This window comes from Marmota monax, unplaced genomic scaffold (assembly GCF_021218885.2).
Source record: "Marmota monax isolate L192 unplaced genomic scaffold, Marmota_monax_Labrador192_F-V1.1 WCK01_AAM20220418_F8-fsc00024, whole genome shotgun sequence".
NCBI lineage: Eukaryota > Metazoa > Chordata > Mammalia > Rodentia > Sciuridae > Marmota > Marmota monax.
Window position 1 is genome coordinate 23,723,104 of NW_026695224.1, and position 288,358 is coordinate 24,011,461.

Here is a 288,358-nt window from a genome sequence, read left to right on the forward strand (position 1 = left end):
CACATATTAAAGAAAATATTTAGCCGTTGTTTTTTTGGGGGGATTGGCTTATTTCGTTTAGCATGATATTCTCCAACTCCATCCATTTACTGGCAAATGCCATAATTTCACTGTTCTTTAAAGGTGAATGATATTCCATTTGCCCAGTGCATTTTATTTTCATTTTGAAACAGGGTCTGCTTAGAGCCTTACTAAATGGCTGAGGCTGACTTTGAATTTGCAATCCTCCTACTTCAGCTTCCTGAGTGGCTGGGATTACAGGTGTGCGCTACTGAGCCTAGCAAAGCTCTTCTTAAGAAGAAAGGTTTTCTTTTCTTTTTGGTTTGTAATGGTAAACACTTTATTTTGGCCTCTAAACAATTTTTGTGATATTCCAAATGGAATACTTACTAACTCTGCTTTGCAACCTCTATTCTTTTATGGAAATCTCAAACTGAATTTGGCATGTGTTCCATGCATAGGTACAGCTCAAGGGAACCCACATTTTGCCATCCTTATGATATTTTAGTGTTATTCTATTTACTAACCATGTGATCTAGAGCTACACTGTACTGATGTGTAGCAGAGGGATAAGAGGGTCTGAATCTATAAGTATCATTCTTTTCAATCCATTTGCCCTAGGTTGATTTCACCCTTGTGTTTGTGTTTGGGGTTTTGGTGGGTACAATTTTCTAAAATGTAAGATGGCTATATATAGCAGAAATCTAGTGGGGGAAGGAAACTTTCAGCAAGTCACAGTTTCTCTGAGTCTCTATCTCCTTATTTATAAAACTAAATTATGGGTTGAGGCTGTAACTCAGTGGTAGAGCGCTTGCCTAGCAAGTGTGAGGCACTGGGTTCAATTCACAGCACCACATAAAAATAAATAAAAGGTATTGTATCCATCTACAATTTAAAAAGATATTTAAAAAAATAAATAAAACTGAATTATTGGGCTAGGGTTATGGCTCAGTGGTAGAGCACTTGCCTAGCATGTGTGAGGCACGGCACTGGGTTTGATTCCCAGCACCACACATAAATAAATGAACAAAATAAAAGTACGTCTAAAAAATATTTTTAAAAACACTGAATTATTTACAGTCTCAGGAGGTTGTCCAGAGGGTAAAATTAGATTATACATATGAAGGTGCTTTATGAACAATGTGTTATCAACATTTAATAATAAAAACTGATAAATCCTTTTATGCCCTTGGCTTCCTTTCTTTCCAGTCTTTTGGCATGCCGTGGAAGTTCAAGGACAAAACTACACAGCTGAGCACACCCAGTTCAATTTTTGTAAAGTGTTTTGAAATCCCTGCATGAAAGCAATTACCTAAGGAAGAAAGTGCAACTTCCTGTATATGACACTCAGGTCTTAAATTTGGGATTTGCAGTTAATATGGTTCTTTTTGGTATCCAGTCTGGTGCTTTGTTTCATTTACTTTTGGGAGTACTTCGTTGGCAATCTAAAGGATTTTAGTCTAGATCGGTCACCTTTAAATGTACCAAGATCTCGTGAAAAAGACTGTCACATGTTAGTAATTATTTTTCAAGCCAGGAACGGTCTAGTCAAATTTTCTTTGGCCCAGGTCATTAATTCATGGAGTCATAGAAGGCCCATTCTGAAAGAGTTTTTAGCTATTATTAGTCCAAATTTTCTCTTTTTACATACTAGAAAATTCAGGGCTTGGAGAGTTTAAGTGATCTGTCCAAAGCAAGAGGGGCAGGACTAGGCTTGGCCTCTATTCTGCTTTGTCATCTAATTTTTTTTTTTTTTTCATAAAGTTCATTGCAAAGATACCATAAAACCATAGAATCCAAGATGACTTTGAAGCATGTTTTTGAAGTTAAAGAGAAAGCTGAGGTCTTAAAGGTGAAAGGAACGAGTTTGGGATTCTCTTCCTCAGCCTGGCTAAGCGTTCGGTCCCCACCTGCTTCTCTCCCACAACCTCAGCTTCTCTGCCTAGCTCCGCCCCTTTCAGGTGGCACACCACTTCCTGGTTAGCCCGCCCGCCAGTCCGCCCGCCCTCCCGCTCTAAGCGGAACCAAAGTGCGTCGTCTCCGGGGTAGTCCGGATTTTTCTTGCTCAGACTCATCTCAGCGGTGACTCGGCAGCCGCGTCTAGCGTCATCAGTGACAGCCCCGATCCTTGCTACGCTTTGCGTCGCTCTGCCAGGAGCAGTCGCCTCCTCGTTGGCAAATAGTCCTCGGCGGGGTCCGAGTTCTTGGGTAATCCGAGGGGGGAGGCCCGAGGAGTTGCAGTCAGAGGGCGCAGGATTGACAAGGAGGGAGAGATAGGGACCGAAGTTATTGAGGTAGTGTGGGAAGTTAGTTAAAAACCCGCTTCCTCCTAAGAATCCCTCCGCCTGCAGTAGCGGTGGTGAGGCCGAGGGAGCCGCCATTTTGGATGTTCGGTTCCTGCTGCCACTGCTGCCGCCGCCCCCGAAGCTGCTGGTTTCATTCGAGGTTTCGGGCCGGTGAGTGTCACTCGCGGCGCTAAGAGCGTATTGTTTTTTTTACCCTGCCGCTGCCGCGGGCGTGTGGCCGGAAGCTTCCTGTCAGTCCCAGGGGTCCGGTCCCAGCCTGTGGGGGGTGAGAAGAGAGGACAGAGGTTGGGCCAGGAGGGGCCGGGAGCTCCAGGGGTTGCTCCGACTTCCTCAGGGCCGACCCCGAGGCCTCAGACCCGGAGGTTCCGCGCGCAGCAGCGTTCCTTGCTGTGGCGTTGCCGGGCCAGGGCAGGCCTCCTTGAACTCATTGACTTTCTCAGGCTGCGATCCTCCTCTGATAGCTTATTCAGGGAGCCCAGGAATTAGCGGGGCGGGCCCCACCCCCGCGTGTCCTCTCGCAGCCACGTATCAGCGTTCTTGTAGCTGGTGCTCAGGTCAGGTCTCGGAACTCTCGGCATTGCCACATGCTGAGTTAATCGCGGTCTGTCGGTGCTACGCCGTCCTCTCGGAGCCGGACCTCGGCTTCGCCTCCCTCTATCCTTTCCACTAACTTCTTCCCCAGTTTACCGCCTTAAAAAACAAAAACAAAACAAAACAAAAAAACCAACTCCCCTGCGACTACGCTGTTCACCCTTCTCTCAAACTCCTCGTCCTGCGGACGTCAGTTTCTACTGACTCTCCCGATCTTCCTGATTGCCTGAGAGTCAGGTTGGTTACGCTTCCCTGTGAGGTCTCGGGGAGGCGAGCCGTGGACCCGCTCGCTCCAGTGTACTTGGGCAGTAATGGTTTATAAAGCAGATTACATGGCTTTTGGGGGAAAGGAGCTGTCAAATGTTTTCTCTTCTGTGGATTTTCTTTCTGTACCGACCACTAAGCTTTTTCGTAAAACTAATTGACAGTTTTATATGTTCGGCGTGTATCCCTGAGTATGGAAGTTGTGAAGAATATTAATCTCACGTAAATAGTAACTTTTTTGGGTTACTGTAGGGATTAGTTAATAGACGAGAGGACTGAGTAATTTCTTAGTTGTCTTAATTTTCAGATGTTTGTACAGTAATGGTCTTGGTTGACCGATTCTAAAAAATACACGTTTTGACGTCATGTATTGGTTTTTCGTGGGGTGGTTACATTTCAAGTAATTCATTTCCACTATTCTCCATAGTACTTGTCAGATTATATGCACCTTAACTTTTGGTTTGGAAAATATAACTCCTCAAGGTACCCATAATCCCATCACTTTTATTGTGTTCTTAAAGTATGTTTGCAGTCTAGCATGGTTGAATAAAAAGCATTTCACAATAATCGACTGATTATTTCCTACATTTCAGGTTAGGTGACTGTGATTGAATCACCTGTATTTCATCTCAGCCTGAATTTTTACCGCTTATTAGAGATCACAGTGAAGTGACTATTGCAATTTAAATTTGTAACGAACACTGAGTCAAATCTTCTAATAATTTTCATTATTCTTATAAAGTGAGAGTATAGATAATCCCTTTACAGGTCATATGATGTCTCGGTAGGCGGAATATTTTCAGCATAAATATTTCGTGTTTTTGGTATCTGTTTAAGCGAGCCTTCAAATATGTATATTATTATTAGATACTAGTATTGCCAGTGTATTAACTCTGAAACTGCAGTTTTCCCTTTTGCTTTAAAAGAACCGTCAAATCCTGAGTTCTTATGGACTACTCACTCATTTACTATTTCCTTCTAGTACTAATGAAATGTTCTGAATAACACTTTTCAAACAAGGTATTGTAAGAGCTGTCAGGTGGTTGTTTAACTCGGTTCATGTTATAGAATAATGTACTAGTATTTAAAAGCCATTCGTAGGTACTTTGAAGTTTACTTTGAGAAAGTATCTTTTTGCCTTAACAAATTAATAGCAAAGTTCTGTTTAGCTCATGTGGATGTCTAACTTTGTCTAAACTTGTTGGGAATTGCATGTACAATTAAAATTAGTGTTCAGGAGACTTCCATTCATTTTCTTTTGGGAGCAGTTACTTGTTCTTGATCCTATCTGCTTTACTCACAGCAATTGTGCATATGATGGTGAATTTCAAAGTGAAACTGTAAAGTACACAATTGCCAGTGATGCCTTGGTGATATTTCATTGGAGTGTTAATTTTTTTTTTTTTTACTTGTTGATAGACTTTATTTTATTTATTCATATGCAGTGCTGAGAATCGAACCCAGTGCTTCACACATGCCAGACAGGTGTGCAGCTGCTGAGGCCAGCCCCAGCCCATTAATTTTTAAAAAGAAGTTTTCAAAGTCAGTGATGGGCAAACAAAACCAAACCCCAAGTTTAATGAATCATAAAAACTATGCAATTTTAACAAGTTGAATGTTTTCAAGGGATATGTTTATTTGTACCTGGGATTGAACTCAGTGGCACTCGATCATTGAATCACATCCCTAGCCCTATTTTGTATTTTATTTAGAGATAGGGTCTTATGAGTTGGTTAGAGGCTCACTTTTGCTGAGGCTGGCTTTGAACCTGTGATACTCTTCCCTCAGCCTCCTGAGCTGCTGGGATTACAGGTTACTGCACCTGGCTCAAAGGATTTTTATTATTATTATTTTTAAATATATATATTTTTAGTTGTTGATGGACTTTTATTTATTTATATGTGGTGCTGAGAATCGAACCCAGTGCCTCACACATGTTAGGCAAGTTCTGTACCACTGAGCTATGACCCCAGCCCCTCAAAGGATTATTTTTAATTAAGAAAATTGACTTGGGAGTCCACATATCAAAATGGATTGTCCCAATGCTTAATCCCTTTATTTGCATATGATGGTGATGTTTAAAATTTGTGTATACAGCAGGATTTAATATCAAAACTTTACAACTCTTTTCTTTAGATTTAGCTTAGAAAAATCTAAAAATATTAGCTTTCCTCAGATATCAGAAACTTGTTTAGCTGTTTTAGGTGTTTGTAATTTAATCTTTCACTGCTTTATGAATTTTCAGCTCTTGATTTTGGTTTTCTTTCATCTCATTCATTTTCTTTTGCAGGATAATATTTATAAAGTAGCAAGGAATTTTAAAATCAAGGGAAAATATTGATTTATATAATCTCATGTTTCATGGTTTATAAGTTTTGAAAATCATTATCTTTTAAAAAAATGTATTAGAATTTTTCCAGGTGTCTTTTTGTGTATAAATTTTATTTGACTGAAGTCAGGAAAGGGAAAAGAGCCTTCATTTCTACTTTGAAAATGTGAATTTATTTTCTTCACTGAAGGAGTAACACAAAACACTTAATTTGGCATGAGTTCTGGTTACTAGAACAAACCTGTCAAAGTTTGAAGGGTCCATAAGTGGGTGTTGGGGGAATCAGCTCACAAACTTGTTGAGTCAACATTAGCTAACACTGTAGTATAAAAGGGCAAGGTTTAGGTTAAGATGATTGAAATGAAAAATGCTTTTTCATTAAGTACTTGGAAGTTTTGCCTTTGTTTTTTAATTCAGACCATTGGATAAATAAAATTAGTGTTATAAATGTTAATGAAAAATAGAAAGGAAAAATCATAGTGTTTTATTTATTTATTTATTTATTTTTTATCATAAATCATAATTTATTTAGATGTCTATTCCCCTATTGCTAGGTGGTTAGGCTGATTCCAAGACTTTGCCCTACCCTCAATGCCACTATGATTATTGCGACCATGTTGCCTTGGGAGTTTATATCCGGAAAAATCATAGTGTTTTAAAAGACGAAGAAAATATATGTGATCCTTGTACTCTGAATAATTAAAGATATCTTAAAGACAAGTAGTTTTTACCCCTTTTCTTTATTGTTAATGGCACAGTAGTCTCCATGCAACGTGCTAGGCGTTTGCTTTGCTTTGTTATATCTTTTTGTACTCCTGTAGTACTGGGCATCAGTACTGTCCTCAGGCTTTTCAGCTAGTCAGGTTTCAAGGTTAATGTTGTGGATTTCTGGGATAAGCAAATTTGAGAAAGATGTGATGCTGAGATCTTTGGAACTATGAAATCACTTTTTGCCCTCTTCTTTATACAATGTTTGTATATAATGAATGTATTATATACATTAATTGGTTATAAGAGCTAATTTTTGTAAATGATTATACAACTGTACAACAAACAAAACTTCATTAGTGCTTTTACAACTCAGGTTAGTGAAGCTATTTCCTAAATCTCACTTGAGAAATTGTGCAGTTTCAAGAGGAAGAAAAGAAAGAGAAGCTATTTTTTAAATTACTTTAAAAAAATCTATATGAAAGATTTGATTCCTTCCTACATGTTTAAAAATATTTATTTATTTTTTAGTTGTAGTTGCACACATTATCTTTATTTATACGTGGCGCTGAGGATCGAACCCAGGGCCTCACACAAGCTAGGCGAGCACTCTACCACCGAGCCACAACTCCAGCCCCCCCTTCCTACATTTTGAAAAATTTTAAAACATAGTTGTTTTAAAATATGATAAAAATACTGGTTTAAGATGATTGGTTGGGGGAAAACTAACTGAAAATAATTAGGTACACTGTGTAGAGTTAATTGAATCTTTGTAAATATTAAGTTTTGATATGGTTGTTGAAGGGAAAGAACTTTATTGTAAGAATTATTTTTTTCTAGTAGTACCCAATATATGTGATTTTTAAGTGCATATTTTGCTGAGCATGGGGGTGCATACACGTAATTTCAGTGACTCTGAAGGCTGAAGCAATCTCATTCCAGTTCAGCAACGTAGTGAGACCCTCTCTCAAAATACAAAGGGGCAGGGATGTGGCTTAGTGGTTAAGTGCTCCTTGGTTCAATCCCTGACAAGCCCCCACCCCTCCAAAAAAAAATGTATTTTTTTCCCCACTAGTGAGAGTTTGAGTTTTGAATTGTGCTTAGAAACCTCTTCTATGGTGAAAGCTTAATACGTGGTGGTGATTATTTAAGAAAGTAGAATGAGGAAGTAGCTTGCACTTTGATATTACTAACATTTGGTTATATTATTTTTATTTACACACACTGAACTTTTTGCTATTCCTTGATTATTCTTTCATTCTCATTGTTCATGTTCTGCCTATACCTGGAATGCTTATTTTTCTTTTCCTCTCTACCCTCTGGGTACAGGAGTGTAGTACTTTTTTCTCCAAGCAACCCTGGCAAAGGGGCGGAGCAGTTTTTGAGTACTATTTGAATTGTCTGTTCTTTTTTTTTTCCCCACCAGCCTCTAAAGAACTAGAACTGTCAAGTTTATGGTATTCCTATACATTGCATAGTGCCTTACACTTAGGGGTCACCTTGCAGAATAGATAAGTGAAAATAATGTGGAAAAATTGTTCAGGTACTCTGACAGATGGTAATTGGTCCATGGTAGAGTCTCAAGCAGTCAGGTTCCTGATTGAGTTATGAGAATCACTGCAGGTCATTTGCGAGTGGCTCGTAGAGTTGATGTCAGTTAAGTTTGTTTTTTGGTTTAGAAAATATTTCTTTTTTTGGGTGGGGGGTACTGGGGATTGAACTCAGGGGCATTTGACCACTGAGCCACATCCCCAGCCCTATTTTATTTAAGGGTCTCACTAAGTTGCTTAGTGCCTCACTTTTGCTAATGATATATATATATATAATTTTAGTTTTTGGTGAACACACATCTTTATTTTATTTTTTATGTGGTGCTGAGGATCAAACCCACGGTCTTGCACATGTAGGCGAGCGCTCTATCGCTGAGCCACAACCTCAGCCCCAATAGTGCTGGTTTTGAACCTGTGATACTCCTGCCTCAACCTCCTGAGCCACTGAGATTACAGGCATGCGCCACTGCGCCTGGTTTATCTTCTTAGTTTTGAAAATTTTAGGGTATAAATAGATATTAATCTTTTCTATTTGTGATTCGCTCAGTGAAAGCTTCAGGTGGCTTACAAGAAATCTGTTTTTTCCATTATCTTTGAATATATATTATGTAATTCATTATGCTGAGGAAACTAATAATAAGTTGGGAACTTACAACTTTTTCCATACAATGGTACTTGATTGATTTGTTACTGAGTCCCCTTCTTACGTTTGAATAATTTATTTTTATCATTCTGATATTTAAAAAATTTTTTAAATTCATCTTTTGTTTATTTTTTGGTACCAGGGATTTAACCCAGGGGCACTTAACCAGGGAACCACATCCCTAACCCTTTTTTATGTTTAATTTAAAGATAGGGTCTCATCGAGTTGCTTAGGGCCTTGCTAAATTGCCAAAGCTGGCTTTGTACTTGTGATCTTCCTGCTTCAGTCTCCTGAGCTGCTGAGATTCACAGGTGTGTGCCACTGTGTCAGCCTTCATTTTTTAAATCTATAAAATAATATAATAATTGTAATTGTTCATTGTAATAAGTAAAAAAAAAACACCTGAAGATTTTATTAATTTCCTTCAATCATTTTCATTATTGCTCTTAAACCAATTTACCCAGATTATGGGCATCCTTCAGTGTTTCCATGATATATTGCTGTATATTCTGTACTAATATAAATGTGTGTATATAGGAGTTCTTTTTTACAAAAGAGATCAAATTATATTACTGTATACTAAACCTTTCTTGATGTGTTATGGTCAGTAAATATAATTCTACTTTTTTTTTTTTTTAGAGAATTTTTTAATATTTATTTTTTAGTTTTCGGCGGACACAACATCTTTGTTTGTATGTGGTGCTGAGGATCTAACCCGGGCCGAACACATGCCAGGCGAGCGCGCTACCGCTTGAGCCACATCCCCAGTCCCAGATATGTTAAACTTTCCTAATATGATTTATAGCATGGATGTACCATAACTTGTTCAACTATTTTCCTGTGGACATTTAGATTGTTTGCAGATTTATGTCACTGTACATAGTGCTTCAATAAATATACTCATGCATGTTACCTTATTTGCTGATACTTTCATTTCTACAGACTAGAATCTACAAAGTGGGATTTCAGGATTAACAGAAATATATTTTAAATGTATTATTTTCAGATGATTCTTGAAATAGATTGTCATAATTTCCACCTTCACTAGCAGTGTGTTCTCTGTATCATCGCACCACTACATGTAAATATTTGATTTAATTTTTACTAGTCTGCTAGATGACAAATGTTGCTTCAGTTTTGTCTTTTTTTTAAAAAAAAAATTTGTAATTGTAGATGCACAGAATGCTTTTATTTTATTTGTTTATGTTTATGCGGTGCTGAGGAGTGAACTCAGTGTCTCACATAAGCTAGGCAAGCGCTCTACCACTGAGCTACAGCCCCAGCCCCTCAGTTTTGTCTTAATTTCAGTTTTACTGGGGCTAGCCTCTTTTGATATGCTTATTGGCTATTTGGATTTTCTTTATTGAGAATTGTCTGTTCAGGTCCTTGGTTCATTTCTTTTTGAAGTTATTTCTGTCTTTTTTTGTGGAGGGTACTGGGGGTTAAACCCAGGGGCCCTTAACCACTGAACTGTATCCCCAGGCCTTTTTATTTAATTTGAGACAAGGTCTTCCTCTCAAATTAAATAAAAAGGCTCTCCTTGAGCTTCTATTTGTGATTCGCTTGAGCTTGCAGTCCTCCTGGCTCAGTCTCCCCATTGCATGCTCCACTACCACTGTCTTTTTTTTCCTTTTATCTCTTTGGAGCACCTTATGGAATATTGTCATATGGCACATGTATTGTCTTTTTAAATTTGTTCTAATTAGTTATATATTAAAGTAGAATGCATTTTGACCCATCATACAAAAATGGAGTATTGCCGGGATTCAGTTCTCGCGACTAAAAGGCTCAGGGGTTACTCAGTTGAACTGGGCTAACTGGGCTAACTGGGCTGCACAAAATAACCACACAAGAGACACAAATACCTTTTTCTTTGGGGTTGCTGTGATGGCTCCTCTGACCTTAAGGGTCCGCAGGAAGAGAGAGAGTGAGAGCATGCACTGACCCCTTTTATTGAGGAGAAACTATTCAAATGAGGCAAGGGGTCAGGTTTCAGGGGGCTGAGTCTATCTTCATGATGTCCACTGTCAGCAGGTTGACACCTAAGGCACAGTAAGAGTAGGGGACAAACAAAAGGCACTTCCATGGAAGATTCTATCCTAAACAGGGCAAGGGGTTATATTACAAAGGAACAGGTGAGCATAGCTTCACCCATGGGGCTGTAACAAGACACACCCATGCATGAGACACCTACCCTCGAACCCAAGAAGGGTGGGGAAAGCTCTGCCACATTTCTGTGACTGAGCGCCTCAGCACCCAGCCGGGGAGTGTGACCCAGTCATGTGCAAGGTTGGTCTCCCACAGAGTATAACTGTATTGTCTTTCATTTTTCTTTTGATCTTGTGTTAGATGTTTTAAAGTAGTCATATATACCCCTCTTTTCCTTTATGACTTCTGAAACCATGCTACTTAGGAGAGTCTCTTCCATACCAAGAATATACAAATGTTGCCTTAAATATTCTTTTTAACCATGGGGTTTAAAAAAATAAACAGTATATTTATTCATCAGGAGTTTACATTTACATGGTATGAGGCAAGGAGTCTCTTACATGATTTAGCTTTATATAGACAGGCTGCTAGGCCAAGACTAAACAAACCATTCTCCTCAGTGAATTAAATGCCACTTGTTATATGCTGTGTTTCCATGTATGTTTGTTCTTTTTAGTTGTTTTGTTTTTCTCATCCTGTACCCTTGTTTTATTGTTTTAAAATAATTTAAAAATTATTATTTATTTGTTTATTTATTTTTATGGTGTTGGGGATGGAACCAGGGTCTCTTGCATGTGAGGCAAATGCACTACCACTGAGCAACATCCCCAGTCCTTGTTATTTTTTTTTAATATTTATTTATTTTTTAGGTGTAGATGGACACAACACAATGCCTTTATTTTTAATGTGGTGCTGAGGATTGAACCTGGGTCCTGCCTGTGCTAGGCGAGCACTCTACCGCTGAGCCACAATCTCAGCCCCCCAGTCCTTGTTTTTTTTTAAAATATTTATTTATTTATTTATTTATTAGTTTTCCGCAGACACAACATCTTTGTTCGTATGTGGTGCTGAGGATCGAACCCGGGCCACACGCATGCCAGGCGATCGTGCTACCGCTTGAGCCACATCCCCAGCCCCACCCAGTCCTTGTTTTGATATAATAAATTTGTAGAAAGTTACTTTTTGTTAAGAAAAGCTTCTATCAGGCTAGGCGCTGTGGGCTCATCTGTAATCTCAGCATTTTGGGAGGCTAAAGCTGGAGAATTATAAACTCAAGGCTAGTTTGGGCAGCTTAGTGAGACCCTATCTCAAAATAAAAAGGGGTGGGGATGTAGCTGAGTGTAGAGAACCTGTGGGTTCAGTACTGAAAAAAACCAACCAACCAAATACCCCCCCCCAAAAAAAAAAAACTATAACTGTAGTTTTTCATTTTTGACTATTCTTAAGTATTCATTCTTGTATATATATTGATTGAAAATAATGTTTTTGAGTTCTGAAAATCTCAAAGCTTACTGCTTGTGATTATGCTGTATTTATACATTAATTTTTGGAGGTTAACGAAGATAATTTTTCTTTTTAAAAGACTTTCAATACATGTTTTATATATTTCATAATTTTTTTTGTATAATTCCTTCTTACTAAATTTTTCTAGGTATTTTATTTTGACAACTGTTGTTAATATAACTTTCCCCTTTATTTCTAATTAGTTAATATCAGAAACGTGATTTTTTTCTTTTTGGTTGGGTGTGCTAGATAAGTACTGTCACTGAGTGACATCTTAATTCTAAAAATGAGTATTATACTGTTCTTGTTTTCTGTGGACAACCTTTCCCCAACCCCTGTGTATCCAGAATTAACAGATTTTAGAAAGTCTTTTGAGATGAATGACATTGTTTCATAGTTTATGATTTTGCTTTAATTCTTATGGTTTTTGATAGTTTGTTTGAATTTTTAAAGCAAGTTTTATTACGTAAGTTATGTGTTCATTACTTGAAAGATGTCAGAAAATATGGAGAGTTTTAAAAGGCATTTGAGTTCTGAAAATCAACTATAATGCACCAATAAACACAGATAACCCTCCACGTTTACTAGACCTTTTGGCTCTTTACAAAACTTAAATTTTTTGAGAAGTTGATGGCACTTCTTAAGTTTAGGACATCTTTTGTTATAACATTAGGGTTGGAAGAGTGAAAAATTTCTTTCTTAATGTCAAATTAGATGTTTATCTTGTTTGCTTATCATTTTCTTGGCTTTATTGCTTTTTATGCATCTTAAGACTATTGGATCATTCAGTAGCATGTTTGCATTTACATGTATCTTATTTTTTAAAAAATCTGTTTTGGTGAATTTTGTTGATGAATAATTAAACATGAAAGTAATTACTGTGGCAATTTAGGGAGAATTGAACTTAAGACCTCTTAGAGGAATGCCAGCTGGATGCCTAGAGATGTGTGGTTGGTGTCTCCGTGTGATCACATATCCTGAAGCCTATTCTATAGTCTTGAAAGTCCAGAAGTTCCATTTTAATAGTTAACTTAGGGATGTTTCAGACCACTGAAAACTTGCTGTTTTGTGGGTAAGAATAATAGTATTTTAAAAAATATTTATATTTTAGTTATTGGTGGACATAATATCTTTATTTTATTTTTATGTGGTGCTAAGGATTGAACCCAGTGTCTCACACATGGTAGGTCAGTGCTCTACCTCTGAGCCACAACCCCAGCCCCAGAATAATAATATTTTAATTCACAAGAGGGCTTCGTTTTTACTTGTGTCTGCTTTCCATAGCACACTGTTCCTTGTATGGAGGTGTTGGAAGTTGAGGTCCTGGAGATAGTGATGAATAATCAGAAAGTTGTACTGTGAACCTGAAGCTAAAGCATATAAAGTTGGTTGATCTTGAGTGTTTTATCATTCTAGACTATGGCTAAACCTGATGTAAGAACTATCCTTGTGGGCTGGGGATGTGGCTCAAGCGGTAACTCGCTCGCCTGGCATGCGCGGGGCGCTGGGTTCGATCCTCAGCACCACATAAAAATGAAATAAAGATGTTGTGTTCACTGAAACTTTAAAAAATAAATAAATAAAAAATTCTCTTTCTGTCTCTTTCTGAAAGAAAGAAAGAAAGAAAGAAAGAAAGAAAGAAAGAAAGAAAAGAAAGATCCTTGTGCCACAGTGGTACCTACCTCTCCAGTGACCAAAATATTTATTCCCAGATTTAGGCTGTTGTTCAAATAGTAGTATGCTAATATTGCTCTCCATCTTTCTTGCTCTGTAGACCATTTCCCTTCTGTTAACAAATTTCTTCATACTGAGGAAATGTGTGCATCTTCCTCATTCCCTACGCCACTCTTTGCGAACCCCAACCCCCACAAAGACAGTGAAGGGGGGGAAAAACTGTTAGTTTAATGATAACCATTATCTAAAAGCATGGTATTTTGTAAATTATAAATGTGTTAAAGCAAATTAGATATTCATGTGAATAAAAATCTGTTATAGGGGTTCTGTGTGGCTCATGATATAAAAATACAGGCCATGTGGAGACTGCAGGAAGGAATGCCGGTAACTTCTTTGAAGGATTCTGCCTACCATTAACTTAGGTTGTCTCTTGAATTTTCTCAGCCATCTTTATAAATCTATGACCGAATATTACAGAATATTGTCAGTGGCAAAAATTGAAGTTGAATTCCTTTAGTTGAGTCCTTTTTTCATCATTCTTTAGCAAAAAGATGCTTTTAATGTTGAAATTACTTTTTGAATTTGTTTTTGAATTTAGAACTCAAATGCTTTTAGGTTTAGAGGTGACCTCACAGCACTAGGAACCCTTTTTTTGGTTTTGTGTTCATGGCTGTTGGCTGTCAGGAGCTCAGAGCTCAGAGCATGTAGAGTTCTGAATTAGACAGTTATCTGGGCCAGGTACAATAGAGCACTGGGGTGAGTCTTGTCTGATTTTTGCCATAGCTGTTGGTGAGTAGCCAGTACAGCTTTACTTGATTTTCTTTAGTTAGGACTCTTTTAGCATTTTGGATTAATAAATACAGTATTTATTGAGTTTCTGCTTTTATAGGTAAGGAGGATACCAGAATAAAAAGACAAGGATCTATACTTGGGGAACTTATATGAGTGAGAAAATGAGTATTTCAAAGAAAAAAGGCAGTCATGGCCTAAGAATAGTATTGCTCTAATAAGGGATATCTTTATTAAAATGTTTGTATGAGGAATCTAACCAAGTGATACTTAATCACTGAGCCACATCCCAACCTTTTTTAAATATTTATTTTGAGACAGGGTCTTGCTAAATTGCTTGGGGCCTCGCTAAGTTGCTGAGGCTGGCTTTGAACATCTCCCTCAGCCTCCTGAGTCACTGGGATTACAAACATGCTCCGTTGTGCAAAATCTTTATCCTAAAGGTATTTATATAGATTTAAATTTTTTTTTTTGTTTAGTTGTAGATGGATATAGTATCTTTCTTTATTTATATGTGGTGCTGAGGATTGAACCAGTGCCTCACAGGTGCAAGGCAAGCGCTCTACCACTGAGCCATAACCCCAGCCCCTTGTATAGATTTTGGAAAATAGCCATACCTTCCATTTTGAGTATAAATTTAGGAGAATTTAAATATATGCAATGAGAGTTTTTCTACTTTTTAATTTTTTCTTAGTATTTGTAATTCTGATTACTATTTCAGTATTTAAAGTAATTTCATTTAGTTTAAGCACTAAAACCTAATTAAAAATTTTTTTTGTAGTTGTAGATTAACAGAATGCCTTTATTTTATTTATTTTTATGTGGTGCTAAGGATCAAACCCAGTGCCTCACACATGCTAGACAAGTGCTCTGCCACTGAGCTACAGTCCCAGCCCAAAACAATTTTATTTAACTATTTTGCATAGAAATTTTTCTAAAATGAATTTTTTTTTGGGGGGGCACTAGGGATTGAACCCAGGGACACCACTGAGCTACATCCCAGGCCTACTTTATTTAAAAAAAATATTTATTTAGATGCAGGGCCTTGCTAAATTGCATAGGGCCTTGCTAAGTTGAGGCTGGCTTTGAACTTGCTGTCCTCCTGCTTCAGTCTCCCACGTTGCCGGGATTATAGGCATGGGCCACTGTGCCTGGCCTATAAATCAGTGTGAAACTGAATTTTACACTTTCTTTTTCCCTTTGTAGTTTCTTTTATTTTTTCTGGTACTGGGAATTGAACCCAGAGGTACTTTACCCCAGAGCCACATCTCCAGCCCTTTAATTTATTATTCTGAGACAGGGTCTTTGAGTTGCTTAGGGCTTTGCTAAATTGCCCAGGCTGGTCTCAAATTGTTATCCACCTGCTGCAGCCTCCCAAGTCACTAGGATTACAAGTGTGCTCACTGTGCCGAGCAATTTCATCATTGTTTATCATATAACCATTAATGAAAGTTGAAATAAGTTTATCTATAATCTTTTTGGCTTAACAAATCAGATTTTTTAATCTTTCTATGTTTCGTTTTTGTCCTTATTCTGAGTATTTTTACTTTTTATTATTTGTTTTTAGAAATAAGACAGGATTACTATTGTTATAAATATTGTTATTATTATGGTTCTGGGGATTGAATGCAGGACCTGACATATGCTAGGCCAGTGTTCTGTCTCTCAGCTGCATCAATACTTTTTTAAAAAAACTTAATTTTGTTTTGATAAGATTTTATTATGTAGCTGAGGAGTCTTGAACTTGTGATCCTTCTGTATTGGCCTCCTGAGTAACTTGGGATTATAGGTGTACATCACTGCATCTGGCAAAAATATTTTTGATAAAGTGTACAAGCCATAATAAAAAATATGGATCAGTTAGACATTGACCATTGAAATACTAAATGTAAATGTTTAGATATAAATGGAGAAATTAACAGAAACACATGACATCTTTCTTAGTCTTTTGGTCATGTAGTTAAATTGTCAAGGCATAAAATATTTGAACTACACTCTTTTTTTTTTTTTTGATACTGGCGATTAAACCTGGGGTACTACCAAGCTACGTTTCTACCTATTTATTTATTTTGAGGCAGGGTCACAATGAGTTGCTTAGGGCCTCACTGAGTTGCTGAGACTGTCCTTGAACTTGCAGTCCTCCTGTTTAGCCTCGTGAGCTTCTGGGATTACAGATGTTGACCACTGTGCCTGGCTTGAATTACACAATTTGTATAAATTGATTACCGTAGATACAATTATGTATTTGGGTTTTCCTCCTCTGCATTAAATATTAACTGTTAATTGTATTTTAACAATTTCTTTTCTTTTTTTTTTTTAAAGAGAGTGATAGAGACAGAGAGAGTGAGAGAGAGAATTTTTTAATATTTATTTTTTAGTTTTTGGTGGACACAACATCTTTGTATGTGGTGCTGAGGATCGAACCCGGGCTGCACGCATGCCAGGCGAGCGTGCTACCACTTGAGCCACATCCCCAGCCCCTTAACAATTTCTTGATGAATTGAAGTCTTAATTCTAACAACTACATTATGGTTCTCTTTGTGATTTATTGGTGCTCTTCGAACCTTATGAGGAATTGAATGTTTTTTGCTAGCCTCAGACTATCTATATTGTTTTTATTAGTGCATTATAGTTTTACATAATAGGGGGCTTCATTTTGACTTATTCATAGATGCATGTTCAGACTATATTTTTAAAATGCTTGTTTCTGCTCTATAGGTTTTTATTTATTTATTTTTGCTGCTGTTTTTGTTACTTCCTTAGCTATTAGGTGACATTTTTAATTATTTAAGTGTCCTTTCTGAAAGCAATATCTATATTCTGGCCCCACTTTCCTTTCCAGTTTTCTAATTTGTAGTTTCTTTTCTAGAACAAACTGAAAGAGAACCTCTATTTGGAGTAAAATAGGTGTTTTAGTTTGCTGATGTGATCATCTCTATATTGGCTATTTGAGATCATAAAAATGTGATCTATATAGTTGAGTCATTGCTATATATATGTAGCATATATATGTTGCGTGTATATATGTATATATATTCATATACCATTTTTTTAAAAAGGATTGTTATTTATGATAGGTGTCATATGTTAAGAAATCATTTGTTTTTTTATCTTTATAGTTTTGGTTGTGGGGATTGAGCCCAGGGCCTTGAGCATGCTAGGTGCAATATCACTGATTCCTCAGCCCCTCATGGCTTTTTTTTTTTGTATTTTGCGAAACAGGTAAGAACTCCCCCCCCCCAAAAAAAATCCTCAAACTACCAGCAAAAGCAAGTAAGTGATGTTTTCCAGATTATGTGGTCTACATCCATTTACATAGATTAGATGTTTGAATTTAATATGAAATATTCAGATATAAACATGGAGAATAATAATAAACATTTATTCATCCACTATCAGGTGTAAGAAATAAAACATTACCACTGTCCTGTATCTTGCTTTGTCCTGATCATATTCCCTTCTCTTCTAGATGTGCCACTGTGTTTGGTTTTGCCATGAATGTTTTTATTCCCTTCTGTTCTTTTCTCTAAGGAATATTTTCTTTGGGGCTGGGGTTGTGGATCAGCGGTGAGTGATTGCCTAGCACGTGTGAGGCATTGGGTTTGATCCTCAGCACCGCATAAAAATAAATAAATAAATAAAATAAAGGTATTGTGTTCATCTACAACTAAATTTTAAAAAAAGTTCTTTTAAATATTTATAAGCAATACTGTATATTTTTCTGCAGTTGCTTTTTGCTCAAGATAACTTATCTGGAGATAGTTTAGCCAACATAATGGACAATATCTGTTTAGTGCTTAACTATGTGTTAGGCACTGTGTTGAATTTTACGTGTATTATTGAATTATTTTCTTGCATTATAACTCAATTATTGAATTCTTTTTTCTTTTTTTAAATTTTTTTTTAGTTATACATGGATACAATATCTTCATTTATTTTTATGTTGTGCTGAGGATTGAATCTAGTGCCTCACATATGCGAGGCAAGCTCTCCACCACTGAGCCACAACCCCAGCCCCAATTATTTTTTCTTTTCTATTATAAATTATTTTGTATTTTGGTACTGGGGATTGAGCTCCCAGGGGTGCTTTCCTACTGAGCTACATCCCCAGACCATTTTATTTTGAGTTAGAGTCTTCCTAAATTGCTGAAGTTGTCCATGAACTTGGTGATCTTTCTGCCTCAGTTTCCTGAGTTGCTGGGATTACAGATGTGAGCCATGCCTGTTTTATTCTTCTTCTTTTTTTAATATTTAGTTGTAGTTGGATGTAATAACTTTATTTAATTATTTATTTTTCTATGTGGTGCTGAGGATCGAACCCAGTGCCTCACATGCTAGGCAAGCTCTCTACCACTGAGCCACAACCCCAGCCCCGTTTTATTCTTACTGAATTCTTGTAACAATCCTTTGAAATAGGTACTCTTCCCATTTGACAGATGAGAAAAGCAGAAGGTCTGAGAGTTTCAGTCATTTACTGAAGGATATAGAGCTAGCAAGTGGTGGAGCAGGGATTCAAGCCCAGGTGATTTTTACCAAAGGATTATCATGTTTAGCTGTCAGCACACATCACTTGTCTCAATTCTGAGTTTAAAAAACAAAATCAGCAACACTGAGAATTAGGAGTTTTTTTTGTACTTCTTTTGGTTTAAAATCTGACTTACAAGAATCTGTAAACAAGTGCTGTGGCACATACTTGTAATCCCAGCCACTTGGGATGCTGAGGCAGAAGGATGGGAAATTTGAGGCTAGCCTGTGTAATTTAGTGAGATCTTGTCTCTAAAAAATAAAGTGCTGGTGTGTAATTTAGTGGTAGAGGTCCCTTGTATCAAATTCCTAGCACCAAAACAAAGCAAAAACTATTTGTAGTATTTCTTTCAGTTTTAACTATTCATATTGGTTGCTGCGGAAATATCATTTGATAATTAAAGTGCTGTTTTAGACACAGTGGGCCAGTTATGCTATATATAGTATATATCCTGTGTTACCTTTATAAAATTTGAAAAATTCTGAATTCTGCCTTAAAGGTTTTTAGAGGAGAGATTGTAGACTTGTACTAGTCTGAAGAGCTCTTTCTAGAATTGGGATTTTGAGTTGTTGGGTTGATCCAAAAAGCAGTCAATTTCACAACAGAAAAAAGGTCATATATTAAACTAGCTTGGCCAGGACAAAAGTTGTCTTATAAATGTAAGGTTTTTTTGGTCATTGATCAGCAGTTTCTGTTTCTTTTTATCATAAGACTGGAATTTATGACCCTGTTTTTTTTCACTAGATTTTTGAGTTCTTAAGCCCTTACCAGTTCCTAGTACCTAGTGGAATGTCTGGCATTGACAAAAAGGCTCAGCAAACATTTGTTGAATTTTTTTCACTGTGACCAATATACCGAACACAACTTAGAGGAGAAAAGGTTTCAGTCAGTTCTTGCCTAACAATATGCCTATATCTTAATATACCACTACATATAACAAGATTTTTCAAGATTTTGTAGTAAAGTGTCATTTCACTAATGGTTAAAATAGACCTTTAAGCATGTTAGAACAATTATAACTCTCATTAGTCCCAGGTATATATTTTGTTTATAAGGGGTACTTGATCACTTAGCCACATTCCCTAGCTCTGTTTTGCATTTTATTTGGAGACTGGGTCTCAATTGCTTAGCACCTCGCTGTTGCTAAGGGTGGCTTTGAACTCGATATTCTCCTGTCTCAGCCTCCTGAGCCCCTGGGATTATAGGCATGCGCCACCATGCCTGGACAGGTATATATTTTATAACTTATCAGGACATACTTATTTAGTTGAAGGGATTTTAATGTTTACTTTTTTTTTTTTGTATTATGGATTTAACCAGGAGCACTCTACCATTGAACTTCATCCTAGCTCCTTTTAAAATTTTTTACTTTGAGAAAGGATATTACTACTGAGTAAAATTCCTTTGTGTATATATGCCACATTTTTTTTTTTTTTATCCATTCATCTAATGAAGGGCATCTAGGTTGGTTCCACAGTTAGCTATTGTGAATTGTGCTGCTGTAAACATTGATTTGGCTGTATCCCTGTAGTATGGTGATTTTAAGTCCTTTGGGTATAGACCGAGGAGTGGGATAGCTGGGTCAAATGGTGGTTCATTCCCAGATTTCCAAGGAATCTCCATCTTGCTTTCCATATTGGCTACACCAATTTGCAGTCCCACCAGCAGTGTATGAGTGTCCCTTTCCCCCCACATCCTTGCCAACATTTATTCATGGCATTTGCAGGTAAATGGGTAGCATTGGAGAAGATAATGCTAAGTGAAGTTAGCCAATTCCCCAAAAAAACAAATGCCGAATATTTTCTCTGATATAAGGAGGCTGATTCATAGTGGGGTAGGGAGGAGGAGCATGGGAGGAATGGACAAACTCTAGTTAGGGCAGAAGGGTGGGAGGGAAAAGAAAGGGGCAGGGGGTTAGCAAGGATGGTGGAATGTAATGGACATCATTATCCAAAGTGATGTATGAAGACAGGAATTGGTGTCAACATACTTTTTTTATACAACCAGAGATATGAAAAACTGCTGTATATGGGTAATAAGAATTGTAATGCATTCCGTTGTCATTTATTTAAAAATAAATAAATAAAAAGAAAAAAGAAAGGATATTACTAAATTGCTGATACTGGCCTTGAATTTGTAATCCTTCTACTCAGCCTCCTAAATTATTGGGATTACAGTGTGCATCATTGAGCCTGGCTTAATGTTTACTTTTTAAAGGACTTTAATTTGTAAATTAAGATATAGTTGTTTTTTTCTGGGTACAGTTATGAGTTCGAACAAATGTATGGATTTATGTAATCACAATTAGGACACACTATTCCACCATCTCAAAAAATGTTTTTCTTGTGGTTCCTTTTCAGTCACTGGTCATGTTTTTGTCATTATAATTTTGTCTTCCCAAAATTGTCATAGAAACCAGGAGTGGTTGTGCATGCCTCTAATCCTAGCTATTGAGAAGGCTGAGACAGGATGAGTACAGGCCAGTGTAGGCAACTTAGCAGGACCCTGTGTAAAAATAAGATAAGAAGAATTGGGGTTGTAGCTCTGTTGTAAAGTGCTTTCTTAGCCTACTCTACTACCTGGGTTCAGTTACCAGTACTGGGTGGGGGTTGGAGAATAGCTTATAAATGGAATCATTTATAATCATTGATAACTCCCCTGCTGCCACTACACCCACTGGGGATTGAATTCACTTAGCTGCATCCCCAGCCCTTTTTATTTTTTATTTTGAGACAGGGTCTTGCTAAATTGCCAAGCCTGGCCTGGAATTTGTGATCCTCCTGCCTCAGCTTCCTGGGTAGCTGGAATTATAAGTGTGCCATCACTACACCCCAGCAATGGTAACCTTTTAAGACGGTTGCTTTCAACATATCTGGGACTTATGCTATGGTATGCAGTAATAGAGTATTCCTTTTTTATTGCTAGATAGTTTCAATAAAGATTTACCACATTTTGTTTTTAGGTCTTAGCAGTTATGAACAGAGCTGTTCTAGACAGTTCATGTACAGGTTGTTGTGTGAACATTAAAGTTTTCATTTCTCCAGGATAAATTTCTGGATGTGGGTGATTTGGTAAGTATGTTTTAGTTTGTAAGAAGCTACCAACTTTTGTCTAGAGTGACAGTGCCATTTTGTGACCCACTATCCATGTCTGAGAGTTCTATTTGCTCTGCATAATCCTAACACTTGGTATTTAGCCATTGTAATAGTTATCTATGGGATCATATTGTGATTTTTTTTTTTTTTTTTGATACCAGGGATTAAACTTGGGCACTTGGCCGCTGAGCCACATTCCCAGCCCTACTTTGTATTTTATTTAGAGACAGGGTCTCACTGAGTTGCTTAGCACCTTGCTTTTGCTGAGTCTGGCTTTGAACTCACTAACCTCCTGCCTGAGTTGTGATTTTAATTTGCATTTTTCTGATGCCTCATATACTTGAGAATCTTTTCAAATGTGGTTATTTGCCATCCTTTCTTTCTTCAATGAAACATTTGAGTCTTTTACCCATTTTTAAAAACTGGGTTTGTTTGTTTGAACTGTGTTGCATTTTGAGAGTTCTTTTTATATTCTGGACTCAAGTCCTTGGTCAAATATGAGCTTCATCCCAGCCCTCTTTTTCTTTTATTTTTTAAAAAATATTTTTAGTGGGGCTGGGGATGTGGCTCAAGCGGTAAGCGCGTTTGCCTGGCATGCGTGCGGCCCGGGTTCGATCCTCAGCACCACATACAAAGAGGTTGTGCCTGCCGAAAACTAAAAAATAAATATTAAAAAAAATATTTTTAGTTGTAGATGGACACAATACCTTTATCTTATTTATTTATTTTTATGTAATGCTGAGGATCAAACCCAGTGCCTCCCACAGGCTAGGCAAGTGCTTCACCATTGAGCCACAACCCCAGCCCCCAGCCCTCTTCTTCTTAACAGTGTTTTTCATGGTGCAAAAGTTTGTAATTCTGATGAAGTCTAGTTTTTTCATTTTTTTTCCTTTTGTATTGTCGTGCCTTTGTTAGAACTCTGTCAGACCCTGGCGATCTATTTTTTTTCTGTGTCTTTTAAAAGTTTTATAGTTCTGTGTTTTCTCTTTGGATTCTATGATCCATTTTGAGATAATATTTCTATAGGATTTAGGGTGAAGTTCTTTTTATTGCAAATGAATGTTCAGTTGTGATATCCATTAAGTTGTTTGTAATATTACCTAATTACTGTTTATAGTGATATCCCTTTTTATTTCTGATACTGGGTGTTAATGGTTTGGATGTGAGGTGTTCCCTAAAAGCTCACATGTGAGACAATGCAAAAAGGTTCAGAGGAGAAATGATTGGGTTATAAGAATCTTAGCCCAATCAGTGAATTAATCCCCTGATATGGATTAACTGAGTGGTAATTGAAGTGGTAGGGTTTGGCTGGAGGAGGTGGGAATTGGGGCATGGCTTTGGGGTATATATTTGTATACCACAAGTGGAGACATCTCTGTCACTTTCTGTCACTTTCTGATCATCATGTGAACCACATCCCTCTGCCACACTCTTCTCCCATGATGTTCTGCCTCATCTCAAGCCCCAAGGAATGGGATCTAGCCTTCTGTGGACTAAGACCTCTGAAACTGAGAGCCCTCAAAATAAATATTTTCTCCTCTACAGTTGTTCTGGTTGGGTCTTTCAGCACAGCAACGAGAAAGCTGACTAAAACACTAGGGATTTCTGTTTCTCTTTTTTACAGTGTTGTCTGGCTGAAGTTTTTCAGTATTATTAAATTTTCTTTCTTTCTTTTTCTTTTTTTGGTACTGGGGATTGAACCCAGGGATGCTGAGCTACACTCCCAGCCCTTTTAAATTTTCATTTTGAGACAAGTTTTCATTAAGTTATTTAGGACCTTGCTTAATTGCTGAGTCAGACCTTGAATTTGGGATCCTCCTGCCTCAGCCTCCTGAGTTGCTGGAATTATAGGCATGCACCATTGCGTCTGCTTTGTTAGGTGCATTTTAACAGTTCAGTTATGTTTTTTGGTGAATTCATCCTTTTATCACACAATGGGAGGCTAGAGAAAGAAAGAGACAAAGGGAAGGGAAAAGAAAGTGATTTACCCAATACTTTGGGGATCGCAGCTCCACTGGTCAGAGAAAGTTTTTCTCTCCCAGTTTTTTTTAGGTGCCTGCGGTGGCTGTTACTGCCTTTGCTTTCTGCTGTAGCCACCACTGTTGTAGTATCCAGTAGGAGTGGCTGTGAAGGGAAGAGGAAAGGAAAAAACAAAAAGCCCAAAGAGAATTTACTCCATTGTCCTTGGTCTTCCTTTTCCTGCTCCTTGGGCCAGCAAGAGAGGGTTTTTCCTAGAGCTCCTTCTTTCTCTATCCAATGAGCATGGGTTTTGGGGTTGCTTTTGGATCCAGGCTGGTCAAAATTGGAGAAAAAAATGATGATTTCTTGCCAGTTAAGTGGAACTTAAAATTGTACTTTCTTCAATTGCTGTCATTTATTTACTTTCACAGTCTTCAAGTATTATGGTATGCATTTTATTCAGGACTTACAGTTGCATTTAGAGGGGAAGAAGGGGTGGAATGCATTGATTGCACCTTTTCTGGATCCAGAACTTGTTCAGGATTTTTTTGGTACCAGGGATTGAACTCAGGGACACTTAAGCACTGAGCCACATCTCTAGCCCTTTTTTGTATTTTATTTAGATACAGGGTTTCACTGAATTGCTTAGAATCTTGCTAAGTTGCCAAGGCTGGCTTTGAACTTGTTTTCCTCCTGTCTCAGCCTCCTGAACCACTGGGATTACAGGCATGCACAGAACTTGTTCAGTTTTGATGGTAGATTGTGTTTTGTATATATGCCCGAATTTTGCCATATTAACTAACCTGTTTTTCACCTTTGCCTATTGTTGTTTGGCGATCCATAAAGATATCAAGTGGTAGTAGTAACTGCTAAAGGAAAAAAAAGTACTGCTTTTCTCTAAAGTAGGAGCAGACTAGTATTGGAGGAAGAGTGCTGTTGGGGAATTAAGAGGTGAGTCAGGCCAGTAACTAACTCTGTGACCTTGTACAAGTAGTTAACAGTGTGGATCCTCCACTTCCTCCATAAACAGTTAGTGTCATGAACTGTACTTCTGTGATTCTTTGACTGATAGCTGAGAATTATTTTCCTCTCAGCTAGCTTAAACTCTTACGATTCTTTTCCTGTTGGATTATATGTTCTGGGACTAGATTTAAGCCTTTTCTAATTTTTTTTTTTTTTGGTAGAATCATTGAAGTCTTTGTAGAGAAGTAGAGAAATGTTATTTTTTTAGCAGAGAAAACTTTTTTTTTTTTTTATGGTGGTGCTGGAGATTGAAGCCAGGTGTCTTGCTCATGCTATGAAAGAGCTTTGCCAATGAGCAACACTACCATCTCTTTTTATTTTATTTTTGAGACAGGGTTTGTGTTAAGTTGCCCAGGCTGTCATCAGATTTGTATTCTTCCTGTCTCCCAAGTAGCTGGTATAACAAGGCATGCGTTTTAGTCAGCTTTTTTGCTGCTTTTACTAAAAGCTCCAACAAAAACAATGTTAGAGGAAGAAAAGTTTATTTTGGGGCTCATGGTTTCAGAGGTTCTCAGTTCATAGACAGCCAACTCCTTTCCTTGGGGTTCGTGATGAGGAACATTGTGTCTGAAGAGTGTGATAGAGGAAGCTCAAGAGAGCAAAATATATTCCTCAAAGGCATGACCCCAATGACCCACCTTTTTCAGTCATACCCTACCTGCCTTTAGTTACCACTCAATTAATCCCTATCAATGAATTAGTTCACTGATTGGTTACGGTTCTCATAACCCAATCATTTCACCTCTAAGCTTTCTTGCATTGTCTTACACATGAGCTCTTGGGTAACACCTCATATTCAAACCATAACAACATATGACAACATGCTTGATTCATTTTTCTTTTTTTTTTTGTGCTGGAGATTGAACACAGGGGTGCTTTACCACTGAGCTACATCCCCAGAACTCTGTCCCCTGCTTTATTATTTGTTTTGAGACAGGGTGTAGTTGCCCAGGCTGGCTTAGAAGTTGGGAACTTCCTTCCTTTGCCTCCCAAAACACTTGGATTATTTTTGTGCACCACATTGCTGGCTATTTTTATTTTCTTAACATTATTGAGGTATAAAATACATACAATAAAATATGCCTATTTAAATGTGAATTTTAGTTTATTGAATTCTGAGAAGTGCATATATGCATCACAAACATTTATGTCACTCCAAAAGGTTTCCTTCCATCCCTTCGAATCAGTCCCTATCCCTGCCCTAAGTCAGGTCATCATTGATCTCTTCTTCATTAGTATAGGTCATGTTTGTGTTTCTTAGAGTTTCATATAAATGAAACCATACAGTATGTACTCTCTTGTGCTTTCTTCTTTTGCTCAGCAGCATGTTTATATTGTGTATTGGTTTATTCTGAGAAGCTTTGTATTATGTGAACACACCATTGTCCATTCACCTGTATATAGACATTTGGCTTGTTTCCAGTTCTTGGAAATTATAAATGAAGCTTCATGGAGCAGATGAGTTTTGGAGAGTATATAATTTTCATTACTCATGTGTAAATTCTTCTCTTAGGTAAATACTGAGCAGATTTGCTGAATCATACGCTAAATGTATGTTTAACTTCATAAGAAACTATCAAACTATTTCCCAAAGTAGTTGAACCATTTTTATTCCTGTGAACAACTTCATTGATACTTGGTATGTCTAGTCTTAATTTTAGCTATTCTAATGGTATGGAGTGGTATCTCATTGTGATTTTAATTTTCCTTGCTAACTAATGATACTAAACATCTTTTTATGTGCTTATGGTTATTTGTGTATCTTTTTTTGGAAAAGTGTTTATTCAAATCTTTTATCCATTTAAAAATAATATTGTCTTATTGAGTTGTATAATTTATATATTCTGAATACAAATCCTTTATCAGAAATACATTGTGATTATTTTTTCTTCCTGTGGCTTATCTTATTTTCTTAATAGTGTCTTTTCAAGAGTGAAAGTTTTAAATTTTATAAAGTCGAGTTCATCGAGTTTTTCTTTAATTCCTTGTTGTGTGTGAACTCTGATTAACCTAAGTTCATAAAGATTTTTTCCTTTTTTCTCGAAGATTTTTAGTTTTTGCTTTGGCATTTAGTTATATCACCTATTTTTTTTTTTCAATTTTTTTAGTTGTTGATGGATTTTTATTTTATTTATTTATTTATATGTGGTGCTGAAACTCGAACCCAGTGCCTCACACATGCAAGGCATGCACTGTACCACTGAGCCACAACCCCAGCCCATATCATCTATTTTGAATTAATTTTTGTGTATTGTGTGAGGGTAGGATTGAGGTTAATTTTTACCCTAAATAGATATGTAGTACTATTTGTTAAAAGACTATTCTTTCTCTTGTGGAATAACTTTGGTTGTTTGTTGAAAATCAGTTGAGCATAATTGTGTGGGTCTATTCTTTTTTCTTTTTTTACTTATCAATGGACTTTTTAAATTTGTTTATATGTGGTGCTGAGAATTGAACCCAGTGCCTCTCACATGCTAGGCAAGTGCTCTATCACTGAGCTATGACTCCAACCCTGTGTGGGTGTATTATTATTTTTTTAAATATGTTTTTAGTTGTAGATGGACACAATATCTTTATTTTATTTTTATTTATTTTTTAATATGGCGCTGAAGAATGAATCCAGTGCCTCACGCATGTGAGGCAAGCACTCTACCATTGAGCTACAACCCCAGCCCTATGGGTCTATTCTTAAGCTTTCCATTTTGCTCCATTATTCTTTGTTTGTCCTTATGTTTAGTTCCACACTGTCTTGATAACTGTAGCTTTGTAGTATTTCTTGAATTTAGGCAGTATACATTCTCCATCTTTACCCTTCTCTCCCATAATTATTGGGCTGTTATGGGTCTATTATTTTTATTTTTAAAAGCTGTTTATGACACTAATAGTCATATCCTCTGAGGTTGGTCTATTATTATTTTCCTCATCTTGTTTTCCTAGTATATTCAGTGTTCTGAGATGATTACTGTTGGATAGATGATTACTGATTAATCTGAGAACTGGATTCTCTCTCCTAATTTCTCATATTTTGTTGAGTTGAACTATCACTGTGACTATATTCATCTGATACATTGTTGAGCTATGTTGAATTTAAAGCAGTTGAATAGAAAGTTTCTCTTTTATTAAGCTTAGGCATAGTATGTCTTTTCTTATTGCTTTAAAGATTGAGCAAAAATTTGTGTTGAATTAGTCCCTAAGATATTGGTATACTAGTGATGGACTTTACATATTGATGTTTCTAAGTCTTATTTTGCTTCATTTAACACTTTAAATTTTTGTTTGTAGCCTTTCCAGAAATTCACTTGGACGTTTAGCAGACTTTGCTTTGTTTAGCCAAACTAGATTGAGCAAACGTTGAATTCTTAAAAATCATTTAGAATTAAAAAAAAATCTTTTATTCTACTTTGTTATATATGACATCAGAATGCATTACAATTCATATTACACATAGAGCACAATTTTTCATATCTCTGGTTGTATACAAAATATATTCACACTATTCATGTCTTCATACAGGTACCTAGGGTAATGATGTCCATCTCATTCCACCATCTTTTTTATTCCTTTGCCCCCTCTCTTCTCCTCCTTTCCCTTTGCCCTATTTAGAGTTCATGTAACCTTTCCATGCTCCTCCTCCCAACCTCACTATGAATCAGCCTCCTCATATCAGAGAAAATACATTAGGCATTTGTTTTTTTGAGATTGGCTAATTTCACTTAGCATTGTATTCTCCAACTCCATCCATTTACCTGCAAATACCATGATTTTATTCTTCTTTTATTGCTGAGTAATATTCCATTGTGTGTGTGTGTGTGTGTGTGTGTATAGCATATTTATCCATTCATCTACTGAAGGGTATCTAGATTGGTTCCACAGTTTAGCTATTGTGAATTGTGCTACAATAAACATTGATGTGGCTGTGTCCCTGTAGTATGCTGTTTTTAAGTCCTTTGGGTATAGACCGAGGAGTGGGATAGCTGGGTCAAATGGTGGTTCCATTCCCAGTTTTCCAAGGAATCTCCATACCTTTTTCCATGAGGCTGCGCCATTTTGCAGTCCCACCACCAGTGTATGAGTGTGCCTTTTACCCCACATCCTCGCCAACACTTATTGTTGTTTGTATTATCATTTAGAATTTTTATATGAGAAGTTATACAGGTTGTTTTGGTAGCAAAAAATGTGAACATCTCTGTTTAATGTCTTTCCAAATCCAGAGGATGCCAGCCCCCATCAGATTGCGGGAGCTGATCCGGACCATCCGGACAGCCCGAACCCAAGCCGAAGAACGAGAAATGATCCAAAAAGAATGTGCTGCAATCCGGTCATCATTTAGAGAAGAAGACAATACATACCGGTGTCGAAATGTGGCAAAATTACTATATATGCACATGCTGGGCTACCCTGCTCACTTTGGACAGGTAGGATGGGTTGGGCCACATCTAGCAAGGATACACATCTTTGAATGACACCATAGCTCAGGGAATGTCAGTCTTTTTCTGGCAGGGAGGTACTTTTGATAGCCTTTTAGTTTCTACTATAATCATTTTGGCACTGAGGGTAAGATTGAAAGAGCAAGCTGCAGACCTGGAAAGTCTTGATATAGCTATCAATTATCCTTTCCAATGGGAATTGCTCTTTATGTGGATCAGAGAGTCTTTTGCTACCTTACTTAAAAATTGACTAGGATTAATCAGTGATTTGTGATTATTCTGCCAGAGGACCTGAACTATGAGGAGTATGTAAAAAGTATTTGTTAATGTTTTCTTAGTTATTTTCTCTGTGCATGATATTATATATAAAAACTCATGAAAATGTTTTTAAATAAAGAAATTAGTTGCCAAGTAGTAGCATTCAGTTTTGTTCTAATTACCACATGTCTGGATTGCTACAACTTCTTTGTGGGTCTGCTTGCTGATTCTCTCCTACACACAAATACATGTTATTTATTGTATCTATTCTGGGGTTTGAAGGTGATATTCTCAGTGATAAGAGCTTTCTTCATGTTTATATTGCGAAAGCATGATTGTCACAGAATGGAATAGTGAGTTGTTTTTTAAATGTCTTATTAGCACTGCTAAATTTTATTTAAGAATTATATGCTGTAGAGTCTTATTAGGGAACAAATGAAAAATTAAAAGAATGTACAACACTAGGAAGAAGGAGTATAATAACCACTTATGTTTCCTTTTTCCAAGATAACTTGTATTTAATTATCAGGAAAGATGATCATCAGCTTATTTTCCATTTAGCTCAACAGCTTCAATTGAAGAAGATCTCCTGCCCACAAGTTAAAACTACAAAGTACTGGGGTTGAATCTTATTAGACTGGCTTTGGTTAGTGTTATGTTCACCATAGGGGGTTGATTAGCCTCTTTAGAAATAAATGATTGAGGGGCTGGGGTTGTAACTTAACGGTGGAGTGCTTGCCTCACTCGCTTCACATATATGAGGTACTGGGTTTGATCCTTAGCACCACATAAAAATTTAAAAGTATTGTGTCCATCTCCAGCTAAAAGTATTTAAAAAAAAAAAAGAAGGAAATAAGTGATTGTGTGTGGGAGGAGAGCATTAGTTCGAGAAAGAAAATTTGAGTTGTTATATAATATTATATTATATATTATATAATATTATGTTATATATTATAATATTATATAAGAAGAAAGAACAACTGGATCAGAGAAAGGAAGCAGAAAAAAAGAACAGTTATCTCCTATAAATAATATTCATTTACATGTTTGATTTTGGACAGAATTAGTGTTATAGTAGCATTCTTCTTCACACTTGTCATAAACAGTTTTTAAAATGTAATTAATACCTTCTTTGATATAGATTTCATATTTCATTCTTACAGAGAGAGGAGTGTAATTAAAGTTCAAGGTTTTAAGTTGCAAGGTTTTACCACATCTGAATTTGATCCAGGTGGTTATCCATATAGTGCATGACATTATATAAAGCAAATGGTTGCCTATATATTCTTGATGGTTTATATATATATATTTTTGTAGAAACATTTGGTTAGATTTATAGAAATCTTACATATTAGGAATTGGACTATAAAAATCAAAGGTAATCTAGTAGGGGAAGACTTATTCTTCCACTCAGAAATAATTACTATTAACATCTTGGAAACAGTATATTTATATATTCTCTGTAGAGTTCTTGAAAGACAAACTCTTGAATCTTCAGATCTTATAAGAGTAGGTTTAAGACTTTGGAAAAGATTTCATTTTGTAGAACATGTATATTTTTAAATATTGGTTTCTATAACAGTGAAATAAAATATGCTTTCTAGGTCTGTCTGGATTGCATTTTGGGGTATTTTGGAACTTTAATTGTTTGATAAAATACTTAATTTTTAGTTAGAAAGTGACTATTCAAGGAAGCTGTGCTAAAATTTTGGTACAAAAATAAAGATTTTTCTGAGTAGGGATAGGAATGTTAAGTCTCTTAGCCTGTTTCATCTGGTTGAATAAGTTATTGCCCTATTCATATGAGTAATTTGGTACCCAATCTATCAAGAATTTTCTTTATAATATGCCTGTAAAAAGGTTAATGTCTAAATACCTTGCCTGCATGTATGAATAGCAATGCCATTTTTGTTTTATTGTGTATTTCAGACACCTTTTAATTGCATTTTATTTGTTAGATAGACTATTCTTTATGGTAGCTAGTAGCTATATGTTGCCATTGATCTCTTGAAATGTGGCTAGTTCAATTGAGGTGGATATTGAAGGAAAATAAATTCTGAGTACTTGATTCGGTTTTGGAAAACTTTATGTTTTAAACAACTTGAATATGTGATTATACTTAATCAATTGTAAGTTTTATGAAATCTAAATACAGTTCAAGTATTTCTGACAAAAATATGTACAAATTGAAATGTGCTGTAAGTGTAAAAGTACATGCTGTATTTAGAAGCCTTAGTATAAAAAAAGTGTAAAAAAATCTAATTTTATGGTGATTATATATTGAAGTGATATTTTAGGTATGTTGGTTAAATAAAATATATTATTAAAACTAATTTCACCTGTTTCTTTTTACTTTTTACTGCAGTATCTAGTATGATGCTGTCAGTAGGAATAAAATATGAACCATGTATAAATTTTAAAATGTCTAGTAGGCATACTTAAGAAATCTCATTTACATTTTATAGTAAAACCCATGGTTGAAATTGAAATTTAGAGTTTAAACTCATGCAGCTAGTAAATATTAGTGAGGGAATTAGAACTAGCCTCGCACAACACTAAAATGCACTCTTTGGGTTTAGTTCAGATCTAGAAACAGCTATTTCTGTTATTATGTATTTTAATTCTGCCTTGCTGTACAAAAGATTTGAGATAGCATAAATTACTAGTGTCTGTGAAAAAGAAAAAGAATAGTACAAGGTTAAGAGTTGGGAGTGAAGAATTCAAAACATAAGGCCAGTATAGGGCCTTTTGGTAGGGAAGCCAAGGCAAGAAAAGATACAATCAATTCTGTGGTGGTTTTGTCAGAATTGAAGAGCAAGACTGTAGGAACCAGACTGCATGGATATGAATTCTGGCTCTGTTATTTTTCTGTCTGTATGACTTTGAGCAAGATCTTTAACCTTTCTGTGTTGTAATTTCCTCGTCTGTGAAATGGAGACAGTTCTAATGCCTACTTCATAGGGTTGTTATGAAGATTAAGAGTTACTCAATTTTTTAAAAAAATTTTTTAAACAATATCTTTATTTTGCTTATTTATTTTTTTGTGGTGCTGAGGATTGAACCCAGTGCCTCACATGTGAGAGGCAAGTGCTCTGCCACTGAGCCACAACCCCAGCCCGAGAGTTACTCAATGTTTGACAGTTACATTTTGTACATAAAAAACCTTTAAATGTTACCCATTTTATGATTTTTTATTCCAAGGATAGCAAACAAAGCTTTTCAAAGCACTGAAATCTAAAAGATTTTCTTATAAAAGATCTTTTATTTTAGGCATATCTTAGTAATATCAGAAGTAGCATCTTTATAGGGCTTGGTTTTATATACCTATAATCGTAGATGCTCCAGAGGCTGAGGCAGGAGATCTGTGAGTTTGAGGCCAGCCTGGGGAATTCAGCCAGATCCTATCTCAAAATAAAAAATAAAAATTATAAAAAAGGGCTGGTGATGTAGCTCAGTAGTAGAGCGCTTGTCTAGCATGCTCAAGATCCTGGGTTCAGTCCCCATTATTGACTGGAAGTTGGGGGAGAAGGAGGTAGTATTCTCAACATCATTATAACAGAGGCAATAATAGATTTCTAATAGGATGTGTACTCTTCGATGTGTCTGGACCAAACACAATCCAGAAATAAAGTTGAGCTAGGTAGATTGTAGGAGTAGAAAACTGGTGGCACAGTGGCCGAATTATTCCATATATGTGTTTTGTTGGTCTTGCATAGTCTTTAAAAGTGTTTTGAATTTACTAATATGTAAACTAAATTAAGGAAATTCTCATAGAATCTGGGTTTGTAGTATCTCTTAGAAAAATGAAAAGATTGTCTGGATCCACATTTCCACATGGCAGCAGTAGGCCGCTTACAGGTTGGGCAGCATTCTGTTCTTCCTGGTTCCAACCTGGCCTGCTGTCCCTTATTACTTGTGTATAAGAGTTATCTCTTCCATTAATGTAGTATAGCACTCCACTTCTTTAGGTTTTTTGAAACTTTATACAATATTCTACATAAAGTCTTATGTGTCTTTGGAGAAATTTATTCATAGGTTATACAGAGCTCTTGTTACCATTGCTATGAGTGTTCTTAAAAATTTTATTAATCATGTTCTAGATATATAACAATGTAATTGATTTTTATATAGTGAGTACTTGGTTCTAAGAGTTTCTGTAGATTTCATTTTTTTCCATTTTGTCAATATTATTATTTGTAAGCAGTGACAGTTCTCTTTCTTCCTTGTCTATCATTATATATTTTCTTCAAAAAAAAAAAGAAAGGAATTTTTTTTTTGGGGGGGACACATTGACTTTATTTTATTTATTTGTTAAAACCTTAAAACAAATGCTCTACATATTATGATTAAATCACAAAAAGGAATTTTTTTCCTAAATATTTTTATTTGTTGTTGATGGACCCTTATTTTATTTATTTATATGCAGTGCTGAGACTTGAACCCGGTGCCTCGCAGATGCTAGGCAAGCACTCTGCCACTGAGCTACAACCCCAGCCCCAGCACACAAAGGAATTTGATGTTGAATTTTATCAAATGCTATTTTTTTGTTGTTGAAATAATTTTTCATGGGTTTTCTTCTTTTAACCTGTTAGTGTAGTGAATTACATTAATAGATATTAATTGTGTAGTCTCCTTTGTATGTCTGAAATAATCTTTAATTGGTCATGATGGTTTCTTTTCTTTTATATTGCTAGATTTATCTTACTAATATTTTATATACTAAGAAAAGTACTTAAGCCCATTTTGTCCCTTAGAAAGGCCTAGAAACAATGACCAAGCCAGGGGTGGTCATTGGACCACCCTGGAATCCCAGCAGCTCATTAGTCTCAGACAGGAGGATTGTGAGTTCCAAGTTAGCCTCAGTAACTTGACGATGCACTAATCAATTGGCTCAGGGAGACCCTGTTTCTAAATAAAATATAAAAAAGGGTTAGAGATGTGTCTCGGTGCTGGTCAGATCCCAAAATCAGAGTAGAGAATATATAAAATAAGTGTGAACCATTTGAGTATGCCAGGAAGCAAGAAAGATTACAAAGGTAGTGCTAAAATGCCAAAATGTTTCAGTTGATTCCAGAAGATACTGTCATGCCCCAAAATGAGATAATTTGACCATTACTAAGAATAATATAATGTAATTGATTAAAACTAAGCAGGTTTGTTTTTTTGTGTTACTAGGAATTGAAATCAGGGGTACTTGACCACTGAGCTATATCCCTAGCACTTTGTATTTTTTATTTTGAGCAGAGTCTCACTAAGTTGCCCAGGTTGGCCTCAAACATGCAATTTTCCTGCCTCAGCCTGCCTAGTAGCTAGGGTTGTAGGTGTGTGTGTCTTCACATGTTTGTCCTTTCCCTCCCTCTCTCCTTCCTTCCTCTCTCTCTTTCTCTGCCCCCTACCCCCTTTCTTTCTTTCTTCCTTTCTTGTGCCTGAGCATCAAATCCAGGGTTTCTTGCATACTGAGCATATGCTCTACCATTAAGCTATACCTCCAACCCTAAGCAAGTTCGTATCTATGAGGTGAGATCATAATAATATTTAAACAAAAATTTTAAAATTGGTTATCTTTGAAGGTATGGTGTAACTCATTATTTTGAAAACTTATTAACAGATGGAAAGAAACATTTATCTTGACTTTTCTTACCAGTGTTTCTTCTGAAGGAAGTATTGGTAACTCAGTGTTATACATAGAGGAGTTGCTTCTTAGAGTAGTAGTTCAGCTAATAAAGGAAGGAGTGAATGAATTAAAATATTGTCATTTTGCAACACCTAGTCCTCATTGGTGCTGCTGTATTTGAGAAAGAGCACTACTAGATGTAATTATATGCGTGCTGATGAAAGTTCATGCCACCTCCTGTAAAGAGGTATATATTTTTTACAAAATCAAACAAAAAAACTAAAAATTGAAAAACCTGCGTCTGATCAAGCCTCCTTAGGTTTATAACTGAAAGAAATTCTTGTCTGGTATGCAGAGAGACATGTATATGAGTGTTTATGGCAGCTTTCTTTCTTCCTTTCTTTCTTTTATCAGGGATTGAATATAGGGGCACTTAACTACTGAGCCATATCCCCAGCCCTTTTTTGTATTTCATTTAGAGACAGGGTCTCACTGAGTTGCTTAGGTAGGGCCTCGCTTTTGCTGAGGCTAGTTTTGAACTCCTGTTCTTCCCATCTTAGCCTCCCAAGCCGCTGGGATTACAGGCGTGTGCCACCTCACCCAGCTAACATTGTTTCTTAATAGTGAAAAATTGAAAACCATCTACTTGTCTAAAAGCAAATAGTTTATGTTCACAAGTGGGATACTTGCTCTCTATGTCAAGGAATATAGCTGAATTAGAGCTTCTTGTATTGGAATAATACTCAAAAAAAGTTGAATGAAAAGAGCAGGAATACAATATGATAGTTATGTGCAGTTTAAAACATCCAAAACCGATTGTCTCCACATGTATAGTAAGAACACAAGGTATTATCAGTCGTGAACAGCTATAAGGGGATTTGGATACTTCTGGGTTAGAAAGGAAATGGAACTAAGGCACGGTCTGCAAAAGATTTCAATTGAATTTGTAATAATTTTTTAAAAATAAATTGGGTAAAATTTTAAGCTTTGATAAGGCTGGTAGGTGAGTCGGCGGGTGTTATGTGATTTTGGTGTAGAATATTTTATAAATTTTCTGAAGAGAAAAAAATGGGATCCAGCAGGAGTGTTAGTTTAGGGGGATTTTTTTCCCCCTTTCTAGAAGAATGAAACAGCAGGGGATAATCCACATAGATCTTACATTGCCACGCTGTATAGTGGTAAAACAGTTATAACAAGTTTGTTTTTCAAAAGTGTGTATATGTCCGTATAAACTAGAAAGTTATTTCTGAATATTAAAGGTAAAGTAAAAGCTTTTGAAAAGATCTAACCAGTCACTTGTAGATTGTTTACATCATAAAGCTCCATTGTTAAATTTAAAAGCAAATGCAGATGTGCATTTGACCTTGTGTGAAATTTCTAATAGCTAACAGAATGGGTACAGCACCCCCCCAACAGATTAAACATTGATAAAAGGCAACATTTGTACTTTGGGAAAATTTAACAAGGCCAGAAACCTTTAAAAGTTCTTTTTCTAAAAATTGATTTGAGATTAAAAAAAATTAGAACATGCAAAATTATCTAGGAAAAAAATGTAAAAATTAAATCGTCAGTCTCTATCTTAAATCTACTCCATTAGAATTTCCTGGGAGTGACATATGTTCCAAAACTCTCAGATGGGGTGGGAGGGAAAAGGAGGGGTCAGGGGATTAGCAAGGATGGTGGAATATGATGGACATTATTATACAAAGTACATGTATGAAGACTTGAATTAGGTGTCAACATACTTTATATACAAACAGAGATACAAAAATTGTGGTATATATGTGTATTAAGAATTGTAATGCCAAAACCCCCCAAAACAAAGTACATGTGTAAAGGAAAAAACAAAACAAAGCATAGCTTTACGTTAGATTAGGTAGAGGGAAGTGAAAGGAGGGGAAGGCAGGGGATGTGGGGATAAGAAAGATAGTAGAATGAAACAGACATTATTACTTTATATATGTGACTGTATGACCAATATGATTCCACAATATGTATAACTCAGAAAAATGAGAAATTATATCCTATCTATGTATGATATATCAAAGTATATAAGTGCATTCTACTGTCATGTATAACTAATTAAAACAAATAAAAAATTTTAAAAAGTAAATGGAAAGATGGATCATGGAAACAAACAAATAAACAAACAAACAAAACCCCAAAAACCTCTTGCAGGTGATTCTGAGCAGTCTGGTTTGGGAACCACTTCTAAGCCCTTTTGTTCCCAAAGGGGCTGATAGCTTTAGTCTCTTAGGCTTATTGCTAGTGGCTGACTTGTCTTGTTTCTGCTGAATAGAATTCTGAGGCCACTTCAAGGCTTGCCTGCAAAAAATGAGTGACTTTTTTTCTTTGAAGGAAAGGCAGGGTGTGGAGGTATGACTCTTAATTTCTGTCCTTCTGTGTGGCTCAGTTACGTAAACTAGCGCCAGGCTGTTAAAACAGCTTAAAGTTTCTAGGTAGAATCAGGAAGATAGAGGTCCTGCTCCTAATGTAGATTAATTTCTTTCTATTCCATGATGTGTTATGTAAAGAGATAGGAGCCTTTCTCTGATGTTTTCTTTCTTTTCCTGACCTGAATTGGGTGCTCTTCCTAATTGTTTTCATAACTTGTGTATAACTGTGTCATGTGTATATTTTATTTCTTGTAAATGTTGGTTTTCTTATATAGCCTTTAAACTGTGTATCAGTGAGAGTGTTGGTTGATACATGGAGTTTACCAAATTAAAGCAAAATGCCTATATAGAGGTCAAGCACCTCAAAACAGCCTCACAATTGGAAGAAAATATAAAAAATCCGAGTAGGAAATAGATCACTAACGGTCCTTTTAGATGAAAGGTAGGGAGAGGTGAGAAGGTTGCTATGAAAAAGCAAGAATAGTAAGATAGAAGTTAAAAGTGGTGTTGACAAAGGAGAAATTAAAAAAAAAATTTTTTAATTGTAGATGGACACAATACCTTTATTTTATTTGTTTTCATTTTTATGTGGTGCTGGGGATCGAACCCAGTGCCTCATGCATGCTAGGCAAGTGCTCTACCACTGAGCCACAACCCTGGCCTGGCAAAGGAGAAATTGATAAAAGAAGAATAATGTAAGATAACTGGCAGCAGGAGAAAACAGCCATTGTGGAGAACCCATTAGAGATTAGAAACAAACATAATTTTCAGTAAGCTCCTATAGGGTCCACAAAAATTGAATACCACAATTATTGTTCTTTATGAATATAAGTTATTCAAGAAGGGCTGATATTTACTGGACTTATTTTTTGGGGGATGGTTACCAGGGATTGAACTCAGGTGCATTCAGCTACTGAGCCTCATCCCCAGCCTTATTTTGTATTTTATTTAGAGACAGGATTTCATTTAGTTGCTTAGCACCTCGCCATTTCTGAGGCTGGCTTCGTACTCGAAATCCTCCTGTTTCAGCTTCCCAAGCCACTGAAATTACAGGCATGTGCCACTGTATCTGGCTGGACTTATATTTTTATAAGATTCTAGTGTTCAATTTTAAAAGTTTTCCATAAAACTAATGAGACTCAAATACTTTTTTTTGGTTATTTTTTTGAAATATATGATGTTCAACTTTGGAGTTGGAAACAGTTTCCCTAAGTAATTATATTACTTCATCCTGCAGTTTGTATTTTAATTTTTTCTCCTAATCCACTCTTATTTTTCTTTGGAAAAGATAATGATAATTAATTGATTCAAAATTTAAAAGCTACAGAAGGATTTATGATGAAGACTATCCTATAGATAATGATAGTTAATTGATTGAAAATTTAAAAGATACAGAAGGAGGGGCTTGGGATGTGGCTCAAGTGGTAGCGCTCGCCTGGCATGCGTGAGGCACTGGGTTCGATCCTTAGCACCACATAAAAAAATAAAGATATTGTGTCTACCTAAAACTATAAAAAAAATATTAAAAATAAAAAGATACAGAAGGATTTATGATGAAGACTATCCTTTCTGTTCTTTTTCATTCCATCACTTAGTTTCTTTATGAACAACTGGTGGTATCAGTTTTGTGAATATCCTTTCAGAGATAACTTTTATATTCATAATTCTGTCAGTCTCCTTTGGAGACTTTGGTGTACTCATGATAGTCAACTAACTGTTGGTATTTTCTTAAAAATGCAGGTACATTGAAGAGCAGTTTTTAAATAGCTCAAAACAATTCTATTTGTGTAACTGTTTTATGTCCCTCAATTTCACTTCTGAACTTACTAGATAAATTTGTAATGGAAAATAATCTGACATGATCTTAGCTTCCTGTGTACCCAAGTCTCCATTGGAGCCCCTTTCCTTAGAATGCATGGTTCTAAAGGGGAACATAGTTTTGAAAACTTGACTTGGAGAATCTGACTTGCCTATGCCCTTTGAAAACCACTGTTCCAGCGGGAATGTTTTGACCTTTCCCGTTTCGTCAAGATGGAATGATAAAGTATATCAAAGTGATTGTGACTTTCAAGAAAGTCCAAGTTTAACTACAAGGAGTCTTAAGCCCTAAGGGGTTATTTCTGACAATTACATAAAGAGTAAATGTAGAACATTTTAGGTTAATGTTACTACTGAGTTTTCCTTTGGATTTTTTTTTTTTTTTCTATATTTGATTCTTAAACCCTCACCTGTCTCATAATACTTTGGTTAAGCTCTAAATGAGGCACTTTCCACATAAATTTAGTTATTGTCTTTCTTCAATTAATTGTACATTCTTGATGTTTTGGATACTGTTTGGTACTTAGATGTATTTCCAGTTATTGAGTGTTTTGATTTTCAAAATAGACCAAGCCTTAAATGTATGAATTAGGTGTTCATTTAATATAAGCGAGGGATTAGATTAGAAATTTGATATATTAATATAATACTTGACTAGTTTGTATGAATATGTAGAACTAAGTTAAAACTTACAGATTTTTTAAATGCTAGGTGTTACGAGATCTTGACAATATAATCTGTTCCAGAACTTAATACTAATATTAAGATATCCAAAGGTTTTAACTCTTTGCCTTTTTATTTAGACAGCGTTGACGATACAGGTTTATACTTCTGTGTCATCTGTGGCTGTGGATTAAATGCATTACTTTTTTAGATTGTGACAGCAGACAGCAAGGTCTTAATTTCATTTTCTTTTTATTTTTTTGCAGTTGGAGTGCCTAAAGCTTATTGCCTCTCAGAAATTTACAGACAAACGCATTGGCTATTTAGGAGCAATGCTGCTACTAGATGAAAGACAAGATGTCCATCTTCTTATGACCAACTGTATCAAAAAGTAAGTCTTCCCTCCTTACAACTGCTTTGCCTTTTTTAGGGATTTCTTACAATAAAACATCAAGAGGTTTTATTTACTTATTTTATATTTAATTTATAGAATGTATTTGAATTGCTCTTGGTTCAGTAGCTTAATATGTAAAGAGGCTAATGAGCAAAGGAAAATGAAGGTATTGTGCATCTTCAGGTATAAGAATATGTTGCAATGAAATGAACATTTGAACTTTTAGAGAAAAAAAGCGTTGGTGATATCTGGTCATTCTTAAGTTTCTTGGACTTAAAGTACCATGAATAATGAAATTTTATATGTATTAAAAATTACTAGTGAAAAAAAATTACTAGCGCATATTCTGAGTAAATATGTTTTAAAGGTAAAAAGAGAGTGTGGTCTAGTTCATCTGAGATCAGTTGCATGGAATTGTATTTATCCCTATGGAATTGTATTTATCCCTATGAGTTTTTAATATGTAGCTTTTTTTTTTATACCAGGGATTAAACCCAGGGGTACTTAGCCCCTGAGCCATGTCTCTAGCCCATTTTATATAGCAAGTCTGTAAACTTAACTTTCATTAATAATGAAAATACTAAGTTGATTGATTTATTCAACTTTATTGTAAGCACTGGAATAGAGAGTGAAAAAAATGGTCAGAAATCCTTGATGTCATGGAGGGTACATTTTAGATGTTCAGCATGATCCCTTTATACATTTACTTTAGATAGCCCTCTAAGAGAGTTGCTTTAATTTTCTTGCATGCTCTGTTGCCCTTATAACTCACACTTTCAGTCACATGCTAATTTGGCAGTTCTGGCTGGTAGCAAGTTCATATTATAGTTAATACCAAACCTAAGTGTAGGTTTGCAGCTTGATAAAAATTGAATGAGGCACATAAGTAAAGAATATATCTGTGTTTAGTTTTAATAAGCACTAGCCAAGCCCTAAGTGAATTTTATTACTTTTTCAAACAATTGAGAATTGATCAACCACTTTATTCCATGGTTTAGATCATTCTGTTCTTCTCTTTCTTTCTTTTTGGTACTGGGATTGAACCCAGAGGTGCTTTACCACTGAACTACATCCCCAGTCTTTATTTTTTTATTTTGAGACAGGATCTCATTAGGGCTGGATGCGTACACCTGTAATCCAAGAACTCGAGAGGCTGAGGCAGGAGGATTGCAAGTTCAAAGCCAGCCTCAGCAAGAGCTAGGTGCTAAGCAACTCAGTGAGAACCTGTCTCTAAATAAAATACAAAATAGGGCTGGGGATGTGGCTCAATGGTTGAGTTTAATCCCTAGTATAAAACAAACAAAAAACATCTCACTAGGTTGCTTAGGGCTTGAATAAGTTGCTGAGGCTAGCCTTGAACTTGTGATCCTCCTGCTTCAGCCTCCTGAGTTGTTGGGATTACAGGTATGTGCTACCGTGCTTGACCTGTTATTTCTTTTAATCTGCTAATGAATGTGTGATTTTTGTTTTTGGTGAGTTTGTTTGTATTTTAGGGCATCATAGTGTTCAGCAGTTTTTATTGCTTAATAATGAAAGTTTGCTTTGAATATGGTGACTACGAGTAGAGTTTGGTGTCCTTCCTTTGATTTGTTCTAATGAGCACCATTCCTTTTGCACCATCAGTTGTCAGAATGTCAATATAGTAATAATAATTTGTTAGGATTATAGAAAAATTATGTGTTAAGATTATGAAAATAGTTTGGATCACATGGACTTTCTATGAAAGTCTTAATGTCTTCCAGAGACCCTTTGAACCATGCTGGGCTAAAGGATACTGAAATACTCTGAAAGCTTGTAGCATAACCCAAAGGATAATTCAGCTTCTGGATAACAAGAAGGATTATACTAATCAGACAAGTTTACCTGTTCATGCTTTGAATATTTTATCTTCCCTCCCTCCCTCCCTTCTTTCTTCCTTTTCTTTCTTCCTTCTTTTCCTTCCTTCCTTCCTTCCTTCCCTCCCTCCCTCCCTTCCTTCCTTTCTTCCTTCCATTTCTTCCTTCCTTCTTTCCTTCCATTTTTTCTAATTTGTTTGGTTTCTAGTAAGAGCCACTTAGTTGACATCACCATGATGGTGGTAACACATACATGAGAGAGGGAGAGAGCACATGATGAGACAGGAAGCCAGAGAAAGGGGAGGGCCAATCTGGCTCTGTTACAACAATTCACTGTCATGGAAACTACTAGCTTACTCTTCAAGATCAGTTTCCAATGACTTCTCAGTAAGTTCTTCTTCTAAAAACTTATTACTGTCTCTCATATCCACATACTGGGGACCAAGTTTTTAATACATGAACCTTGGAGAGGGGCACACTGAAACCAAGTAATCAGCATCTGTATGTGCACAGTCAGATATAGGGGCTCACTGAAAATATATGGCTTAGTTTATTAAAAGTGGCTTTATTAGCTTATTTTTTTATCATGATACTGATAATTATTTTTTTGAATAAAATGTTAAAAATTATTTAATATAACTTAAAAGTTAATACTAAAGCATAAGATCAAAGGTTGTAGAGGCTAACAATTTCTATTGTGTATGCTCTTATGGTAGAGATTGTTTTTCTGATTTTTCTTATAGTTTGTAGTAGATCATTTAAACATCTCTTAAAACACTTTTGTTCCATATTTTTATTGTTGCTAGTTTTTATTTCCATTGGTTTGCTAAATTTTCTAATGTGGATGTCTTTCACATCTGTCAGATAACATGTTGCCCAATTTCTTCATTCTTTCTTTTTTTTTAACAATATCTTTATTTTTATGTGGTTTTGAGGATCGAACCCAGTGCCTCATGCATGGTAGATGAGCACTCTACCTCTGAGCCACAACCCCAGCCCATGTTGTTCAATTTCTACTACTTAAGTATTTGGAAACTTTGGGTGTAAATTTATAGGAGGGACTGTCATTCAGCTCACTGTACTACTAATTTGTAATAAAGTTGGATGAAACATTTTCCTTCTAATTACTCCTGCTAGTCATTTTTATTATTGGAGAAATCTTGAATCATTCTACACTTGTTCACTGAATTGTGAAGTTTGTTCATGGGAGCACTAGGTAAAGTGTGTTTGTTTCTCCCTCCTTTCTCTCTTTTGTAGTGATCTTAATCATAGCACACAGTTTGTGCAGGGGCTAGCACTTTGTACCCTTGGCTGCATGGGCTCCTCAGAGATGTGCAGAGATCTTGCAGGAGAGGTAGAGAAGCTCCTGAAAACCTCCAACTCTTACTTAAGGAAAAAGGTAACTTTTAATGAAACTAATATGGATTAGAAAGCAGATTACTATTTTGAAAGTTCATATGATATAAAGTATTTCTCTCTGCAGAAAATATATTTCAAATGGCTACATGTGAATCTTAATTCCACATTTTTCTAGGAAATTATTTATAAACAAGCAAATGTATTAGATATCCTAGGTGGCATATCAATTCCTAAATAATTTAAACAATATTAAAACAAATTGATAACAGGCAGGTCTTTATGAATTAATTTTTTTCTCTTGTGCTGGGGATTGAACCTGGGCCTGTGCATGCTAGGCTAACACTCTGCCGCTAAGCCACAGCCACACTCCCAGCTCATGAATCAACTCTTAATACTATTAGTGCTCATGTCTTTGAGCGCCTTTATCTCTGGAATGGCAGTTTCCTTGAGGGAATGATGTAGAACTCACTTTCTAAAATTGGTATATCTGATGAGAATAGAAGAGACTTATTCCTGTTTTCTTAATTTATCTGCTCTCATTTGTTGATATAAACATTTTGTTGAGTTTTTAAATTATACTTCAATCCAAAAGCTTTTGTAAACAAAATGTATGGAATTTAAAAGTCCATGAAATGAACACCTATCATCATCTGGTTGGCATTTACTGTGCCTTTTTTTTTTCGTTTCTCTTTCTTTGTTTTATTTATTTATTTATTTACTTACTTATTACTGGGTCTTTGCCACTGAATTACATCCCTCGTCTTTTTTTGTTTTTTATTTTGAGACAGTGTCTTACCAAGTTGCTTAGGGCCTCACTAAGTTGCTGAGGTGGGTCTTAAACTTGCAATGCTCATGTCTCAGTCTCTCGAGTTCCTTGGATTACATGCACGTGCCACTGTGACTGGCACTGTGCCTCTTTTTTAATGGTGTGAGAAAGAAGCAATGAAAGGGCCAAGCCATTTCAATGATATACCTTTAATGATGGCTGCCAACAAAGTTTGTTGGTTTGTTCGTTGGTCCCTCCCTCCCTTCCTTCCTTTCGTTCTGGGACTTCTATCTTGGTACAAATTGAGCAAACATAAAACAATGATTGCAATTGATTTTAATCCCCTGAGTAAAATGGAACTCGATAAGCCTATACTGATAAATAAACAGATGCAAATTGAAAAGCTGTTACTTAATGTGCAATATCATTTAATAAATATAGAAAGAATTACCGAATTAAAAATTTGCCATTTGGCATTTACAAAAGAGAAGAGAAAAGGAAATGCTTGTGCATTACTGTGCCTTTCTCAGCCATTCTGGAAAGCAATGCAGCAGAGTTTTGCACATGGGAGGCAGCTGCTCTACCACTGAGATGCATCCCTGTTCCTCTCCTTTTGAAAGGACAGTTTTGCTGGAAATACAATTCTTGGTACACAGTCTTTATTTCAGTACTTTATTTTTTTTCTAAATATTTATTTTTAAGTTTTAGGTGAACACAATATATTTTGTTTCTATGTGGTGCTGAGACTCAAACCCAGTGCTTCATGCATGCTAGGCAAGCGCTATTACCACTTGAGCCACATCCCCAGCCCTATTTCAGTACTTTAAATATGTCATTCCACTGTCTTTTGTCCTCTTTAGTTTCTGATGATAAGTCAGCTGGTAATTGAGGATCTTATTGAGAATACCTCCAATGTGATGTCTCTTGCTACTTCTAAAATGCAGAGTTTAATTCTTTCCTTAATTTGTAAGCCAGTACTTTTTTTTGAACTATGTGAGCTACTCTTATAAGGCACATTGTTGCATTAAATAAAATATTCCTTTGGATTAGCTGCCCCTTCCCCACAATTCACCATGGGGGGAATGAACAGAAATCTTGTTAATCTGTCTAAACTTTTAAGGTTTTTGACTCAAATAATAGCTGTGGTTACTTTGGGGTGGATAAATAAAATTGGTCTTTTTTTTGGGGGGGTGGGTACTGGGGTTGAACTCAGGGTCACTCAACCACTGGGCCACATCCCCAGCCCTATTTTGTATTTTATTTAGAGACAGGGATCTCAATGAGTTGCTTAGCACCTCACTGTTGCTGAGGCTGGTTTTGAACTTGCAATCTTCCTGTCTTCAGCCTCCAGAGCAGCTGGGATTATAGGCGTGCACCACTGCGCCTGGCACAAAATCGACCTTTATTTTATTTATTTATTTATTTAAAAAAATATTTTATTAGTTGTTGGTGGACCTTTATTTATTTATATGTGATGCTGAGAATCGAACCCAGTGCCTCACACATGCTAGGCAAGCGCTGTACTACTGAGCCACAACCCCAGCCTGAAAATTGATCTTTAAATGTACTTTTCTTTCTAATAAGACAATCTTTTCTTTAGTGAAGACTAGTTAAGTATATTTCAAATTATTTTCTTTCTTTCTTCCTCCCTTCTCCCTTTTTCCTTTCTTGTACTGGGGATTCAATTTAGGCTCTTGTACCTGTGTGCTCTCCCACTGAGCTAGGTCCGTATCCCACTTAGGTGATTTTAAAGTTGGCAGTGTTGGTTGTAGTCAGTATAGATGCTGTTAAAATTAACAGCAGATTTAAAGCATTTGCAGTTTATATCCTTCAGTTTCATGATGTATTTATATCTATTGGTTTTCTTATTCAGAGGAATGAGTATCAGAAATGGAAGTCTTTATCTGATTTTTTTTGCTTCCCCAGAACTCTGCATACGTTCTGTTTAATTTTTGATAAATTCATATTAACCATGGTCTAATTTAGGAAGTTTTTACCCAGTTGTCTAGCAATATATGAATAGAGGAACAGCAGGTGAGCTAGAAGTTCTTCATTAATGCAATAGTATGAACTGGAAAGCTCCAACAAGTTAATAAATAAACAATAAACTTTCTTCTTTATTTTTCTAGCAGATGAACTAGTTGGTGCAGTTTTTTTTTTGTTGTTTTTATAAGATTGGTTGCCTTGGCTTACCTGAAATAAATTTTTTGTCCTTTTATTTTTTTATAGGCAGCACTGTGTGCTGTTCATGTCATCAGGAAGGTTCCTGAACTTATGGAGATGTTCTTACCAGCAACAAAAAATTTATTGAATGAGAAGAACCATGGTAATGTGATTTGGATGAACTCATGAAGTACTAAGGGAGAAAGGGAAAGAGAAAAAACTTAAGGCTATGACCGCCTGTGTCTCAGGATGGTGGACTTGCCTTGCTACAGTGCTTAGATAGTTTCTAGCAAGGTCTTTTCTGCTCACTTATACTAGTTTCATAACTAGATTGATTCTTCATAGCAAACTTTGTCTTTCATCTCTGGTCCTCTCTTAAGTTGTTAATATTCAGAATAATGTATGACTAATTCTACCCTTTGTTTTCATGTGTAAAACCTTTTGATTTCTTGGCTGTTTTATAATAAAAAGTAATTTTCTTCATTGTCATGTAGTAGGAGTATGAGATAAATGAAAAATCTTTTGGGTTAGTTACTTCTAACAGGAATTTATAATGGATACTCAGGTATCTTTATGTAAATCTTATTAGGAATTAAGCATTTTATTATTTTGAAGTCAGTGAAACTAAATTCTAAGAAGAGAACATTTATGTGTCTTAAATTCTAAGAGGAAAAAATGCTACAGTGTATTTCATTTAATTAATTCAGTGCTTTGCACAGAATTCTCAAAATATACTTGTATAACAAATGAATATTTTAGTCCCTTATTTATCTCTTAGTGAAAAGTATTGTGAGATTCTCTTTACTGACTTTGGAACAAGCAAATTTATCTTGTCATTCATTATTATCTTGGAGTTTTGATATTTTTTTCAGAAAATTTAATAAGATTTTTGTCTTTTAAGCTGTCAGAACTCAGCTAATAGTTTTTTGAGTAAGTATGGAATAGAAGAGGTCTAGAACACATTGACTATGAACATGTCCTTGTGGATATTCTTAAATGGAAAGGTGTATTGTTGTCATTTTTAAATAATTATTTTGGTCACATAGTTGTTAAAGATACTCTGATTTGACTGACTTCACCAGTATTCAATCAGCAGGCTTCTAGTAAGTATCTCCTTTGTATTCACCACAATGCTTAGATTCTTTAGGGATTTAAAAAGGAGAAGTAGCAACTATCCGTTTGGAATTGATCTTCAGGAACCAAAGCCCTATTCTACAAAGTTGGGTCATAGAGGCTTACTTTTAGTTTTCCTTTGCTCTTTTCTTTCAGGTGTCCTTCACACATCTGTAGTCCTTCTCACAGAAATGTGTGAGCGCAGCCCAGATATGCTTGCACATTTCAGAAAGGTAGGTGCCATTCTGTATGCCTAAGCCTTTCTTGACTGGAAAGTGATTTCCTGAAAAGTACATGATTTTATCACTTACAGCTTTCTTTTGAAAGCAAGCTATGGAGCTGAATAATGGATTTAACTAGCCCTGCTGTGTTGTAGGGCTGGAAGCCAGATTTAGGTATATAAGAACTGGCACTAATACAGTGTTTTCCTTTTCCAAGAGAATTCTTGTTGGCAGACATAGTAAGTGTTTTATTTGCTGTTTCCACATTGAGTCAGGAAATGTAACCTGAGGTCACATTAAAAAGTAGATTTTTTTTAAAGGCAGATAGTTTTCTTTCTTTTAAAGGTGAAAACTGCAAACCAAAATTTGATTTTTTTTTTTTTAATTACCCAATGTTCACTTTAAGCCATTGACTCCTGTGATGGAAGTCCTACCTTTTCTTTCTTTCTTTTTTTAAATAGATGGACACAATACCTTTATTTTATTTACTTATCTATCTATCTGTTTATGTATTTATTTATGTGGTGCTGAGGATTGAACCTAGTGCCTTACATGTGCTAGGCAAGCGCTCTACCACCGAGCTACAACCCCAGCCCTGAAGTCCTAGCTTTCTTAAGTTCCCCCCTTCCTTCTTTACTAGCATTTTAAAGTGGACAGTTTTATTTCTGTACTTCATTTAGAAGGCAGTAGGCAGGAAGACTCAAAGAAAGTTTGTTCTTTGAGTAATTACATATATTTAATTTCTTTTATAGGATGCTGATCCCTCCATGAATGGGGCTCATTTTGCATTTTAGATGTAATAGCAGATTTTTTAAATTTTTTTTTTGCTTTTCCTCCCCTTTAGATGTTCATGTCTTGATAAAATTATTGTAAAATAGTATGAGACCCATATCTGTCCCTAATGCTTGCTTTATATGTTTTGTTCCTGTTGTCTGTTCGGAATCCTGCTGTATGTTAGAATGAAAAGGTAAGAATTAACACTCTTTTAGATGGTGCATGCTGGCATTAGGTCCTTAGAAGCTTTTGTGTATCCATCCACAGATGTGGCTTTTAAATTATACTAATGCTGAAGCTGTGCTTAATACTGTGGATTATTTGTTCTAGTGTTTTTTGCTAACTCCCCAGTCCAGTTTTCGTCTTGTCATTTAAACTCCTGACTCCAGAGTCAGCCTTGGATTTCAGTTGCAGCCTTTCTTGAATTGTATGCCCTCTCCTCTGCCTTTCCTTGATCTATACTTGAGAAACTTTGAACGGTTTCCTGGTCACTTTGGTGATAGCAATTCCAGATCAGTCTGGAGCCTGGACACAAACATTGCTTCTCTTTGCATTAGATATTTCAGAGCCATGTGTGGGTAACCTCATACTTTAAAAAGCTCTGAGAATGCTACTCAGCTTTCAGTTCAGACTTAGAGATTTTATTTTCTTCTTACCTGGACATAATCTTGCCTAGATGTTTGGAATATTAAAAGGATTTAGAGGTACAGTAGGTGGGCATCAACTGATTTTCATGGCTGCAGCCTTACCCTTTGTCATTTTATTTTGTTTGTCCTGTCATCAGTTTTAGTAACTTGTATTTTTGTCTGAAATTAAATCTGAATTACAAGAATTTGTATGCTGAACATCTAGACATTTGTGCTTTCTGTCCCAGGGTAATCATATGTGATGTGCTGGCCTTATGTTAATAAAACAGTTTAGTAGCCCAAGGAAAAAGGACTTCTCCAAGAACTAAACCAGATTTGAAAAGTAATTAGGGTTATGTATAGTACTAAAAAATAAAAAAGCAGACCTTTGGGAAGTATGCAAGGTGAGCTGCTTATCTCTACACAGTTTTCCCACAGTTGACAGATTTAAAGAGGATTTGTTTAGAATTTACACATCTCCATTGTTTAATCTTGTCTTATTCTTGAAGTTGTCCAAATTAGATTTTTGATTAGGTGACTTAATGACTCACTAAATTCTGAGGTATTATGGACAAACTTACTTAAATTCACAGAGATTGTGTTCTCTTGCATTTAGAAGTGGCCTTAATGTTTTGAGTGCATGCCTTGAGTATAGGTTGGATTTTTATATTAATTTCAGCCCTCTTTGAAGCTTGAAGAGTATTGAGGGAACAGAGTCTAATTACAATGTGAAAAAAATAAAATTGAGTTATAGCAAAGTTGGAACTATTTAGATAGACTACAAAAAGATGTAGTGTGTTTCACTTTGGATACTTCTTTATTCAATTTTAGGCCAATAGAGTTGTTTACATAACTTGAGTTTTTAATTGGAGATAGGGAAGTTGATTGTGGTGAACCTTTTGGAGTAGAGTTTTAACATCAAGTAATTATCAACAGAAGTGAAATGCATGTCAATATATAAAGAAAGCATCTATTAAATTCAGTGTGGCAATAACATTGCCTTTTCTATATGACTCTAATGGACAAGGGAGCACCTCACCATTAGGAATGTGTAGTCTCATTGATAAAATAAAAAACAGGCCACAAAGAAGTGTGTATAGATAAGTGCTGATATTAATTTGCAACGAAGTTGTGTCATGTGAATTAAGAAGAGGGAGCGGAAATTATTTATAACTTTGTATTTTCTTAAGGCAAAAGGTATATTTTCTTCATGTGTTATTTCACTTAGTTAATGTTGATGGCTTTGGTGTTTCCTGTTTGTTTCAAGAGGACATAACTCGCTCCATCTTAAGAGGAGAGAAACGTTTTCTCTTTTTGAGGTGGTAGGCTTTAAGGCCGTAATTTTAATAACCAGTTATATTTTGTTGTGATAGCATTTTATATTCAAATATTTGAATGGATAAAAAAGCAGACCTTTGGGAAGTATCTAACATTTTTTCCAACCATATGTGTCAGGTTGTACAGAAGTAAAAATTCAGTGTACAGGCATATGTTTTACTTGATTCCAATAGGCTTTTGGATCCATCATTATTTGTAATATCTTTGCATATTTAATTCTGGAGTAAAAAAGTCTGGTTTGTTTTATTTTGACAAAATATATAGTATTTCTTGAGTTTTTGGCCTAAGAACTCCACTTTATATTTTTCAAACATTAATATAGCACCATATTTGTATCAATAGAATTTCCTGTACTCAGACCCTTGCATCCTTTTTTGAACCAAAGGACTTGCTTATTCAAGAGAAATTCTTAGGTATTCACTGTTTTGTCTTTGTTTTGTTTTTGATGCATCTCTCTTTTCTGCAGCTTGTGCCCCAATTAGTTCGTATTCTAAAGAACCTCATCATGTCCGGATATTCCCCAGAACATGATGTTTCTGGTATCAGTGACCCCTTTTTGCAGGTGAGGTTGATAAAACATTTTGAATAAATATCATGTGAACTTAATATATTTTGGATAGGCTATTTTCTTCCCCTTAAATTTGTATTTGGTAGAAATTAGATAATTAAGCTAACTATAATAATGAACAGGGACACAGTTCTTCATTTTATTACTTTAATAGAATAAAACTACAATTTTAATAGTCAGAATTATTCACTACTTAGACACTTGAATTATCAACATAATACGTCTGCAAGTGGTATCCTTTAGCTGTGGAGCAGTGAAGAATGGGTTGTCTAAGAACTTCATTAGGCATAGAGGCATATGGATAGTTTCTCTAAAAATAGTGTTTAAAATTCTTCTGACTTAGTATTTTTGATGGGGTCTAAGACTTCATTTCAACTATTTGAATTTCATACCAATTTAAGATTTCTTTGTGCCGGGCATAATTTATTGATCCTTGCCATATTTTGCATATTAGGTACGAATTTTGCGGTTATTAAGAATTTTAGGACGAAATGATGATGACTCAAGTGAAGCTATGAATGACATATTAGCACAGGTGAGTAGACCCAACTTGAATTGTATGAAAAACTCATTTTCATCTAGCATGGAGTGGAATGATTGTGATTACTATATGAGGCAACTTTGTTTTCTCATTGGTGGCCATAATCACAAAATAACTCATTGCCTCTGGATAGTTTCTGGAAATGTTGTTTTCTCACTTTTGTACCATACTCTGTCTTTTCAGGTTGCCACTAATACAGAGACTAGTAAAAATGTAGGAAATGCTATTCTCTATGAAACGGTTTTGACTATCATGGATATTAAATCAGAGAGTGGACTGCGAGTAAGTCTCAAATATTTTTTGCCCTAAACATTTTATTTAGATTGATTATCTAGGAACTGGATTCCATTTGGAATTAGACTTAAGGAAGAGATTTTGTAAAAATGCATAATGCTGTGTTTTTGGCATGTGAATTATCATTCCCATTGAAGGCTTACCATTGATAATAGTCTGGAAGACTTAGGTATAGTTAGATATTTTGAGATTGTAAAGACGAAGAAACATTTCAGAATAAACTTTTACTAGAACCACAATTTCAAACAAGACATATCTGAATAGATTTGTTTTTATTTTTAAGGAATGGACAAATAGAGTAAGCAGTACTAAAGGTACACAGGAAAGAAAATGTTTGTCTTGTAGCTTTCATGTGTGTAGCCTGTCAGTTCTTCCAGAAGGAAATGCTGGTAGTATTTTCTATTGTATATTTAGACATTTTATCCATATTTAAATGTGTCTATGCATGCATTTTTCTTCTCTCCACTTTAATAAACTCTTTATTTCAAATAATTTTAGACTTACAGTTGCAAAAATAGTTCACAGTTCTAATATACACTATGTCCTTCACCCAGGATGTTTCAAGTTAAGACCTTGCAAAATTATAGCATAATTATCAATACTGAGAAACTAATAATATTAATACTATACTACTAATTAAATTATAAACTTTATTAATATTTCACTAATTTTTCTACTGATGTTTATTTTTTGTTCTAGGAGCCAGTCCATTATCACACATTGCACTTAATTGTCTTTTTTCCGTAGTTTCCTCTAATCTAATCTTTCTCAGTTTTTCTTTGTTTCACGAATTTGACTTTTGAAAAATACTGATAAGTTACCTTGTAGAATATGCCTCAATTTGAATCTTTCTGATATTTTTTTGTAATTTTGTAGAATAAGATTATGCTTTTTCTTTTTTGGCAAAACTATTACAAAAATGATGTCCCCTTCTCATTTGATTGTATCAGGAAGTGCATACATATATATTGTGTGTATGTATATATATATATATGTGTGTGTGTGTATATATATATGTTATATAAAATATATTTGTGAGGTTAATATATTTTGTGATCATTGATCATTTGGTTAAGGTGGTGATTGCTGGGTCTCCTCACTGTAAAGTTACTGTTTTTTCCTTGTAATTAAGAATATTTGAGGGGGAAACACTTGGAAACTGTAAATTTTCTGTTTACAGACTTTTGCCCATCAGTTTTGATACCCATCTGGGGATCTTGCTTGCAGTAATATGAGGATAGTGTTTTAATGGTAGTTTTCTATATCCTTCATTTTTTCCTTTATTAAATAATTGGAGTTCTGTAAAGAGAAGTTGTCCCTTCTCCCAAATGTATTTATTAATTCAGTCATTTATTTATTAATATTAGAGTTGATAACCCAAAGCCTTAAAAGAAACAGATTTACTAACCAGAATATAGTATCTTTACAATAGCCAGTCATATCACCAAAGCAACTTGGGTTAAGTTTTTTCCTTCTTTTCAGACAGGATTGTAACATATCTTGGGTATTGCTCTATGTCTTCCTTTGTTCAGCTCACATTATTTTGTAGTTCATTCCATATTGATGTCTGGAGACCAGTCTTATTTTTTTTTTCTCAATTGTGATAAAATATATGTAACATAAAATTTATCATTTTTAAATATATATAGTTTATTGGCATTAATACCTTTGTGTAGCTTGTACCACCATTTTCCCCCAGAACTTCTTATCATTTTCCCAAACTCTGTCTCCATTAAACAATAACTGTTTATTCTATACTACCTCAAATCCCTGGCATCTACCTTTCTGTTTTTTTGCTCTGTGAATTTGATTACTTCAGGTACCTCTGAAAAGTTATGGGGGGGGAAAAGTGTTTTATAGCTCCTCTTCTCACATATTTCTCAACACTTAATTTTTTTTTTTTTTGGTACTGGGGATTGAATTTAGGGGCACTCAACCACTAAGCCACATCCCCAGCCCTATTTTGTAATTTATTGAGAGACAGGGCCTCACTGTGTTGCTTAGTGCCTCGCCGTTGCTGAGGCTGGCTTTGAACTCGAAGTTCTCCGTCTGAGCCTCTGGTGCCTCTGGGATTACATGCGTGTGCCACCGTACCTGGCTCAACATTTAATTTTCGACACCAGATGTGTAGGAATGTTACTCATACAACGAGTGATTCTCCAGCAGATACTACTTGAATGTCTTCCACTTTAATTTACTTCTTGCAATATCACTTGGAGGTAGTGTCATATCCCACAGGATAAGGGTAAAGTCTCACAATACTATGTCCCGTTTCACATGCCAATCACAAGTGTTGATGACCTGTGCTTTAACTAAACATCTGTAAATCTAGGTTCTTATATCATCCCTACTCTTGTTTGATTAATTTACTAGAGTATCTTAGAACAAAGGGAAACATTTTACTTATGTATATCAATTTGTTATAAAGGATATTGAAAAGGCTACGGGTGGGAGAGATTTATAAGGCAAGATATGTGAGAATGATTGGGGGCTTCTGTGCTTTCTACATGTATGATGCTCTTCAGGAAATTCTTATGTGTTTATCTGTCCAGAAATTCCTAGGAACCCTGTCCTTTTGAGTTTTTATGGAGGCCTCATTATGTAGGCACACTTAATTAGATCACTGGCAGTTGGTCATCAGCATGACCTTTAGCACCCCTGCCATCCCTAGATTCTGGGCATGAGACTGAATACTACAACGCTGGGGTTTCTATGGCAAACCAACCCTATCTTGAGGTTATCTAGGAGCCTATTAAAAATCACTTCACTAGAACTAAAGGTGTTAACATGACCCAATAAATTCCAAGGGATTTAGGAGTTGTGTTCCAGGCAATGAGGACAAAGACCAAATATATTTTACAATGTCATAATATTTTATGTAGGTGTAATCATAATAGTATTTGTTCTTTTCTATTTATTTTATTTCACTTAGCTTGATGTCTTTAAGGTTATCCTTGTTGTACCTTGATCTGAATTCATTCTTTTTAATGACTGCTTAGGATTCCATTGTATAGCTGTTAGTAGTATATTTAGCAGATTTGCTAGTAATGCACATTTAGGATGTCTCCCATCATTGTGATATGCTGGTAGTGCTGCAACAGACTTTTATACATATGTACAATTGTTTGTCAGATAAATTCCTAGAATTGAATTTTTTACTTTTTCTGGTATTGGTAATAATTCAACCCAGGGTGTGCTCTATCACTGAGCTACATCTCCAGCCCTTTTTATTTTGGGATTGCATCTCACTAAGTTGAAGGCGCTGTCCTTGAACTTGAGTCCCTCTTGCCTAAGCCTCCTGAGTAACTGGAATTATAGGTGTGCAACACTGCACCTACCTTAGAATTGAAATTGTTGAAGCAGAGGACTTTGGTTTTTCTTTTCTTTTCTTTTTTTTTTAATCTCAATTGGTTTTATTTTTATTTTTATTCTAGAATTTGGAAACATTCCACAAGAATAAGTGTTTACTAGATTTTTATTTTAAATATTTATAATTTTTGCCAGGTTGTTCTCCAAAGGGACCATACCAATGATATTTTTCTACTAACAATATTAAAACCTTAAAACTGAATCTTCCAACAGCTACTGTTGAAATAGAATATGATATTAAGAGTTTACCCTTAGATATATTTGTTCTAGTAGTCTATAGGTACAAGCTGTCACTTTTAAATAATTTGGTCCCCTACCAGGGACCAAGAAGTGATCCTTTAGTATCAGGAAACAATGTGAATGTTTCAATTTTCTAGATTTTTAACTTTTGCTTTTTTTTTAGGTTTTAGCCATAAATATCCTGGGTCGTTTCTTATTGAACAATGACAAAAATATTAGGTAAGTCTACTGAAAAATATCTTGTATTGAGTATTACAACTCAGTATTTTCAAGAGTGTCTTTGCTGAAGATTATATAGGTATTATGCAATATATGTAGAATTTCATAACCTTTAGTTTGATCTTAAAACTAACATTTTGTAAATAATTTGAAGATTTTCTTTATGGTTTTAATTTTTACTCCTATTCATAAGTCAGTAGTCAGCAAACTTTCTGTAAAGGGTCATATGGATGTATTTTGGACTTTTTGGGCTACAGGGTCTCTGTAGCAATTGTTCAACTCTGTCCTTTAGCAAGAAATTAATCATAAATCATATATGAATAGTGAGTATGGCTGTGTTCTGTAAAAATTGATTTACAAAAATAGCAGAAGACTTGATTTTTGTAGGTGGGCTATAGTTTGTTGACCCCTGCTCTAAATTAGTAAGAAAAATACATTTTCAGATTTGTAAATCTGGAACATCTTTGAGAAATCTAGCTGGTTTTTGAATTGATCAATATTATCTTTATTCAGTTATTTTCATGTATATATAGTTTGCTTGCTATTTTTTTCCAATCAGGAAAGATTTTTCTTTCTAATAATCTTAAGCAGGAGAAGATGTAGAAATAAACATTGTGGCACCTTGAATTGTCTTCTCCTAAAATAATTTTTAAGCCCTTGCATCTTAAACCTCAAATTTTTTATAGAGTAAGTTTGGGTACCACCATTAAATGAAAGCAGAGAAAACTCAAATGATAAAATTAAAATAACATCCTCTTGCATTTTGGGGATAAGGCAGCTTTTAAAGGTATATAAAGGTATAGGTGCTTATTTTGTTTTACTGTTTTGGAAGATTTTGAAAGAGTTAAGTTGATTACTTTTAGAAATTTAACTTTGACTTTGAAAGCAAATCTAAATCCAAAGCTTTTCCTGGTTGCCACTGTAGATTATGCTGTCTTTTATGCCTTTAAAAATGTTATCTTTATACTCATTAACTCTGTCTTTATTTTTAAATATTTTACAATATGTGCTTGCCCTTATCCATTAAGTCATCTTTGTCATCATTTAGGCAGAGGAAAATTTTGCATTTTAACTGTTATTCTGCAACTTTGTTTCATCCAGATATGTAGCTCTGACATCTTTGTTGAAGACTGTGCAGACAGATCATAATGCAGTACAGAGGCACAGAAGCACAATTGTGGACTGTCTAAAAGATTTGGATGTCTCAATAAAACGGTAACAAACTGAGACTCTCAGTTCAGTGTTTTTGTTAAATAAAGTGAGAGAAACTGGTTATTGATATTCTATGCCCCCCTACATACAATAGTTCTGAGAGAGTGTTGACATTTTATGTTTTTAGTCATTGTGTTCAGAAATGAACTCTCTGTAGAGTGAATCCTTTTTTTAGGCATTTAGGTCAATTTAGGAGACCAATAGGAAATACTTAAGTGCACACTGAAGTTGTCTTTGATTCTTTGATAAATATAACAGTACAGATAAGTTGTCAAAAGTTTACTTAATACAGATACTGTGCTTTGTGTGTTGGAGGATGAAAATAAGGAGTGATCCATCGGCTAAGTGTCTTACACGATGCTGAAACTCAAATTGCTGACAGCACACATTTTTCACAGTATTTATGACCTAGCATACTGGAGGTAGCTTTGTTTCTTACATCTAGGAATGACTGTTAGGCAGCCAGTAGCACTGTCAAAATGCATAAATCTCTTCTCTCAATGAATGGTGTACTCTGCTGGTTTTCCTCTTAGAAAACCTAGCCATAGTTAGCATTGAAGAAATTTTGGTTGTATGTTCAAATACAGAGTAAAGTAGTTGTAAAACGGTCTTTGAAACCATTCGGTTAACAAAATGTTTGATAATGAATTTCTTTTGTTTGTACAAATCAGGGTCTAAGTTCTTGGACAATCTAAAGATAAGATCTAAACTCGGAATACTAACTTTCATGTAATGCTTTGCAAAGGATTTTATTTTTTGGTACTGGGGACTGAACCCAGGGGTATCTTACACTGACCTGCATCCCCAGCCCTTTTTAAATTTTTGAGAGGGCCTTGCTGATTGCTGAGGCTGCCCTCAAACTTGTAATCCTCTTGCCTCAGCTGCCCAAGTCACTGGGATTACAAGCATGTACCACCATGTCCAGCTTGTATAGGAGATATATATATATATATATATATATATATATATTTTTTTTTTTGTGGTGCTGGGGATTGAACCTAGGGCCTTGTGCATGCGAGGCAGGCACTCTACCAACTGAGCTATATCCCCAGCCCTTGTATAGGATTTTATAAGCACATTCTCAGTTGGTTCTCAGAGGAAGCCGGTGAGAGAGGTTAGACAATTACTTTCTACCCCCCATTTAGTTAAAATATAGTAGTTAAAATATAGTCCTGACCAGATGAAATTACTTACCCTGAACCTTAACCTTTGTAAGGGGCAGTCCTGCGAATAGAAATAAAGCCTTCTTACTCTTATTTTATTGTTTTTCTATAGCTTATTACTGGGCTTTGAATTTCAAAAGTAAAACCTTTGTCTCTTTGACAGGATATAGAACAATAAGAGCTTAGACTCTGGAGCTAGACCTGCCTCATTTTAAATGCTGGTTCTACGCTGACAGTGTGGGTCAAATTTACTTAGACATTCAGTGCCTCAGTTGCCTCGCATGTAAAATGCAGATAGAGGAGTACCTACTTCGTAGGATTATATAGGATTGATTGAATTAATATATATAAATTAAGTATTATATTAGAGCAAGTTGCATTTTAGGATTGAGGTTTTGCTTGTATGAAAGTATTATGAAATTATCAAATAGTTATTTTTGAAAATCAATATATTTGGAGTATTTAATTTTTTTACCCAATATGAAAAAATACATGTAGTATTTTGGTATGTTAAATATTTTTAATTTTGCATTTGTTACCAAATTTGATAGGCATTTATAGTTAATCTTATTTGCAGTCATAGCACATGCTTGTTTCCTCTTTAAGGCCCTCATTTTCCCTTTCAGTTTGTTTTAATTTTACATATATCTTGATGTAAATGGTGTTATATCTTCTAAAAGTATAATGTGGTGAGTGAATATATCATATTTTAAGGAATAATGCAAAGACATAATTACTATTGGGTAATGATTTTGTTGCCTCTCTTTTTCAGCCTTTTGGGTATTATAAATTTCAGTTTTATAGACTAGATTGTTGAACCCAAAACTGCATTTTTGGTCATCAATAAAGTATTTCTCAGGGATTTTTGAAGAAAAGTGTTGAATTAAGATTCAGAATATCAGAACTAAATTTGATTACATAAGAATAAATCTCCTTAGTTATCTTGCTTGTAAGATTGGGCTCACAAGATTATACAAGGACATTAGCACATATGTCAGCACTTGGTGTTCTGAGACATCATACCTGGGACTTTGTTTCATTTCCACTGTAAATATCATCATTTTTTATTTTTTAATTTGCCCTTCTGCAAGGCGTGCAATGGAATTGAGTTTTGCCCTCGTAAATGGGAATAATATCCGAGGCATGATGAAGGAATTACTTTATTTTCTGGATTCCTGTGAGCCAGAATTTAAGGCAGACTGTGCATCTGGAATCTTTCTTGCTGCAGAAAAGTAAGATTTTATTTTTACTTTTATTGGTAAAAGGTGCTTTGAACTTATTTTAAAATTAATTAATTTATTTTAATTAGGTATACATGATCTCAGAATGCATATTGATTCATTGTATACAATTGCAGCACAACTTTACGTATCTGTGGTTGTACATGATGTAGCGTCACACTGTAGGTGCAGTCATATATGTACATGTAATGATGTCCATCTCATTCCACCATCTGTCTTGCCCCCATTTGCCCTCCTTCCACTCTGTTCCCTCCCTCCCCTTTCCTCAATCAAAGTTATTCCATTTTTCCCATGCCTCCCCCCTCCCCATTATGGATCAGCATCCACTTATCAGAGAAAACATTTAGCCTTTGGTTTTTTGGGATTGACTTACTTTGCTTAGGATGATATTTCTCCAACCCCATCCATTTACTTGCAAATGCCATAATTTTATTCTCTTTTAATGATGAATAATGTTCCACTGTGTATATATACCACAGTTTCTTCATCCATTCATCTATTGAAGGACATCTAGGTTGTTTCCACAGTTTAGCTATTGTGAATTGAGCTGCTATAAACATTGATGTGGCTGCGTTACTATAGTATGCTGATTTTAAGTCCTTTGGGTATAGACCGAGAGTGGGATAGTTGGGTCAAATGATGGTTCCATTCCGTTTTCTAAGGAATCTTCATACTGCTTTCCAGATTGGTTGCACCATTTTGCAGTCCCACCAATAATGTATGAGTGTGCATTTTCCTCCATATCCTCACCAACATTTATTGTTGTCTATATTCTTGATAACTGCCATTCTGACTGGCGTGAGATGAAATCTTAGTTTGATTTGCATTTCTCTAATTACTAGAAATGTTGAACATTTTTTCATATATTTGTTGATTGAATGTATATCTTCTGAGAAGTGTGTGTTCAGCTCCTTAGAACATTTATTGATTGGGTTGTTTGGTTTTTTTGGTGTTAAGTTTTTTGAGTTCTTTATATATCCTGGAGATTAGTGTTCTATCTGATGTATGTGGCAAAAATTTGCTCCCAAAATGTAGGCTCTGTTCATATCATTGATTGTTTCTTTTGCTTAGAAGAAGCTTTTTAGTCTGAGTCCATCCCATTTATTAATTCTTGATTTTATTTCTTGCGCTTTAGGAGTCTTGTTAAGGAAGTCAGGGCCTAATCCAACATGAAGATTTGGGCCTGCTTTTTCTTTTATTAGGCAGAGAGTCTCTGGACTAATTCCTAGGTCCTTGATCCACTTTGAGTTGAGTTTTGTGCATGGTGAGAGATAGGGATTCATTTTCATTTTGCTGCATGTGGATTTCCAATCTCCCAGCATCATTTGTTGAATAGGCTATCTTTTCTCCAATGTTTGTTTTTGGTGCCTTTGTCTAGTATGAGATAACTGTATTTATGTGGGTTTGTCTCTGTGTTTTCTATTCTGTACCATTGGTCTACATGTCTATTTTGGTGCCAATACCATGCTGTTTTGTTACTATAGCTTTGTAGTATAGTTTAAGGTCTGGCATTGTGAAGCCTCCTGTTTCACTCTTCTCGCTAAATATTGCTTTGGCTATTCTGGGTCTCTTATTTTTCCAAGTGAATTTCGTGATTGCTTTTTCTATTTCTATAAGGAATGCCTTTGGGATTTTGATTGGGATTGCATTGAATATGTATAGTGCTTTTGGTAGTATGACCATTTTGACAATATTAATTTTGCGTGTCCAAGAGCATGGGAGATCTTTCCATCTTCTTAAGTCTTCTTCAATTTCTTTCTTTAGTTTTTTGTTGTTTTTATTGTAGAGGTCTTTCACTTCTTTTGTTAATTTGATTCCCAGATATTATTTTTTTGAGGCTATTATAAGTGGGATAGTTTTCCTAAGTTCTCTTTAAGAGGATTCATCACTGATATATAGAAATGCATTTGATTTATGGGTATTGATTTTATGTCCTGCTACTTTGCTGAATTCATTCATTAATTCTAGAAGTTTTCTGGTGGAGTTTTTTGGATCCTCTAAGTATAGAATGGTGTTGTCAGTAAATAATGATAGTTTTAGTTATTCTTTTCCTATCCATATCCCTTTAATGTTTTTCCTCTAATTCCTCTGGCTAGAGTTTCAAGGACTATGTTGAATAGAAGTGGTGAAAGAGGGCATCCCTGTCTTGTTTTAGTTTTTAGAAGGAATGCCTTTAATGTTTCTCCATTTAGAACGTTGCTGGCCTTAGGTTTAGCATAGGTTGCTTTTACAATGTTGAGGTATGTTCCTACTATCCCTAGTTTTTCTAGTGTTTTGAACATTAAGGGTGCTGTATTTTGTCAAATGCTTTCTCTGCATCAATTGATATAATCATATGATTCTTATTATGTCTTTAAGTCTATTGATATTATGAATTATATTTATTGATTTCCATATGTCTCTTCATCAATTGATATAATCATTTATTATGTCTTTAAGTCTATTGATGTGATGAATTATATTTATTGATTTCCATATGTTGAACCACCTTGCTGCTTGTGCTTGGAACTTTTTGAAAGCATGTTTAAAATATGGGGGAAATACTATAATCATTTTGGCTAAAAACTATAACATTTATTTCAAGCTGCTAATCTTAAAGTTAAGTATAAGAAAATCATTATAGCCAACAGTTAAGCATGTTTGCCAAGACCAAGCAAAATCCCACCTTTACAAAATCAGTTCAACTCTTAATCTGTTCTTCAACCTCTCATCTATGAGGTTATTGCTTGAAGAGAATGGAAGAGTTATATAGTATCTGAATTGAAGTTTGTGTAGATCTTGAAGGAGGAAGTACCCCAAGATTTTATCAGTATGGGTATTCTTTCTCTTTTTTCCACCCTAAATTTAAGGGAATAAGTTCACAGTCCTAGTGTTTTCTGGGTCTGGGGAAAGTTCTTTTTCTTTTTTGTTCTTTATTCCTCCTGCTCTGACTGTATATGGTTTGTTTTCTGAGAAACTGAGACAAAGTCCCATTTTTCAGCCTAGATACTGCTGTTGCAGTCTTATGGGAAACATTTGAGTTTGACTATATTTCATCATCCTTCAAAATGACAAATGCTGCTAGGTTCGATGATAAAATGTCTCCAAGTATAATCACTTAACCAGGGAACCTAGAACAGACTGTAGGGCAGGATTTTCAAAAGTCACTAAATACAGTATAGTTTACCAGTTCCAATTTTTTCATTTGTGCCATTGCTTTCTCAGGTATGCACCTTCCAAACGGTGGCATATAGACACAATTATGCGTGTTCTAACAACCGTAAGTAGCCTTTTCATTCATCCTTTACTAAGTGATGGAGTGGACTGAGAAATGAGGTAGACAGCCCTTTTTCGCCTGGAACTTAGATGCTAGTAGGAGAGATTGGAAATTTGTGGGGAAATATATAATAAAATATTGGGAAGGGATAAATGCTATGGGAAAAAATGCTATAGAAAAATAAAAAAGTCCAAGTGCACTAAAAAGTACATATAAAAGTGTTCATCGCAATCTTGTTTATATAGGGACAAACTAGAAACCACTAGTAATTCCCAAAGAGGAATTGGTTAATTATGAAACATCAGTAGGATGCAATGATACCATTAAAATTATGATTTAGATGTATTTATTTCATGGAATTCTGTCTGGGGCATGGTAGTTTCTAGTTTGTCTAGAGTAGCTGGGTGCAGTGGTGTATGCCTGTAATCCTAGCAACTGGGAGGCTGCAGGAAAAGGACTGTAAGGACTGTGGCTGGAATAAATATCCCATGATTATGGTATATAATTCAAAGCCAGCCTCAGCAACTCTGTGAGGCTCTAAGCAACTTAACCAAGACCCTGTCTCAAAGTAAAAATAAATAAATAAAAAGGGTTGGGGATGTAGCTCACTAGTTAAGTACCCCTGGGTTCAATCCCTGATACTAAAAAAACCCCCAAACATTAAAAAAAAAAAGCAATCTCACTCTGGTTTGCCTATCATAAATTAATTTTTTAGAAGGTTAAAAGTTAATAAGAGGGGCTGGGGTTGTGGCTTAGTGGTATAGAGTGCTTGCCTACCATGTGTGAGGCACTGGGTTTGATTCTCAGTAGTGCATATAAATAAATAAAAAATAAAAGCCCATCAACAACTATAAAATATTAAAAAGTTAATAAGATATTTTAAATAAACTTGTTTTCTCCATGACAATTTTTGTAAGGCCTAGAAGAAAAGGAAAATTAGAGCTTCTTAAAATGTTTATGAAAATGTAAAACTTTTTTTTTAAAATACTGCTTTTCTTTTTCATTTGACTTGCGTTCTCTTCTTTTTTTATTTTTTATTTTATTTTTTAGTTGTAGGTAGACAATACATTTATTTATTTATCTTTATGTGGTGCAGAGGCTTGAACCCAGTGCCTCACACATGCTTGGTGAGCGCTCTACCACTGAGCCACAACCCCAGCCCCTGCATTCTCTTCTTAAGATCATACTGTATTTTTTTCTTTTGCCTGTATTGCATTGATTTTTGAATGTTGAACCAACCTATGTGACTGGAATAAATGTCCCATGATTATGGTATATAATTCATTTTGTACATTGTGGGGTTTGATTTGTTAATATTTTGTTGAAGATTTTTGTACCCATGTTCCTCAGAGATACTGGTCTACTAATTTTCTTGTAATGTCTTCTTTGACCCCTGTGTTATTTAGATGTGTGCTGTTTTAATCTTCAAATTTTTGGGAATTTTCCAGGTTTTTTTTTTTTTTTCATTACTGATACCTAGTTTAATGCCATTGTAGTCTAAGAACACACTTTGTATGATTTCTATTATTTAAATTTGTTGATTTTTTTTTTCTTTTATGGCCTAGAATGTGATTTCTGTTTGTTTCAGTAGGAATTTGGGAAGCTGTTTCCTGCTGATTGATGTTTGTGTAGTAATTCGTAATTGTTATTTAGGTCATGCTGATGCTTTATCTTACTTAAAAGCACTTTGCTTCTGGGCGCTGTGGTGTACTCCTGTAATCCCAGCTGCTTGGGAGGCTGAGGCAGGAGGATCTTGAGTTCAAAGCCAGCCTCAGCAATTTAGTGCAACCCTAAGCAACTTAGTTAGACCCTGTCTCTAAATACAATACAAAAAGGGCTTTGGATGTGGCTCAGTGGTTAAATGTCTCTGGGCTCAATCCCTGGTACCAAAAACAAACAACCCCCCCCCCCAAAAAAAAAAAAAAAAAACAAAACAACAGAAAAGCTCTTTGTTGTCTGGGGTTCTGGATTGGTGGTAGAGCACTTGCTTAGCATGTGTGAGGCACTGAGTTTGATCCTCAGCACCACATAAAAAAAAAAGGCACTTTGTTTTTTCTAGTTAGTGACGAATGTAAATATCCAGGTCTCATCACAAATTACCTTTTTCTTTTCTTTCTTTCTCTCTCTTTTTAAAAGCTTCTCACTTTGTTTTTGATCATTTTTCGAAACTTTTCCCGTCTTTGTGTTTCTTAACTGGAGTAAGCACTCCGGTCAACTAGATTCCCCCCCCCCCCCCAAAAAAAAAAATACACAATTAGACCTGGTCTCAGTCTTATAAGTCAGCTTTGCTATTTTGTTCAGTAATGGACCATTGACCAAGGTTGGTAATATTAGGCATGTCACTGTTTGTATGTCCTACAAAGCCTGTTATAATGCTGTAATAAGCCCAAGGTATATTTTCCGAATAGGTTAAATGGTTTTCTTTGTTCCATGATTGCAAATACTATCTCAAATTCTAATAGTTACGAGAACATTAAATTGAGCAAATTAAAAAGGTGGGTGGGCGATGGAGGATGAATAATTAAATACAAATATCTTCCATTCCTAGGACTATGATTGATTGTATAAGATTTGTAAATAGTTTATAAAGGACAGTTTGATATTTTAAATATAAACTTGTTTTTAAAAACTTAACATGCCCTTTTGCAATGTTCAGAGATGCCCCTGTTCCCTGTGACATTTACTTTGCATATATGATTCAGACACCAGTGTTGGGAACTTATAATAAGTGACAGGTAGTTGTAATTAAGTTCCTAGTTAATGTCTTAAAATTTTGAAATTTTAGGTCTTTCTTGAAATTTTGAAACTTTGTTTTGCTTTTAATTTGGAACAAGAGATGATTTTTTAAAAATCTAACAACATATTTTAAAGTAAGGCTTTGAATTTTAAGCTGCATGTAGACCTGAGAATTGGAATCTGGCTTATTGGAGGGTGGTTTTTAATAGTGGTTTTTTTTCAATAACATTTGGTAAAACTATTTAAGAACAACATTTGTTACCATTGCTCTGTGTTTCTAAGCGTAACTCTGAATTTCCTTTTAGGCAGGAAGTTATGTTCGTGATGATGCAGTCCCCAATTTGATCCAGTTAATAACCAATAGTGTGGAGATGCATGCCTACACCGTTCAGCGCTTGTACAAAGCAATTCTTGGTGATTATTCTCAAGTAAGTACTTCATTTGCCATTGTTTATACTTGGAAAGAATTACAGTTTTGTTTTTCTGTATTCCACTGTTACTAACACTCTAGATGTGTTCAGTTTTGACCTTTTGATTAGATGATGAATTTGCATTAAGTGTTTTTGGAAAAATTAAAGTCCTTGACTTTCTTTTGACAGCAACCTTTGGTACAAGTAGCTGCATGGTGTATAGGTGAATATGGTGATCTTCTTGTATCTGGCCAATGTGAAGAGGAAGAGCCTATTCAGGTACCTCTTGTCATTCTTGATTAAGGAGGGGAAAAAACAGGTTTAATGGGAGTTGATTATGATTACTTGAAAAGTTTGTAAAGAAGTAATAATGGAACTACACTGGGAAATGTGCCAGTTTTGAAGACAGAACTTACTGGAGTGTTGTGAGATTTAAAAACCATTTTACTGGGGCTGGGGATGTAGCTCAGTAGTAGAGTGTGTATAGCCTTGGGTTTAGTTCCGACCACCAAAACCAAAACTTAGGTTTCCGTTTTCTTTTACATCAAAGGGCTTTATTTTCTGGAGTACTAGGGATCAAACCCAGGGGTGCTTTATCACTGAGCTACATCTCCAGCCCTTTTTGATATTTTTGAGACAGGATCTTGCTAAGTTGCTTAGGTGCTTGCTAAATTGCTGATGCTGGCCTTGAACTTGTGATCCTCCTGCCTCAGCCTCTAGGGTTGCTGAGATTACAGGAGTGTGCCACCACACCTGGAAAAGACTGATTTTTATATATAGATGAACACAGTACCTTTATTTTATTTATTTATTTTTATGCGGCGCTGAGGATTGAACCCAATGCCTCACACATGCTAGCCAAGCACTCTACCACTGAGCCCCAGCCCCAGCCCAAAGGACTGACTTTTGAGAAAATTGTGGCAATAGTTCTTTAATTCTTTGTATCTTTTACTTGTCTTCCTCTAAGTTTGCCACTTAAAATTATAATATGCCCCAGTGGTCTTTCTTCTGATTGAGCGCTCTTAAGGCGAGCGCTCTTATCACTGAGCCCCAGCCCCAGCCTCCTCATTCTGATTGATGGAACAGCTTGACAGTTACCCTGGCAAAGTACAGGTTGTGTTTAAGACTTTGTGTTTTGGGAGAGGTGGTGGTGGGGTGGAGTGGGGTGGGCATTGGGGATTGAACCCATGGATGTTTACCACTAAGGTGCATCCTAGACCATTTTATTTTTTATTTTGAGACAAGGTCTCACTAAGTTGCTTAGGGCCTCACAAGTTGCTGAGGCTGGCTTTGAACTCTTGATTCCCCTGCCTTATGCTCCCAAGTCACTGGGATTATGGGTGGGTGCCATAATGCCTAGATAGAGGCTTTTAAAATGATGGGCAGCATCCTTTGACTTGATCATTAGATTTAAGCATTTATTCTTACCATTCATTTGTGTGGTCTTTTTTAATTTTTTTCTTTTTAATCCACAGGTAACAGAGGATGAAGTGTTGGATATTTTAGAAAGTGTCCTAATCTCTAATATGTCCACCTCTGTAACACGAGGTTATGCCCTCACTGCCATTATGAAGCTTTCTACTCGTTTCACCTGTACTGTAAAGTGAGTATTGAGGAAAAGTAGGGTGAACAGATGCTTTCATAATTTTTAGAAATTTTAATTTAGAAAATTTTAAGCATAGACAGAAGCATAGAGAAGGTAAAATGAGTTTGCCTGTACTTATTATCCCACACCCACAATGATTAATTTCATCTGTACTTTGCTCTCTTCATTCCCCCAACCTCATTCCTCCCCACATCTTTTAAAATATTTTTTTAGTTGTAAGTGAACACAATACCTTTATTTTATTTTTATGTGGTGCTGAGGATCGAACCCCAGTGCCTCACGCGTGCCAGGCGAGTGCTCTTATCACTGAGTCACAACCCCAGCCCCCTCATTCTCTTTTTTAAAAAATGTCTTATTTTTTTTTTTTGTAGTTATAGATGGACAGCATGCCTTTATTTTGTTTGTTTATTTTTATGTGGTGCTGAGGATCGAACCCAGTGCCTCACACATGCAAGGGAAGCACTCTTGACACTGAGCTACAGCCTAACCCCCTCATTCCCTTTTGAAGCTTATTTATTTATTTATTTATTTTAATCAGATTTGTGGGCTGGAGCTGTGGCTTAGTGGTAGACCACTCACAAATGTTAGGCACTGGGTTCCATTCTAGCACCATATAAAAACAAATAAAGGCATTGAGTCCATATACTACAACAACAACAACATAAAAGAATATCGGATTTGTAATATCATTTTTCTTTTTTAAAGTAGAGAATTTATTTGAGATGTCTGAATCAGAATAGAATCACAAGTATTAGGGTGATTAAATCTTTACAATCTGTTTTTGGCTTTTTGAATAAAAGTTGATTCTTGGGTCAGTTTTCCAGCCAAGCATATTTAAAGCAAATTTAGTTCTCCTAGACTTTCTGCTTCAGTTTTTATTGTAAGGTCTTGTAAGAAATGGTATTTTTGATTTACTCTTTAAATTGTGAACCAAGAATTTGAGGTTAGCATTTGGATGCTAAAAGCTTATTATTAAAGAAGATAATGGACAGTATAAGTTTCTTTTGGGGTAAAGTAATAATTGGTACTTTTATGTAGATTTTAGGGTATGGGATATATACCAGCCAGAAAGCTAACTTTACAATTAAAATATATAATGGTGAGTATTGGATGAATAAAGATAAAAGTATTTTGTTTTTGAAAAATTACGTAAATTAAGAAAATAGTATTTTGAAATTTTAACCAGAAAACTGGTGAGTCACTCTTTCTTCTTTTTCATGACTTTTTGAGTGTTTGATATCATTTGTTATTTTATCCTGCAGCCGAATTAAGAAAGTGGTTTCCATCTATGGAAGCAGCATTGATGTAGAGCTCCAGCAGAGGGCAGTAGAATATAATGCACTTTTTAAGAAATATGACCATATGAGGTAAGCAAAAGAAAATAAGCAATGTCATGTGCATCTTAGCATCCTAAATAAGTTGTCACAATAATCCCTAAGAGAGACTCATTCCTTTTGCAGTCCATAAGCGGGCCTACCAACCCTACTTAATTCTCATTGCTTGGCTCCTTCTTTTTTTCTGCTCCTAGTCTCTAAAGAAATGAATTAACAGTATTCTTTCATTCTGTTGCAACTCCCCTGTCTTTTTTAGGTTTGTAAAGTTGGCAACATTTTCCATTTTATTTGGTTAATTAGTGGGGGTTGTATTGCTTTCAAGAGAAATAATCTCATGCATATCCCATTACTATTAACATTTTGGTATTTGCCTTTTTTTTTTTTTCTTCCATTACAGAGTGTCTACTTTTTTTTTTTTCCCCTTGGACAGTACTGGGGATTGAATGCAGGACCTTGTGAATTCTAGATAAGCACTGTACCCTGAGCTATATGCCCAGTCCCCTTTTAAATTTTATTTTGAGACAGGGATTCCCTGAGTTATACAAGCTGGCCTTGACTTTGCTAACCGCCTGCCTCTGTCTTCTGAGTAGCTAGATTACAGGGATGCGCCACCACCATGCCTGGCTATATCCACCTATTGATTTATCTTTTTTTCATCTCAGTCTCTCTACCATTGAAATACATGTTTTGGTATTTAGTTGGACAGTTTATTTATGTATAGTTTCTTGCCTGCCCTTAATCTATTCAGGAATTTAGGTCATATTATTATAATCCACCTTCTATTTTGTGTGTGTGTGTGTGTGTTTTGAGAGAGAAGGAGTCTTCAAAATAGTTAATAGTGATGGTTTTGTGTAGGGAATCTATGTTCACTGCCTAGAATTTAACCACTTCAGATTCTTCTAGGTCTGCCCTACTTGAAAGAATGCCTGTTATGGAAAAAGTGACCACAAATGGCCCTACTGAGATTGTGCAGACAAATGGAGAGACAGAACCAGCTCCACTAGAGACCAAACCACCACCCTCTGGGCCGCAGCCCACCAGCCAGGTATCCTTGCACTTGTTTCTCTGGGATTCCTAATGATCTCATCATATCTTGTGACTGATTTTGTTTTGGCTGATTACTTTTAATGCTTTTGGATTGGTTGATGATTCCCTTCATTATTAAAGTATTAAAAGTGCCTTGCATTAGATGAAGTTTATAGACAAGTAACAAATTGAGGTAATGTTTCCTTATTTAGGCCAATGATTTATTGGATTTGTTGGGAGGAAATGACATAACACCTGTTATTCCAACTGCACCTACGAGCAAACCAGCTTCTGCTGGTGGAGAACTTCTTGATTTACTTGGAGACATCACCCTTACAGGTGAGGCCAGATTAGAGTTATTTAAAGCTTGGATGGTGATAGAGGCCTTGTGGAAAAACTACACTGATCACAAACTTTCCAGCACATGAATTAACTGAAGATAAGAAAGGCTGAGTACAAAACAAGAATAAACTCTTTACAACATCTGGGAAAAAAGCTGCCATGCTAATGATCAGTGAAGGTAATTCATAGGGATTCCTTGAAGACTTTAATTTTTGGAGAGTAAATTATTTGTAGTATTTTAAGATAGAAAGGGAAGAACTTCCTCTTTCAGGGTTGAAAAGATTATATTCCAAGTCCCCTTCACCATTAGGTGGTGTCTAAACCCATGACTTTTTCTGGTTGTCTTTCTATTCATGGTTAGTTTTTAATAGCTGTGGCCATTTTTGTTGAGATATTAACCTGTTACTACTTACCTTTCTTCTTCCCTTCCTTTTTACCCTTCCTAATAATAATTGAAGCAACTGAAAGAGAAATTGTCCATAATTTTAATTCAAATGTAACTTTTCATTTGGGAATATTTTATCTTGTCTTTTTTCATAATGGTAGACATTTGTAATTGATTTGTTCTGTAATAATATGAACCCTTGTGTTTGAGATTATTACTGTGGAGCATAATTTTTATCCTAGATTGCAGTGTCAAGTATAGTTGAAAAGTTAAAGTGTGTTCTTTAAAGGTAAAATGGGAAGTTATAACATATGTGACCCAAGTAGAAAGCAGCCATAGGATAAGGATGTTGAATGGTCAGGTAGGCTCACCATCACAGACTAAATGATTTTTCCTTAATATGGCAGGCTTTCTGAGCTTATGATTTATATCTGTGTCTTAACAAAATTTTAAAATACTACTTTTCATGTACTTTTGAGTCATTTACATATATTAAATTTCAAATCCTTAAATGTGAAAACTATACTGAATCATTAGAAAAGAACATCAATAGTCTTCATTTTTATAATTTTAAATGGTTGTTCAATATTTTATCAACAAGTTTGCACTATTATATACTCATTTCCTTACTATTGGGCATTTTGTTTTTTTCTAGGTTTTTCTTATCTAGTTTCTTCAACAAATATCATTATATCAGTTTGTCCTTATTTTAAGGACTAAGTTACTTAGTCTTTCTGAATCTAATTAAAATAAGGATGATTAATACTTACCTCATAGGATATTGATGAGGACTGCTGACCCATTCAGTGCATGACACATAGTATTCACCTGAAAATATTATTTGCTGTTGATTTCCTTAATTTATATGGCCACTAGTTTGTAGAGCATTGTATATAATTTTTTAAAAAATATTTTTTAGTTGTCAATGGACCTTTATTTTATTTATTTATATGTGGTGCTGAGAATCGAACCCAGTGCCTCACTCGGGGTAGGCAAGCGCTTTACCACTGAGCCACAACGCCAGCCCCTGTATATTAATTTTTAAAAACTTTAATAGAGGGCTGGGGTTGTGGCTCAGTGGTAGAGTGCTCGCCTAGTACTTGCGAGGCCCTGGGTTCGATCCTCAGCACTGCATAAAAATAAATAAATAAAAACAAAGGTATTGTGGCTGGGATTGTGGCTCAGTTGTATAGCACTTGCCTAGTGTGTATGAGGCCCTGGGTTCCATTCTCAGCACCATATAAAAAATAAATAAATAGAAACAAAGGTATTGTGTCCAACTACAACTAAAAAAAAATAAATATTTTTTAAAAAAACCTTAATAGAGTCGAGTGTGGTGGTACACGCCTGTAATTCCAGTGACTTGGGAGGCGCAGGCAAGAGGGTTGTAAATTTGAGGCCAGCCTCAGCAACTTAGTGAGACCCTATCTCAAAATAAAAAGGGATGGGGATGTGGTTCAGTGGTTAAGCACCTCCCGGGTTTAATTCCTGGTACTGCCCTCCCCACAAAAGAAAACAAATGAAAAGGCCTTCCTAAATAAGGTGAAAATTTCCGCTCTTTTTTATTAATGTTTTTTAATCAGGGAATGTTTAATGTTTATACATATATTTGCATTACAGGTGAAAATCCTGTTTGAACTTTCTTGTATTCTGAACTCATTTATTGTAGAGTCTTAATATTTCATTTTATTTTTGTTGTTTGTTGTTTCTATAATGTTGTATCTAAAAGCAAAATGATAAAATATTAAAAGCCTAGATTTCCTTTTCCTTGTTCATAATGTGTTTTAAATGTCTTCCTAGTTTCTTTACATTTTTTAAGTCTAAAATTTTGAATTCTAGATTCTTTAATTGATAAGTTATAACTTATTATTCAGAAATATAAAATGATTGGAAATTTGGGAATAGAGTTAGTATGAATTTTAAGAGGGTCTGACAGTAGGGAGTTTCTGTTGCTCCTCAAAACTAATTATTATACTTTTTACAGGAGACAAAAGCTAAAATTTGAGGGAGTTAGGGACCCATCTGTTATGCATAGATCTTATTTAGCCTCAAATTTTCTGTAAGAACACATTTCTAAAATTCTTCTGAAAGTGGGAATTGGTGGGGAAATTACTATGTTAGCTTTATAAAGCTAGGAGAACTATATGAATATGTCTTTGTATATTTCATTGATAATCCACTTGGATGGGTAGATCTACTGTGGTGTTCTTGTTTGTTTTTGCTTCTTGTGCTTTGCTTAACCATCTATATTTCTACCCTCTTTGCTAATTTTTGGTATGCTGGATTTTTTTCCTAGTGTTCTTTAGTATCTTTTTTTTTTTTTTTGGTTTTGTAAAAGATATATCCCACTCTGTATTTATTTCATTGTGTTAAATTTTTTTGTTTATTTTTTTTGAGCTCTAGGAATTAAACCTAGGGCTTTGCACATATAAGCATGTACTCTGCACTGAGCTATCATTCTTTTAAAAATGATGTATTTTCAGTTAATTTCGTGAGTGGTTTGAAATCTTTATAAACACAAAATGTGTTTTCTATATTTTGCTGAATTTTCTTAAAATCTTAATTTTTTTCAGCTTATAGTCATGTTCTGTGATTTGACTTCTATTGTATGATGCATGCTTTGTTCTTATTTAGGAGGATCAGATAAAAGTGGTAGTGTGGCATGCCCCACCCCCACTCCACTCTCACCCTCTCCTCCCAATGTACATATGTGGTAAAATTTTATTATGCATTTTTTGGCGGGGGGGGGTGTGCTAGGGATTGAACCCAGGGCTTTGTGCATTCGAGGCAAGCACTCTACCAACTGAACTATATCCCCAGCCCCCCCCACCTTATGCATTTTTTAACATCTATAAAACTCAGTAAATGTCTTGATTTACCTAGCCTATAAAATAAAAATAGTATGGAAGGTTATGTTTTTGGTTTGTTTTTCCCCCACTCTCTTTCCTCTTTATTTAAAATTTATTTCTTTTTTTGTGGTGGTAGGGTTTGAACTTAACCTAGGGCCTTGTGCATGCTAGGCAAGTGCTGTACAACCCCACTTTCCTCTTGATTCCATAGGTAACTGCTTACTATCCTAAATCAGCTGGTAAACACATTGATGTTTACCTTTCCTTAATTGAGTGTACAGTTGTATTGTTTTGCCAGTTTTTACCTTTTTAGAAATGGTGTCTAACTGCATGTGTTCTTTTTTGTGTGTCTTGCTTTTTTTTGCTAAGCACTGTATTTGTGAGAATGATCCATAAATAATTCATAAGTGTATTTTTAGTGAATTCACATTTTCTTTGTTGTGTTTGTTATTTTATTGTCAGTATGTCACAGTTGACTTAACCATTATGCTGATGGTGGACATTTTGATTCTTTCCTGTTGTTCAGTTAGAAACTATCTTGCTTGGAATAATTTTTATATGTTTCCTATGTACATATGCAAGAGCTAATAAAAAGCATTACTAAGAAAGGCAGTGGTTCTTACCTAGTGGATATTTAATGAGTAGAAGCCAGGGGTGCTACTAAATATTCTATGATGCACCAGCCGCCTACTGCAAAGAATTTTCTAGAATTTTCAAAGAATTTTCATTAGTGTAAATGTTGAGGAGCTTAGTTTAAGAAGGTATAGTGATGTTCAACTCTCCTATTATCAAATTGTTTTCTAGTTTTTTTGCACCAGTTTCCATTTCTTTAGTAGAGCATAAAAGTCTCCATTGCTCCATATTTTTATTATCAGACGTTGGAATTTTCACTATTTTGATGGATGGAAGTAGCATCTCACTGTGGCTTTAAATTCCATTTCCATCATTACTGTGGTCAGATTGAGCATCCATTTTATAAGATCTCCTTTAAATTCAGGTACCCTCTTTTATAAATTGCTTCATATGTACCTTAGCATTTTTTTAGTTGGGTTTTCTTTTTCTGCTGATTTGTAGAAGAAGATATGTATAGTTGTGAATACTTAACTCGTTCATTATTATATAGCATTCATTTTCTCCTGCTTGTGGTTTTTTTTCTTTTTTTTTTTTTTTCTTTCCCCCTTATGGTGGTTTCTAATGAACAGAAGTTAAGTCAATCTAACGTATTTGAATTTTTAATTATTTTCCTTTTTGGCCTGTGCATTTTGCATATTGTTTAAAGAATCCTTTCCTTAACCTGAGATCGTAATAATTTGTGTTTTCTTGATGAGTTTGTCATGCTTGCTAAAGTTGACTTCCATTGGAAAATTCCTTTAGGTGCTCCTGCTGCTGCTCCTGCCCCTTCCTCAGTCCCACAGATATCCCAGCCCCCTTTCTTGTTGGATGGCCTTTCATCCCAGCCTCTCTTCAATGACATCGCTGCAGGTATAGTTATTTTTGTTATCATCATCAAGTGGAGCACAGAGCAATGAGAGGTGGTTTTTAAGGAAAAGAAATAATAATTCTTGAAGCATTAGGCCAACTACAATAAGGCTGATCTTCCTGTACTTTTGCAGGCATCCCCTCCATCACAGCATACAGTAAGAACGGTTTGAAGATAGAATTCACCTTTGAACGGTCAAACACCAACCCCAGTGTAACTGTGATAACGATACAGGCCTCTAACAGCACAGAGCTAGACATGACAGACTTTGTTTTCCAGGCTGCAGTACCAAAGGTACTTTAATGTCTTTGTTCCTTTTTTTCCCTTTGATTGAAGACGAGCTGATTTTTTCTTCTTGCATTTGGTGAAGGATATATTTTAATGTTTAGAGATTAAATTTGTAGATTTAATTTAAATAATATTGAAATTATTATGGTTTATTGAAGCATGTCACTAATTTTTTTCTCTCAATATTCGAAAGAAAAGTTTCTCCTTAATTAACATCTGCTTTACTATTGATACATAACGACTCTTTGTTTTTGTGAATTGAGGGTTTTGTTTATACCAAATCTTAAAGAATGTGTTTTTGAATAAAGAATAGTTTAGAATGAGGGGCGAGCAAAATTTCTCTATAAAAGACCAGCTAGTGATTATTTTAGGGCATATGTATATATGTTCCTTGCTGTTACCCAGTTCTGTTGTTAATGTGTATAAACAGCTGCAGACAATATGTGAATGAATGAGTGTGGCTCTGTTCCAAGAAAAGGTTATTTACAAAAAACAGGTGTTTGGCTACCTTTTGTCAGCTCCTGGTTTAGACTAAACTGATGTCTTCTTTGCAGTGATAAGGGAAGTATAACTTTCAGACAGCAAGCTTTTAGACATTGATGATGATTTATTTGTGATTACTGCTGACTTTCAGCTTTCTTTGCTTACAATTTTTAGGAGCCAAAATAACATGGACTTTTTTTTTTTTTTTTGAGATAGGGTCTTGCTAAGTTGCCAAGGCTGGCTGGCCTTTAACTTAGGATCCTCCTACCTCAGCCTCAAGTCACTAGAATTACAGGCCTGGCATGTAGTTGTTTTAAAGCTGTCATGTCAAGTTAATTAGAACCACTAATAAACTCTTAAGAGCCATTCTGTTTGGATTTTAATGCTAGTTGTATGAAATGAAAGCAAGTTACTTAATCTGTCTTAGTTTCTTCATTTGCAAAGGGAGCAGTGATAGTGATAGCTACTTCATAGGGTTGATTTGTGGAATAAATGGTTTTTTTTTTCTTTTTTGTGCTGGGTGCTGTTTGAAGCATCTCTTATGTGTTTAGTGCTTAGTAAGTGGTAGCTACTGCAATTTAGGATTTTATACTTGTTACTTTAGGCTGCTGTCCTAGCAAGCTACCTTTGCTACTAAAGCATGGTCTTATTATTGGTGTTTTACTGCACTCTGCATATTGATGATGTGTCTTGGTATGTCTTGAACTTCAAAATGTCACATTTCATATATCTTACTGTAGGTACTATTTTCATTTTTTAATATATCTGAAATTGGGGCACATTTTAAAATTATTATCTTTTCATAGTTTCATGGGTAGCCTGTTTTCGTTCTCATTGTTACATAAAATAATGCTGTGAATTACAATTGATAGTACCTTAAATTTAATGAAATATAGTAGTAATGAATAACATTTAAGAAAACATAATTCATCTTGACAGTAGAATTATGAAAAAGATCCAATATAATAAGTCTGTGCTTTTGAGATTAAATCTTTAGGTGCTGTGATGCATGCTTGTAATCCCCGTGATTCAGTAGGCTGAGGCAGGAGGATTGCAAGTTTGAGGCCAGCTTCAGCAACTTAATGAGATGTTGTTTCAAAATAAAATAAAGGGGCTGGGGATGTATCTCACTGGTAGAGCACCCTTGGGTTCAGCTCTAGTACCTCAAAAAAAAGGAAGAGATTGAATCTTTGATCTTGTTGTAATGTTTGGCTTTAGAGAAGACTGTCAGTCTCTCTCTTAGGAAAGGTTTTTAAAGTTATGATATATAAAATAGCTACTTAGTACAGTATGCTTTAGTTAGCTTGCTCGTAGCACTTTCCTCTCATCTCTGTAAACAAATAAAATCCACCAACACAAACAAATTATGGTGTTTGCCTCATCTGGGTCTTGCAGTACAGGCCAGTTCTGCATTGTTCCTTTTTCTGTTGCAGTCTCATGTCCCTAATAGAGCAGTCCTAAAGTATTCTACTTACATATTAACAAGCTGGCTCTTTCAAAACCTTTCCTCCACCTCTCCTGCAGGGGAAGGCCTTGACACATTCCAGATTATGCAAGCTTTAGAAAACAAAAGTTTAAGTCTTGGGGTCTAGATATTCAATTACATTAAAACATAAAGGCCTATAGTTAGTGACACTATGTTGGATTGCTATTTTTAGAAAGCTTTTTCTTAGGTTTCTCCTTTTTTTTTTCTTTCCCCTCCATTGGCACCCATTTTTTTCTTTCATAGTTGATCAGTTACTATCAAAATGAAGTTTTCACAACAAGAATTGGTGAATTTTTGAAAAGTATTAGGCTAAAATTCCTTCTCCTAGAAAGGGGAGAATGGCTCATTGCTAGTTTTCATGATCAAAGACCTAGCTGTGCGTGTTAAAGAATTCTGTGAATATGAACTGAGAATGTAGCTTGGTGGTTTGATCCCTAGCACAACCCCAAAACAAAACAAAAACAATGAGTGACAGTTTGCATACTATGAAGTATGTGGAAACAAAACAGTAAATCTGTTGGTTGATCCATCAGCTGGGTGTATTTTGCTTATTTGTTGATATCTTTGACATAACACTGTGTGTAACTTTTTCTGAAGAATGCCCTTTGTTTTCCTTAGACATTCCAGCTGCAGCTTCTGTCTCCTAGCAGCAGCATTGTCCCAGCATTTAATACGGGGACCATCACACAAGTCATCAAAGTTCTGAACCCACAGAAGGTGAGTAGCATATTTGAAGTCAGTATCTGAGCAAGATATAAGCTTGCTTCCTGAAATATACTTTTTTGCTTTGTTTTTCTGGGTTTTTCATAGTCAGAGATCTATGAAAACACGTGGTCTAACTTCCTTGTTCTTTTGTAGAAAATAAATGGAGTCCAGAGACCTCAAATGGATTAGTGACATCTTATTAAAATGCAGCTAAAATTTTTCTCTATTTTGAGGATTAAAGGTATAGTTTTGAGGAGAGGGGGAAGCTTAGACATATAAATCTATGCCAAAGTTGAAATCTGAGGTAAGAGCATTTGTTGAACCAAATATCCACATTTACTGCTGTAATTACTAAGTAAGGATAGCAAAAGTGGAGGTATAAAAACATGAAGCAGTCACATGAAAAATAGCTTTAGAAACTGAAATGAAGCAATATTTTTACTATATCTTCTCAAAGAAGTAAATTGATTTTATTTAATAGTAATTAACTGATTGATTTTCAGATAGTTCTTGAAAATGGTTCAGATAATTCTTTTACCCTGAAAGATTTCTAGTAGTTACTTAAAATGACCAGCATAATTTTATACTCTTGTAACACTTTGCCTTTCCTTTGCTATTTACTGTATTTGGAGCATCTGTCATTAGTACAAGCACAGATTCCTTTGGCCCCCTTATACATATAGTAAAAACTTCCTTAGCGCACTAATTTTTAAAATATGCCACATAAAGTAAAACAAAAAAAAGAATTATATTCTCTTGTAACTGTGGCTGCTATCTCTGAATTTATGCTTTGTGAATGCAAAAAGCTTATGTTCACTTTTGCTGTAGGTTTCATAGACAAAGCAACATTTTATCTGAACGCAGAACATGAGATGTGTGTGTGTTTACCTAATTTTCTAAAAACTTGGACACAAGTGTTGAGTTTTTTTTCAAAAAGCACTCAGCAAATGCTCCTGAGTGATTCTGTCCTTTTAATGCACTTCTGGGCCCACAGTTTGTTTTTTTTGAGATGCACTTCCTCTACTTGAAGGCATGATGTTGTCTCCTTGGCTCAAAGCTAGACAACTAGGCATTTTGGTGGTTTGCCTTTTTTGGGGGGGGTGGGGTGTGACAGGGGGCACTCAACCACTGATCCACATCTCCAGCCCTATTTTGTGTTTTTGTTTAGAGACAGGGTCCCATTGAATTGCTTTAGTGCCTTGATTTTGTTGAGGCTGACTTTGATCCTCTTGCCTCAGCCTCTTGAGCTGCTGGGATTATAGGGCTGGGGTTACAGGGCCACCATGCCTGGCCCTGCCTGTTTCTTTTCTTTTTTTTTTAAGTAATTTTTTTTTTACCTTTATGATTAAAGGTTTATTTGTAGAGCTGAGCATGGTGGTGCATGCTTTTAGGCCTGCCTGCTTGTGAGGCTGAGATGGGATTGATTGCTTGAGCTCAAGATCTCAGTGCCAGGGGCTTGGGATGTGACTCAAGTGGTATTGTGCTTGCCTGGCATGCGTGAGGCACTGGGTTCAATCCTCAGCACCACATAAAAATAAAATAGATAGTGTGTCCATCTAAAACTAAAAAATAATTTTTTTTTAAAGAGAGAGAGAGAGGGAGAGAGAATTTTTTAATATTTATTTTTTAGTTTTCGGCGGACACAACATCTTTGTATGTGGTGCTGAGGATCGAACCCGGGCCGCACTCATGCCAGGAGAGCACGCTACCGCTTGAGCCACATCCCCAGCCCCTAAAAAATAAATATTAAAAAAAAAAAAAAAGGCTTCAGTGCCAGCCTGAGCAGCATAGTGAGATATCTCTCTCTCTCTCTCTTAAATGGCCTATCTCTTAAATGGTCTATTTGTGGACTGGACATATTGTGGATATTTTATTTCAGTGTATTAATTTGTGATTCTCTTTCACGTTCACAGCAACAGCTGCGAATGCGGATCAAGCTCACATATAATCACAAGGGCTCAGCAATGCAAGATCTAGCAGAGGTGAACAACTTTCCCCCTCAGTCCTGGCAATGAGGGTCTGGCACCATTCTCATTCTTACCCCACTCAATCAAAGGAACTCTGAGAAGGAGGTTGTGATTGCTGGCAAGTCCCCCCCAACTGTACCATGGGCATCAGGAGCTGAAGAGAACTGTTGAGGAGGATTTTCCTGAAGTTATTGCTGACCTTGAAGCATTGTTAAAGACTAATGTCCTCTCCTCCACTGTTGAGGCTGGCTGCTTCTGGAGGCTACTTTGCACTCTTCTTCCTCTTCTCCCGTTTCCACACTTCTCCACCCCTCCCACTTTTGCAGCCGGTATCAACATTCCCTGGGCCCCTGAGGCAATTAGCAGCTGGTCTGGAGGAGAGGACTGGAATTCTTGGCGAGAAAACACTCACTCTGTCTCTGCAGCAAAGAGTGCCCCTTCTTTCTACTGTTGTTTCTCTGTGGACTGGGCAAGGTGGGGTATTTATTCCTCACTAGCTGGGTGACCATCTTCAGGCGCTTTTTACATCTGGCATTTGGAATGGAAATATAACAATGGACATTAGGGAGCCCTGCCTTTTTCTCTGGTTCCCCCAATGTTTGAAAGAGGCATTAGGCTCCTGGTAGCCTTTTCTGTGCATTGCTGTATACACACAGACAGACACACATGTATGTATGTTTGTTATCAAGAACTGATTAGACCTTGAGAGTTTATTTGTAAACACTGGACAGATGCAGTTAAAAAGAGCTTTTGTTGAGATTGGCATGAAGGATATGGTGCTCTATTTGTAATAGAAATTTCCAAGGCTCTTCCAGCTCCCCTTTTCTCTCCATTCCTTAGCTGTAGTCATGAATACTCTCCATGATTTTCAAAGTAAATTCCACTTAAAGTGCAAAGTGGACACCTTCTAAAAGATGCATTAATTCTTATTAATGAGCTATTCCCATCACAAATTTTAAAGTTTCTCCCGAGCCCATCACTTGCCCATTTGAACTGTGGTAAATGGGTGGAAAGAGGAGTCCACCAGTTTCAAAGAGCAGACTCCTTAACTACACCTTTGCCCATAGGATGAGTGAGTGTCAGACTCATCCTGGAGCATACAGGAGTCATCCATTACTCCAAACCTCCCTTTTTATTTCCTGAGCCTGGCTTGGACCTTGGCATTCCGTTTGATTCCTTCTTCTAACTGGAACATTTGTGTTGTATCTGTAACACTGGCACTGAAATAAAGACCACACGGTTAAAGAAATCTTTCCTATATTGTACTTCATGGTGTTGGAATGAAGCCTTGTAGCTTCCTTGCCCCCTATGTCAGAAGAATCTTATGGTCACCATAGAGTAGGAATATACTTTCCTGAGTCTGAGAAATTAGTCTCTCGAAAGAAACCAATCTCATGAATATCTGCATTAAAGACTTGAGCTTTTTAAACTAGTAAGAGTGCCGAGTGCTTTTTAGAAAGGACCCTTGCGTTACCAAACCTTGCTGGAATGAGGTGAAATGATTCTCCTTTGGTACGTGTTGGATGTACTATGTACGTTCAAGTATACAGGCACCATGTCTTATATATTGCAGAACAAAGAGAAAGTGGGGCCCACCTTGCTTTTAAAATGTTTGCAATTGTTACTGTATTGTACACAATGACTACTTTCACTTCAGTTTTAAATCTTTCTTTCCCTTTCATTTCACCAAGCCTTTACTTAAAATCTTCAGTGTCTTGTCAAACCTAGCTCTGTATCAGATGCTAGACTATTCCTGACATTTGACAAACTGGAGTTGAACTAAAGGCTCCAAAAGGGAAAATTTCTGGTCTTAAAAGTATACAGGAACAAGATCTGCTAAAACTTACTCCACTGGGTAACTGGTTGACGGAGTCAAGAATAGGATATGATTTCCTGTTTTTGGCAAAATAAGTGTGAACTAGTGCATACTTCTGAAAAACGCTTTGCCTGTGCGATGAAAAATAGCCTTTAAAAGGTTTCTTCGCAGACTGATTTCATTGGATGGATATTTAATGCTGTGAAACTTGATAGGATTAACATAATATTGGTGGATTTCTTGAATAGAATTTGTCTTAACATTCCTCTTTGTGTAGAGGCTTTATTTTCTCCCTTAAATTTGTAGCTAACCAGCTCAGGTTTTTTGTTTTTTTGTTTTTTAGTTGAACCAAGTTGATTCTCTGAAGAAATCTGCTCAAGAATATTCTGTAAGACAGTGCTAGCTAATGGAGCTGCAAAGGGTCTACTGTACTACAAAGCATCTGCTTGGGTGATCAGAGTTTTGAGGTAGAATTTATGATCATCCCTGGCTTTGTCTAAAAGGAATTAAATAATCATGGCCTTAACGCACGGTGTGCTGTGTAGAATAAGAGTTAATTTCAGAGACTGAACTTGAGCACCATACTGAAGGACTAGCGCCATGGAACTGCCTAGGATACTGATGGTTGTGAAGACTGTTTCAAATGATTGATCTTTGAAAGCTTCAGCGTGCCTTAGTTTCTAGGATCAGCATTAGTTCTCTTCTCACTTGGCCTTGCAGCTAGAAGGAGAAATCTCTTAATTTCTGTGAACACTTTCACATTTCAATAATTTCTTTCTAGAGTATAACCATTCAAGGGGGAGCAAATTAGAATGGATTTTACAACTCCAGAGCCATTGTGAAGAAAGGGTGATTTCTGTGGCTATTTAATAATCCCAGGGTGATAAGCAGTGGACCCTCACACGCTTACTTCAGCAATTTCACATGCACTTGTACCTCATTGTCTCTTTTTGAGAGTAGTTTGTATTCTGTCCTCCCTCCCATCCCCAGTAATCTTAAGGGAGAATTCATATAAGTAATTTCAAAAAACCGTAGAAAGGGTGCTGTCCCTTTTGAAGCTTCTCCTACAATGCCTTGGTGCTGTTACGTTGAGGTGGTTTGGATAGTCATGGAAGTTTTATGCTGTGTATAGTGATCATCTGTTCATTTTAAGGTCTTTCTCACTTAAAGAAACATTCCTCAATGTTAACATTCAAGAGGAAATTATTTCCTCTTGCTAAGTTAAAGGTTTGGTTCATACCCTTTGTTTGTTCCACTCATAGATGAAAACAGACCTAAAAACTGTTCAGCACTAATAGTTTGAACATTTCTGTCGATTACATGACATGCTTTTCCTTTTCATGTTCTTCTAGAGGAGTTGGAAGTTAGGGAATACTGCTTTTGAGGTTCAACTTTATTATCTTCTGCTTTGGGTTATATTTGGGCCATAAGAACTAGGGAAAACAAGGAGTTTGAATGTGCTTATTTTTTTCTAGCGAATGTATTTTAACCACTGTGTCCTAAACTGAGAGTTAGGGAGTAATAAGTGGATGGTTGGGGAACAGTTATACATGTCTGTGTATTCATGAGTTTAGGAGTTGGAAGGATTATTGAGTGTTACTCAAAAAGCCCTGAAGTTTAATAAAACACTTCTGATCATCTTTGGCTGAGGAGGGTGGGGCTGCTTATAGAACTGGAAGTGAAAAATTTTTCAAGCAATAGCAGTGAGTGGGTCCCATTGACAAGGTTCCAGAACCTGGAACACTTAAACAGAAGTAAATGCAGAAGCAGCTTGTGTAGTTGCTTCACAAACTTCCACGAGGCTGATTCTGGCTTCAAGATGGAGCATTGGAGTTTTGTTTTTTTCAGACCTGCATTTGCGCTTTGTGTTTTTGTTTTTATTTGGAGACCTCATGGGAAAGAGCTTCTGGACTTTTTCCTGTGTGAATTCCCACTGTGTTCCTATAAGTCCCCTTTTCTTTCATAATGTTGTAAGTTACCCTTTCAATAAGCCCCATCACCTCTTCTTTACTGTAAAAAATATTAAAAGGCTGTCTCCACGTGGGACAGCTAATGAAGTTCTAATTATTGCAGACATATTTTTGAGATGTAAAAAGAATTTAAATGATAAGTCTTAGAGGCGAGTGAGGAATAAAATGGATGTAAACATTTACATGGGATGCATTAGAATTCTGCTGTGTGTATTGTCTTTTGGTTGAACCAAATTATGAACAGTGACTAATAATAAAAAGTCAATACCCAATGATTTAAAATTTGCTTCCTTGCTTCTTATAAGTGAACTAGAAGCCTTGGATGAATTCTTCTCAAGAGCTTTGAGCTAAATTTAATCTGTTAATGTTCCTTTTATACAGAAATATCACCTAGAGAGAAATCTGAACAGTTAGAAAACTTGGTGTAGACAATGAAAAAGTCATAAGAGCAATTGGACATTTTAACTGTATTGTGATTACTTCCATGCTTCTATTCTCTACATAGTGAATTTTGAAATAAGCCAAAGAAATCATATCAAGGTGAATTGTACATTAAGGGTTGTCATGCTCATGGGATTTCAGTTGTAAACTGCTTTTTGTGAATTGTTCCAGTATATCTTTGACCAGGAAGACGAAGGCTTGACCAGTCAAAATGAGTTATATTTCAAACTTTTTCTTTTTGGGGGGTAGGTTACTAGGGGTTGATCCCAAAGGTGCTTTACCACTAACCAAATCCCCAGCCCCTTTTATTTTGAGACAGGGTCTTGCTAAGTTGCTTAGGGCTTGCTAAATTGCTGAGACTGGCCTCACTTGGATCATCTCAGCTCCCAGAGTTGCTGGGATTATCGGTGTATGCCATTGCACCCATCCAATTTTTTTTAAAATATGAATTCCATTTCGGAGGTTGAAAGCTTTAGGTTTTCTATTACTCTCATGCCCTGAAAGTCCCTTAAGTGAGAAAGGGGAGGATGTGACTGTTGCTTGATTGAAAAGGAGAAGGGTGTAGGCCTTGGCAGTTATCAGGTTTACACAGAAGTGCCCTTTGGCAGAATTTGATAAGTAACACTTCTATAATCTTGCCTTCTATATGGCTTAATTAAAATTAATTTTTGTTTCTAATGTTAAATTTACTTGAAACTGTCATCTACATATAATAAGATGAAAATATAAAAGCTACAGTAGAAAAGATTAGCCAATAAATAGACACCAGACATTTACTTAACAGTATAATGAACAGTGCTTATATTTCAACTTCAATGCAGAAGGACCAAACTAATTTTAAGCACTTTTAGGGTTTTTCATGTTATGATCTCACTCAGTTCAACTGTCCCCATATTTGGTGTTTTTCTGATTGAACAAGGCCTTGTGCATGCAAGACAAGTGCTTTAACACTGACGACATTCCCAATCCCCTACTATCTCCTTTAAATTTTTAATATTTTAACTTTTTTTAACTTTGAGACAAGTTCTAACTAAGTTGCTGAGGCTGGCCTTGGACTTGTAATCTTCCTGCCTTAGTCTTCCGAGTTGCTCTTCTATCATCATATGTGAAAAGCAAAAATTTTCAATTTTTGGAAATCCAACTACACTGAGTAGTTGTAGTTCAGTGGTAGAGTGCTTGTCTAGGAGGCCCTGGGTTAGATCCCTAACATTTAAAAAAAAAAGTATTCAAGGACAAATTTCTTTCAGACTTTGAAGCCAGGTAAATGTTGTCTGTTTATTTGGGGAACCAAAATAAAAAATGCGTAAATCTGCTTAATCAGTGGTAAGAAAAGAAAAACATGGATTTAGGCCTACATATGATTTTGTGATTATTGATGGAATGGGAACTATTTTTAATTAATTATAGGTAAGACATAATAAGTATGACATAATATATAACTTGTACAAAATCTAATAGACATGAGCTTTCCTTCTCCAGGTTTCCCTCCTATTTTGTAGTGAAGATTGGGAAAACCTTCTGGCATAAAGAATGTGCATGCACTGGGGATGCAGGGAATGTGCATAGCTGCTATTGGGAGGATATGGAGAAGAGGATTTCTAATGACTTCTCTGTCTCTTGGCATGATCCAAACAGTGATTTTTGTAATGATGAACCTGCATTGACAGCATATGGGTTTTTGCCCCCCCCCCCAAAAAAAAAAAAAACCCAGAGCAATTTATTTTTAGGGTTAGTCTCAGCTGCTTCCATTTCCAGAAATCAAAGTTACATAATGCTTGGCATACATAATGCACATTGCCTTAAACTGGAGGAGAGCATGAATGTGTGACCTTTGAAACAACATATGCAATGTCAATGACAGTACATGATCTAAAAAGAAAATAATCAACTGAATGTCACTTCTAGATTGGACTTTTAATCCTGGGGACCTTTAATCATGAATGATCCTCTGGGACTTTTGGTCTGGTGGCTTTCCCCTGTCTCCTCTTAAAAGAGGTACTATCCCATTAATTAAAAAAGATAACCGTCTGCCAGTGCTGCTCCCCAGCATGATCTCAAACTTTGGTCCTGGGACAAGATCTTTTACTTTTCTTGTTAAATCAGTAAAGAGATCTGGAAAAGGTAATACCTTAAAGAAATAGACTTTTAGAAGTATTTGCTCTGAAAAAAAATTTTTTTTTCCTTACTACTTGTCTACCCTTAGTCAAGTCCACTTCTGGCTCCAATTGGTGCTTGTCCCATGTACACCAGAGTTCCATTCTTTTGGTACTGGGGATTGAACCCAGGGGTACTTGACCATTAAGCTATATCCACAGTCCTTTTTTATTTTTTATTTTGAGACGGGGCCTTCCTAAATTGCCGAGGCTGGCCTTGAGCTTTCAATCCTCCTACCTCAGCCCCCAGAGTTGCTGGGATTACAGGTATGTGCCACCATGCTGGGACACCAGAGTTCTTGCTGGAAAAAAATGATCTAATAAACACTGAAATGGAAATCCAACTACACTGAGTAGCTTTCTTTCTTTTTAAAATTGGTTCTGGGGATTGAACCCAGGGTGCTTAACTGCTGAAGCATATTCCCAGCCCTTTTTATGTTTTATTTTGACAGGGTCTCACTAAGTTTCTTAGGGCCTTGTTGAATTGCTGAAGCTGGCCTTGAACTTGGGATCCTCCTGCCTCAGCCTCCTGAGCTGCTGGGATTACAGGCATGAGCCACTCTGCTTGGTTCTGACTAGCTTTCTTGAAAATAATTTCAAGGTAGAAGGAAAACCCAGGTGCCAATGGAAGAACTTTTTTTCCACCTTATACCAGACTTGGGGAGAGAGACAAAATCATTTTACTGCATTATGAACCAATACATGATTGCTTGGAGATTGGAATTTTGATATATGCAAAGTAATTAAGGGAGAAAATATTGACTATACTTTTACAGAAGAAATAACTTGGGGTTAGAACTTTCAAGAATCAAATTTTGTCTTAGCATGTAAAATATCTCCAAATGCATAAATATATCTGCTGAGGACACTGGCTGCCCTGTTAGATCTCAAACTCTCTTAAAACATTCTAGGTTTAGATGAGGCAAGCTGAAGCAATGGATAATGAGATACAATCTTTACCAACTACTCAAAGGTCAAGAAATTCAGGTTTTTGCTGTTTAGTTTCTTAACAAGTTGCTTACCTGTAAGAGGAAACCCTAAAAATCCAGAAGTCTAGAAGGCTCCTAGGGAAATTCAAGAGGGATTAATGAGAGTTCTTTTTGGAAAACTGAGTGAATCTTAAATTTGGAATTTCAGAATTATAAAATCTGAATTCATTCCTATTATATGTCAGGCACTTTGTATGCATTACTCAATCTTCATAACTGCTAGGCAGATATTAACTTGTTTCACAGTTTAAGAACCAAAAGCTTAGATCAAGCAATTCTAATAATGGATAGAGGTGAGATTTGGAATCAGGCTGACGACAAATTTGGCCCACTGAATACAAAACTACCATCACCCCAGGAACAACAACAACAAAAAAATGTTAACTTTTGAAAGATTTTTCTGAATTAGCATTGCAAATAATAAAATGGCTCACAGACATTACTGCTTGAGGCCAAGAACAGAGTTCCGACAATTTTACTACATGAGAAAAGGGAATTGAAAAATGGCTGGGAAGGTGAGTGACGTTTTGTACACGAGGTTGCGGAAGGTCGTGAGCACCTCCAGTTAAAGGAGAGAAATACTGCTAAGACGAGTATCTTTAACAGTTGGTTCAATGACTTTGAAAGTGGGGGTGGTAGGCCAGTTTTGGAGTAGAAAGAGGAAACATCTCTGAGAGGGAAGTTCCAAGAGCCACCTTCGCAGTAGGGCTGCGTCCCCTCGCCAATTGACAGGTGCAAGCCCCACCTGCCCCTTCTTCGACCACTACTAGGAGGGCGGTTAGCAGCAAATCCCACTCCCTATGCCCTAGCCTCCAAATCCAGTGTGACTGGCAGCGGAGGCCCACTCTGCAGTGATACCAGGTTCCGCCCGCCCAGTGCTCTGCCGCCCGCAGGTCGGGATGTAGCTCCGCGGCGCGGGGTCGCGCCGAGCCCGCAGCTACGCAAGTCCGGCGGAGATGCGGGGGGCGGGCCTCGGGGCGGGGCCGCGGGGGGCGGGGCCGCCGGCTGCTCGCGCGCGCGGCCGAGGCTCGCGCGCCGTCGCGCCGGCCGGGCGTCCTGTGCAGCCTCGGCCGCCGATGGGGGAGGTGGAGCCGGGGCCCGCGGGCCCGCTGGAGCCCCCGGAGCCGCCCGAAGCGCCCGCTAACCGCCGGCCGGGAGGGATCCGGGTCCTGAAGGTGAGGCGGCAGGCGACTGGGCGGACTAGGGAGGGAAGGAAGAGGGTCGAGGCCGCCCCCGCCCCGCCTTGTGCCGGAGGCAGCTGGCGACCCCCGCCCCGCGTCAGCCAGTCGGTTCCGCGGCTCGGCAACCCCACACCTGGCGCGGGGCACCACTGTCCGGGGCGAGGCCTTCGCCTGGGGGCTCCCAGCAAAGGCCTCAGCCGCGTCGTCCCCACCGCTGCCCATCCCTGGCCGGGCGCCACCCGCCTGGCAGGCCCACGCCTTCGGGCCGCTCGCCGCCGCCGCCGCCCACCGGCTCCTTCGCCTCCCCGCGCCCGCCTCTGCCTCCCCTGGCAGCTCCCGGATCCGGGGGCCGGCTGCGGGGGGCTTCGAAGGCGGGGCGCTCCTGGCTGGAGCGGGACTGCAAGTACGTAGGGTTCTCCCCGGACACCTGAAGACATCACCCCAGCGGGAGGATGGCGGCGGTGATTGGCCGGGCGCCGCGGTGTGCGCGGGCTGCGCCGGGTGGAGCGGCACACTCTGCCCTCGGGGCTTACTATCCAAGTTCCGACCCAGAGCCGGGCTCGGAGACGCGGCGGGGGAGGCGGCCCGCCCCGCCTGGAGGGAGAATCCCGGGAGGAGCTGCTTCCCGGGGACTCGCTGGGCGTGTTGCAGAAGGGAGGAGGGGCTGGGCCGAAAGGGGCATTCCTGCTTGCGGGAGCCGGGTTGACAGTGCGGGGAGACCGTAATGGGAAAGCGGTTATGCAACAGGCAGCTAGCGGGGTGTTTTGGCAGGAATCGGGGAAGTAGGAGAATATGAAAACATGTAGATAAGGGGTGAGTGGAACCTTGAAGGTGATGACACGAAGTTTAAATGCAGAAGGAATACAGAAGGCTGGGAGGGAACGGTAACGAAGTCTAAGGGGAGAGGTTGTGGGAGGCTAACTGGGTGTTCTCTACTAGCATTTGAAATAGTTGTGGAGAAATTTTTCTGTAGGTCAAATGTGTAAACTAGGAGTCCTTACAGAGGTGGAATGGAATTCCTCTAAGACTTATCTAGAAGAGGGATCGGAGAGATTTAAAACTTGCCAAGGGGAGGAAAGATCTGATGTGTAACAAAAATAGCTTGCAAAACAATGAAAATACATGATGTTAAAAAATACATTGTCATAATTGTTAACGTTGTCTTGAACATATTTTCTCTTTAAGGTTTTTGGTAGGACATCAGAAAAATGAGAAAAAATTAGATTTCATGGACCTAGTGACTCCATGAAGTATCATAAACCAGTTCTCTAAAATGTTAAACATTGTTAGTTAAGTTTTTAATGTGGTGACTTAAAAAACTTTTCATCAGTTACTCAGACTTCTTCATTAACCTTAAACCAATTTATTGAAATTTATTTACCATACATTGGAATACAATTTCCCAAAGTCTTTTGGATATTTAAAACTATAAAGTCACAAAATGTAAATTGTGCATGAATTCAATAAAAACAGAAATTCAACTGCTTGGGTTATCAGGGAATGGCAAGTCTGAGAGCCAGGTAATGCCTTCTGGCCTAGCCTAGAAGGTGAACAATTTTGGGATTTTTTTTTTTTTTTGGTGGTGAGGGAATTGAGAAATGAATTTTGTTGAAGACAATTTTCTACTGGCTCCCTTAAGTTCCAATTTGGGGACCATTTGAAAGAGTCCAGTGATCTTGATTCTAGTGCTGAGTTTCTGTTGTGAGAGGCTATCTCTAAGGCATTTGCATAGTTTGATTTACTGCACATAGTTAACACTTTAATCCTTGCAAATAAATGTGATGGTCATAAAGAATAGGTGCTGGGAGTTCCACATACAGACATTTTCTTAAGTAGCAGAGTGGCTGACTCTTTTTTTCAGCCACTGGAAAAGAATGGGTATGTAAACAGATGACTTTCTGAACTGGGAAGAAAGTCATAATTGCTCACGTATTTTTCTCTGAAGATCCTTCAGAAAAGATTTCCAGGCTGCAGATGTAGCTCAGTGGTAGAGCATGTGCTTAGCATGTATGAGGCCCTGGGTTTAATTCCCAGCACCAATAAAACAAAACAAAACAAAAAATCTTTTCATTCTATTTGTAACTCTTTTTTACTTACTATCAAATAATGAACATCATTTTTATCATTTAATATAGGTCTTCATAATAATCCAGATTAGGTCAAGGTCCATCTTTATGGGGTTTTGGCATATTTCATTTAAACTATGCTCCCTGTGACAAACATGGTGTTGCATGCCTGTAGTCTTAGCTACTCCGGAGGCTGAAATGGGAGGATCACTTGAGCCCGGAAATTCAAGTCCAGTCCTGTCTGGGCAACATAGTGAGACTACATCTCAGGGGAAAAAAAAAGTTTCTCAAATTGCTGAAGCATAGGATTAGTAAATATTTCAGTTTTTTGCAATTTCAAGATTATGGAGTTTTAAAACTCAGTCTGCAGAAGATATGAAGTTACAGCTATTCTAGTTGATGAGTGCCATGAGGTTTTTTTTTTTTTTTTTTAACAAAACTATTAAGTTTTTATTTAAATAATGGGAATGAATGGTTTATAATCAATACCAATTGGGTTTGTTGTTTTTCAGAGGCAGATTTATTTAGGAGAGCAGTTAAACATTCAAGGGAGAATGTAGGCTGTCTCAGGGAAGAGACTTTTGTTGGGGGACAATGTTGCCATTGAGGGACATTGAAGAGGGAGGGAGAAGCTTTGGGGAAAACCAAGGAATACACATTCAAGGGAGAATGCAGTCCATTTCCAGTAAGAGAAGCAGCCAATACCAAGACATTTTGATGACTGAAATATTTTTCCTCTTCCTATCTCATCTCACTCATACGTCCTAAAATATTCCAGAATATTTATATTCCCAGAGATGAGTCTTTATTGTTTTAGTATTACACACCCTCCTAGAACTCACTATACCTTGTTTTCACTATGCATATTTTAGAGTATGTGGACACCTTTTGAACTGATTACAGGCCTCATATTCATCTTCATTAGTTAAAAGTGTGAAAGTGAAGCAGTAGGTTCTCAATTCATGGCTTATTCAAAAGAAGTTTTACTTTCTAAAAGGATCTTTAAATCTTAAATATACTCTTCATACTCGTTTGTTGTGAGGAGTGATTAGAGTTGTGCCCTCTTTTAGATAAGTTTATGATAACAGCTTTTATATTAGAGTAAGGGAGAAAATTAAGTGTTCTCAATCCAGCAATTCCAGTGGAATCCTTATTCTAAAAGCCGAAGGTAGCTAGAGGATAGTATCATCTGCAGTACTGGTTGCTAAGAAGGCCTTTCCAGCAGTTACCTGATGCTTTAGGTAGTAGAGTAAGACATTCCTGAGAAGAAAGAAGCATTAGGTAATTCAGTTATTGCTAATAATAGCAAAATAGTATATCTAGATTGTCCCTGTAAGACTCTGCATATTATTCAGGCCTTTTTATAGTGTCATTGATCAGATTCAGGAGATTCAAGCTCTAACTTAGCTGTTTGTCTTCAGAGGGTAGAGTATATCATATGGGTAGGAGACAAATCCTCTGATTTATCTAAATAAATTTAGATTATTTATTAAATAAATTTATTTAAAGGATAACCAATAACATATTTACATATATTTTGATGAGGTAAAGTTCCTTAAGGAATTTAATAGTCTTAAGGGAATATAAGTACACTTACGAATGATTGGTAAAAGTTCTTGCAAAAAAAAGTCATGTGTGAACTAATATAATACTTTCTGGGGGTTTTCTTGACAATTCTAAGATTGTGAAGTTCACTGGGCTGTTATTTAACCTTAGAGAGTTTTTTTTTTTTTTTTAAGAAACCCTTTGGCTGTGGACGGTGGCACATGCCTGTAATCCCAGCAGCTAAGGAAGCTGAGGCAGGAGGATCACAGGTTCAAAGCCAACCTCAGCAACAGCAAGGTGCTAAGCAACTCAGTGAGACCCTGTCTCTAAAGAAAATACAAAATAGGGCTGGGGATATGGCTCAGTGGTTGAGTGCCCTGAGTTCAATTCCTGGTAGTAGCCTCCCCTGTCCCTCCAGGAATAGTATCTGCTTGACCTTTCTCTCCATTTAATGTAGAAAGCAGAGCTTTTTTATGTAAATATTACTCTCTCAATAGAGTAGGTGATAGACCATTTAATGTTTCTCAAAGATTAAAAAGTAAAGAATATTCAAAATTAACCAGTAGTTAACCATTCAGTGATTAACATTATTGAATGGTACAAATATGATGGCCCTTGTGTGTATGAAATAAACACTTGAAAGCCCATTGTTAATTCTGAAATGTTCAGCTTTGAGAAAATGCACTTGATGGCAAAAGAGAGGCTTATTTCCAACTTGTAGCAGGGATTTATCCTACTTCTGTAAAGTTAAATCCATAATATTCTTTAAGATCCGCAAAATGATGAGTTTGCCCATATTATCCTAAATGTAAACAATGGGGTCATTCTCATGCTTGCTTTTCTTTCTTTCCATGTGGGAATGCCTGTTAGCTTTTTCTTCCTCTTTCTTTACCACTTTTAGAAATTTAAATTTTAATTTGATTTTAACTCTCAATTATTTAATCTCGGTAAAACTAGCATTTGCTTTGTAGGTATTGCTTTCTGTTTTTCAATGAAGCATACTAGTGAAAATATTTTATTTACTCCCTTTCACTTTGTAGCTTATACAAAGAAAAGATTGTAGGGTTCTCTACAAAAATGGATAATGTTTTTCAGTTTGTTCAGCATCCTACCAGAGTTAATTGAGCTCAAGTACAAAGTGGGTATAAATTCCTGTGATGTCAACTCAGTGTCTGCATATAACTCTGTGATACTCTGTTAAGGTACTATAATAAGGGCTGGGGATGTGGCTCAAGCGGTAGCGCGTTCGCCTGGCGTGCGTGCTGCCCGGGTTCGATCCCCAGCACCACATACAAACAAAGATGTTGTGATCGCCGAAAACTAAAAAATAAATATTAAAATTCTCTCTCTCTCTCTCTCTCTTTAAAAAAAAAAAAAAAAAAAAAAAAAAAAAAAAGGTACTATAATAAGCTCAGTGGAGGAGAAGAAATATGGAATAAATGACAATATTTAGAAGGTGAAGAGGTTCTGCTAGGGAGAGAGTAGTGTCATTAATTCTTTCAAGGAAACAAGGAAGTAGAGATGGGTGAGTGTGATGTCTGAATAGAGTTAAAAGAATAACTTGTCACATGAACAGGTGGAAGGATGATGTTTCAGTCAATCACAACATTGTGGAATAGTGTATTTGGGGAGCTGTAAATAGTTGGATATGACTGAAAACAGAGTGAAGGGCAGTAGGAATGAAACAAGAGAAGTATGTTGGTTTACTTATCAGTGGAAATTTCTTTTTGATTAAAGAGAGAAATGGTCCATCATAAAAATAGAACAGGCAAATGTTGATTTATACATTTGTTATGTTGGCTGTAGCAGTTGTTTTTGTTTTGAGATAGCTTGACTTCACAATACATATGTGAATTTCACATTCCTACGTTATCAAATGCAACATTAATTTTTTGGAACATGTCAGAAATGGAGAGACTATTTGTGCAATATTGTGCCAATACTGTACTTACTTATTTGGAATATGAAGCAGAGGGTTAGGACCCTAGAGAAACTTTAAAATATTCATAAGTAGACATGTACAGGCAGGCACAGTTACACATACCTGTAATCCCAGCTACTAAGGAGCCTGAGGTAGGAGGATCACTAGTTTGAAGCCAGCCTGGGCAGTTTAGTGTCTCAAATAAAAAGTAAAAAGGGCTGGGGCTGTAACTCACTGGTAGGTCATCCGTGGGTTCAACCCTAGTTCTGGGGATGGGGGGAGACATGTACAAATATGTTTATTGTAGCCTTTTTTTTTCCATCATGAAACTTTGGGGAAAACATTGAATACTGTCAGTAGTACAGTGGTTAAATTGCAGTGTATTCATATAATGGAATATTATTTTAACAACTGAACTGGGTATATTAACATAGATATATCTCTAAGTCAATATTGAACCATATAAAATTGCAGGATGATGCTGGGGTTGTGGTTCAGTGGTAGAGTGCTTGCCTAGCTTGTGTGAGGAAATGGGGGGTTCGGTCCCCAGCACCACATAAAAATAAATAAACAAATAAATAAAATAAAATTATTGTATACATCTGTAACTAAAAATATTTTTAAAAAATTGCAGGGTGAAATATAAGTATGTTAAGATACAGATAAAGTTTTAAATCAGGTAAGACAGTACTATAAATATTTATTAATATTCATGTATGACAAAAATGTATGAAATGATAAATACGAAGGAGAGAGAGAGAGAGTGATAGGGGATTGTAGTGGGGTTCCGTAACTTCAACTATATATATAGGAATGAATTGTATATATTTGCTTTAGAACAATGATTTGAACTAAATATGGCTAAATGTAAAAAAAAAATATGCAATTTGGGTAATAGGTACATAAGTACTTTGATTTTTTGTTTGTTTGTTTGTTTGGACACTTTACTGAAAAATAGAAGCAGGCCAGATATCATCATAGATGGAAGCATGAACAGCTGGTGGAAAAGAAAGTTATTGTCCAGGTTAAGAATGGGCATGGCAGAGGTGGACGCTCCATAGGAGAAAGGGGATAGTGGAGCAGAACTGGTGAATATAAAATAGATGGGGTGAGGACGAGGCATGTCTAATTCACTAAATGTTCTAGCTAATAATTTATTTTTCTTAATTTTTTTAGAGAAATATGAAACGAAATGGGAGCAGAAATTGTTTAAATAGGAGAAGTAGGTTTGGTTCTCGAGAAAGAGACTGGCTGCGAGAAGATGTGAAGAGAGGCTGTGTTTACCTTTATGGAGCCGACACGACCACTGCCATTTCAACTACCACTTCCTCTACTGCTTCCTCCTCTTCCTCTGACTTACATCTTGTCCTTTGCACAGTAGAGACACCAGCCTCAGAAATTTGTGCTGGAGAGGGAAGAGAAAGTCTTTATTTACAGCTTCATGGAGACCTGGTTAGGTGAGATCTGAATTTATCTACTGCAATATAAGTTGCATTTGTTTCTGCTTAGAGGTGGACTTTAGGAATTTAATCATGCTGGAACTTATATTGATTATGGAGTCAGTAGACTTGAAAAGATTTGTCCCTAGAATGCTGACTTTATGATTCTTGAATTTAGGAACTATCATGAAAGGAAATTGATTTTTTTTATTTGGAATACACTAAAGGTCTGATATCTAAATTTAAGATAAGTTTTTAAAAAGTTAATTATTTTGAGACAGGCACTGTAAAGCATGCCTGTAATCCCAGAGACTTGGGGGGCTGAGGCAAGAAGATCACAAGTTTGAGGACAGCCTCAGCAACTTAGCTAGCCCCTATCTCAAAATGAAAAGGTCTGGGAGTATCTCACTGGTAGAGCACCTCTGTTTAGTGCCCAGTACAGCAACAGAACAAAACAAAAGTTAATTATTTTAGAAATTATAAATAGAATGAAATTGAAATGTGTAAAATGGTATAGAGTGAGAAGTAAGTCCTCCATTGTTCCCTGTGCCTCAGCTACCCGGACTTTTTCATGAAGGTGGCTGTTGTTACACATTTCTTATGCATTGTAAGGATATTCTGTGCTACTATAAGCATATAGGACCTGGTCTCAAAATAAAAAAGGGCTGGGGATATGTGCTATAGTGCTTAGCATGCTCAAGACCCTGGGTTCAATCCCCAGTAATACACACAGAAGTTAATAAGCATATACGTAGAGTCATGCATGAGTGTGTGTGTTCCTATGTATATATATTTAAAACTAATGATGCTGTATGCAGCACATTGTTGACTTAATATCACTAAGAGATCTTTCCCTATTAATATTTATACAGTTATCATTTATTTAGTGGCTGTAATAGTGTTCCATTTTATGAGTCCACCATAATTTTAGCCAATCAACTATTATGGCCATTCAACTTGTTACCAATTTTTTATGCTTACAAACAGTGCTGCAGTGAATGTCCCTGTATCTTTGATGTCCCTTATATGTGGATGTCTCTGTAGGATAATTTCCTAAAAGTGGAATTGTTGGGTCAGTGATATGACAATTTATAATTTTGATAGGTATTGTCAATTTCTTCTTCATGGATGTTATATTTCCATCCAAATATAGAAGTACACCCATTTCCCCTTTCTCCAGAATATGTTAGTATTAAATTTTATATGTAGATACAGATATATGCATGAGGACATATCTGCTTATACATAGAAATGATTGTTGGGCCTCAAGCATGCGAGGCAAGCACTTTACCACAAATTATAACCCAAACCCCTTGACTGTGTTTAAATTAGAGAATCATAAAGTTAGCATTCCAAAGTCAATTCTTTTCCAAGGCTAGCTTAAGGCTAGCAAAACTGAGGAATTTTGGTATTTCATTGTTTTATGTTTCATTTCTCTTAATAAGTGAAGTTGAGCAGATTTCCACAGATTTAAAAGCCATTCATATGTTAAATGTTTTATATAAACATGAAGAAAAAGTCTTATAGTCTTATATTGTGCATATGAATTCTTTGAGTTTTTTTTTTTTCTTTCCAAATCACCATTAATTCTTAGAATTAGACAACATCAAATAAGAGTTCTTTAAATGCCTGACCATAGGTGTTTGGTGTTCCTCCTTCCCTGTAATAAAGAAATGTCTTGAATTCAAAGCTGTGGGTGGATTCATTACTATTGAAAGCGAGAAGGGAAGCTCCCACTTACACCTTGAAAGTGGTAATAATAGTAGCACCTCTAGCTGAGCTAAAATTGATGTCGTTGTAAAGGTGTACACTGGAGTTTACTATGTATTTCTTTTAGAATTTGGACTAATTCTTGAAAAAGTAGATTAGCATTTGAATGTTTTCCTTGTTCACAGTTAACTACATTTCCTAAATCCATTTGTACAACACAAGGATCAGACTAAGGGTGATCCTTAGGCTTTTCTAAATCTTAACGCTGATTCTGATCTAATTTTATCAGGTGGAAAGCCTTGACCTAGATAATAGCTGCTAGTGATTGATTGAGTTCACTTATTTAAGCATGTGACTTACTCATGTGTTTTCTAATGTATATGTATGCAAAGATGTTAGGAATGTGGAGAACCCCAGTGTTGGTTTGCTAGATGTAATATTAGGTAGTAGTTGTGTAATTAAGAATTCAAATGTGGTATAGTTTACTTATGTAAATCAAATTTAAAAAGTAGAATGTTTAACTTTTCTTATCTGTACCCGAGGTAGAATGTTTAACTGTTTTTATCAGTTTATAATAAAATAACCCTTTGAATGTATAATTCATTAGAAAATAATGAAAACACAATTGAACAGTGGTTTGAAAGAATGGGTATTCTTTTGTTGCTGGAGTAGGAGTTTAAGAACTTATCCAAGTAAGAATAATGGTGATGATTATGATGATGATAGATCTTAGCTGACTTTAAGCGCTTGCTTGTGCCAGTCAGTGTACAAAGTGCTTTATACACATTTTTCATTAAATCCTTATAATAGGGGCTGGGGTTGTGGCTCAGTGGCAGAGTGCTTGCCTCGCACCTGTGGGGCACTGGGTTTGATCCTCAGCACCACATAAAAATAAATAAACAAAATAAAGATTGTGTCCATGTATAACTAAAAAAACAAATTAAAATAAAAAAATCTTTATAATAATTCTAAGGGAGGTAGTCTCATTCCTTTTAGGTGAGGAAGAGACTTTGAGAGAAGTCCAGTTACCTGCTCAAGGTCAGGAAGGCATGACCAGGCAGTTGAAATACCTAATATTCAAGGTAGATGATAGACTTCCTTTTTTCCAATGAAGATCCTGCAGGAGAGGAGAAGCTGCCACAGCAGCTCCTTTTACTCAGGTTTACAGCTTAATCATGCCTATTTCAAGATCATCTGATCTTTTACTCAGCTGTTAATTGCTTGAGTTCAATCTTATATTATCTAATCTAAGGAGAAGGTACTTTCTTAGGAATAGCCCTTCATAAGATAGATGACAATCTAAGGGATTATTATAATTAAGAATCTTTTTTGCTGAATTCAGAAGTGTAGTATGTGTTTATTGAATATATATGCTTTATATATATTACCTGTTTAAATCGCAACAATCATATGAGTTAAATATTATGTCTCTCTTATCACTGAGGAAAATGAGGCTTAAGCCTTGCACTGAAGAATAATCAGCTGGGAAATGGTAGAGCTGGGGTTTGAACCCTAGCATTCTGATGTCAGATCTCATTCTCATAACTTACGTTGGTAACATTTTTTTCCCTAGATCTTTTTTTTTTTTTTTTTGACCATGCATTCACTTTGTCCCTTCCTTCCTATCTTTTTCTCCCTCCCTCCTTCTCTCTCTCTTTCTTTTGTGGCATAAAGATTGAACCCAGGGGTGCTCAACTACTTAGCTACATCCCCAGCCCTTTTTTTTTTTAAAGCATTCATTTTTTTTTTTACCTTTATTTTTATTTATTTATTTTTTTATGTGTTGCTAAGCGTCGAACTCAGCTCCTCACATGTGCTAGGCAAGCGCTTTTCCACTGAGCCACAACCCCAGTGCTCCCAGCCCTTTTTTTTTTTAAACTAATTTTTTTATTCATTTCTTTTTAATTTGTTCTAATTAATCCCAGCCCTTTTTGTTTTTATTTTGAAACAGGGTCTTGCTAAGTTGCTGAGGCTGGCCTCAAACTTGTGATCCTTCTGCCCCGGCCTCCCAAGTAGACATATACTTCTTAATAATGTTCTAATAATTACATATTTGTGCTTATACCATATATTTAATTTTATATTCTCATACTTCACTTAATCATCTTAAATTCAACGTTATTAAAAATTCTTCAGATACTAGTTTTAACAGCTATAGAATATCCCATTTTATGGCTATACTGTAAATTATTTAAAATTGAGAGATAATATGCAATAATGCTATAGAGGTTAGATTCTAGAATGAGAGTGCATGGGTTCAAATTCTGGCTCTGACATTACTATATAAATATATAATGATCAGTGCCTTGGTTTACTTTTTTGTAAGCTGGAAGATAATAATATTTACACTGTAGAGTTGTTATGAGGATTAAATTATGTGTTATACAGATTAAATGAATTAATACATACCTGTAAAGTACTGCTTAAATTGTTCATTTAGGAAGCTTGTGAAAATAGATTTTGATTCAGTAGGTGTGGGAGAGGGCCTGAGATTGTATATTTCTGTTAAGTTCCCAAGTGTGATGTATTATACTTTGATTAGTAAGGGAGTACATGATGCCTGGCTCCTACCGTTTTCTGTTGATTACACCCAGGGCCTCTCGCATGCTTTGCATGTGTTCTACCACTGAGCTACACCCCAGCCCCAAGTACTCAATAAATATTTCCTATTAGGGTTGTTTCAAATAATTGAACTCTTAGTAGTGTTGTGTAGATTAAACCAGTGCCTATAAATCTTTACATTTCTGATTTTTCCAGGTGGGGCCTAGAAATGGATTATAGGGACTAAAATCTTTGGTTTCTCTAAATCATTCTTTATTTCCTCAACTTTTTTTACATTCATGTACTTGTCACTTAAGTATATGTGAAAGTTTCTGACTTAATAGAAGTTTAGCACTTAAAGGTGCTAAACTTTAAGCACTAGAGTGATACCTGTTAGTGAAAGTAAGTCTGCCCATCACTAACATACCACATTGTGCCCCCCACCCCATTTACGTGGCAGAGGACAGGTTTTTTTGATTGTCATAACTACTGGGGAGAGTCACCAACATTTAGATTTAGAGGGTAAGGAATTGAGAGGCTTAGGGTCTTCATAGTGTAGGATAGCAAAGAATTGTCCTATACCAAAAGCCAGGAACTTCCCATTGGGAATTACTGGTTCCATTCCCTTCCCTCCCCACCCCACCCCCTTTTTAAAAAATTAATGTGAAACAGACCTAGAGTCCAGGTTGAAAGTGCGATCCTCAGGCTGGCTTGTGGTAGAGCTACAGTTAGAACACCCACATCTAACCACCCAGTCTATTTCTTGCATTATTCTTTGTGACCCTTTCTTTTCTATTGAACTGTCAAGTGATAAATGATACTGTAGTAAGGTTAGTGTAATCATTGCCTTCTGTCTGAAGGGTTGTAAGGAGATCATATGTAATAAAATGGATTGACCTTTGATTCTTAGTCATCAAAATAACTTAAGATTTCTAAGTGTTTGATAGCCATCTTTAAGATAAGCTGAGAACTAATAGGATGTTTATAGCAGATGATAATACTCTTGCTATTTGGGATTGAGTTCTAGGTCCCTTTTCTGTCATTGACTTGTTGGGTAACTTCTGAGTCAGCAAAATTTTGTTTACAGTGCGCATGCACGCGCACTTTTTTTTCTTTCCCTTTTTGCCATGCTGGGGATCAGACACTTGGCTTTGCACATGTTGGTCAAGTGCTGTACCACTAAGCTACAATCTCAGCCCTATTTACCATATTTTGAACTGAACTGATTACCCATGAGTACGGGAGAATGAGGTTTTTTTTTTTTTTTGTTTTGTGCTTCATTCATATTTTTGTACTACTTAAAAAACTGTAAAAGAATGTATTATAAATACAAAATTGGAATATAAATAATTTATTTTGAAATAATTTTTAAATATTTTAATACTTCTGAAATCAGCATGTATCTTACTGTTTATGGTAGGTCACAATTTAATTGGCAGTGTTTTTTCTTCCTTAATGGTTATTCTGACACCATAGGGTTTACTGCAGGGTACTTCTGACACTGATCACCAGGGTTAGTGTTGACTTCAAATATTAAAGGGCATGGTCCTGCTGTGTGTGATGTTGCATGTCTGTAATCCAACCTACTTAGAAGACTGAGGCAGGAGGATCCTAATTTCCAGTCCAGCCTAGGCAACTTAACAAGATCCTGTCTCAAAATAAAAAATGAAAAGGGAGGGGGATGTAGTTCAGTACCAGTACCACTGGGCTTCAGTACCCAATACTGCTAAAAATAAATAAATAAATAGAGGACATGGGTCCTATTAAGATTGCCCTATTCCAGCTGCTCTTTGAGGGTCTCCAGGCCACTTGTATTTCTGAGTAATTGTTTACAGATTTGGAAGTTCCTACAACCCCCTTGGATTCAATAATTTGGTGAAAAGACTCACAAAACTCAAAAAGTTCTGTACTTACAGTTTTAATATAAGAATACAAATCAGAATCAGCCAACTGAGGAGATATAGGGTGAAGTCTGGAAAGTCCCCTGTGAAGAGCTTCTGTGCCTTCTCCCATTGAATCTGGGTCTGTTACCCGCTGGCACTTCACCAATCAGGAAGCTTTGCTGAACTTCAACAAATGTTTATTAGGGCTTCATTACAAAGCCATGGTTGCTTGGATCATTATCTATGTGCCTGAACTCAATCTCCAGCTCCTTGGTTTCCCTGCCCAGGTCAAGTTGGCACCAATCCTCAACCTTTCGTGACTGGCTCCCATCCTGAGTCACCTTGTCTCCTAGCTAGTAACCTAGCATGGGGCGGGGGGTGGGGTGGGTTTAAGAAACTGTCAATAGCAAAGACACTCTTCATTCAAGATTTAGAATCTATCTACGAACAAAGGACAATAATGGTGCATAAAACATAGTGTATCTTTCAAATGATGGCATATTAGTCATTATAAAATAATGGTAATTTTAAAACAACCTTTTTAGGTTCCATGGTATGGCTAAGTTGACATATGAAGTGTTTTGAGCTCTCTTCTACATAAATTATTTTAGTTGCATAAAATAATGTTTGTCTAAAAGATAATTGATTTTGTAATGAAACTGATAACAAGTTCAAAGGCTGATGTCATTATGTACTAGTTGTGTGACTCTGAATCTTGTGACTCTCCCAACCTCATTTTTCTTATTTGCAAAATAGCCATGGTTTTGTAATATTTTAAATACCTTCAGCACAGTGTCAAGTGTAAGTATCTGTATTATCATTTGAATTTTTCATGGTATTGTTGATTTAACATTTGCAGATTTTATCTTTGTAGGTGGAAAGGAATTGAGTTTTAATCCGAATTTGATGTAGGAATGCCACAGTGTTTTTTTGTTACGTCTTTGATACTATGTGTTACTCCATGTGTTGAATTTTAATAGTTTGTGCTTTTGCTCTCTACCATTACTAGAACTTTTTTTGTGTGTGTGTGGTGCTGGGTATTGAATTCAGGGCCTTGCACATACTAGGCAAATACTGTACCTCTGATCTACATCCTCAATACATAATTAGAACTCTTGTGAAATGATACTTAAAATGAAATTTACTCTTACATGTATCTTAACTATGTGCACTGTTCAGAATAAGAAATATAGAAAAATATTACTGTTGGCTAAGAGAGACAATCTGCTGTTGATACATTGATGCATTATGTGGCTTTTTTTTTTAAATTTTTTTTTCATTGTAGGTGGACCTAATACCTTTATTTTATTTATTTATTTTTATGTGGTGCTGAGGATGGAACCCAGGGCCTCATATGTGTGAGGCAAGCACTCTGATACTGAGCCACAATCCCAGCCTGGGTGGCTGGTTTGATGAGAAATAATCGTATGCACCTATATTCAGATTTACATAGACTATAGTATTGCCAACCTAAAGCAGTATTACCAGTAGTTCAACTGCTAAATGTAACTTTTTGTTGCTAGCATTACTATTTTCTACATTATTCTATTTTGCAGTATATAATTTCTTTTTGATTTGTGAGAAACTTAACAAATAGTAAATTACTAGCCTGTTAAACTTTTGGAACTTTGAAACAAAAAATTGAGCTGTAAGCATATTATAGCATTTCCCTCCCTGATACTCTACTCTCTTAAGCACATGAGTTTAATGAGTAAATGGAATTAATCTTTCATTTTACTTGTTTTTGTACTTCTTTAAACGTTACTTATTTACTCATTTATGCTAAATTAATGAGAGCAGATATGGAGGTCTCTTGTTTGTTTGTTTGTTTTTTTGCCATCAGGGAAAATACTTTAAGTATAAATATGTAAAGAGGATTTCCAAAATTTTTTAAAAAATATTTTTAGTTATAGTTGAACACAAAACCTTTATTTTATTTATTTATTTTTTATGTGGTGCTGAGAATCAAACCTAGTGCCTCACACATGCTAGGCAAGTGCTCTACCACTGAGCCACAACCCCAGCCTGAGGATTTCCAAAATTTACAGAGCCTTTTTTAGGCCAGGGAATTTGATCATGTAAAATATGTAAATTAGCGTTTCCATTTCTCTAAGTTTTCTAGAGAAAAATAGGAAAATTGAACAAGCAAGAGTTAGCTTGAAAGTATAATTATTTCTTTGTCCTGAATATGTGATCATTATATGGAATTATAGTATTTAAACACATTGAACTCTATATCCTGCAATAGTAGGGTTTAGGTGGAATTTGTATTATATTAGGAAGATGTCTTGGATAGTCCAGAGATTCTTTTTCTATTTCTTTCTTTCTTTTCTTTCTTTTTTTGGTAGTGGCAATCAAACCCAGGGCCTTGCACATGCTAGGGAGGCATTCTACCACTGAGTTACATCTCTAGACCTTTTTTATTTTGAAACAGGAGTCTTGCTAATTTGCCCAGGTTGATCTTGAACTTGTGATCCTCCTGCCTTAGACTCTTGAGTTAGCTGGGATATTAGTTATGTGCCACCATGCCTGTTTAGGTGACCTGAGTTCTAAAAGAGGGTGATAGTCAATGTGGCCCAATTTGATTCCTACAGGAGTCTCTTCCAGCATATTTATGATAGATGGCTCGCTGGTTTTGTGAGCAATTTTGAAAGACAGTGTGTTTGACTATTGAGCATCACTAGTTATTAAATCCTTCCTCATGTTTTAGTTCAAATCTACCTATGCAACTTCTCATTGTTACTCGTCCCATTCATAGGAGCAATATAGAGTAAGTTTTATTCTTCTTGACATCTGACGATATAGCTCTTTGCACCTTCAGACTCTGTTTTCAACTTCATCTTCCTTCAGTATTCTTCTTATTACATGGTTAGTTTACTCTGCCAATATGCAGAATATTAAAAGTTCCTCTTAAAAATAAAAAAAATCAAAATAAAAAAATTTTTTTTTCAGCAAAATTCTACCATTGTGCTGGGAAAATGCCTAATGAATGCCATAGACCCTTGTGAATTTTTGTTTCCCTTTGGCTAGGGGTTAATTGATGTTTTTTTCACTGAAAAGCTTGTTTTCACTTTCATTAAATTCAATATTTATTGATCTTTATGAACTTTATTTCCCTTTGGTCTTTGGTTCTTTGTAGTAGTTTGTTCTGAGTTTATTTTATAGTTTCTGGAATCTAAAAGACTGAAGTGAGTAGCAGATGGTTGTTTTATTTTTGTCGTTTTTGCACATCAGCTTGATTTCTATTCCTCAGTTACCATTTTGATGCAGTTGTTTACATGCAGCTTTGTAGTGTTCCTGTTTCATTACATTTTTTACTTAAGTATTATTGCCAACAGCATTTTACAGTTTTTTAACTATCAAGTACAGATGTCCTTTTTATCTTTTTGCCATGATGAGAAGTATATAATTTTCTTCTAATCAACATAATGCAGTTCTAATCCTAAACTTTTTTAGAATTATAATTGTCAAGTTTTTTTAGAATTATAATTGTCAAGTTATTGTGAATACTTTGTACATGTAAGATATTTTACTATATACTTTGTTATGCAATATCTTGTTGTAACTAAATAAATTTAACAATACCTCTTTGAGTTAGATTTTTATTGCTTACTCCCATTTTACTGATGAGGAGTTTAAAACAAGAAGGGTAAATAATTATACAGTGGCATGCAGTTGCTAAATGGTAGACTCAGATCCAGGCAGTCTAACTTGTAGCCCATATTCTTAACCCCATGGAAGCAGTAATTATAGTTTGCTTTCTGATAAAAACATTGTGAGAGATCTGTCTTGCTGTTTTGACTGGTATAGCTAGCACCTTCTGTCCACATACAAGTTGATCTTTTTGTTTTAAAATATTTTATAAGTATTTATTTATTTATAAGTCTGTTTGATTTAAAATACAGTGTCACCAGGGGCCATAAATGATTACCAGACATTTTGGTTTTATCTTAGCTTTTAGTGAGGATGATTCTGGGGGATTTATTGGGCTATTCATTCACCTATGAAGCTGGTAGAAATATATAGCATTTGGAACAGTAGATAACCCTAAAGTCTACACCTATAGTTGCTTGTATAACTTATATGAAGACAGTTATGGCCAAGTATTACCTTTTACATATAATAATTTTACTGCCTTTAAAATTGACCAAAGATTTTCAAAGCATTCTGCAGGGTCTCAGAGATTCTTTAAAGGCGTATTTAAGGTCAAAACTATTTTATAGTAAGATATTAATTTTCTTTTTCATTTGCAGTCCCTCATGTGGAACTTTCTAGAGACTGGGACATGATATCTCAACAGAGTGAAGACAGAAGCAGATTTGAGAATTCAGCTTTCTTATATTAAACCAGTGGTTAAAGTTACAAAAATATAACTCACTAAACATTTTTATTTTTGAAAAAAAATTTTAAAAAATTTGAAAATATTTTTGTTAATGAGCTTATTATTTTAAGGCAAATGAATAAATCTTTGGAAATTCTTAATTTTAATTTCTAATATGTTAAAAATCTATGGAGTATGCTCCATGTAAACAGAAGCCCTTTGAGGTTCTCAAAGAATGTAAAGAGACTGAGCTGGGTGTGGTGGTACACTCCTGTAATCCCAGAAATTTGGGAGGATACAGCAGGAGGCTCACAAGTTAAAAGCCAGCCTTATTAACTTAGTGAGGCCCTAAGCAACTTAGTAAGACTCTGTCTCAAAATAAAATATAAAGAGGGGAAGGGATGTGATTCACTGTTTAAGGGCCCCTGGGTCCAATTCCTGGTACCCACCACCTCACCCACCCCCCCGCCAAAAAAAAAAAGACTAAAACTTTGAAAACTGCTTGTTTAGTAGTTGTATCATATGATACTGAAGGAGATCTTGACCTAGAAATTTAAAAAAACAAGTGTATCAAAAGATTAAAAAACTAAATGAAGGGCTAGGAATATAGCTTAGTTAGTAGAGTGCTTACCTCACATACCCAAGGCCCTGGGTTCAGTCCCCAGCACCATACACACACACAAACAAAACAAAACAAAAAATCCCCAAACCTAAATGAAGCATTTTTATTACTTACCAAATGTTTTTCTTTTTATTGTGTGAGCAGGAGACTGGAACCCACTGAACGACCTCTTCAGATCATTTATGAGTACTTATCCAGGCTGGGATTTGAGGATCCTGTACGCATACAGGAGGAAGCTACAAATCCTGACCTTGGCTGTATGATTCGATTTTATGGTGGTAAGAGTTTATCAGTGGCTTTGTGAATATCTTCACTACTTTTAAGTTGATTATTTATGCTCCATCTGCCTTCAGCTTTTTAAAAATATTTTCTCAGAATCTATTTTTGACCTAGTTAACTAATGTAGTTAAAGACCATCAAGCTACAAGAAAAACAAAGGGTTAGGGAGTGAGGAAAGATTCTAAAGTATTAGCAGTAGTATCTTTCCTTTATATTTTTTGTTCTTTTATTTTGTTAATTTATAGTTATTTTTATACCTTTGCCAGAATTGTGATTGAATCATGCTTTTAGTATTGAGTTATGTTTTCAAGCTCCTGGTAAAGTCTGTGAACTTTTGGATAGCTCAGTAGTGTTGAAAAGTAGTGATTATCATATATGACTTGTCATTTGATGAATGTCAAATTTGTATATGGTGAATTCATGGGTTTTAAATCATGGATTTTTTGGGGGGTGGTGTGGGGTACTGTGGATTGAACTCAGGGGTACTCAATTACTGAGCCACATCCCCAGCCCTGTTTTGTATTTTACTTAGAGACAGGATCTCACTGAGTAACTTAGTGCCTCACCATTTCTGAGGCTGACTTTGAACTCAGTGATCTCCTGCCTCAGTTTCTGGAGTCCCTGGGATAATAGGCGTGTGCCACCACTCCTGGCTTAAATTGTGGATTTTAACTTTGTCTTCTCTTCTGTACATTCCCCACCTGCCAGACTGTTTCTCCATTTTATATATATAAATATATACGTGTGTGTGTATCTTATTTTAATAAGTCTTAATTATATATATATATTTATAATAAATAAATATATATTTATAAATATAAATTTTTATATATATTTATATATATATATATTTTAAAATACTGGAGATTAAACATAGGGATGCTTATCCACTGAGCCACATCCCCAGCCCTTTTAAAAAATTTTTATTTTGAGTCAGGCTCTTGCTAAGTTGCTTAGGACCTCACTAAGTTGCTGAGGCTAGTCTCAAACTTGCGACCTCCTGCCTCAGCCTCCTGAGTCATTGGAATTACAGGTGTGTACCACCTTACTTGGCTAAAATGAGATACTTTTATGAATGTATCTAATTCTATATAACCTACTAATACTACCACTAAGTAAAATTCTTTGAGCACTAACTGTATACCTTTATACTTATGAATTGTCTAAATTACTCATTATAGTCATGCTGTAGTAGCTACTAAACTGTTTTACAGATGAGAAAACTGAAGTAGAGTTTAACTATGCTCAATGTCATATTATTAGCAAGTGACAGACACATTTGACCCATAACAGTTTTGAATTTATATGACTCACTTACCAAACAAGCCAGGATAGTTAATTTATTAATGTATATAATCATGTGCTAAGATTCTTTGCTCTCCCCATCCTTTTTTGATTTAGTTTTTTCTGTATACTTATTTTTGTTTTTGATTGCTGTTATTGGGGATTGAACCCAGGGCCGCTTAACCACTGAGCCACATCCTCAGCCCTTTTTATTTGTTATTTTGAGACAGAGTCTCACTCAGTTGCTGAGGCTGGCTTTAAACTTGTGATCCTCTTGCCTCAGCCTCCTGAGCCACTGGGATTACAGGCACATGCCATTGTGCCTAGCTCTGTATACTTTTTATTTATTTATTTTTAGATGTTGATGGACCTTTATTTTATTGGCTTATTTATATGCAGTGCTGAGAATTGAACCCAGTGCCTCACAAGTGTGAAGCAAGTGCTGTACTGCTGAGCTACAACTACAGCCCCTAGCTTTGTATAACTTTTTTTAAGAATATTTATTTTTTAGTTTTAGGTGGACACAATATCTTTATTTTGTTTTTATGTGGTGCTGAGAATCGAACCCAGTGCCTCACGCATGCTAGGCGAGCGCACTACCACTTGAGCCATATCTCCAGCTCCCTAACTTTTTGATATAACTCTTAAACATATGATAAGTCAGTTTTATTTAATGCACTTCATATTTTACTTACTATTTTTGTCATTGTGCTGTTTTATGTCACAGTTGATTAAAAGTTGGTTTAATTTATTATATTACCATTAATTTCTGTCTTTGGGAATGGTCTGTGTTCTGTGGTCTTGCTTTTGTTTTGTTTTGTTTTTTTCCTTTTGCTTCTGTGTAATGATCATTCTGGCAAGATTTTTTTCCTTTTCTCATTTACCTTTGGCTGCAGCATATTAATATTGATCTGTAGCATATTAATTTTTTTTCTTTCTTTTTGGTTAAATATTCTGATTTGCAGCTATCCTGTATCCAGCGTTTGAGAATTAAAAACCCAAGGAAGAAATAAGTTTTGAAGTTAATTCTGGAAATAAATCCATGTTAAGGATTATTATGATTAAAGTCTAAGTAATTTTTGTATTTCTTAATTTCTTAGAGCATTATAAGATCTTAAGCACTATAAGATCTAGGGCCTGGCTAAGTTGCTGAGGAAGTTATTTCACTTATCACTTATGTAATACAATACTATGCAGTCCTAAAAAGATTGGGGTTGATTTTTTTCTTTAAACTGAAGTGGAATAATTTTCATTATCAATTAAGTTAAAAAGAAAGGTACAGAGAGTATATAGAATATGTTACTTATTATCTAACAAAGACAAGAAAATATACATTCACAGACATATATAGTTCTTAAATTCTTGAGTGATATGAGAGTGAATGAACAAATGAGGGAGTAAATTCCAGAAGAGGAAAATATAAATAAAATCTTTTGGTAGTTCATGGGGGGAAATGGTTGTTAGGTTAAAGTTAAATCTGAGAGAATTCATTAAGACTAATTTAAGGAGTGTACCTACTTAATGTCATATAACTTGGTTGAAATAAAAATCAACTTGGAATAGGTATATGCTCATTATCTGTGATTGAACCTGAGTTCTTCATTATACATTTTTAAAAATTTTTTTTTAGATTTTATTTATTTATTTATTTATTGTTATTTTTTTTTTATTAGTTGTTCAAAACATTATAAAGCTCTTGACATATCATATTTCATACATTTGATTCAAGCGGATTATGAACTCTCATTTTTACCCCGTATACATATTGCAGATTCACATCGGTTCCACATCCACTTTTTTACATACTGCCATACTAGTGTCTGTTGTATTCTGCTGCCCTTCCTATCCTCTACTATCCCCCCTCCCCTCCCCTCCCCTCCCCTCCCCTCTCCTCTCTCTACCCCATCTACTGTAATTCATTTCTCTCTCTGTTTTTTTTTCTCCTTTCCCCTCACTTCCTCTTATATGTAATTTTGTATAACAATGAGGGTCTCCTTCCTTTACCATGCAATTTCCCTTCTCTCTCTCTTTCCCTCCCCCATCTCGACCCTGTTTAATGGTGATATTCTTCTCATGCTCTTCCTCCCTATTCTGTTCTTAGTTGATCTCCTTATATCAAAGATGACATTTGGCATTTGTTTTTTAGGGATTGGCTAGCTTCACTTAGCATAATCTGCTCTAGTGCCATCCATTTCCCTGCAAATTCCATGATTTTGTCATTTTTTATTGCAGAGTAATACTCCATTGTGTATAAATGCCACATTTTTTTTTTATCCATTCATCTATTGAAGGGCATCTAGGTTGGTTCCACAGTCTAGCTATTGTGAATTGTGCTGCTATGAACATCGATGTAGCAGTATCCCTATAGTACGCTCTTTTAAGGTCTTCAGGGAATAGTCCAAGAAGGGCAATAGCTGGATCAAATGGTGGTTCCATTCCCAGCTTTCCCAGGAATCTCCATACTGCTTTCCAAATTGGCCGCACCAATTTGCAGTCCCACCAGCAATGTACAAGTGTACCCTTTTCCCCACATCCTCGCCAGCACTTGTTGTTTGACTTCATAATGGCTGCCAATCTTACTGGAGTGAGATGGTATCTTAGGGTGGTTTTGATTTGCATTTCTCTGACTGCTAGAGATGGTGAGCATTTTTTCATGTACTTGTTGATTGATTGTATGTCCTCCTCTGAGAAGTGTCTGTTCAGGTCCTTGGCCCATTTGTTGATTGGGTTATTTGTTATCTTATTGTTTAGTTTTTTGAGTTCTTTGTATACTCTGGATATTAGGGCTCTATCTGAAGTGTGAGGAGTAAAAATTTGTTCCCAGGATGTAGGCTCCCTATTTACCTCTCTTATTGTTTCTCTTGCTGAGAAAAAACTTTTTAGTTTAAGTAAGTCCCATTTGTTGATTCTTGTTATTAACTCTTGTGCTATGTGTGTCCTATTAAGGAATTTGGAGCCCGACCCCACAATATGTAGATCGGAGCCAACTTTTTCTTCTATCAGATGCAGAGTCTCTGATTTGATATCAAGCACCTTGATCCATTTTGAGTTAACTTTTGTGCATGGCGAGAGAAGGGGATTCAGTTTCATTTTGTTGCATATGGATTTCCAGTTTTCCCAGCACCATTTGTTGAAGATGCTATCCTTCCTCCATTGCATGCTTTTAGCCCCTTTATCAAATATAAGATAGTTGTAACTTTGTGGATTAGTCTCTGTGTCCTCTATTCTGTACCATTGGTCCACCCACCTGTTTTGGTACCAGTACCATGCTGTTTTTGTTACTATTGCTCTGTAGTATAGTTTGAAATCTGGTATCGCTATGCTGCCTGATTCACACTTCCTGCTTAGAGTTGCTTTTGCTATTCTGGGTCTTTTATTTTTCCATATGAATTTCATGATTGCTTTATCTATTTCTACAAGAAATGCCATTGGGATTTTGATTGGCATTGCATTAAACCTATAGAGAACTTTTGGTAATATCACCATTTTGATGATGTTAGTTCTGCCTATCCATGAACAGGGTATATTTTTCCATCTTCTAAGATCTTCTTCTATTTCTCTCTTTAGAGACAAATAGAAGAAGATCTGTAGTTTTCATTGTATAAGTCTTTCACCTCTTTTGTTAGGTTGATTCCCAAGTATTTTATTTTTTTTGAGGATATTGTGAATGGGGTGGTTTTCCACATTTCCATTTCAGAAGTTTTGTCGCTGATATACAGCAATGCCTTAGATTTATGCGTGTTGATTTTATATCCTGCCACTTTGCTGAATTCATTTATTAGTTCTAGTAGTTTCTTTGTAGACCCTTTTGGGTCTTCTAGGTATAGAATCATGTCATTCACAAATAGTGATAATTTAAGTTCTTCTTTTCCTATTTTTATGCCTTTAATTTCTTTCGCCTGTCTAATTGCTCTGGCCAGTGTTTCGAGAACTATATTGAATAGAAGTGGTGATAGAGGGCATCCCTGTCTTGTTCCAGATTTTAGAGGGAATGCCTTCAATTTTTCTCCATTCAGAAGATGCTAGCCTGAGGCTTAGCATAGATAGCTTTTACAATGTTGAGATAAGTTCTTGTTATCCCTAGTTTTCCTGATGTTTTGAACATAAAGGGATGCTGTACTTTGTCGAATGCTTTTTCTGCGTCTATTGAGATGATCATATGGTTCTTATCTTTAAGTCTATTGATGTGGTGAATAACATTTATTGATTTCCGTATATTGAACCATCCTTGCATCCCAGGGATGAATCCTACTTGATCATGGTGCACAATTTTTTTGATGTGTTTTTGTATCCAATTCGCCAGAATTTTATTGAGGATTTTTGCATCTAGGTTCATTAGAGATATTGGTCTGTAGTTTTCTTTCTTTGAGGTGTCTTTGTCTGGTTTCGGAATCAGGGTGATGTTGGCCTCATAGAATGAATTTGGAAGAGCTCCCTCTTTTTCTGTTTCCTGAAATAATTTGAAAAGTATTGGTATTAATTCTTCTTTAAAGGTTTTGTAAAACTCCACTGTATACCCATCCGGTCCTGGGCTTTTCTTGGTTGGTAGTCTTTTGATTGCTTCTTCTATTTCATCCATTGATATTGGTCTGTTCAAGTTGTGTGTATCCTCCTGACTGACTCAGTCTGGACAAATTGTATGACTTAAGAAATTTATCGATGTCTTCACTATCTTCTATTTTATTGGAATATAGGGTTTCAAAATAATTTCTAATTGTCTTCTGTATTTCTGTAGCATCTGTTGTGATATTGCCTTTTTCATCCCTTATGTTAGTAATTTGAGTTCTCTCTCTTCTTCTCTTTGTTAGCATGGCTAAGGGTCTGTCAATCTTACTTATTTATTTTTTCGAAGAACCAACTTTTCGTTTTGTCAATTTTTTCAATATTTTCTTTTGTTTGAATTTCGTTGATTTCCGCTCTGATTTTAATTATTTCTTGACTTCTGTTTTGCTGTTGTTTTGCTCTTCCTTTTCTAGGGCTTTGAGATGAAGTGTGAGCTCATTTATTTGTTGGTTTTTTCTTTTTTTGAGGAATGACCTCCAGGCGATGAATTTCCCTCTTAAAACTGCTTTCATTGTGTCCCATAGATTCCGATGTGTTGTGTCTGTATTTTCATTTATCTCTAAGAATTTTTTGATTTCCTCCTTTATGTCTTCTGTAACCCATTGATCATTCAGTAACATATTGTTCATTTTCCATGTGATGTAGGATTTTTCCTTCCTTCTTTTATCATTGATTTCCAGTTTCATTCCATTATGATCAGATAAAATGCATGGTATTATCTCCACCCCTTTATATTTACTGAGGGTTGCCCTATGGCATAATATATGGTCTATTTTTGAGAAGGATCCATGTGCTACTGAGAAAAAAGTATATCCACTTGATGATGGTTAATATATTCTATATATGTCAGTTAAGTCTAGGTTATTGATTGTGATATTGAGTTCTATAGTTTCTTTATTCAACTTTTGTTTGGAGGATCTGTCCAATGGTGAGAGAGGTGTGTTGAAGTCACCCATAATTATTGTGTTGTGGTCTATTTGATTCTTGAACTTGAGGAGAGTTTGTTTTATGAACGTCGCAGCACCCTTATTTGGTGCATAAATATTGATAATTGTTATGTCTTGTTGGTGAATCGTTCCTTTTAACAGTATATAATGTCCTTCCTTATCCCTTTTGATTAACTTAGTCTTGAAGTTGATTTTATTCGATTTGAGGATGGCCACCCCTGCTTGCTTACGAGGACTGTGTGCGTGGTATATTTTTTCCCAACCTTTCACCTTCATCCTGTGTATGTCTTTTCCAATCAGATGTATCTCCTGGAGGCATCATATTGTTGGATTTGTTTTTTTAGTCCATGTTACCAGCCTATGTTGCTTTATTGGAGAGTTTAAGACATTAACGTTTAGAGTTACTATTGATATATGGTTTGTACTCCAGCCATGTTTGATTATTTATCTTTTTTTTTTTTTTAATTTGGTTTGTTTCTCCATGATTAGCTTTCCCTCCGCCCTCGGGCTTTACTGAGGTACTTCCCACTGTTGGTTTTGGTTATTGTTTTTCATTTCTTCCTCATGTAGTGTTTTGCTCAAGATGCTTTGCAATGCTGGTTTTCTGGCTGCAAATTCTTTTAACTTTTGTTTATCATGAAAGATTTTTATTTCGTTGTCGTACCTGAAGCTTAATTTCGCTGGATACAAAATTCTTGGTTGGCATTCATTGTCTTTCAGTGTTTGAAATATGTTGTTCCAGGATCTTCTTGCTTTCAGCGTCTGTGATGAAAAATCCGTTGTTAACCTTATTGGTTTACCCCAGAATGTAATCTGCCTCCTTTATCTTGTAGCTTTTAATATTTTCTCTTTGTTCTGTATATTGGATATCTTCATAACAATGTGTCTTGGCGTTGGTCTACTGTGATTTTGTATGCTTGGTGTCCTGTATGCATCTACAATTTGTACATCTGTTTCCTTTTTTATTTCTGGAAGGTTTTTTATAGTTATTTCATTCAGCAGGTTGCTCATTCCCTTGGTTTGAACCTCTATACCTTCCTCTATCCCGATGACTCTTAAGTATGGTTTTTTAATGTTATCCCATATCTCTTGGATGTTTTTCTCGTGATTTTTTTACCAGCCTTTCTGAGTTGGCTAGACTCTTTTCAAGATGATATATTTTGTCTTCATTATCTGACGTTCTGGCTTCTACTTGCTCTACTCTGTTAGTGATACTCTCATTTGAGTTTTTAATTTGGTTTATAGTTTCCTTCATTTCTAGGATTATTTTTGATATTTTTTATAATCTCTATCTCCTGATAAAGATGGTTATTTGCTTCTTTTATCTGTTTATGTAATTCATTTTCAATGTTTTCTTTCATTGTTTGAATTTGCTGTCTCATATCCTCTTTAAGATTCCATTCCATCTGTCTAAGGTATTCCTTGAGTTCTTTATTTGACCATTTTTCTGATGCCTCTAGTTCCTCCTGAATATTTAGGCTGTCCTGCATTGTTTGTACTTCTTTTCTTCCTTGCTTTTTCATGCTGCTCATGTTACTTCTTGTTGTGTTTGACTGCTGAGTTACTGTTTACTCCTATAAATTTATTTGATGCTTGGGAGGAAAGGTATTAGAAGGGAAGGGAAGAAGTCACTAAAGCGAATGAGAGTAAACAGGTAGAATTCAAGGAAGGGGGAATAAGGAAATTGAAAAGAAATGAAAAGACAAAAGAAAAAAAATAGAAAATAAAAAAAGAAAAAAAATAATAAAAAAAAACAAAAAAGAAAAAAGAATTAAAAAAATTTAAAAAATTTTTAAAAAATAAACAAAATGAAAATTAAAAAAAAAAACCCAAATAAAAAAATTTTAATAAATGCAGTCTTAGAGTTTGATTAACTTCTCTTCCAGTAGGTGGAGCTGTGCCCACCGGGCCAAGCTTCTCCTCTCAATACGCGGGAACCAATCACTGTGCAGCAGCTCCTCCTCCCAGACTGGGAGGGTCTCCAATCCTGAGTGCCTAGGGCCTTTTCTTGTGTCTAGTTACTTCCCCACTTTTCCTCAAGCTAGGCCCTGCTCACGGGTGACGCTCACCACAATACTGGCTACACGCCAGGTCTGCTGCTCCCTGGAGCACTATTTTCTTGAACGACTGGGCGCACACTCCCTGTTTGCCATTCCTTCAGACCCTAAGTTTGTGGAGCTTGGGGCTGAGAACCCTCAGCGTATTTTGCTTGCCCTCCAGTAGCCATGCCCCCTGTAGCTGGTGCAAGAGACCTCAGTTGTCAGCACTGGTGGGAGCGGTAGCCGGTGGTCCTGCGCCACTCCTGATTCCCTTGGTCTGACTATCGCACTCATGGGAGAGCTGGGAGGGGTCCTTGAGGTTTCCCCGCTGTGTGGAGAGGGAAGGCTAGGGGTTACACACCTGTCGCCACTGGTTTCAATGAAGTTGTCTCCTCCGCTGCATTCTGGTGACATCAGTTCTCTGCCATGGTGGTATCCCATGCAAATAGCGACGGTTCATTCCCTTTGTCGGGTGACCAATGCAACGGGTGGGTCCTGACTGGCTCTCGCAAGCCCCGTCTCAATCCTGTGGCCACTGCCTATGAAGGCTCGGTTGGTATTAACCTCCACAGGTTCAGAAGGGCCGACCAGTTGTTTCCGCAGGATCGTTTAGTGCTGAGTCACAGCGGTTTGTCTGCGAGACGCAGGCGAATGGGAGCTTGAATTCAGCCGGGCTCGGTGTGTGTTCTGAGAGGCACAGACTGTTTGCCCCAGATCCATGTCAGCTCAGCATTGCCTAGTGATCCTGAGCAAACAGCGTTTAGACGGTTTAAGACTCCCTATGCCCACGCAGCTGAAGAGTTCAGAGACTTGATCTCTCTGCACCCACCGCCATGTTGCTCTCTTCATTATACATTTTTATTCTAGAATGGAAGTTAGGCCTTAACCAGTGGACTGCTTTTTACTCATTGAGAGTTATTTTGCATTCAGGTGTAGTGGTCAACAATTGACTTTGGTGCCACTAGTTTTCTGCCATCCCTAGATAAATTAAAGGATGACCGAATTTTAATATACCCTTAAGAGGATATCCTAGTGGAGTCTATGAGAATACCAGTTTATAGTACTTATATTTGTTAGTGGTATAGATAGGGGGTGTTAGGGAACTTCCTATTAACTTAGAGAAGTTAGTATAATTTTAATGAGAAAATTTCAGAAAAGAGTTTTTTAGCCAGGTATAATTGGTGGCTAATGCCTGTAATCTCAACAACTTGGGAGGCTAAGGCAGAAGAATTGCAAGTTTCAGGCCAACTTAGTGAGACCCTGTCTCAAAAAATAAGTAAACATATAAACAGGGCTGGGATTGTAGCTCAGTGGTAGAGCACTACTGGGCTCAATTGCCAGTATTGAGGCAAAAAGAAAGAAAGGAAAGTGGTTTGTAAAGTTAATTATTCTTAAAAATTGGCAATATATGCATCTGGTACTGAAACCAAAAGATAGGTAGGTGGGTAGACAGGTGAGTCTATAGGATATCTGTAGGCCTGTAACAAATTGCCTCAAAGCTTAGTGATTTGAAATAATAATGAATATTTGTTTTCTAGTGCCTGTGGACTGGAAATCTAGGAGCGGCTTAGCTGGTTCTTGGGTCTGATGAGATTATACTCATCTGAACGTTTTAGTGGGACTAGAAGATTCATGAATTTCAATATGACTCACTCAGGGCTGTTACAGATCTCAGTCCTTGCCAGTTTCTTCTTATGTAGACTTCTTCATAGGGCTGTCTGTTTTCACAGCCTCCAGTGATGAGACATATACATATACCTATGCATGCATGTGTACACATGGAGGACTCTGTCTTTTTGAAAAGTCACCAAGATGTGGACTACTTTGTTTATTAAGAAGTGAGTCACTAAATACAGCCCCCCTATATAGAGGGAAAGGGGAATTAGACATTTTTTTTTTTTTTTTGGTACCAGGGATTGAACCCAGGGGCACTTAACTACTGAGCAACATCCCCAGTCCCTTTTTGTATCTGATTTAGAAGCAGGGTCTCACTGAATTTCTTAGAGCCTTGCTAAGCTTATGAGGCTGCCTTTGAATTTGGAATCTCCTGCCTCGGCTTCCTGAACCACTATGTCTGGCTATACTCTAACTTTTGAGTGAAAATATCAAAGAATGTGTGTGATCAAAGCTTAAAATCATTGCAAAAAGTACTCCTTCCCTTTCACCTTTCTCCTCATGTTTTTCAGTTCCTGAACCCAGAGAAAACCGCAGTTAACAAAAGGAAAAATGTTTTTGAAATATTCTTTTTGAAGCAAATAGCTTAGTAATCAGCTTTAAATATTTTGTGTGGAGACTCTTGATGAGTCAGCTTAGTTAGAATACAGTGTTAATGAGGCTAAGGTCGTGAGGGCCTAAGTTCAAACTCATTTATATTGTGTTCTCTGGTAATAAAAAGTACTCAGTATCCCAGGCAGCCTTTAGGCAAATGCCAGTTATCAGTTGGACTGAAGAGGGAGTTCTGGGGCAGAAGGGCATAGAGTGGTACTCCGTGAAATTCATAACAGAAAGTCACTTAGAGACAGGGTCTCACTGAGTTGCTTAGCTCCTCGCTTTTTGCTGAGGCTGGCTTTGAACTTGTGATCCTCCTGTCTCAGCCTCCTGAGCTGCTGTGATTACAGGAGTGAGCCACAGTGCCTGGCCCTGCCTGAATGTTTCTTTACCATGTTCTCTGCACACATTGTTTAAACAGTTTTGTTCAAAGAGTATAAATACAAAGAAGAGAAGGCAGACACAGAAGAATCACATAGTATCTTTCCATATGTTTAAAGTTCAAAACCAGGTAAATCTCAGCCTTTTTGTTGAGAGATGTGTGGCAGTACTACTGTCTTTCTGTCCAAATCTGTTCTCTCTTTCTTCCTTGGTAACAGAATTGTAGTTGGCATATTATTGCCTAGCTCCACCTCATCTCCCAGCCTGTCTCCAATTAGTTGTGCACCTGTGACAACATTTTCTTCATGGCATGGAGTGGAATTGATGAGTGCCACTTCTGTACCTGATCTCTAAAACTTCCAATGAGTGCTTCTCAGTGTTCTTTTCTGGGGGCTAGGATGGCAGTGATTCAAGTAGTATTTGAAATACAGTGTTGAAACTGGCAGAGCCACCATCAACCTGAGTTTCTAAATGACAATATTGACTTCTGGTTATTCAGAATTCCCAACTGGACAGAAATAACTGCCTGTTGTGTTTGAGCGAGCCATCACATATTATTTGCCATAGCAATTTAATATAATGTCATAATATAGGTTGTATACACAAGTGACAAAAAACATAAAGAGAGCAAAGAAAGGATTATTATAAAAGTCAGGGGATTAGCTAGTTTCTAGGGTTCAGGGGGAAGACATTATTCTTACAAGTAGAATTTTTGAGTCATTACATACCCAAATTTAGTCGAAATTTTAAATTTCTACTAAATATTCCAAATTATACAGCTAGGCAATGCCAGTATGTACTTTTTGGCATTCATTTGAGAGTACTCATTTCCCTTTGCCAATATCAGGTATCATTGTTAAAATTAGTCTTTGCCCCAAATTGCAAAATATACTCTCTTATGTTGATTTGTATATTTTAAACTTCTTTGTTAAAATGTAGGGGTAATATAGAAAATGCCCTACCACCTGAATGCAATTACTTTTTTTATTATATATTTCTTAGTCTTAGTCTTATTTTATGTGCATATTTTCACATTTAGAATTATTGTGTCCATACATTTTTCCCCCTTTTAATACATTGTGTTTGCTGAGTGTAGTGTCACACATTTATAATCCTAGCTACTTGGGAGGTTGAGGTAGGAGGATTCCAAGTTCCAGGGTGATCTGTTTCAAAGTAAAATAAAGAAAAAGGGCTGGGGATGTAGCTTAGTGGTAGAGCACTTGCTTAGCATGCATAAGGCCCTGAAGTTCAATCCCCAGCACCCCAAAACAAACTAAAAACAATTATTCAAGTAAAATATAAATATAATATTGCTATCTGTAGCATTTTATTTTCTTATAATCACCTTCCAAACCCACTAACTGCTTTGTAGGTAACTACTACTATCGATTTGGCATGTATCACTTCAGGATTTTCTAACTCTTTTTCCTATATAATATACATTTATAGAAATGCATGAATCTTATTTAAATAGATGTTATCAGTTGGGTTTGGTTCTTTGTGCTTTTTTGACCCTACTACCTAGGTTAGAAATCTTATCAGCATTTAGGTTTCTTCGGGTATTTCTTTAAGTTACATTGTATTGAATATAGTCAATGTATGTAAATGGCCTATGTAACCATTTTCTTAACCATAGAAATTTACATTGTTTCTAGGTGTTTGGCTGCTAAAAACAGCATTATAGTAAAATGTCTCTTTGTGTACCTAACAGAGCGGATCTCTATACATGAAATTGTTGGGTCATAGAATGTTCACACTTAAAAATCTTAGTAGTTATTCCTGCAGAACATTTTTTTAATCTCATTAGTGTATCAGAGTGCCCTTTGTTTACAGTATAACCTTTCAGTATTATTACACTATTAAGTTTTTATTAATCTGATGGAGGAAATGATCTCATTGTTTTCATTTTTGTTTCCATGATTACTTAGTGTGATTGAGAATTAATTTATATTTTCATTGAGTCTTTATTTTTGTTTGAATTCTATGCATATTTCTTTTTATCAAGTTGAATTAAAGGACTTCTGTATATCTTCTGAATATACATCTTTTGGATTCTGTATTTGGGACTGAATTTTCTCCAGTCTGTAATTCTTAGTTTGGCTTACTAGTTTTTATTATGTAGACATTTAAAATTTTTATTTAGTCATACTTTTTTTCTTGTGCATTTACATTCCATCACTGTCCTAGGTCATAAACATATTCTATGTTTTATTAAGTACTTTTATATTATTAAAATATTGAGGTAGGGATATAACTACTTTTTTCTCTATGGATAGCCAGTTGCGTCAATAGATTTGTAGAACAAGAGATTTAGGTGGAATGATCAGCAAGAGTGTTGGTTATGTGAAAAAGGGAGTTTAGGAAGAGAACCCAAAAGTTGAAGCTGACTCTGATTTTAAGTCTGGATGGCTTCAGGAGAGAATAGAACTTGAATTTTAAGAAGCATTTGGTTTGCAGGGATGGTCATGACTTGATTTAGGGATTTTTTTTTTTTTTTTTTAGTTGTAGATGGACACAATACTTTATTTAATTAATTAATTAATTAATTAATTATTTTTATTGGTTGTTCAAAACATTACAAAGCTCATGATAAATCATCTTTCATACATTTGACTCAATTGGGTTATGAACTCCCATTTTTACCCCAAATACAAATTGCAGAATCACATCGGTTACACACTTACATTTTTACATAATGGCATATTAGTGACTGTTGTATACTTTATTTTTTTATGTGGTGCTGAGGTTAGAATCCAGTTCCTCACACATGCAGGTGAGCACTCCACCACTAATCCACAATCCCACCCCAGATTTAGGGATATTTAATTTAAGTGGTGGTAAACACCCAGTTGGAAATGTCTGGCAGAGAGTTGGAAATGTGGAACTAGTAGGAATTACAGATCTGGAAGAACCAAACTCCCAGAGGAAGGTGAAATTTACACTAGGTGAGAGGGCTGGCTTAGAATAGGAGAAATGGCTGTTTGATGAATCCAGTGTTGACATATAAAGTTTTATTAAGAGTAATATAATTTTGAGTCTTTGAAGTAATTTCCTCATATTACACATGAGGAAACACATGGTTAAGTGGGCAAAGTGATGCCCAGACTTACATAATAAGTTGTGTGGAGCTATCTGGAGTACAACTTGGTTGTCCCTACTCCAGGCTTACAGTTTGTACCAGCTGGTATCCTGCTTCTCCCCCTATTTCTGTGTATGGTATTTGTCTGTTTCTGGTACATACGTGTACCAAGAACTTCATATCTCTTCTGTCCCTGTGTGCTGTTTTGGTTACTGTATATCAGTCCTATAAAGACTTCTGATGGGAAAGGGTGCTTACAGAAAGAGAAACTCATGCATACTTATGTCGCCTTCTGCCACTGTGATTGGAACATTTGATCAAAATATCAACCATAAGCTTTTCCTCATGAGGGACAAAGATGGAAGATTGTGTACAGAACTAGAGAACCCCCATTTCTTACTTTCTTCCTTCTAGGATAGAATGATATCAGTAGTGGCTATCATTTAGTCCATACTTCTTTTGTGCCTAAAATTATTGTTACCTTACATGATCTTTTTTACAAGAATCTTTTGAAGGTATGGGATTAATAAAATCCAAACTTACATGATAAAATCTAAACAATATAAATGAATAAAGTAAGGCTCAGTGATAGTTCAAAGAAACAAAGTTGTGTACAGAACCAGGATTTAAACTCAAGTATGTCTCATCTTGCTACCATTCTCTGTACATTTGAGAGATGGCTATTTAAATAGGAGGTAACAATGACATCTGACTTGTTCTGTAGTCTAAAATTTACTGTATTTCCACTGGGTAAGGTCCAAGATGGGTATTATTTAGGACTGAGATCTTATTTTGTAATACCTATATTGCTTGGTTACTTGTATCTAAAAATATGGTTGTTGAATATTGGCACACAATTTCTTTTTCCTTTTCATCAGTATACTGCTTCAGTGGTGGATACTGAACTATTGTTTTCTTTATAGAGAAACCATGCCAGATGGATCATCTGGATCGAATCCTGCTGTCTGGCATCTATAATGTACGCAAGGGAAAGACCCAGCTGCATAAGTGGGCTGAACGCCTAGTTGTTCTCTGTGGAACCTGCCTTATTGTTTCCTCAGTGAAGGATTGTCAAACTGGAAAGATGCACATTTTGCCTCTAGTTGGGGGGAAGGTAAGAATCACAAATATGTATTTTTTTAAATATTTATTTTTTAGTTGTACACAATACCTTTATTTTGTTTATTTATTTTTATGTGGTGCTGAGGATCGAACCCACGTGTTAGCACGCGCTAGGTGAGCGCTCTACCGCTGAGCCACAATACCAACCCACAAAGAAATATTGTTACTGTTCATTTCATCATTAAGAAAATTAAGGACTGAGGAGGTAGTCTGTGGTAGAGAGCTTGCCTACCATGGGTAAAGCCCTAGATTCAGTTCTCAGCAGTGTGAAAGAGAAAGGGAGAGAGAGAAAGGAAAGAATAAATTGAGAAAATGTCACATATGCTTTTCATTGATTTTTTTCATATATTTAAAAAAAAAAGTAAATATGAGCATTGTTAAAGATTTTATCAGGGCCTGTCTGGGAAGTTCAGAGGCTATCCATTCCCCAAATGCTCCTGTAGAATCATCTGTCGGAGAAGCCCTGCCTCCAAAGCTGTGTACTAGATGCTGTTGCTGGCAACACCAAGAGTAGACAGGGAATGCTACCATCAGAAGCTGCTCTTGGAAACTAGAAGTACCTGCCAATATCCACCAATAAAAGAGGTCCTTTCTAGTTTTTTATTTTTTCCCATTAGATTAAAATTCAGAGTCTGGAGTAGTTATGACCCTCAATCCAGTAGCCAGAGAGGCATGTTCTTTCTTGCATCTGTCCCAGAGGAATCCCCCTCCGAGGAGAGGAGTTCACTTGCTAGCTAGTAACAGATGACTATAAACATGTATGTTAATAGTTACATTTAATTTTATTTTTTTTGTTTTGAAATTTGAGTGTCGTAACCAATGTGAGTTTAAGAGGACAAAATCATCTTGTAAAGTCATACTTTGAAACATTCATTCTGATCTAAATACATGGCAATATAGATATCAAAACATGTATTAGAAAGCTAAATATGTGAAAAGACATAGCTGGGCTTAAAAATGTAGTGTAGAAATATAAAGTGGTCAGTTGGTGTGAATCTGTGGGCCTGCTGGGCTCTGGGTCTGAAAGGTTGGGGTAGCCTAGAAAGTACCTAGGTCTAAAAGTTCCCTGCTCATGCTGGGAGATCTGTGCCAAGTTTATAGCTTAAAACTAGGGGCTGAGTTTGTTTTCTTTGTTTATGAAAGAAAGCTAAAAATGAAATGTGCTGTTAACTATCGACTAGACTAAGGCTTACTTCTAGTTGTTGTCCTAAAAAGATAGGAGGACCCAGTTATATGGCCTGTGACTAGGAAGTGAACCAGGTCCCTACTGACTCAATGAAGAAATTGACCAGAAAGCAGTAACCCACCACGCCAATTTGAGACCTTGTTCTGATCTTGGAGGCTGAAGGACAGTGAAGAAAGTAAGTAAAATTTCTTGACAGGAAAGAGGCAAGTAAGAACAGGTCAGGAATTTATAAAAAGCCGGGGAGAGAGTGAGACAGAGGAAGATAAAACGCTAACCTCTCATTTAAAGCACCTACACTCCAAAGTCCAAAAAAACACCTACAAGTTTTATATTAGGGAAGATATCCACAAATGTAGTAATCAGAAGATACTTAAGATCAAAATGGAAATAAAGGAACATCCTGAAAAGACTGGAAAATAAATGTATAGAATTTTCTGGGACAGAATAGGAAAACAAAAATTTCTGAAGTAAGAATATGCAGCTATGAAGGAGTCAGTAAAAATAATGGAAATGAAAAGACAGTTATTGAAATTTAAAACTTAATAGGATAAACCCAGATAAGAAATTCACAGAGAGATTTGATTAATAGTAACATAATTTGTCTTCATTCTCTCTCTTTTTGGTACCAGGGATTGAACTCAGGGGTATTGACCACTGAGCCACATCCCCAACCCTGTTTTGTATTTTATTTAGAGACAGGGTTCCACTGAGTTGCTTAGCAGCACCTGGCAGTTGCTGAGGCTGGCTTTGAACTCCCAATCCTCCTTCCCCGGCCTCCCAAGATTATAGGCGTGCACCATCATGCCCTGCTGTCTTCATTCTCTTTTTTATTTACCAGTAGAACAGAATTTTATTCAGGTTGGCAGTATGCCCAGGATCAAAACCAGTATCTCCCAATCTCTTTTGTAGTTAGGGATGGCTAATGAGATATAAACAAAAGTTTCTAGGTGGGACTATTGGGAAAGCCCTTTAAGATGGGACTGACGCGGATGCTGTGACTCTTTGCCCTATCCTGCCTTCCTTTGTGGCACATATTCTCTCGGGGTTGGAGGTGTGGTGGTTGTGGTGACCATTAGTTGGCAAGCGGATGCTGTGTGTGACTATATAGAAAGTAGAAGGCAGCTGAGTCCTCGATAGCATTATAGAGCTACTGCACCAATCCCTGACTGACTCCCCCCATTTTTTTTTAAAGCCTCTGTTTTATTGCTGGATGTAATTAACTGATATACTAAGGAATTTCACAAACAAAAACAACAACAACAACAAAGACCTTAAGAGAGGCTCTGGTATACATCTAATAGGAGTTCCAGAGAAGAGAGCAGAAAGAAGGGAGAAGTGAGAGCTGAGAAAATAATGGTTGCAAATTTTTTATCTTTATTTTTTTTAAAGAGAGAGAGAGAGAGAGAGAGAGAGAGAGAGAATTTTTTAATATTTATTTTTTAGTTTTCTGTGGATACAACATCTTTATTTTATTTTTATGTGGTGCTGAGGATCGAACCCAGCGCCCTGTGCATTCCAGGTGAGCATGCTATCGCTTGAGCTACATCCCCAGTCCCTGCAAAAATTTTTTAAAATTTTCATTTTTGTAGTACTTGTTATTGAACCCAGGGCCTTATGAATGCTAGGCAAGTGCTCCACCACTGAGCTACATTCTCTGCTTTCTTTATTTTTTATTTTGAGACAGCGTCTTGTTGAGTTGCCCAGGCTGGCCTCAAACTTGTAATCCTCTTGTCTCAGCTCTCTAGTCACTGGGATCAGAGGTGTATGCCACTGTGCCCAATGTGGTTGCAAATTTTCTTGAAACAAAAACAAACATGAGTATTCAGATTAAAAGTATACTGAATATAAGTAGGATACATAAAAATAAATCTTCACTTAGATACATTGCACAACATAATGGATAGGAGCAAGTCAAAATCTTCCAGAAAAAGCTGGGCTCATTACTCACCTATAGTCTCAGTTACTGAGGAGACTGAGGTGGAAGGATCATTTGAACCCAGGAATTTGAGGCCATCCTGGACAACAGAGCAAGACCCTATCTTAAAACAAGCAAATTCAAAAAGCTTTTGCTAAGAAAAGGGTTACTTGCAAGGAAATGACAGACTGACAAAAGCTGTCTTATCAAAAGTAGATACTGGAAGATTATTTGCAAAATTTCTGCAAGAAAATAAATGTGAATCTATATTTTAGTCTTTTCTTTCTCAGTTTCTGTCTTTTTTCTGTCTGCCTGTCTTTCTTTTTTTGTGTTGGTGCTGGGATTGAACCTTTTGCATGCTGGGTGAGTGCTCTATCACTGAGCAATGTCCCTAGCCTCTTGACCTATATCTTATACTCATATTATCTTACAAGAGTCAAGGCTGTATAACACGTTTTCAGATATACAATTAAGCTGACATATGGAGACTGAAAGAATTACTAAAAGATATACTTCCGAACCTCATTCCCCAATAAAAAGAAAAAAAGTAAAACAATAGTCGAAAGTAAGTTCAAAGGGGAGGTTATAAGTTAAAAGAAACGATGAGTGTAGACATTGATAAAATATGGTGGCAAATTTAGTTGGATATTGATTATAAAAAGTTTAAAAGATTATATTTAATATGTAAGTCAAATTACCTGAACAAGATAATAAGATGTGGCAATGTGCTCAATAAATAAAATGATACTTCCTTGGGATAAAAGAATAGAGACACTAAATAATTTAAACTTTATTAGAAAAATTGTCAAATATGAATTTAAAAATCTTAAAAGAGTAGTCACAAAAGGAGAAAAGAGAATATAGAAAACTAACTGTAAAACAAGGAAGAAAGAATTAGGAAAAAGGAGCAAAATAATGTGGTAAATTGTCACACAACTAATGGTAGAAATAAATCCAAACATGTCAGTAGTCAGGTTAATTGTGATTGTAAGATTATGTTATTTAAAATACTACAGTTTGCTGTTTGTAAGATACATACGTGGGCTGGATTGTGGCTAGAGTGCTTACCACCCACTCATGGTCCACTGGGTTCAATCCTCAGCCCCACATAAAACAAATAAATAAAAATAAAGATATTATGTCCAACTGCAACTAAACAATTAAAAAAAAAAAGAGAGATAAACTTAATGCTTACTCTTAAGAGGTTGAAAGTGAAGTGATGGGAAAATATTTACTGGTCAAATAGCAAGCAAAAGAAAATTAGTGTGGGGGGTTGAGTGCTCGCCTACCATGCATGAAGCACTGGGTTCCACCCCCAGCACCACATACAAATGAAATAAAAGATATTGTGTCCACCTATAACTAAAAAGTAAATTAAAAAAAAAAAAGAAAATTAGTGTGGTTATATGTTATATTAATGTCATATGAAACTTATTTATGAGTATGCAACAAAGGGACTTTTATCCAGAATATATAAAAATCTTATGCAATTAAGTAGTAAAAAGAATAATAACCCACTAATGAATGGGCAAAGATGATTTGAACATATCCTTTACCAAAGAAGATGTATTGATAATTAACACCTGAAAAAAAGTTCCTCAACATATTAGTCATTAGAGAAATGAAAATGAAAACCACAGTGAGATGCTATATACCTCTAAAATGGCCAAACTTAAAAGACTGATGAACACCAAGTTTGGCAAAGACATGGAGCATCTGGGACATTTATACATCACTGGTGGAAATAAAATTACTTGGGAAAGAGCTTGTTCCTTCCTTGTAAAATTAAACATAAACTTTTCAGATGACCCAACATTCTACTCCTGTTATTTGCCCAAGAGAAATGAATGTGTGTCCTTATAAAGACTTGTAAGTGAAGTTCATAGCAGCTTTACTTAAAATAGCCAAAAACAGAAACAACCCAAGTTGTTTTTAGCTGGTGAATTGATAGATAAATGTGGTATATCCATACAATGGAATTCTACTCAGCAGTAAAAAGGAGTGAGCTACTGACACTCACGGACAGAGATGAATCTGGAAAGCATTATTCTAAGTGGAAAAAGCCAGACACAAAAGTCCATTTTTCATATGACTCCATTTATATGACATTCTGAAAAAGGTACAAAACTATAGTGAATGAAAATAGACCAGTGATTATAGGGAAAGGATTGGCAAAGGGCACAAGGGAAATTTGGGGGGTCATGGGGTTATATGCTATTATAAAAACTCCTCTGACAGTTCACTTAGAATCGGTGAATTAAAAAATAAATCAGTGGATTTTATTTTAGGTAAATTACATTTTAGTAAAATAAAATCCCCCAAAAGATTTGATTAAATAAAACGTTTGTAGGGATAAAGAGACTAACCAAAAAAGGACGAAAGGAACATTTTACTGTATTTACTAATTCCAAGGTTGTACATATATAACAATATGGTCTAATATAACACAGAATATGATTATACAGAGATATTGACAAATTAATTTGTAGTGGGAGATTTACCAACCTTTCCCACTATTTGACATTAATTGGTTCTATGTACTTTACTATATGAAACATCCCGTAATAAAGCATTTGATTATTCTAGAAAATGATCTATTCTTCATTTCAGTAAGGATCCTTTGTTTTGACACAGACTTACTCAATGGCAGTGATTTATTAGTAATGAAAAATGGTTATGTTGTGATTATCACAATTGAACATTAGGAAAATTGTTTAATTTCAGTGAGCCTTTTTAATATGATTCTTTTTTTGTTCAGAGTGTTTTATGTTTCTGCCATTTGGTTCAGTCTTTAGTTGGCACCAGAACCCTAATGGTTTACAAGTATAACTTGTAAATTCCCAGCTCATTTGTCAAAATTCAGTAGCTATGGCATATTAAAGTAAGATGCCAGACAAGACATAAATGGTTCTGTAACTATTAAAAAAAAACCAAAACCTATAGTCTCATCAAAATTGTATAGGTTGGGTTTTTGGAGATTGGGAGGGAGTTTTTTACATAGCTGCTTCTGTGCCTTGAATTCTTATCACTATCCCAAATAGGAATGAGGAGAGGTTCTTGCCTTTTCTCAAGCTGGGGACTCAAGAGAGCTTGATAAAGGTCTTCTGCAGTAAGAGGACATAGTTTACTGGTGTCCTGCCTCTTGACTTTGAAGTGTTGAGAACAAGAGTTATGCTGCATAGCTACTGACAGAGCAAAAACACAGCTAATGTGTTGTGATCATTGTGTATTTCTTGAGTTAAAGAAGCAGGGAAGCTGGGAAGAGGAGAGGGAGAAGGAGAGAACCAAAGAGGAGGTGAGGGAGATAAAGAGAGTGCATGAGAGAGCGAGCAGTAGCACAGGGCACACAGGCTTTCTCATAGATGCTTAGAATTTTATCACCCCAATCATTTTTATAACCAAGAAACCCTTCATTCCTTAGCCATTACCCCTTAATTCCTTCCCTAGCCCTATGCAAATATGAATCTACTTCCTGTCTTTATAGATTTGCCAATTCTGGACATTGCATATGAATGGAATAAAAAAATTGTGGCTCTTTGTGATTGGCATTGTTCACTTAAGATGTTGTTTTTAAAGTTCATTGGTACAGTACATGTATCAATATTTGTCCTGTTTATGGCCAAATGATATTCTATTTTATGGATAATGCCACTTGTGTTTATATATTCACCCATTGATGGACATTTGGATTGTTTCTACTTTTTGGCTATTATGAATAATGCTGACATGAACATTCATAAACAAGTTGTTCTCTTGGACATCAATGTAAAAATGGAATTACTTGGTTTTATAATGACCTTGTGTTTAATCTTTAGAGGAACTGCCAGAAGGTTTTCCAAAGCAGCTTCACCATTTTACATTCCCATTAGCAGTATAGGAGGATTCCAGTTTTTCCACATCCTTACCAATATTTACACAACATGTGTTTTTAATCTATGTTTTTAATTTTAACTATCCTAGTGGATATGAATTGGTATCTCATTTTATATTTCCCTGGCAGCTAATGATGTTGATTATCGTTTCATGTACTTATTGGTGATTTTATAGATCTTTGGAGAAATGTCTATTCAGACATTTTTTGCCTTTTTTTTAAAAATTGGGCTTGTTATTACCTTTTGCTTTTTGACCAGGATTTCTTTTTAGTGGTTCTGGTTTTCTCTCCTCCTCTTCTTCAGATAGAAGAAGTGAAACGCCGGCAGCATTCCCTTGCATTCAGCTCAGCTGGAGCCCAAGCTCAGACCTATCATGTCAGCTTTGAGTCTTTGGCTGAGTACCAGAGATGGCAACGGCAAGCATCTAAGGTGATAAGCTCTCAAACATCCTGATATGAAGATAAGAATGTAGAAGCCCCTTAGAAGTGTATTTTGAAACTTATTTTAGTTCTAAGACAGCAAATTATAACTCTTAATTTTATTTCTTAATATATATTGAATAAAATAATGGAATCACACTAGATCCTTAACTTATTATTTATGCCCAGTATAAAAATGCTATCAAAAGTTTTTTCAGGTGCATTTACCTCTGTACCATGTCTGCAAGGCAGGCCTTGGAAGAAATTATGACATAACGGGATTTGACCCAAGAAGGAATTGAGAAATGATGAGATTTACATGGCTTTCATTCTGTAAAAGATAAAGTCCTGCTTCTGCAATTCCTGAAATTAGGCCTGTCTGCTTGAAATCAATTAACTTGTAGCCCAGTGCTTTTTGGTCTCAACATATTAAGAACAGGCTTGATGAGCCACTTCAAATTAGAACTTACTGATAGTACAATGACCTGTAAATTATTATTGTTATATGCTGAGGATAGCCTTTGAGCATTATTTCTGCTTTTTAAAGATTAAAGATGAACTACTGTAAAAGTGTACTGTGATTTCCAAACTCTCTTGTTTGAGAATTTGCAGAAATTTTCATAGTATTGTTATTATAAAGTGAATTGCCATCAAAACATGAGTGACTTTTCCAGTGATATATTGTTTGTTCAGATACATTTTCACAATGCATATTTTTAGTACCATACTATTATAGAAATAAAAACCTTGTTTTGGTTTCATTGAAGTTTTTTGTTAATGTATTGATTATAAAATATGCTCTGAATAGAAGTAGTTTTCATTTAAAGTAGTTATTTTGTTCTTCTGCCTTTTTAAAGAGAAGTTAATGAATGATTTTGAGCATCTTTGGCATGTTTGGCAGTGTGCTATGTGCTTGGTTATTTAACTACTTACCCTCACAACAGATGATGAAACTGCTAGTGAGCAGCAGAATCTGTGTGGCTCCAAAAGGCCTTGTCTTTTCATGCTGTCTCTCAAAGTTTTGTACAGTTATTTTGAATCATTTTAATGTTACTTCTTGTGTGAAATGTCAACCTTCTCTCTTTATGATATTGTATTTTTTAAACCCTTTACTTGTAGAGACTTTTCAGTTTATTCCTTTGTTTTTCAAGCACCTTATGGTTTTAGAGAAAAGTAAAAACTGAAACGTTTTATAAGTGAATAATTGGATTTCTTTACCTTTTTTTCTTTCCTGGTCTTTAGTCAGTGCTGTTTGTATAAATGCCATTCTGTCCTGTGTTAGATGATAGACATCCAGTACTAGCTCAGAAGGCTCTTCTCTTGAACCTTCTTCAGGTGGTGTCCCAACGAATCAGTACTGTGGATCTTTCGTGTTACAGCCTTGAGGAAGTTCCTGAGCATCTTTTCTACAGTCAAGATATCACCTACCTCAATTTGCGACACAACTTCATGCAATTAGAAAGACCAGGGGGCCTCGACACACTCTACAAGTATGTGGAGAATAGGTTTCAGGTCAATATGTTGGAACTATATTGTAATCAGTATCTTAGTGGTCCAGACCTCTAAGTGAGCATGCTTGTGTTAGTCCATTTCTCGTTTCTCATAACAAAATACCTAAAGTTGGGTCATATATAAAGAAAAGAGGCTTAAATCCAAGATCAGGCAGCTCTGTCAGTTCATCATCTGATGGGGGCCTCTTTGGCTGCATCACATTATGGCAGATGCCATCATGGTGGGAGCCCATGTGAGAGGGCCAGACAGGAGGCCAGAAGAGTTCAGGGGGTCAGGCTAGCTCTTTTATGATAATTCATTCCGTTTAGAAGATAATTTACTTCATGAGAATAACATTAGTCCCTTCCAAGGGTAGCACCCCTAGTGACATTATTCCCACTAGGTCTCACTTCTTAAAGTCTACCACTTCTTAGTTCTATCACACTGGGGCCAAGCTTCTAGCATATGAAACTTTGGGGGACAAACCATGCCCAAGCCATAGCATATTTCATTATGTGTTTGTACATATATATATATGTGCATACATATTTTTTCCCTGAAATTTCTGCTCATTTTTGAAGAGGAAGCAATATTTTTCACATAATTTTCCCACCTCTGTATTCCTCCCCATAAAACAGATGGTAGATGCAAATGTTCTGTTATAGAGGCAACAGTGAATTTTCATTGATTTGGATAATCTTTTTATATAAGTTATTAACAATGATACATGAGCTGCAACCATGTTAAGTTGAGAGATTCAGTATATGAAAACTTTTGAATAAAAAATATCAAATTTAATTGATTTCAAGCAGACAGGCCTAATTTCAGGAATTGCAGAAGCAGGACTTTATCTTTCCTTTGTACCTGCTCCTGCCAACTCTGCTCAGTGATGTAACCTCTCTTAGAATTCTAACAAAGGAGCCATTTCAACTCTACAGATCTATTACCTATATATTTTTCCATCTCTTTTATTAGAGTATGTCCCCTCATTCCTACATTTTACTCATCCAGCTTCATTCCTCCACTGAAAATTGGAGGGCTGAAAGCTGGGTATGGTGGTTCATGCCTATATGTAATCCCAGCTACCTGAAAGTCTGAGGCAGAAGGATCACTTCAGCTTATGAGTTTGAGACCAGCCTGGGGGATATAGTGAGACCCCATCTGAAGAGAAACAAAACAAAACCTAAACCAAAACAAGCAAAAAATGTATAACTGTGAGTAAATATGCAGTAGAAGTGATTATATGGGGTTTGGTGGGGAAGGGAGAAATTCTGATCAGAAATTCTAAAGACTGGCTTAGTAGTAGAGCCCTTGCCTAGCATGTACCGTGCTGGGTTCAATCTCCAGTACTGCAATTGCTAGATAGATATGGATTAATTAATTCTGGAGTCAAGGTACCAAATCAAAGGAATAATCAGTAATCAGGGTCATGTCATCTGGAAATCAAGTTGGGAATATGGATGAAGAGCATTGGAATGAGGTCCCAAGGATTCAGATCAAGGAACAGGTGATAGGATTTTGTCATAGAGAACACCTCAGCCTTGTCTCTTGTACTCTATAACAACAAAGTGACACTTCCATGTGACTCCTTTGGGTTCACTTCATGATTATGCTATCTCTGGGTAAGACAGTCTCGATACTTTTACTCCCACAGTCAAAAATAGAAGCACTAAAAATTCATGTTGCATATCATACCACATTACAGTAGAACACTTGTTGTATACGTGTGTTCAAGCTCAACTGGTCCATACATTTCAAGTGACATTTGAACCAACATAATTTCGGTATTAAAAAAGAAGTTTGTTTTTTTTTTTAATTTGTAAATTTTTGGTTATAGATGACACAATACGTTTCTTTTATTTGTTTACTTTTATTATGTGGTGCTGAGAATTGAACCCAGTGCTTCACCTGCACGAGGCAAGTGCTCTGCCACTGAGCACAACCCCAGCCCAGAAATTGTTTTTTTTTTTATTTTTTTTTTAAGTTAGAGATGAACAAAATAACTTTTTTATGTGGTACTGTGGTTCACGCATGTGAGGCAAGCACTCTACCACTGAACCACAACCCCAGACCAAAAATAAGTTTTTTAGAATTGATCTATATATTTGTTAATTATTCTTGTTATCTGTGAGTTGATTAATTTTTAACCACTTTAGATTATATGTTAGAAATTTAATAACAAAATATTCCAAGTATGACTTTATACAATAGAATTGTCCAGCATGAGTTGTTCTTCAAGTTTTCTGCCTTTTGTTTGTTTGTTTGTTTTGCAGGGCTGGGGATCGAACACAGGGCCCTGCACATGCCAGGCAAGTGCTCTATCACTGAGCTACATCCCCAGCCCTAGATTTTCTGCCTTTTATGGAAAAGAGATTCCTGTCACACTAGACCTGGTTTCCTTGATAGCATGGACTGCACATTAGTCCTTTTAGTATCCTCTGCCCACACGCTTGGCATGTAGTAAGTGCTCATTAAATATTTTTGGAACAAATTCTGGGATGGACATTTAAAACAGATCATTTAAAATAGATCATGAAAGACCACTGATGTCTCTTCTAAAGATATATGACAGATTTTTTGAAATACAGTATGGATTTTTGCCTTTGCCCTTTAGATTTTCTCAACTGAAGGGCCTGAACTTGTCCCATAATAAACTTGGGTTGTTTCCTGTATTGCTGTGTGAGATTTCCACCCTGACTGAGCTCAACCTTTCCTGTAATGGGTTTCACGACCTGCCAAGTGAGATTGGCAGTCTGCTAAAGTAAGTGTCTAACTTTTGCTACATTGCTCTTTTTCCTTTAGAATAAGGAATCTGTCTGGTATTTTTGAGTAAAGGTAGAACCTTGAGTGCTGGCATTGAAATAAGTCATGAAGTTATTAGAACTCTAGTTAGCAGCAGTTTTTAATGCTGGAGATCTCTGATCTCCATGATTGCAGTAATGACCAGTCCCTGTACTTGACCAGCAGAGATCCTGACTCCAATGTCAAAGGCCCATCCTTGGAAGTAGTATCTAAGTCATCTATTAAGTTTCTGTATGTTGAGCGTTAGGAGGTTTTATCATTTTGGGATTGATAATGAATGAAGGGCTTAAGTCAGAATTCATAACTCTAATTCTGTGCAATTGAACAAGATCTTTCCTAAAGTAGATTGTTATTTCCCCCTCCGCAGTCTTCAAACCCTCTGTCTTGATGGCAACTTTCTGACTACTTTACCTGAAGAATTGGGAAATCTGCAACAGCTTTCCTCCCTTGGAATTTCCTTCAACAACTTTAGTCAAATTCCTGAAGTTTATGAGAAACTCATAATGGTAGATAAAGTGGTTATGGCAGGAAATTGCCTAGAAGTCTTGAACTTAGGGGTGCTGAACAGGATGAGCCATATCAAGCATGTGGATTTAAGGTGAGGTCATTCTTTACCAGAGCTTCTTTATCTTGACTTCAATGAACCTGTATGTCTTCTCTTTATAAACACTCCTTTAAAATATTGGGATTTTAGAACACTGTAGAAATATTTTCCAAGTTATAGTAAAATTTAATTTATCACCCACTAGCAGAGAGATAAAGGGTCAGATAGGTGGACCACGTGATAAGCATCAAATTGCTTTTGACAGAGGTGGTTCTCACCCTCCAGCAATATTTTATGAGAATTTTCTTTTTTTCTCATCCTTTTCTACATTGGATTTTTAGTAGTCTTTTTCCTTATTGTCAGTAGAAGGTGGGAAATAATATTTTGTTATAATAAACACTTAGTTACTGGGGTGAGGTTGAGTATGTTTTTTATGTGCATATTATTAGTGGTTTGTAATTTTCTGTAAATAACTATTTTTCTGTTGAGTTGTTGAATTTCTTCTTAATAGCATTGTATTATAAATGAAATGTTCAAGGCTTCACTACTAAGAAATTTTTATAAGTTTTATATCCTAGTTATAATCTTTTCCTAAAGGAAAGTGGCGAAAGACACCTGAGTGTTCTATTATTTACAGGGAGCTATTAACATGCCTTGTGAAAATGTAGCAAAAGACAGAATTATTGAAATACAGGAAAATGAGAACAGACCCATGTGCTTTGAATTATATACTTGTATAGAAAAGAACTGAGAGGCCCTTTTTTAGAGTTTGTCTTTTTTTGGATTATGGAGGACTTTTTTTCCCGTATTTTTTATTAGTACATTATAATTATATATAATAGTGGGATTTATTGTTACATATTCATACATATACACAATGTAATAATATAATTTGGTCAGCATGGTTTCAAGTTTGCCTTTGAATCCTTCAGTATACATACAGATTATTTTCTTCATTAGTGTCATGTGAGTCTTAGTCCTACAGCAGCGGGAGGAAGGAGAGCTGTTCCCTTTTGACTGCTTAGCTACCATTCATTGAAAAACATATTCATCTTCTCATTTTTTTTACTTCCACCTAACCTGAGTAGGTATTTGGATATAAATGTTCACCTGTTTATGGATATGGCCCATTTTTTTCCTTCTCTATATTGAATTTGTATGCGTATTTGCCAGTCTGGATTGTCTAATTTAGCTGCACCTTGAACTCTTTGTTTATAAACCATCTGTGGTTATTTCTGTACCTTGCAAAATGAGTCAAGTAGTGAAATTCCTAGTTGGTTTAGGAGGGAAAACAGGATTGTCATATTTCTTTTGGTAAACACACTTAACAGAATTTATTTCTGATTATTTCCTTATTTTTGAATATTAAGGATGAATTACTTGAAAACCGTGGTTATTGAAAATCTGGAGGGAAATAGATACATCACGCACATGGATTTGCGGGACAATCAACTGACTGACTTGGATCTTAGCTCTTTATGTAGCTTGGAACAGCTGCATTGTGAGCGGAACCAGCTGAGGGAACTGACACTCAGTGGCTTCTCCCTTCGAACTCTGTATGCCAGTTCAAACAGTGAGTTCTCTCTCCAATCTCTTGTTTTTTTCTCTTTCTTGTGTGAACTTTCTAAGAATAATGGTGTCTGTGGTCCTCAGTCTCTGCAAAATAGAACTTGTTGAAGCTTAGCTTTATGGGTTTTTTTTCCTTAATATTTATTTTTTAGTTACAGGTGGACACAATATATTGTGTTTTCATGTGGTGCTGAGGATCAAATCCAGTGCCTCATGCATGCTAGGCAAGCACTCCCACCTCTGAGCCACAACCCCAGCCTTTAGCTTTATGTTTTTTGTTTTTTTTTTTTAAATAGAGAGAGAGAGAGAGAGAGAGAGAGAGAGAATTTTTAAATATTTATTTGTTTTTTAGTTTTCGGTGGACACAACATCTTTATTTTATTTTATGTGGTGCTGAGGATCAAACCCAGTGCCCCGCTCACCCCAGGTGAGCGCGCTACCGCTTGAGCCACATTCCCAGCCCAAGCTTTATGTTTTAACTTTGTTGTCAACACTGGTGACTGAGATGTTCACGAAAAGACATGGCAAGACTCACTACAGGAAAATAAGAAGAGGTGTTTTTAAAAGTAGTGAGTGTGGACAAATATATTCAAAACCACGTATTAGTAATAGTGTAAAATAAGTTGGCAAACTATTGCCCAGGGGCTAACTTTGGCGCTCTCTCTCTCTCTCTCTCTCTCTCTCTCTCTCTCTCTCTCTCTCTCTCTCTCTCGGGGTTTGGGGGGTCCTGGGGATTGAACTCAGGGACACTCAACTACTGAGCCACATCCCCAGCCCCATTTTGTATTTTATTTAGAGACAGGATCTCACTGAGTTGCTTAGCATTTTGCTTTTGCTGAAGCTGGCTTTGAACTTGTGATCCTCCTGCCTCAGCCTCCTGAGCTGCTGGGATTACAGGTGTGTGCCACTGCGCTCAACCTCAATCTCTTTTTGTATAGTTCATAAACAATGGTTTGCCCAGTGGCTTGGGAGATCTTGAATTCAAAGCCAGCCTCAGCAACTTAGCAAGGCCTTAAGCAACTCAGCGGAATCCTGTGTCAAAATAAAATATAGAAAAGGACTGGGGTTGTGGCTCAGTGATTGAATACCCCTGGGTTCAATCTCTGGTTACTCCCTTGCCAAAAAAAAAAAAAAGAGAGAGAGAGAGAGAGAATGGTTTAATGATTGGATTTTTAAAAATCAGAACTATACTTAATGATGGGAAAATTATATATGAAATTTAAGTGTCTATATTCATAAAGTTTTATTGGAACATAGCCATACTGATAGATTTACATATTGTTTATGCATTACTGCTTTCATATTACAGTAGCAGAATTGAGTAGTAGTGGGAGAGACTGCTACAGTCTACAAAACCTGAATTATTTACTATTAGACTTTTACAGAAAAAAAATTGCCAATTCCTGGTCTGGAAGCTTGTGCTACCTCAGTTTGAGAGTGAGAAGCCCCTTGTTATAATAGGGAATTGTTCTAAGAATATTTGTAAAGGGCTTCCTATCTGTTGATGCTATTCTTATGGAGAATTCTTATTGTACAAGTTATAATTACTTTTTCTATGTTTAAAGAAGGAAGGGAAAAAAGTTTAATTTCACTAAATGTCAGAAAAATGCAAATTTATTTTTCTGTTTTTTAATTTATATTATTTTTTAAATTATATTCAGGAGGATATTTACCTTTTGATATGTGTAGTATTTTAATTCTTAAAGAGTGAATCATACACAGTGGGATGTATTACAATTCTTATTACACATATAGAGCACAATTTTTCATATCTTTATATAAAGTATGTTCATGCCAATTCATGTCTTTATACATGTACTTCTTTTTGCATTACAATTCTTACTACACATATATACCACAATTTTTCATATCTCTGTATATAAAGTAGGTTGACACCCAATTTGTGTCTTCATACATCTACTTTGGATAATGATGTCCATCACATTCCACCATCCTTGCTAATCCTCTGCCTCCTTCCTTTCCCTTCCTCCCTCCCCTCTTCCCTATATAGAGTTCATCTATTCGTCCCATGTTCCCTCTCCCTACCCCATTGTGAGTCAGCCTCCTTATATCAGAGAAAACATTTGGCATTTGTTTTTTGGGGATTGGCTAACTTCACTTAGCATTATCTTCTCAACGCTTTGTATTTACCTGCAAGTGTCATGATTTTATTCTCTTTTATTGCTGAGTAAAATTCCCTTGTGTATATGTGCCACATTTTTTTTAAATACATTCATCCACTGAAGGGCATCTAGGTTGGCTCCACAGTTTAGCTATTGTGAATTGTGCTGCTATAAACATTGATGTGGCTATGTCCCTGTAGTATGCTGTTTTTAAGTCCTTTGGGTATGGACCGAGGAGAGGAATAGCTGGGTCAAATGGTGGTTCCATTCCCAGATTTCCAAGGAATCTCCATAGTGCTTTCCATATTGGCTGCACCAATTTGCAGTCCCACCAGCAATGTATGAGTGTGCTTTTTCCCCACATCCTTGCCAACACTTATTGTTGTTTGTCTTCATAATAGCTGCCATTCTGACTGAAATAAGACGATATTTTAGAGTAGATTTGCATTTCTCTGATTGCTAGAGATGATGAGCATTTTTCATATATTTATAAAAATGCAAATTTATACGATTTTATACTCATCAAAGGAAAAAAAAAGGATAATGCTGAGTATAACCCAAGATGGGCAGAATCATCTTCAAAAGCCTTTAGGTGCGGCCAGTGAGGGTCAACTCTAAAATCTTGGAGGAAAGTATGACCATGTGAGAGAAGTCCAAGGTCCACATAAGCCATTCCTAGTAGTCACCTTCTTGGAATATATCCCAGATATGCTTATCTATGCACAAGGAGATGTGTACAAAAAGTTCACCACAGTGTTGTTTGTGTTATAGTGAAAGAATAGGAACAAAATAGGACTACTAATGGAAAATGAGCAAATCAGTAGTGATGTGTTTATGCAATAGAATATTGCTCAGCAATGGAAATGAATATACTGTCTTTGTGTATGAATAAATATCAGAAATTTTTTATTTATTTATTTATTTATATATTTTTTTATTGCTGGGAATTGAACCCAGGGGTGCTTTACCACTGAGTTATATCCCCAGTCCTTTTTATTTTTTATTTTGAGATGAGGTCTTGCTAAGTTGCTGAGGGTCTCACTGAGTTGCAGAAGCTGGCCTCAAACTTGTGATCCTTCTACCTCAACCTCCCATCTCTGGGATTACAGGTGTGTGCCACCATGCCTAGCTCTCAGAAACATTTTTGAACAAAAAAAGTGCATAATTATATGGGACTATTATAATTATCGAAATTTAAAACACAGAAATATTCCTTTCACCTATGATATAGCAGCATGAAAGATTCCATGGAAATGCTAAAAATTATATTCAGGAGTATATTTACCTTTTGATATGTGTAGTATTTTAATTCTTAAAGAGTGAAGCATATTAAGGCAGAGGGTAGATTTGTTGAAATTTGGATAATGGGTGAGAGTATGTTCATTATTTTATTTTCTTTGCTTTTCTGTATCTGTCAGTACAGATATAGGATAATAGAAAGTTAAGCATTTCTGTTTTCCTTGCCTTTTATCATGTTATAGAAGCTCTAAATTGTGGTTTCAGGTTAGTTTTCAGAATAGGGTCAAAATTGATGAGTGTTGACTGGTGCTTTATATCAATACCGTGAAATGGTAGTAGGTCCTTGCCATGGAGAGATTCCTTATCAGGTCCATCTGTGCCTATAATGTGTCTAGAAAGTCCAAATGCCTGGCCCTACTGCAAAAGACATTGATGTAAAGCAGTTCTTAGTTCTGGAAATTCTGTCATAGCAGTATTCTAAATGGGGCTTATTCAAGGTTAGCCCTCTGATTAAAGAATCCTTAAATTCTACAACATGGAAGAATTCACATAAACAATTACAAAATAATTATAAAATAAAGAACCTAGCTTTACAAAAAAAGTTAGCCAGATGATCAGTTAACTTTTTTATAAAAGGCACTCAGCTTTACTAAGTATTAGGGATATGCAAATTGAAAACTCCTAGGTAATGACACTATATACCTACCAGAATGCTTAGAATGAGATCCTGAAAATAGTGTGGCAGCTGTTGAGAATGGGAATTAGTAGAGCCACTTCAGAAAACTATTCAGTAGTTTCTGACCATGTGCCTGGCACAGTGGCTCATGCTTATAATCCCAGTGGCTTAGGAGGCTAGGGCAGGAGGATGCAACTCAAAGCCAGCCTCAGCAACTAGCGAGGCACTAACCAACTCAGTTAGACCCTGTCTCTAAATAAAATACAAAAATAAATAAATAAGGGCTGGGGATATGGCTTAGTGGTTGAGTGCCCCTGGGTTGAATCTCCAGTACCAAAACAAAACAAAAAAACTCGAACATGTACAGTGTACCTAGGAGTTCCTTTCCTAGGTTCATACTCAAATAAGTGCTGATATTAGTTCATAAAGATATGGACAAAAATATTCATAGAACCACTGTTCATCGTTACTCTGGAAAAGATTTAAATGCCCATCATATCTTAAGTGAGTAAGTAAGTTGTAGTATATTCATTCACACACAAAAACTTCATTCAGGCAGAGAATGAATGAATTATAACCATATGCTTCAGTATGAACAAATCTCACAAGTGTAACGTGGAGTGAACAAAACCAGACCAGAAACTTAGACATACTGTATGCATTTGCTTATATAACTAGGCCTTCTGTGGTATTCAGAGTCAGGATAATTAATGTTGCCCTTGATGATCAGTGAGTGGAAAAGGAGGTGAGCGGATCTTTCTGGGAGCTGATAACATCTTTTCTTGATCTGGGTATTGATTCAGCTTGTGAAAATTCAGTGATTTATACACTTTAAGTTTCGAGGGAGGGGATGGCCAGCATCTCATTAAGGAGTCCTTTTTCCTTCCCAGAATAGTCCAAGATACCCTAAAACTTACAATCTTAGATAATTAGTAAGTCACAAAATAAAAATACTCAGAAATATATTTACAGAATGCAAAGCCCCTGATAAATCTAGTCCACATGGGTTCTGGAACTAGACAAAGGGAAAAGGACTCCGGTGGTTTATTTAAGGGGCTATATCAAAGGCAGGGATAAGGTTTCAAGGGCGGAGTCTTGCTTCATGATGTCTTTCAGTCAGTAGGTTGATTGACATCTTGGTGTAGGTCACACCCATCTCAGGTGCTTGTGTGGGCCATGGCAGAGCAGGAAAGAGATTCACATTGTGTCCGGGCAGTTGATCAGAAGAAATGTCCACTGGCCATTCCCAGACACCAGATGTCCCTATCCACAAGGCTTCCATACGTGAAAATCCACATCCAACCCACGGATGGCTTGTGACACTTAAGATTATTCTGTATTTATGTTATACATTAATTATTAAAGTTTAGATATTGCCAGCAAAAATTCAGTTATTAATTTTTTCAAGTTAAAACACTAAGTAGTTAACATTTAATAACTGCCAGATCCATTGTAAATCCAGTGCTTTACACATAGTCCTTCAATTAGTTAAAGATTTGTTTTTCAAAACAAATTGGGATCAAGCAGTTAGTCAAAATGAGCTTCCTGGTAATTTTTTCTTTAGTCGTCTCAGAAGACATCAGTTTGTTTCAGTGATTTCACTAAGCTTGTTTTCCTGTGTTTACTACAAGTTGCTTTCTTTTTCAGAGACCTTCATTAATATCTGTTTGATTTTTGATAGGACTGACTGCAGTAAATGTCTACCCGGTGCCCAGTCTCCTCACTTCTTTGGAGCTCTCCCGGTGAGTGTCTTGTGAAGGTGGGAGCATGTTTGAGCCTTACGAATTAAGAGAGATGTGTGGATTCTCTAACAATTTTGAGGTACAAGAAATCTAAATATATTGAGATGTGTGGATAACCTGGAGAAAGGCAAAAGGATGAGTTAGAGGAATAAATCTAATGACTATAGTGTAAACAGTTAAAGGGAAGATCCTCTTGGAATGGAAAGGTGCCTGTTAACTATTCCTCCTTAAAGACTGTGGGTGTAGGAAGAGATAGAACAAAGGTAGTCCATCATCTTCATGGTAGTGATTTTCTTTTTGTCAACTAGAATCAGGTAATTCTTGATTTTTTTCCCATTTTTTTGTTGGTGCATTATAGTTGTGCATAATGGTAGGATTTGTTAGTATGTATTCCATTGCATATGCACCCAATATAATGTGACCAATATCATTCCCTAGTATTTCCCCTTTCCTATCTCCCGCCCCTGATCTGTTGACTCTCTGAACTCCACTCTGGTGACATCCCTTTGATTTTCATGAGACTCCCCCACTCCCATCCACATCTTTCTGAGATAAAACAGACAACCCTTGGCTTATTTATCTTAACATAATGTTCTCAAGTTCCATCCATTTTCCTGCAAATGACACAATTTTATTCTTCTTTTTGACTGTAATTCTTGATATTTAGATAGTGATTTGAAAAACTTTTAAAATTCTATTTTTAGTTTTTTGCTATTCTTGTTACCCATCTTGGCCTGATTTTTGGAGATGACTTTGGCGAGGACTAGTCAGGACTTCCCTACTCATGCTGGTTGTCAGCAGTAAACGTAAATGAGGTTCACTGTATTCTTTTATTCATTCATTTTTAACACTGTGTTAGGAATTCAGAACTCTGTTGAGTTCACAGTCTAGTAGAGAGATCAACAGACAAGCAGAAACAGGGCAGCATTATAAGTGCTGTGATGCTTGAAGATGTTTTAAGAAGGCTTCAAGCAGGTTGAAGGGAAGTGGGCATGGTCCTTGTATGGTCAGAGCTGTTGCAAAGATTACATGAGATAAAAATACATAGTATCAGACCAAGTTTCTTTTTGTTGTTACTTTATTATTATTATTATTAACAAGCTATTATTTTAGATTCCATTTATTTCTTCCTAACAAAATCCCATGTGAGCTGGGTATGGTAGTACACACCTGTAATTCCACCTACTCAGGAGGCTGAGGCAGGAGGATTACACGCTCCAGAAGACTCATCCATTCTTAGTTTCTTTCCTCTGTTCAAGGCCAGTCCAGCTGTCTATAATAGGCCTCTGACCCTATCTGCTCCCGTTGCTGTGTACTTGCTCTATTAGTTGCTGTCCTCCTCCTATCTCATGTGTGTTCAGTGTCTTCCTTTTTCTCAGTCTTTATACACATTTATATCTCTTAATAAACAAAAGTTAATTTACCTTACAGCCCATCTAACTACTTTATATTTACTCTCATCCCCTTCTTATGCAAATTTCTCAAGAGTTATTTGCATTTGTTGGCTCAGTTTCCTCATTGTCTGTATCCTATCCCATCAGTAGCTCATGTTAGACTTTCTTTTGTGGAAATTTTCTGTGTTGACCCTTGCTGTCTTTTCTTCAAACATACTGTTTCTTTAGCTAGTTAATACAATCTGTGTTTTTTCATGTCACATTATCTGCTGGTTCTCTATTTTGCATATTCCTCTTCCTCAGCTAACCCTTTAAAGGTTATTCATTCCCACTGTTCTATCTTTGGCCCTCTGCACCTGTCATTGAAAATTATCTCATTTACTTCAGTAATTTCAGCTATACTCAAGTGTCATTATCACTTAGATTTCCAGCCCAGGTTCTCTTTTCTCAGGCTCAGACCCTTGTGTCCAATTTTGTGCTAGATATTTTAATGTGTACCTTCCCAAGCGCATCAGATATTTGCAAAATTAAACTCATTGTCCACCCCCTTTACCTGCCTTATCTTGTTTGGTCTTGTGTATTTTTCAGATTTTGGCATTATCTTCTTCCCTGATCATTTGGGCAGAAGGTGAAAATAATTTTTAATTCTTCCTTCTGCTTTTCTCCTCACATCTAATTCATTTTCAGTCATTTTAATTTTTACCTCTCAAATATTTCTATAATTCCTTCTCCTCACCTTTGGTGCCCTCTAACTGTATATTAGGCTTGTATTGTTTGTTGTCTGGAATTCTCATTAGTTTTCCTTTTACCAGTAGAACCATGTCAGCCAGACTCCATGGTGACCAAGTTGAAGTGCAAAGCTTATGTTGTCTGTTCACTTCTTGATGTATCCTTCAGTGATCCTGTACTTGCAGGATCAAGTCGCATCCATCCCGACATGGTTTGATTCTGGTTGCAGCCTCATTTTCCTGTTTTGTCTCCCACCACTTACTGTTCCAACGTCACCAGACTGCTTGTTATTCTTTTATGTGTCACATCATTTCTTTCCTTCTCTCTGTGCTCTGGCTTATGTTAGCACCCTTGCTTGGAATGTGCTCCTCATATAAGGTCATGATAAAACATTCCTCAAATACTAACCTTATTTCCTAGAGAGCTTGCCATGGTCTATTTCAGGCAAAGTGTTGCCTTCACTAAGTTGTCTAGCAGTATCTGTGTTTCTCTTATGTAGCACTTGCATCATTCTGCCTTAGTGCATCAACCTGTCAATTGATAGAGACCTTGAGGCCTAGAGATACTAGGTTGCATCTGAAAACAAAACTACTAAATATTTGAGTTGAAACTCTTCTCCCACTAGTTACTTCTTGTCCCTGCCTCCACATTATTCAGTGTGTTAATTTTCCTGGGAATTTGCTTCTTTTTTCCCCCCTCATTACCAGTGGAATTCCTACTCATCTGCAAAGGTTTTAAAATTCCATTTCCACTAAATCTTTCTGCATCTCTCCCTCATCCCATCCCACTACATGTGTGATTTCCTACTGTTAAAAGCTACGTTACCTTCTTTAAACATGTAACAGGGTTGATCCAGTATTACTCGGTATATTCAGATACTTGTCTCTCCCCACTCATCCAATTTAACATCATTCTCCAGATTACTTACTGTATTCCAGATAGTTTACCAGGGGATGTCCTAGAGATAGTGTCCCTTCCCTAAAGGGCTTGTAGGCTGGTTAACAGATACATTTTAGTCCATGAGAAGAGTTCCATTTGTCAGATTTCTATAGTTGTGACAAAATACCTGAGATAAAAAAGGAGGAAAGGTTTATCTTTGCTCACGGTTTCAGTCCATGGTTGCTTGGCCCTGTGTGGCAGAACATAACAACAGCAGTGCATGGTGGAAGAAGTTGCTCAACTTATAGGAGCCAGGAAGCAAAGAGAGAGGGAGGAAGGGGCCAGGGTCTCATTATCTCCTTCAAGGGCACACGCCCCAATGACCTAACTTCCTTCCACTAGGCCCCACCTCCTAAGGATTCCAGCACCTCCCAGTGATGCTGCTGGGTGGTAATCAATCTTCAGCACATTGAGGATCCAAACCATAACAACTTGTCATCTTAAATGATACCATCTATTTATCTATTTATTTATTTATTTATTTATTTACTTATTTATTTTAATGCAGAAACCTGTTAGAGTGTGTTCCAGACTGGGCTTGTGAAGCAAAGAAGCTGGAAATACTAGATGTGAGCTATAATCTTCTCACAGAAGTTCCTATGCGGTATGTATGCATAAGTGTATATATATATATATATATATATATATATATATATATATTTATGGAGAGAGAGAGGGGTAGAGAATGTGTGTGTGTGTGTGTGTGTGTGTATTTAACTATTTCCCTAGATTTGGGTTACTTTCATTAGTTCAGTTGACTATGAGGTGATGTGATGTGCAAAGAGGGATATAGTGATGCCTAATACAAATGATAAGAAACTTAAAGGATTGTGTGACATGCATACTGATAACTGTGATCAAATGTTCAAAGATTTGCTGGTATGTGTTGGTGATATGATGGTAATAATAGTTAATTTTATAGGAAGAGTTATTATGAACTGAATAGTGTTCTAAGAACTTCACTTTTATGATCTTACCTAGTCATAAACCTTATTATAGGTACTGTCATCCTCATCTTTTAAATGAGGAGACTAAGGAGCAGTTAGGTAACTCATCTAACATATAACCAGGAAGCAATGAGAGCTGACATTTGAATGTAGTCACTTACTGCAGAGTGTCTGCTCTTTTTTTTTTTTTTTCCCTTCTTTTTTTGGGTGCTATGGATTGAACTCAGGGGCACTCAGCCACTGACAGGGTCTCACTGAGATGCTTAGCACCTTGCTTTTGCTGAGGCTGGTTTTGAACTCGCAATTCTCCTATCTCAGCCTCCCCAGCACTGAAATTACAGGTGTGCACCACTGTGCCCTGCAAGTATCTGCTCCGATAATCATGAATCAGTATAAATTGTTTTAAAATTCAGAAGAATTAGAGAATGCTTCATGAATGTGGTATTCAAGTTGACCTTTACCAGGTGGTGGGATTTCTCTAAGTGGAAGGGAAAGAGTGGTGCTTGGCAGAATGTTGGGAGGAGTATTTTTATGTGTTCAGAAGCATCAAGATGTAAAATGTGTACTTGCAGGATCTTAAGTTAAACTAGAGCCTTTGTAGCATGGTAGGTCTGAAAACAACTTCTAGAATCAGACTATAGTTCAAATCCAGACTTTATTGTTTAATATTAAATGTGAGATCTTTGGCAAAGCAAAGTCACTTAATCTTTATGAATTTCATTATTAAATGGCCTAGCACATTTTAAGCACTTAATAGTTTTTATGGTAATGATATTTTTATTATGAATTTATTAAATTGTTATTAATATTAGTAAATATATTGAATTTTAAAATATTAATAAATGCTATCTAGACTTAGAATCTAAATGTATTTATTCTAGAAAATGTTTTAGTTTAGATCTCCTCTCTGTTGCTTATCTTTCTGAATTCACTCTTTCTCAGAATGACTTTTAGTGACTTCCTTCTATTCTACATGGTGGATAATGCTCAGGCACTTGTTGGTGATTGTACAATCTAGAAGCAGTGTGTTTCTAATGATTGTTTGACTTTATTAAATAGCCCAGGACATACTTAGAAAGAAAGATATAAGTAAGTTCTTATTTGTTTCTTTGTACCGTCCCCCTTAGAATTCTGAGTAGCTTGAGTCTTAGGAAACTGATGGTGGGACACAATCATGTCCACAGCCTTCCGGTGCTAGTGGAGCACATCCCTCTGGAGGTGCTGGATATCCAGCATAATGTTCTCACCAAGTTGCCGGACACCCTCTTCTCCAAGGCCTTAAAGTGAGTACCAGAGGATTTATGTTTTAAAAGAACAGAATCATTGACTGAACGCATTGCATTGATTTGTCATTGGAGTGATTTTTGGAACTGTATTTATCTGATAAATAACTGTGGGTGGAGATTTGGTTGCAGTTTTTTTTAAAATTTTTTTTAGTTGCAGATGAACACAATATCTTTATTTATTTTTATGTAGTGCTGAGGATCGGACTCAGTGCCTCACATGTGCGGCGCTCTACCATTGAGCTACAGCCCCAGCCCTTGGTTGCAGGGGTTTTTTTTTGTTTTTAATATTTATTTTTTAGATGTAGTTGGACACAGTACCTTTATTTTGTTTATTTATTTTTATGGGGTGCTGAGTATCGAACCCAGGGCCTCACACATGCTAGGTGAGTGCTCTACCTCTAAGCCACAACCCCAGCCCCTTGATTGCAGTTTTTAATGAAAGAAAATATGGCAGTGTTTCATGTGGTAGTAATCTTTAACTCAAAGTCATAACCATCAAACACTTAAGTTTTTGTGTTGTAAACAGTTTCAGATTGGTTGGGAAAGTTCACACTTTCATTGCAGAAAATGAATACAGTTATGACATTTAAAGAGAAATTGCAACATTTAGATATAGCTTGTCTGAGCAATTTTCAGCTTTTGCATTGTGCAGGAAAGGACATATGGCTAAAATCAACTTAATTCTAGCTTTGCCAAACCATCTTCGAATTGCATCCATATTTGCACAACTTTTTTGGCTACCTACTTTGAAAACTATGCATTTAAAGGTAATACCCTTCCAAAAGGTATTGTTTCCCATCTCTTTGTAAATTAACAAATAGATTATTTGTATTTTAAGATCTTTAATCAGGTTTACCTAATGTGTATGTTAACTTTTTTTTTTTTTTAGTCACTGTTATTGTCTTTTTTTATGGTTCTGGAATTCAAACCCAGGGTCTCACTCATGCTAGACAAGTGTTCTACCATTGAACTACATCCCCAGTCCAAGAAAACTTTTTATTTATTTTTATTTGCTCTTTTTAGATATACACAACAGTTGAGTATATTTTGACATATTATACATGCATGGAGTATAACTTATTCTAATTAGGGTCCCATTCTTGTGGTTGTACACAATGTGGAGTTTCACTGGTGGTGTATTCATATACAAAACATAGGAAAGTTATGTCCAATTCATTCTCCTATCTATCCTGTACCCATCCCTACTCCCTTCCCTTCCTACCTTTTTGCCTAATCCACTGACTTTGTATTCTTCCTTCCCTCTGTGTGTTGGAATCCACATATCAGAGAGAGCAGTTAGCCTTTGGTGTTTTGGGATTGGCTTATTTTATTTAGCATGATAGTCTCTAGATCCATCCATTTACCAGCAAAAGTCCTAAAGTCATTCTTCTTTATGGCTGAGTAATAGTCCATTTTATACACACTCACACACACACACATCACATTTCTCTTTTTAAAAATATTTTTCTTTTTAAATTTATTTTAATTTGTTATATATGACAGCAGAATGCATTTCAATTCATATTACACATATGGAGCACAATTTTTCATGACTCTGGTTGTACACAAAATAGAGTCACACCATTTGATATATCACATTTTTTTAATCCATTCATCATTTGTTGAAGGGCACCTAGGTTAGCTCCACAGCTAAAACTGTTTTTTTCCAAAATATGGAGAACACAGTACTGTCATTAATTTAGAGATATGAAGAAAACAGATGAGCAGTAGTAATTTAACACAGGGTTACATGAAACATACAGAAAGCATTTAGATAGGGTATGGTGGTATACATCTGTATTCTTAGTTACTTGGGAGGCTGAAGCAGAAAGTTTGAAGTTAGCCTGAGCAATTTAGACCTGTCTGAAAAAATAAAAAGGATTGGGATGTAGCTAGAAAAATTACTTGCCTAGCCCTTTGCCTATACCACAAAATAAAAACAACAAAACATTTATCCTACAAGTTTTTTTTGTTGTTGTTTAGTAACATATATCTCTTTATGTATAATATCCTTGGTTGGTTATTCCTCAGAATAAAATCTTTGGAAATTCTAATATTTTGAAGGAAATTTTGCTTTGGAAAAATTTGTGTGGAGACTTGATGCAGTGGTTAGTTAACAAGTATTTATTAGCAATATGTGACACTACATTTAGTTATGCAGTATTAATAAAATTAGTTTACAGTCTGCTGGGTGTGGTGTTGCACACCTGTAACCCCAGCAGCTGGGGAGGCTGAGGCAGGACGATTGTGAGTTCAAAGCCAGCCTCAGCAAAAGCAAGGTGCTAAGCAACTCAGTGAGACCTTATCTCTAAATAAAATACAGAATAGGGTTGTGGATGTGGCTCAGTGGTTGAGTGCCTCTGAGTTCAATCCCTGGTACAAAAAAAAAAAAAATAGTTTACAATCTTAGAATCTGTAGTAAGGAAGTCACTTAGCTATGTGAAGCTGTCAATTTATTTTATACTGACTGCACAGAACAATTTTAGGATAAAGACATGGCAGACACATACTAACTACCCTCAGTAATTTAAAAGCTAATTAGGGATGTGGATCATACAACATGAAGAAGATTTAAGAACATACAAATTTAGGAATATTGGCTTCCTTTTATCAAGAATACTCTATGCATAGTAAACACCATACTGGGAAATTCTTAAGTCATATCATGTTTTACCTATGAGATTGGCACAGATTAAACTGAATTATGATACTTTCAGTGTTGGCAAAAGTGCGAGTGCACTGGCAGTCTTGCATTCATCTTAAGGGAGTGCAATTTGGTATAGTCTTTCTGGAGCTCAGTTTAACAATATGTTTAAAAATCTTTAAAATATATATCCTTTGATTCCATAAATTCTGTTACTAGAAATGTATCCTAAAGAAATAACTAGGTAAGGACCCAAAGGTGTTCATTACAGTGTCTATAATAGAAATGCAAACAGCCTATATATCCATTATTAGGGGATTATTATGGGATTGGTTAAATAAATAATGATGTTGTTAAAACCAGACAATTTTTTTCTGAAGCGTGTCTTCATAATTTAGATATCTGTGAACACAGAATGCAATAATAATGTCCTTTCAGTAGACATACAGATGGTAATAAATGAGGCTAGGTTAGAGTTAGGTTACTGCAGAAACCTGGGAAAATAGTCACACCATATTATTTCTCCTGTCGTTGGCTTGCATAGTTGAGTAAAAGGAACTTTGGTTTGGATAGATTCAATTAGAGAAAAATACCTGGAGAAAGTGGTATTTTGTTGTTGTTGATGTTGTTGTTTTGTGAGTTTGGGAGCTTGGAATGGCAGCATTCCTTACTGAGGGAGCATGGTGGTTTCTATAGAAGGTGGCAACAAACACAAAGGAAATGATGAACTTTGTGTGTTCTGTCAGTCTCAGATACTTGAATGCATCTGCAAACAGTCTGGAGTCTTTACCTTCTGCCTGTGCTGGGGAGGAGAGTCTGAGTGTGCTGCAGCTGCTTTACCTGACCAGCAACCTCCTCACAGATCAGTGCATACCTGTCCTTGTGGGGCATCCACACCTGAGAATCTTGCACCTCGCAAACAACCAGCTACAGACCTTTCCCGCAAGGTGAATGAATGTAAAATGTTATGCTTTGGGATCATAACAATAATTCTGCATTTGTCAGACTAAATCATAGGTTTCTAACTGTGACACTTCCTTTATAAGTTGACTGGCTTACTGATACTGTGATTTCACTAGTCCCAAAGGAAAAAAATCTCATCTTAATAGTTTGTACCCAGTTATTAAATACCAGTACCAAGAGAAATTATGGTTAAAATGTGTTTAATTTTTAGTTCTAATCATTTAATAATTGTCTGAGAATGTTCAACCTTGGAAAGTACAACCTTATGAAATAAAGAAATTCTGAAGATAATTTTTTCTTTTCTCTTTTTAGCACTGTATTACAAATATTGTTTTCTGTTTACTATATGCATATATATGTATATATAAGATGCCTACTGTATGCCAGATACTAGGAACTAGTTGGTTCTCAAGGAACCTAGAGCCATATTGAGGAAATACACAAGTATCTGGGCAGTTGCTATGCAGTATGACAAATGCAAGTGTTAAAGATGGGCACAGATTGCCAGCTCTGCTACACAGAACTTGGGGTGGGTGAGGCCTGGAGGAAGAGATGAACAGAAGCTAGCCAGGCTACTCTGTAAGAAGACAAGAGAGATGGTTAAGGCTCACAAAGTTTTAGACAGTGTTGGTAGAGAAATATCTTTCAAAATACACTTGATTAAAAAACAATTTTACACCAGAAAAATCCATCTATACCATGAAATTAGTAATTAAAAGTTATGCTTTTATAAGTAAGAACATGGGGGAAATGACATGATACAATTTGAATTAAATGTCATAAAATTATACAATGTTTAATATAATTTGCATGATTCTGATTTTGCAGATTTTCTTGGAAATGTGATAAATTCAGAAAAAATGAGTTTAATTATTAAAATATTAAAGGTTCTTGAACATTCATGAAATGAGAATAGAGTTTAAGATAACAAACAGCCCAGCAGCTCGGGAGGCTAACCCAGTGGCTGGGAGGCCGAGGCAGGAGGATTGCAAGTTCAAAGCCAGCCTCAGCAAAAACAAGGCACTAAGCAACTCAGTGAGATCCTGTCTCTAAATAAAATACAAAATGGGGCTGGGGATGTGGCTTAGTGGTCGAGTGCCCCTGAATTCAATCCCTGGGACCACCACCCCCCGCCCCCCCCAAAAAAAGAAGACAAACAGTGTGAACTCGGTTATTTTCTTGAAATAGTTCAAACAGTGACATTTAAATTGAATGTAGAATCTTAATTTTAGGATGTAGTAGATCTCTTAAAATCTTACCACATTAATTTAAGTAGCCTCATTGATAGACCACTGACAGAATATATTCATTTGGGAAACTGATGAATAATACCAGATTTTCTGTTCTGAAACTAATGACTCTCACCCAATTTGATGACACTCTTGTTGGAGGGATCAAAAGCAGGCTAATATAAAACTGAAAACGTGAAAGAAAATGAAAATAAAAAGTAGTAAAGATGAGAAATAGGAAGAGATGACACAAAATTAGAGTGATCCAATTATAAAACTAAATGGAATTTAGGAGCCATGTATTTAAGAACATGCTAATTTTATACTGAGTAGCAATCCTCTATCAGGGCATTTCCTGAACAATATTAAAACTCAGGCACAATTCAAGTCTTCTTTCTTTTGGACAATTTTCAGAATCTATCATAGTTGTGGGTACTTGGAAAGAAGCTGATTAAGATATGAATACTGCAATTCTATTTACAAGTTAGAAAAATCAAGGTAGGAAGTAGCATAAGGGCAAAGCATGAAAATCGGACATGGGAATGTTTAAAACATATTAAATAAAAAAAATTAATAATTCAGGCATGGTGGTGCACACTTGTAATCCCAACTACTCAGCCTGCGGGATTACAAGTTTAAGGCTAGTTTAGGCAATTTAGCAAGACTCTGATTCAAACTAAAAAAATAAAGAGGGCTGGGGTTGTAACTCAGTGGTAAACCACTCCTAAGATTAATCCCTAGTACTAACCACACACAAAAGTTATAAAACAATTCATCTTTAATATTACATCATTTTTAAAATTTGAAAAATACAGTTTTATGCTTTAAAGACAAGAATACTATCTACCAAAATGTCATCAGGGATTATCTCTGGTAGCAGAATTAAGAGGGTTTTTTTTTCTATTTTCCATTTTCTCATTTATTTTAGTGATTATGCATTATTGTACTAAAGAAAATTTTTTAGTTAAAAATATTTGTAGACTTTTTAGCAATAGAATATTTGTGAAAGATAGGACATGAAATTAATGGAAAACAAATACTCATTTGAGAAATTTGGTAGGAAATTCAACAAAATTATAATAATTATTCTTTCAGGTTGCTAGTTTATTGCTAATTATTTTCTGAACTTTTTCTCCATATTATAGCAGTTTATTTTTATAATTTTTTAAACCAATAAATTAGAGCAGTTTGTATTCTGGATAAGGGTGTTGATTTTAGGAGCACTTTGAGTCCCAAGCATAGTGCTGTGTGTACAAACAAGAACCTGATAAATATTTAGTGGAGATAAATTAGGTTTTGAATAGGTAACTAGAAATTTAAACCTGAAAGGAATCTTGGTGACGATTTAGTACAATTTCTTCATTTTATAGCTGAGGCTGTTGAGGTCTGTTTGATATTACTATACTTGTTATCTACTAATATAGCTAATTAGTGGACTAGAATTAATCTCTCAACAATAGACCCATGCTTTTTCATCTCCTTGCAAGTTAAATAACAGAAAGATGTGTGTGTTCAACAGCTTTCAGAAAATCAAGGGCACTGTCAGCCCTCGAAACACACTTGAGTGGGAGATCAGGTACAAAGATAGCAGGGCCAGTTATGCTGGACAGCCTATGCCTGACTGGTGTCCAGTTGTTTCCTATCACTAGTCCTCTGAGGTCCAGTCCTCTTAAGTACACCAAGCTGGCCTTCCATGCTCAGGGTCTGTAAAATAGCACTTACTTGGCAGCTGTTGTTGTTTTGGTGTAATGTGGTATTTTGATATTTCTTTTTCAGTAAACTAAATAAATTGGAGCAATTGGAGGAACTGAACTTAAGTGGCAACAAGCTTAAAACCATTCCTACAACCATAGCCAACTGCAGAAGGCTGCACACCCTTGTTGCACACTCTAACAACATCAGCATTTTCCCAGAAATATTGCAGTTGCCTCAGATCCAGGTAATTTGATGTGCTGGAAGAAGTCCTGGTGGGGGAAATAGCCAGCGTGTGAATGAGATGCCTTTTTTTGAAGCAGGGTGGGGGTGTGTGTGCTGGGTTAGAACCCACCTCACACTTGTCAGGCAACTGTGGGCCATGTCCCCAGTCCAGAGATGGACTTCTTAGAAGGAAGAAGAAAGGAGTGTGAATGAGATTGTTCTTTTATAAGGAAGAAATAATATTTTAACATACTCAGATTGGAATTCAAGTATGCTTAATTCATTCCTGGGAATAAACTAAGTTATCCTTAGAAGATATAGTAGGAGATTGAGTATTGGGAATAAAGAACTAAACTAGAATTTATTTTATTTTGATTTCTGTTTCTTCTCAGTTTGTAGACCTAAGTTGCAACGACTTGACAGAAATTCTAATTCCAGAGGCTTTGCCTGCTACGTTACAAGACCTTGACCTAACTGGAAACACAAATCTGGTTCTGGAACACAAGACACTGGACATGTTTAGGTGGGGAAAACAATCTGAAATTAAATCCACATGTGTTTAGAGGCCCACCAATCATCTGTGGATCTTCTTTAGGACTGTGGACTCTCAGTTAGGAAAGACCCTAGGTTCTCTTCTTTGATTTTGATTCAGCTATAAATGGATGTTCTATTTCATAGTCAGTCTATTTATGTACAACTAAGCCCCATGTGGAATATTTTTACATGGAAGGCACAGATATTTTAGGTGGCACAGGTCACATTACAACATCTGAGAGACAATATATGTTAATTCATGCACCAAAGCTTTATTGTATTACAATACTTAAAATAAGTAGATGGTTGGCTGAAACTTACATGCCCCATTAATTGTAATGATATTTGTCTCTGTTTTTCCTCCTATCCCTTTCCTTTATTCTGCATCCAAGCCAGCGGGTTCATCATACTACTTTCTTTTAGCCTGTCTGGAAATACATCTTAGTCTTTCAAGAGATTGTTTTATAAAAACATGTTATTGTTTGGATAGTTTTTTAAAAATATAATGACAATATGGTATAACCTTCTTTCCTTCTACAGCCACATCACAACCTTGAAAATTGATCAAAAACCATTGCCAACCACAGATTCTACCGTTACATCAACCTTCTGGAGCCATGGACTGGCTGAGATGGCAGGACAGAGAAATAAGTGAGTATGTCAGCCATAGAGGCTAAGAAAGAAAAAAATCAGCTCCTGCCATCTTAGGACTAGGCTGATGCTCACAGCTGGGCCACAGTAGTTCTGTTGCGAATAAACAAATCACAGAATGTCACCATCAGATAAGATCCCTGAGACTCAAGTAAAGTAAACAAAATGAAGGTGCAGGCCACAGAATACCCAGCAGCCCCCTCACAGCTCTTTCCTCATGCTAATTTTCCTTCTCTGTTGATAAGATTTATTGAGGGACTCAACTCTGTAATTGCCCCGATTTCTGATAGCCTACAATGTGATATGATCCTCCATTTCTCAGACTCTCCCAAAAGTGACCCATCCAAAGCCCACATCCTATACTAGGTTCTTTCCAGCACTCTCTTTTTATACAGTCCAGGATTCCATGGTGTGCATTCTTCCTTCCTGCAAGGAATACTAAACCCAACTTCAACCATAGGTATGCTGATGGTCTTTGGAATTGACAGACAACATCGATGAAGCCAGTCTCTAATCACTTCTACAGGAACATATCTCACCTTGCCAGCCTTTAACGGCCTTGCAAAGCTGTATAAATTGCCCATGAATGGGACTGAATTTCACCTTTCCTTAGGACATCAGGTCTTACAAATGCTGCTTACTTCTGGGGACATTTTTCATGTATAAATTTAAGATTTACCACATTCTTCTCTACCTTCAGTTAATAATTATTTATTTACTTTTGGTCCTGGGGTTTGAATTCAGTGGTGCATTTACTACTGAGATACTACCACATCCCCCCCCCCCCCCCGCTTTATTTTGAGACAGGGTCTCGATAAGTTGCTTAGGGCCTCGCTAAGTTGCCTGGGCTGGCCTTGAACTTCCAATCCCCCTGCCTCAGCCTCCTGAGTTGGCTTGGATAATAGTCATGCATCACTGTGCCCAGCTAATAACCAGTTTTTAAAAGGATGCTCCCTGAGGAATAATTGTTTACCCAGAAGCTTTCTTTGATGATTGTATTTCTTATCTTTCTATTCTAGGCTATGTGTGTCTGCCCTAGCTATGGATAACTTTGCAGAGGGGGTTGGAGCTGTATATGGCATGTTTGATGGGGACCGAAATGAGGAGCTCCCACGCCTGCTGCAATGTACAATGGCAGATGTGCTTTTGGAAGAGGTACAGCAGTCAACAAATGACACAGTTTTCATGACCAACACTTTTTTGGTATCTCACAGGTAAGCAGGTGGGTTGAATAATCCCTAACTCAGCTCTACCTTTGGAAAATAAATCTGAGTCAGAAGGTGAAGATCTAAATTATGGGTGCCAGATCAAGGAGAGACCTGCTCCTTCCATGATTATACATCTCAGTATCAGCAGGATTGTGGGAACATTGGCATGTCATAGAGCCTTTGGAGTCATGTGCCTTCTCTGTTGAACCCAAAGACTGCTCTTTATGTTTAGAAGATTATGTTTTTATAGATGTATTTGTACATTTTAGGGAGAATGATGGTAAGATTTTATGGTTCTCCAAAGAGTCAAAAGCCTACAAAAGGTTAACATGCACTGGTTAGATTCATTTGTTTAGAATACTTTGTACTGGGTATTTACCCAACTAAGGTTTTCATTCAAGTCTAAACCACTGAACCAGATATGGTGGCACATTCCTGTAATCCCAGCGGTTTGGGAGGCTGAGGCAAGACAAGTTCAAAGCCAGTCTCAGATATTTAGCAAGGCCCTAAGTAACTTAGACTCTGTCTCAAAACAAAAAAAGGGCTGAGGATGTGACTCAGTGGTTTAGTACCCCTGGGTTCATTTCCCTGGTGTCCCCCACAAAAAAGTCTAAGCCACTTAAGGGCAAAACCCCCAACTACTGAAAATCTTAGTAGGTAATGGAGTGTCTTGCACATCTGGTGGGCTGCATAAAAGGATATGAACAACTAAGAGGTTGTAAACTTGTATACTCAAGGCTGAAATGGAACAGTCTGGAGCTCGGGCCAGTTTTTAACTGTCATTTACACAAAGCATCCTGTTGGAAAAGGAGTCCACTTTTCTATAGAACTGAGCTGGATACTTGACAAAATTAAGGGTTTGGGAACTCAATTAAGAAGTACCTTCGAAGAACCAGGCAAGGTACCATGCATTTTTCATCCTCTATTTTTTTTTTTTTTTTAATACTGGGGATTGAACCCAGGGATGCTTTACCAATGAATTACATCTCAGTCCTTTTTATTTTTTATTTTGAGACAGGGTCTCACTTAGTTTCTGAGAGTCTCATTAAGTTGCTGAGGCTGGCCTTGAACTTGGTATCCTCCTACCTCAGCCTCCCAAGTTGGTGAGATTAGAGGCCTGTGCCCTGTGCCCAGCTTCATCCTATATCTTTAATTATCAAAACAAAGCAAACAGGTAGATATTTTATCAGAGAAATTTCTTAGAGAAATAACTTGATGAGGATATGTAGCCAATAAATGACAGAGCTGGAATTTGAAACTATATTCTTCTGGTAGTGTCTGCTCTGTGTTAGTATTGTGTCCTAAGGGCAGGCAGTTCTCAATGTATTTTTCCAGGACTGGTATCCTGACCATCTTCAGAAACTTATTAGGCCAGCCCCTTGCCCAGTGAATCAGAAGCTCCAGGGCTAGGTCCAGCAACCTATGCTCTAATAATCATCAGACTCTCCAGATGATTCTGATATGCTGAAGTTTGAAAACCCCTGATATAGGAAGACTTTGATCAGACAGACATGCAATAGAGAAAGATGCACCTGCACTGCCCATCCCCCACTCTCTCTGTAAAGTTCTGTTTTTCCCATCAGCTGAGAGTCAAAGGCAGTATCACCCATAGCAAGAGTCAGCCTTCAGGTGGATAGGGGTGAGGCTGCTTCACAGTCCCATGGCAGAAGAATGAGGGAAGGATGGGTATGAAAGACTGCCACTTTTAAACTAGCCACTGTGTCCTCATTTTTCTTTCTTTTTAAACAGGAAATTAGGAATGGCTGGCCAGAAGCTGGGTTCCTCTGCTCTTCTATGCTACATCCGCCCTGACACTGCTGATCCAACAAGTAGTTTTAGCTTGACTGTGGCTAATGTTGGCACGTGCCAAGCAGTCCTGTGCCGAGGTGGGAAGCCAGTGCCCCTTTCGAAAGTTTTCAGCCTGGAACAGGACCTGGAGGAGGCACGAAGGGTGAAGGATCAAAAAGCCATCATTACAGAGGTGCATCTCGCTTTCTGCCAGTCACTTTTGCTTCCCAATTCTAGTGAAGAGTGCTTTGAATGGAGGCAGTGAAGGTCCATTTTCTTCCTGTCATACCTTGTAAATTGTATTCAATGTAGGTAAATGTTCATTTCAGATGGTTTCAGTAAGAGCGCTAGAAGAAAATCTGAGCAGTTAAGGACTAGCAAAAAGAAGAAGCAAAATTAATTACGAAAGTCCTAATTTGCAATTAGGACTTTTAAATGAATAGCTAACAAGTAAAATGAATGTTGTGTCTTATTTAGTTCCCAGCTTATCTACTTTGCTATTCCAAACAAGACAAAAGACTTCTATTTGTTTTTTTTTTATTTTTATTTTTTGGTACCAGGGATTGAACCCAGGGGCACTTAACCATCGAGCTACATCCCCAGTCCCCCACTTTTAAAATATTTTTTATTTTGAAACTGGGTCTCTTTGAGTTGCTTAGGGTCTCACTAAATTGCCGAGGCCTGACCTCGAACTTGTGATTCTCCTGCCTACCCTTCTAATTCTCTGGGATTACAGGTGTGCACCCCCATGTCTGGCTCTACTTAATCTATTTTTTTTTTTTTAATGGATTGTTATGCTTTTGGTGTTAGGTCTAAAACCTCGTTGGCAAACTCAAGATACTCATATTTTCTTCTGTGTTACCTTCTAGGTATTTTATAAAAGTTTTGATTTTTACACTTAGGTCTTGGTCTGTTGTGAATTAATTTTTGTGAAAAGTGTAAGGTCTGTGTCTAGATTTTTTTTTTTTTTTTGGCATGTGTATGTCCAGCTGTGCTGACACCATTCTTTAAAAAGAGTATTCTTTCTCCACTGTATTGCCTTTGCTCCTTTTTCAAAGATCAGTTGGCTGTTATTTGTGTGGACTCTACCACTGAGCTACATCTTTCCTACCCCACTTTGTTTTAGACAGGGTCACTAAGCTGCCAAAGCTCGCCTTTAACCTTAGCTCCTCCTGTTTCAGCCTCCCAAGTATCTGGGGTTACAGGTGTGCACCACTGCATTTTTATGTTATTTTAACCATGAATAATTTTTATCTATTATTTGCCAAGTACTGTTCCTTCAGAGTTTTGTTTAATATTACAATAACCCCCATTTTATTTTCATTTTCCAGTTGATGAAAATAGTTTAGTTTGTGGCAAATTCTGATAAATAAAAGCCAGAGAGTGACTGCAAGTGTCAAATTAATTTATTGATGATTTCAGAGTTTTTTTTTTTTTTGGAGAAAAATCAATAAAATCAATTTCCAGCATATGAAATTCCCAACCTGCACCCAGGGATTTCCTTTTCATCTAAGTTTAGAATGATAGGGGATCCTATTTAATCTGCTGTTCATTCTTGGTGCAGCCCTACAGAGTAGGTAAATTATGCTACATATTTCAGACTTTCCCTTTAGGCCAAATAACCATAGAGATCATTTAGGACTTTAGCTACTTAGAGTTTTATCCATTGGAAGTCTTTTCAGTTACCAACTGCCTTTAAATGAGAAATTATTTTTAGTGATATATCTGAGTTTTGACCTAAGAGTACTAGGGATGGGAGAATTAAAGACAGTTTTGCTCATTATATGTCTAACATGTTCCTCGCAGCATATCCTTCATGTTAGAACAAATATCTTTTAAGAAGGTGGTTCCTGAGCTGGGGATGTGGCTCAAGCAGTAACGTGCTCGCCTGGCATGCGCGGGGCGCTGGGTTCGATCCTCAGCACCATATAAAAAAAATAAAAATGAAGATGTTGTGTCCACCGAAAACTAAAAAATACACAATATTAAAAAAAAAATATTCATTCTCTCTCTCTCTCCTCTCTAAGAAAAAAAAAGAAGAAGAAGAAGGTGGTTCCTAGAGTTCACTTAAAATTGTACTGATCCTAGGGCACATCATATAATAACAAATAATTTTATTTTATTTATTTTAAAATGTTTTGGAGAATGAAAATGTTGCATGTTTTTGTTGCTTTCTCAAAATTTTTTTTCTGCTCATCTCTAGGATAACAAAGTGAATGGGGTAACCTGTTGTACCCGGATGCTGGGCTGTACCTACCTTTATCCTTGGATCCTCCCCAAGCCCCATATATCTTCCACACCACTTACTATTCAAGATGAATTGCTGATTCTGGGAAACAGAGCATTATGGGAACACTTGTCATACACAGAAGCTATTAACGCAGTGCGTCATGTACAAGATCCATTAGCAGCTGCTAAGAAACTGTGCACATTAGCACAGAGCTATGGCTGTCAGGATAATGTGGGGGCCATGGTGGTTTATTTGAACATTGGTGAGGAAGGCTGCACTTGTGAAATGAATGGACTCACCCTCCCAGGACCTGTGGGATTTGCTTCCACCAGCACCATCAAGGATGCTCCTAAACCAACCACTCCTTCCTCCAGTAGTGGCATTGCCTCTGAGTTCAGCAGTGAGATGTCCACCTCGGAGGTGAGCAGTGAAGTGGGCTCCACTGCTTCTGATGAACATAACACTGTGGGCCTGGAGGCTGGTTTGCTTCCACGGCCAGAGAGGCGCTGCAGCCTCCACCCAGCACCCACCTCTGGGGTGTTTCAGCGCCAGCCTTCTTGTGCAACCTTCTCCAGTAATCAGTCTGACAATGGCCTTGACAGTGATGATGACCAGCCTGTTGAAGGGGTCATAATCAATGGCAGCAAGGTAGAAGTAGAAGTAGATATCCACTGCTGCCGAGGAAGAGATCTTGAGAGCTGTCCTACCCTTACAGAGAATTCTTCCACCCCATGTCCTGAGGAACATGCTAGAGGGTTGTTTTTTGGGATCCGGAGACAGAACAGTGTAAATAGTGGCATACTTCTGCCAATGTGTAGGGACAAAATGGAGTTACAGAAGTCTCCTTCTACTTCCTGTCTCTATGGCAAGAAGCTCTCCAATGGCTCAATTGTGCCCCTAGAAGATAGCCTGAACCTCATTGAAGTGGCCACAGAAGCACCCAAGAGGAAAACTGGCTATTTTGCTGCCCCTACTCAGCTGGAGCCAGAGGATCAGTTTGTTGTACCTCGTGACCTGGAGGAAGAAGTGAAGGAGCAAATGAAACAGCATCAGGAAAGCAGGCCTGAGCCCGAGCCCGAGCCCAGTGAAGAGGATCGGACTGAGCCCCCAGAGGAGTTTGACACAGCACTATGATTCTGCCACTGTTGCAGGCACAGTGTGAGAAAAGGCTTTTGTGGTGTTGGGGAGGGACCCTTCCAGAGGCATTTTGCCTTTGTGTTTCTAACCAGAAATGTGTGGGGTAAAACTCAAGAGCCCAAAAAGGTGAGAGCTATCAGGGCCTGACCCTGGATGAGCCAGTACCACCATCAGTGTTAAGTTTTGCATTTAACCTGCATTGGAATTCCCAGAGTTACTGGGAGGAAAGCAGAAGTCGTTCTCTGTCAGTCCTACCACCTGCCATTAACCCTTTCTCTCCTAGGATCATTTTGAGAATTTGCCTGCCTGGGCAGGAAAGGGACTATTTCTGTGGAGGAAATAACTGAAGGTTGATTCCCTTTACTAATTGCTGCTGATGGATCTCCATGACAGAGAAATTATCTTTCAGACTAACTAATGGGGTGTGATGTGACTAGTCACATGGCTTTTCATTCTTCTCTACGAGAATATAGCCTATCAAAATGATGTTTATTGGAGATGTAGAACCAATCAAACAGATAATTTATGTAAGTAATGTAATGAGAGCACTTTTCATTGACTGTGAACTTTTTATTTTTGAATCTGCACTCGAGCCAATCTTCTTAGAGGCAGCCCAACACCTTTGTCCATAGGCAGAGAGATAATTGAGTATTGGAGCCTTCTGTGAGGGTACTTGGAAAGGCCCTGGATTGAGCTATTGGATGTCAAAGTGTGAAAGCTCCTGAGGAACATGGGGTAGAGAGGAATCTTCTTTTGGGGGTAAAGCTGGGGAAGGAGCAAAGACTTCCTTCCCCATATCAGAAAAAGAGTCATTCCTTAACAGATGTGATACCCACTAGGAATGTGATTTGAGCAGATCACAAGGTAGGCACTTGGGGATTGGCCTCTTTCCCTTACCATGTGGTAGAATTGGCAGCCAGCTTCCTGACAGGCAGGGCCAACACCAGCACTGCTGGCATCCAGGAATCTTGAATTACAGCAGATGATTCCCAAACAGATGGAGGCTATGTGAGAACAGATGGGTGGATGGAGCTCACAGGTTAGATGTGTTCCTTCTTTCTCCAAAGTGAGAAATGGTTTTCTAGAATGTTGGAAGTGAGTTGTCAAACCTTGCACTAAAGGTTTGACAGTGTACCTATCTGAAAACTGCTAACTCGCTTCATGTGGTTTCAGAGTACTGGACTCAATACCAATATAAGACAGACTCGAGAAATTCTTAACTTGATTTTTCCTTTTTTTTTTGGCACATTCCACATAACTCTAGCAAAATGCAATTCCTTCTGTATGTTTGTTGCTTTTTCCATTAAAAGATTTTCTTAAGTAAACTAATTCCTATTTCTAGTCCTACAAAATTTTGGCATTGCTTGATTTTACCCATTGAGAAATGTGCTTTGAAGTTTTAAGACATTTCATAGTTTGAAAACAAGAAAACAGAGTGACCATTTTTAATTTGTTTCATCAGAAACAAAATGTTAAATATAATGTTGGAAGTATATGTTAATTTCTTTGTGGGTTCTTTTTGGGAGAGTTTGGGGGGAGTTTTTGTTCAAAGCAATAGTCAAAAATTAGATGACCTGTCCACAAATAGTTATGTCTCTTCATTCTCTCAGAGGCTCCATACCCATGTGCATGTGTCATTAGGGTACATTCTTAGGGAAAGTACCCCATTCTGTATACCCCATTGGCTACCTAATGTTCAGCTCTCAAGAATTTGAACTTGAGTCCCCAAATCATCAGGAACACTTGACTTCCTTCCGTCAAACTACTGATCAGCTACTGAAAAACTTTAGAACTCAGGTCTTTGATTTGAAGTGGGGAATATGGTGGCTCATACAAAGTTTAGGTGCTGTTAGAAAGATGGGTACAATAGTATGTTGCCACCTTATTTTTATATGGGAATGAAAAAAGAAAATGAAGGAAAAACCCAAGATGTTAGTGATGGGTGATATCAAACATCTTCCTACTCAGACAGCAGAACCTTTGGGTTCTGAATAGACTAGTGAGTGATGTTGTCTAAAAATTAAAGCTATTTTGGGAAAATACCACTTTAGTAGTATAGTCTTATAAAAATTGTCATTTATCTGTGACTACTTTTCTTCTATTTGTTTCCTGTCCTACTTATTGGAACCACCTCAAAACCCAGGTCCATATTGACCTTTCCAAAAGTAGTGTGTTTGCTTTTTGGTCAACAAAACTCTGAAATTCCACATGTATTTTGATGTGGTGGAGTTATTTTCAGGTACCATTAGGTCTGATGAAAACCTCTATTATAGGATATACCAAAACTGATTATTCTTTTTTTTTTTTTTTTTTTTTTGCAATTTCCTTTCATTCATGTCCTTCTACAGTTGTTCTGTATTAAAACAGAAGGTTAAAAGGCCATAGTTCATTACCAAAAATACATACCCCATTTGCCCTATGAGGTAATTGACAGATGTTGTGTTATCTGAGTAGGCTGTCAAATGAAAGCCAGTAATCTGTCTGCAAATGAGTGTCATTTTTCTCAATACCTTAACTCAGAGGGTATGTTCCCCGGGTGGGCAGAGTACAGGTGATCCCTAGCATGGAGAGCCTGGTCTCTGCCTGATTCTTGGGTCTCTGCATGTACCTCCCACTTAACAGAGTTTAAGATAATTTCTGGAAAAAAAAAAAACAAAAAAACTCCTGGTTATGGGTGCAGTTCAAGAGTCCCATGGGGAAAGGAAAATACATGTGGCTTGATATATTTATCCAAATGGATTGGAAATACACCCGAAATTTTCAATGTTGGTATGACATAAAGCTCTAGTGCTACCATAGTCAAATCATTGAATTACCATTTCTGACATAGTGAGGGCTTTATTATACTACTGTAGAGTGTATATGTGCAATAAGTCATTGAACCCATTTTCCTGGCGTACAGAAGAGCCAACACAAGCAACATGGCATCACTGGGTGCTATTACAATTGCTTGTAGCGAGTGCTATTTTCCAGGAGATGGAGCCAGTTGCGTTTGGCAGATCTATTAAATGATGCTCTTCTTTCTATGTAGACCTTCAACAAAAGCAGGTACTTGGAAGCCACAGGCTCACCTTCTTTATCTATTTAATAACTATCAATGAAGAGACCTCCATAAGGGAGCATATGGCTGTTAATGATAAATGTATCAATTACTAAAGAATTAGTCTCCAAGCCATCCAGTGATGTCCACAGCATCACTGTAGAACTGTCTTGTCACTTTTTACTTCCCTCTGGGTGGAGCCTTCCAGACTCCCCAATCATGGACACAAGTTATTCTTTCTTTCCAGTTAGTGACTTTGCCCCGTGGTTGGGTAAGTACTTCCTAGACTGAGAAAAGTGGCTGCAGTCAAACCTGCTCTGTTTCCCTCATTTGGTGATTAATCAGCATAAGCTCCTTGTATTCTAAATCTCATGCACCTCTCCCAGATGCTGTAGGGTTTCTCTGTTGCCACTGGATGTCAGCCAGACAGTGGGCTCATATCTATGGTTTTGTGCAATCATCGTTGTATTGTAGTCCTAAGACTCATTATAGTGTATTTTTGATATTTTTGAAATGTGTTAAATTTTTTAATTCAATAATATGAGCCAGAGCATGTTGCAGCAAATCTATTGTTTGTAAAAAATAATAATAACAATAATAAATAAAATAAAATGGAATATCTTTTTCATGCCTTTGTTTTAAAATGGAATGCTTGTTATTTTACAAATATTTGAGCATGAATCTAGAATTTTCTCCCTTTTATTATAGAATTAGGTTCTTAACCAAAAGTAGTTTTAAGATCTTTCTTTCTTTCTCTTTTTAAAAATATTTATTTTTTAGTTGTAGTTGGACACAATGCCTTTATTTTATAATTTATTTTTACATCATGCTGAGGATCGAACCCAGGGCCTCGCACTCTGCCACTAAGCCACAACCCCAGCCCCTTTCTTCTCTTTCCTGCTTCAGGAAGATAAGCAAGAACAAACATGTGGAGTATATTCCATGACACTTTGAGGCTATATGAGTTAAGGCAAAATATTCTTTGAAGGGAAAGCAAGAAACAAGAGACAGGTAAACAAGAAATGAAAGGCGGAGACCAGGCAGAGATACACACGAGAATTTATTTATCAGAACTGACAAAAAAAAGTCATCTCTCTATAGCGGAGAGAGGGGCAAAACAGGCTTGGGTTCCAGGACTTTTATAGGGCAGGCTCAGGAATCAGAGTTGGTCCCTAATGCGGGTGGTTAAGGGTTGGGTTGGTATGAGGGAAAGGTGAGCCTTTCTCAGAAAGGCCCTTGGGCAGGAAAGCAAAACTTTTTCCTTAATATGGCAGCTGTCACTTAAGATGGCCATCTAGATGCTAAGCAAGGACCTTATATTCTTGATCACCTTTTGTATTAGCTTTATATCACTGTAACAAAATATCTGACACAGGTTACTTTTGAAGAAGAGTTTGGGAGCCTTAGGGGCATGGCACTGGCATTGGTTCAGGTCTCAGCGGTGTCATGTCATGGTGGATAGCAATGGCAGAAGCATGTTTGGGAGCCAGCAATTACATCTCACATCAAGGAGCAGAGAGAGCTGTGTGGGACCCAAGTTAGGCTTTTATATAATAATCCCCTCAGAACTACCAGAGGATCCCAGGAGACCCATTTTCTGAGGACTTGTACCCAGTGACCTAAGGTCCTCCTCCCACAAGACCTCATCTCCCATTAGCGCCACCCTGTGTATCAAGCCTTCGATCACAGTGGACTCTTGGGGGACACTCCAACTACACACAAACAGCACCATTTCAAGTGAAATAGCAATAAAGGTTTTTAAGAAACATCATATCCTGACTTGGTTCATATGTTCCCAATGATGGGAAGCAGTCCTTATTTACATGAAGGTTATTAGCTGATCAGAAGAAACTCGATTATAAATGATCTGCAGCTCTTCTTTAAATAATCACAAAGTGGGTGATGACAGGCTGTGTGCAGAGTGGGCCGTCACATGTTCCATAACATAATGGCTTCATGGTAGAACTTCAGTTTAGTGGTTTTTGCTTCCAACATACTTTTAATCTACTTAGAGCCTACAGATGGGTGCCGCCATCCTTGCCCCCACTGTTGTCTCCTGACTTCCAAGGAAGATTAGCTACCTTGCTCCAAATAAAGGCCATGTTAAAGGCATTTTGCAGATTTCCTCATCTAGAGAATGAACATTTTGAAAACTTAGGTTTGACAACTGTTGCCTCAACACCTGATTACTGGTTACTACACCACCATCTACTTTAATACCCTAGTTCCATAAGATATGCCTCCCTGGTCCAGGGTGGCAGAAACACATTTCTTTGGATATGTTCTGCACTCCCTAGGACACTGAAGGCAAAAGCATGTTAGTCACCATCAGGTGATTCAGTAGGTCTGAGTTCTGTCTGTTACTTGAAAGTTTTGTCATTTAGGCAAGTTATGGCACTTTCCTAAGGCTTGCACACTCATGTGCTCTCAATTCTCTTTCTCTAGTGCTGAGAATTGAACTGAATGCCTCATGCATGCTAGGCAAACACTCTGCCACTGAGCTGCATCCCCACCCAGAGGTTCTTATTTGTTAAGATAGTATCTGTCATCAGTCATGAACTTAAATAAGAGGACCCAAAGTACTTGAGCACAGTGATGTACTTGGCCCATAGCTTTCAATGAAATGTTAATTATTGGGTAAAACACTTGGTCTTCTTGAACCTTGTTATTCTCTTCTTGAATAACAAATCTTGACAAGTGGTGAATAAGTGCTAAAGCTTTTGAACCTTATAAAACTGTGGACATGCATGAGTATTGTTAAAGTCACCCATAGGCTCCTATCAGTGAAGAGAGCTGCATCTCAGGAGCAGTATCCCAGCTGGGCCTGGGCACAAAGCTGAAGTCAAGTAGTCCAAAGTCCCCATTTTATCTAGCAAAAGGCCCAGCATGGGCAAAGATCATTTAACAGGGATATGATCTTTGAGAATAAATGCTAGTTGAGACCAGTGTATGTGTGCATTGTTCTCTTGAGGAGTGGGTGTTTGTTTTTTACTGCTGTTAAAATCTCTGCCACTCAAGAGAAATTTGTGTGGACTCCAGTCACTGCCCCAAGCTAAGGGTGCCAGGAAGCACCTTTCTGTGGCATAGTGGACTTTATTCCAACTGAGCAATAGAGATTTCCAGTTGGTTGTTTTCTTCCAAGCTTTGTTCTCTCATTTCTTTGTGAATTTTACTTCTGACTTTTTTTTTGTCTTGGATAGGTTCCATAAGAATTAGCTATGGAAAAGCAAGAGAATGCGAAAAAGACCCAGATAAAGAGAATGTGAATATTTCTAGTTGGATCTGACACAAACAGAAACATTTGAGACTGTAAAGTACAAGAACAGGTATAACACTTCAGATGGCAATTACTGAAAAGACGTTTAAGATTCCATGTCAGAAATCTGTTACATTATGAAGATGGTGCAGGGGGATGAGGGTCACTATCTTCCTTGGAAGGCCTGCAAGTAGGGGAATGCAGAAGTGAGAAGTTCTCCAATTAGCCTTTGGAGTCTAGTAAAATTAACTGCTTTATCTTTGAAATTAGTTGAATGACATCTTTAAGAAGCTTGTGAGTTTTCTCACTATTTGGAAACCTCATGTTTAAAAAAATTCTAAATACTTCAAAATGAATTCCAGTGGATGGGAATAGAAACCCTCTTGGAATAGCTGGTAGGAAATACTTTCCGTGAGCCCCGAGGCAGGGGTCCTGAGGACGATCAAGCTTGCTGAAAACATCTCTTTCCCAGAAACCCAACTCCCATCTCTTAAAGAAGGGGGCTGCTTGGCAGTATGCAGGTGCAGGGGACACTGGTGGCACTCAAACAGAAGAATTCTTCCCCTCTGGGGACAGGGGAGATTTACCCATTTAGAATTCACTCACAGCACTGCTTTACAGTCTTTCCCTGGAACCAAGCAAGGATTGCTTATTCCTTTTGACGACTCAAGATAGTTATGACAGGTGAGATTTCTACTGTAACACTGGACGTGTTACCCTCGGATGTGTTGTTCTCAGCTTCTGAAATTTCTCTGGCTAGTTGGCTATTTCTACCATTATCATATGGTAAGATAGCATCACCATCAGGGGATAGCCTGACTTCTGATGTTGCTTTTTGTACTAGTTTTCTCAAGTGATCATCGGGTCAGCCAACAAGGACATACTGATCTCCCTTTACAACAGAAAAATGAGACAATTAACTCTGCATTCGTACCAAAAGAAGCACTTATAAAATTGAGTATGTGAAAACCAGTTGTTTGCAGTGGCTGTGAAAGACTTGACTCTTGAGAGAGACAATGGGGTTGGGTTGACAATTATGTTCCAGAAGGTCTCCCTTAGAGCGTCCCAGACCACAGGTATTCTGGGACATCCCTGCCATTTCTCTGCTCTTCTTGGCTGTCTTTGTAGAACTTCTGTTCCCGATAGCTCCGCAGGGCCAGTACCACACTGGCACTGTACATAATCACCAGGAGACAAGCAAAGGTGGCTGCTGCTCCGTCAGTGCCTGCCAGCTGGCAGTTCATCCAGGTGAGACCCTTGCGGGCGTAGAGCCTCTCTCTTGTTTTGCAGGTGTCCGTGGAGTTGATCTGCAATGCCACGTGGAGGTAAACGCCAATGCCTACGCAGTAGCCCACTGCTGCCAGGAGGCTGAAGGCGGCCTCCAAGAGGAGCCACTTTCTAGGCAGTTTTGTTAGGCTCTTGGCTCCTTGGAGTAAAACGCCCATGGTGAGGGCACCCAGCCCCAGAGAAACAGCCACACCGCCATATATCAGGGGCGCCCGGAGGACTGTATACTTCTGGTCCAGTTGCCGAACCTCCTCCAGCTCAGTGCCCTCAAATGGTGAGTAGTAGTTGTTTCCGAAGCCACCACCACTGGCAAAGCTGGCGCTGAATCCAGCAAGGACAAAGTAGGAGGCCACGATACACATGAGAACCATCCCGTTCAAAATCACCTCCACTATCTGTACCACACCTAGAGGAAGAGAGAGTCAAGGTAAACACTGACATCACTCACCAGGTCAGACTAGCGGATCTGCTGACCCGATTGTAAGAACATGGTCACATTCAACATCAACATTCTTGAATTGCTTGTGGTGGGTGGTTGTTTTAAAAATATGTTTGAAATATCAGAATGCCACTTTGAGAAATTTTAGGCTGTTCTTATAAATACTCCATACACATTTACCATGTAACCCTGTGACTGATAATGAGATTAAGAGATTTATCCTAAAGAAATGAAAACTTTTGTCCACAAAAGAACACATACAGTAGTGTTCATAGTAGGTTTATTTATTATTTATTGGTGCTGGGGATTGAACCCAGGGCCTTGTGCATGTGAGGCAGGCACTCTACCAACTGAGCTATATCCGCAGCCCACAGTAGGTTTATTCATAATAGCCCAATACTGGGAACAACCCCAATGTCCTTCAGTGGGTGAACGATTACACAGGTACACTCATGCCACAGAATGCACTGATGAGCAATAAAAAGGAATGAGCTGTTGACATAGACAACAACGTGGACGAATCTCAAGGGAATTATGATGATCGAAAAAAAGCCAGGCTCAAAAGGTTACATACTGAGTGAGAGGAAAAGGAGATGGGTGTGGCTATAAAAACACCAGGGATGTGTGTGATGATCCGGCAGCTCTGGATGGTGGTGGCAGTAACCAGAACCTACACGTGAAAAAACTGCATAGACTACACACATTGTTTATAGTTATGCAAGATGTAACATTGGGGAAAATCAGGTTAAGGGCACACAGGCATTTCTCTGTACCATTTTTGTGACTTGTGAATATATCAAAATGATTTTTTTTGTGTGTGTGTGGTGCTGGGGATATAAACTAGAGCCTTTTGCATGCTAGACAAGCAACTTCACCACTGAGCTGCATCTTTAGCCCAAAAAACAACATAAGAATTAGCTGGACACAGTGGTGCACACCTGTAATCCCAGTGGCTTGGGAGGCTAGGGCAGGAGGATCTCAAGTTCAAAGCTACTTTCAGCAAATTAGTGAGACTGTTAAAAAAAAAAAAAGGTGGGGGAGGCTAGAGATGTGGCTCAGTGGTTAAGCACTCCTAGATTCAATCCTCACTACCAAAACCCCCTCAAAACACAAAAACAAAAAACAAAACTTACACATAAACTGAGAAAGTCCATTCAAGTCTCTACACATGGTTCTCTATCCTTAACCACTTAAGTTTCCATTACAATTGTCCAGTGTTCCTTTATACAAATAAAAGCATACACAAGTCTGCATTTCATCCCTTCTCTGGCTTTTTTCACAAAAGTGTACCATATTCGCAGGTCTGTATTTGCATTTTGCATTTACTATACCCTACCGCTCTCTCCACATCAGTTTCTACAGAATGACCACATTCTTTGTGCATGGCCTCCAACTTCATTGTATGGATGGACCAGTCTGTTCAACCAGATGGATCCGGATGGATACTTGGACTGTTCACTTAGTGGTGCAGAGTGGGGACAGTGTTCTTTTTTTTTTTTTTTAATATTTATCCTTTAATTTTCAGTGGACACAACATCTTTATTTTATTTTTATGTGGTGCTGAGGATCGAACCCAGCGTCCTGTGCATGCCAGGCGAGCACGCCACGGCTTGAGCCACATCCCCAGCCCGGGACAGTGTTCTTTTAAGTTTAAGGAATCCACAAATGCTGCAAGATAGTAAGAGCCAACAGAGACTGAATATCTTCTTGTCCGAGCTTAGCTTTCATCTGGTACCAACAGAGGTCCCCGACCCTTCTGAGGAGAATGTCTGTTATCATTTCCTTGGGATTCAGAGGTGAGAAAGAAGGGAAATGCAAATGGACCTGGAGTGGAAACACCAGGTTCAAGTCCCCACTGTTTCCTGCCTTGTGATATTGCCCATGTCATTCAGTCTTTCTAAGCCTCAGACACTTTATCTGACCAATGAAGACAAGGTTTCCAGTCTTATCCCACAAGGCTGTGGTGAGGGCCAAGCACAGCTGGCCCTCCATACCTGCAGGTTCTGCATCTACAGATTAAACCAAGGATTGAAAATATTTGAAAAAAAATTTAACTGTACAGAACATGTAGACTCTTTTCTTGTCATTATTTCCTGAACAATACAGCAAAAATGACAATTCCCATGGCATTTGCATGGGATTGGGGATTGTAATTTTTAAAAAATACTTATTTTTTAGTTGTAGTTGGACACAATGCCTTTTATTTATTTATTTTCATGTGGTGCTGAGGATCGAACCCAGGGCCTGGAACATGCTAGGTAAGCACTCTACCGCTGAGCCACAACCCCAGCCCCTGGATTGTAATTAGTCTAGAGATGATTTAAAGTATACAGAGAATATGCATAGATTAGTTACAAATACTATGCCATTTTATACAAGGGACTGGTACATCCTTAGATTTTGGTGTCCACGGGGGATTCTGGAACCAGCTCCCCTGTGCATACCAAGGGATGACTGTCTCTGAAAATCACAGGTTATTGTTTCTAAAATGTAAATTGGTGAGAGGCTTAAGAAATGGGACAGATTTATTAAGAGTGTTGTTTCCAGAATTAAGACAACCATCAATGACATAGGTGGCACAGTGAAGTCTATAATCTGGGCAGCTAAAGGACATAGGCGACAGTGGGCTTGCTATTCCTATCTCCTGTGGGCCCACACAAATTCCTGAAGGACCAAGAGACACAGCAGTCATGGGCTCTCACTTGAGAAGCTGCATTCTTTTAATTTAAAAATCCAAGTAACATCAGACCCAGACTGCCCAAGATTTAGGAAATATGACCATTTTCCTTCTGGGACAGATTCTTCCAAACCAGTGGAGTCCTGACCCATGTAGCACACATCTGCTGGGCTGAAATGGAATAAATCTAGCTCTTGTGAATCACCCTACTGACAGCAACAACTGAGAGGGATAACAGCTGACTTCTGGGTCTAATGATATTGGGTCTGTTGAAGGAATATGATCATGTATTTTTGTTCCAGGAACCAGCCAAGCCTGAGCTGGCTTAGCTACCAATATCAAACAGGTTCAAGTATTTTTAAGCAAGCTGCTAGTGCAGAAAGAGACACAGGCACCAGAGAAATATGATAGGGATGACCACCAGAGATAGCCGTCACTTATATCCAAGTTGGGATGGAACAAGTGTTCAGGAAGACAGCAAAGAACTCTGTAGAAATGTAGACTCAAAAACTCACAGATCTTTGCTATAAATAGCATCTTTCTGGGTAAGGCTGTTTTTGTGGCTGGCCATTTAATACCCCTTAATCATACATCTACTTCTGCCTTTGCACTATAAATTTAATTCTTAAAAAAACAAAAACGGAGGAAAGCAAATCCAATTTTTAATTTTTTTTATTTTTCTAAAATGAATACATGTTCAGTCATGTATAAAATTAAAAATTAAAAAAATCCCCTTCTCTCTACAAAACTGTTAATACTTTCTTATGTATTATTCAAGAAATTTGACAATCATACACATACATGTATCTGAACTTCCTTTTCTAAACTCAAACTTATCTTCTAAATGCAATAAATTGACCTTATTCAAGAGAATGATATAAACATATTTTAAAGAGAACCATCATTTTGAAATTCAAATTTTTCTTTGGATTTTTTTTTGTTTGGATTCACATAAGCAAAGAATGGACTTGTACCAAGAATATATTGTAATGTTCCATAAGTCATTATTCCATGTGCAGTAAAAACCCATGAAGTTGTCTGGCCAAAAGTGACATTCTTCTGTTGGGAAGGATTATACATTCTTTTCTTCTGGATGGATCCTGAATTCCAGACCTCAGGTTTAATTCTTCATACAATGATACATTTAGGAGAGGTACAAAACACTTATTGAGTTTTCCAGCCATTGTGAGGGGCTTACAGAATAGCTTCTTTGCAATCCAGTGAGTTAACTGACTCCTCTTTGCCCAGCCCACGCCCACTTGCAACTTAAATTTTCCAGGGGTAGCTCATCTGGAAGCCCTGCCCCCTTTTCCCGGTGAACTGTGGCAGCGGAAGGACTATGGGCTATCTGCTGAAGACAGCTGTGTCCAGAACAGTTCAGGCTAAAGTTATCTCCTGCCTCTGTGACTTCTGATGAACTCTGAAGATAAGGTACTTTCAATTTGCTTGGTTATTTTCCCTCATTTAATCAATAACTATACTTCTTTCTCTGTCTGTTTTAGTACCGGGGAATGAACCCAGGGGTGTTTTACCACTGAGCTACATCCTTGGTCCTTTTTCTTTTATTTTGAGACAGGGTCTCACTAAGTTGTGAGACTGGCTTTGAATTTGCAATCCTCCTGCCTCAGCCTCCAGAGTTGCCGGGATTACAGTGTGTGCCACTACGTACCACATGCTTTTCCCCTGTGAGTCCTGGATTCCAGGCTTTATTTATTTATTTATTTAAAAAAATAATTTTGGTTAGGGGGCTGGGGTTGTGGCTCAGTGGTAGAGCGCTTGCCTAACATACGCAAGGCACTGGGTTTGATTCTCAACACAACATATAAAAATAAATGAATAAAATAAAGATCCATCAACATCTTAAAAAAAATTTTCTTTTGGTTACTCCCTCAATAACAGGATTCCAAAATCCAAAGTTGGTTGTGCCAAAGAATGCTGCTTCACACAACTGGGAGCTAAGCCCACCTCTACTGAAGTTGGCTTGCTACTTTTGAAGTTCTGGCAAGTTTTACAACAAAGAATTCTTACAAAAGATGGTAGTTCAGAATAATTTCCATCACTTATATTTGGTAGAATGTTTTAAGAAGGCTAAAACACCAACATTTCTGGAGGCTTCTCTTTCAGTTTCTTGACTTTTAGGTAACCCCTGATGGCTAAGACAGCTCCCACGGTAAAGACCCCAATACCCAGGGCTGCGAAGACCCCAGCTCCTATATCTCCACCATGGAAACTGCAGCTGAAGCCACTGTACCCTTTGCTTTGGTACAGTGCTTCCCTCTCTTTACACACAGGCGAGCCATAGGCAGCGGAGAGGTAGTGGAAGAAGTAGTACAAGGCTGGGATGTATGCCCCAGCAATGAGCATGTCCAATAGGCCTTCGATCACCAGCCACAGAGGACAGTGCCATGGGACCCGCAGGACACCCATGGCAATGACCAGGCAGGAGAAGGCCATGAGGGCTCCACTATAGGCCATTGTTGCAGTGACCATGGGCAGCTTGAGCTGGTAGAACTGGATATCCAACTGCTGGGCTTTCTCTCCATCTGGACCCTCAAAACCACTGTAAGCCCCCCCATACTGGTAGTAGTAAATACCCCCCAGGCTGGTGATGCCTGTGTAGCCCCCTGTGGAATTGTAAGATACAGAGCTGCAGGCCAGGATCAGCAAGTTCAGCAGAACCTCCAGCATCTGACAGCAGGCTGCAAAAAAAGGGTGCATTACCATTTTAAGAGATGCTTTTTGCAAATGGAGGCTCTTCCACCTCCAGGCTCATCTTCCCCAAGGAAGCTCAGACCCCTGGCTCTTCATTCTGCTCCCTGGGGCAATCAAAACTGTGTAATTTAGCATTAGGTGGTAGCACGGAACCATGGTCTCTAGAAATGGTGTTGGAAATACTTTGCATTGAAAAAAGTAACTCCTTAAGAGCAAAGCAGCCTGCCCAGGAGAGGTCAGAAAGAGGGGAGAGAAGTCGTGCCCATTAGAAAGAAAGGCATCCTGCAGGGAGGGCGAGAACATTCCATACCACCACCTAAAACACTAAAAAAAAACGTCATCTCTTTATGTGTGCTCTACGGTCTCTTCAATTTGAAAGAGATTTCTCCAAGTTTGAAGAAGATCATAGCAGTTAAAAATATGCAATGAAGTTTTAAAAAAAGCATGAAAATTATACATCAAAACATTGAATGTGGCAGCTGGGGGTGTGGCTCAGTGGTAGAGCACTTGCCTAGCATGTATGAGGCACTGGGTTCGATTCTCAGCATCGCATATAAATAAATGAAATAAAGATCCATCAACAACTAGGAAAAAAAAAATGTCTGTGGGCCTGGGAGTGAGCTCAGTGGTAAGCAGTAAAAAAAATGTTGACTGTGGTTTTTCGCTTATTAAAAATATCAAAGATTAAGTTAATTGATTTTAGGATACTTACTGGATTAAAGAAACTACTTCTGGATTTCAACTCCATAAATATGTCTTAAAGTTTAATTTCATTTTATTTAGTTTTCCTAAAGAGTAATCATTTGGGCTGGAATATTTCCCCAGAGTTCAATTCCTTCAGTGCCCATGGCTTCTTTATCTTGGACTAGGGAAGGTATCTGCTCTCCTTAAAATCAACTTTATTGAGATACAACTTACACACAATAAAATGTCTCATTTTCAGTGTACTGGCTTGATGAGTCTTGACAAGTGTGACCATAATCAAGATACAGAGCACATGAATTTCCCTAGGAGCACTTTGTGGTCAACTCCTCTCCTCCTCCCTGGGCAGCCTCTGACCTGCTTCCTCTGATTAGAAGTTGGTTTTATCTTAAATGTCATGTACCTGGAATTATACAGTAATGTACTTTCATGAACTCTGGCTTCTTTTGCTCAGCACAATAGAAAGTTGGTATTTCTGAGCTGGCACTGTACGCTCTGGGATCAGCCCAGTGGCCTTTCCCTGGCTGCAAGGGAAATAGGCCTGCTTCCAGCTGGCCTATTTCCTGTGTGACATCAATGTACTCTTTAATTGAAATGATGGTACTCTTTAATTGAAATGCCATCTTCACTTGTAACTCTCTGTCCAAATGCAAATAATATCACTGTTTTTCTTTAATTATAAAACTTATTGAAAGAAAGGAAATGTAAATAAGAGAAATAAATTAACCACTGTGAACATTATATATAATATATATTGATTTTTTAATTATACACATGTGTGTGTATATTTATACACACACACACACACACACATACATATATATGTGGTATGTATGTGTGGGTGTGTATGGTACTGGGGATTGAACCCAGGGCCTCTTGAGCATGCTAGGCAAGCATTCCACCACTGAGCTACCTCCCAGTATTTTTTATTTTTATTATTTATCTATCTATGTAGCTAGCTAGCTATTTACTTTGGTACTGGAATTGAACCCAGGGGCACTTAACCACTGAGCCACCTCCCCAGCCCCTTTTTTATATTTTATTTAGAGACAGGGTCTCACTAAGTTGCTTAGGGCCTCACTAAGTTGCTGAGGCTGGTTTTGAACTTTAGATCCTCCTGCCTCAGCCTTCCGAGACACTGGGATTACAGATATGCACCACCCCACTTGGCCTTTGGAGACAGGGTCTCACTAAGTTTCTGAGGCTGGCCTTGAACTTGCAATCCTTTGGTATTATATGTGTATGCCATAGTGCCTGGTGGACAATTTAGTTTCTAGACTTTTGTACCACATGTTCATAATTTTTATTGTTGTTTGTTTGCTTTTATCTACTATTGTATGACCTATTTTTCCACTTAAGAATATAGTATGAATATTTTTCTATCTCAGTAAATATAAATCTACTTCATAACCTTAAAAAACATATGATGGGCTGGGGATGTGGCTCAAGCAGTAACTCTCGCTCTCTCTCTCTTAAAAAAAAAGAAAAAAAAATATGATGGCCACAATTGAATCATTGCAATGTAAGGGACATTTAGGCTTTCCCAGCATGTTGCTGTATGAAAGGAATTTCTTAATAGAATGTTAGAAGGACTACAGCCCCCACCAAACCCTTTATTCCTCTTTTAAACTTTTGTGTAGGGCTGGGGATGTGGCTCAAGTGGTAGCGTGCTTGCCTGGCATGCGTGCGGCCCAGGTTCGATCCCCAGCACCACATACAAACAAAGATGTTGTGTCTGCCAAAAACTAAAAAATAAATATTAAAAAATTCTCACTCTCTCTTAAAAAAAGAAAAAAAAAAAAACTTTTGTGTAACCACAAAAGAATGCCTCGGGCTGTGGAAATGGCCAATGGCACCCTTAAAATAAAGCCCAGAGGCTCCCAGGCTTTCCTTGGGGTTGACGGCCCTCTCAGAACTCCAGGGAATATGGTTCTGAGCCAGCACCTTTCTCTGCCCTAAGAACCAGAGGTTCAGCTGGCAGGGTGGCACGTGCCTGTAATTCCAGTGACTTGGGAGGCTGAGGCAGGAGGATTGCAAGTTAGTGAGACGCTGTCTCAAAATGAAAGGGGTCAGAGATGTAGCTCAGTGTAGGGTACCTGGATGCAGTCCCCAATACCGCACAAAAGACAAAATAAAACCAGAAAAAAAAAAAAAAAACCCTCGGCAGTTCGCCTAGGGTCACTCCTTACTTGGACTCTGGCCATGGCATTCAGATCTGTTAATCAGTTAACACTGTTAAAGTCAGCTGCAGTTTGAAATCTTGATCTGATCTCAGTGCAGACAGGTTCTGCACAGGGTGTTCAATAAGCATTAGGATAAAGGGGACTGCAGGAGCTCCGAACACACAAAAAGAGGGGAGTGTGAGCATAAACTAGAAAACGACCACAACTTCTACCCTGAACCTTTTTAGGGCCATCACAAAGTTTTAGGGCCCCCTGTCCTTCCCCTCCTGCCCAGGATGGACTGTGCTGGCAACTCCTCCAGCTCAGGTTCCTTGTCAGGAAATCGCTCCTCTGAAAAACAAACTCGGAACACTCAGCACCTACACCTCAAGACTCTGAATGAGAGATCAGCACTACTGACTCTAGAAATGACAACTGTCGTGGAGTAAATAACCCTTTTTTTGGGGGGGGAGGGGCGGGTAACTCTCACTAAGCTGCCCAGGCTGTTGAACTTGTGGGCTCAAACAATCTTCCTGCGCAGCCGTCAAGTAAGTAGCTGGGACTACAGGTGGGCACCACCAGTGCCTGGCTGAAGATTAACCTTTGAAACGTGCTTTGCAGTTAAGGTGAGAGGCTGAATACAAACCCCATGATTTGAGCACAAGGGAAAAAACAAAAGGGAAAGGAGAAGCTGCGGGGTGCAAACAGGAGCCGGGAAATGCACCTTCCTGCCGGGCTTACCCATCCCTCTCAATAATAAAGGAGCACAACCTACACATGCACAGGATTCTCTGGTGGCCTGATATGTGCATGTGACTTGGCTTCAGTCTGATCTCTATACTAAAAGCTTTTAGTATCAGAGAATTCTTGCTTGTAAAAGTAAATCTGGGGCCTGCCTCTTTTTGTTGGCCTCCTAGTAATCCATGGAGCTTTCTGAGTTAGATCACAGCCCAGATTTCAGCCCAGTCTCCCTAGAAAGAGAAGGAGGGCTACAATTGTTCCCAATTTTTGCAAGTCTGTTGGGGGTGGGGCATGACTTCACTGATAAGGAAGTCACAGAGGATCTACTCTAAGGTGGGTCTAAAGAGCTTCAGCTGACCTTTATCCAGGCATGTATTTCCTGCTTGAGTCAAGTTCCCGGTGTTCAATGGTTGTTTCTCTCAACACAATGCTGTATTGTGTATTTCTATGGGTCTCTGTCCATCCAGAGTTCCTTTCAAGCCCTCATTTGTTAGTTTCTGGAGGCTGAACTATTCTTTCACTACCTTGACTTAGAAACCCAACCTTCAGGCTCAAAGCCAAAGTGCCAGAAGCAATGAAGCCTAAACCACAGGGTCTGTTTCAGTCTGAGGCCCTAAGCCCTGCCCTTTCCTCTTGGTAAATCAATCTCAAAAGAAAAATGTCTCTAGGGAGAAACCTGTTAGCCAGCCTCTGGCTTGTTCCTGTTATTTACATGATCAAGAAAAGAAGAAACTAAGCAAGTAAACTACTTGAGGACTTAGGGTCAGGTTCTAAATTTCCATCATAGCTCCTTCACGTAACAGCTGTGTGACTTTGGATGACTTGTTGTACCTCTCTGAGCCTCAGGAGTTGTTGAGAGACTTAAAAGGCAAGGAGGCTGCACCAACACATGTAAATTAAGATAATGATCCCTAACTGGGATTGCCTAGAGGCCTTTCATTAAAGTTCCTTATAATCCTATAATCATGTACATCTTCGTAATCACCCTAAGATACATTTTCAGTTAGGAGCTCCATGATCTCTTCCCTTGGGCTGGGCTGTTTTCTCCCTAATTTATATGTAGCCCAGGAAGATTGCTTACAAATCCCACATGCCATTAGGGCTCACCCTGATGAACCAGATTTTCTTCATTGCTGGCTCAGGCAGGACCCATGCTAAGATGAGAACCCTGAGAGCTGACACTTAATATCAGCTCAGTGTTTTGCAGACTTCATGTACTCAATAAATAGGTTTTTTGGTTTTTGCTTCCAATAAAACAGAAAATACCAGTGTGTTTGATATGTAGTAAGGCAAGTGGAGTTTCATGGCATTTTTGTTTGTGCGTGTGAACTTGGTCTTAATGTAAAATGTATTTCTTACAGTGCATCTCAGCCAATGGCGTGATCAAAAGCTATTGATGAAGTATTTGGGCGTCAGGGCTCCAAGAAGACCATTTGCTCCTGTCTATGTGGTCTGGGCTGCAACCTGATGGCCCACTGGGGTGATTTTTCTTCTCTCCAAACTCAGCTACATTGTCAGAGAAGCCCCCACCAACACCTGGCAGCTCATGGCCAGTTGCACCTGCAGCCCTTGGGGCTCCACCTGGAGTCTGGAAACTGCAAACATGGCTGCTCAGTGCTCCAGGAGAGCAGCCTGTTCTACACTTTCCTTTGCTCAGAGAGACAGAACCTCATGCAGGTATGGAGATGAAAATGCGAGGGGTCCAACGTTTCTCTGCACAGGGCATATTTATATGAGTGCTATGGGTATTCTTAAAAATCACTTTTTTTCTCTGGTTTCTTGTCTGGAGAATGATAGCTCATAAAATAGTTTCTATTTCTTTCTTTCTTTTTTTTTTGGAAAGCAAGAACCTCAGATAGGTATGGAAATGAAAACACTAGAACCCCAAAGGAAAGTCTGTCCCCCACTTTCAGACCACTTGCAACAGCAAACAGTACACAGACTCCATAAAGGCTCACCTCTCCCTGTGCACAGGTATCTGCATTTGTGACATTCCAGGAGCCCCTCCGCCTCCGACTGGTAATATTCCACTTCCTCTAGTCCAGGCCTGGGGTGCGAGGGCACATATCTCCCCGAGGTGGGTTCACTATAACTGAAAAGCACACACAGCCATTAGGAATGGGCCTCCAATTCAGTGGCTCAGTCGGTATTAGAACTCTTGACTCTTCGCCATGGGCCTGAAAGTTACAGAATGTGCAGAACAGAAACAAGCTCTGCCACAGTATTTCAGACTCCAGAGGCTTCTTTGGTTTAGTGACACCACCAAACATCTAAACATGTGACCCAACACGGCTAGTTAACCCCAAGACCGATCCTGTAATCCTGAACACCTAAGTGCTGCCTTGGATGCTAGGTCATCTGCCTGTGGAAGCTGCCTAACCAGGGAGGGAGCTGGGAGCTGCCTCTAAGAGTTGAGGTTCTCAGTTCGGCAAGGACTAGGCCTCTCAGAACTAGTGTGTATTTACAAGACTATGGAGTCCAGGTTGGCATGCTCTTCTGTCTGTGGTTACTGTGGAAATTCTCCAAGAAGATGGGAGCTACAAACAACTTTTGAGATCTTCCTATCTTCTCTTCCTCCACCAATCCTGGCACTTTCTATCTTCTTTCTCCCACATTTATCTAGCACATTCTGGGTTCTAAGATTCAATAGGAGGCTACATTCTACTTGCTAGGCTCCAGGGATCTTTCTAGAACACAGAACTTACCTTAGATTTGAAATCCTTAAACATTTAGTACTGCACAGTAGGCCTTTGCTTATTTCTCTACACTTATAGCCTCAGGCTCACAGACCCAGACTCAGTGAAACTGACCTTCGCCCCAAAAGATGACATGCTCTCCCATGCCTCTGGGTCACTGCAGACACTTCCTCTGCTTAAAACACCTTCCACCTTCCTCCTTCAGCCTTCCCCTTCTTATTGCTTCTCTAGAACTCAGCTTGTGGTCCTTCCTCTGGAAAGCCTGCCTGAGCCTGCTCAGGAGCCCAGCTCTGTTCTTTCCTAATCCAAGTTTCTCCTGCAGCCCATTTCACACTGTGCTGCATCTGACCTGCTGACCTGTCATTCTCGTATACCAGGCTGTGAACACTAAGAGGGTAGATCTCTGCAGCCCTGTCCCGCCAACCTATCCATTAAATAAATGCTTAAGTAGAAAATAGACAGGAATAAATTGCCCTTTGGTTTCAAACCTCCAATTGGTGGTGAGCAAAAGAAGCGAAAAATGAAAGTATTTCCTTCACTCGCTTTGGGGTGGGGGAACTGGGACTCTAGTTTATAAGGAAACTTAAAAAGGCAGCCCTCAATTTTCCTAGTCGTGCAGTTGCTGTACAATGTGGCTTTAGTCAGAGAAACAATAGCTAGTGCCAATCTGGGCTCAACCTTTGTCATACTAGTTGGTTTTAGATAATGTAACATAAACTCAGGATAGTAGCTTTACAGCTGTGTGGACACAACTGCGAGAGACTGGGCTCAGCTTTTGAGTCCCTCAGTGGAAGCTGTGTATGAAAAAGCAGGAGGCAATCATTGCCACAGGATCTGTGTGCCTCCTTGTTGGGGATGGCAGGAACAATATCCTATCTATTCAGTCCACAGCACTGGTCACATTATTTGCACATTCAGTAACATTTGTGAATTTGGATGAAATGTTAGCTTCCTAGAAGGGCACATGAGGACAAGGGGTGGCCTGGTTCTTCCATCTCCACTCTCCCCTAGCGCACATGATCTTCCAGAACATCATGATCTTTGTTCTACCGGAGCTTATGGGAATTCCTTGTTCTTCAAGGTAGGGATAGCAAAGTTTGTTCATTAAGGAAGGTGGGGTCTCAATGTGAGATTTGAAAGAGGCTGCCTTGAAGACCTCACTGACGAGAAGGAAACAAATCTATGTCCTTCCGTGAACAAAGTTTAGGTAGATTTAGTTCCTTGGTTAAAAGTGTAGCTTCTCTCCCAGCTGTTTTTGAAATGCATATAGCCCTAAAGGGGTAACATGTTAAATTATTAACTCTTCATGGGGCTGACTTTATTTGGTCCTGGACACCAGGGACCAGGACTTTGAAAGTTGAGGAGGAGCTGTATGGTGGTGCTTGACTGTAAGCCCAGAAACTCAGGAGGCTGACAGGTGGCAAGTTCAAGGCTAGTCTCAGGAACTTGGCAAGGCCTTGTCTCAAACATTTTTTTTAAAACGGCAGACTGGGAATGTGGCCCAGGGGAAAAACGCCCCTGGGTTCAATCCCCAGAACAAGAGGATGAGGAAGAAGAATTAAAGGAGGAAGGGAAGAAGGAAGAGGAGAGTTAGAAGAGTCAGGGTCTGAAGCCCTAAGGGGCGGTCCTGATAGGGTAGGGAATGGTGTCAGGGAAGAGCTTCACGTGAACCTGGCTTTTCCTGTCCTGGGGCCCTCTTCCTCTTTACCTGGTCCCAGCCCTGCCACTGCCAAGAGGAGTGCTTTCTGCTTTATCTGGGATTGGTGGGGACACCCTACGCTTTCCTTTCTCTCCAGGGTCACTTCCGAGGGCACAAAAGAGAGAAATTGTATTTCCTCTTTTAAATGGGCTTTCTAGGAAGCCAGGGCAGCGCAGATTGGCCTTGGCCGTGGTCGCAGGGCCCCGTGTCTCCAGCAGTCCCCTCACCTTTGTGGTGCATGGCGACCGAAGTTCTCCTTCCTCGGGGCGGGAGGCTCCGGGGTTTCCCAAGGCCCGGGCCAAGGGGGTGGGGCTGCCTCCCAGGTCGGTCCCCGAGTTGTGTCCCAGGTGGGTCTCGGGGCTGTGTTCCGCGTCCGGCTTTGGCGAGACTTTTCCCAACCTCTTTGCTCACTTGAGCGACGGCCCGCGTCCCTGTGTCTGTCCTGGTGGGGGTCTCGGTCCCTCCCTCTGTCCCGATCCTCTCGCCGGTCCCTGTCTCGATCCCCTCGCCGGTCCCCGTCCCTCCGCGCGTCGTCCCCATTCCTTTCCCTGCGCCGGTCCCCGGCTCTGTCCCGCGGTCGCTCAGGGTGGTGGTCTCGGTCCGGGCGGGGGCGCCGGTCCGGGTCCCGTTCTCTCGGTCGAACCCGGGGCTCGCGAGTCCCCAGCGAATCTTCCATGGCCCGGTTCCGTGTCCCCGCCCGAGAGCGACAAGTTTCCCGGGCTGGAGGCCAAACTCAGCGGCAGGGAGGGCGGCAGCACACCTGTGCGCACGCGCAGCTGGCCTGGGAGCGCTCACCTGTGCGCGTGCCCCAAGGACTGAGTGTCCTCCCCTGGTCAGCCAGCTGCGGCCGTCACCGTGTGGGTGGTTATCACCACGCAGGACTTTCCATCTCCGAAGTATTTTTTCATTCGATTTTTAAAATATACAAAAACGTCATACAATGCAAAGAAGCGCAAAACGTATCCTGACCATCCTGATACTTGTCCGAAGGTGACAGACAGCAATGACTGAATTCCTCATGCTGCAAATGTACCTCCAAAGGTTTGTTAAGCCCATCAGAAATATCTTTTCTTCAGACACTTCTCAAAATAAGTAAGAATGGTCAATAATTATACGAAAAAAAATGTTCTAAATTTTAGCCATCTAGGAAATGCAAATCAGAATTACTTTGTGATTCTGTTTCCCCTCAGTCAGAATGGCTTTCACCTAAGAATACAAAACCACCAACAACAAAACAATAAAAGCTGGAGAGGATGCAGGGGGGAAAAGAACCCTATATACCTATGGAGGGAATGTACATTAATACATTAGTCAATCAGTACAGAGGTGCCTCAGAAATCTAAAAATAGAACCACCACAAGATCTAGCTAGGCCACTCCTCGTTATATGCTCAAAAGAATTACAGTCAGCATACCCATGCTTACTGCAGCAGAATTCACAATAGACATCTTGTGGAATAGATGCCGGCAATAGATGCATAGATAAAGAAAATGCGGTGAACATATACACAACCCAGTGTTAGTCATAAAGAAGAATGAACTTATGTCATTTGTAGGAAAATGGGCGGGGGTGGAGATCATAATGTTAAGCAAGATAAGCCAGACACAGAAAGACAAGGGTTTTGTTTTCCTTCATATGTGGAATCTAGGGGGAGGAAAAGATGTTGTGAAAGAAGCAAGGAGACCATTAGAGAAGTGGAAGGGGGTCAGGGAGAGACGATCAGGGAGAGGGGATCATATATGATCACATGTGTTATTTGCATGCATGAATGTGCCACAAAACCCCATTGTTTTGTATAATTAAGATGCATTGAAAAACTTAAATTGTTAAAATATTCCAGTAATAAATAATAAACAAAGCAACAATGATAAAAAATAAATAAATGTCATTTATTTTGACATAAAACAGCTCTAAAATCCTAAGCTCAGTATTCCGTTGTCATGGCATAAATGCTCTCCCATGTCCAATTTCGAGAAAAATTGGTTTAAAGACTGGCTCAAAATTCCTAAAAATAATACATAATAATTGTATGTATCCATGGAGTAATGTTATAAGATGCAATCAGGAAAATTAAATCAGGATAATTAACACTTCCATTATTTCTTTGTGTCTGAAATCTTTAAATTCCTCTCTTCTAGTTTTTATACAGTATCCGGTAGTGGACTGCAGTCTCCCTACTGTGCTGTAGGATGCTAGAACTTACTTTGATCTAACTGAATGTTGGTACCATTATCCCATTATCCTCTATCCTCTGCCTCCCTAACCTTTCCAGCCTCTTATAATCACTATTCTGCTCTTGCCTTTGAGATCGATTTTATTCTAACATATGAGTCAACATGCGGCATTTATCTTTCTGTGTCTGGCTTATGTCACTGAACATAATACCCTCCAGTTCCATATCCTAGGTGCTGCCTTCCCTGGTCCTTCCAGGGCAGATAGGGAAAGGCAGCCACCTCCGACCTCTTTTACAGGGGCACTGATCCCATTCATGAGGGTGGAGCCTCATGACTAATCACTCCCCCAGAGACCCTATATCTTTTTAATAAAATTTTTTTTTAGCTGTTGATAGACCTTTATTTATTTATACGTAGTGCTGAGAATCGAACCCAGTGCCTTACACATGCCAGGCGAGTGTGCTATCACTGAGCCACACCCCCAGCTTGAGATCTTATCTCTTAATACTAACACATTGGATATTAATTTCAACATAAATTTTGTTAGGGATACCAACATCCAGACCATGACATCCCTTCCCCAAATTCATGTCCCTTGCACAAGCAAAATATAGCCACTCCATCTCAATAATCCCCAAGTTCTTGTTCCAGCCCAAATTCAAAAGTCTAAAGCCAAAAGTCATTTAAATCAGATATAGATGAGACAAACAGGTGTGTACCTTGTAAAGCAAGCTCCACCAGGGTGGGAACTTACAAATGGCGTACATGATACTTGTTCAGTGAACGAATGAATGATGTTGTTGAATGAATGGGAGGGGCCACACAGATGCCATGTCTCCAGGAAGCTGGCTCTCTTGGACATCCCTAGGACTTTGTTCTCAGGGTTCTTGGTCCTTTACCTTCTGTTTTCTCTTCTCCTTTCATTTGTGCCAGCCATTGCTGGGACTCTTGCCCCAGCCTATTGAGGACAAGGTCTCTGAGTCATTTATAAATGCTCCCCCAGTGTGCACTCAATCAGGATTTGTTGAATGGATATAAGGACACTTTGATATCACCTTTGTCTCTCTTTCTTTGGTATTGGGATTGATCTATGGGTGCTTTGCCACTGAGCTACATCCTCAGCCTTTTTTTAAAAAATTTGAGACGGCGTCTCACTAAATGCTAAGGCTGGTCCTGAACTTGTGATTCTCCTCCCACCTTCCGAGTCTCTGAGATTACAGGCATGTGCTACTGGGCTCAGCTGCCTTTGCTTCTCTTTAGGAGGGTTTTGTGGAGCAGGGAGGACCCAAAGGTGTCTTTGCAGAGGCTGGGAAGTTTATAAATTGGAGGAAAGTTTTTTAAATGTCCTGTTTTGTCTTAACTTCTCCATAAATCAATCCTCTGTGGCAGGTAGCATTTTCTAAAAAAAGGCCACAACAGTATTTCCAAGAACAGTCCAAGAAATCTGCTGCTTCATCAAAAAGGTAGTCAAATATGGCATAATGAGTCCCACGGTTATGTATTATTATAATGCACCAATTAAAAAAGGAGACTAACTTGATATTCCCACCCTATGAGTCTGGGCAGGTCTTTGTGGCTTCATGGACAAAAAAAAATCAGAACTGGCAACCCAGTTTTGGGGGCCCAGTGCAAAATGAAAATGAAGGGCTCCGGTCCAGATATCATTAAAGAATTTCAAGGTGGCGACAGCAAGGTGTTAAAGAAACAAGAGGCCCTTTTAAATCACGAGGCCCTGAGGGGCTACCCAGGTCTCATCCTCTCAAAGGTGGACCTGAACAGAATGCAGCAGAATGTACTTAGTGACTTCTGAAGCTCACCATGGAAGGTGGTACAGTTTCTTCCTGGCTGTCTCTGAGGATGCTCCTCCTTGGAACCCAGCCACAATGGTATAAGGAATCCCAAGTGACGTGAAAACTTGTTGTGTATGTGTTCTGGCCAATAGCTCCAGTTAAGGTGATAATAGTTTTTATAGACTAATTCTGTGTACTCAGGAAGATCACAGGTACTTTTTATTTTCCACAGCGTCATGCAAAGGTATTATAAATAAAACAATTCTAGTACATGTAAATGTTGATGAAATGTCAACCATACAAGTGAGAAAGGATCAAGAAAGAACACTGAGGGAGTCCAGTGAAAATCTCTTGGGTTTACTTAATTTTGGTTTAGCTTATGCTATTTTATTTGTAAAAGAGATGGTGATGAGTCAATGCCCCGATCTCTCTTTGCCTTTAATTAAAAATAAAAGATTTTTGGCTATTCCACTGTTCTTCCAGGAATCCATGGTAGATATTATGCATATGGAGGAAGGGCACAACAAGGGCAGGAGTTCTCTTCTGAGAAATTCCCTTGAGTAAATTCCAACCAAAGCAAAGTAGCAGATGGCCAGAGCACAGAAAAGGAAAGTACTTCTATTTGCATGTTGAAGATAATTTTCCCAGAACAAGAAAAATGAGGCAGGTGCAGTAGTACAGGCCTGTAATCCCAGCAGCTCAGGAGGCTGAGGCAGGTGGATCACAAGTTTGAGGCCTTAGAAATTTAGGGAGACTCTGTGTTAAAAAATAAAAAGGACTGGGGATAAAAAGCTCAGTGGTGAAGTAGCTATGGGTTCAATCCCCAGTAACAATCCAGTAACAATGACAAAAACCAAAGAGAGAGAGAGAGAGAGAGAGAGAGAAACAAACCCATGTTTAAGATTTTATTCATCTCAATACTCATTGAGGGAGTCAGGCAGATATTACAACAAGGTCACAAACAATTGCAAGAAGAGAGACCCACTTATAGGTCAAGTGTGATGAAATGAATGTACAAATGGAAGCAAAACTGCTTTTTTCCAAAGAGGGAAAGGAAAATCAATTCAACTTCTACAAGTCAGGATATAATTTGAATGTATAGAGAAAGAAGTTTTTTTGTATTGCCATCAGTCACCTACAATTTACAGAACGGAAGAACATCTCAAACACAATGACAGACTTGAATCAGGAAACTTGGAGGGGTGTCCTCTAGACAATGCATACTTTCCCCCTGAAGTTCCAACATAAAGGCATTGAATTTCCTTTAGCTGGAAAAAACAAGATGCTAAGTGGTCATAAAGGTTTTGGATTTGGGAAAGTGTTGCTTGAGTTTAATCCTGAAGTGAAATAGTATCTGTGAGTGGTTCTAACTGAATCCATTTGGAACAGAGCCAACACATTTGTATTTTTGAATAGTTTCATTAGGCACCCTATTTGAGAACCAGTAAGTATATTTTTCAAGTGTCTCAGTCTTTTTGTATTGCTGTAACAAAATACCAGAAGCTGGGTACTTTGCAAAAGAAAAGAGTGTTATTCCACCCAGCAGAGGCTCAAGAACACACTGCCAGCATCTGTTAGGCTCTGGTGAGGGTCTCATGGAGATGACATTACAATGGTGGGAGTGCATGTGGAGGAGATCACATGGTGAGACAGGAAGCAAGAGATCAGAGAGGGGCCAGGCTTGCTCTTTTTATAAAGACCTACTCTCATGGGAACTTAGGCACTTCTACCAGACGTGTATTCATTCATTCATGAGGGTAGAGCCTCATGACCTAGCTATCTTCCTCTAGGTCCCACCTCTTAAACACTACCATGCTGGGGACCATACTTCCAACATATGAACCTCTGGGGGACAGATCATATCCAAATCATAGCAATAAGTTAGCATTCAATTTTGTCCTAAAGAAGAGCCTAGCGTAAGAAGAATTAAATATGTAACTACTTTCTTTTTAGAAAATGAAAGTTTCTATTAGTTTTGGCATATCCTATGGAATTTGGGGGGTAGACAGTTTACCAATTTGAGTGTTTGAGTATTTTCCTTCAGACGTGAATGTAGGGAAGTCCTTGCATATTCCCTGTGTGATCTTCTGACTCTCTTCCCCTCCCCGAATATTTTGTACTTGCTGCCAGACCCCAGACACAACCTCTGGTGGCAGAGGGGATTTAAGGCAAGGTTAGTTCCCCTGCAGGGGCCCTGGCAGAGAGAGGAGAGCTACAGGGAGAGAGAGCTGGCCAGCAGGGAGCAGTGCAGGCCAGGCTAGGACAGCGCAGCCTGGCAGGCAGGAGGCCCCAGGGCCACACCTGCCGCTCTCCTCAGCCTGAGCATTTCCTCTACCTTCTCTGCCTGGAGTTCAAGGTAGTTCCAAATTTTCTGAACCTCACATGCTATATGGGTGAGCTTAGGAAGTCACTCCACCCTCAGTGCCCAAGTGTCCTCATTTACAAAACAGGGATAATTGCACCTACCACACAGGATTAAATAAGCAAGAGTGTGTACAAGTCAGAGCAGTGCCTGGCACATGTGAATACTATAAATGCATTAGCTACTATTCTTGCCATTCTTACTGTTATTGTGCACTATGGATATAATTGTGATAATAAAATAGTCCTGACCTCAGAAAGCTCAAAGTGTCATGAGGGAGGCAAATAAGCAAATACTGCCTAATAGAAGAAAAAGATGTATGTGGTGGATGGACAGGGTATGGAGACAGAAGTAACCAAAAGCAGCTTTAAGAAGAAGCAGGTGGATAAGGAGCACTTTTAGGAATGAGTGAGACAGACAGACCTGGGACCTGGAGAGTCAAGGCAGAAAAGAACATTCTAGGGCTGGGATTGTGGCTCAGCGGTAGAGTGCTCGCTTAGCATGGGCGGGACCCAGGTTCAATCCTCAGCACCCCATAAAAATAAAGGCATTGTGTTGTGTCCATCTGCACCTAAAAAATAAATATTAAAAAAAGGAAAAGAACATTCTAAATGAAGACAACAGCAGACAGAAAGCAGGTAGGTTTGGGACATTTACGTTCAAATTCTTCCATTTGGACCACAGCAGTGGGAGCAAGGACAAAAGGGAGAGAAAGAGACCGAAAAGGCAGGTAGGAGCCAGATCATTATAAGCCTGGAAAGCCAGGATTTGCCCTTGGACTTACCATGGAGGGTCTGAGGTCTCCAAGCAAGTAAGTGTACACACCTCCACTGTGGTATAGGGAAAAAGTCTTAGAACTTCTACTCAATCTATGACTGCTATCTTTTGGGGAATTTCTTTTTCTGAATCTGAATGATAGTGTAAATGATATATTAGTGGCTTGTAGACACATAATGTGTATACAAATGCTTGCATATTGGAGTACATTTCAGGTTTGAGACTACAGGCTGTGTGGAGCCACCAGATGTGACTTGCAATCAGGGAAGTATCTCAGTCACGTTTGTTATAGAAATAACAATCCAGAATGTTCTGGAGGGATAGTAGCCCCTAGTCAAGGGTCTGGCATTGTGGATGGAAAGAAAGTAGACTTGAGAGATCTTTTTTTTTTTTTAATTGTAGTTAGGCACAATACCTTTATTTCATTTATTTATTTTTATGTGGTGCTGAGGATCGAACCCAGGGCCTCGCATATGCCAGGCAAGTGCTCTACCCATGAACCACAATCCCAGCCCCTCGAGAGATCTTAATGAATGTAATTACTTATGTGAGAAGGAGCAAGTGATCAACAGCATCAAATGTCCAAGAGCAGTGAGTCACTAGATGTCAAAAACTTAGAATACTCAGTGAATGTCATGTACTGGTAACTACGCAATTTTTATTACAGAAAAGCTAAGTAAGTTCAACACTGGAAAGTGTCAGTTATGTTTGGAGATTGCCAATGACCTTGGCCAGGTCAATTTCAGAGGATTGCTAGGAAGGAAGGGCCATTGCCAGGAGGAATGGAACATGGAGAGAGGTTATTTTTCTGGAATGAAGAGACTTCAGCGTAACTATAGGCTCGTGATGAAGAGGATAAATTAAAACCCTTTTTCTTGTCAAAACATTCATTTAGAACTGTTGAAAGAAGAACTTTTCTACAAGAATGTAGTGAGCAGGTGTCAAGGATTTATAGCTCCTTATTGGGGGCAGAGCAGTATGGTAAATGGCTCAAAGGCATTTGGGAGACACTCAAGTAGGAAAGGCTAAGCACTAACATGGACAAAGCACTTCCAAAACTGATTTATGTCTTGCAGGTAGCCTTGCCAACAGCTGCCTCTTTTGCCCAGAGAGAACCAAAGAAGGAGGTTTTGGAGTTGGAGGCTTGGGAAATAGGCTGTCCTGAAGTCCTTGTGAAGTCCTTGGGAAATAGGAAGTCCCTCTGAAGAGAGTTCTTCCTCTCTGCCCTTAGCTGATATCAAGTTAAAGACTAGAAGATTTTTACTCTGGAATGTTGAGGTGGGTTGATTGAGAAAGATGAATCCAGAAGAATCAATGAATCGATGTATTTGAACAGATCTGATGGAGAGATCAAGAACAGCCCTCTTATCATTTGACCTGTAATTTCAAGTTACTGTGAATGATGGATTGTATAGTGGTATCTCTTGCTGTATAACAAATTGCCCCCAAAACTTAGAGTCTTTAAAAAACAATAATTATTTATTACCCTCAGAGTTTTTGAGTGTATTAGTTTCCTATTGCTGCTGTAACAAATTACCACAAATGTACTGGCTGAAAAAATTAAGAGTTCGTGAGATCAGAAGTCTGAAATGGGTTTATGGGCTAAAGTCAAACATTTTTCCTCTGGAGGAACTTCTAGAAGCTGTCCACATTCCTTCGTTCATGGTCATGTATGTGTGTCTCCCTTGAGGTTGCAACCAAGAGGTTGGCAGCGGCTTAAGAGTTTGCTTCTAAGGTGACACACTTACACAGAGGGCAAGGGGATGCTGGTGCCAAGTGTCCTCATGACATGGTAGCTGGTTTTTCCCAGGTCAAAAGATCTAAGAGGTCAAGGTGAAAGCTTTAAAGTCTCTGATCTTTGTCTGAAAAGCCACATGCCATCACTTCCACAATAGTTCTATTGGTCACACAAGTCAGCCCTTACTGAATGTTGGGAACAGCACCTAAGAGTCCCAGAAGACTGGAATCATTGAGACCATGTTGAAGACTGGCTGTCCCTAAGGTTAATAATCACTCTTTTCTGATTATGGAATCCTTACAAATTTTTCTAAATTGCAGACTTTTTCAAAACATTTTCTGTTTTCAAAAATGTCCATAAAAGCATGCATATATGTGTGTATTTATACAGCACTAGTAATGTAACACTGTAAAAAACAACCCCTCTCCTAAAAACAAACTATTTTCATTTTTTGTAAATTATTCAGTGGGTTTTTGTTCTATAATTTTTTAATGTATTTTAATATTGATGGCATCACAATATACATAAAAATTTGCAGTGTAAAAAGAAGATTGAATCTCTGGATCCAAGTTGCCTGAGTTTAAAGCCTGGCTCCACCACTCATTAGCTGTGTAAACTTAAGGAAATAGCTTAAATTTGCTTTGCCTTGATTTCCTTGTCAGCAAAATGAGGGAAATAATTTGTTAAAATATGCAACACATCTAAAACACTGCCTGACTTGGAGAGGGACAAAGAAGAGTTTGCCATTATTATTAGTTTTCTTAGTATTGTATCATACAATACAAGACAATATGGATTGACTTGTGTTTTCCCTCACAAAAAGATATGTTGAAGTCCTGACGTCAGCGGTATGACCTGTGCTGTTCTCAGTCCCACCTCTACCAGGAGTACTCTGCTGTTGGTAATTCTCACAATTGTCCCAGGGGGAGGTAATTAAATGCAAGAGGCAGGCTTGGCCCAAAGAAGATGCAGCTGACTCCAAGAGCCAGCTTGTAATAAAATCTAGGCACCGACCAAGTGGGCTTGAATGGACCCTCAAACCTCTCGATTCAGCCTTGTTTTGTTTTGGGGGGCACATGTTATCCCCAGCACAGTGCAATTTCTACCTCCATCTTCCCTTCTCAAAACAAAACAAAACAAAACAAAACAACTGCCCAAAGTAAATTTTTGACATTGAAGGACAAATGGTTTATTACCTCTCCAGTGGAACTGCCATAGGACAGGACTATCTTGTTTTCACCACTATGTCATGCCTGGCATGTGGTAAGTACTCATGAATATGTATTGAGCAAAGGAATGAACTTACTCATCTTTCAAATCTATTATTACTATTTTGGATTAACAGTGGCCTTATAGTAGAAAATGATGAAAATAGAAAAAAGTGTAGAGAATAAATTAATATCACCTATAAAAATAGCCACCCATAAACCTACCATCCCTTATTCCAAATAGTGTTGATTTTATTTTCAGTAACTCTGACTTCCAGTTCTCTAGGTTTGCTATTGTGAAAGTGATCTAAGATAGTGCAAGGTGGGAATAAAAAATAATAGTTCATAATTTCATTGTGGTTGTCCTTATGGTATGTCCCTATGTGTTCTGTCCTTCAGCCCTTCTGGTTCCTAGTGGCCATTGGCTCTTGCTTACCTCCTTGTCAGAGAGTGTAATGGGATCTTAGATGTGGTGAAATTTGAAAAACCAAATCAGTCTTTAAAAGTAAATCTATTTTTGGCAGTTCCTCTGGGTTTGGGATGGGGAAAGGAGATAATGGCGGTATTACAACATCAAATAAACAAGCATGGTGTGTTGGGTTTTGCAACTTCAAAAAGGCTGAGAGGGATCCCAGCCCTGAGACAGTAGTCCTATAACGCTATGTTATAGCAAATAAGATGTGTTGAGCCTCTTTACACTGTAGTCCTACTAAAATGTCTGTCTTACTGTTTTGTGCTGCTATAACAATACCTGATTCTGGGTAATACCTGATTCTGAGTAATGTATAAAGAGATCTATGTGGATCATGATTCTGTGGTTGACAAGCCAGCTTTGGTGAACTGTCCCCCACCTTCAGCTTCATCACAACATGGTAGAGAAGCAGAAAGGGATACAATCATAGGTGGAAGGGGCCAAGCATGTGAGATGTCCGGCTTTATAACCAACTGGTCTCCTGAGAACAAATTCAGTCCTGTCAGAACTACATCAGGCCTCTCTGGGGTGGTGGCCCATAACCTAAGTACCTTCCACTAGGCCCCAACTCTTGGAAGTTCTACCACCTCAACACCACCACACAGGCGACCAAGCTTTTAGCATATGAACTTTTATAGGACTTACTCAAACCATATCTAAAACCTATAGCAAGGGCTCTCTTTTGAGTTTTGAAAAGTTTTTTTTTTTTTTTTTTTTTTAACAATCAAGAACCTAATTTAAAACTTCATGTTTTAAGTCATTTCTCAGCAATGCTTTGACATCATTGTAGAAGCCCCCTTCTTTGTCTCAATTTCAACAGATTGGGACTGGAAAACAAATTCTCTGATGAATCTTTCCATTTCATCACATCAGCACTGATATTTGCTCCCCATTATGGGTTAGATTGTGTTTCCTCAAGTTCATTTGTTGGAATCTTAACTCTCTATACCTCAGAATGGAACCTTATTTGGAAATAGCGTCATAGCAGTTGTAATTAATTAAGACGAGGTCCTACTGAAGTAGATTTGGCCCCAAATCCGATATGACTAATGTCCTTATTACATGGGAAATTTGGACACAGACACACCTACCCAGCCAGGGTAAGCTCCCTGTTAACATGAAGGCAGTGGTAAAGGTGATACACTTATTAGCAAAGAAACATCAGAAAACCACCAGAAACTTGGGAAGACATATGGAACAGATTCTTCCTCATAGTCCTCAGAAGAAACCAACCCTTAATCTTGGGCTTCTAGCCTCCAGAGCTATGAGATAATATATTTCTATTGTTTAAGCCAATCAGTTTTAAGTACTTCTGTTATGGCAGCCATAGGAAACTAATATACTCCCTTTTGTATGACCTCGAGAATTCATAGAATCTTGGTAAATTAGAGATTTTCATATTTGGGGTCTTGTTAGTCATTCTAATTTCCATTCTACCACTTTGGAAAATGGTAGTACTCAGACAAAGCTGAAATTTTCTAAGTATATTTTCAATAATGTGGTGTTATTATATTCATGACTATTCAGGTGAAGATGAAATATGAACATAAATGAATTTTTAAAATATTTTTTTAGTTGCAGATGGACACAATACCTTTATTTTGTTTATTTAGTTCTTTTTTTTTTTTTAATGTGGTGCTGGGGATTGAACCCAGTGCCTCACGCATGAAAGGCAAGCGCTTTATAACTGAGCCACAACCCCAGCCCCATATGTGATTTTTAAAAGTTGGTAAATAGGGCTGGGGATGTGGCTCAAGCAGTAGTGTGCTCGCCTGGCATGCGTGCGGCCCAGGTTCAATCCTCAGCACCACATTCAAATAAAAGATGTTGTGTCTGCCGAAAACTAAAAAATAAATATTAAAGTACTCTCTCTCTAAAAAATAAAAATAATAAAAGTTGGTAAGTACAGCATACCATCAGACTATCTATATAAAAACTATATTCACATATTCAAAGGATCTTAAATTATATTTTTGTGTTTATATGTGTATACATGCACAAATATTGTATCTATGTGTATGGACAAAGGAAAAGATGAATGATATTTGTATGATAAAATAATTGGTTTTTATATATGCTAAGTTTTTTTTTTCATAAAAATGTCCTTTAGGTTACATATTTTAAACATATTTTTCTCAACCATGTTAGGTTTAGAACTTTGCTTTTATACCTATTTTGATAATAATACTGAATTGTCATAAGGTACTGTATGTTAGTTAATGCACACATGCATTCATTATTTGTTTGTGCACCACATCAATTTTGAGCATATACTATGGGATAAAGACTGGGAGTACAGAGGAAAAACATGGCTGTTGTTCTCATGGAACTTACAATTCAGGGAGAGGGGAAAATCACTCCATAAATGTGAACTTACACTTACAATTAGTGCTAAGAAGTAAACTATACTTGGATCAGTCACAGGGTTAAATCAGGGATACTTTCTCCAAGGAAGTGATGTTTGCACAGAGATCTGTAGGATAAGTGAGTTAGGTAATCAGATGAAGGATTGAGACGTTTACAACAAAAGAAAAAGCATGGGCAAGGCCCTAAGGAAGGAAGGGAAATGGGACAATTCCAGAACAGAGAGAAAGACAGTGGGTCAAGAGAGGGCATCCAGAAAACACAGGTCCTCTTAGAAAAGGTCAGGGATTTAAAAAGATCTTTATCTTAAGAGCAATGGGAACTCAGTGAAAAGTTTTAAACAAAGATGAGGGAGAGGAGTGTAACATAATCAGAAAATGCCTTTGGTCAACATTACTCTGGATTTAATATGGAAAACAGTTTAGGATGAGGGAAGATTACTAAGGAAACAATTATAAATAGTTCAGCCAAGAGATGAGAATAGCTAGGGCTAAGAGGCGGTAATGGAGATAAAGATAAAAGAATGGATTTCAGAGATATGTAGGAAGTCAATTTGACGGAACTGGGTGAAGGTCAAAAGGGGTAGGACTTTTGAAATGGCAGAGTGAGGAGCTTAGCAAATCCCTTCCCAAAAGACAATGATAATACTGAACAAAATTATCAAAGAAACAATTTCAGGATTCCAAAAATTAACCAAATACATACATCAAAATGTTTATTTGGGAAAAAAATGACTGAACCTCAGATATGAGTCATGGAAGATTGTGGCATTGTTATTAAGGCTATTCTCACTCCTTCACCCAGTTCTCTTGGCTAAACTCCACCAGAGTGGGTCAAGCTCCACAAACATCAGATCCCCTGCTGGAGGGGGGCTAATGTGATTTGGAGCAGAGCATGGGGAAAATCCCATGCCTTGGAGTGTGATAAAAAACTGTAATGACCATGTGGCAAACAAAGGAGGAAGGCCAATGTCATAACTATCTTGAGTACTGGGGCAAGCAACAGGCCAACAGAGTAGTCCAAATTTAACTGGGAGGTCAGGAAATGAGGCAGTCACAGTGGGTCTTGAGGAGCTCCCATTTGTCACTGGTTATCTTAGAAGGAGTATGAGAAACAACTTATATATTCCTGGTTGAATGCAAAGTTTGTGCCCATTATAGAAGAGACATGAAAAGGCCTGGGAGAAAGTGAAAGTTGGGTCAAATTTATAAACCACATGAATTTTGAATGTGTTCCCCAATTCAACAGAAGTTCATTGGTAAAGGATGGAAGGTTCAAGATGTTTGAGTGCAACTTCAGACCAATCATTATTGGAACATGAAGCTATGCTGATCTAGAAACAACCCATAGGAAGCCAGATTTAAAAATAGAGGAAAATACTGACATAGATTTTAGTGGCTGACTCTGCAAGGTAGACACATTCTACATAATTAATTAGTTCAACCAAGACACTAAACAACAACAACAACAAAACAATAAAAATAATAGAAAATAAAAATTAGGTGTTGCTACAATATAGTGTCTAAAATGTCCACTTTATAACAAGAGTTTATAAGATATGTATATAAAGAGACAAGTATGATCCACAAACATAAATAAATTCAGTTAATGGAAGCTATCTCAGAGGGGCATGGATGTTAGACTCAGCAGACAAAGGCTTCAAAGAAACTGTTTTAAGTATGTTGAAAAACAAAACCTAAAGAAAACCATGCTTAAAGAATTAAAGGAAAATATGATGATAATGATTATAATGGTTAATTTTTTCTGTCAACTTGACAGAGTGCCAGACATTTGTTCAGAATTATTCTGGGTGTGTCTTTGGGGGAGTTTCTGAATTATATTAATATTTGAGTTAGTAGACTTAGTAAAACTGACTGCCCTCCCCAATGTGGGTGGGGCTTAGCCAAACAGTTGAAAGCATGAATAGAACCAAAAAGACTGACCCTCTTCAAGTAGGGTGGAATTCCTCTCACCTGAATGTTTTGAGCTGGCACATCAGTCTTTTTCTTTTCCCCCCTGCTTTTGACTCAAACTGACACATCAACTGTCTTGGATCTTGTATTTGACTCCTTTGGACTGGAACTGCCTTTCCAGCTCTCCTGGGTCTCTAACTTCCTGACAGATTTTGGAACTTATTAACCTTCATTATTGTGTATGCCAATCTCTTATAATAAAATATCTTTATATGTATATATGCATATTTATAGTTCCTATTGGTTCCTCTGAAAAACCATGGCTAATGCAATGACTGATTGAATAAAGAAAATGAATAAAGATATGGAAATAATAAAAAAGAACCAAATGGTAGATTCTGGAGTTTAAGAGTACAATTGAAATGAAAAATTCATTAGAAGGTCTCTCAAGAGCATATTTGAGATGGTTGAATAATCAGCAATCTTGTTGACAGGTTATTAGATATTATCCAATCTGAAGTACAGAAAGAAAGAAGAGAAAAGAATGGAGAAAAATGACAGAGACATTTGAGACAATATTGAGCATATCAATATACATTCAGTGGGAATCATGAAGAGGAGAGAGAGAAAGTTGGGTAGGAAAATTTTTGACAAAATAATGGTCAAAGACATCTCAAATCTGATTAAGAATATTAATCTATACTGTTGAATGCTAAGTAACATAAACACATAGACACATCATAGTCAACTTTTGAAAGCCAATCAGAAAATCTGGAAAGCAGGTAAAGGAAAATGACTTATCAAGTACAGGGAACAATCATAAAGTTAACAACTGACTTCTCATTAGGATCAATGAAGGTCATAAGGCAATGGAATGCCATATTCAAAGTACTAAATGAAAAGACAGTCAATCAAGAATTCTATATCTGGCAAAATTAATCTTCAAAAGTCAAAGTCAAATAATGTTATAGGTAAGTGATGACTGCTAGCCATCTTTCTTTACAAAAAATGCCAAATAAAACTCTTCAGACTAAAAGGAAATTGTATCTGATAGTAATTTGAATCTATAAGGAGAAGTACTGGAAACAGTAACTTAGGTAAACATAAAAGGCTATATAAAATGTATTTTTTCTTTTATTTCATGAATTTATTTAAGAGAGAAAATCAAAATTATAAAACTGTTGTGATACTTGTATAACTATTTTCATATATATATATATATATATATATATATATATATATATATTTAGTTAGTTGTAGGTGGACACAATATATTTATTTATTTTTATGTGGTGCTATGGGTCAAATCAGCGCCTTGCACGTGCTAGGTGAGCTCTCTACTGCTGAGCCACAACCCCAGCCCTGTATGACTATTTAATACATATAATAATAGCAATACCTGTATAGGGAAAGTGCAAAGAAATAGATATATTGGAGCAGCAGTTTCTATACTTTGTTGAAATTAGGTTAGTATTAATCTGGGAAGGATTGTGATAAATTAAGATACATGTTATAATCTCTAGAGCAATCACTAAAAAATAACTTCAAAGATAAAATAAAGAGGTGTGCATGGTGGTGCATGCCTGTAATAACAGCAACTCAGGAGACTGAGGCAGGACTATTACAAGTTTGAGGCCAACCTCAGCAACTTAGCAAGACCCTCTCTTAAATTTTAAAAAATAAAATTAAAAAGGGCTGGAGATGTAGTTAAGTGGTACAGCAATGCTAGGTTCAATTCCCAGTACAAAAAAAAAAAATTCCAAAACCCAAATGGAATGAAAATAGAACACTAGAAAAAAAATAACTATTTAACACAAAAAAATAGGGCAGTAAAAAACCCCAAAAAACTATGAAACAAAAATGGCATAAATATGTAGAAAACAGGTATTAAAATGGTAAATGTAAATTCAACTTCATCTAAATTTATGTTAAATAAAAACAAATTAAATATTCCCATCAAAAAGCATTCAGACTGGGTGCAGTGGTGCACACCTGTAATCCCAGCAGCTCAGGAGGCTGAGGCAGGAAGATCATAAGTTCAAATCCAGCCTCAACAAAAGCGAGGTGCTGAGCAACTCAGTGAGATCCTGTGTCTAAATAAAATACAAAATAGGGCTGGGGAGGTGGCTCAGTGGTCTAGTGCTCCTGAGTTCAATCCCTGGTACCAAAAAAAAAAAAGCATCCAGATTGTCAAAATGGATGAAAAACAAGATCCAATTTTATGCCATCTATGGGGAACATATTTTAGATACAAAGACACAAATTTCACACAGTTAAGTGGTACAGCAATGCTGGGTTCAATTCCCAGTACAAAAAAAAAAATTCCAAAGCCCAAATGGAATGAAAATAGAACACTAGGAAAAAAAATAACTATTTAACACAAAAATAGGGCAGTAAAAAACCCCCAAAGACTATGAAACAAAAATGGATAATAAAAGGATGGGAAAATATATATGCAAGAGTTAACTGTACAGTTGTTAGAGTGGCTATACTAATATCAGGTGAAATACATTTTTTTCCTTAGGTGAAATACATTTGTGTTAAAATGTATTTATCCAAGACAAAGCTGGACATTTCCTAATCATAAAATGTCATGACACACAACTATTCCTGTCAGGGTCACTCCAGGAGAACTAGGCTGGCACAAACTAATGACTCATAGAGAAATACCTTTTTCTTTGGGTTCTGTGATGGCCCCTCTGACTCAGCTCCCACAAAGAAGACAAGGCAGGCAAGAAAGAGAGGGAGCACTCCTCAAACCTGGGTTTTATTAATGGGGGAGCTAATCCATGGAACAATCTATCCAAAAAAGGGCAAAAGGGTAGGATTACAATAAACAGGTGCGTGTAATTCAACCCTATCAGGTGATGCCCACTCCCAGAGCTGCACCTTTCTTATCCAAGCAGAGGTAAAGTCCACTTGCATTGCTGGGTGCAATACCAGTCCAGTACCTCTTTACTCAGGACTTAAAGGTGTGTGCATAGCTACTGTTCAGGGTGGCCTCCGACAATAAAACTTCAATTTATTAGGAAGATAAAACAATTATAAAATATGCACACCTAACAACAAAATCCTGATGTACATGAAGTACTGGCAGAATTGAAAGAGGAAATAGACGTTAATGATAGATGTATATGGAAGAGGAAGATGGAGGGACAGTATGACCTTAGTTATTTATCCAAAGATGGCCCACATGAGGTTTTCTTTCTAATATTAATCCCCCACGATTTATCCTCCTTTATTGAATAGGGCTGATCTATGTAGCCAATAGAATATTAAAGAAATAAGAGAGGATAGCTTCTGAGGAGAGGTCAAAAAGAGTTACTGCCTTACTTACTCACTCTTGGGGATCCCACCTGCCATGTTATGAGGATGCTCAAGCATCCCTCTGGAGGTCAACATGGGAATGACTTAGGTCTGTCAGCAGCTAAGGAATTGAAGCTTCCTACCAACAGCCTTATGAGTGAGCCACCTTTTTATTTATTTAGTTTATTGTAAATGAACCATCTTGGAAGTGAATCCTCCAACTTCGGGGCAAGCCTCAGTGGACTGTAGTCCCAGATGACATCTTGACTGTAATCTTGTGAGAGACCCTGTCACAGCCAACCAACTAAGCTACTCCTGAATTCCTGACCTACAGAAACTGTGAGTGACAATAAGCGTGTATTGTTGTTTTAGAATCTTCAAGTTTTGATGCCATTTGTTTTTCAGCAGTGGATACATAAATCAAATGGAATATTACTCACCAAGTAAATGAACCATTTTTTCAAGATTTTTAAAGATAGTTGGGCCAACTAGGTAACAATATGCACACCTGTAATCCCAGCTACTCAGTAGGCTTAGGCAGGAGGATTTTTTGAGTGCACAACTTCAAGACCAGCTTAGGAAACATGACAAGACCCTGTCTCAATAAAAATGGTTGTCCTTTTGTGTATTCACTCTCTGCCTCCTCTATTCCCCAAGACTGGGGCATCTTGGAGACTATGTGTTAAAAATGGAAAGACTGCAGCATGAAAAGATCCTAGATCCTGAAAATTTCCCAGGAGAATGCCCAAGTGTGAGCACCTGCTTTTAACTGGGTGTGATTAAGAAATGAACATTAATTACAAATTCAAGAATGTCGTAAGTGGATGATTCGGTACAACTTATAGAAAAGATGAAGGTAATCCCAACAGGCCATTGTGACCAGGGAAGTCACTTCCACGGCTGTGGGGAAATCAGCCTAAGGTTTGAACTTTGGTTACAGTTTTCTTTTCTAGTCCACAGTTTTGCTGAGGCTTTTGAGAAGTTTGAGAGTGATTGTATCATTTACTAAGCACCTAGGTCAAAACCACTCACAATAAAGGCAACAAATTCAACAAATTCTTGAAGGGTTTCTTTTTCTTTTTTTTTAAGAGAGAGAGAGAAAGAATTTTTTAATATTTATTTTTCAGTTTTCAGTGGACACAACATCTTTATTTTATTTTATGTGGTGCTGAGGATCGAACCCAGCACCCCATGCATGCCAGGTGAGCACGTTACCACTTGAGCCACATCCCCAGCCCTGAAGGGTTTCTTTCTGATGGTGTGTTAGTGGTTAGAATGGATCTGGAGCCAGATTCCTTTGTTTGAACTATGTGATCCATTTGTGCACTTGAGCATATTTAATTTTTCAGGACCTAATTTTCCTCCAGCGAAATGGAAAGTTTTCCTTTATTGAAATGAGCTTAATCATAGAACTGATAATTTACCGGGTGTGGTAGTGCCCGCCAGTAATCTCAGTGGCTTGGGAAGCTGAGGCAGGAGGAATGAGAGTTCAAAGCCAACCTCAGCAAAAGCAAGGCACTAAGCAACTCAGTGAGACCCTATCTTGAAATAAAACATTCAAAAGGGCTGGGGATGTGGCTCAGTGGTTGAGTGCCCTTGAGTTCAATCCCTGGTACCCAACCCCCTGCCACCAAAATATAATTGCATGATTTAATATATGCAAAGCACCTAGAATTTGGACTGGCATGCAAGTTCTATGTAAGTGTTCGCTATGATTTTTATTTTCTCTTGTGTCACTTTAATCTTGAACTTCCTGTGTTTTTCATAGGAGAAGAAAACACAAGCATGAAAACTGCATTTTTTTCTTAAATTTACTTACTGCAATTAGTGCTTATTTCTCAATCGCACAAAGTCAAAAGCAGATGTATTAAAGAGAAGGAAAAATCCTAATAGAGAAGGGCAGTTGGAGGTTGGAGCTCTACTATGCTAGAATTTTCTTCTGACCCTCCCCATATCAGATCCAAGTTACAGTCCCCAGTCAGGAGTTGAAGGTAATGAAAAAAAAATATGCAAGTTTGTCCAAATTGTCATTTTTATCAGTTAGGATGTATATTTTGGTTGGATTATTTGGCACTTGCAAATCAATATTGCAACATCATTACATATTTGTTTTCTGATTTTTAAAAATGTGACTGTGAACTTGCTTGTATTTTAACTCCCTTCTGGAAATAAATTTGATTAAGTTGGATTGTTTAAGTACCCTCTTGTACATGGCACTGTTTAACACTTTCTAAAACAAGTTAAACAAACTTGTCCCTTGCTCTCAGAAATGCACAAACATGAAAAGAAACAGAGATATTCACTTTTCCAGAGTCCACCCAGAGGCAAAAGCACCAGCCAAGAACACATTGATCAAATATTTACAACACTTATAAGCGTTATAGTTAATAATTTTTATGGTTAATGAGTTTTGTGTTAGGGCTCACTGACATGAAGGTAGGGTCTTCATGGAAAATAAATTAACAGAGCAGCAAAATCCAGTAACTCTCATCAGCAAATTTTTTGGTCACTGATAGATTTATAATATGTAAACTTTCTTGAGAAAACATTGAAACAGGTATTTGTGTATAAACACAACTACTATTTTATTTAGTTTTAAGGAAAGGAGACAGGGGTTCCTGGGAAACCCCAGAACAGCTACATTTGAATTTCTTATAGCTACATTTGAATTTCTTATAGCTACATTTGAATTTCTTGTAAAAATTATTGATTATTGCTGACATCAGGCAGTATTCCCTCATTGTCTCCACATACTCTGTATACAGAAAACTTTGCAAAATCAATCTCCAGCCACTGTTTTTTTTGTGTGTGTATGTGTTGGGGGCGGCTACTGGGAATTGAACTTAAGGGCGCTTGACCACTGAGCCACATCCCTTGCCCCATTTTGTATTTTATTTAGAGACAGGGTCTCACTGAGTTGCTTAGCACCTTGCTTTTGCTGAGGCTGGCCTTGAACTTGGGATCCTCCTGCCTCAGCCTCCAGAGGTCCTGGGATTACAAAAGTGAGCCACTCTTTTGTTTTTTTTTCCTCTGCATCCCTGGTGACCCCTGGTTCCTCCTCATCTCATTTACCAGGATTTAACCTTGCCTCAGCTGTCTGATTCTTGTTTGGTGGCGGGGCAGGGAGGACAGGTGATGGGGAATAGATCCATCCTGGTGGCACATGCAATAAAGTGCAACACTGAAGTCATCAAGCTGGACATTTCTCAATATTTGCTCTGGCAGAGATAGGGAGCTAGAGCTGATCTCCTGTTTCGGGGAACTGAAAACCATTTTGCAAAGACAGGGGAGTGAATGGACCCAGCCTCAGGTTTGGAGGGCAGGAGGCTTGCCAGGCAGCACATCTAGCCTTCCTTTGTTTGTCCCCTTGGCAAATTGAGATGCCTCCTACGAGTCTCAGGTCAAGGGTGGATAAAGCCCCTGCTCTTCCTTCAGGCTCACCCTGAACTTCCTACAGACCTGCATGGGGATGATCACGGGTTTACTGACCTCTCACCTTTGCACTGGGGGCACCTGTCTCACTTCTCTGTCCCCATCCCCTAGCACAGTGCTAGTCACATCCAGGACATCCAGTTAATATCAACAAAACAAATCCAACCAGGGGAGGTTGGCTCTACCTCCCTTTTGCCTCTTGATGTTTATCAGCCAGAAAACTGAACAGTACAATTAACTGGGGGTTGATGGTGTCACTTTGGTCATAAAAGTTAATAATATTTGTTGCTTTATTGGTTTCTTAAATATCACTTAAGTAGACACAAGACAGCATGCTTTAGTGGCTATGAGACAGCATGGCCCATTACCTTCCTTGGGCTGAGTTTTGACTGTGCCATTTAGTAAATGTGTGACCTTGGACAAGTTCCTTAACCTTTCTGTACCTGGGTTTCCCCATTTACCAAACATGACTTATAATAGCACCTGCCTCGTGGTGGTGTGAGAATTAAATAAAGTAACATATATTAAGTGTTTAGAACTTACAAAAGCACAAGAATATAGAGGTGCTCAGTCAATACTTATTGATGAAAAAATACTATTGTTTTTAAATTTTCAGTTAGTTGTTAAAGGGAATTCTCTCTTTTTTTTCTTCTTTCAGTTGAATTTTATGTCTAGGCTAGGCATTGAAAAGTATCACCCTCTGGATTATTGCTAATTTATAATAAATTCCCATTCTCATAAAATATTTAACACAATTCAAAGAGTTAATACCAGTAAAGAGCTTTGAATGGTGCCAGACACAGATGCTCAACAAATATTTTTAGTATTTTATTATTATTCATTTGTTCATCCAGCCAATTTTTTGAGCACCTATTATATGCTAGGCACCAACATATATCATGGAACAAAAATCCTGCTCTCATGGAATCAGCATTCCAAGGGGGACAAATAGACAATAAATAGAATACATGAACTGTACGCTACATTTTATTAATTTCAGTGCATTTTCACATGTCAATATCTCAGAATTAGAATGCATCTTAAAGCTGGTAGCATCTTACCATTATAATTGCTGGCATTTTTCTTTGGTATGAAAAATGACAGTACATGTGTCAATCAATGGCATGTTAGACTTGATGTAATAGGACAAGCCTGTTAGATACAATCAGTGATGTGGAAAAATAAAGCAGAAAAAATGATAGAATCTTGGGGAGGCTTTGCAACTTCAATATGGTATATCCCCAAGACTTTTTACATTGACCTATCTTAGAAATCGAGGACAAATAATTATCAAATGAAATCAGAATTTAAAAACATTATTAGTTCTAAATGTAATGTGGTATCCTGAATGGGCTCCTAAAACAAAAAAAGTCACTTTTTTTTTTCCAGGACATGTGTTTTATTTTTCTTCTTTTTGGAGGTGATCTTTTATTCATTCCTTTTTAGAAGTGAAGGTATAATTTACAAACAGTAAAATTCACCATTTTTAATGTATAGGTCTGCTCTGGTGGATGCCTGAAATCTTAGGACTGAAACTTTTATATGTGTTTTCCTATACATGCACACCTATGATGAAGTTTAACTTATAAATTAGGAGTAGGAAGAGATTAACAACACTAATCACAAAATAGATTAACTAGATATTAATACACTGTAATAAAAGTTATATAAATGTGGTTTCTCTCAAAATATCTTCTCATTTATCTTTTTTCTTTTTTGCAGCTGGGGATTGAACCCAGGGGTGCTTACTGCTGAGCCACATCCCCGCCATTTTTACTTTTTTATTTTGAGACAGGGTCTTGGTAAGTTTTAGAGACTGGCTCCAAATTTCCCATCCTCCTACCTCAGCTTCCTAAGTAATTGGTGTACTGCTTCCAGCTCAGAAAGGACTCTTGAAGTCTCTTTTAGAAATAATCACTGTGAGAATCAGAGTTTCTGATTCTCTTTGCTTTAGGAAAGGAAGAAAAAAGGGATTTTGGCAAGTCAAATGAAGGAATGGGATTGTTTATCAATATGCAATGAACTGAGAAGACAAAACAGGAGGAAAAGGCAGAAAGGCAGAACCACTCTGCTGTGGATGCAGGAGGATTATGGAGATGGGGATCCTGGGGTTCCCTGCTTTCTCTCTCACCCTCCTGCAGATGACTTCTCACTGCGAGACTCATTGAATTTCTCTGTGTGGACACCTAGCTCTTGGATGACCACTGACACCAGGCCTGGGTTACAGAATGTGGGCCCAGAACTCAGTTGGGGAGCAGGAGCAGGGAAGGAGGTTGTCTCTGCCTCTTAGAGAGAAGCCCAGCCTCAGAAGTTGGGATGCCCGCAGGAGGAATCAGTTGACCTGAGATGACCGGCTCCCAGGCTGTGACTGCTCAATTCACCCTTGTTATACTCACCTAAGAGAGGAGTCCCAATACCCCACAGTCCACTGTTGCAGGAACAAGAGTGGGATATTAAAATTCATTTATTAAAAACTTTAAAATTCCTCTGAGAGAACCCATCAGGATCCTACCACCTTACCACTGAAACCATTGTTCTCTGAAATTGTTGCCCTGAGGGACCCTCAGGCAAGGGCCAAAGGAATGGCCCCATTTGAAGGTCCTTGGACGTGATGGAGCAGGGATGTTCGAACTCTCTGTGGGGTACTGAGTCCCAGTTCTGTGCAGACACAACCAGGAGACAGTCTCTTAATTCCCATCTGCATTTCTGTTTGGTCTCAGTGGTCTGAACCCAGCTGCCACATAGCAGGGTGACCCTGCTGCCCTCTTACCAGAAGCACATGCCTTTTATGGGTTTTTCTTTAATTTCAGACATATTCACCCACCCCTGATGTTGAAAGGCATTCATAGAGGGTAAGTTGAGGCCCAATCTGAGGTCATGAGATAAATGCTTTTGTGTTAGAACACTAGCCATAGTTCCCCCTCTCCTAGCCAGACTGAAGCACCTTCTCTCTGACATCATCCCTTACCACACTCCACTTGGTTCCTCCATCCTCTAGCTGGGTTGTACGTGAACATGCCTAACGCAGTCCCAGGTCAAGGCAAGACTTGCGGTTCCCTCTGCCTAAGTGACTGTCTTCATCCATAGGACCCATCTCCTCCCTTCATTCCCATCTCCATTAACCGCCACTGCCTTGGTTGGGGGGCATGCTAACGGTCATACGCAAAATAAAACCCCTTCCAATCCCACACCTGGATTTCTTATCATTAATGCATTAACACTTCCTAACACCAGCTTCTTAATTCATTGCTTCTCTTCCCCCAAAGGCACGTCAGCTCCATGAAAACAGGGGCTTGGCTTGCTTTCTTCACTTAGAACAGAGCCTGGGCCAGAAACACTTGTCCGATGAGTCCATAGATGAGCCTGGATGGCAGAATTCTTGCTGTAGAAGAGCTTTGAGTGACAAGTAGGCCCACAGGCCCGCCTTCCCAAGTTTGACTTGGTTCAACCCTGGCTTCATCCTGGCTCATTGTTTTTCATTCTCTCTACCAGTCCTCCCGCTCCAAGCTGTGTGCTCAGTGTCCCACCCCATTGCATCTCATCTTTGTTTTTGCTCATGGTCCTGTGGGAACTTGGTGTTCCAGACTTGGGTAATTCTCTGTGGTTTACCACCCCCTCCACCCCCGCCATCGATGGTCCTCTCCCCTTTGTAGATCTCAGCAGTGAGTCTGGATAAAGGTTGCTGAGTTACATCACTTTTGGCATTTGTTTCCAGGAAGAATAGGCCTTGAAGCCTCATTGTGGGAGGGCAGTGGCAAAACCTTTAATCTTTGGAACATTCTATGCTTCTTGGTGGAGAGAATGTTTCAGAACTGCAAACCAGGTTATCAACTTGAGACTTTGTGCACCTGCCTTGTGTGGAAGACAGACTCCGTACATCCCACTAAGGCAAAGGGCTGGGGATGCTCAAGTGTGTGATGTGGTACCACAAGATATTCTTTCTCATATAAAATCTGTGCCTTGGGCTGGGGATGTGGCTCAAGCGGTAGCGCGCTCGCCTGGCATGCGTGCGGCCCGGGTTCGATCCTCAGCACCACATACAAACAAAGATGTTGTGCCCGCCGAAAAAAACTGAAAAATAAATATTAAAAAATTCTCTCTCTCTCTCTCTCTCTCTCTCTCTCTCTCTCACACACACACACACACATACACACTCTCTCTCTCTTAAAAAAAAAATCTGTGCCTTAGCTCACAGCCATTACTGCAGGAAGAAATTTAGGTCTCAAGAAAAAGCTAAATGGGACTCCTAAGTGCACAGACCCAAAAAGGATCAGCAGGGAAGAGAAAGATTTCATATTTCATGTTATTAGTATTTAAACCATCCTCTTCTGACAGCTCAGAAGTCAGGCTTGATGGGCAGATAATCTCCATCTCTTTCTCTGGGTTATACATTGTATCTATATCCTCCCCGTATTTGCAGAGCTAGTTAAACTGGGCTCTTATTTTGGTACCAACATCCGTAAAATATTTCCAGAAAAACAAGGAATAAAATGCAGTTGACCAACTGTAGGACCTTGGAGGAAGCTTTAAAAAACTGATTTGCTTAGCCTGGAAAAGAAAATAAAATGAAATGCTTTTTCTAGAGTCTGAATAATTCAGTCTGCAGCAGATTGGCCTATCCTGTTACATCTTCTCTTGAAAGTGGCTTCTGAAACATGTGACTGAAGTCCTGTTTAAGGTAGGGGAGAGAGAGACCCATGCATAAAGGATGACTTCAACTCAATGGCTTTTCAAGATTATTCCAGCCCTATTACTCAGGATTCTGTGATCCAGGTTAGAAGTGGGATTTTGGTTGCAGTTTATGGCATCTCAACAGGAAACAGATGGTACAGGCAAAGAAGGAAATTGGAGAGAGTTTATTAAAAGGACCGCATACAAAGGTGTTTTTTTTCATAAAATTATTGATTTGTGATCTCCTATGATTCTGAGAGTTGACTGGGAATAATTGAGTGGATCTTGCTTGTGATTTCTTATGCAGTCATGGTCATCTTGACCCAGTGTCATCTGAAGGCTCAGATGGCCTGGTCATCCAGGATGTCTTCTTCACTTTCCTGTCTGGTACCTCAAGATTTCTGTGTCCTCTCTTTCCAGAAGAGTAAACTGGATTTCTTACATGGAAGTTCAGGATCCCAAGAGGAGGAAGCAGAATCTAGTAGTCAACTGGCCTATATTCACAACTGTCACAGTGTCCCTTCCTCCAACTTCTATTGCTCACAGCAGTGACAGGGCATCTCTTGAATGTTAAGAGCTGAGGTGGGATTGAGATCCAGTGAGCCACAAATGAAGGAACATCAAGTTCCAACTGAAGAAAAGTGGATGAGTTAATAGACTTGGTTTACACAGTTATGCAAAGCACAGAGCAAACAGGATGGTGTTATTTGCTAAGCACCATGAGAAAGGTGGCCAGGAGGCACCTCAGTCAGTAAACAAATGAAGATTCTATTTCTTTTTTAACCTCTAGAGCTCTGATGGAGAGTGAATGGCCATAACGTTAAAATCTCAGATGCGGGGCTGGGGCTGGGGCTGGGGCTCAGTGGTAGGGCGCCTGCTATGCACGTGTGAGGCACTGGATTTGATCCTCAGCACCACATAAAAATAAATAAATATATTGTAAAATTTTCTAAAAAGAATTTAAAAAAAAAAGCTCAGATGCTCTTTCTAAACCCGGTGGCCCCTTCTAACCATAAGGAAAACACCAGACAAATGCAGATTGAGGAACATTCTACATCAAATCTACCAAGGTCATGGAAAACAAAGAAAGACTAAGAAACTGTCTCTGACCACAGGAGGCTGAGGACACATGGCCATGACTAAATGTAAAATGGGTTCCTGGTGCAGGAAACAGATGCTGGTGGAAAAACTAGTGAAATATGAACACAGGTATTACGGACCAATGTTTGTTTCTTAGTTGTGACTAAGAGTGTATCAGGATAATAGGATATCAAAGATAGGAAGACACTGGGTGAGGGGTATGTGGGAACTTGGTACTATCTTTGCAACTTTTCTATACATCTAAAACTATCCTAAAATAAAAAGTTCAATCATAAAAAAGAAAGCTCCACCAGGCCTATCTTTCTGTTCCAACAACGAGTGAGACAGAGAGACTATTACGTGAGATAATGTAGATAATGAATGTGAACCCAAATCACAAGGTTCTCTATGAATGCAAGGCATCATAAATTATAAAAATCCAAACTACCTCCTTATCCCATCTGAATTCCACACTCCACCTTCTATAAATACAGAAGGACTTTTATCTTTCTTTTTTTTTTTCCTCTTACCACTCCACCACTTCTTTCCCTCTGGCTTATGTGCTCTCCATTGCCAACTGGTGAATAAGTTTGGAGTGTGGCTTGTATAAAAACATGGTGCCAGGAGAGTATAAAGAATCCTCCTCACTGTTCCAGGTCTCTAGGCGGTTAAAATATGTACATTCCTTTGTACCCAATAAATAAGAAGTAATAAGGAGGATTCAGGACAGATAGATAGTATGTAACTAATAAGGAACAATGAAAGTAAGTGAGCAGAGGTGACGATGTATACCTATTATCCCATTGACTCAAGAGGTTGAGGCAGGATAATTGCAAGTTTGAGGCCAGCCTCAACAATTAGGGAGACCCTGTCTCAAAATTAAGGAACAAAAATAAAAAGGATGGGGAATGTAACTCAGTGGTACATTACCTCTGGGTTCAATCCCCAGTACACACACACACACACACACACACACACATGCACACACACACACAGAAGGTGAATGTCCATGTGTAATTCACATAGTGAATTCATTATTTTTCTAAGGCTTTTTCTGATGATCTCTCCTCTCCCTTAGTGTTTTCTGTTTTTATATTCTGTAGGGAAGAAAGGGCCCTATGCATCTCAACCCACTTTGTCCTCTAAAGAGAAGCAGATATGTTTGTGTCGTGAGATCTGGAGCCAGATTTCAAGACTTGTACTCCAATTCACCACTGACTATCTGGGGAGTTAGTTTTTAACCAAGTGAAGTGGAGATGATACAGCCTATCCTTCTGGGACTGAAGTGAAAATTAAATGAGTTGGTTCAGAACAGTGTGTCTTTCTGCTATGGGATAGATGTCCAGTCTGCATGGGTAGAGGAAGAAGAGTATGGAAACATTTTTATTAAAATGAGGGACCCAGGGTTGAAGGTGACTATTAAAAATAAAGTTTACAAAATTTTTATAGTCTTAGGAAAATGTTCACAGTATATCATGAAATGAGACCCACAGAATACAAAAATTCTGATGTATAAAACATATGGATGTCCACCTAGAAAAAAAATAAATTTCAAAAAGCTAATTGTTGGTAAAAAGATTAACAGTGGTTATCTCTGGGGAATTGAATTATTTTTAAAATACTTGTATTTGAAAGTAGAAAGGTGGTTGCCAAGAGCTAGGGAAATGGAGAATGAGAAATAAGTGTTTAATGGTTATAGAGTTTCAGTTTTGCAAGAAGAAAAAGTTATGGAGATTGGAGTTACACTGGTAGTGTATTCATATATGAACATAGAATAGTTATATTTTACCACAATTTCTAGAAATTTTCAAAGTACCTTTTTATGGCAGACACAGTAATGTAATCACTGGAAGTTGTTTGGTTTTTAAATGAAAGGTCTTATCTCCATTTGTTGATGTAGCTTCTTGTGAGTGTACCTAAGTTTATTGGGTCTTTGACCCTTGATTCAAAATCAATTTTTACCTTTTTCCAGTAAAGCTTTCTCTCTTTCTCTCTCTCTGGTGCTGGAGGTTGAGTCAGCACTTTTAAATTTTGAGACAGGGCCTTGTTAAGTTACCCAGATCCTTGTGCTTTAGCTCCTGAGGGTTTGCTACTGCACCTGGCTGAAATTTTTCTACCTACCTACCTTCCTTCTTTCCTTTCTCTCTCTCTCTCTCTCTCTCTCTCTCTCTCTCTCTCTCTCTCTCTCATTTTTCTCTATCTTCCTTCCTTTGTCTCTCCTCTCTTTTTCTTTCTAGGTCCTAGGGATTGAACTCAGGGCTTTGCTCATGCGAAGCAAGTGCTCTGCACTGAGCTACAGCCCCAACCCCATGACCTCTACTTAGAGTTGGGTCCTCACCTTTTGCCTTGTCTGCTTTCTATTGAGGGGAAACACTAGCTCCCCAAGAGTGGTGTTACCCAATCTTGTTTGCTTTGTCTGTTTTCCCTCTGATCTCAGCTGCACTGCTGGCTGCTGAGGTGGACATGAGGGTGTGTGCATGGCGCTGGCCTTCTGATGCAGGAGCCCTTGCTCCATTCACACACCCCTCAGTCCTGCAGATTCTGCGTCAGTGGCAGTATTTGCAGGACCATTTGCCAAAACCCCTGTGTTGCTCATTGTCCTTTGATCTTTAAACCTTTATCTGAGCCAGTCAGGTTGAGACAGAGGCCGCTGGACCAGTGGTAACTCAAAGCAGCTGTTGTGTTACCGTGTGACCACGTCCTAGACCAAGGTCTCGACTAAGAAAAGGTGATCCTACAGGCAAGAAATAGGCAAGGGACATGATCAGGCAATTCACAAAACACAAAGATCCAATATACAGGAAAAAATGATCCTTGTCACTAGAATGACAGGGACAGAAATAGCAGTTCTGATTGAATACCATTTTCCCTTGTCAATCAATTTGGACAATTACTTACAAAATATTCCCAAGGTTTGCAAACAATTACTGATTGGAAGGTAAATGGCCTTTCTGAAAACAACCTGGAAATGCATATGAAGAACTATAAGAATGTTCATTTTGGAATAGAATATTCTAGAAATGATGATGTCATAAACAATTTCTTGAGGATATAGGAATTTAGTACAAGATAAAAGTGACATTTAAAATTAGTAAGGCTACTCTATATATAGAGTTACGAAAAATTGTGCTGAGAATGGATAATTATGAATGTAATGCACTCCACTATTGTCATGTATATAAGAAATAAATTTTAAAAAGTACTATAAAAATAAATTAAAAAATTAGTAAGGAGACTACCATTTCTGGCAATCTTGAGGACAGAATAACCTGGAAGATCTTTAGCTACCAAAATATCTAGAAATATTGCACAAAATGTAACAAAATGGTTTCCTGAACTAAGATAAAAAGGCAATCAGTAAGAACTGAAAACTAGAGACAAAGGTGGGCTAACACTGCTGTTTCAGGAGGGATTAGCAATTAAATAATCTCAGGCTCCTGTTTTAATGGTAACTGGTCACCAAGCCAACAGGTTGCATGTGTCATGGGAGAGGGAGTTGGATCTGAGTCTCATGGGTAACTGGGATCCTTGAATTCTAAAACTTCAGTGATGGCAATCAATGTCTATAGCCTAACTCTGAGAAAATCCCATTCTTGCTTAGTCTAATGTTTTTAAAGATCAATAGAAGAACAGCCTAAACCTCTGATAAAGATTCTTTGATTAACCAAACTTTAGTCAGGCTCCTGGACCTTCTCTAGACCCATCTGTGCACTTCCTAGCAAAATCCAGTTTTAGCCAAGAACTCTGCAAGATTATTTTATGAAGAACCCCTTGATACGTGATCTCCTTGGATATCTGATGAGGTTTCTTATGCTCTTCATCTTATGTGTGATCACACTGGCCTATCTTTAATAACAATCCTGTTAGGTCGTTTAACCAGAATCCTTCTTACTCCTAATGTTTTCTCTTAGTAAATTTCCATGCACTGATACCTACCTTGCTCCTTGGCTACAAATTCCCACTTGCCTGTGTTGTATTTGGAGTTGAGCCTAATCTCTTCCCACTGCAAAATCCCATTGCAGTGGTTCCTGTACCATTGCCACAGTGCTGAATAAAGTCTGTCTTACCATGCTTTAACACGTATCTTTGAATAGTTTTTTAAAAATTGAATACCTGTGAGACACTGTCTATGTGGAGGACCCCTATAGTAACACTTAGCTGATTCCCTGTGCTATTCCTCAAACAGGATATGTTGTCCTGACAAATGGCATGAGCTCCAAGAGGCTGTCAAAATAGGCATATCGGCATTATCTTCTCTTCTATAGTCTATCATTGACAGATTTGGGAGATCTATCAATAATTTGGAATGTGATTCCATTTTTAGGAAAATATCCCACAAGTCACAATCAACTCATAAAATTGAGCAATTATAAATGTACAAGGATGCTCTAGCTGCTTTATTTATAATAGGAAAAATATGGAAGCTGCTCCATGCCCAATGAGAGTAGAATAGACAAAGTAACACTGTGTAGCCTCAAAAAGGAATAACTGATTTCTATGTTTGACAATGTGAAAATGTCTAAAAGGCTTTAGAAAATATGCTATAGAATAGCCTTGTCCAATAGAAATAGGATGTAAATCACATAATAATTTCAAATTTTCTAAAAGGAATAATTTAAAAAGAAAAAGTAAATCTAAAAAACAGATGACATTAATTTTTAGAGTTTATTTAACCTAATATATATATTCTTTAAATGTGTAATCAATATAAAATTAAGATATTTTGCATTGCCTTTTTATACTAAGTTTTTAAAACTCGATGCATATTTTTCATTAGCCATACATCTCAATTCAGACCAGATGCATTTCAAGAACTCAGAAGCCAATTATGACTACAGGCTACAATACTAGATAGTGCAAGTATAAACAAATATATAGTATACACTTATTTTTAGCAACCCCCAAACAGCTTCAAAAGTGTTGTAGAAACATAGAAAATAGTTGGAGAAGGATACATAAGAAGTGACTAAAAGTAGTTACCTCGACAGAGTAGAATTGTGGGAAGGGAAGATAATCAGGGTTTAGAACATTCCTATTTAAATTTATCATATAAGAGGGGCTCAGATTGTGGCTCAGTGGTAGAGTGCTTGCCTAGCATGTGTGGGGCACTGGATTCGATCCTCAGCACCACATAAAAATAAAATAAAGGTATTGTGTTCAACTACAACTAAAACAAAATAGTTTAAAAATTTATTATATAAGAACATATCATACTTTACTAAAAAGGTAAGAGAAAAGTGTTTATTCTCTTCAGTGTTGTAAATCAACATAGAAATTTATCTTAAAGAAATAATAAAATATATATGAACCAACATTTATGAACAAGGATGCCCTTGGCAGTAGTATTTTTAATGATAAAAACTAAACTCCATGTTATGTTTAACAATAAGAAAATTACTCAATAAATCCTGATGCTTATCTATGGTGTAATGTTTCTTATAACATGGGAAAATATTTATGATATAATTTAAAAATTCAAGATGAAAACACTAAGCATATAATGATCCAGTAACTTCAAGCTATATTCCTGAGAGAATTGAAGACAGGTATTCACACAAAAACTTGTACACAAATGTTAATAGAAGCATTATTCAAAATAGGCAAAATGGAAACAATTCAAATGTCCATCAGCTGGTGAATAGGTAAACAAAATGTAATGTATCCATTTCATAGAATATTATTCATTCATAAAAAGAAATGAAGAACTCTATGCTACATGTAATGTGGTTGAGCTTGGAAGACATCTGCTAAGTGAAAGAAACCAGATATAAAAGACCACATATTGTATGATTTCATTTATTTGAAATGTCAGAAATAGGGAAATCTGTAGAGACAGAAGATGGATGTTGGTTTTCAGGAGCTGGGGAGAGTCAGGGTGGGGAGCCGCTGCTCCATGGGTATGGGCTTCTTTTTGTGGTGATTTGAATGTTTTGGAACTAGATAAGTGGTGATGATTGCACAAAGTTATAAGTGTGCTAAAAATAACTGAATCTTATACTTTAAAATAATGAAAATAGTTGGGTGTGGTGGCACATGCCCATAACCCCCCAGTATCTCGGTTGGGTGAGTCAGGAGAATCACAACTTAAAAGTCAGCCTCAGCAACTTGGTGAGACCCTGTCTCTAAATAAAATATAAAAAGGGGTGCTGAGTTCAATCTTGGATACCAAAAGGAAAAAACAAAAGAAAGAAAGAAAAGATGAAAACAGTGAATTTTCTGTTATATGAATTTTATTTCAGTTTAAAGAATATCTATATAGTCAAGACCCCAGCTTTGTGGGGAGAAATAAAACCATACAAGCACCAATATGTTAAGAGTGGTGGTGGGATTGTAAATTCTTATAGTTTTTTTCTAATTTTCCTCCAACATATTTATATTTAAAATGTACAGGAGTGTAAAATATTGTAGAAAATAATGGTTTACTCTCTTGGCAAAATATGTGTACTTCTGGTTGTGGTGGTGCACACCTGTAATCCCAGTGGTTTGGGAGGCCGAGGCAGGAGGATTGCAACTTTAAAGCCAGTCTTAGCAACTTAGTGAGGCCCTAAGCAACTTAGGAAGATCCTGTCTCAAAATAAAAAACTAAAAAGGGCTGAGGAAGAGGCTTAGTGGTTGAGCATCTCTGGGTTCAATCCCTTGTACAAAAAAAAGAAAAAACAACTATGTGCTTTGGAAATAATACCATGTTTGTTAGGGTCTGTAAACAAGTCAGGATGGCACCTGGCATTTTGTCAGAGGGAGTGGTTTGTGAAGTAATGCCAGTGAGCCATTAAGTGTGGAGATTCCTTATGGGTTGACTGCTGTATCTAGTTTATGTTAATTAAGATAAGCTGTGTGTAATGTATATATACCCCCTCCTGTCCTACAATAAACGGCTCCCACTCCTGCTGTATCAATCTACACAAGTTCCTCGTCACTCCCCGGTTAGTTTGCCCAGCCAGCTGGGCTGCGGCAATGTTCTCACTCTGTCAGTGATTCTGCCAAGTGCAATCCTGTCTAGACTGTGAGGTATACTTCTGTCTACAAGGACACTTTGGGCATAGGGTGGTAAATGCCAGAGCCGACCAGTCCTTTCCTTCTCTGTGTCTTTGAATATTCCTAAGACAGGGCTATGCATTTGCCTTTTGAGACAGAGGAGCCCTGGTTGGTGAGCTCAGGGCTTCTAGTATTAGAACTCACATTCCCTTGAAATAAAAGTGTTGGCTTCCCATCCTCACTGCTGCTTCTGCATCTCCACTGCTAAAATGATGTGGTAACTGCTTGCTTCATTATAATGGAGAAGAGAAAGCATTGTACACATTCTGGAAAGTAATAAGGAATACAAGGTCCAGAAAAACACAAGGTTATTCAACCCCCCCGCCCCCAACCTCCTGACTCAGATCTCTGAAAAGTAGATGGAGAAGAAAAAATTATGTAATAACTCTGTATCCAAACAAATAAACAGATGGGATCTGAGCCCTGGGAGTCACCGATATTTTCATTAACTCACAGGAATATTGTGGTTCCTGCTGAGGACTCTGACTTTGCTTTTGTTTTGTAGATGTCATCTGTATCATATTCTTTCAATAATACTACAGCTGATAAATGAAGGAGGCTTTACCTACATAGAAGGATACAATTGTACAAGTTTTAGCTGCCTTGGAGACCCTGACCTTTTAAGCTATTTGTTGAGTGACCATTTATTTCAACTGTCCACCTTTCTTCTAATTGGAGTTTGAAACTTTGGGGACTGATAAGGAAAGGGGAACAAGATGTAGGAAATAAAAAAAGACCTTGTCAAGCAAGTCGTAGAATGTGATTCCCTCTGTTTTTCAACTCTGTGAAAGTATGCATCTGGGTCTATCTTAATCTAGCTATCATCTTTTTTTGGTGAATGACAGAAGGAGTCAAATGCCTACACTCCCTACCCCCAGGAAGGAGAATGGAGTGTGTGCACACAGAGGGGGGCAAGAAAGTACTTTCACCTTTTCACTTTATGTATTTCTGTACTGTTAAAAATTCAATAGAATGTTTTGTAACAAAAGAGATTTAATAAAAATTACCTACTGACATCATAACTGCCCTCTGGTAGTTTTCTGAAACACCTAACCCAGTGCCTGGAAAGGATTAACAGAGAATTCCAGATGTTTGAAGTGAGGACACATTCATAATTGGAGGGTGGCAGCAGGTGAGAAACAGTCAAGGGGAGAAGAGAGGCCCAGGCGAGAACTTAGCTCTTACCCCTAACCAATAGCATAAAAGTTTCAGGTCCAACGCCCATTAGTGGAGACTATTTTAGGAGTCGGAATTTGTACCTGAGTTCATTGCCACGGGTAACTTGTCAGAGGACTGGTGAGCTTTCAGCTTTGGCTGCTTGGAGGTTGCATCTCCCCCATGTGGAAGGTAAATCTCAAACCTCAGTGATATGGTGGTGGTGAGTGGAGCGCTAACACTTTTCTCTCCCATGTGCTAACTTCTTTTTCCACCCAGGGCCAGACACAGAGTGTTGAAGAATTAAAGGAGATTCTTTCTCAGATTGGTTTTTCATAGAAATGGGGCAGCACTTTTTCTTTGTATCGTTTTCCCTTGGTTTTCCTTAGAGAATCCTTCTGCCTTTGCGCGATTATGTTTGTACCCAGCAAATCCTACTGAACAGTAGATAAATATTCAACCAAATGTGACCCGTTGATGTTGTAGAATAGGTTGTTTTGTTTTCCATCTCAGCAAAAAGCCTTAAAACTTTCATTATTTATAATAAAGCTACTTTATAAGAGAAGGCAGCAAAAATGTTTGGAAAAGAGACATCCAGTGATGTCACCCTGATGTTTAGATCCAAACATAGCTGCCCACCCCTGCTCTGCCTCACAAGACCTTCTTTCCTCATAGGCTTCTCTAGTGATGGACCCCTACATGATTCACACCAATGGCGATGGCAACCTCTCCCCGGTTCTGGATGTGCACGTCAATATCAATGGGAAAAGCTCTGGACTGGGAAAAATGAAAGGCAGGAAGGCCAGGTGGTCTGTGAAGCCCTCTGACATGTCTGACAAAACTTTTAATCCCATCCGGGCCATTGTGGACAGCATGAAGGTGAAGCCTAATCCAAACAAAGCCATGATTTCTCTGTCCATTGGTGAGTTGGGGACACTTGATGGAGGGGTAGTATTGTCTCTCCAATCCTCATGGGCTGGTTGGAGAAGATGGTGGTAGAAATGAATCTGAGTACTGAACATGGAAGAGTAATTCTGGGCTCTTTTTGGCTTTTTTCCCCTCCTATGAATAGGAGACCCAACTGTGTTTGGAAACCTACCTACCGATCCTGAAGTTACACAAGCAATGAAAGATGCCCTGGACTCTGGGAAATACAATGGTTATGCCCCATCCATAGGTAGGCTCCTGTTGAGAATATACCTGGTGGCTTTCAAATGTTTAGCTCTTTTAATAGGAGATCGTTCCTACCAACTCTAGATTAAATAGCCCTTTGGTTTGGGGGAAAAGAGTCTTGCCCCAGATGTTTCAATGTGTTGAAGGTCTAACTTCTTTCCGGGCTCCCTTTGGCATGCTGGCCCCTCCCCTCTAGACTCTCAAACAGACTTACTTCTCAAATAATGCTCTCAACCCATCATTACTAATTCTAATAGAAAGGCCTTGAGTCTGGCTGGAACTGCTTGTTTGCTGAGTCCTCTAGATCCTACATTCATTTACTTACCGCCCTATGTAAATAGTTCCTTCATTTTATTTCTCCTTCTCTTTATATTAAAGGCTTATTTTCATTGTGGTTCTGATCACATTGAAATGCAATTGTAACTATTTAAGGTAGAAAGGTCAAAACAACACACACACACACACACACACACACACACACACACATGGCAGAACAGGCAGCCATACTGAAGGATAGAAGGTTTTTCTGTTAGAAAGTTTTTCTATTTAGGTTTAACATTCTCCATTTGTCAAAAATTTCTGCCCAAAATATTTTGGTAAAATAAGTGATTACTGTCAGTGTTGCACATTTTCTTCCCTGTGTTTATGTGTACATAGGAACATATTCTTAGTATAGAATAAAAATCCAGTTAAATGTTAAGATCAGATTTTAAAATTGCTTCACACTGGGTATATTAGTGCACACCTTTTAATCCCAGATACTTGGGAGGCTGAGGCAGGAGGATCTCAAGTTTGAGGTCAGCCTTTGCAACTTACCAACACACTGTCTCAAAATAACATTTTTTAAAAAGGGGCTGGGGATGTAGCAGCTCACTTTTAGAACACTTGCCTAACACGTGTGAATTAAGTATCTAGTACCACAAAAACAAAACAAAGTGCTTCAAACAGGTGTCAGGACTGTGTTTTTAGTTGGGTTACTTACACATTAGATAATTTTTTTTAAAAAAATTATTTTTTAGTTGTAGTTGGGCACAATACCTTTTATTTTATTTATTTATTTTCATGTGGTGCTGAGGATTGAACCCAGGGCCTCGCAGATGCTAGACAAGGGCTCTACCGCTGAGCCAAAACTCCAGTCCCACATTAGACAATTTAATACAGCAAAAATCAACACAAAAGTTATGTAATTAAGTTTCTGATTTTAATATCCAAAGTATTAGGGAACTGATCCAACCCAGAAAAGCAAAACCAAATCTCCTTTGACAAACAGTTGGAGGATCTGAACATCTCATGCCAAAGGAAATACAGACAATAACGTATAACTAGGAATTTGCTTCTCCTCACTCATAGTGGAGAGTTGATTTATATAATTTCAAGGGATCCATTGTTTCTATTAAATGAAGAAACATGAAATGTTGCCCCTGGCCTTGATAACTTGCCTTTTTGGATAGAAGCTTTACAAAATATTATAATGGGCATGAAACTGTCAAAACTTCAGGCTTATAAGCCAAAGGTGGAAATATTGTACAAGAATATAGTTTCAAAGAAAAAATTTGTACAAAAACTTATAAACATATAATATAAAAAAATATAAAATGGACCACACTTACTCAATGCATTGATGACAACTTTTCAAAAACTGTAGTTCCTATAATGGACTTAGGAATAATTTAAATCTTTTATCTTTTAGAGACCAAAACATAATCACAGTAATCAAGATTACATAAAATATTTTACAGTTTGGGGATCTGTTTCTTTTATTGACAATGAATATAATAAAACTGTAAGATATAAAATATCAGTTAATCACCTTGATCTACAATGGCTGAGAGCTAAGCTGAACAGATTGCTTTGAGCAGGGACAGGAGGCAGCTTGAAGCCCATGTTGACACTCTAGGGCACAGTTGTCAGTTGGAGGAGAAATCGCCAGCTTCCTCTCCCTGCTCTTCTTTCAGGATACCTGTCTAGCCGGGAGGAGGTTGCTTCTTATTTCCACTGTCCTGAGGCACCATTGGAAGCTAAGGTGAGCCTTAGTCAAAGTACCAGCTTGGAAGCAATTTAGGGCAAACTGTACCCCCTTTCCTTGTTTATGTTTTATAGGAGTAATTGTCTGGGTGGGGGACACTGAGGATAATTTCCCTTTAGCAATTTGAGGACTTTTTATTAATTGGGACCACTAATCAGTGCTTATATTTAATGTCATCATAGTATGATATGGATGTCTCTTATAATATCTGGGGTGTCTGTCACAAGGAGTCTCAAAGGACCCAGAGGTCACCCTAGATTTGATGTTATGCAAAAGACCATTTGAAACACAACTCACAAACACCAAATAATTAAATTTAAAAATTTGCCAATAGGATCATGTTAATTTGTAGCTTTCTTCATTCACCTAGGGCATTCAGAAAGAGAGATAGATATTCCAACAGCATACAAATTGATGGCAGTGCCAAGTTTAGATGCCGCCCTTCCCTCTATTGCCTGCGGTGTGGGGTAGACATTTCCTAACATAAGAGGTGTCCTTCATCTGTGCTTCAGAGAAGAGCCAGATTTCAAGTCTCTGGCCACAATTAAGTAAATAGCCAGGCTAAAAATGCCCAGGTCAGCCCAAGGTCTCTTATGGAAGTTGGCTGAGTCATAGCCAACTTATCCTCCCCCCACAACTTATCCTTATAAGAATGATTTGTTTATTTCTTTCAAGTGGCCAACATTTTCAACAACATTTAGGTATGGACACGTTTGGTTTTGGCTTAGTATAGTTCTTACTATTTTACATAAAACTTTTTGGTTCATTACTGCTCCTAACTCACCCATATCCATCTCACAAGGTCTTTTCTTCTGTGATTGTTGGAACCCCTAAGAGAACTAAACCTTTTTTTTTTATCTTCACAGGATGTCATTCTGACAAGTGGCTGCAGTCAGGCTATTGAACTTTGTTTAGCTGTGTTGGCCAATCCAGGACAAAACATCCTCATTCCAAGACCTGGTTTTTCTCTCTACAAGACTTTGGCTGAATCTATGGGAATTGAGGTCAAACTATATAATCTATTGGTAAGTGACTTTTTAATTTTAGATTCAAGTGCTCAATTACTACCCTATAAAATTATGACTTTTACCTCAAAGACAAGAGTCTGGCAGAACGGAATGATCAAGAATGTGAACAACAAAAATGCTGGTGAGGCTGTGGGGGGAAAAGGGACACTTCTAAATGGTTGGTGGGACTGCAGACTAGCACGGCCATTCTGGAAAACAGTATGGAGGCTCCTCAAAAAACTAGGGATAGAACCACCATATGACCCAGCTATCCCATTCCTTGGTATTTCCCCCAAAGACCTAAAATCAGCATTCTACAGAGACACGTCCATCTCAATGTTTATAGCAGCCCAATTCACAATAGCTAAATTATGAAATCAAACCAGATGCCTGTCAACAGATGAATGAATTGTGGTATATACATACATTGGAGTTCTACTCAGCCATAAAATGAATGAAATAATGGCATTTGTTGGTAAATGGAAATGGAGAATATCATGCTAAGTGGAATAAGCCAAACTCAAACGCAAAGGTGAAAAAATGTTTTCTCTCATATGTGGAAGCTATCGTAAAATAAAGGAAAGGGGGATGGAAGGAAAGGATAACATAAAGAACCAATTGGATTTAAATTAATAGGTGAAAGGAAGTCTAATAGAGTAGAGGAAGGAGAATGGGAGAGGGCAGGGAGAACAGGAGAGAAAAGGGGGAGGAGAAAAGAAGGGACCACGAATAAAATCAATTTCCATGCATGTGTGAGTTTGTCAGAATGAACCCGACTATTATGTATAACAATAAAGCTCTTAAAAAAAGAAGAAAAGAAAAGGCTCTGGCAGTGGGTGGTTGAAGCCAAAGACAAATTTTGTTATTTACACTGCACCCTTGGGTTGAGTATTCCCCCTGCAATCATCTTGGTCTCCCTCTTTCTTTCTCCCCAGCCAGAGAAGTCTTGGGAAATTGACCTGAAACAACTGGAATCTCTGATTGATGAAAAGACAGCTTGTGTCATTGTTAACAACCCGTCAAATCCCTGTGGGTCAGTGTTCAGTAAGAGTCATCTTCAGAAGATTCTGGCAGGTAAGTCCAGAGGAGGAGGTAGGAATGGGGTCATTTAGCAGTTTCCTGGAATGATGAAAAAGAATATTAATATTCTTTCCTATATTCCAAGCCTGTGATGAAGGTAGAGGACTCCATTGATGTCTCTAGTCCATTGTGTGGCATTGGAATGGTAGGACCTGCTGAAAGGAGGATAAAAAGGATAAAAAACTTACGGGTTGAGCATCACTCATCCCAAAATCCCTGGAGCACTTTGGATTAGTCAGATTTAGGAAAGTTGAACTGGAAAAATCTATGTAAATATTCAAAATTTTAAAAATACAAAATCTGAAACACTTCTGGTCCTGAAAATCTTGGACAGGTACTTTACCTGTACTCACTTCATCACCAATCCCATCATGTGGAAGTGAGAGTTTGAAATATCTAGTTAATTAAATGGCAAATTTAGGCCCCACAGCCTGGAAGAGTATCAGAAAGATTTACAGTTCTTGAAGAGGAAGACCGCACAAAGAGACATGAAATTAGCAATAATAAGAGTAGGTGAATATTAAATGAGAGGGAAATTTGCTTTAAAAATGATTTCAGCATGATTTTCTTATTTTCAGTGGCCGCAAGGCAGTGTGTCCCCATCCTCGCTGATGAGATCTATGGAGACATGGTGAGTCTGGGTCAGGATATAAAACTACAATAATCTCTATCCCAAATTGTTTCATGGGAATTCTTAAATTGGCAAGTGAAACAATCAGAAGCAACTCCTAGTCATTTCCCTGTAGCAATTCAGCATCCTTGGAAACTTAACAAATGTATAGATCCATGACTCCTTGGTCAGTTTTTTTTTTTATCCATAAGCCTTGAAAATCCAAAGATACTTGAAATTTATTTGGTTGCAAATTCTGAGCTGATCTGATATATCTGTAGATTTTTTATTTATCCCATGTGTGGATATATATTTGTTAAGAGTGCAGGGAAAGTGGCAGAAATATTAATATTCTTAATTATCCTAGACTGCTGGGGCATGTTTCATAATGTGTGGTACACGTGTTGTATAGTCTTTTCAAAATCCAGACAGTTCTGCATTCTGCAACACATCTGGGCCCAGGAATTTTAGATAAGGGATTATGGACCCATGTTTTATTTTTAAATCTAGAACTCTAATAGTCACTAATTCCATAAGGCTGGCTTCATGAAGTTGTACGCACTACTGGGATAGAGTCCGTTTCCCCACTTTAGGCTTCCTTTCATCCAGACTAGACCTGGAATTAAATGTTTTAAATAATTCCCTTTGAAGCCTCTTGGAAATCTGATCATGCTTTAGGGTAGAAATGAACCTGTAAATCTGAATCCCTGTTCCTCTAGATAGAAGGAAAAGGGTGGAGGTATGGGGTACAGAGAGAAGTAAACAAGAAGATCTCTTCTCCTTAGGTGTTTTCAGATTGCAAATATGAGCCATTGGCCACCCTCAGCACCAATGTCCCCATCCTGTCCTGTGGAGGGCTGGCTAAGCGCTGGCTGGTTCCTGGCTGGAGGTTGGGCTGGATCCTTATCCATGACAGAAGAGACATTTTTGGCAATGAGGTGAGGGCAATGTGGTGCAATAGGATGTGTGATTTAGGATATATATGCATAGTAGTGAGAAGGTAGGACCCTTCCCCTTTCTTCTTGGCCTTATAGTTCATGGTGTCTGGAAACACTAGATAAAGATGGGAATAGTTATAGCTCTCCCAAGTTCAGTTTTCACGTATCTGGCTTTGTGAAGAAGTTCCATCCACCTCCAGTTTTAGGACTACAGGAAAGGGAAACAATGACAGTAATGACAGCTAATAGTGCTGGAGGGTGAACCATGTACCTATGCTTTATGAACAGTTTTAATTTAATTCTCACAACAACCTTATGAGGCTAGTATTAGTATTCACTCCATTTTACAGTTGAGAAAGGTACAGAGAAGTTACATTATTTGCCTAGTCATCCAGCAGGTGTATGACAGAGCTATGCTATAGACCTAGTGACCTGATCTAAGATGTCATTAGGCCACATTACTTCCTAGCATTAAAAACCTGATAGGTCAGAATAAGAATCCCCCAAACAGGGATGCGTAAGTAAGATGAATAATGCATTTCTTGGGGGGACTTCTAGATTCGAGATGGGCTGGTGAAGCTGAGTCAGCGGATCTTGGGACCCTGTACCATTGTCCAGGGAGCTCTGAAAAGCATCCTGCGCCGTACCCCTCAAGAGTTCTACCACAACACACTAAGCTTCCTCAAGGTAAGGGCAGCCTATGGACTTCTACTTGGGGAGTTTGGGAGTCGGAGAATACCAGCAGTGGAATTAGGAATGATTGATCCCATTTCTGGAGCACCATTCTAATATGGAACTTCAATATCAGGAAATGGCATCATGTAAGAATTCACCCATACTCTCACTTCTGGTAAGTCACTCTGCTCTTGGCCAGGAACTCTGAGTGATAGAGTTTTTCTTGTTGACTCCTTATGCCAGAAGATCAAACCCAAGTTTCCAGCTTTCACTGAGGAGTCTTTTAATGATGTGGTTTTTCTTTTACTTACAATTTGATCCTTGATGTTCTCTCTACCTCCTCTTTTAGTCCAATGCTGATCTTTGCTATGGGGCATTGGCTGCCATCCCTGGGCTTCAGCCCGTCCGCCCTTCTGGGGCCATGTATCTCATGGTAAGTAGGTGTGTGGGCTGGGAGAGGCAGTAGGTCCATGCATGTTGTAAAGCATGGGAAGGTGGTAGGCAGGGCTGCTTATGGGGTTGCGCAGGGCATGCTGCATTCACAAAGGCTAGGCCCCTGAACAAGACAGTTGAGGAATTGCCTTGTTCTGAAGTGTCCCACTGATAAGATTTAATCTCAAAGTTCTCAAAACGTGGTACTGATAATCATTTTATATGTAGTACAGGGAAGTTATAAGATGCAAACAAGCTACTTTATAGCTCATAACTGGGAATGATTCTGGTCCTCTAGGGGTATTTGGAACTGTATGGGAATTTTGTTTGTTTTCAGGATGACTTAAGGGTGCTATTGCCATTTTGTGGGCCAGGAATTCCAAAGATCTTACAATGGGTGAAACAGTCCCATGCAATAAAGAAGGACCTGATGCTAATGTTAATCGTACCTCTGTTGAGAAACACTGGCATTCTGTTTCCTTTCATTTATCAACACCCAAGAAGGAACTCTGTAACAAACTAAAATATGAATATAAATATATCCGTTCTTCCCTGTGATAAATTCCACACATTTATAAGTGCCAGAACGCTTAGTTATCAGTAGCAGAGTTCCAAGATATCTTTTAAAGCAGTTCCTACCCTAATTTCTGGCATAGGAAATTGGCCTGTTTTCCCTCCTTCTGATAAGTTGTCCTCTCCCTTTTATTATTGGTACAGGTTGGAATTGAGATGGAACACTTCCCAGAATTTGAAAACGATGTGGAGTTCACAGAGCGGTTAGTTGCTGAACAGTCTGTCCACTGCCTCCCAGCAACGGTGAGTGCTTATGCACTCTCAACAGTTTCTAGAGCGCCCCCCCCTCCCAGCTCTCCCTGAGCTAGGTGCTAGCCTGACCTTTTCCCCTCCAACAAAGTATATTCTCATTTGTCATGATTCACACTTATATGTCTCATGACTTCAATTTAAAGTTTGTTTCTCCCCGTCATTATCTCATCCATAATGGGTGAGATAACCCATGTTTATAACAAACATGCTAGACGAGACACATTCAAGCTTGTCCCACAGTCCATTTCCAGATGAATTAACTCAGTTACTGACTCAGCACCCTAGTGATGGGGACGGGGTGGATGGATACCCCAGGTGAAACGCCAGCACTTCTTGCTGGTGAGAGACCTGCTGTTTTAGGGTGGTCCAGTGCCAGATTCAATTGCTCTGAAAATAACAGGTTCTTATTTTTGCAGTGCTTCGAGTACCCGAATTTCTTCCGGGTGGTAATTACTGTCCCTGAGGTGATGATGCTGGAGGCTTGTAGCCGGATTCAGGAGTTCTGTGAACAGCACTATCATTGTACTGAAGGGAGCCAGGAGGAGTGTGACAAATAGACCCTCCTCTATTCTCCTGAAGATGTGTCACTTCTGAGGAGGGTTGGACTGGGCTCTGCTGCTCCTCAGTGAGTCAGACACCCCCACAGGGAGAGGAGCCTCAAAAGCACCATGTAAGGGATTCAGGATTGTTCCTACTTTCCCCCGTTCACATCCACATGCACACTCTGAACCCCAGATTCTCCTCTCGCTCTGCTTGGCTGGAGTGACTCACTAGTTATTTAATTTATCCCCCTCTCATGTGGCTTCCTCCTTTTTTTCCTGAGAATACCAGGTGAACAAAGTTTACCAGAAAGCAGTTAAGCCTATAAAAGTAAGATTTCAAGATGGGAGAAACAAAAGACTGTGAGAACAGGTGCCCCCAACTATTTCCTTATGGTCTAAGTAAGGACACTGTCCAGACAGGTCTGACGCCCAACTCTGTTACTGCCTCATTTCAGGTATACCTCACTTTTGCCACAGAGAAACAGTTATCTGGCTGGTTTTATTCTAAACACATTTGGAAATTTGCTATTTGAAGGATCATTTAAAGAAACATTTTCATGGATTATTTTGGTAAAGAATTATTTTGTGATGCAGATAAATACCTTTAATTGATCAGTTTCCTAAATTTAGTTTTACATGCATCAGGCTTTCTTAAAATGAGACCACATCTTGTTTTAAGAGAAAAGAGAAATCAGAGGACCTTCAAGAAATACTGCTGTGTATGGGCCAAAAATATCCTCACTTGTCATTGTTACAGAATCATTATCACTTTTGCTATGATGTTAATATTGATTTATTAATATTTGTTATATTATCTTTTCATGTTTTCTAAGAAATATTTGTATTACTAGATCTTTTATTTTGCCAAGGACATAAATTATTTTTCTTCTTTTTTAAAATAAATTGTATCAAGTATGCTTCTCTGTGATGTGTTTTTCCTCCTCTGTAGAGGAATCTCCAGGCCCTACTCTGTCTGTTGATATATTAGCCAGTTGGCTTATTTCTTTGTAGGATTTATTTCTTCATAGATGTACTAATTTTTGGAGTTACTTAAGAAACATAACTCCTAGAATATTTTATTTGGGAGCTCAACTTCTGGCTTTCTACTTATAAACAAGGGAAACCCAAAAGTAACAAATTATAACCTCTATCCTTGAACTTCATACTTTCAACTTTTTTGGATTCCCATCCTCTGGTACCCTTGCCTAGACCCAGTATTATTTTGGGACACAAAGTTCAGCTTGACTAGCAAATGAGAGGTGTTCAGATTTGCATGAACATTTTGTCTGCAAATTCTCTTAGGTTCAGTTGCCTGTTTAATTTTTTCTTTTGACACTTCCCTTAGAGAAGGGAAGCCCAAAATTATCTTGCAAGGTTGGTTGGGGATGGGACTACACCTTAACCAATGTGGACATTTCTCACCAAAGGAAGTTTTCTTAACTAGAAGAGGAACTTTGGGCCTTAACCCTAATAGTCACATCTAATTAATTACCTTTACAAAAATAAAGATTAAATTCCCCTTCCGATCCATGTTTGAGTTCAGGGAGTTCACACAAACATTTGTCTTTCAATGCTCTTCAGCAGATCCAAAATGAATACACAATGATTGAAATGATAAAGATGTCAGTTTCCTGTATGATAGCATTGCCAAAAATTTTCAAAAAATGCCTGGCTCCTCTTTTCCTGTCTCCTGCTACCAACCCCGCATAGATCTCTGTCCAGAAATAAACAGGAAGACTCTGTGCTTTACATAAGACATTTTAGCTTATGTTCAAACATTTAAAAAGTAGTACATGCACACTGGACAAATTTCATACAATACAAACAAACCCTCTTTCTTTTCCATCCCATCCTCTAGCCATCCAATTCCCCCACCCCTTGAAGGAATGAATACACTCATCAGTCGCCGGTTCATAACCAAGAATATTCTGGGCATATGTAAGGGTCTCCGTGTGTCCATTTCCTTTTTTCCAACCAACTATCACTCAGCTTTAGAATTCTGAGCCCTACGGAGGTCGAAGGAGGGATGACATATTGAAGTGTCCATCACTTCGTGGGTGTCTTCAGATAAAAACACTCTCCCTCCTCCCAGGCAGGAGCTGTTTCCAAACAAACTTTGATATTTAACTTTCAGTGGCTTTCCGGATACTAGCATCTGAGTGTCATGAGATAACACTAAGAACACATTACAAGATCGGAGACAAGGACTCTGCTGTGAATTCACCTGTGCCCGAACACCGCCTATCAGATGACTCACTTCGAAAACCGCAGAACAGCTAGCACAAAGTGTTCCACTCCTCTCCCGAGCAACCCTCGAAGCCTGTTGTAGATACTACCGCTGCGCGTCGGGGGGGGGGGGGGGGGGGCTGCGGTGCTATGGCGCATGCGCCGTCGCCAGGGACCGCACGTGTGTTGTGTGGGGTGCCCTCCAGTGCGCAGGCGCAGATCCCAGCGGGCGGTGAGGTTTTCTGGCTCTGAGCAGCTCCTGGTTTTCTTGGGTAGAGGGTACAGTTTTGTTTCCTCCTTTGGCTTCCTCGTGTCCTAAGTTCTGTTGCGAGATTCTCTTCTTCCTGTGCTCCCAGTTTGGGTCTCGTCTGGCAGAAGGTTTCCAGGAATTTGACAAATCATCCCTGAGCGTTGTACACACCTGTTAATCTATTTCCAATCTCGGGCCAGTCCCTGCAAATCCAATGAATTGAGAAGCCGAGTAGGAATTCCATTTACCTGGTGTCAGTTTCCAAAAGTAAAAGACCTTTGGAATTTAACTCTATAAAGAATCGCGTCTCTCATGGTCCCCAGTGCCTGCCATATGGTAAGACCTCTACTCAGAACAAAGAATCCGGCCTGTCCTCCCTCTGGAGATGGCGTGCATTCTTCCTTGAATATGTGCCTACTTTTCTAAAGAAGCCTCTGCCTCTGAGGGGAAAAAGAAATCCACCTTTTTGGTCTTGTCAAAGATAAAGCCACTAGTTAAAGTGAAGACAGGTTTTAATCGGTAGTATGCTGTTATAATAGGGAGGATTCCAGCATGAACTGAACTGAACTTCAGGTGGAACCGAGGTGATAGTAAAGGAATAGGGGAATGGAGTGGTAGTGAAGGAATGGGAACTGGGAGGTTCAGCACTGGGGCAATGAAAAGTTACAAAATAAGAAGGAAGGGGTTGGTCCGTGTGCAATCCATCTAGGTTCACTGTTAAATGGAGATTAAGGAAGTTTGGCTCCCATCTTCCCAGAGAGGCTGAGAGACAGGGACACAATCTCAGGTGGTGGCTGGAATAAATAATAAACTCTTTTGACAGCCTTGAGATTTCTCAGGCGGATGTTTTAAGCAGGTCCTGGGTGTTATAGTTTGGCTCTGGAATTCTCCCAAAGACTAATGTGTTGAAGGCTTGGTCTCCAATTTAGCTTTGCTCAGAAGTGGGACTCTTGGGAAGTGATTGGATCATGATGGCTCTGATCTCATTTGGATAAATCCATGGATGGATTAATAATCTGATTGTATTATTCGGGTAGGGATGGAAACTGTAGGAGGTGAGGACTCATTGCAGGAAGTAGGTCACTGGGGCATGCCCTGGATGGTTATATCTTGTTCTTAGCCCCTTCCTCCTCCTCTCTGTTTCTAAGGTCTCTCCCTCTCTCCTTTTCAGATGCTTGAGGTAATGATTTTTCCTTCACCATGCCCTTCTGCCATGATGTTTTTGCCTTGGAACAAACTGACCATGGACTGAAACCTCAAAACTCTGAGCCAAAATGAATCTTTCCTTCTGTAAGTTGATTTTCTCAACTAATTTTGTCACAGCAGTGGAACACCTACTAACACACTCGGTCATCCTGGGGCTGTGGTACAGAGCTGTTAGAAATTGCATTAGTGTTTTGTTCAAATCCCTGGAGGTTAGTTGAGAAAGGACTCAGAAGAACCTGGCTGGAATTTGATCAAGGAGAGACTCTTTGTCACACTATGTACTCACACATTACTATATACAAAGGGCTGTATTTTAATTACCCTAGAGTTTGAATTATTGTATTCGTTGGAGAAGAATGGAGTTCCTGGAACATCTTACTCATACTCTTTATTTATTGTATGTTTATAGACACATTTCATATGTCATAAACATGAAAATCCAATGCTATTGGCCAAACTGTTTCATGGTACCTTCCCAATAAGCTTTTTTTTGTTGTTGTTGTTTGACATTCAGATTGAAGCATATTATGTAGGAGGTAATGTTCAATTCCTCAAATAAAACAATCTGTAGAACTAGAACATGGCTATCTTAATATTTGTCAATATTTCAAGCACAGAATTGAATTCTCATTCCTCGAGACAGTAACCTGATAATTAATATTCAAAGCATTTTCATGTTATGCTGCATTTAAAAATAAAGCCATAAATATGTTCCTTTGATAGTGTCTAAACTTAGAACAATAAAAAGATTAGTATGGTACTAATACTAAAGGATATCATAGCAATATTCATCAAACCAAATTCAACAGCACATTAAAATGAGTATGCATTCTAACCAAGTGATCTTTATTTCTAGGATGCAAGGATGGTTTAACATATAAAAATCACTCAGTATAATATACTACATTAAGGGAATGAAGGACAAAACACATAAAATCATCTCAACAGATGCAGAAAGAGCAGTTGACAGGATGCAATATCTTTTCACTGAATGATTAAGAATAGAAGACATTATGTCACAGAATAAGGGCTACCTACAAAAGGCCCACAGCTAACATATTAAATGAGAAAAGACTGAAAGTTTTTCCTCTAATATCAGGGAAAAGGCAAGAATCCCTGCTCTCAACACTTCTATTCAGTATAGTATTGGAAGTCCTAACCAGAGCAATTAGACAGAAAAAGAAATAAAATTCTCTAAATTAGAAAAGAAGAAATAGTTTCTGTTCATATATGACATTGTCTTGTATGTAGAAAATCCTAAATATTCCACAAAAATTGTTAAAATAACTAAATTCAGCAGAGTTGAAGGATATCATAGCAATATCATCAGTTATATTTTTATACACTAACAATAACAACCCCAAATGAAATTAAGAAAACAGTTAATAGTAGCATCAAAACAGTAAAAATTATAAATCAATCTAATTAAGAAAATGAAAGACTAATATAATGAAAACTATGAAATGTTGGTGAAAGAAACTGAAGAAGACAAAGAAATAGCTTATGCTAGAGGACTGGAAGAGAGTATTGTTAATATATCTGTGATGGTTAATCTGCATTATTAACTTGATTGGATTGAGATAAACCTAGGATTAAGAGATTAATGGGTGTTTCCAGAGACATTGGCATGTGGGACAGTAAACTGAAGGGTAGATTTGCTCTGAATGTGAGCAGCACTGTCCTGTAGCTAGGAAACCCAGAAGCAGCAAAGTGAACAGAGGAAGTCGTAGAAGATTCAAGCTCTGTTATTCTTAAGCAGGTGTGTCTATTGCTGATACCATTGTGTGTGGATGTCAGACCCAGCTTCATCACTTTTCCATTGTAAAGCTATTCCTGAGGGAGTTTCCATTCCTCTAATCTTGGATGAGGCCGCACCATTGGTCCCTCTCGTTCTGAGGCTCTAACTTCTTGGACTGAGCAGCTACTGGTTCTTCTGGTTCTCTAGTGTGCAGATAGTCATTGAGTAACTGTCCAGCTTCTGATGATGTAAGACACCCTAATAAATCCTGTTTTATAGTGGTACACATACATTTCCTATTAGTTCCATTCCTCTAGAGAACCCTACCTAATACAGATTTTGGTACCAGAAGTGGGGGCTTTGCTGTGACTATACCTGACCATGTGTTTCAGAAGTGTTTGGAACTGGTTTGTGAGAGAAGTTTGGAAAAGCCTGGAGGTGCAGACTAGAGAGGCCTTAAAATGTTGTAGGCAGAATTTAGTGGGCAATTACGATGGAAGCTCAAAGGACCGGAATGCCAACAGGATGGTAAAGATTGTGTGCATAGGTTTCAGACTTTTTGTTTTTATTACTGGGGATTGAACCTGGGGTTTTACCACTGAGCTATGTCCCCAGCCCTTTTAATTTTATTTTCCGACAAGGTCTTGCTAAGTTTCTGAGACTGGCCTTGAATTTGTGATCCTCTTGTCTCAGTCTCCTGAGTCATTGGGATTACAAGTGTGTGCCACTTTGCCCAGCTCATGAGGTTTCAGATGGAATTGTGAGGACTCTATTGGAAACTGGACTACAGGTCATTCATGTTACATTCTGGCAAAGGACTTGGGTACATTTTGTGCATGTCCTGGGTATTTCAATGAGGATGAATTTAAAGTCATGGGATAATTAATTGGGTGGAGGAAATTTCAAGGCAGCATAGCATTTGAGGAGTGGCATGAGTATTGCTGGTAGCTTTTGGCTAGGTGTACTGTGAGAATTAGGATAAAAAAGCAGAGCAGAAAGATTTAAAATATTTGTAGTTTAATCAGAAAAGTACATATAAAACTGTGGTTGCTAAACATATTAGAGCCATTAAAGAGAAACCAAGTTCTTTGCACAGAGATAATAGGAAAGTTGCCTTGAGGGCACCTGAGGAATCAGTAAGATCCCATTATTCACAGGTTCAAAGGTGTAAAAATGAAGACTCATTTGAAAAACTTTGCTTTAAGAAGAGACTATAGGAGCACCCTGCTGCCACAGGGCCACCTAGAAAGATATTTCCCCAGGATTTGGTTCACTGTGCTCAGTCATCCAGGTACTCAGAGACCACTACAGCCAGAGTCCAAGCAGGCCTGCTACTGTTCAAGTTGGTGGTGGACCTTGGCTTCATCCACATTGGTGCTGGTTTCAGAGGAATGCAAAATGTTGGAGTTAGGGGACCAAGGAGGCTTCCACTGAGATTTCAAAGGAAGGCCTGGGAGGCCAGGCAATGTGTGAGCAGGGTGGGAATGCCTGTGAGTGGCCCCTGAGAGGGCAATTATGAAGCTGTGAAAGTGAAACCGGAGCTGCATTGAAGATCCCAAGATCTTAGAGATGCCAGAAACACAGAAAGTTTATTGAAGGTCACATCCAGACAGTGAGAAGAGATAGCCCAACAGAGAGGACATGTGAGCTACATACCTCATTAACAAGCCATACTATTATTCCTAAGACAATTAAGACTAAAGCTACTAAAATATTTAAAACTAAACAACTAAAGTATAGAAAATAAAAAAAAAAAAGAAAAAGACATACTACACGAATTATAAATCAAACAACTTTTTGGAACTATTAATTGTCAAGTATTATTTATTGAGTAACATTAATAAGGACAAAAATTTGACTCTTATTATATCACAAAGAAGAATCCTGTAGGAAATAATATAATTACAAACAAGTATGCAACTAACATATAGCTGGAAAAATACAAAGAAAAAAGAAAGAATTACAATGAAGAACTGACAATACGCAGTCATCATGGAAATCTTTTTTTAAACATAAATCTCTCTCAGCTTCACAGATCTTGCAAACTAACAATATATGTTATATGTGGTACATATATGTATTATATATATGTATGTGTATTGTATTTATATGTATATATGAAATCCTATAACCAAAATGGAATGCCCATTATTTAAAAATTGAACATTTACCCAAAGTTAATCAAGTATAAAGCCCCAATAAATGTCTATGTGTGCATTTCTTTTTTTTTTCCTTTTAAGTTTTTGCATAAAAACATCACCTTTCATTCTTAATTTTCACTAAAAATCTGAGTAATCTATTTCTTGATGGAAATGGAAATTGTATAGGTTATCAAGAAATGTGGTTATAATTCTCAAATACAATCTTATCAGTCATTTCTCTATGACCACAATGCAAATGTGGCTGGAACACACACACACAGGGTAGAAGTGTAAGGTCTTAATGCCAGGTAAAAACGGTCAGATACTTCCCAAGAGCATGGGCTATCAAAAGCAATCTTGACCCAACCTATTCATTTCTCTGAAGTACACAATCCATTTCTCTGTTTAATAAAGTATCAGGAAGCAGCATGTAGTACAGAGGTTTCCTAATCCTATGGAAAGGAAGATTGCTTGGCTCCCCTGTACTTTTATATGCAGGAATAAGAGTTTGTAGTGGAATCAGTTTTTAAAATGAACATTTCCATATCCTACAGTTCCTAGGCCTGATACAAGGACAAAGCCTCAAGTCTGTCTTTAGGATGGTTCTTTGAGGAGACAGAGTTCCTGACAGAATGAGCAGAGAACACAAGTCAGCCAAGTGTGTCACGCCAGGGCTGCTTTGACTTTGGTTTGTTGCTGTTGTTGGTGTTGCTGCTGCTGGGGGTTTTGGGAGGGTGATTCTTTTCATGTTGTAGTAGAGGGTTGTGGGTAAAGGTCTGCTGTAAGGGACCCCTGGCTGCTAGCTCCAAGGGGTTCTGCATGCATCGTTCACGCTTATGGAGCTGATGTGCAATTTCAGCATTCTTCTAGCCTTGTTTGAAGCTCTTTATGAAGCCTTCCCGGGGAGGTAATTTGTCAGGGTCATGCACAACACGCTGGGGTATTTTAAGTACAGTGCGTACAGTAGCCGGAGGCAGGCTACTTGGCCCAGGGAAAACATATTGGAGGAGAGCCAGTACATGAACACTGCCGAGGGGAAGTGGATGGCATGGGCAAGACTGCCAGGGGCTCACTCTGATAACATTTCTCATCCACTGAAGGTCAGAACTTTGCACACCTGTGTCAGCACCTAGCTCTAGGACACCCCACATTGTAGCAGTGACTACTATCCATAACATGTAGATGGGATCAGATACAGTGAGATCCTGGAACCACCAGAGGCCACCTGTCTGCATACTGAGCACAGGAAGGTTGGCCATGTCTCTCAAGGCAATGAAGAAAGAGATGAAGACTAGTGCCTGAGTCAGAGGCAGAATGAGGGGTTTAAAGAATTTAATATCTTGCTTTTTCTGGTAAAGTGTCATCTCCTTGGAGGCCCTGTAAAACTCAGCATTGTCTCCTGCCAACTTGGCCTCTCTGATTCTAGTGGAAAACTTCTGGATCTCTGGCAAGTGGTTGTGAATCTTGGCTGCCTCTCGCTGGCCCTTCACGATGAGAGGAAAAACGAGGCAGCGGGCAAGGACTGTACATGCTGCAATGGCCCCCCACCAAGGAAGGCTCAGGTTAACATGCATAAATTCCAGGAGGTTCTGGGTCAATCCCACTGGGGTGTATGACCCTAGTCCCAGTTCAGCGAAGCTCTGTTCTGCAACAGCGTGGATTATATCTGTAGTTCTTCCAGAAGCCACCTCAGGTACTGCTGTGGGTGAAGGAGTTGCAGGAACAACAGGAGGTACTTGGACCTGGGCTTCTGCAAATGAAATAGCAGAGGTACTGAGGCAGCGGTGGCTGGAGATTATGACGAGGACATAATGCGGCTGCCTGCAGCCGGGGTGGCTTAGGACCTGGAGCCCCTCTCTCAGCGGTTTCCACGGCCACTGCGAGGACCTATGATACTGTGGAACTAATCAGATGAAAGGATAATGGAATGTCTATGCTGGAAGCAGAAGGCCCAGCGTGAGGCCACAGGGTATTCACTAAGATCACCCCTCAAGAAGCAGACAGCTTGCCATCCAGGCGAGCACATTGCTGCTTTGCTCTCGCAGACTCTATGTGTGCATTTCTAAATCATATTGATCTTGCCAATTTATAAAGTTTATATAAATACTTTAAATGTTTGTTAAATTAATCATAATGTTAGAAAAAGAAGACCAGCCGAAATATGGGTTTAGCATTTAAAGGAATTTAATTTTTTTTTTTTTTTTGGTGGTACTAGGGATCAAACTCAGGGCCTAGGCTATGCCAGCCAGTGTTCTACCACTGAACTACATCCCCAGTCTCTCAAAAATTTTTAAAGAAAAAAATCCTGCAATCTTATTAGTGTGCATTCATTTCTTCACAGTGGGAAACATAACTTTTTCTTGTGTTTTATCCAAAAGATCAACATTATTTCAGGGTTTAACATTTTGAAAGTTGGGGATATTATTATGGAGTCCACATTTACAGGAAGTACTTAAGTTTGTGAATTAGAGCTAGATGGGGTGACCTTGTCATTGTTGGTTCATTTGAGGGTACAAAGTGCTTATTTTTCCTGATTGGTGTTTCATAATGGAAGCAGGGCAAAGTGTCATTTGGGCTTCTGCACTGGGAAGAATAACATTTCTAAAAAAACAACTGAGATAGTTCTGTAAATAGCAGAGTGATCGTGTGTACCTGACTAGTTGTTCATGTGTTTCCTAAAGTTTTGAATTCTTGACTATGAAATTCTAAAACAAAAAAACAAAAATAAGAGTATAGTTGACGCTGATATATTCCTCACCCAGATTTAATGATTATCAGGATTTTGCCATGTTTGTTCTTTCCTCACTTTTCTTGTTTTCTTTTTTAAATATTTTTTTAGTTGTAGATGGACTCAATACCTTTATTTTATTTTATTTATCTTTTATATGGTGCTGAGAATCGAACCCAATGCCTCACACGTGCTAGGCAAGTGCTCTCCCACTGAGCCACAACTCTAGTCCCTCTCTGTACCATATTTTATATCTGAAATTGTTTCTCTCTCTTTTTTTAATATTTATATTTGGTTGTAGTTGGACACAATACCTTTATTTATTTATCTTTCATGTGGTGCTGAGGATTGAACCCAGTGCCTCACACATGCTAGGTAAGCACTCTGCCACTGAGCCACAACCCCAGCCCCTCTCTTGTTTCCTTTACTGAAAAATTATAAATAGCATCAAGTCATTTCCTCCACACACTGCAGTTCACATCTCTAAAACCCAATTTCTTAACCATGATGCCACATTGCATCAGATATTTAGGTATCTCTGCTTGCCTTCAAAATGTCTTTTAATGGTTTCATTTGAATCAGAATCCAAAGTTCAGACATTCCTTTTTTAGTTTTGTGTCTCTAAGTCTTTGTTGATCTAAAGAACCTTCTCTTATTTCTTATTCTTTTCTTCTCATACCTCTGACTTGGTGCAGAAATGAGTGGCCTATACAATTTCCCATATTCTGGATGTGTGTGTTTGCTTCTGTGTGGTGTCATTTAACTTGTTCCTCTAGCTCCATACTTCCATTAAATAGATTTTAGCTCTAGAGCTTGCATTTTCAACAGGGGAGATACTGGAAACTTTATGTCTTCCTTTTATGATGTTGTATCTTTATTTTAATGCTCCCTAGTTGATGTTGATGTAGTTTGTTTTAGTCTTTGAAAGTATTTTACTGATTATCTTTCTTTGCAACAGAAATATGGACTGATGTGACAGACTGCTAGATATTCCCCAGTACCCTTCTCTCTTCTTTTCCAGTATTAAAAACTGCTGATCTAACTGGCCAGGATCACTTTTCATGTGATTTTCTCAATTTGGGGTTTCCCAGACCATTTAGGAAGAATACATTCAATGTCAAAGCCATGAGATGGAATGTTTGTAAATCTCATAAGAGAGTTTTAATTTTTCTCTCCAGAGGCCAGAGCAAGGACGATTTCTTTTTAATCCATCATTTCATCTAAATTTAACATGGCTTAGGTTTAATATGAAATTGCTGTTTTCACATGGTCCTGACTCTATTGGACTGTTAGGATGTTGACACCCATGAACTCATGCTATAATTCTCCTCCTTTAAAACACAGCTACATTAAAAAAAAATAAAATAAAACACAGCTACATTACTTTATATCCTTTCTGGGCCCTATCCTTTGTTTACTTTGGCCCTTGACATGTGGGAAATTTCAACATCTCTGTGAATAATCTGGCCAACACCCTAACTTTGCAGCCTCTTGCCTATTCTGAACCTGAGGAGCTATGAATTCTACTCCCAAAGCCATACCTTTGCTCTTCATCATCATCCAAACTAGACTGCAATATTTTCACAATATTAAATCCTGATATATAATTTGCTGATCATAATCTGTTTATCCTTCAGCTTTCTTGCAACCTTACACTTTGCACTTTAAGCCCTCTAATCTCTTCATATATTTCCTCTGAAGTCCATTAGTGTCCCTGTGTTGTTAAAACTTCTTTTCCTTTCCAGTGGACATTCCATGGTGCAGTATTCCACTCACATTCTTTCTTTGCTTCCTACAGTGTTCACTGTACGAAGCTCTACCTGGGGTTAATGTAATCCTGATGGCTCTTCATTTTTATATTTAAAAAAAAGGCAAATGGGCATTGTTTTGAAAATACATTATCAAGTACTGGACAGTGCTTTCTAGGAAGTTGTGAATTGGAGGTGGCAGAGCCACGTAATGGGAGGAGCCTAGAGAAGAGCCATTTACTGACTATGTTGTTTATTTCAGCAAAAGAGAAAATTTAGTTGTGTTTTAGCCATCACACATTTGGGAATTTTTAAAAACAGAACCATTACTTTAACTAATAAAACAGATATCATTTTTTTTTTTTTTGTAGTGGGAATTGAACCCAGGGGCACTTAAGCACTGAGCCACATCCCAGCCCTTTTTTGTATTGTATTTAGAGACAGGGTCTCACTGAGTTGCTTAATGCCTTGCTAAATTGCTGAGGCTGGCCTTGAACTCGAAATCCTCCTGCCTCAGCCTTCTGAGCCTTAGGGATTACAGGCATGTGCCACCGCACCCAGCACCATTATTAAATTTTATTTTTTGTTAGGAATAAGAAAATTATATGTATAAGCAGTGATATAATATTTTGTTCCTCTGTTTTAAAATACATTATCGGGCTGGCGTTGTGGCTTAGCAGTAGAGCACCTGCCTAGCACATGCAAGGCCCTGGGTTTGATCCTCAGCACCACATAAAAACAAATAAACAAAATAAAGATATTGTGTACAACTAAAAAATAAATATTAAAAAAATAAAATATATTATCAATTACATAATTTAAAATAACACACACTTGAGTTAACATTTCATCAAAGGAAATATACAAGTGATTGACAAGCATATTAAAAGGATGTTTGACATCATTGGTCATTAGATAAATGTAAATCAAAGCCTCAATGAGATACCACCTCATACCCTTTAAGTAGGCTATAATAAAAAAACAAGTCAGAAAATAACATTACTGTTATTTATTATTGGCAAGAATGTGGAGAAGTAGAAACCTTGATTAATTTTTAGTTGTAATGTAAATTGGAAAATATTTTGTTGATTCCTCAAAAAAGTAAACATAGAATAACCATATGACTCAACAATTCCATTTGTAGGTTTATACCCCAAATAATTGAAGGCAGGTGTCCAAATAAAACTTTCATCTGAATGTTCATATAAACACTATTTACACTGGTCAAAAGGTAGAAGCAACCTAAATGTAAATTAATAGATTTAAACAAATTATGATATATACATATCATGGAATATTCAGTCATAATAAAGAAATGAAGTACTGATACATGCTTCAGCTTTGGATGAGTCTCTAAAATAGTCTAAGAAACCAGAGGTCACATATTGTATGATTTCTTCTCTGTGGAATATCCAGAATAGGAAAATCCATAGAGACAGAAAGATAACTAGTGATTGCCAGGGACTGGGCAGGGAGAGGGAATAATAAGTGGGTACTTAATAGGTGCAGAATATTCTTCTAGGGTGATGAAAATGCTTTGAAAATAGAAAGAAATGTTTGTGCTAAATGCCATTGAATAGTACATTCTGAAATAGTTAATATTATGTGAATTTTGGTCCAATTAGAATAGAAAAATGTAACAACTATAAAACTAACTCAATAAGTAAATAAAAATTAACTACTTGTAATCTTCATGCTCAGAGATTCTATTGCATAGAATTTGCAGGGAAATGGATGGCATTAGAGCAGATTATGCTAAGTGAAGCTAGCCAATCCCTAAAAAACAAATGCCAAATGTCTTCTTTGATATAAGGAGAGTAACTAAGAACAGAGTAGGGACGAAGAGCATGAGAAGAAGATTAACATTAAACAGGGATGAGAGGTGGGAGGGAAAGGGAGAGAGAAGGGAAATTGTATGGAAATGGAAGGAGACCCTCAGGGTTATACAAAATTACATACAAGAGGAAGTGAGGGGAAAGAGAAAAAAAATACAAGGGGGAGAAATGAATTACAGTAGAGGGGGCAGAGAGAGAAGAGGGGAGGGGAGGGGAGGGGAGTGGGGATAGTAGAGGATAGGAAAGGCAGCAGAATACAACAGACACTAGTATGGCAATATGTAAATCAATGGATGTGTAACTGATGTGATTCTGCAATCTGTATATGGGGTAAACATGGGAGTTCACAACCCACTTGAATCAAAGTGTGAAATATGATATATCAAGAACTATGTAATGTTTTGAACAACCAACAACAAAAATTAAAAAAAAAAACAAAAACTTAACACCAGAAAATAAATCACCCAATCTATAAATGGGTTAAGGAACTGAACAGGCACTTCACAGAAGAAGAAATACAATCCATCATCTCTGACAATTAGAGAAATGCAAATCAAAACTACTGTAAGATTTCATCTCACTCCAGTCAGAATAACAATTATCAAGAGTACAAGTAGCAATAAGTGTGGATTTTTTTAATCAAGAAAAGTTGTTGAATTTTGTTGTTTTCTGCATCTACTGAGATAATCAAACGATTTTTATCCTTTATTTTCTTTATTCTCTTAACATGGCATATTATACTAAAAATTTTCCAATGTAAGACCAACTTTACATTCCTGGAATAATTCCCACTTGGTTGTGATATATAGACCTTTTGATATGTTATATGAGTCAGTTGGCTAGTTTTGTTAGGCTTTTTGCATTGACATTCATAAGAGATATTAATATACAGTTATTTTTGAGACAGATCTTGCTATGTTGCCCGGAGGGGTCTAAAATTCCTAGACTCAATTAATGCTACCTCCTTGGCCTTCTGAGTGCTGGAATTACAGGATCATGCCACCACACCTGGGTAATATATAGTTTTTTGTGTGTGGGTGATTGGTTTGTCTGGTTTTTCTATCAGGGTAATATTGATCTTATGGAATGTATTAGGAAGTGTTTTATCTTTTCCTATATTTGGAGAGAAGTTGAGAGAATTAATAATAATTGTTTAAATGTTTGGTAGAATTTATCTGTGAAGCCATATGTTTTTGGGGATTTTCTTAATGAGAAAGTGTAAATTACTAATTCAATATCTTTACTATCATAGGAGTTTTCAGTTTCTTCTTGAGTTGGGTTTGGTAGTTTGGGTCTTTCTAGAAATTTGTCCATTTAATCTAAATTATCTCATTTTTTGACATGTTTGTTTGTAATGATCTCTTATAACCCTCTTTATTTTTTTAAGTTCAAGATTAATGTCCCTCTTTCATTCAGTACCTAGTCTTGTCTCTTATTTTGTTGATCAATCTAGGTAAAGCTTTGTCAATTTTGTTGATCTTTTCAAAAACCAAATTTGGTTTCAATGATGAACTTAAAAAATGCTAACCAGGGCTGGATGCTGTCGTGCACGCCTATAATTCCAGTGACTCAGGAGGCTGAGGCAGGAGGATTGCAAGTTCAAGACCAGCCTCAGCAACTCAGCGAGACCTTGTCTCAAAAGTTTTAAAAAAGGTCTGAGGATGTATCTCAGAGGTGAAGTGCCCCTTAGTTTAGTACTGAAAAGTTAAAAAGCTAACTAGATAAAATAGACAGTTGATGGATGATCGGTGGAAGAAGTTAAGGATAAAATCTAGGTTTTTGATTTGGCAGCATGTTGAAAGTGGAAAAGAGAACCAGAAGGATGCAGAATAGTGTGGGGTGGAGGAGGGGAAAATCTTGAATGCAATTTGGACCTTGAGTCTGAGGTTCTGAGGGTCTTTGATAGAGAAATTTCAATTAAATTTAATTAACTTGAGCTATTTGCATGCAGAATGCTAAGGTCATAGTTTGGTTAATGATGAATCAAATAATGGACTTCTCTTCCTGCAGCTCAGCCTGACATAGAAGAACAGAAACGTTTATTCCTTCTTGTTCAACATTACATTCTCTGCAGTTATCCACTTAAGTCAGTATTGGTTTTGGGTGGAACAATACTAACTTTCTGAAACGTACCTCATTTAATGAATGGTAGCTCCATGTGCCTATTGCACTTATCAACTCCTGTCAAAATATTTAAAAAACAAAAAATTAAATAGCTTCCTATTGGTTCTTCCAGTTGCAGAAGAAGTCAACTTGAAAACTGTCCAGGAAGATAGGGCCAAAGGCTATCCCCAGTGGTGAGGGTTAGAGTTGGCAGGGTTGGGTTTGGATGGGGCAGCAATCAGTTAATTTTTTTTTTTTTTTTTTTTTTTTTACTATTAGTAATGTCCAACATTTTTATAGATCTTTACAGTTTAAAAATTACTTATATGCATGTTGACTTAATGACAATTATTGTTGAACAAGGTATATAGATTGGGGGGATGACAATGAAAAGACATGTTAAAAAAGAAAGTGAGGGCCTGGGGAAGGAGCTAAAAAGTATTGGTGGGTGGTGGAGTGAGCCATTCTCTGCCTGCCTTTCAATGCTGGGGATTAAATCAGGGTCATGTGTGTGATAGGCAAACACTCTGCCACTGAGCTACGTCCTTAGCCCTTAAGCCATGTATTCTCATTGAAAGTGATATTATTGCCAAGGAATGAAAAATGGCTCTGGGGGGGATAAACTTAGATATTATAATGGCTTATAATCCTTCAATGGGCTCTAGTACATGAACAGATGGAAAGATATACCTGTGATTATTAAAATTTCATTGGGGGTGATGATTAAGAAAAAATATCTAAAATGCTCACTGAGTCAATAATAAAAAAAAGGTGGAGAAACACTGACAACATCCTCTGGTGCCTAGAGAACTTTTTGACATTCATGACCGATTCCTCTGTTCTCAGACATGTTAGACAAATTTGTCTTTGCACATCTGCAGCTGGCTGCACTGGTCCTGCTCACTGAGGCCCTAAATAACCATGTTTAAAGCCCCTTTCATCCTTTGAACACAGTGCCTGAATTAGGGTGGATGTGAGCCACAGCCAGGTAGGGCAGAGAGCAGCCCGTGAGTGACTGGTCCCTGGAAGCCTGGCTGAGCATCATGTTCTCTCCTCAGGCTCTTCTCCATCTCCTGAGATGCAGCTCTGTATTTCTGGATGCCTGCTCTACCACTTTACTTTTGAAGTGGCTGCCAAAAGAGTGGGTACCAAAAAAGCCTTGGTTATGGCATCTTTCCAGTCACGACACTTGGGCACAGGGGCTCATCCATTTGAACAAGAGTGAATGTGATGGAAGAGAGATTCACTTGAATCATCAGATCTTTGTCTTTATTCATGGTTAATGTGGAGTTAGGTTTCCCAGCAGCTACGCTATCATTTGGATCACATTTTGTTGTTGTTGTTGTTGTTGATGTTGTGGAAACTGTCCTGTCCTTTCTCAGCATCCCAGTCCCCTACTCACTAGATTACAGCAGACCCCACCCTCACCAAGTTATGATAACCCAAAAATGCCTTTAGGTAAATAAGTACGATTATTTACACCAGTTAAAATAAGATACTAAAAGACAGAGCCAAATGTCCCCTGGGGGACAAAGTCCCCTCTGGTTGAGAGCCACTGATGTGGAGAACCCAGATGGTCATAAAGTATCAGTCTCTTCATCATATTGGTCTGATCAGAAATTTTGCCACAAAGGGTTTGAGGTTTGTTGTTAAGCATGGCCTTGATGAGAACACAGTATTATCAGAAATGGTGGATGAAAGTATTGTGACCACAACATTCACAACAATCACTGGGTGAGAACTTGCTGAGGATGTTCCACATGTTAACTATTAGTCTTCCCAACAACTCTAGAGAATCAGTGCCATTTTATTCTACCCACCCTACAGCTGAGGAACTGAGACATGGGGACCTGCCTGAGGTAACCTGGCTGGTAACAGCAGAGTCACCCAGGTGGCAGAGTTAGTGCTCAAGCATTCATGAGTGCATGATATCTCTGTCCTGCTGTCTTTCCTGTAAAGTCCGTACTTTATCCTTCACAGACCAGCACGGTACTGAGCACATAATAGCTTGTCATGAGAACCAATTGGCTTTTGTCTGTTTTGACATTGGCATTTACTGGGGCACACACCCCTGTTTCCAGAGGGTCCCTGTTCAACCATTCTTCCCTTGGTGATAACGTCTCTTATGTGTCTATAAAACAGCACTCTCCTTCATTTTCTAGCCCTTTACCCCATTTTAGCCATCCCAAGAGTACTTAGCACAGTACTTAGCCTCCTCTTAGTACTTATTGTTTGTTCCCTTGCTCGTCAACAGACTAAAATATCTCTTGAATGAAAGGAGGGGCTTTATTCTACCAAAACTATTATACAGATTTAATGCAATTCCTATTAAATCCTAGTGATATTCTTCATAGAACTAGAAAAAGCAATCATGAAATTCATTTGTAAAAATAAGAGACTCAAAATAGCCAAGGCAGTCCTAAGCAAGAAGAGTGAAGCAGGAGGTATCACAATACTAGACCTTAAACTATACTACTGAGCAATCGGATCAAAAATGGCATGGTTCGGCTGGGATTTGGCTCAGCGGTTGAGCACTAGACTAGCACGGGTGGGACCCGGGTTTGATTCTCAGCATCACATAAAAAAATAAATAAATAAAGGCATTGTGTTGTGTCCATCTACCAAAAAAAAAAAAAAAAAAAAGATTCTCTCTCCCTCCCTCCCTCCCCCCCTCCCCTCTCTCTTTAAAAAAAAAAAAATGGCATGGGTATTGGTACCATAATAGACATGTACACCACTGATACAAAATAGAAGATGCAGAGACAAATCCATATAAATACGGTTATCTTATACTAGACAAAGGTGCCAGAAACATACATTGGAGAAAAGATAACCTATTTAATAAATGGTACTAGGAAAACTGGAAATTCGGGGGCTGGGGATGTGGCTCAAGCGGTAGTGTGCTCGCCTGGCATGCGTGCGGCCGGGGTTCAAGCCTCAGCACCACATACAAACAAAGATGTTGTCCGCCGAAAACTAAAAAAAAAAAAAATAAATATTAAAATTCTCAAAAAAAAAAGAAAACTGGAAATTCATATGTTGCAAAATGAAATTAAACCTCTATGTCTCACCCTGCCCAAAAATCAACTCAAAGTAGGTCAAAGACTTAGGCACTGGAACAAAGACCCTGCACCTAACAGAATAAAATGTAGGTCCAAATCTTCATCATGTTGGCTTAGGACCTGACTTTCTTAACAAGACTCCTAAAGTTCAAGAAGTAAAATAAAGAATAAATAAATGGGATGGACTCAAACTAAAAAGCTTCTTCTCAGCACACAATCAGTAATGTGATGAGAGCCTACAGAATGGGAAAAAATCTTTACCACATGCACCTCAGATAGAGCACTAATCTCCAGCATATATAAAGAACTCAAAAAACTTAAGATACAAAAAACAAATAATCCAATCAATAAATGGGCTAAGGAACTAAACAAACACTTCACAGAAGAAGAAATATAATTGATCCACAAATATATGAAAAATGTTCATCATTTCTATCAATTAGAGAAATACAAATAAAAACTACTCTAAGAGTTCATCTCACTCCAGTTGGAATGGCAATTATCAAGAATACAAGCAATAATAAGTGTTGGTGAGGCTGTGGGGGGAAAGGTACACTCATACATTGTGTTGGGACTGCAAATTGGTGCAGCCAATATGGAAAGCAGTTTGGAGATACCTCAGAAAACTTGGAATGGAACCACCATTTTAACCTAGCTATCCCACCCCTCAGTTTATACCCAAGGAACTTAAAAACAGCATATTACAGGGACACAGCCACATCAGTGTTTATAGTAGCTCAATTCACAATAGCTAACCTTTGAAACCAACCTAGATTCCCTTCAACAGATGGAAGGATATAGAAATTATGGTCCATATAAACAATGGAATATTACTCAGCCTTAAAGAAGAATGAAATCATGGCATTTGTAGGTAAATGGATGGAACTAGAGAATATTGTGCTAAGTGAAATAAACCAATCCCCCAAAAAACAAATGATTAATGTTTTCTCTGATAAGTGGATGCTGATCCATAGTGGGACAGGGTGGAGAAGGGAGGGAGGAATGAAGGAACTTTGTATTTTGGAGAGGGGAATGAGGGGAGGGGTCGGGCGGTGGGGATGGGAAGGATAGTGGAGTGAGAAGGCCATTTTTACCCTATCTATGTATGTATGGTTGCACTACTGGTGTGACTCTGCACTGTGTACAGCCAGAGGAATGGGAAGTTATGCTCCATCTGTGTACAATGTGTTGAGATGCATTCTGCTGCCATATGTGACTGATTGGAACAAATTTTAAAAATCGGGAAAAAAAATGAAAGGAGGGGCTTTGCCTGCTGTGTTCACTGCTATAGCCACAACATCTAGAACAATCCTTGACATAGAACAGATGTCCATTAAGCATGTGAATGAACGAAAATACACGTTAGCTGAACGCTACATTCATACTCTGGTTATTGGTTACTACGTTTCCTCAGTATTCTTATAAAAAGATAACTCTCCTCTGAATGACCAGGGAAATTTGTGCAGAAGAGGAGCATAATATTGGGGCCAGACAGGAGGGTCAACAGAAGGGCTGGCATCTTGGGGATCCCAGATTAATGACTATCAGAGATTTATTGTTAACTGGCTGTGGCACTCTCATATGTCCATTTTTAAAATTTTGCTTCATGGGTTTATAGTAATTCAATAGAGTCATGATAATATAGATAGTGGAATTAATTTTTTAGGCTTGTATATAAATCATGTAGTAATTCTAAACTATTTTAGAGAAAAATTAACAGATAATACAAGGCTATATTTTTTTGTACAAAAATTAGTCAGTTATACCTCTCTGTATAGCTCTAAGACTATTATTCATATGTTGAAAAGAATATAATTTTAATTAACGTGTACTAAGAATTTAACAATTGCTATCATTATATTGAAAAAGAAGCCACATAGTAATTACAGGTAGGAATGCAGACACATTATGACCTGCTTTTGCAGCTCTTCTAGGAATGGTGTACCAACCCCTCCCCCCCCCCCCAAAAAAAAAAGGGAAATACAGAGAGTCAAAGCCTCTGTGTCTCAAAACTATGACTTTCTCACTCTCCACAAAATTACTTTGAAGTTTTGGGACCCCATTCTCCATTCTACCCCTGAAACTGTAGGACTCGGGAGAGCTTGCTCAGTTTCCCTTTTACAAAGATGTAGATTGCCATCCTGCAGTTAGGCATTTCTCTCAGATTTGAGAGAGCTCATTCCCTAAACCCTGACAATTGGGCCTGAAAAATTTAGATCTGGTTCATCCTCATCTAGGTTTAAACTCATCTTTAGATCCTGTACAGGTGAATAGTCCAAGAAGGCAAAGAAAAGCCTCTCCACCGTTGGGGTTTGGGATGGTACAGAGACCTCCGAGTTAGAAAGGATGCACCTGGAGGATATTATCCGCTATACTCATCACCAGTGTTCAGTCCATACGTACCCCACGCCCCACAGGGAGCACACTACCTCCCTAACCTCTGATTCCTAGTGCCACCACCTGAAGACATCATGGGAAACTGTCCCTTTGCTCTCCAAAAGTCTCTTTCAACACTGGGTCAGGTTTTAAAGAGGTCATAGAGCATGATTTTATATTGCACACAGTTTTATGGTATATAAAATGCCATGATAGTATTATTATATATTGTTTAAACTTTTGGAGGTGGGATAGAATGCTACACACAAAAAATGAATTTAGACAGAGCTGTCCAGGAGAACTTTTGCAGTGATTGAAATGATCTACATCTGTGCCTAGATGTCTGAGCCTTAAAGGACGTCTACTACTTGGTATATAGGAAATTTAAAGCTGTGTTAAAGTGGATCTTGAATAAGACCCTTAGGCTTCCACATGGCTAGTATCTTTCCTTGTCTCAGGATGGGGGGATCCTTTTGGAGAGGGACAGCAGACAGCTCTGTACTTTAGCATCACATAGAAATGGTTTCCAAGGAAGTTATTAACTTTAAAACAGTTAGGCAGGGACTGGACTTTCAGAGGGAAAATCAGAAATGGTGGGTCTCTCACAGCCTGTTCCCTCACTGGCCCACATCCTTCTGTGCACATCTGCTGTCTTGGAAGATTGACACTGTTTTGGAAGTTTACAGAGGCAAGCCTTTTCATGGGAGCTCCTACACTCTTGAGAAGTCCCTAGAGTGGCTTGGGTTTGGACAATAGAATAAATTCACTCCTTTAAAGTCACATATATACTGACTTCAGCCAATCCAACTGACAAAGATAATTGCTCGAGTATCTTAGATGATGGAGCCACACAGGCACCACTCAGCTCAAGGGAATGGGGAAATTCAGTTCTGACATTAAGGAAACTTATGTAGTGAGAAACACATCAAAAGGTGGAAATAAGTTGGGTGTGGTGGTTCACACCTATAATCCCAGGTACTTGGGAGGCTGAGGCAGAGGGATTGCAAGTTTCAGGCCAGCCTGGACAACTTAGCAAGACCCTCTCTCGAAAAATATTTTTGAAGGGCTGGGAGTGTAGTTCAGTGGTAGCAATGGTAGATCACCGAGGTTCAATTCCCCAGTGTTCAAAAAGAAGACGTTAGAAACAAAAAGAAAGATGAAATGAAAAGGTCTCTCAGATTTGGACAATTAAGACATTAAAAAAGTCAGGTGAGGCATATATTGATACTGAGGACTTCTGGCTGAAGGATCAGAGTAAAAGAATTATTTGCTCAGATCCTAGGGTGATGCATTTGGCTTTATTATAACTTATGCCTTACACAGGAAAGGGCTAAGTGGCTGAAGAGGATGTAGGCTTAGTTCATCATCTGACACCAAATATTATTGTGGCAATTTTTTATATATATGGTTGATAGATAATAACAAACATAAAAATCTATAAAGATGATTATGTTCTTAGGTTAGGCTCCTGTAAGGATGAACATTTACTACAGGTAGAAAGGGAAAATTCCAAACAGAATCTTATTTTAGAATTTTAGTATTAATGGATGGCAGTTTCTTGGATCAAAGTCTTCATGTGATAGGAAATGTTGTGGGAAAATGACATCCAAACAGAGCCCAGCTATCCACTGCACTTCAGAACTTGCCCTGTTGTACAGAGTCTGTTTAGGGTTTGTGATGGCTGCTAGTTGTTCTGGCCAAACCCATAGGTAAGCACCCAACCCTATTTCTGATTCCCTCTTTGAATCCGCTGGGAACTGTCTCTCTGTGGAATGTGCTTCTGAACTCTTCAGTGAAAGACCCACTTCCCTGGCTTTTACTTTCTCTCCCCTTCCCAGTGGGTAAAATGAGAACAGGGATGTTTATGGACTTACTCCACTGATATTGTTTGGTGTCTAACGGGCCTCCAGGCCACCAAGTCTCTGAGGTATTCACAGATAGGAAGATCAAGAAGAGAGGCAATCCCCCATGTAATTGATGGGATATGCTGCTCACACCAGGTCCCTGAGTCTCTTTTCTGGACAGGAAAATAGCACAATTCCTCTGCTGGAGCACGTGTGGGCACAACTCACACCAATGTGCACAACTGCAGACACAGTTAAGGCTCAGAAGCATTCAGAGAATGTGGCTGAGGTTAGAACCAAGTGGGGACAGAGCCTTCTCCCCCCTGGTAGACTCGCTCAGAGGGTTTCCAGGTAGACAGAAGATCCAGGGAGAGGTTGCTCTGCTCTTGTTTGGATCTGACCTGGAGGTAGCCCAGCACATCCATAGTATCACCACAGACTTCCTGAAGTCGAGAAACCTTTTCATAAGGCAAGGACCAGCGCCAAGCCTGGGAAACGTTGAGGGCATTCCTGGCATTGGTGTGGAAGGCATGCTCTCCCATGCCCTTGCCCCGGGTGATGTTATACACCCAGTTCTGGAGATGGGGCAAGAATTTCAACCCCACGTATTCATACATCCGGGAAGTCTGAGCCAGTGGAGCCCGGACTAGGTCTTCATAGCGGATGAGCAAGTAGCGCTTCTGCAGAGCTTTGGGCAAGGACTGGATGGCCTTGTATATGTCCATCTGGCTTTTGCAGATGATTTGCATCGTGTAGTATGGATAATCTTCCTTTTTGAGTTTCTGCCAATTCTGCCCCATCACAATATGACTGTCAATCATGAGTTCTGCTGTGGTGTGTTCTCGGGAACGGAACACAGCCCGCGGGTCCCGGACCAGGTGCACGATGTGCAGGTTGAGGGAAGGGTCTATCAGCAGCTGGTAGAGGGGCTGCAGGTTGAGGAAGCGCACCTCCTTGAGTACTACGTGGCTGTAGGAGCGGCAGGCCTTCTCCACCACGGTGAAGGGCTGTTTGTTGCACAGGATCTTACAGTGAGCGTGGAAGGTGATCTCCTCCCTGGGGAAGAAGTCGCAGGCAGGTGGGGAACACAGTGCCCGGCTGTGCTCCCACTGGAAGAGACTGGACTGTTTGAGGGGACCAGGTTTCATGTAGGCATCAAAGACACTCATGTCACACAGAAAGACAGAACGCAGTAGATCCCGCACGGCCATGTGCAGACTCCAGGCAGTGCTCTCGGTGAAGGTCATCCACACGTGCCAGGCTGGCTCCATTAGGTAGAAGACATCTGGGTGCTGCCCAAAAAGCTGCCCCACAAAAGAAGAGCCAGAGCGCCAGGAAGACAGGATCAGCACATGCACAGGCTTGGGCTCCTCCTTTCTAAACAGGGCGCTGTGGTTATACATGTGGAAGAAGAGAGCAAAGACAGCCACCTGGGAAACCAGGAACAGCAGGAGCCTCATTTTTTTGAGCAATATCATTGTGCTGAAGAGGATGACCCTTAAGGAACAAGCAGAAGGGATTGAGTCAGGCTGCTGTTTTGGTGCCTGCCTTCCATTCTCTTTCTAGTCAAAGCCACCTTCTCCCTGACACCTTCCAAGGAGCAATGTGGAAAGCTAGAACATTTGTGCAACTGTCCTGACCAGTTCCTGTTCCTTGCAGTTAGTGTGTCGATAAGTTTTATATATTTTGGGGTCTTTATTTCCTCCCCCCAGTCTTTCTTGGGTTACCAAGAATTCCTGAACTCAGCCAAGTTTAATCAACATAGGAGAATGACTGCAGCGGGTACCCTGGTGGCTGTATGCCTTCACATAGGCCACAGAGGCAAAGCTTAATCTCAGTCTAACCCAAGTCTTGGTTGGATACCTTGAGATTCTCCTGAAGCTTAAGGAGAGGAGCCACCCAGCAAGGAACACCCTGAGGACATTTCTCAACCGACACCCCCAACTTGAGGGAGATTGCCTCAAGCTCTTTTGTCATCTCCTCCCCCATTTTTCATTAAGCACAGGACTTTCCACTTCAGTTCCCTGAAAAATTGAGCAGCAGGTTATAAAACTGCTTGGCTTTAGAATTGTATCCTCAGCAGCAGAACCAAATGCCCATGATACCTGTCATCCGGTTCTCTCTGATTTCGTCTCATCTTATGGGATAAGGACATGGGGGAACTGATCCAATGATGACCTTGGGTCTGTATAGGTAATGAACAATCTATTTATTTCAGTTGCATTGTTGGTCTCCTTACCAGCTGACTCTGAAAGTGTGCCAAACAACCCTCAGCTGTAATAGTGATCCTTATGGCCATTTTGTCACTGTGCTGCTGCTTGTGGAATGCTTGGCCACTCAACACAACCTATTCAGGGCTGCTCAGTATGGTTGGGCAGATAGTGCATTGCACGACCCTAGGGCATGCCATCTCATCAAGGATTTAGAAACTTATTATAAAAAGTTCTGTAGGTGATCTTAAAGTATCTTGGTCCAACAAGGTAAATATTATAGGATAGTTTTCCAGTTGCTAGATATAAAATATTTAAAGAAAGGATTTCCATTTTGCACCAAGGTTCATATAGACTGGGAGCAATCTTGAACATATTCTTGTGACAGTCAAGGGTTGCTTCATATGAAAAGACTGTGCCAGATTTTTTTCCTTTGGAGATTTTAACTCTTTCCCACATGACTATAGATCATTTGGGGCAACTTCTTGATATAAATAACAATTTAGAGATAAAATAGCTATTATATATAGTACAAATATTATTAGCAGCAAGTTGCTAATTAGCATAACCCTATATACCCAAGAAATTCTCCCTTTTAGTTTTTATATAGAAGAGAAACTATTTCTGGATAGTAACTGGAGTTAGATGTAGAGTTTACAATTTTCCTGGTGATGAGTTTTATCACCAAGTTTTTTAAAAAAAGTGTTTGATTTTGTTTTTGTTTTTTGGGGTACTAGGGATTGAACTCAAGGGTACTCGATCACCGAGCCAGTCTTTTGCAGTCTTTTACCATTTCAGATGCCTCAGTAATGACCTTTATGTTTACACACCATTGCACATGTGTGTACACAAGCTATTGTATTTTATTTAGAGACAGAGCCTCACTGAGTTTCTTAGTACCTTGCTAAATTGCTGAGGCTGGCTTTGAACTCACAATCCTCCTGCCTCAGCCCGAGCTACTGGGATTACAGGTGAGCACCACTGCATCCAGCTAAAAAAAGGTTTTTGATAGGTAATTCTCACTTGGTTCAAATTGTTTCGAAAAGTATCATTCTCATGGATATTCCATAGACTCAGAATTTAAAACAGGGCATTCCTAAGATTCTGCATGCAGAAGAAAAGATAGGGAGTGCTTACCAGTCCGTAGCCTGGTCCGTCACACCCAGTCTTTAACACACATGACAGAGAAGGGAAAATTTTTTTGACAAGGAGTTGTGTCTGTAAGGGAAGTCTGTAGTCACATTTTAGAAAGCCTCTAGACCTACTGTAAATAGGGATAATGATATATCTTTTAAAGGGTCACAGCTTTCCCCCCCCCAAGGGAAAAAGAACAAGAATTTACTAGTTGCTGAACTGGTAACCTCTTCTCTATTTACTAACAGCTAGTATTTATATAGCTTGTAGGATATGGTGAAAAATCTACCTCCAAAAATCTGTCCCCCATCTGCCCATTTCTCAACTTGTCCCTAACATAGCAATTGGGTTTATTTTTTTATGTGTAATTTCATTTGCTTTATGCATTCCCCCAAAAGTTCAAATGTATATATTTTCTTATTTTTTTTTCCCTCTTTAAAACACAAAAAATATGGGGCTGGGATTGTGGCTCAGCGGTAGAGTGCTCGCCTATCAGGTATGAGGCCCTGGATTCCATCTACAGCACCACATATAAATAAATAAAATAAAAGTATTGTGTCCAACTACAACTAAAAAATAAATATAAAAATTGGTTAAAAAACACAAAAAATAGTAAGTTATTCCCACTGTGATGCACTTTTTTTTTTTTTAACTTGTGAACATGTCTTGTGGGAAGCTTTCCCTGGTAGTATATAAGGCATTTCCTCATTCTTTTTTACTACACAGATTCTATTATATGGATATACAATGACTTATTTAACTCATTTTCTTATTGATGGGTTTTGGCTTGCTTTGCAGTCTTTTACATTTCAGTGCCTCAGTAATGACCTTTATGTTCACACACCATTGCACACGTGTGTACCCTGAAGTGGAATTGGCAAGTCAAAGAGTATGTGCATGCTAAGTTTTGGTATCTATTGCCCAGGCAGCCTTCATACTGCTCGTAAACCATTCTCTATGTCCAGAGCTCCAGAGATATTTGAGAATGGCTTTTAGAGGAGGAAGATGTGACTCTTAGAATTTATAGCTTGTTTCCTGAAGAGGTAGAGCTTACTTTGCCAGCTCATGGGCTTCCCTTGGAAATCCCCTGGACCTTCTGGGAAATGGGTAATGATCCATGCCAGGCCTTGTGTGGCCGTGGCAGAAAATCCCCTTCTCTTCCATCCATCACAACAGTGCTCTTCCTCAGGATGTGCCAGAAGGATCCAGGGAGGATCTTCTTTCTTTTGTGGCCAAAACAAAAACAAAACTAGACAAATCCCCCTCCTAAAATAACCATGTTGCTCTCTGCCTGGGAAATGCCAATGGATGGTAATTCCTGCCTTGTAGACTTGGCCCTGTGGATTAGAAGAAGGCCAATTAAGTAGGCTCCTAGTTCTTAAACTTGAGTTCAAGAGGAAATGATTAGAAACTAGAATGTTACTGATAATGGTCAAAGGATGCCCTCTCCATCCTCCACCCAAGACAGATGCAACTTGAACAAAGAGCTTCTGCTTAGGGTAACATGAGCAAGAGAAACAGTTCAGAACAAAGAAAGGAAACCATGGAGCAAAAGAGAGAGGAACCTAAGGAGAGAAGAACTTGACATGTATGCAATTATAAGGCGACTGTTGGTAGAATTTTATACACAGGGCCTATAATGACTTTAGGAAAAAAGCTGATATTTCTTGGCAATTAGGAGAGCAGACACCTTTCAAAGTACGTCCTCCCTCCCTCCATCCCAGCTGTAGGCTAATTTTGTCCTGTGGGGCTCAATGGAAATGGCCTTGTGCCTTCTTTGCCTGCCAGCTCTGCTCCTGGCCCCAAGCCCATTCCCTCTGCAAGCTGGAGCTTGACCTTCTAACTCTGTTAGAAGTTGTCCATAGTTCTCAAGAATTCCTACAGAAATCCTCTAACTTCTTTCTTTGATTTTACTCTCCATGAGCACTTTCCCTGGCCACAAAGAACATGCTTTTGTGAAGTGAGTCCCACTTTGGACAACACATAGTGGGGCTGCCCAGGCCACCAGGAAACACTCTAGGGTATTCTGGCAAAGCTCATCTGCAGAGACTGTAATCAGCAGTGGAGGTGGATGCTTTGGAGCCCTGGCAGAGGTGAGGGGCTGTGGGTCACCAGTGTGCTTAGGGAGGCTCAGTGGAGAAAAGGAGACTCTTCAGTTGATCCTTGAATTGCACTCTCATTGCCAGAATTCCCAGCCTGCTCATCTCAAGCAGGGCCTTGGACAGTACCCTTCCTCTTCTATCTCTCAGCTCTCTCCCATCATCCACTGCTGAGCTAAATTATATTTCTAAAACACAAGTGTATCACTCCCTGCTGAAAAATCCTCAATAACTTTTCAACATATATAGGGCTAAATCAAAATCCCCAAATCTCTCACTCTGGGTCCTTCATGGCCTGATCTTTGATTTCCTGCCACTCCCCTTCTTTTTGGTACCTTAGAATCCAGACTCAACTTTAAATTCTTCCAAAACTTCCCTATTATTTAGGAGTCCCGAGACCTTCAACTACAACTCTTCCAGAGTCAGCCGACCTTCTTCCTTTAAGAAAGTTTTTCCTCCTCTTTCCAAATGTCCCTCTAGCATCCATCCCACTCTAGAGGAATTAGCTGTATGTGAATGTCTCTTCCCACTGAACTGCAATAATTTAAGGGAACGTCTGTCTGGTTTTTCTTACAGGTCCATAACAATTTGGCGAGTGATGAGGATTCCTTAAACACTTTTCAAATGAATGAAGAAGTAAGTAGTAAGAAATCAGTAAGTAGTTGAGTGTGGGAGGAGATATCATCAGTGTTAGAAGCAAATAACCCAACAAGCTCCTTCTCGAAACTGAAACTTATCATTTTATAGAATGCATACAGAAATCTTTAGTATCAATGACTACATTGAGTACTAAAGCACATAACCAGTACTTTCTCAGGAGTGGTATTAATAAAATCAGGTGCATAGTTTTGATATGAGATGGCACACTAAAAATATTTTCCTACACTGATCCTTTAGTAGTTAAAACTAAGAGGAAAAACAACATTAAGTTATTTTTAGAAATTTTTATTAAAACGAAATAAAAGCCCCATTCAGGTGACAGGCTGCCTTGTTCTAATCAGTTCAGTTACCAGGTAGACAAGGCAAAACAAACAACAAAACCCCCAAACTCAGCACATCCCATCACCTCAGAAATAATTTGAACCCGTATTGCTCCAGTGATGGGTGATTGGCATCAAACTGAAACACAGTGGACAGCCTCTAGTTGAAGAGTAGTAAGGATTTTGTTAGGATTTTGAAAAATATCACCAAAGGGGTGGCGATAAGGTACAGTGACCATGAAAACACCAGAACAATGAGCCTCACTGAACAGTCTGATTAAAGAGGGCTGAAGTTTGAATATCCCCATAATCATACTGTAAAGACTTTTAGGAACAAAATGAGAAATTCTGTGAAAAAAAAAAATAGATAGCAGTTTAAGAAGCCTGAATCCCAGGGGCTGAGTTGTAGCTCAGTAGTAGAACACTTGCCTGGCATGTGTGAGGCACTGGGTTTGATCCCCAGCACCACATAAAAATAAATAAATAAAATAAAGGTATTGTGACCATCTACAACTAAAAGAAGAAGAAGAAGAAGAAGAAGAAGAAGAAGAAGAAGAAGAAGAAGAAGAAGAAGAAGAAGAAGAAGCAGCAGCAGCAGCAGCAGCAGCAGCCTGGATTCCAACCACTTAGCATGTTGCTAATTTAGATTCTCCAGTGATATTCTATCCCTGCGCCCAGATATCAGGGATGACAGAAGATGCCTGTACAGCTGAGGGAATGGGGTTGTGCTGGGGACACCCACCTTTAAAAAGAGCCTGTAGACTGGGAAATCTGTAGAACTAAGTTCCAGGGCAAAGGGTATCCATACATCAATTTTTTCACTAGATTGAGAGTGCCAGGGGACTGAACTTTTGTCTTTGCCAGTGCTGTGTCCATAGTGCCAAAGGCAATGCCTGGCATGTAGTACATGCTTAAGAAACATCTATCAAGGAATGACTGAGTGAAAAAACATTTGTAGAGGTTGTTTTACTGTTTGAGGTGCCCTCACTGACCCAACAAGGAAGGTTGGACAAGGTATTATTATTATTATTATTATTATTACTTTTTAAAAAGGTCAACTCTTTATTCTTTTTTTTTTTTTTTTGTGATGCTGGGGATTGAACCCAGGGCCTTGTGCATGTGAGGCTCTACCAACAGAGCTATATCCCCAGCCAGCCCAAGGTATTGTTTTTATTTTACACATATAAAGCATTCAAATTCCAATTAAAAGTTCCAGACTTGCTCAAGACCATTCAAGATAGAGGTCCTTCTACCTTAGCTGACATGCTGGCTCTCTAACTTAATCATATTTTATGTCTGCATGGTGTTTCATGATTTTCAAAGCCCTTTGAGGGTTAGTCATGAAAATAACCCAATTAGAAATTTTGGAGTGATGAGCCACTTTCTTATTTTTCAGAATTTATTCAGTTTGTTTGTAAACTGAACTTTTGATTGATTGACTCACCAGCTATAATAGCTCTGCCTGGCTCACAATGCCCATGTTTTGGGTCTCAGGTCTGAGAGTTTTCAGTGATCACACTACACTGCACCTAAGCTCCAAAAAACCTTCAGCTCTCTATGCCCCTCCCATCCCCAGCAGAGAGCAGGAGAGAAACTGTGGGAATCACAGAACCTTGAGCTCCAAAGCAGGATCTGAACAGATCAGATGTACCAGGGGCAGTTTACAAATGTACATCAAAACAGCCCTGCCCAATTCTAGGCACTTTAGGGATGGGGTCAGGCTTGGTGGAAGAGCTAATAGTACGAGGTTGCTTTCTACTCAGAAGATGCCCCTGGTGATTCGGATACAGATTCACCCTCCCTCCCACCAGCCCCTCTAGCCAGCCATCCGGATCCCAAGCTTTGCTGCCAGAAGTTATCTGATACTCTGATCCCACAGCCCTGGGATAATTCTCTTCTTACCTTATTAATGGCTTAGGCTTCTCACTGCTTTTGAGAGGCTCACTGCTAGTGGAGCTGATCACTGTTCACTGACTCACCAGATCCCTTCTGGCTTCCTCCTCCTCCTCCTCCTCTTCCTCCTCCTTCTCCTCCTCATAAAAAAGATCCACCTTGCAAGAGGCTTGACAAACCACTGGCTCCCAGGAAGCTGTGACATTTATAACTTTAACACCAGTGAGACTCAAGGGGTGGGGAGACTCTGGAGCATGTGGACAAAGCAAAGGAGGAAGCATTCTCTCCCCCGCCTGGGATGTTGCCTGGAATGTTGACTGCTCAAAGGTCAGCTCTCATCGCAAGGTAGAAGCAGAAAAGAAGCAGAAAAGAGACTCCTGGAGACTTAGCAGATGAGTTCCCAGGGACATTGCTCATTATAGGCAGAATTGCTCAGAAGGTCTTATACCTTACTCATATCTTTTTTTTTTTAATTTCTAAGGAGAAAATGTGAAGATTGTTTATGCCTTGCACTTCTTTGCTCCCTCCACCCTACAGAGGTAAAATGTCTTATCCTTTGTGTCACATCCAATATCTTTACCCTTCTCGTAAGAGGTAATAAATATGTTCTGGAAGGACACAGATGTACTGGCATTTGGTTGGAGTAAAGGGGACAAAAAATTTCCCTTTAAAAAAAAGAGAAAAGAGTCATTATTAAGGATAATAATGTCTTACTAGCTGTGTGCCTTGAGCAAAACACATACCCACTCTGAGCTACTTTACATGGTTGTTAAGAGTCTAAAACAGAAGATGCATGTGCAGAAATGGAAACTGTGATGCAGCATAGAAACCACAGATTTTCAGAGATCTGGGCAAGTTACTGCATCTCTTTTGAGTCCTAGAATATCAGTGTAAAATAAGGGTGATAACATCCACCTGATAGTATTGTTGTGAACGTTGGGATTAATACACACAAAGTCCCTACACAGTATTATGACAATAATAAAAGTTTTAAAGCAGTAGCTATTATTGAATAATAATAATATACCTCTTGTTTATTCCTGGGCTGCTGGCTCAATTTCCAGGCTCTGAGAGAGTAGGCAAGCATTGTGTGAGTTCTGGGACTCTAGGGTTTGGATGATTTCCATCAGCTGAGTCCCCTAAGGCCTTATCACTGCACAAAGGACAAGAACCTGTGAGGTTGCCATGTATTGATTTCAGCTGTGTATCTCTTCTTCTCTTCCTGTTTCTTTCTGGCAGAGAGAAGAGAAATTTCTCTTCCTCCCTGTTCTGTGCAGAGATGTAAGTTGAAGAGCCAGAGTAGGTAGCAGTAGTTCCGTTTTTATTCTTCTTTTAAAACTAATACTTGTTAAGTATAAAAAGTTTGAAAATACACTATTTATAAGGAAGGAAATAGAAATACCTTTGTAAATTGCTGCCCAGAGAAAATTGCCATTGATAATTTTTCTGTTCATGTAGAAAAGACAATTTTATACATGCTTTTCTTTTATTTTTTGCTCTATTTAAAGATAGTTTAAATTATGAAATGCAAATAGGTCATAAAGGTAAATTTAACAGGGCTAGGGTTGTGGCTCAGCAGTAGAGCACTTGCCTCACACATGTGAGACCCTGGGTTCGATCCTCAGCACCACATAAAAATAAATAAATAAAATAAAGGTATTGTGTCCAACTACAACTAAAAAATACATATTAAAAAGGGGGTAAATTTAACAAAGGAACTACCACTTAAATAACAAAAATAAACCAAAATCAGAACAGCGCCAAAGCCACCTCCCTTCCCTCACAGACCTTCCCAGCTCAGCACTCAGGGTGCTGCTTTCACAGTAAGCAGATCCTTGCTTCTGTGTATGGCTTACCATGCAGGCAATATCAGTGGGATCATACCCGCAGACATTCTTTTGAGCTTTCCTTTCAACCTTATCCTTTAAGAATCATCACGCCATTTCATATAGTTATCTTTTAAAAAAAATTCTATGTAATGTTCCTTATACCACCTCTTATGATGTATCTTATTAATGGGCATTGGGATTGTTTATAGTTGTGATTGACTTTTTTTTTTTTTGGTACTGAGAACTGACCCCTGGGGTGCTCTACCAATGAGCTACCTTGTTAATTTTTTTTTTTTTTTTTGAGATAGGGACTTGCTATGTTGCCCAAGCCAGACTCAAACTTGTGATCTTCCTGCCTCAGTCTGCTGAGTCGCTGGGATTACAGTGCACCACTGCACGTGGCGTGACTGAACGTTCTTGACATGTACCCTGGCACACATGCCTACTGCAGTGTCTCTTGGGGATGCTGGGACACAGTCCATGTTGGACTTTGAGTTTTTTACTTCATGCTATTTACCCATGTCAACTAATATATTTGGCAGATGTTATTTTGACAGGATTTATAATATTCCAGTGCTCCACTCTCAAGACAAAATTAGTTTGTATTGTTTCTGATTTTTTCCTATTACATGCAACACTGTGATGAATAGGTGACCTTTTATATATTTTGGTTGTAGATGGACACAATACCTTTATTTTGTTTATTTTTTTTAATGTGGTATCAGGATCGAACCCAGTGCCTCACACATGCTCAGCAAGCGCTCTCATATATCAGATACACAAATTGTGTTTTATTTCAGGGAATCTCAGAGATCCCTAAAATAGGCTCTGTATACTTCATGCACTCTCAAAACATGGTGTGAAGACCGTTGTCTTCCTGGAAGCACCATTCCAGAGAACTGGATTCTCTATCCCTGCCCTTGGATCTTCACCACCTTTACAGTGTGGGCTCCACCTGAATGGTGACGAGACCTTGGGTCAGACACTCATCTAGTCTCTGATTACTTTGTGTCAGTTTCTGCTGGTTGTATCATCTAGTGCTACTGCTTTTATCTAGGCCATTGTTCCTCGTGTACTGAGACTGGAGTTCCTTTATGGCTCGACTTGGGTACAGGTCTTTCCTGCTCACAGTGGCACTGAAAGGTCAATGAGGTTTTTCTTGAGTTTCTTTTCATGTGGGGGCTCCAACATTCCTCATTTTACTGTGTACATCAGCCTACAATGTGGATGTGAATACTTGAAACTTTTGAGTGATATGAAACTCTCTATCTTTGTCACCAACCCTACATTACTTACCAAAGTCTGGTGTCTGGCAGGGACTGTGTATTGGCTAAGTGGCTGGATTTAGAGAATGGATTTAGGGGGACTAGACCTTTGTGTTTTGGCTAAACTTCTACATGTTTGACCTTAGCATCATAGTGATCCAGCACCTTCTGAAGAAATGTCTGCAAACCAGGAAGAAAATCTTGGGTGCTATAAATCTTTTTATCAAATTGACAGTTGTTTTAAATAGAACTCGCTTCTTTGAGTTGCATCCTGGGGGTGGACACCTGTGTAGGTGCCCCATGGCAATAGGATGGTCTTTATCGCTGTGTTAGAAATATTTGTTTCAATAATGGCAGAACAAGCTAGATTAGGGGAGGTCAGAATCAGGGAAAAGGAAAAATGTAGTTTTTTAAGTTTCTTGTTGGTTGTTGTTTTTTGAGGCCTCTTAATAGGGCATAGAGGATAGGAAAATAGGGAGTTCCTGGTAGAGATCAGGCATCCTTTATGTCTTTGGTGGATCAGGAGCTTGACATTGCTGAACATTGCTGGATAATGGTTGCCTTATGTGGAATCAGGATCCTGGAACTGATAATAGAGCAGGTGAAACCAGGGGAACATTAAAAGGTGTGATTATAATAACCATGGAATCTAAGCTGGATTAGAGGAGAAACAAGGGCACAAATGGCATAGCTGAGCTAATGTGGAGGACAAGCTTTTTGGAAGCCAAGGGATCAGGATTTCAGGCATGATAGTTTTGGAAGGATCATATATAAGAGTATTGAGATTATGTAGCAGCATCCTAGGAGCAGTGTTGGCGCATAACCATATGACTGCTATGAGGGTCGTTTAGCCTGGCTAACTTCTGTTGTGATTTGGCTATGAGATGTCCCCTAAAAGCTCATGTTAATGTAGGAATGTTCAGAGTTGCAATGATTAAATTATGAGAATCAGAACCTAATCAGGGGGTTAATCTAGTTGATGGATCAATAATTTGAAAGGATTACAGTCCTGGGGGCTTGCCCTGGAAGGGTTCGTCTTCTCGTGGCCCCTTACCTCCCTCTCTGCTTCCTGGCTGCCATGAGAAAAGCAGTGCTCTTCCATCACACCCTTCTGCCATGATGGTCGGCCTTACCTTGGGCCCAGAGCAATGGGGACGGCCAACCCTGGACTAAACCTCTAAAACCATGAGGCCAAAATCAACTTTTCTTCATCTAAGTTGGTCTTGTTGGATATTTTGGTCACAGTGATATAAAGTTGTGTCAAATGTGGGCAACTGTAGGAAAGGAAGAGGCAGAATGATCTGGAAGCCTCAATGAGGAGAGCAAGTGGACTCTGTTCCACTGCGGGAACAGAGAATAGCTATCCCTAGAGAGGGCTACCGGGGAAGGAGTGACCTCAAATAAGACCCAATTTCTGTTAGAGAAACAAGGAGAAGGAAAAGTACAGACTCTAAGAGGGATTTTGTTGTTCCCAGCAATGAACTCATGAAGATTTTAGGAGATGGAGAGAGTGGAAAATGAGGTCAAAAGATGGGCTATACAGAGCCATTTGGGATGAGACATGGAGCAACATGGGATCCTGGTCTTTTTGAACTTCCAGCATAAATCAGGAGAAAGAGAATAATGATAAGAGAAATAATGGTCTCACCTCAGGCAGAAGTGGCCCAGCTGAGTGTTGGGGGAGAGCATCCAGAGAGCTGGCTCTTTACTCTTTGTTCTCATCACTGGTGATGCGAAGGCCAGGGAAGGAGTGTTGTTGAAACTCTAGAAATGGAGACCCCGCACACTGAATATGAACAGTGTCACCACTGTAATGGTGCAGAGTGTTTTGAGTCAGCTTGCCTGGGGAATGGGAGTCTGGTCGAAGGCAGGAAGGGAAGTGATGGAGCAGTGTGGAACACTAAAGGGCAAGGTAGACTCCGGGAGACTTCACAGGAGTTCCTGAGTGCTGACCTATCTGACACGACGTTGTACAGTCACAATTTGGGCTGATATGGCAGCTCAATGATGCCCTTGGGTGTGATCTTTCGGTAGACTTTTCAACCTCATTTATTGTGTCACGGCCATAAAAATGCTGCAGAACATCTAGGACTAACATCCATGTTTCAGAGAGGAAGTAGGGGAACAGTTAATAGGTGGAGAGGATATGCATGGTATAAGCAAAGAGGTGCATGCACTTAAGCCTCCAAAGTTCTTAGCTCTTGTGTGTTTGCTCTGTTTAAAACAGCTTCCCTTCTTTATGGCCAACCTAACTTCTGTCTTTTCTTTCAAGATTCAACCCAAGTTAGTATCACCTTTTCTGGGAGACCATTCATTATCTCCCTAGGCTGAGTTAGGTGCCCCTGGTTTGTGTGTTTTAAGTTGCAGGGATGACTCTGATTCTTCTGTTCTCTATTTCCTGTGCTGTGTAACTCTGACTGTAGTCTTGGCAGTGCAACTTATTTTAATCGTTGGGATATTTTTAAACAGAGGCTTAAAAATCACTGTGCAGTTGGGTGTGCTCTTGCTCTTGAGTGTAAAGTAACAACAATGATAAAGTGCCTGCTTGATGAGATGCACATGAAACAGACCCAGATCGCCATGTTTGTCCTAGCCAAGGCCATCCAAACTCTGCCAAGAGCAGTTTAGCCCTGAATACTTGAACGAACCCACCCAAATCAGCAGAACCATATGGGTGACCACCCCAATGCATGAGAAATTGATAGCTATTGTTGTGTATCACTGAAATTATGTGCCTGGTTGTTATTCAGGATTATTGTAGCATCAGATGATTGACATAATCCCTCAGCCATGACTCTAAACATGGAACACTAAAGGGCAAGGTAGACAAATCTTAGCCTTGTCTCCCCAACTAATTTGGGAAAGAGCCACCTTTTATCTGCATATATCCAGCACCCAACCTAGTGCCTGCCACATAGGGATTGTTCAGTGAAAGCCTGTGAAAGGAATGAGTGAATGAGCCTTTGTTTAAGGAACTCACTGCTTTGTGCACAACAGGTGCAAATTTCCTATATTTAAACAATGAAATCAAAATGATCTACCCACGGAAAATCCAGTTCAATAAACTACATGAAGCTCCCACATAAAATAAACTCTCATCACAGATTAAAGCACTTTTATACCTCCAGTACAACAGTCACTTCTTAAACACTGGGCACTTGCTTTTACATTTTATTATATTGTATAGATCAGTTTAAAGATAATCTAAATCCCATAATACCTTTTGTAGGGTACAGTGTAAATAAGTGGATATGACTCAGTCTAAATATCCTTACTATTATCTTCAGTAAACACTACTAGACCATTTTAACTACTGACATTTCCTAAATAATGTGAAGAAACTTGTATTTCTGAAAGAAATTATTTGCATTAATATAAAAAAGAAAATTTGTACTGGGGGGTCTGCCTACTGGGAGCAAAGGTGTATCTACTAGCTTAGTCAGTGTGCAGGTGGGAAGATGAGGCTATCATCCTTGTCAAAGATCACATGACATGGACTATTTTGGGGACACTGAGCAAACTAGTTTTGACCAGGATGAGAGTTTCCTGCAGATCAAACATTAAAAAAAGTCTATGGGTGGAAGGTAGAGTGGAGCCCAGCTATGGAAATCCTGGAGTATGATATGAGGGCATTTTAACATTAGCTCTTGCTGAGCAGAGAATGCAACTTTTAAGGAAGGCAATGACCTAAATGTATGAAGCACAGGTCACTCTAGCTGCTAGGTTCCAGCAGTATGCTGTGAGATGATTTTTGTAGAAACATGTTTAATAATCACATCAAATCATTTAATATCAAAATACTATTATGCAGGCAATGGGCCATTTATTTAAAAATAATATTTCATTAAAGTCTAGATTTATGTCAGAATACAAAAGACCAAGGAATTATTTTGATCAAATGTTTGTTGTTCTCTTCCTTATAACCATTTAGCCTGTTGCCCACTGGGAGTCCATGAATTATTATTATTATTTTTTCAATTTAAAAAATTATTTTACTATTCAGTAATTCTCATAAAATACATAAATGATATCATGAGTACCAAATATAACCAGAAATATCCAAAGCAAATTAAAACTGAGCATTTTGCCACAATTCTATCACGTGTTTGTTTTTGTTTTGCTGTCAAGGAATTGAACCCTGGGTGCTTAGCCACCAAACCATGTCCCAGCCCGTTTTTTTATATTTTATTTAGAGACAAGGGTTTCACTGAGTTGGTCAAGGCCTTGCCATGTTGCTGAGGCTGGCTTTGAACTCTGAACTCTGAACTTTGAACTCTGGCCTCAGCTTCCTGAGCCACTGGGATTATAGGCTTGAGCCACTGTTCCTAGCTATCAGACTTTTTTCTTCTTTTTATCTGGACTACATTGGGTTGATCTCATTTTCCTTTGTTGTGCTTTTAAAACTCTCCCCTGGCTCCTGTTGATCCAGTTGTGTGGAAACCTAATTGTAGCCAGGGGCACAGCTTGGAAGTGACAAAAATGAGGCTCCTTGAAGCCAAAACTAGAATCAACATGCGAATCACCTGCTCTGAGTTCCCTTCCCAAGAACAGAGCTCCCTGAGTTCTGGGAACATTTACCTTCTGGGTGTGAGGGTGTCATTTGCCCTTGAAGTATTTCACAGCCCTATAACTGGATACTAATTGCTATGTTGGTGTCAGTGTTTCCTTTTATTCAACAGAAGCTTAGTGTCAAGAAGGATAATTCTATATGTCATGTTAATAACAGAAGCCCATCCTTTCACAATCCATGCCTCTCTACCTGCTGTTTCCTCTAGAACATTCATCCTGCCACACTCCCATTCCACCTGACAAACTCCATTCAGCCTTCTAAACCTTTTTTCTGTGCAGCCTTCCCTTATCCTGATGATTAGTGGTCTCCTCTCTACTCCACACCTAACCCCACCATGTAAATAGCCATTCTCTTGTTATACAAAGTTAGTTATGCACATGCATTTCATGTCTGTCCTGTAGTTCCTTTTGTATCCCCAGCATCCAACATAAGGTCTAGCATCTAGTAGGCTCTCAGTTAGTGTCCAAGCCAAGGGGAGAAGATCTAAGGGCAAAGACTGAAATTCTAAATTCTTTAAGAAATCAGAGCAAAATATAAGGTGCAATACCTAAAACAATTAAATTAGATTACTCCTTCTTAAAGTATTTGGTTGCACAGCCCTCCAGTGGCAATCAAGGCAATGCCCTGTGGCCCCTTTATGGTATTCATTTAAAAGGCTCTTTGAGGCATCTCTAGATGCGGCTCTTTGAGGCATCTTAAAAGGCTCTTTGAGGCATCTCTAGATGCGGGCAGCTTCCTTTACGACTGCAGAGCACGGCCTCCCCTCTGTTCCAACTGGAAGCTCGCTCCTGTACACCTTTTTGTCCTGTTTTCTCACGTTTCCACCACGAAGGAACGTTGTTTTCTTCCTCAGAGATCAGCCTTCCTTGCCACATCCTCCTCCACCCACCGCCTCCCCGAGCCAGGCAGAGCTGCGGGTGGTGGGGCAGGAGGGGGAGTCTAGCTCTGAGCCCCGGGGGTGTTTTCTTTTTACTCGGTGAACTTCCTTCTCATATTTGTAATCAGACAGGCGTGCAGTGTAATCCGCCCTCCGTGAGGATTGATGAACTTGAGCACGGTTTAGTTAGCAGGCGAGGAGGAAGTGGGCCTCAGCAGGCCAGCTCCTGCAGCTGCTTCTGCAGACAAAGCCAAGGCCCCCTGGCTTGGGGTTGAGTCCTGCGGGTGTGTCCTGGAGAAGCAGAGCCTGGGGCCCCCTTCCCTCTGTTGCTCCTGGCAGTAGGAGCCAACTGGAAAGTTTGTTGAATAAATGCATGAATGTGACGCCCCCATTTCTATCATTCTAGACAATTCTGTTTTGTCTTCAGCTCTCTGTATTTGTTTTATCTTCCCTACTCTTTTTTTTAAAAAAATTGGTTGTTTTTACTTATACATGACAGTAGATTCTATTTTGATAAAATTATACACGCATGGAATACATCTTATTCTAATTAGTGCCCCAGTCTTGTGGATGTACACAATAGTGAGATTCACTGTGTCCCTTATTCTTGAGCAATTCATGAAATATGATATCAAACACCTTGAATGTAGAAGCAGAAAAAGAACCCAGCTGTCTTCTATTAAGCCAATGTTAAAAGAGATTTTCAAAAATAATAATACCAATATTTTAATTTTTTGGTTTTGGAAAATATAGTTATTTTGTATAAAAAGCATGTTAATTATGTTAATGTGTAATGTGTTTATTATTGTTATCTTTAAATAAAATAAATACAAATTTTAAATTATCAGTTTTAATTTCTAATATGGTAAATATTGATACATAGAAGCCCATATATACAAAAACTCCTCAGGGGTTTTAATTCTTTCAGAGTATTGAGGAGCCCTGAGATCAAAAATGCTTGAGAATAGATATATTAGATAATATATAGTTTTTCCCCCCAGCTGTATAATTTTGGATATTCTCAACTCTTAAAGCAGTTTAGGCAAGGTACAAGTTTTGGAGGGTGAACATTAGGGCTCAAGATCACTAATCAGTTTCCAGACTCAACTCAGAAAAAGAGGCAGCCCTGGGGCCTGTCTCCATGCTTGTTCTTGACTGTTTTGGGCTACTTGGATTTATTCTGATCTTTTTTTTTTAATTTATTTTTTATTCTACTTTGTTATATATGACAGCAGAATGCATTACAATTCATATTACACATATAGAGCACGATTTTTCATATCTCTGGCTGTATATAAAGCATATTCACACCATTCGTGTCTTCATACATGCACTTAGGGTAATGATGTCTAACTCATTTCCCCATCTTTCCTACCCCTGCTACCCTGTGACCTCTCCCTTTGTTGGGAGTCTCCCTGAGAACTCCTGGGCCTTTCAGATAAGAAGCCCCTAATGCAATATGGCAGCGGGCAAGTTGCCAGTGGGCGGATAACAAGTTGTTTTGAAAATTCACTAATTGGTCCTCCCATCTTCCATGCACTTGAACAGTTCGTGATCTCCATAAATCTTATGCAGGGCGGACGTTCGTGCATAAGATAATGACCTGACCTTTACTATGATTGGCCCCAGGAGCTCCCTGGTCTAAGATAAATGACTTTCACTTTCTATATAAGCTACCAGCAGTTTGCAATAAAGCACTTCATCTTTGTCACTGCTATCCGTGTGTGTGTTGGGGGTGGGGGTATGGGAGGAATGAAGGAACTTTAGATAGGGCAAAGGAGAGGGAGGTGAAGGGTGAAAGGCCAAGGCTCGTCGTCATATCAGCATCCTCATATCAAAGAAAACATTCTCAATGAACGTCAGAAAACTTGTACCCCTATCTCAAGCGCACATGATTCCCAGTTATGACTTTGTACTTCTAGTCTCATTATTTCATTCCTGACCCCCGTCCTCTTTTATGCTTAAGTGACGTGTCAGCTTTTACTTTCTCCTTTGAGTAGACCTCTCCCCCAACTTTCTGTACTAAATCTCACAGAGCAAATCCCCTTCAATAGCCAGGCACTTCCTGGTCTAGGGATTAGCCCCGTGGTGTGTTTCACACTGTGGCAGGTACAGGATTACAACTCATTTCATGTTTAAGTTCTTTCTGGTTGAGTACCTCCAGGGTAGGTAGCAGGAGAAAAGGCAAAGGAGGGAAACTCAACTCTTTTGCAACAGGTTCTGTATAACTAGTAAAAAGTTAAATTAAAACTTTGTCACAAGTGAAGCAAAACCAACCAAACCAACCAACCCCCAAATTGTTCCTGGTGTAGTTATTTCTAAGAACTTCCTTGTTTGGCTGGAGGATCTCCTTTAGGGGAGGCCCATCTTGCAGAGTGAATACAGAAGTCGGAAGCACGTCACATATCACGTGACAGTGAAGCATGAATGTGCAGTTTAGGATGCAGACTGCCTTTGTTTTCTTCCCCTTCATGTACCTGAGTCATAGCTTGTGGCATGGACTAAGAATTTTAATTGGCCTCTGTTACTTTACGAAAAATTATTTTTAAAAAATCTGTATATACTATAAACTCAGATATACTATATATTATATACCTGACACATACTGGTAAATTTCTTTCTGTTTATTTGCCGGTGCCTGATTTAATTGGTGATTTCTTTGGGGTTCTGCTTTTGCAGTTTCCTTGATAATCTTCCATGATGACACATTTTTGAGGAAGCTGATAAATGTAGGGGCTATTCCCAACCAGGTCACTTGTTTGTTGTGTGATCTTTGGCAAGTCTTTCTTGCCCTGGGTCTCTGTGACTTATATCTGCCACACAGGGACAGTTGGGAGGGAAACAAAATGCAGACAACAAAGTTTTCAGAAAGTTAAAGGTATCATTCAAAACCTAAATAATATCAACTATTCCTCATACTTGATTCTCAAAATACCATGAGAAAGAAACAGGAAACTAGGTACTGGTTCTACTTGCCACATCAGAACAAGACTGAGGAATGTTCTCGGGGGCCAGGTGTGGTGGCACATGCCTGTAATCCCAGTGGCTCGGAGGCTGAGGAAGGAGGATTGCAAGTTCAAAGCCAGTCTCAGCCACTTAGCAAGTCCATAAGCAACTAGTTAGATCCTGTCTTAAAATAAAAAAATAAAATAAAATAAAAAAAGGACTGGGGCTGTGGCTCAGTGATTAAGTGCCTCTGGATTCAATCCCTGGTACAAAAAAAGAATGTTTTGGGGGTTGCAAAGTATGTCAAGTATGTCAGTGATTGGGTTGGCCACATCTGCCTTTTCACAGCCTGAGGAAGTATTCTTAAAGCTGGAGTTCAGTATCTTCCATGCTGGGATGGACCGTTCTGAGGGAATCCAGTTCCAGATTGTCAGCTTCATGTGTGGTCTTCTGGGAGTGGGCCTGATTGCTCATGCCAGTTCTTCTTGCCCCAACCCCCTTTTGACATCTGCCCCCTCTTGTTTTGCAAAAAGAGTATATACTCCTAACCTGCTCTGAATTGCCTCAATAGGTTAAAAAATGAATAATCAAAAGGGGAAGAAAAAAAACCATTGTCTACCATTTGTCTTTCATTGTCTTGCACATTTTCCTTTTGGGAGGAATTGGCCTGTGAATGGATATTCTGAATTGGGGATTGTTGAACAGGATAGAGGAGCAGAAGTGATTTCACCTCTTCCAGCTCTTTGCTCCTAGCTAGAATCTTGTGATTTGCTTTCATAGACATCAAATCTCAAAATCTCTTTTTTTTAAATTGTTGATGGACTTTATTTTCTTTTATTTTTATGTGGTGCTGAGGATCGAACCCAGTGCCTCATGCATGCTAGTTGAGCACACTACCACTGAGCCACAACCCCAGCCCCTCAAAATGTCTTTTCCCCTACATATTTGAGATAGACCATTGTAGTCTGTACATTCAGTCACCAAGACTTTTAGTAAAAGTGCATTTAAAACATGAGATGAGATGAGATAAAAATTATTGAAAAAGTATTGAATTGGTGATCGTGTTTGGAATTAATATTTTGCCTTCCTAATATTTTGAGTATATCAGATTAAACAAGGTATCCATTATATAAAATAATAACATTGTTATATAAGTGAATAATTATTTAGTATGATAATTCTTGAAGTTTTTTTGAGTGTACTAGATTCCAGGAATTAAGTAACTGAATTGCTCCAATAAGTAGACAACACATTCTTTTGAATCTTTCTAATTATTGGTTTTCATCAAAATTAAAGGAGAAACTTGTAATAAAATGATGGATTTAGACAGTGTCAAAAATACCTGCTAGCTCCATTAGATGAAAAGCTGATGGGGAACTAGATAATGAGTGATTTTAGCAGATAACACTGAACCTGCTAATGATCAATCCCGTCACAAAAACAGAGATGCTCAGACTCTATGTACTTCCAGTGAAGCAGGAATTACCTATTCCACTACAAAAGATTCTTGCCCCAATATCAAATATGAATTCGACCAAGCCTTAAGCTCAAACCATCAATCTTTAGGAAATACAGGGATCAGAGGAACATGTTAACGTGGTCCAAGCAGCTGCCATTAGCAGAATTCAGAATTTGGAAAACTCTATAGGACAAATGACCCAGTTTTCATCCGATCAATTGTGAGGGTAAAGAAAAACAGGGGAAGAATTGAAAGGATAAAAGAGATGTAGAAGAAATATCAGGCAAATAGAACTTGTGGACATTGTTAAGATTTTCAGTGGAAAAGAAACCCCACTGAAATCCAAATCAAACCCTAACACAAATATGTATGAGACAATCAGAGAGAATTTTCACACCAGCTGGATATTGCATGACTTGCATTTTAAAGGTTTATGCTGGTTTATAGTTATGCTTAAAAAAAGCATCTTCACTTTTTAGAGACATATACAAAGATCTTTACAGATGAAGTGGTCTGATACCTGGAATTTGCTTCAAAATAATCCATTGGTGATAAAATGTGGATAATAGACTGTGGAGAAGGGTTGAGATGAAACAAGATTGACCATGTTGTTAAAGCTGGTGGTGGGCACAGCTAGATTCATTTCATTCATCTATGTTTGTATAGACTTGACATTTCCAATATAAATATAGAAAAAATCTAAAAAATAAATCGATGCATTAAAGAAGTACCTTATCTAGCCACCAGCTGGTAGATCACTAAATATAGCATTTTTTGATGATAAAATACTGTGTGATTTTTACTATGAAGTTGAGAGGATGGAGCACCTGACATTGGTTCCCATTGATTTGCTTATATAAACAATGTCTATTATTCTAGAAAGAAAATCAAGATATGTTGAACTGGGCTGGGGATGTGGCTCAAGCGGTGGCGCACACGACTGGCATGTGTGCGGCCCGGGTTCGATCCTCAGCACCACATACAAACAAAGATGTTGTATCCGCCGAAAACTAAAAAATAAATATTAAAATTCTCTCTCTCTGTCTTAAAAAAAAAAGATATGTTGAACTTTTTTCATTCTATCAAGAGGTGATATTTATGTAGGAATACATAAAGAAACATGAAAAAGAAAAGCCCATCTCCTAACAGATATGTATTTTTAACACTTTTTTCTTTTTGTGTTTAATAATTGCTTGTGTTATTTTATCAAAATTTATGTTGTTTTAATCAGGTGTATACTGATACCAGTTGTAATAACCAGATTCAGAAGTTTTAAATATTTGGAGCCTTTGGTATCAGGACAACTTTTTAAAGTTCAAATTATATGCATTACATATTTTGTATGTGATAAGATAATTGGGAGAAGACTTTCAAACCTAAAACATTCCCAAAGGATAAAAATGTGTGAGGAAGTATAATGGAAATAAAATTTCAAAGAGATAAAGGAATGGTATAAAATATCTGAAAGTTAAAGAAGAGGTTACTCATGATTCTTTTTTCTTTTAAATAAGTGAGCTGGGCCCAGTGGCACATACCTGTTATCCCAGTGACTCAGGAGGCTGAGGCAGGAGGATTGCAAATTCCAGACCAGCTTCAACAATTTAGTGAGGCCCTCTGCACCTTAGTGAGACCCTGTCTCAAAATAAAAAATAAAAAGTTCTGGGGATGTTGCTCAGTGGTTACAAATGCACCCCTGGGTTAAATCCTCAGTATCAAAAAAAAAAAAAAAAAGTGATTGAACATCCAATGATTAGGGCATTAAGATTATATGGATGTATTTAAAAGAATGACATAACAGTTTAATTTAAATGTTTTTTTTCTTAAATTAAATCCTTTAAAATTATTAATAATATAATAATGACATATTATTATATGTCCAAAATGTTAAATATTAAAAATGTTAAATGATAAAAACATATTAAAAGCTGTCTAGATGTTTTTCTTTTATGAATTTTTTATTGAGTAAAATTCACACAACATAAAATTAACCATTAATAATTTCAAGGCATACAATTTGGTGGCATCTAGTACATGCACAATGTTGTGCAACTATTGCCTCTTTATTTCCAAGATATTTTCATTACCTCAGAAGGAAACTCTATACCCATTAAGTCCTCACTCTGCATTCTCCTCTACCCAGGTGCCTCTGATGATAAAATACTGTGTGAAACAGAGGCACCTGGGGTAGAGGTCTCTGTAGATTTACTTATTCTAAATGCTTTGTACAGTTTAAATCATGTGAAATACAAAATGCAAGGCTTGTGTGTATGGCTTCTCTCAGAGTGTCTTCAGAGTTCATCCATGTTGTAGCATGTATCAGTACTTCATCCCTTTTGTGGCTGAATAATATTCAATTATATGATTATGAATATACCATGTTGTATTTATTCATTCATCATCAGTTGATGGACAGTTGGGTTGTTCATACTAAACTATATTGTGTCTAGTGGTATTGTCAACATTCATATATAAATATGTGTTTGAATAGCTGTTTTCAATTCTTTGAGGAATATTTCTAGCAGTAGAATTGGTGATAATTCTGTTTACTTTTTTGAGGAATTGCTAAGGTTTTCCACAGTAACCATACTATTTTATATTTTCACCAGCAATGTGTAAGAGTTCTAATTTCCTCCACATTTTCTGCAATTCTTATTTACCATTAAAAAATTATGACTAACAGTATATCTCATTGTAATTATGACTTGCATTTCCTTATTGACTACTGACACTCAACATTTTTTCAGGTGCTTGCTGGTCATAAGTACCTGGTCTTTACAAAACTATTTTAGGTTACCTAAAAGTAAGAATAATAACAACAAAAAGTTTGCATACCATGACCCTGAGCTTCAGACGCTGTGAAGATCTTGCCCAAATTGCCCTGTGTCCTCCAGTACCTTTCTATGTCCCTGAGACTTCAGGTGTATTTGACTGAGGGGACAGTTCTCCATTCTAGAAACACAAAACTCAAATTAAAAAAAAAAAATCAAAATTTCCCTCGAGTGGGGGGAATGGCTTGAGAGTCTGTACATACTGAAGCTTCAACAGAACCATTATTCTCTCCTACCTGCTAAATTAGGCCTCCTCTGTTTTCTTTTATAAACACTAAGAATTCAAACCTCTATGATGAAATTTGAGTGCTTATTGGGAGCCCCTTGGACATAGTTGCCTTTCCTTACCGATGTTTTGGTTAGGCAGGATAACCAGGAGGGACATTGGGCTCTGATTCTCACAGGTAGGCTTCAGCACCAGTGGTCTGGGCAAGACATTTTGGTGTCACCCTGGAAGAAGGTGAGAGGACCACAAGTATCTGGGCAGATGAAGTCTCAGCTCAGCAGAGAGCTTTACCAGGGAAGCTAACTCAGGGTGAATACTAAGCAGTAAAATTTATATTTGTGGGAATATCCATTCTAGCACATCATGGAAACCTAGGCTTTTTCTCACTAAACAACTTCTTCACTCCAACCATCCTCAACCCCCAGAGACACAGAGGAAAATTTCTGGCTTAAAACGGAACAGCACACGGTAGGAAGGAAGTTAGCCACATATTTGAGTATTTTCTAGCATTAGATCTCTAACAGTGGTTCTTAAATGTTGCTGCATTTTGGAATCACCTGGGGAAGTTTTAAAAATCCTGTGCCTGGGCTGCACTCACATCTAGAGAGTTGAAGCTTTGGACAGGGATCTTAAGCTTGGCACTATTGATATTTGGGACTAGATAATTCTTTGCTCTCTGAGTGATGTTCTGTGTGCTATAACATGTTCTGCAGCATCCTTGGCCTCTAGATGCCGGTAACATCTTCCCACAGTTGTACTAACCAGAAAATATTGCCAAGGGCTTCCCTCAGGTGAGGGGCAAATCACCCAGTTGAAAGTCACTATGATCTGGATGAGATCCAGTCATCAGTTTTGAAAAGTTTCCTGGTTACAGCCAGGTTTGTGAACCAGTGCTCAGTTGGTCTTTCCTTTGGGAAGCATATTCTGGTATGAAAGTCCCAGGAATTTTGGAGTAGGGTTTTACAAACTGTAATTTAATATTATTAGTTCATGAGCATGGAAATATTCTGAGCCAGATAAACAGTTCCACTCATCCTATCTCGTAAGCAACTGTTCCTTTCTATCCAGGAGACTTTGTCAAACAGAGACTGTGAAGAATTTGAGAGGTTAGTAAAACCTGTAAGCCTGTAGTTTACAGAGCACTTTTAGTGTGAACCAGGAACTCAAGCTAACGAAAGATCTAAGCCAAGATAAAAGACCACAAACTGTACATTACTGGGACCAAGATAAAATCTACTATTGGATGGAGGTGTTCTGTGCTTCAAGGTCTTGCACTTGGGGATCTACTTACATGCCATTAAATAAGAAGACATCTAAATGAATAATAATAGCAATAACGATAATTTTTAAAATAGGAAGACAAACAGAGGAAGGGGATCTGAGGGAAGGCGTAGTAGAGGGAAAGGGGAAGTACTGAGGATAGAAACAGAGAAAACTATATTATATGCATTTATGAATTTGTCAAAATGAATCCCGCTATTATGTATAACTATAGTGCTTTAATAAATAAAAAATTAGGGTTGGTTTGAAGAACAAGCATGTTAATTCTTCTGTAACATGTTTTAAAACTAACTGTTGTACATGAACATTTATGCATTGTGAGTCTGCTCCTCATGCCCTTGTGGCAGGAACTCCCAGTATGTTGTTGGTTCACACATCGCCCTTTTCCATCATCTTCCTCCTCTGAAAGCTGGAAAGTGAAAAATCTGCCCTTCAAATTCCCCTGCTGTTGAGAGTAGCGGTGAGACATAATTTGACTATTAAGGACGAAAGCTCTATGAGGAAAGGGTTTTGGTCTATTTTGTTCTCTCATCTTCAAAACTCATCAGATTGTACATTCTAAAAAAAAAAGGGGGGGACCCATTTATTGCATGTTAATTTTTATCGTAATAATGTAAACACAAAAGAGCAATTACTATGAAAATTAAAAGGCAGATTAAAAATTGGAAAAAAATTTCTTGGCTCTGCAGGAAGTTGAAGTGAGGATCCTGAGAGGAAGAGGTACTAAGACCCTGTTCTTCATTTTTAGATAAACTGCAGAGTATCAGATTTATCCAGCAGACACTAGATGTCACTGTTTTGCTATGTAAACGTAGTTTTGATTCAGGAGTGCTATTTAATCAGAACAAGATCAAGCTCATCAAGTGGTTGAAGATTATCAGTCCCTTCCACTCACATATACCTCCACCCTTGATGCCAGATATGATCTGATCCAACAATGACAACAGTTATCCCAGAAGCTTTCCTTAGGGACAACTGATAATTCTAATATGAGGCCATATCAACTGGCATTATTAAAGAATCTGTGTATGCAAAAAGAAATTCAGGTTACATTGGAAAAGACCCAAATCAAATGTTTAAGATGGAGTTGGACATCAGATTGCAAGTCACAAACTTTGGATCTGCTCACTGAGAAGATGCAGGTGGGGGGACCTCAGGAATGAACAAAGAGCCTCAAATAGAAGAAAACTGTTTCAGAATCTCATCAAAGAAAATGAAATAAAGTTAAAATAAAACATGGCAATTACTTACTACTTCAGTATAACGGGCTTGGGGGAAAACAGGGATTGAAATACCATGTTGAAAAATCTAAATACATTTTCTGGAGAACATGAACAAAGACATAATATTCTCATGGAGTTGAAGAGCTTTATGCAGGGAGAAAAAAAGGAATAAGAACAGTGGTAGAAACACCATCTTTAGATAACATGTCACCAGAACCCAAACCCACCTCTGTCTGTGCCAGCTGCACATGTACTTCCAGAATGGATGTGGAGCCAAACTTGCAGTTTGTGGTTTATTTCCTGTACCCAAATCTGTAGGTGATGAGAATTTCTACAAGACGGGAGAATGAAAATGAAATGTGGATGAACAAAATAAAAATCTTGAAAATCTGAAAGAAAAAACTAACATCTGAAGATGAGAACACAGAACTAAAAATCAGAGTGGCCCTTTCTTTGGTCTGAAACTTGAGGACAAAGGTATGCAATAAAATCTCTGTGGGTGAATTGACCAAAGGCTCTTCTTTGCATTTGATATTGACTAGATTCTAGATTTTGGAAATAAGCAGACAGATGACGATCTGATCACTATGATATGGGACTAAATAGAAAGTCATAATTTCACGTTCCTTTAAAAACCAGGAACTGTGTTAAATTGTTTCTCCTCCCTATTTAAAAACAACCCATTGGTGGAATTTATCATAATGAGGCTTCAACTTTTTGCAGGAAGATATATTCTAAATAGCCACAAGTTCTTTCTGTGAAATTATCATTCGACCCTACTGAACAGGTTGAGAAATCAGACATTTTCCTGTGTTGAAAGCTGGATGCTGCTTTAAAACTGGCTTGGAATATTGAATATGAGAGATGTTCATAGGTATTATTAAAATCCTTTAGCACATTTTCATTGTATTCAGGTTAATATATGGAAAGGATGTTTTCTGTGGATAAGCAAAACCCTGATGATAAATTACCTCAAATAATCAATCTGGGGTCAGAAGAAAATAATTTGGTTAATTTCTATTCTAGTATGTTTTGGCTTTTTCCAGTGCTGAAGAGCCTGGTCTAAGGTTTTTAACTCTTTTTAGTAGAGGTTTTTAGAGTATAAATAACAGAAAGTGAAAAGAATTCTATTGTTTGATTTCATTTTCTACACTTAAGACTTTAACTTTATAATTTATTTGGCTGTAAAAACCCCTTAATTTTAAAGAAATTTCCATAATTTTATAAAATTTACAATTATCATTCAAAGTTAATTTGGAAATTAATTTTTGCGATTCAGAGTGCTACTTCCCATTGGAATAACATCTTAGATGGTGGCTGAGTTATCATGTGGTAGGTAAAAACCTGTTTCTTTCACAATGAAATAATTTTACTTTATATATGCAAAAACCAGTAAACAAAATAATTACAAAACTAGTAAATGCCAGTGAAAATGTTTTTTTCCATTTCATTCTCTTTATTGACAGCAGGGTTAATGGAAGAAAAATGAATTATCATATAACACTATTCCCATAAAAGTAAATATTTGTCTATTATATTCACTGCTATTTTCCCATAATAGCATCTAGCACATAGTAAGCCCTCAATAAAATTTTGTTAAATAAATATACATTGGATAATAAAAAATTATTAAAGATTTTTAATGGACAGAGCCCTCTGCAAATGTTTGAGGGCTTTAACATTGGATGTTATATACTTTTATCATTAAAAACAAAATATAAGGCTTTCCATCCCACATTCAAGTTTTTTCCCTGTGATTACCCATTATCAAGATGTTTTTTCCCCAAAATGTTTAGTGAAGAGGAAGATTGAACTTACTGAATCTCAAAAAAATAGGAAAAGGAGAATGAAAATGTTAAGGAAGAGTATGCAAAGAGCCTTTGAGAAGAGTCCCCAGAATTGGACATGAACGAAATCAAGTCTTCAGATCAAACATGGGGTGTTGGCACAGGCATATGTCAGAAGGCACCACAGTCAAATGCAGAATGGGGAGATCCTGATGGAAAAATAGGACATTTTCTAACTGTGAGAGATGTTGAACATTTTTTCATATAATTGTTGACCAATTGTATTCCTTCTGTGAAGTGCCTGTTCAGTTCCTTTGCCTATTTATTGATTTGATTGTTTCTTTGGTGATAATTTTTTGAGTTCTTTATATATTCTGGAAATAATGCTGTATCTGAGGTGCAGGTGGCAAAGATTTTGTCCCATTCTGTAGGCTTTCTCTTCACATTCTTGATTATATCTTTGATGTGAAGAAGCTTTTTAATTTGATATCATCCCATTTGTTGATTGTTGATTTTACTTCTTGTGCTTCAGGAGTCTTATTAAGATGGTCAGTTCTTAAGTCAATCTGGTGGGGATTTGGGTCTACTTTTTCTTCTATTAGGTTCAGGGTCTCTGGTCTAATGCCTAAGTCCTTGATCACTTTGAGTTTTGTACAGGGTGAGAGATATGGGTTTAATTTCATTTTGCTGCATATGGATTTTCAGTTTTCCCAGCACCATTTGTTGAAGAGGCTATCTTTTCTCCAATGTGTGTTTTTGGTGCCTTTGTCTAATATGAGATAACTGTGGGTTTGTGTGGGTTCGTCTCTGTGTCTTCTGTTCTGTACCATTGATCTACGTGTCTGTTTTGGTGCCAATACAATGCTGTTTTTGTTACTATAGCTCTGTAGTATAATTTTTTTTTCTTTTTGTGGTGCTGGGGTTTGAACCCAAGACCTTGTTTCTGCAAGGCAAGCACTCTACCAACTAAGCTATATCCCCACCCTGCTCTGTAGTATAATTTAAGGACTGGTATTGTGACACCTCCTACTTCACTTTTCTTGCTAAGAATTTCTTTGGCTATTCTGGGTCTCTTATTTTTCTGAATGAATTTCATGACTGCTTTTTCTATTTCTATGAAGAACATCATTAAAATTTTAATAGAAATTTAATTAAATCTGTATAGCATTTTTGGTAATATGGAAAGGCGGCATGGCACTATTTGTTGCATTTGTTGAAGAGGCTACCTTTTGGACAATATTTTGACAATATTACTTCTGCCTATCCAAGAACATGGGATATCTTTCCATCTTTTAATGTCTTCTTCAATTTCTTTCATTAGTGTTCTGTAGTTTTTTCATTGTAGAGGTCTTCCACCTCTTTTGTTAGATTGACTCCCAAATATTCTTTTTATAGCAATTTTGAATGGGGTAGTTTTCCTAATTTCTCTTTCAATTGGTTCATCACTGATGTACAGGAATGCAAATGAATGCCGCACCGAAATTTCATCTCAGTCCAGTCAGAATGGCAATTATCAAGAATACAAGTAATAATAAATGTTGGTGAGGATGTGGGGGAAAAGGTATTCATTGCTGGTAAGACTGCAAATTGGTGGAACTCTAGAAATCAGTATTGAGATGGAATCATAATTTGACCCAGCTATCCCACTCCTAAGTATATACCCAAAGGACTTAAAATTAGCATGCTATAGTGATGCTGCCACATCAATGTTTATAGCAGCTCAATTCACAATAGCTAAAATGTGAGACCACCCCAGGTGGCCTTCAACAAATGAATGGATAAGGAAAATGTGGTATATATACACAATGGAATATTACTCAGCCATAAAGAGAAATGAAATTATGGCATTTGCCAGTAAATGGATGGAACTGGAGACTATTATGCAAGTGAAATAAGCCAATCCCCCAAAACCAAAGGCTGAATATTCTGATGTATGGATGCTAACTACAATAAGGGGTGGGGTAGGGATGAATAGAGTACTTTGGATTAGAGAAAGAGGAATGAAGGGAAGGGAGTGGGAATGGGAATAGGAAAGATAGAATGAATCAGACATTACTTTCCCATATTCATCTATGAATACATGACCAATGTAATTCCACCTCATGTACAATCAGAAGAATGGGAAATTGTTCTCCATGTATGTATGTATGTCAAAGTACATATTGTCATGTGTAACTAAAAAGAACAAACAAAAATGTTTAAAAAACAAATAGGATAGTGTCTTAAAAAGACAAAAAGCATTAAAAAGAGAAATTTTTATTCATTGCTAATAGACTTAAGAGGCCTATCAACCAAATACAGTATGAGGATCTTACTTGGTACAGAATTAGAAATAAAATATCCATAAAAGACATTTTTTGAGGTAACCAAGGAAAATTGTCTGGGTTTGGGGGATTTCAGTTCCTTAATCCACTTTCTTCACTGTTCTCAAACACTGATGGGTGTCATAATCACCCAAAGGACATGGGGAAAACGCATAGCTGTAGGCCCTTTTCTATTTAAAGGAGAGAGGACCTTGAACTCTATGGGCTATGTATGACTTGATCTGGTCTTTTGGATTTGACACTCCAAGAAACCTGTTCCCCGAAAGGCTCTCTTGAGAACCCAGAAAGACACAGGGACCAACACTTTAGAGCTTTGTCTTAGACTAAGCATGGGATAGCACAGGCCCTGGGCTTCCGGCATTTTCTTTATAAAAGCAATCAAAGGGGAGCGACTGTAAGGTTCTAAGGATCCCTGAAAGTCAATATGGATTCCAAGGCTAGTGGCAAATCTTGAGGTGACAGTGCAGGGAGTCAAACGAGAATGGTAGGATGTGGCTCCTCTTGCAGAAGAAAAATCATGGCTCACGGTGACAAGGGTCATCTTCAAAGGACATTAAGTCAAGCGTTGGCAGCAAGAAACCGCAGAGTGGACGGAATTTAGAGACACCGGTAAGGAGTCATTCAGCAAATGACCGCGACCCCTTGGGCCTGGTGAAGGCTATATTATAATGAATTCCAGCACTGTACGTCCTGGGTGGTGGCGACCCATTTCCTTCCCCATCCAACCGGAGAACCATCTTGGTGGTGAAGCTCCCAGGGAGAGAGAGAGAAAAGCGTGTGCAGCACGAGGAAGCGAACAGGATGCCTCCAGGGCAGTAAGTTCAAAATCACTGATGCCTAGGTGACCGGGGCGGGGTGTGTGTGACGCACTTCCATCCACCTAGCGCCGCACGCAAACGTAATTCTCACGTAGCTGCGCTCGCGCACGACACACTTCCGCCTCGCGTGCACCTCAGTGGAGTCCGCCCGGAGAGGGCGCCGTGGGGCCCAGTTCCGGAGAGAGGCAGGCTCGAGCACCGTGGTGTTCGCCTCGTCTGTTTCATCTCGGTTTAGTTTGTTTTAAGAAAACGTTTGTGGGTTATCTTTATGGAGTTTGCTTTCCCCGGGTGTCCTCTGCCGCCTGAGCTGTGAACTCCGGTGTGTCTGTAGGTGGCCGGCACTGGACCAAGGTTTCGAGTCGGTGATGGTCCCACAGAATCAGTGTTGTCTTTCCGTGGAACTTGCGTAGGTTGAGGTGTTGGCAAACCCAGTTTTGAACGGTCTGTGCTCTGTTGTGGTTGAAGTAGCGGTGGGCTTTTCTGGGTGACACCGTGGTTGTAGTGTATTAATGAAACTCTAGACACGTTCTCCCTGAGGAGTTCCAGGGACTTCCTTCCCAGGTGACGAATTCATTCCCAGGTGATGAAATTGTGTTCATAACTGTCGTTATGAGGCTCCTTGTTGCAGTTTTATATACGGTTTATATAAGAATAAATAGGAAATAAACTGTTCATCAATGGATGATTGCACAGAGTTTTAAAAAATTCCGTGGGATACTGTAGAGCCATTGAAAACTATTCAAAGAACCACTATCGACATGATAACAGTGTCCATATCGGGTTGGCTGAAAGAGCAAATTACTAGACAGCATACGAGTATGCTGTTTGAGAAAGTATTTACAAACATTTGAGTGTTGTGGGGTTTCTAGTAATTTTGACATTTTCTATGAGTTATCATTTGTAACGGGAATGTTCCATAAAGGCCACATGGTAAATAAAGGCTTTGTGCCAGTCCAAAGCATTAGGAGATGGTGAAACCTTTAGGAGTTGGGACCTATTTGGAGGAATAAGGTCACTGGGGTGGCTTTCAGTTTGAAGGATATATTTTGTAACCCCAGATCCCTTCCCATGAGGTGAGCAGCTTTGCTCATCAGCCATGATGCACTGCTTCACCACAGAAGCATAACAGTGGAGCCAACTGACCATGGCCCATAACTTAGAAAACCATGAGCTGAAATAAATCTTTTTTTTTTTTCTTTAAGTTGCTTTTCTTATTACAGCAAGAGAAAGCTGACTGTCACTGCAACACTGGGCTGACATATTCTTTTTATAGGAATGTAAACTCTTTTGATTCATTTTAAATTTACATACAATAAAATTCACTCTTCTTGGTTGTATAGATATGAGTCCGAACAATTGCATACTCATGTAACCATCACCACCCTCACAATCAAGATTCAAAGCAGTTCTGTCATCTCAGTAAAACTCCTTCCTGCTGCCTCTTTGTAGTTAAGTTGTTGTGGTGTGAACAAATCAATACAATCAATAAATTATAGATTATAGACTGTAGGAATAAAGATTTTGATAAGTAAGATGATAACAGAAATAAAAAACTGTAAGACTGGATTTAAGCCATGGAGACAGCTTCAGGACCCATTTCTGAGAAAATAAAATTAAAGCTATTTTCTGTTAAATTCAAAAAAATATATTGTTCTTAGTACTTTGTTCCCCACAAAATGTACTCAACCCAGGATATGGTGGTCTTGGTGACCCAAGACTTTGAACTAGATACTTACTCCCGCTTGAACCCAGTATATGGTTGTCTAACACCTGCTTAAACCCAAGATGCGGTTGTCTAAGTTGCTCTGCTAACTGCTATTTCAGCTTCTATGATTGGCTTGCTTATATGACACTAAGAAAAGTCCCTGAGCTGTAGTTTTTGTCCTTAAATTCCCAAGACACAAGCCAGGAAATTGCTGTTCTTCCACAGAGCTTCAGTCTCTAGGGGAAACAGTCCCTGGCCATGTAATAAAGCTCTCTAATTTGTTTCAAATTTGGTCTTTGAATGTTTTCTGAGTGGTCTCCTTATAACAAAATACATCTTTGGCCCGCAAGATAAAATAACTTAAAAGGCCATTGGGCTGAGATGACTTCAGCACCTTGGGTTTCTGTTAAGCAAGCCAATCCCAACTGAATGTGAAAAGTGAAATGGAACCGACATTTAAACAATCAGAAACCTCTGACTAACCTTTAACTAGGGACTTTCCATTTTAAGCAATCAGATATTTTGTCATACTTCCTTGAACATCTTGTAAAAGTTGTCTTTTCTTGTCGCTTTGGTGGTATAATGAATTTGTTGTGGCTTGATGCTATCTAATTTGTGAATCACTGACTGCTCAAATACTCTTTACAATTTTGTCTTTTTTTTGGGGGGGGGAACTGGGGCCGAACTCAGGGCTTTGCAAATGCAAGGCAGACGCTTTGCCAGTGAGCTACATCCCAGCCCTACTATTTTAATATGCCTAAATTTATTGTTTAACACCCTTGATTTACTGTCACTTATCTGGGAAACAACTTCATGGAAGTAATGTGGAAAAGTTTCAGGTATAATAAATATATCACCAGAGAATCCACACAAGGAGATAAAAATAGAAAACCATTAAGATGTAGCTATTACAGGTATAAACTTTAAGTTGTCCTATAGACTAGCATGGCTTAATTATCCTCTAACAACTTTCTTTAGATATCCTAAAGACCCTAACTAATGGCTAGGCTCCACTACAACTGAGAACATCGTTTGGCTCCTGAGCCTCCAAGAACATTCCTTGCTCTCCCTTGGAAGCCAGAAGGCAACAACCCCTGAACTGAAGCTCTGTTCAGAAGAATTCCCCCAGAAGAGATCTGGTTGTATCCAGAACAATGAGTGAGGTCAAGTTCTGCCTATAGCCCCCTTTTGTATTTTTATTGCCTCATTGAATTTGAACTGAATTAAAGAATTTAAAGTCCAGCTTCATCAAAGTCTATTACTATTGGTCTATATAGAAATTGAACTGGAAGGATTTGCAGAGTCCTAAGAGATGTTAAGGCTCTCGGTGATGAAATTATTGTAGTGGGGACAGAGATAGATGCCAATGTCATAGCACAAAGGTGGGTGGAAAGCATTCTACATCCCTGTGAGAACTCAGATATGTGTTATCTTTCTAGAACTTCATTTTCTTATTGAAGTGGCAGTGTCCTTGGTAGGAAGGTACATCTCAGAATACCTTATAGTGTTCTCAGAATACCTTTTTTGTATCTCAGAACATCTTTGTCAAGCCAAGGGTACTGTGGCAGAATAAACATTGGCAAGCTTGGAGCAGTCTTGATGCTAACTATGTATAATAGAAAATTAAGGATACTTAAAAATTAATTTCCAGAGAGGTACCATCTAGAAGGCAGAGTAAATGTGTGTGATTCATGTGTTATGTGCTTGTGTGTGTGTATACATATTTATATTTATATTTATATATTTATAGCTGTTTCCTGTTTGAGAATAGCTTGTGAGAGACATTGACAGCAAGGAGTTATAAAAAGTATTGTCTTGATTCAGCTCTTCATTATTGTGATTTGCTTTTAATATAGATTCCTCATTACTCTTGTGTCCAACTTCATGGTACAGTTACCATGTTTGATCCTCAGTGAAATGTGATCCAATCCAATGGGCAGAGCCAGTTTGAGTGCAGTCAAATAGGAGAATCCCCAAACGTTAGAGCTCATCCAGGTTGACCTGAGCTTCCTCCACCCCATCCAAAGGTTGAAGGCAGGACCATAGACTTGGGAGAGAGAAGGCAGCCTCCTTATAGGGGATTGACCCAGCGAAAAGGAGAGGATAACCAAGAAGCTCTGGCATCCTAAAGGAAAGGAAGTGAAGGCCCAGCACTGTGCTGGAAGGGGTGATGTGCCTCCAGCTGCCAGAGGTGAGTGCCAGGTGAGGAGGCTTCTGTTATGCATCCCAGGAAGGTGGCATCATGCATGCAAGTAAAAAGCTACTTTTATGTTTCCCAGAACCTCCAGGAGGTGGGAAATGGGACTGTGAGTGTGGGCTGCCAGTGGAAGATGTGACCCTGTGTGACCAGCTGGCTATGGAAGCCCCATATTCCTTTAGAAAGGATTAGGTGTGTTCAGATGGCATAGCCATAGACTTCCCTGGGTTCATTCAGTCTGTTATTCTGCCAAGCACCTACTAAGTGCAGTGTTCTAGGTTTCTGGAATGCAACAGGATGAGAAGTTGCATAAACTTTCAAGTCTATGGGAAAGTCAGTATCAATCAAGATTGACCCTATCTCTGCCCTTATGCTTAACAATCTTATTGTTTTGGGGGAATTTTATTGTTTTGTTTGGTTTGGTATGAGGCTGGTCTCCAACTTGAGACCCACCTGCCTCAACCACCTGAGTAGGTTTCAGGAGTGAAGACCAATGTTTTTAACGTTCACAAGTACCAGTGTGCACACTGTCCTTGGATCTGCTACAGCCTCCTTGCTTTGTAGAATAGTATCCTCCTTACCCTTGCTGATACTGTTCCAAGACCTCCGGCAGATGCCTGGACCATAGGATTTGTAGCAAATCCTATATATACTATATTTTTTTCTATACATACCTAAAATAAAGCTTAGATTGCAAATTAGGTATTGTAAGAAATTAACTATACTGTTAGCAGTAATAACTGATAACAAAACAACAATTTCAACAATACACTGTGATAAAAGTTATTTAAAACTTATGAATTGTTTATTTCTGGAACTTTCCATGTAATATTTTCAGACCATTATTGACCTCTGGAAAGTGAAACAACAGAAAATTAAACTGGATTTGGGGTGGGGGGTCTACTATTCTTCTCAAACATGTGGTTCCTTTAATAAAGATTCTCTTTCTGGCCTAGTTAATTCCTCTTCCTAAATCTTCCTATCCTAGGTGGACAATTATTCCACCTCTTTTGTGGCAAACTTGGGGTTTTCAGATCATCATTGTATGTCTCTTTCTGTAGCCATTTACAGTTGTTTGAGTGCAAGTTACACATGAACAGTAATTTTCCATCTAATCCTTAGTGCCAACCACATTGCTCAGTACAGAGTATGCCTCAATAAATATTTGTTTACCGAAAAGGCAGATATATTTCTAACTTTTGGGAACAATAACTTTATTCTAATTAGCTCACAAACAGTAATATTACAACAGCTTATGTAAGGAGGATGCATGAATATTTGCCCAAACCCAACTTGTATACCTTCTCAAATGAAACTGTATACAGTCAGAACACACTTCCTTTGCCATTCGAAAGCAATGAAGCTTTAAATAATAAGAGAGGTTTAACTGATGGTTTTACTTTATATTTTCACTATCCATTACGTTTTTGTGCTAAACTAACTTGGTCATCAGAGTGATTTTTCATTTCTTTAATTTGAACTTCTTGATTAGATTAGTCTATTTGCAAGTCCATGCTGTTTCAGCATCTCATTGAAACCCTCATAGAGCTTAATGAGACCTTGGTTTAGGCATGTTTTATCTTCTAAAAACAAGGGCCACCAAACTG

The 288,358-nt window shown here is 38.1% G+C and overlaps 5 protein-coding genes, 1 non-coding gene and 1 pseudogene across 10 annotated transcripts; 4 read left to right on the forward strand and 3 right to left on the reverse strand.

Annotated features, from left to right (window-relative positions):
• The first annotated feature begins 2,097 nt into the window (after positions 1-2,097).
• On the forward strand, positions 2,098-81,345 carry Ap1g1 (adaptor related protein complex 1 subunit gamma 1). Its single transcript, XM_046434495.2, has 23 exons — positions 2,098-2,456; positions 29,160-29,363; positions 40,391-40,515; positions 43,611-43,752; positions 46,708-46,804; positions 47,911-47,987; positions 51,180-51,275; positions 51,736-51,816; positions 52,006-52,104; positions 55,889-55,944; positions 57,046-57,159; positions 59,411-59,551; positions 62,765-62,819; positions 65,858-65,980; positions 66,152-66,241; positions 67,438-67,565; positions 68,831-68,935; positions 69,806-69,947; positions 70,141-70,267; positions 74,879-74,986; positions 75,118-75,278; positions 77,860-77,958; positions 79,860-81,345. The coding sequence occupies exons 2-23, from the start codon at positions 29,163-29,165 to the stop codon at positions 79,959-79,961; spliced, it is 2,469 nt and encodes an 822-aa protein (XP_046290451.1). The 5' UTR covers positions 2,098-2,456; positions 29,160-29,162; the 3' UTR covers positions 79,962-81,345.
• LOC124086816 (small nucleolar RNA SNORD71) lies at positions 57,460-57,544 on the forward strand. The gene has a single exon (XR_006849938.1). It is a non-coding gene; the product is annotated as a small nucleolar RNA SNORD71 (small nucleolar RNA).
• A 6,986-nt stretch (positions 81,346-88,331) lies between the features above and the next one.
• Phlpp2 (PH domain and leucine rich repeat protein phosphatase 2) lies at positions 88,332-165,304 on the forward strand. Its single transcript, XM_046434469.1, has 19 exons — positions 88,332-88,457; positions 95,172-95,452; positions 106,656-106,789; positions 122,275-122,465; positions 129,750-129,875; positions 131,201-131,355; positions 133,971-134,117; positions 134,526-134,756; positions 136,073-136,275; positions 141,991-142,051; positions 145,622-145,717; positions 147,188-147,343; positions 150,737-150,937; positions 153,959-154,121; positions 154,492-154,622; positions 155,174-155,284; positions 156,304-156,498; positions 158,242-158,473; positions 160,484-165,304. Exons 1-19 carry the CDS (start codon positions 88,359-88,361, stop codon positions 161,642-161,644), a joined length of 4,074 nt encoding a protein of 1,357 aa, XP_046290425.1. The 5' UTR covers positions 88,332-88,358; the 3' UTR covers positions 161,645-165,304.
• A 424-nt stretch (positions 165,305-165,728) lies between these two features.
• On the reverse strand, positions 165,729-200,585 carry Marveld3 (MARVEL domain containing 3). 5 transcript variants are annotated; one of them, XM_046434471.2, is made up of 4 exons: positions 200,527-200,585; positions 183,286-184,264; positions 180,622-180,755; positions 165,729-169,636 (listed from the first exon to the last, which is right to left on the reverse strand). In XM_046434471.2, the coding sequence occupies exons 2-4, from the start codon at positions 183,732-183,734 to the stop codon at positions 168,999-169,001; spliced, it is 1,221 nt and encodes a 406-aa protein (XP_046290427.1). In that variant the 5' UTR covers positions 183,735-184,264; positions 200,527-200,585; the 3' UTR covers positions 165,729-168,998. The 5 variants fall into 5 exon arrangements, with proteins under 5 accessions (XP_046290427.1, XP_046290430.1, XP_058432036.1 ...); XM_046434474.2 differs by having other exon boundaries at positions 183,286-184,339; positions 200,527-200,573; XM_058576053.1 differs by lacking the exon at positions 200,527-200,585 and adding an exon at positions 185,952-195,261.
• A 17,986-nt stretch (positions 200,586-218,571) lies between these two features.
• On the forward strand, positions 218,572-228,760 carry Tat (tyrosine aminotransferase). Its single transcript, XM_046434759.2, has 12 exons — positions 218,572-218,727; positions 219,211-219,457; positions 219,608-219,712; positions 221,664-221,731; positions 222,601-222,759; positions 223,677-223,815; positions 224,400-224,452; positions 225,217-225,369; positions 225,928-226,056; positions 226,394-226,477; positions 227,194-227,292; positions 227,718-228,760. The coding sequence occupies exons 1-12, from the start codon at positions 218,719-218,721 to the stop codon at positions 227,856-227,858; spliced, it is 1,386 nt and encodes a 461-aa protein (XP_046290715.1). The 5' UTR covers positions 218,572-218,718; the 3' UTR covers positions 227,859-228,760.
• Positions 228,761-235,374: 6,614 nt separating this feature from the next.
• On the reverse strand, positions 235,375-239,689 carry LOC124086403 (mitochondrial inner membrane protein OXA1L-like; annotated as a pseudogene).
• A 10,947-nt stretch (positions 239,690-250,636) lies between these two features.
• On the reverse strand, positions 250,637-259,645 carry Chst4 (carbohydrate sulfotransferase 4). Its single transcript, XM_046434760.2, has 2 exons — positions 259,426-259,645; positions 250,637-252,597 (listed from the first exon to the last, which is right to left on the reverse strand). Exon 2 carries the CDS (start codon positions 252,576-252,578, stop codon positions 251,391-251,393), a length of 1,188 nt encoding a protein of 395 aa, XP_046290716.1. The 5' UTR covers positions 252,579-252,597; positions 259,426-259,645; the 3' UTR covers positions 250,637-251,390.
• Between the last annotated feature and the right edge of the window lie 28,713 nt (positions 259,646-288,358).

Coding starts and splice junctions, on each gene's coding strand:
- Ap1g1 (XM_046434495.2), top strand. CDS start 29,163: ATGCCAGCCCCCATCAGATTGCGGGAGCTGATCCGGACCATCCGGACA. Junction 29,364..40,390: donor ACCCTGCTCACTTTGGACAG/GTAGGATGGGTT, acceptor ATTTTTTTGCAG/TTGGAGTGCCTAAAGCTTAT. Junction 77,959..79,859: donor AAGTTCTGAACCCACAGAAG/GTGAGTAGCATA, acceptor TCACGTTCACAG/CAACAGCTGCGAATGCGGAT.
- Phlpp2 (XM_046434469.1), top strand. CDS start 88,359: ATGGGGGAGGTGGAGCCGGGGCCCGCGGGCCCGCTGGAGCCCCCGGAG. Junction 145,718..147,187: donor CTCACAGAAGTTCCTATGCG/GTATGTATGCAT, acceptor CGTCCCCCTTAG/AATTCTGAGTAGCTTGAGTC. Junction 156,499..158,241: donor ACTTTTTTGGTATCTCACAG/GTAAGCAGGTGG, acceptor CTTTTTAAACAG/GAAATTAGGAATGGCTGGCC.
- Marveld3 (XM_046434471.2), bottom strand. CDS start 183,734: ATGGAAGATTCGCTGGGGACTCGCGAGCCCCGGGTTCGACCGAGAGAA. Junction 180,756..183,285: donor GGTCGCCATGCACCACAAAG/GTGAGGGGACTG, acceptor TGTGCTTTTCAG/TTATAGTGAACCCACCTCGG. Junction 169,637..180,621: donor ATACCTGTGCACAGGGAGAG/GTGAGCCTTTAT, acceptor CTCTTCCTCTAG/GTGTGGTACAGATAGTGGAG.
- Tat (XM_046434759.2), top strand. Junction 223,816..224,399: donor TCTTCAGAAGATTCTGGCAG/GTAAGTCCAGAG, acceptor TCTTATTTTCAG/TGGCCGCAAGGCAGTGTGTC. Junction 226,478..227,193: donor CTGGGGCCATGTATCTCATG/GTAAGTAGGTGT, acceptor TTATTGGTACAG/GTTGGAATTGAGATGGAACA.
- Chst4 (XM_046434760.2), bottom strand. CDS start 252,578: ATGATATTGCTCAAAAAAATGAGGCTCCTGCTGTTCCTGGTTTCCCAG.